This window comes from Stigmatopora argus, chromosome 5 (assembly GCF_051989625.1).
Source record: "Stigmatopora argus isolate UIUO_Sarg chromosome 5, RoL_Sarg_1.0, whole genome shotgun sequence".
Lineage (NCBI taxonomy): Eukaryota > Metazoa > Chordata > Actinopteri > Syngnathiformes > Syngnathidae > Stigmatopora > Stigmatopora argus.
In genome coordinates, this window is record NC_135391.1 from 6,674,079 (window position 1) to 6,902,883 (window position 228,805).

General features: G+C 38.1%; 14 protein-coding genes across 32 annotated transcripts; 10 read left to right on the forward strand and 4 right to left on the reverse strand.

The window, feature by feature from the left end:
• Window positions 1-49,763: 49,763 nt before the first annotated feature.
• tm2d2 (TM2 domain containing 2) lies at window positions 49,764-53,456 on the reverse strand. Its single transcript, XM_077601652.1, has 4 exons — window positions 52,969-53,456; window positions 52,585-52,672; window positions 52,218-52,333; window positions 49,764-51,705 (listed from the first exon to the last, which is right to left on the reverse strand). Exons 1-4 carry the CDS (start codon window positions 53,232-53,234, stop codon window positions 51,492-51,494), a joined length of 684 nt encoding a protein of 227 aa, XP_077457778.1. The 5' UTR covers window positions 53,235-53,456; the 3' UTR covers window positions 49,764-51,491.
• A 522-nt stretch (window positions 53,457-53,978) lies between these two features.
• On the forward strand, window positions 53,979-59,040 carry lman2lb (lectin, mannose-binding 2-like b). The gene is made up of 8 exons (XM_077601238.1): window positions 53,979-54,241; window positions 54,933-55,051; window positions 55,238-55,355; window positions 55,522-55,604; window positions 56,554-56,715; window positions 56,885-56,996; window positions 57,084-57,194; window positions 57,622-59,040. Exons 1-8 carry the CDS (start codon window positions 54,103-54,105, stop codon window positions 57,762-57,764), a joined length of 987 nt encoding a protein of 328 aa, XP_077457364.1. The 5' UTR covers window positions 53,979-54,102; the 3' UTR covers window positions 57,765-59,040.
• A 158-nt stretch (window positions 59,041-59,198) lies between these two features.
• LOC144074685 (leukocyte surface antigen CD53-like) lies at window positions 59,199-65,276 on the forward strand. Of its 3 annotated transcripts, none has more exons than XM_077601240.1 (7): window positions 59,199-59,679; window positions 60,029-60,103; window positions 60,350-60,460; window positions 60,635-60,742; window positions 61,005-61,088; window positions 61,719-61,830; window positions 64,912-65,276. In XM_077601240.1, exons 1-6 carry the CDS (start codon window positions 59,296-59,298, stop codon window positions 61,785-61,787), a joined length of 831 nt encoding a protein of 276 aa, XP_077457366.1. In that variant the 5' UTR covers window positions 59,199-59,295; the 3' UTR covers window positions 61,788-61,830; window positions 64,912-65,276. The 3 variants fall into 3 exon arrangements, with proteins under 3 accessions (XP_077457366.1, XP_077457367.1, XP_077457365.1); XM_077601241.1 differs by lacking the exon at window positions 64,912-65,276 and having other exon boundaries at window positions 59,199-59,388; window positions 59,491-59,679; window positions 61,719-62,238; XM_077601239.1 differs by lacking the exon at window positions 64,912-65,276 and having other exon boundaries at window positions 61,719-62,238.
• A 2,494-nt stretch (window positions 65,277-67,770) lies between these two features.
• On the forward strand, window positions 67,771-85,736 carry nsmfb (NMDA receptor synaptonuclear signaling and neuronal migration factor b). 2 transcript variants are annotated; one of them, XM_077601155.1, is made up of 15 exons: window positions 67,771-68,051; window positions 73,130-73,191; window positions 73,429-74,163; window positions 74,953-75,025; window positions 76,445-76,513; window positions 78,114-78,166; window positions 78,975-79,064; window positions 79,720-79,847; window positions 80,087-80,170; window positions 80,258-80,291; window positions 80,493-80,563; window positions 80,848-80,927; window positions 81,170-81,272; window positions 82,574-82,649; window positions 83,133-85,736. In XM_077601155.1, the coding sequence occupies exons 1-15, from the start codon at window positions 67,942-67,944 to the stop codon at window positions 83,228-83,230; spliced, it is 1,866 nt and encodes a 621-aa protein (XP_077457281.1). In that variant the 5' UTR covers window positions 67,771-67,941; the 3' UTR covers window positions 83,231-85,736. The 2 variants fall into 2 exon arrangements, with proteins under 2 accessions (XP_077457281.1, XP_077457283.1); XM_077601157.1 differs by lacking the exon at window positions 76,445-76,513.
• Window positions 85,737-88,732: 2,996 nt separating this feature from the next.
• gle1 (GLE1 RNA export mediator) lies at window positions 88,733-93,530 on the forward strand. Its single transcript, XM_077601660.1, has 15 exons — window positions 88,733-88,957; window positions 89,116-89,337; window positions 89,583-89,714; window positions 89,812-89,960; window positions 90,036-90,096; window positions 90,176-90,421; window positions 90,556-90,775; window positions 90,953-91,065; window positions 91,133-91,345; window positions 91,428-91,618; window positions 91,727-91,856; window positions 92,470-92,574; window positions 92,672-92,754; window positions 92,847-92,910; window positions 93,117-93,530. The coding sequence occupies exons 1-15, from the start codon at window positions 88,859-88,861 to the stop codon at window positions 93,183-93,185; spliced, it is 2,097 nt and encodes a 698-aa protein (XP_077457786.1). The 5' UTR covers window positions 88,733-88,858; the 3' UTR covers window positions 93,186-93,530.
• A 1,019-nt stretch (window positions 93,531-94,549) lies between these two features.
• On the reverse strand, window positions 94,550-177,028 carry LOC144074325 (dual specificity testis-specific protein kinase 1). Of its 3 annotated transcripts, XM_077600705.1 has the most exons (12): window positions 176,910-177,028; window positions 174,074-174,195; window positions 112,389-112,651; window positions 111,787-111,855; window positions 106,256-106,446; window positions 105,483-105,604; window positions 105,274-105,322; window positions 96,774-96,923; window positions 95,927-96,100; window positions 95,768-95,851; window positions 95,409-95,495; window positions 94,550-95,283 (listed from the first exon to the last, which is right to left on the reverse strand). In XM_077600705.1, the coding sequence occupies exons 4-12, from the start codon at window positions 111,815-111,817 to the stop codon at window positions 95,179-95,181; spliced, it is 993 nt and encodes a 330-aa protein (XP_077456831.1). In that variant the 5' UTR covers window positions 111,818-111,855; window positions 112,389-112,651; window positions 174,074-174,195; window positions 176,910-177,028; the 3' UTR covers window positions 94,550-95,178. The 3 variants fall into 3 exon arrangements, with proteins under 3 accessions (XP_077456831.1, XP_077456832.1, XP_077456833.1); XM_077600706.1 differs by lacking the exon at window positions 112,389-112,651; XM_077600707.1 differs by lacking the exon at window positions 111,787-111,855.
• Window positions 128,513-175,036, forward strand: tncb (tenascin Cb). Of its 4 annotated transcripts, XM_077600703.1 has the most exons (23): window positions 149,812-150,209; window positions 158,078-158,634; window positions 159,411-160,631; window positions 160,835-161,098; window positions 161,194-161,309; window positions 161,483-161,636; window positions 162,274-162,543; window positions 162,794-162,979; window positions 164,448-164,537; window positions 165,237-165,500; window positions 167,795-168,070; window positions 169,721-169,993; window positions 170,948-171,070; window positions 171,332-171,475; window positions 171,690-171,809; window positions 171,976-172,119; window positions 172,239-172,369; window positions 172,472-172,604; window positions 172,822-172,973; window positions 173,296-173,392; window positions 173,561-173,722; window positions 173,831-173,994; window positions 174,112-175,036. In XM_077600703.1, the coding sequence occupies exons 2-23, from the start codon at window positions 158,148-158,150 to the stop codon at window positions 174,220-174,222; spliced, it is 5,082 nt and encodes a 1,693-aa protein (XP_077456829.1). In that variant the 5' UTR covers window positions 149,812-150,209; window positions 158,078-158,147; the 3' UTR covers window positions 174,223-175,036. The 4 variants fall into 4 exon arrangements, with proteins under 4 accessions (XP_077456827.1, XP_077456828.1, XP_077456829.1 ...); XM_077600701.1 differs by lacking the exons at window positions 149,812-150,209; window positions 167,795-168,070; window positions 169,721-169,993 and adding exons at window positions 128,513-128,708; window positions 128,977-129,129; XM_077600702.1 differs by lacking the exons at window positions 149,812-150,209; window positions 167,795-168,070; window positions 169,721-169,993 and adding an exon at window positions 128,723-129,129.
• A 966-nt stretch (window positions 177,029-177,994) lies between the features above and the next one.
• On the reverse strand, window positions 177,995-185,543 carry LOC144074830 (TNF receptor-associated factor 2-like). Of its 3 annotated transcripts, XM_077601450.1 has the most exons (10): window positions 185,153-185,543; window positions 184,441-184,519; window positions 184,126-184,224; window positions 183,864-184,025; window positions 183,617-183,691; window positions 183,409-183,483; window positions 181,471-181,956; window positions 181,137-181,314; window positions 180,903-181,051; window positions 177,995-180,161 (listed from the first exon to the last, which is right to left on the reverse strand). In XM_077601450.1, exons 1-10 carry the CDS (start codon window positions 185,338-185,340, stop codon window positions 179,943-179,945), a joined length of 1,710 nt encoding a protein of 569 aa, XP_077457576.1. In that variant the 5' UTR covers window positions 185,341-185,543; the 3' UTR covers window positions 177,995-179,942. The 3 variants fall into 3 exon arrangements, with proteins under 3 accessions (XP_077457576.1, XP_077457577.1, XP_077457578.1); XM_077601451.1 differs by lacking the exon at window positions 183,409-183,483; XM_077601452.1 differs by lacking the exons at window positions 183,409-183,483; window positions 183,617-183,691.
• A 519-nt stretch (window positions 185,544-186,062) lies between these two features.
• rabl6b (RAB, member RAS oncogene family-like 6b) lies at window positions 186,063-195,164 on the forward strand. 5 transcript variants are annotated; one of them, XM_077601814.1, is made up of 18 exons: window positions 186,063-186,228; window positions 186,905-187,263; window positions 187,498-187,632; window positions 187,742-187,756; window positions 187,966-188,013; window positions 188,177-188,206; window positions 188,573-188,625; window positions 188,789-188,877; window positions 189,098-189,238; window positions 189,875-189,980; window positions 190,066-190,169; window positions 190,247-190,629; window positions 190,903-191,050; window positions 191,149-191,352; window positions 191,568-191,820; window positions 191,985-192,162; window positions 192,322-192,377; window positions 192,809-195,164. In XM_077601814.1, the coding sequence occupies exons 2-18, from the start codon at window positions 187,134-187,136 to the stop codon at window positions 192,995-192,997; spliced, it is 2,262 nt and encodes a 753-aa protein (XP_077457940.1). In that variant the 5' UTR covers window positions 186,063-186,228; window positions 186,905-187,133; the 3' UTR covers window positions 192,998-195,164. The 5 variants fall into 5 exon arrangements, with proteins under 5 accessions (XP_077457940.1, XP_077457943.1, XP_077457942.1 ...); XM_077601815.1 differs by lacking the exon at window positions 186,063-186,228 and adding an exon at window positions 186,295-186,391; XM_077601817.1 differs by lacking the exon at window positions 188,177-188,206.
• A 296-nt stretch (window positions 195,165-195,460) lies between these two features.
• On the forward strand, window positions 195,461-198,183 carry imp4 (IMP U3 small nucleolar ribonucleoprotein 4). The gene is made up of 9 exons (XM_077600885.1): window positions 195,461-195,571; window positions 195,801-195,909; window positions 195,990-196,073; window positions 196,160-196,269; window positions 196,377-196,509; window positions 196,800-196,954; window positions 197,046-197,140; window positions 197,251-197,324; window positions 197,812-198,183. Exons 1-9 carry the CDS (start codon window positions 195,569-195,571, stop codon window positions 197,922-197,924), a joined length of 876 nt encoding a protein of 291 aa, XP_077457011.1. The 5' UTR covers window positions 195,461-195,568; the 3' UTR covers window positions 197,925-198,183.
• A 289-nt stretch (window positions 198,184-198,472) lies between these two features.
• Window positions 198,473-206,189, forward strand: araf (A-Raf proto-oncogene, serine/threonine kinase). 2 transcript variants are annotated; one of them, XM_077601819.1, is made up of 16 exons: window positions 198,473-198,547; window positions 199,304-199,499; window positions 200,158-200,261; window positions 200,806-200,908; window positions 201,265-201,422; window positions 201,607-201,693; window positions 201,780-201,928; window positions 202,307-202,330; window positions 202,410-202,537; window positions 202,632-202,834; window positions 203,031-203,207; window positions 203,353-203,399; window positions 203,633-203,751; window positions 203,835-203,966; window positions 204,134-204,268; window positions 204,795-206,189. In XM_077601819.1, exons 2-16 carry the CDS (start codon window positions 199,392-199,394, stop codon window positions 204,933-204,935), a joined length of 1,815 nt encoding a protein of 604 aa, XP_077457945.1. In that variant the 5' UTR covers window positions 198,473-198,547; window positions 199,304-199,391; the 3' UTR covers window positions 204,936-206,189. The 2 variants fall into 2 exon arrangements, with proteins under 2 accessions (XP_077457945.1, XP_077457946.1); XM_077601820.1 differs by lacking the exon at window positions 198,473-198,547 and adding an exon at window positions 198,594-198,790.
• A 2,778-nt stretch (window positions 206,190-208,967) lies between these two features.
• LOC144075040 (leukocyte surface antigen CD53-like) lies at window positions 208,968-216,426 on the reverse strand. Of its 3 annotated transcripts, none has more exons than XM_077601823.1 (8): window positions 216,297-216,426; window positions 211,556-211,630; window positions 210,663-210,851; window positions 210,493-210,567; window positions 210,313-210,414; window positions 210,020-210,112; window positions 209,844-209,927; window positions 208,968-209,248 (listed from the first exon to the last, which is right to left on the reverse strand). In XM_077601823.1, exons 2-8 carry the CDS (start codon window positions 211,616-211,618, stop codon window positions 209,177-209,179), a joined length of 678 nt encoding a protein of 225 aa, XP_077457949.1. In that variant the 5' UTR covers window positions 211,619-211,630; window positions 216,297-216,426; the 3' UTR covers window positions 208,968-209,176. The 3 variants fall into 3 exon arrangements, with proteins under 3 accessions (XP_077457949.1, XP_077457951.1, XP_077457952.1); XM_077601825.1 differs by lacking the exon at window positions 216,297-216,426 and adding an exon at window positions 212,702-212,936; XM_077601826.1 differs by lacking the exon at window positions 211,556-211,630 and having other exon boundaries at window positions 216,297-216,420.
• Window positions 216,427-217,070: 644 nt separating this feature from the next.
• On the forward strand, window positions 217,071-219,948 carry ccn1l2 (cellular communication network factor 1, like 2). Of its 2 annotated transcripts, none has more exons than XM_077601821.1 (5): window positions 217,071-217,487; window positions 217,566-217,785; window positions 217,876-218,238; window positions 218,804-218,997; window positions 219,081-219,948. In XM_077601821.1, exons 1-5 carry the CDS (start codon window positions 217,416-217,418, stop codon window positions 219,378-219,380), a joined length of 1,149 nt encoding a protein of 382 aa, XP_077457947.1. In that variant the 5' UTR covers window positions 217,071-217,415; the 3' UTR covers window positions 219,381-219,948. The 2 variants fall into 2 exon arrangements, with proteins under 2 accessions (XP_077457947.1, XP_077457948.1); XM_077601822.1 differs by having other exon boundaries at window positions 217,566-217,779.
• Window positions 219,949-222,439: 2,491 nt separating this feature from the next.
• On the forward strand, window positions 222,440-227,050 carry LOC144074866 (LIM domain transcription factor LMO4-like). The gene is made up of 5 exons (XM_077601507.1): window positions 222,440-222,816; window positions 223,661-223,892; window positions 223,986-224,082; window positions 224,459-224,617; window positions 225,896-227,050. The coding sequence occupies exons 1-5, from the start codon at window positions 222,498-222,500 to the stop codon at window positions 225,902-225,904; spliced, it is 816 nt and encodes a 271-aa protein (XP_077457633.1). The 5' UTR covers window positions 222,440-222,497; the 3' UTR covers window positions 225,905-227,050.
• The last annotated feature ends 1,755 nt before the right edge of the window (window positions 227,051-228,805 follow it).

The following is a 228,805-nucleotide window of genomic DNA, read 5'->3' on the forward strand; positions in this document are numbered from 1 at the left end:
CTCTTTTAATTGGTGTATCTGGCTCTCTGGGAGGTAAAATAGGAAAAAAAAACTGCTGGTGAGAGAGAGCTGAGCCCCGTACACATCAATAAGAGCATAACGTCGGTTCAGTGGCGTTGACATTACCTCTAGCGCCTTTTTATCTTTATTTTTTTCATTAGATTCTTCTGCATACATAATGCTGCATAATGTTGTCAAAACAATTCAGAGACTTTTTCTTACTTTGAAAGTGATGAAATGACAAAAAATGCACACATTTTCATATATTTATACTCTTCAATTCTGAGTATGGCTCTCAAGGAATAATATTTAAAAATATGAATTGTTTTTGGTTGTTTCCGTCAAAATGTTCCCAACCCCTGCCTTAAAAGGTATACACTTTCCTTGAAAAAGAAATTGATTAACTTTTAATTTATATAGAAGAGGATTAGGGGCACTGAAGAACAACATTGGTCAATATTCTGACTTTAATGTTAGAGTTTGAGGCTTGAATATTAAATTTTGCATTTAAAGACACAATTCAGGCTTTAAAGTCAGAAACCTGGCCACTTTCTTTTCTTCGGTGAGACTAATCCACTTCTGTAAGTTTGTGAGTGGGTTGATTTTTGGACAGTTTTCACAGTGGATGGACTTTCTGATGAAACTCACCCATATTTTATCTGGGTTTGGCAGCTGGATTTTGGGGCACGAGTCAGAATCAAAACCAGGATGAATGAAATGCAGCCTAAAGAAAAGGAAAAATTGATTATATGTCTTGGCTAATCATTAGAAGAAAATTGCTCAACGGAAATTCACCATCAGATTTGTGAAAAGCATTTTCTCAAAGAAGTCCGGTTTTCTTAACGCTTAATTTCTCAACCTGGAGTGTTGTTGGAAGTCAACCCACGCTGTTGGGTTAGTCCCTCTGGAGCAGTCTCCATGTCCACACTAATCCCACAAGTGTTCAATTGGGTTGACGTCTGTACTCGGAGCGGGCTGTTCTGTCCTCTCTAAATCCAAATTTGGGAAATACTCTGATTATCCTGGCTTGTGCGGGACGGTGTTGTGATCCTCAGGGATAGATAGATATCCCAGACTCAGGAGATATTGAATCGCTGCTGGCTCCGAAATGTCATTCCAAGATCTGTGCAACAATGGGCATAGTGTTCACCACACCGTCTCCATGCTTTGATCCCATAATGCAGTTTTTGCAAACTGATCCTTTCTCCATCACTGAACATTTCGTTGCCAACATTGTTTTGTTCCACTAAAAATTTAATCTCTTGATTATACCACATGGGCGAATTCAATTTCCACTTTTAGGAGAGTCGTCAGAGTTGGGACCTTGCCATTGCATTGCACCCAAGTGCATGATGGGTTTAGTGCCTTGCTCATTGCAATTACAACGGTGAACTAGAAATAAACTGGCCTCTTACGAGGTTTTAATATAATCCATCTTTGTGCTCACCCTAGTGACTATCTACTGCAAATCTGCTAAGAATGGTTTCAGCTTTCAGAAATTGTCAATACAGTCTTGAAACAGTAAGCTATGCCTTAATGTGATGCCATATGATGTGGGAATGGTGGATGAATACCAATGCAAAGGAAATTTTGATATGGTCAGATTCCAAACAAAGACATTCTATATATCTGTAGCTGCTGTCTGTAATTTGTTACACTATAAAACAAATACATCACCACAGGCTACTATTGTCCTGATCAAAGTTAGAATCCTTGTGCCTTTTCAGATCCCATAATCGTGGTAGGACCGTTCAAATTTGTAAGTAAAATTGATTGTCAGGGCCATACATAACCAATTGGTTCCCAAGGCTAAACATTTGATGATGATGGATGATACTTTTATTTCCATAAATTAGTTTAACATTTGTTTCTTCCCACCTTGTTACTTTTGTGCACCCCAAATATTTACATCACTGGCCCTATTGGTGCAAGATCGATTGATCGGTCTATGTTTGTTTGTCTACATATCTACCAAAGAACATGTTTGCATCATCCAATTCTACACAGATTCAATGGTGAAGAGTGTGCCCCAATAAAGAGCCCAACTCACACCCTTGCCCTTTAGAGTGAAGATTCAAATGGCATGCTTGCCTAGCTTCGATGCACAAAAATACTGAAACCTCATTTCCCTCTAAAATCTCCTTTTGTCTTCCGGTTCTATTGCACAGAAGGAGAGTGCTTCTTATTATCTGAAAAATGCAAAAATGCTTGCTTGTGTTAGCAACTGGGTACATGCAGAAGAGTAAGATGTATAGCTAGCTATCTGAATATAACAACTGGTTATGCTGCTCCATGGTAAAAGAAAAATATTTATTCTGTTACCTGAAAAATAATATGTTTAAACGTAATTGCATGCCTATTTAATAAGCCAGCGAGATAACAGTTTGGCAATAATAATTAAATAAAAATAAACCTCTATTAACCATGGTGACAGTCCCAAGCCATTATTCTGTAGTGCACAGGTGCACTTTCAGACAATACAGTACTTGAAATGCTTTACCTTTTATTCAGGGTGATTGAGAGTCCAATCAATATAAGTATGTGGTCAGCCCTTTGTTTTTTATGGATGGTTAATGCTTTGGGAAGAAAAAAAAACACAAACACACAAACAATTGGTTCAATTATTCTTGACAGAAGAGGGATTTGAACTAATTAACCCACTCCTTCATTGTTTGAAGCAGGTAACCCTCTTCAGCATTGTCGTCCAAAAGTTAACTTCTTTTCGTTTGTCTTTAAAAAAAAAAAAATTAAACATTAGCACTTTTTTACACAACCTTAGAAATGAATCAATATTTGAAAAGTTAACTTCTTTTCGTTTGTCTTTAAAAAAAATCAACAATATCACTTTTTTACACAACCTTAGAAATGAATCAATATTTAGAACTAATACCTCGTATTAGTTCTTTGATAATGCATTTTGTATAAAAGATCATTTTATGATGGCAGCTAATATAAATGGATCGATAAGAAAATACCCCAAAAAAAAAACGAGAGTTCTACTGGTATTACATTCATCACAACAGGTAGCCAGTGGAGAGCTCTGTGCAAATCATTGCTCAAGCTTAATGAAGCCATGAAATGCTCAAAATGTCTAACCAAAATGAAAGTAGGCATATCAAAAGACAAGACCTTGGACTTCTTTAAAGAATAAAAAAAAAACATGATGGACAGGTATTTGAAGAACGCAACCACAAGACGTGTTTGCTATGAAAGTATTCTAGTGACTGAATGCATTGCTTGAGCTGTCATTTCCTCCTGTGCGGAAAATGACCCAGTTTTACTACTTACTAGTTCTTGGTTCATCAAAGGTTGTGTGCCATTAGCTTATAATAAAAACAAATAAAATGATTAATTAAGAGTAAAAATATGAAGGGTCTCCCCTCACTTTATTCTGAAAAAGTACTGAGTATTTAGTAAATTAGAGCCTCCTTTGGGGATAAAAACTATAATTATTAAAGAAAACATGCTGAAAATTCACAAACAAACTAGCAGGGAGTGTATTTGAAAGTCAATTTGAATATAGGAAGATTAATGTCAGTCTCCCTGGAGAATGTCTAACAGATGAATAACTCTGTGCTGTACATGACACATGTTGGTAAATTGAGCAGACATCTGGCTTTTGACTTTCCTTTTAAATCAAAATGATAAATTAAAACACTTGCATCCAATTTTTGTGAGTAACAGTGTATTTGTTATTTTTGCAAGACAAAAATTAATGCACGAACATTTGGACTATGCGTTTTTCATTTCATGCACTGTTGCTGGCTTTTTCAGTTTACTTTGGTGTATGTACGATGAAAATATGGAACAGACAGTTTCACCCCCACCCTACTCCCTTCCAAAACCTGTATTGATAGCATAATAATGAGGCAGGAGGGTATCCACCACCGGAGAAGGGTCAGGTGGCAGCTGGAGGATCTGCGCCGCTGGAGCAGGAGATGACTCTTGCGGTGCGGGAATAATGGCCTTGAGCTTCTGCGGCCCAGAAATATGGTCTGTGTACAATATATAGGTCAGGTATTTTCATAAAACATGCTAAAACAATATCTACAGCAGGGATGTTACCAGCACCTGAACAAAAAACTGAACAAGGGCATACCTGTCAACCTCTGCCGATAACTGCCCTTATAAATGATTATGATTCCCCTTACAAACCCCTCAAAAACCTTACAAACACCGTACGAGTCGTACGGTGTTTGTAAGGTTTTTGGGGGGTTTGTACGGGGAATCATAATCATTTATAAGGGCAGTTATCGGCAGAGGTTGACAGGTATGCAAGGGGGAGAAGTTATAGTTTGCAACAAGAGTGGTAATTTGGTGCTTCAAATTTCAAATGCTGAAGCGTGATTAAGTACATTTGCAAGTAACGCTGTGAATTGATTAGCGAATTATGGTCCACGTGAAAAGTCAAATCGAAGCAGCAAGTGAAGCAGCAGTGAAGCAGTCGGACTATTTTTTTGAGATTTTAGAGTTATTGATTGATTCATATTCCAAGAAATCCTAGAAAAAGGGTTCAATAAGTCAGGTTCTCAAGTGCGGCTATCCGACCTGATTTCTAGGCATCCTATCTCTAACATGCCAGAATTAAAAGATTAAGTTATCGATACGTTCGGCAGAAGCCTGATAAAAAACTGATTATTTGATTCAGGGTGGGTGAAATGTGGAAAAAAAAGCAGAAACGACGTCAGGGCCCACAATAACATTGAGATTTCTTTGCAACATTTCATTGGAGCTCCCAGAAGTCATTAATGATAAGTACAATGACAGTCTAGCTCCAGAATTGCTACATCGAGTTAGCATTATGGGACCAGATGAATAGAAAAAAAATAAATTCATGGCCGCTGCACATCTAATGCAAATGAGGACTGAAGAGAAATATTCATAAAAGGCGCTTTAATAGTCGTGACTATGCCTCACATCAAGCCGCTTTGATACCAGCAGCCTGGTGGTCAGCCCAGCTGGGAGGCTCAGATCAACCGAGGGAGACAGCTGGGGGTCTGTCAGAATAGACCATCGACGGCACAGCAGGGTGACCATGATATCAGAGTCAGTTTTTGTTCTGCACTGCCCCCGTCTCTATTTGGGGAGAACAGAGAAGATAGCTGGCACTCGTCTAAATGGGTTTGGCTCAGACGCCTAGGCTTAATTCCCCAACTCTGACTGACTTGCTTTGGAGCTAATATTGATCCAGCCTTCTTCCTTTTCATTTCAACAATTCTGAGCCCAGATATGTGATTTGGGTTAATAGAATTTAAATATATTCTGACAAGAATCTCCACGTAATACTTGAGATTGGATTCATATGACTATATCTGCAATAGTTAGTATGTGAGGATGCAAAGCCTGCTATGATTTGAGTAGATTGTGGTTTTAAAATAGGGAAAATGCAAGGTGTACGCAGTGGACTGAGAACTGAGAAAAGAAGAAAAAAAACGATAAATCCTTTCAGGGTTTCATTTTTGTGTCTCATCACTCTAATCCCATCAAAGGCTCCCTTGCTTTTTGTTTTCCTCTTCCAAATGTGATACCCCCCTTTAGGCTTAGCCTCCCTCAGGTTTGGCATCACGGAAAGTGTTCATTGGTAATTATTTGCTTCCAGACAAACATCTGGGAGTGTGAATACATCAAATCCCCTTTATCACAGCAATCTTTCAATAAAGTTTTTTCTTCTAGGATTAAATGGCAAATCAAGAGAGGACTCACCACCAAAGCCACATATAAACCACTCAAATGAAGCCTCACTAACACATTCAATCATGCTTCCTGAGTAAAAGTCATATCTTTCTTAAAATGTTGTCTCTCCCTTTATCAGCAAGATCAAATGGAAGCTAGACAGCAGTATGTGTGGCCTTGGCAACTAAAGCTGTGGCTCTTTTACCCCAAAGAAGACAGGAAGAAGAGAGTATGCCAGAAAAGAGAGAGAGAAAAACAGAGGTAGTAGTAAACACATTTTTTGATGGTGTGAAACACCATCCAAACCAGGTTTGATTGCATAATAATTATTCCTAATGTTGGTAGCTATTGAAAAAAAATACTTTACATACTAGTATACTCATTATAGTTCTGAGCAGTATGAAATCAAGACAATGTAATGTAACAATATTTCCCAGGTAATCAGAGCATAAACAAAGTTACCCTAACCAAACCAAACCTCTAACATATGCATTGCTTCCTGCACCTTGATTTGAAGTAGAACTAGATTAAAGACTCGCAGGGGTGTTGAAAGTGAATTTTGAAATATAGTGGGATAGATTTCTTCGCAGGAAATGTATGAAAAGCTTTTGAAGTGTTAATGATTTAGTTGGTTAATATCTTAAGGCTGTATGTTCAAAACAGATGATCGATACGCTGATAAATATACTTTGATGCCGTTTGGTAATCACAGTACTTTGATGTCAAAGGAATAGTCGACATTTACATGATAATAAGTCTTGCTTCATATGCATTTTTAAGCCTCTCTATACATCCGATTTAAGACAGATTCATTACACCTTTTAAATTCCCTGATGTTCTGTGAAGGGCATGGAGGAAGAATGGCGACCAAGTCCCTTGAATAATATTTCACGTAGGTTGTAACAGTATGCAAATCAGTAGGCTTGAATTGGAACAGAAAGCTAGGACTCAATTCTACTGTCTTGAAAGTCATGTCAGCGTCGTGATTTGACTGAATGACATAACTGTATTGTACAATTTGTCTGTTTTCTTAAATTATTTTTTTCCAAATGTGTGATAGTAACCCATCATATACGCTTTAGTACATCCTCTTTTGTAGATATTCTAATCAACCATTCTTGTAGGTTGCTCTTGGCAGGTAATAGAGGTGCAAGGATTTATCAATTATTGAACACGGTCCTTCACTTCTCGACAATTCACGTTCATTAATGGAACCTCAGCAAATTGGACCGTGGAAGCAGTCACAAGAACACAATTTTATTGATTGATTTATTTTAATCTACCTGCAAACAGCTGACAGCTGAAGTGACGAGAATAAGACTCAGGAAAAAAAGAGAAAAAAACTGCAAACGAGCCATTATTTATATATATATATAATTACTATCTATCTAGATCAGGGGTAGGGAACCTATGGCTCGGGAGCCATATGTGGCTCTTTTGATGGGTGTATATGGCTCTCCGCTAACCTGTGGTAAAATATGGGAACCGCTGGTGAGAGACCTAAGTCCCGAACACACCAATGGGAGCATCACAATGTGGCGCCGACACTATCTCTAGCACCTTTTTAATCATAATTTTTCTTCGTTAGACTCTTCTTCATTGAATAGCAACAGTGAAAAAATGTACTCAAAAGAATTCAGAGACTTTTTTTACTTCCAAAGTGATGAAATGATTAATAAATTGCACACATTTCATGTATTTTTACTTTTAAATTCTTAGTATGGCTCTCAAGGAATAATGTTTGAAAATATGAATTGTTTATGGCTCTCTTCGTCAAAAAGCTTCCCGACCCCTGATCTAGATATTTACATAGTATATAATGGAATTATGATGAACAAAGGGTTCATATGTGGTTAAAAGATGGTACCTAAGTAACTTTTAAATTTGTGATACTGGGATGAATGAGGGTAGTTTTATTATTTCTTGTAGAGTATTGCAGTCATTTTGGGGCTGAAAAGATACGGTTGACTTTGGTCATAAAAATGTTAGTAATTCTGCGGGAATGGTAAGTGGAGATATTGGTATTCAAGGTAAGCGGAGAGTGAAGATGAGGTTGGATTTAGCCAATATACAGATCTGTGAATCTGTCTGGGTGGTTGAAAGGATGACCAAATCACCATGGAGTAAGTTTTATCTTTCCCCAGGTATGGCTAATCAAGAAATTTCATGTGCAGAGATGTTGTAGTAACAAAATTCAGTCTTCGCTATATTGAATTCATCACTCGTCTGTAATTCTCTCTGCTAGCACTCTATCAATATTTAACAACAGAGGGCAGTAGTGAGGGGAAAAAATGCCACAGAGTAATTCAGGTCTCCAGCACCATGGTCAGCAACATTAAGTCGCTGACACCAAAGTTAAGATATATTTCCCATCTTTCTAGCATGGCAATCACGTTTCAGGCCACAGTGGGGAAAATGGGATGGAAATCAAATGATGCGGGGTGACGGATTTGCCAAAGCTCAAACGCTGCGAATGACGTGGTTGAATGTCACTTGACTTTTAGATTGTCAAAAATAAGTCATGGCAATGACACTGTCAATGTGCCAGCTAAAGTGAAACAGAAACAGAAGAAAACATTAAAGTATCTAGTAGTAGTATCTATTAAACAATATAAAATCGTGATAGTCAATAGTCGTCAAAACAAGCAAGTGGGATTTTTTTTTTAATCATTTCTTTCGGCCAGTAAATTCAACTTCATTTTAACTATTGTTAGTGTTATAAGTAGATTCTGGAGTTGTTGGAATGCACCGTAATCTGCTCTCCAATACTAGCAGGCATAAACAGTATAGGATATACCACTTAAAGGATCATCATCAATCAAAAGGAGGCTCGAGGCCTCAATCTCCACTTTCACACTCCATAATTTTGTTGGAAAGTTGAGACGGCATTACTCTGCTAATGGCATAAGATGGTAAGACACTTGTGAAAAGTACTTCCTCCAGCTGGAGACAACTGCAGTCCATTGAGCTCCCCCACCACCTTCTGTGGAAGTTCTGGAGAAATTTGTTTAAACGTAGTTTAAAAGACTAATTTCCAACCCTTAGGCAGGTGCATAAAACCACAGGATGATCACTGCACTTCAGAGTCAATCCCTCTTCACCAGCTGGCCACCTAATGCTTTAACCACCATCATCAAAGTTGTAGATCAGCGAGGGCGGATCAACTAAGCACCAAAATATACAGAGTAGAACAACAGATCATATTTGGAATAATAAACACAATGTCAAAGCATAAATTGGCAAAGAGTAATCCCACCAATTCTAGCAATAGATGAATGCTCAGGTTTGGAGGCGCACCAAGGCTGCACTGTTGTTTACTGCGCCAGCCTGAGTATTACTGCACAGCTATGAAAGCGAAATTAGGTTACTCTGTGCATGAGGAATATATTCAATCACTGACCTTTGCAGCTCAAAACGGGAGGGTTATACTAACTCCATTCAAATGAACCTGAAATGGAGAACAAGGCATAAATGATAGATGAGATCTCTACAGTAATCCACTGCTACTGAAAGCTTTGCTGCTGCACACGTGACTTCAAATTCAGGTGCCAAAATAGAAAGAATTGCTTTGCCATTCTTCTTTCATCAAAGCAAGACTAATAAAGAGGTTTACATAGTAATAATGACATGACTATAACAGAATATGTTCACACAAATGATGGAATTGTGCACCAACACAAATGCCAATCATTTTGGAAGCTTAAAAATTAAATAATAATACTTAGTTGTTTTCCATTTTTTATTTTGTTTTATTTAGCTTTCATTTTTTAGGGTGGTCAATTGAGAGAAAGTTCTCTTTTCCAATGAGAACCTCATTACATTTATATAAATAAACACACAATACATGTTTATTGCTTTATTTATTTTCACAAATGTGAGATTTAACAAGGCCATTTGGCATCTATCTGTCATCTATGTCTACCAGAATGTCATGTACAGGTCCATAACCACAAAAAGGAATTGTAAAATGTTATTAGCAGACGCAAAATATTTTTATTAATTGTTACCTTGTATTTCTAATACTATTTTAGACAGGTGAGGAAATTTGGAAATTGGACAATAGGCTGACTATGTCTCTTTTGTGAAACTATTACATTGTTTCAGACACAAAAAGAGTCTCATTAGGGTGTGCTGGAACCTATTGTGATGATTTGATTTTTTTCAGAATTCATTGTATGAAAGACCAAGCTTAAAAGTGAGCTTAGGCATTCTTCACAGTTGCGACAAAACCCCTACACATGCCACCACCCCCTCAATGCTTTGTGTTCTTTCATTCGTACCTCTCTTTTTGGCTTATTTGCTGTAATGCTTTCTTGGTAGAGCAGCATGTTTACAAATAGGAAATACTTCAGAACAAATGGACAAAGATGTAAATGACACAAAAAATGCCACAGGTAGGGAATGCTGTAGAACATTACGGATGCAAGCTTGTTGCAGAAAATGTAATAAAGCTCATAGATCACTGAAATGGGATTTTCTGTCGTTGGCTGGTTCAATTCCTGCTTAAGTGAGATGATGTATTTTGGGAAATGTTCTCGATGTAAATTTTTGCCCACAGAAAATAATTGCCTGTTTAACTTCATTTTCAAAAATGTTCAAAAATATATATTAAAAAAAACATCAAATGATTCATCTGGAAAAAATGCTTTGGTGATTGTTTTAAGAAGGCTTTGAATTTTCTATCACACACATTTGAATCTTTCATACCGGAACCCTTGATAAGAATCAAATGTAAAAATGATGTTCATACTCTAGGCTCCTCATCAAAATATAACTAAGTGAAAAACAAATACTGGAAGCAGCATTTTTATGCCATATTGACAATTCATGAACAAGCACATGAACTATTAACACAATCGTATAAGAAAAGAATAAATGTTCTAATAATATGTTGTCTCAACTCTAAATTTTTTATACCAACCCTTTCATTCGATCATTTTCCCTTCCACCAATCCTCATGAGGGTCGAGGATGCCAAACCCATTCCAAAAATATTAAGAAGCAGTAAAATAGTTCTGAGAAGAGTGAACCGAGGTGACTCTAAAACAATCAAATCAATGAAGGACCGGGCAATGAGACGCTTCCTCTTTAACTGCACATAGATTTGGCAGCGTCCATTGGATACTAATGAAGTAGTCTCATGCAATGTTGAACAGAACCCCTCTGCAAAGGTGAAAGGCTGGAAAATAAGTAGTACAAGGCCAAAGTGCTCAAAATGATCTCCCCTCATTGCACACCGCTGGACATGTGGATAATCTCATGCATCTTTAATCCAGTTGTGCTGTGTGGCGACTGAGAGAACAGATTGGATGTTGAAGGCTAGAACAGGACATACCCCAGCAATAATAACTAATAAAAGGAGGAGTCACAGGCTGTTGGGATACCTGCATAGACAATTGCCACTATCCGTTGTTGCCGGGTTTAAATTGAAGATACTTGATCATCACAGGCCTAATTCCCCATAGAAACCATTAGCACAAACATGACCCGGTACCCTTTGCACAGGGCTGATTATCTGATAGGAATTTTCTGCCTTCACGGATCACATTTGAACTTTGCACTTTGGGTTTGAAAACTGGCCATTTTAGCCGAGTGGCTTCAAGGTTGAAATAAAATACAAAAATAACAATAACACGAAAAAACTTTTGCACAATAGGCGTTACGAAAGTTTGCTCGGTGTTATTTCCAGAATACGCATGCCTTCAAGTGTAGATGATTGAAAAGTTAACAAACAAAAAAAGGAGCATGGGTCTTAGAAAAGTGAGGAATAATCTTTTCATCATCGAAGCACTTCAATTTGTCAGTGCTGGGAATGTAATACGTTGCAATAATCATGGACAGCAAGGATGTTTCAAAGCAGCGGGTTTTGAATAATTTGGAATGTTTTTTTAGAATGGAAGTTTCTCAGGAGCCAGTTGAAATAGAAAAGGAAAAAAAATGAACTGGCTCTTTGTGTTGCACATAGAACCAAATCAGGTTCTCCCCCGTCTACTGCCCAGAGTTGTTTGCGATAGGCTCCAGCACCCCTGTGACCTTTAAGCAGTGGCGGTCCGTGCATTTTGGGGTAGCGCCTTCTGCTATCGGAATCAATCCAACCCTCAAAAACTATTTTATGGCTATAAAACCTCTACAGCAGCTACAGCTGTGAAACATAAAAAATCATCAATAATAACCTCATACAATTGAAATATTATTTAGAAATATAGCCATATTTTACTCACTAAGTATTGATGGACAAAATATATAATATAAATATATGATTCAGATATTTCTTAGGCCAGCAGAGAAGGCCTTGAAGGCCCTGACGGCCCGCCACTGCCTTTAAGGGTAAGTGGTAAGCAAAATGAATGATCACCACTGCATGAATCCAAGTCATAGGCGAAGAAACTTGATTGCTATTATGTAAGTTAGCAGAAATGTGATGACACAATTTAGAAAATTCACAATGGCTCATTTCAGAAACAGACATTCAGCAAAAATATCTACGTCGTTGTTAATTTCACACTTGAGCTGGTTTGCAGACACTGCAGAGAAACAACTAGTGATATCTAAATAAATCATTAATTTGATCAAATGTGTTTAATGTTATTCTCTTCTTAAACTACAGAAAACCCACTTTACATTAGTCAACATCTTGTCTGTATATATTTGGCAAGCTGTTATTTTTCGTTTGTTAAATGTGTAAATATATAACCTGTGGTATAACTAGCATTCCAGTTTTGTGCTGATGGCTACACTAATTAATTATACACTACACACAATTATACACTCCTTTCCTTTATTCTGATGCAGCAATCATTTCCAATGATTATATCGTCTTCTTTAAGGCATTGCATGGTGACTGTTCTATATTTATATATGGCTGCTAGATTTCAAGTTCCTTTTCTATCACAAGATAAACATCTAGACAGATCCTCACACTCATCTGTCTGCCTCTCTGAATACAGCAAAGTGTAAAAGAAGTGTTAACATATTTCATTTTTACACTACAGCTGAAATGGTTTGCATATATCGAACCAATAAGCCCTTATAATATGGCGAATTGAAAATAAAAATATATGGTCTTTCAATTGTGGATCCAGGAGTGAAATAGCATTATAGTAATTGATTTGAGCTTTGATTATCAATAATATCATTCCTCAGGAGGAAATTGCAAGACAACTACTCTCTGACGGATATTGCAGAAGGGATGATTCTCCGCACACAGGCACATATTGACTGAGCAGGGTTCTAATTTAGGACCAATTTTCTATGTCTTTAATAACCTGCAAGGAGTTCTGGCACCAAGTGACCCTATCCAGCACTTTTTTTTCTTAGAAAAGTCTGTAATAAAGTACAGTGTTATTGAATGAGTTGTGTGCCAGTCCTGCTCTCTGTTAATGTGACTCCAAATTCCCTGTGGAGCTTAAGTTACAAAACCTAAATTTACTGCTGTATTTGTTGAACATCGCTATGCTGAATTAACCACATGGACATGAGCATGGGGGCCATAACTGGCCAATTATTAGAGTTACATGCAGTCTGCAATTTAATTTGTTTATGGTCACATTGCCAGAGAATTTAGACGAGCACGGGATATATTAAGGAGGATTTATTTTCTGCAAACCTATTCAATATTCTTTGCCAATATATATATATATATATATATATATATATATATATATATATATATATATATATATATATATATATATATATATATATATATATATATATATATATATATATATACATTATGTGGGGACACCATAATCTTCTGCTTACTAAACAGATAACATCCCCAAGTACCAACCCCCTCAGGAACAGATTTAATTCCTAACTCAGTTAAGGAAAAAAAACTTATGAATCTGCCAAGGTAATGCAATTTCAGTCGGCATAATTCTGTCGTATAAAAATTTCATTTCCAGACTTACTTTTTGTGCTCTTTTATTGCGCGGAGCTCAATAAAGTTGCAAGTGTTGCTCCAGTAGTGCAGTCTCTGTTTACTGCAGCATTGTGGGGACTATTCACAAATATTCAGGTATGAGTAACATTTATGTCATGAATATAGAGCAGACCTTGAGGCTCAATGTTTAATAATGGAAAGTAGGTATGAGGGACCATGAAAAAGCAGTATTTTTTTGTTGCTTGGTTGCTAGTCCACAGGAAAATGGGACCCGATGACAACACTAACCCAGCAGGAACACTTTATGACACAGATTGTTATGTTTATATCTTGATTTGGAGAATTAACCTCCCTGGGTAGATTTTTCATTTATTGGAACTTTCTGAACAACAAGGAGCAAAATAAAAAGCCTTTTTTGCATTCAATGAATGGGGTAATATCACATATAATTGCATGGAACATTTCAACAGACTCTAAACAATATCCGTTCTGTGTTGTGCGCACAAAATGTTAGTTCGGAGGTGCCTTCATACATAATGCATCCAAATCAAGAAAATGCTTCTCGCCCATTTACACTTAATTACATTGCAACATGCAAGGCTAACATCACATTTAAAAAGACTGGAAAGAATTGCAAGTCCTGGCACTCAGCTGGATGTAGTCCTTGTTTATTTTTTTTGTTTTTTTCAATTCACATCATACTAGGTTGTCAGACTCGGGTTGGTTCGCAGGCCTCTTTAACGTCAACTTGATTTCACGTGGGCCGGACCATTTTAGATATATTATTTAGATTTTTTTTTAAATAAATTGATTAAAAGAACTGGATTAAAATCCCTGAATATTCAGTTTTTTATAGATCTAAAACAATGTTTATTTTAGCTTTTTTAAAATATATTTTTAGATTTTACAAAATGATTTTTGAACTAAAAACACGGAAAAAATTGATTAAAAAATTACAATTATTCATTTAAAATGGGGAAAATCAGGAAATTTAATATACATCTATGCTCTTCATTTTAATTTGATCCTGAAACAGAAAGTCGGCACTCATGATTTACTTTCTCGGGCCGCACAAAATGATGCGGCGGGCCAGATTTGGCCCCTGGGCCGTCACTTTGACACATGTGCCCTAGACTAAATTTGAAAGTTTTCACCAAACATGTTGTGAAACTATAATTTAAAAAAAAAAACAATTTGCATCATTAATGAATATATCAGAGCACAAAATAGTTTCTTTAAAATTTACATATATATTCAGGGAATATGTGCTATAACTCCCAAAGGAAGAGTTGGCATAAACAAAACCTAATCCCATGCCCAGAATCTCCACCAGGGAAGTGTCCAGTACATCAGATGCCTACTGGACACTTCCTCTGACTCCTCTCCCTGCGGAGGAGCAGAGTAGCTCTAATTCGAGCCCCTCCTGGAAGACCAAGCTTCTATAGAACGACTCAATATCCATTAAGGGTGTGCTTTGGGAAGATATGACTTAGTCATTAAAACCTCCTTTCACTTCAAATGCGACCGTTGATGAAATCACAAGACAACCCAGTTCTTGGAGCTGCGTAGTTACTAACCAAATCATTGTTCTTCACTGAATTGCCTGTAATGGAGACGGCGGTGAACCTGACTGAAAAGCATTGAGTAGCCCGAGAAAGAGGCAAGATGATATGCTAATTTTCTCTTAACGTGCCTGCCGACTGCTGCACCAATGTACCTTTACTGAGAAACTAATCTGAGTTTTATTGGCCTGCCAGGTGGAATTTATTCAACGCTACTAGATTACTGAGGGTGGCGGTTGCACAGTGTGTAAGGAATGTGCTGTCACAGATTGTGTAGATCAGACAAATGAACATGAAAAGTCTCTTTCTCTCTATTTGTGTGTGTGTGTGTGTGTGTGTGTGTGTGTGTGTGTGTGTGTCTGTGTCTGTGTGTGTCTGTGTGTGTCTGTGTATGTCTGACTGTCTCGCTCTTTGGGGGGTTAGGCAACCTTTGTTGAAAGTGAGCTCTGCTTCTTGGGTACTGCCTAATGTGTAGTGCTATCAATTTGATATACACATCTGAAGTATCAACCCTGTTCAGTTTACCTTTATTAAGTTATTATTAAGAATTAATTATATTTTGTTTGACAGTATATTTGTGGGTTTAAGTCATGTCTCTGCACTCCCTGTGTGCAGTTTGCATGTTTAAGGGTCTTTTCAATTTGGGTGATGGTTTAATGTACAAAAATGTACTATCAATTTTTTACTTAAAATAATAAATGAATGTTTTTTTTAAAATAAACATTCATTGAGCATTAATGCCATGTCTTCATGTAAAGGTGTTAAGTGGGACAAAATAACTATGAACTGTTAAGTTAAACAAAGAATCAACACATTTATCCCCCCAAAAATAAAAATATTTTTATTTCCGTTAAAAATCCCACACATACTTTTGTCGCATCAAACAAGTTCTGTAAGTGTTGATTTAATTTTCAAGGATCATAAATAAAGGCACAGTCAGAAACCAAACTGATTGAATTATGATAAAGTAACACTTTATCTTTGTGACTGAAATAGCATCTTATTTTTAACAATATATTTTATATAAAGTGAAAAACAAAATCTACATGGGAAGCCTAGTGATGCTGATTTGATATAGCACAATGCTAATGCGGGCGTATTCACTATTGGGCAACACTCCACCTGATTATGAGACCGCTTACAAAACCTATTGCATAAGCACAGCAACAGCCAAGAAAGCACATGAGAGAAAAAAAAGGTGTTTTAGCGCCACCGGAGTGAGAAAGAAACCAAACTACTCAGGTATATTTATTCAGCATAGTCTATCAGTACAACTCATGAATCATATGCAGAAGTGTCCCCAAATGTAGGTGATAAGCGCACAAGTCTAAGGTCCAATATCTAAGATATGAAGGAGTCTTTGTTGGTAGGGCCAGACTAGTTTGAGGCTGAGACAGCTTTGATGATCGATGGGCCATTGCTTGGTAATATTTCTTCCATAATCTTGATCCAGACATTGAGCGCATGAGACCAATAGACTATAGGAGTAAATTTGAAAGGTATGGAGTGGATTTGATGACTTTCACCTTGTTAATTGATTTTAAAAGAGCTCTGAAATTGTGATTGACTCACCTGATGTTTTTGGGTGCTGTCATCCCTTGTAATTTATACCTATTGAATTTTTAAGGCAACAGGACCCAAAATACATTCATGTATGCACTTACTGTTTCCAGTAAGGCAACATGTTATGATGAGATAGTGACTCTAAACAGTACAATTTTTCATCTACACGGCAGGGGCTGCGGAACTGAGCCCAGGAGGCAATATAAAACAAAATGCATGTTTAAATAAGATGGAAGCGAAAATTTACAAGGTAATAAAAAAAAAGATCTGTCCATTTTTTGATTAGCCATTTCCATAAAAAATGGACAGAACTTTTTTGCTTACCTTGCAGAATGAAAGGATTTGTTTTCGATATGTTATTCTTTTTTTCCCCTTTCAAATGAGAGCCGTTCGTGTCACTCTGGCATGTCCAACAAAATAAGTATAACACACGAGTGAGAACCAGTTGTTCAGGTTACACTTAAGACAAAATGGTAAATTGGAAATGCTTCATATAGAAAAGTAGGTAATTATCAAGTTTGGACTATAAAAAGTTAATTGATAGCCCAATTTTAAATACTGATAGGTTTATTTTTAAGACACTTTAATCAAACAGAGAGACATCTTTAAAACATACACTGGCTACAACTTGCAAGGAAAATCACTCCCGATTCGTCTTCATCCAGGATGATTCTGAAGAGCGGCATCCTCCTCTGTCCATTTAGTAGCGCATAATTCAAAACATCTAAGGTAATCTGATTCAAACAATTGCATAAGCTAACCGAATAACACTATCGAGGTCAAAACAACTGCAACAATAATCGCATATCAGGTATTCGATTATCGCTATCTGCTCCGGAATCCATGTCCAAGCAATTTAAGAGTCCTTCGCAGATCTTCATTGTGAACTTGCATCATTTCAGTTCAGTGCTGGTTGCCTCCTTGTCAATGTTTTCCTTATAAATAGGTTTTGTGTTTTGGGGTTTTGGGAAATTAAACTTTTTAGATTTACACCACTCACCTGTCGTGACGGGATGATCATAACTCAGACAATTTTTTGACACATTGCACCAACTATATTGGCACTAGAGGTGTGGATTGGTTGAGACAAAAGCGTGCAGAACCAGTGAAATTAATGCAATCACAAGAACGAGCTGTGCAGAGGGAAATATAAGATAATTATCAAAACACCAAAAGAACCCAAACCTGACAAATCTATGCAGATGTATGTTTCTCTTCTAAAGTTTGACTTATGTTAAGTGATGACTTTGGCTCAAACCAGACAAGCCATGTGTTTTCTGAACAAAAAAAGCATCACACTTAGCTCAGCATAGCCCAGGTGGTGTAGACATCTGAGAAATAGTTGTGGGACATGCCCATCTATCACAATCTGTCCCCCTTTTCATGGAAAATCCATCACTGGTGATTTTGCCGGAAGTCTGTTCCAATCCCTGGCTGAGGTAAAATGAGCTAGGTTAGGACACCAGATATGTTTCATGCTGTTTTTAAAAGTCACACAATAATTCCTGAAAAATTAAAATGAATACAGAATGCTATGTAAATCTGCCAAATACCCTCGGGCTCCGTTTTAAAGACGTCCCAAAAATATTCCAAAATAAGATGTGAAATAGTGAGTCAGTTTTGCTAAGAAGTACAAAACCTAATGTCTTGATATTGTTGAAAAGAGAAAAAAAATGACATTCTTTCATCGCTATATTTTGCATTTGTCATTCAGGATTAGGCTCTGCATCTATAAGATGGCTTTTTACAGTACTTAGACTTTTAAAATATACAATGGAGCAAGCAATCAGGCTCAAGCCGTTGCAATTGACCGGATTTTAAACTAACGCATGACAAATAAGCATATCAAAAGCTTTCCTAATCTTTGTGACTGAAAAACAGTGTGTTTTGACAGATGATGCTCAGAGTTAAATTACATGCCAGTATTACAATATGGTTCATACCGAAATGGACGTGCCTGGCAGTGAGAAAAGTTAGTCTTCATGTATAATCGGTTAATTGCTTTGTGCTTCATGCTGCTTCCATCTAAAAAAAAGTCATTACAACACTGTTTGATTCTCATATTTACGGTTGTAACTGAACAAGTTAACCATAGGAGGCACCAAGTTAGGCATAAAACAATTTCATTTTGTACAAATCCGACTGGGTAAAGAGATAAGTGTGGTTTTAGCCTTAGCAGCAAATTTATCAAATGCACATTTTATATTCACGAGAGAAGGGGTTATGAACTTTTTTGACTGAGGGCGCCAAAAACCCTTATATTTTTGTTAGGTTTATCATTATTATAAATGTGTATCAATATTAATCATTATATATGTGCTTGCAATGAAGAACGCTTGCTTTAATTTTAGAGTTATTGACATTAATACAAAGGGCATTTTAATACATCTCTTGCAAAAGTAATGACTGTGATTCGCATCAAGAGAACTGTGAATTGTTTTGGGCATCAAGATGGTTCACATCGAACTGTGGATTGTTTTGGGAAGCATCAAGATGGTTCACATCGAATGGTGGATTGTTTTGGGAAGCATCGGCTTCTCAAGATGGCTCACAACAAGCGCTCTTGGGAACTGTGGATTATTTTGGGAAACATCAGCTTCTCAGGATGGTTCACATCAAAACTCTCTTGGGAAGATTCAACAGACCTACAATTGTTTTAAGAACTGAGATCAATTGGAATGAGACTATAAAAATATTTAGACTTCTGTGGGGCATGGTGTTAAAATCTTATGAATAAATTAGCGAGAGAGACATCGAGTTATTAGAATGATCTTGACCGGAGACACGTGTGGATCGATTCTCTTCTTGCAAGAAATAAAGGATATCACTTCAGATGCCTCTTTTGTTGAAAGGTGAATTTGGGAATACCTTTGGTGAACCTATTATTTTGGTCCTTCGAAGCCTGGGAGTCAACATGCCGGAAGGAATTCGGGCGTTCTTGGTCGACATCTCTGGAGAAGACCGTGGCCACGGCATTTAAACCCTTTTACGGGCAGGATTTTTGACGGAAATGTTATTTCACTGTATAAACATGTATATTCAGCCTGGTGGATGAGGATTTAGTGCATGAGCTTCACTGTTCTGGGGTGGAGGGTTTGATCCCAGGTCGGTCCTCACCGTGTGGAGTTTGCATGTTCTCCCCTGGCCTGTGTGGGTTTTCTCTGGGTAAGCGGTTTGGAAAATAAGTGAGTGAATATATATTTAGTTCTGCTTGCCAGAGTAATATCACTCATGATGTCCTGGATCTCAGAAAGCCAGTTGTGGAAAAAAAAGTGTGAATAATAATAACGTGAGCTGTATGACTGATGTGGCCTTTGCCACTTGCTACAGATTGCTTTGCTAAGTGTTACATTTGCAGCTGCATAGACAAGATGGGGGACTCAGACACCCATTTATTATAAAAGGAAGTGCACTTCAAAGATGGCATGGTCTCTATAAATGTTGACTCAGCCTGTCAATTCGACCTTTTTGGCATTTGGCTGATGCACAGGTGGCATAGAAGCTTGCGTAAAATGAACAATCTAAAGGTGTTTCAGGCAGGTCACATTCCTTCGCTTGGCTCTTTTCTCTCAGAATGTCAACGACTTATAATCATTTGCATGTGTCAAATAATTTAAGACATGTCAATCATATACATCAGTCTTTTTCAATGCAGGTGTATGCATAAAGTGTCTCATAAAGAAGCAAGCCTGATGATTAGAACATCAGAATGCCCATCCCAAATATCACGTGGGTGTGTGTATGTGCAAGCGCTGGGCAAGAAAACATGAATTTGATTACATACAATTCATTAGTAAATGTTAGGACTCAAAATAAAATATGGAATCTAACTTCGCCCATCTGAATAGTGGCAGTCTTCTTGTTGAATACTCATTCCATATTCTCTCTAATTGAGAGTTCGGGGAATCATTTCAACAGCCTGTAGTTTAGTTATTAAACTGCTCAAAAATAAATTCCAAAAGATAAAGTGAGGGCAGGGTTTGCATTAAGAATTCCAGATTAGTAGTCAAAAACAGTCGTAGATTTTGAAATGCATGGCGTGCCGTCAGTATCTTGGATAAATTGCTACAAGGACTTATAAATCATACCAGCCTTCCTGAATTGCTAAATTATGCATGTTAGGGATATAAGTTTGAATGGCACTCCGCCAATGTGTGCCCCACTATTGACCAGAAACCAGTACAACGTGTTCCCTGTCTCTCTCGAATCACTGCTCCATTAATTTAAGCTGTTATTTTTAAGTAGTCCTGAATATGTGATGACCGTAATGTTGCATAATGTGCAAAAAGTAAAACGGATTAAAAGTTATTATTACCTTTGCTTCTGACTATGATTTTTGGATATTGTATTATGCTCTGTCCTGAATGTAACACGGAATATAATTGTTCATATTAAAATATTTTAAAAAAATACAGTGCACTTCACAGCGGTTCACTCATTGGGTGTGCCAATGGTCGTTTGTCTCTCTGTGTGCCCTACGGCTAATAGCGACCAGTCTCGGGTGTAGTCTGCCTTTCGCCCGAAGACAGTTGGGTTAAGCTCCAGCAACCCCCGCAACCCTTTCGAAAATGGACGGTGTGAAAGATGAGTCAGTGCACTTCACTGAAGATGCATCAGGGACAGATTTCTGGCAAAATGTCTTGGTAAATGCTGAAAAAAAGTTTCTTAGTTTCAATGAATATTGTCAAGGTTTCAATTATCCAACATAAAAAATGGGACTTTGCCTATTGGGTGGAAAGAATGTCATCCTGCATTTATGAGGCCTTGAAAGCATTATAAAAGATGTTCAGCACACTTCATGGTTGATATGAAATATCTGCAAATGCCTGTTCAAATGCTAGATTTTTGCATTCTATAATAACCTAATATCAAACAAAATCATTTAAACAAATGGGCCTAATATTGTTGAATACCCTGTTAACAGGGGATGTAATTGTGTGGTGTTTAAAAGTGCCTTTAATTAACCCCCAATACTGTTGGTTCAAATGTTCTAGTGGCAATTTGGAAGTATTCATAATTCCCACAAGCCAATGTTGGTCATGGCTTTTTTCCCTAATAACACAAAAACCTGGCATTTAATTATTAGTGGGAAGGCCATTACACAACACAAATACATTGCAATATTCAAAACCCAAGTCATGTGGAAGCATCCCTGGAGCTTTTCTTTCAGTTTAAGTTGCTGAATAGAACGTTGCTGAATGGCCGTAGAGTGCTAGAAAGAATAATGACAGTCTTGTTTACAAGTTTCATGTTGTTAGTCTTGAGGTAAACCCGGTCACTTTATGTAGTGTTTTGGTCGTTAATCTTGGTGCATTGTGCAGACAGTAACTTCCCCTTCCATTTTATTTATTATAGCGTGTCAGAGGGGTCTCATGTCGCTTTTCCATCTACTGTTGTAAGAATTCACATCGTTGCCTTGGGCTTGGTGTGAAAGTGCCATGTATCTTCAATTGTGTGACTGTAATGTATTTCTCATTATGTGCAATACTAAATATAAATATATGCAATATGTTGAAGATGTGATTTGTGAGTTACGAATGAAGAATGACTGTTCCTATTCATTAATGTGAACAGAGATTTATCGTGGTAGTTAGCATCTCTCCAGGTAAAACCTTGTTGTGCAAGGTTGAAAGGCAATGCATTCATTCTCCTACTAACTAACTACAGTCCAAAAGTGAAAAAGCAAAACGCAGAGTTCCTGGCGAAGTGAACTTCCATCATATTCTGGTTAGTTTGACTTATCTAAAGTCAAATTGTCTTGTTTTTAGCTTTGGAACTTTGAGGATCAGCTGTGTTCAACCCATTAAATGCTATTTTGAGTCCTGTGTGGCATTACAGATTTTGACTGCTCATAACAAACCTTATATTTTTCTCATTGGGAAGACAAAATGTCTGCTGTCTACTGCCTCATAACTGCCAGTAAAGGGTTCTGTCATTGTTTTTAACCATACATGACAACTACTTCTAATTGATGATAAAATTTGACTTGGGCTGTGTCTGTGGTGGGGCCCTGCTCCTGAATGTCTGGGTAGTCGAACATAAATTTCTTGAGGGTGGCAGACAAACGGAGACAATGTTCTTCTAAACAAGCAATTGCCTTAAACACTACATAAATTGGCAAACAACATCTTGTAAATTTAGCACGGACAACAGAGCGAAGACTGTCGTAAAGTCGGCAAAATGTGAATGAATTATTAAAATACATCTAGTATATACTCTTTACGTGTCGATACTATCACCTCTTCATTTTTTCTGTATTTGACCCCACGAAATAAATGATAATAACATATATAAGTTAAACTAACCTATGTTCGCACTGAAGCAGTAATACAGTGGTGGATAACAATGTCGTGCAAATTGGGGAGAAGGACAAAGTCAAAGTCATATTTTGCTAGATTCAATAGTCCTTAGCAGGCCAGTGGGGAAGAAAATAATCGAGCATCAACACAATGATTACTGGACCAAGTGTGACTATGCCCTCAGTTGCTTGTTCAACAGACCTCGCTTGACTGAAATAAAATACTTCCATTCACTATTTGTCCCAAGTACAATGCTGAGGTCCTATTCAGTCTTGTTCCCAAATAATTGAAGACCCGTACAGCATGACAAAACAAAAACTCAAACTACAAATTTGGTCTTTAAATCCTGAGAATACATGTTCGGATAGCTGGAACAAACACCAGAGGAAAATCAATATAAATCCCCTTCAACATAAACTGCAGTAAATCTTACACTTAATTAAAAGAGCTTCAATTTACTACTCTTATCTTAAGTAATCATGACAACCAACAGCGATGCTAAAACTCATTAGTGGTATTGATTTTGTATGGATTTTAATTAGCAATGTTGTAGAAAGAACATAAAAAATGCCCCCGCTGATACAAGAAAGCTGGTGCTATGATATTATCTTGGTCATGTATAATCTGCAATAAAAACTTGTCAACAAATTAAATTGATTTATTTATTTAATGTTCATTTTATGTCATTTTTAAGATAATATAATGCTGTATTCTATGTTAGATTTACTCAATTAAAGGGTGTCCACTGAGACCCACATACAACAACAAAAATGAGAGAGGAATTCACTACAGCTTTCTTTAATAGATAATGAAGTAAATAATTATGTATTCACAGAGCCATGTGCAGATTTTATGTTTAAGCATAATATATTATATGTTTATGTCTCATCATAATATTGATATACGATATCAATATTAACATAGTGGGATTCAGTAGAATATTAGCCATATTAGAATGTGCAGATGCCTATTTTAGTCCATATTCAGTGGTTATGAACTGTCAGAGCTAATTTGAAATCCGGAATAAGAATTTTTCTGCTGCTCAAAGTGTAAACTGTTATAGTCAAAACAGCTTAATGATTCTCCAGAATGCTAGGATGGCACTATGAGCAGATATTAAAAAAAAGGAAAAAACGTTATTTTCCAGGCATAGTGGATGAGAGAAGCAGACATTTTAAGCGAAGGAAAACCATGGTGATGGCTGACAGATGGTCACCCCACTCCCACACATATGAATCTAAAGTAAACACACAAAGGGACAAAGTAGTAGAAGGTGTGTACTAAACACAGGTGGAGGGCTTGACAGAGCCATATGGTCAGTATGAAAATATACCCTCTGAAATTCACCATGCACATGTGTAAATCCAGCTGTGCCAAGCAAAAACTGCAAAATTAATGAGCATAGTGCGTTTCTGAGTTTATGCATATAATTATGCAGAAACATTCCGGGCCAAATAATTCTACATAAATAAATGGAAGAAATTTAATTATAAAACATTAACTGATTTTTCCAGTTGTTAGCATAAGCAAGTTAGAATTGTCCGCCATAGTTGGCTGGGATTGGATTATAGCACCTACACGACCCTCGTGAAGATAAGCGGTACAGAAAATGAATGAATGATATTCAGAATCAGCATTTGATGCATATTTTGTTGCTAGAGATGCACTGCACAAATGGAAATCCATTCAAAGATACACGGAATAATGAACTCAAGTACTAAGGAACAGTTGTGGAGACAGCTTGTTAGTGATCAAATCAAACTCCCAAAACAAGCGCATCCTTCCCATCAGTGCTCCCCCAAAGCTCTGCCCCTGTGAAATCATTGGCATGCATTACCAAGGCAACGGCACTGAGTCACATCCTGAGCAGATTGAACTACTCAGTCATATGTAGAACTTTGATGGGTTCTCACCTATGGCAGTAGAATACATATGATCAAAGGCATGGTATATATATATATATATATATATATATATATATATATATATATACATATATATATATATATATATATATATATACATATATATATATATATATATATATATATATATATATATATATATATACATATATATGTATATATCTATAAAAAATGAATATTCAGGGCTTTGTATCCAGTTTTTTTAATACATTTATTTTAAAAAATCTAAATATTATATCTAAAATGGTCCGGCCCACGTGAAATCAATTTGACGTTAAAGCGGCCCGCGAACCAACCCGAGTCTGACACCCTTGCCCTAGAGGCTTGGACTTGGGTATAGATTCACCCCAAGGAATCTCACCCCCCACCTCCCTAAGATCTGCCCCTGGGGTTATGTCAAGGAGCGTTATCACATCAGGTACTTTACAATGTTAGTTTCTGAGAGTTTGTTTAACAGCCGCAGGTAGATGGCCGCAGGGATGTTGTTTTCCTCAGGAACCTTCTGCGTTGGTCGATGCAGAATTGTCCACAGCAATGCCTCCGAGGAAATGGTCCTCTTCGGGTCTGTCTTTACAATGTTAATCCGAGGTTTGATTGATGTCTCTGAAGTAGTGATGCAGACATTTTGGAAACTGCTGTTCCTACCGCTGAGATCCACTCCATGTGGGGCTCTGCAGCTCTAATCTGATTGGCAATTGCTAATCTTGAGTTTGCAGACCATCAGAACACAGATTGCGATGTCAGATAGGATTAGAGATCGCGTCTGAATGATTGATACGCTTGTGCTCGTGCGGCTGATGGATGGCAATGTGACAGAGGGGAAGAATGACTCTTCATATTAAGCAGTTCTTAATAAAAAAAAGGGTGAGAAAAGTGACATTGTCTGGACTGTATAAACCTGTCTTTAAATGTTGATACGGGGGGATTTAATCTCATAGTTTTTCATCATTATTTGAGACTGTTTTTCAATAAACAGGCATCTTGAACTCTGGTGATATAATAAAAAATGATTTTGTTTAGTCCTTGCCGAGTGAGGCAAAACACAACATTATACACGGTGCAAATACTGTTTGTGACATCCTTGCACAATATAGTTCAACATTGGAATATTAATCAATTTGCCTCAGGAGAAGACTTGTATATAGTTGTCTCTGTGCACTCAATTGGTTCATCTCAAATGTTGTAGAACCAAAGAGTAGCTGGGGCATTCCATAGTTGGAGGACATTTTAGGTCCCAGTCTTCAATGTTTAAATAACCCAGATGCAAAATACTAAATCAAGATGTTTGTGAGTAAGTTTTGAGTAAGAAATATGTACAAGAACCTACACGGGCTGCAAAGTTAACTAGTACATCATCGTAATAAAAGGGCAAGAGAATTATCAGAAGAAATGGATTGTGAACAGAATGTTTTTTTGTTTTTTTTGTTTTTTAGTAGTGGACTGATACAAAATGTTTACTTCCAGAAAGCAATTGTGAGTTCTAGGAAATCATGCTATTCATTCTTGAGAACTACAAGCTCAGAGGAACAAAATGATGGATCCTCTTGAGTGAGTAGTTAAGGTGATGGAAAAACTGGAATCCAGGATTACCTGGTAAGTATTGTCCTAATGTCAACGATTCAAAAACGGATGAACAAATTACATGACTGTGCCCAAGATAACAGTAATGATCACTACACTGCCCTTCTTTTTTGTCATTCGTTGTGAATATTTATGACAGGCAGCATATTTAAAATTAATCATCCTTTTGCCCCTGTCCTTGACAAGCTCACAGGCTTGAAGACTGGGTCTTACTGGAGTAGCCCGCCTCGATGTATTTTGTACAGCCCATTACAATGCTATTATACTAATTGAAACCTGGGCATTAAATTCCCCTTGTACAATCCTCAACAGCTTTTCTTTGTCATCGGATAGACAGAACACTCCAGGAAATAACAAAACTTCATCGTAAAATGCTATTTGTTTTAGACGAAAGGTGTGTGTACAATAGCGGGTAATAATGAAGAGAATAGCAACTGGTCATGACGTTCTTGTCTCCTGCCATCCTTGTCTCTAGTGGGCTTCTCCTCCTATCAGTCTGCTAGAAAGCATGTTAAAGATGGCTGGCAGCTTCCTGCTGTAGATGTTCAGTTTGTGACACAGTCTGGTAATAGTCAGCTGAACAGAATGTAACAAGCGCAAGCTGTTCGAGCCCATCAAGTTTAGAAGCACATTAGTAGGAAGCATCCAGGAAAACAGCTGTTTCTGCAGTCTTTGGTGGAGCTGCCGGCTGCTGCCGCACGCTCCGAGGCTTTCCTCCATGTGGCCTCGGTGACAAGGCATGCAAATCTAAAGACGCTCCTGAATTTAAAGTAAAGAAAACAGGATTTTCCTGCTTTTTGAACAGCTTGCCACATAGCACAATGTCATGCGTGTTTGATTCACGAGGCCAAAAGATGGTTTATTAGCACTCGTGTTTGGCTTACCTTTTAGAAAGCAGCACAACGCAAATGACTTGGAATTTCAACAAGTTGAAGAAGCATTTTTGTTTTAAACTTTTGATATAAGATTTGCTCACCTAAAGTGCCTGCAATTCAAATCTGTTGATTTCATCCCAACAGTCAGTTGGAATATTTTCTTATAATTATTATTTGTTTCGATACCTCTCTTTTCTAACATGTATGCCAACGAATCGTTACTAAGTTTGGTTGAAGGTTATTGCTGACCCTGATATGACAAGGCCCAGTCAAAAACTATATTTCATTAAAGAGTTGTCATTGGTCTATCTGGGCTCTTGTTCTGCTGCAGAAATGAAGTGTGATTCAACTTGAGGTCACGGACACTCATTCAACATCTCAGGATTTCAATGGAAAACTGCTGAATTCAAGGCCTTGACTTTTGGAACATTTTCTAGACTGTTAGATTTCAATGACTTGATATTCTTTTATTTTCTTGGATCAAAACATATGTAGCTTTTTGAGATCGTTTTTTTAGATATTTTAGCACTGTTACCCCACTCTCTTTTTTTTCAAAGACAGGCTCTATACAGACAGGCTTGGGTTTGTTCAGCGGAAATTAACTAATCTTCGCCCCAAAATAGCCACACTAAACTATTTACCGGAAATTAACAATTAATTGTTGTCGAAAATTGTTACTTGGTTTATTCTTGCCTGATATTTACATTTGTTGTATTACCTTAAAAATTATTACAGGTGAATGAAACAAAACAATGATGTAAGATTTTTTTTCTTCCCAATAGCATCATATTTTTTTTGCAATCATTTGTGGCCCTCAAACCATTCTGCCACATACAAAAACTTGAAGGAAACAAATTCACTTAAAACTAATAAATGTATGCTTTTTTTTCATCATATATGCATTTTTATGCATTGATTTATTTTTAGTGGTTGTCACCGCCCCCAAAAATTGTAAGAATGCTTTCTATGTATGTCAAACTTTTAAAAGAAAGGTATTCCATTGTGGGGTTTTTTTTGCAAGCAAGACAGAAACGATAATTGGAAGTCTGCCTGTTTGTTTGGTATTTGATACTCCTACCTAATCAGGTGGGCCTCTGATCTCTGTGTGCTGGTTTTGTGCAGGAGGAAAACCAGGGCCGACCTCCCACTGTTGCTCTATGCTGTTATAATTATTCAGATGTTTGAGGAATATTTAGCCTGGCACTCAATAAAACTATCCAAGTTTAACAAAAGCAGACAGTATTATGCTTTGGTAGCAAGGCAAGCATCTTCTTTAGATTCTGACTTTGAACAATGTGTGTGGCTTTGCTTCATCATTTTCCCATCAGCAACCTTACTCTTTAAGCATTTAAGCTCCTCCAAACACACACACACCAAGTGATTGAAATAAGCACACACCCTGCATACATACAAACGTTCAATTTTGATTTGCGGGTAAAAAAAAAAATTAAAAGTAAAGATGACGGATAGATTGATGGCATTTTCCGCTAGATAAAACCAACAAAGATTTGCAATCAGGGTCTGCCTCTGTGCCATCAGAAGGTCAGCCATATTTCATAAGTCTAATTAAACAGAATAGATGTGCATGATGAAACCTGCTAAATTAGAAGTTATCGCAGTAAGCAGTAGCTCTATCTCTGTTCCTGTTGAAGTGTTGCTCCATTAATTGCAGTACTCTGCGATTAGTCACAAGGGCTAATAATTAGGAGGGAGTCATGGGTGTTTTATGCTTAGTAATTGCATGTAGCTCTAACTAACACTGTTTATTTGGGAAGGAGCAATCGATGGTATCATATGGGAGTCTGTTAAAAACCATGTTGCTTGGAATTGATTTGGATCACCAACAGGCTGCTTTTGACAAACGTCAATCTTTCACCATTTCAGAGATTTCAGCATTGAGTGCATGTGTTTGTTGTGTGTTTTCACACCAATTATCACTGTTGAAATGAAATGGGTTCCAGAGTCAGCCACTCACCAAAATGTTTTTTTTGTCATCCGTTTTTCCATTGTTAATTTTTCCTCTTAAAAAAAGGCAATGCAATAGAAATTGTGCCCACTTACAATAATTTCACAGTTTGAATGAATAGAGTGAATCTCAATTGTAGCTCTCTTGTGCACGGAAAGTGCGTATGCTTGAATGCTGTGACCAGTAGGAAAGGAATAATTTAACATGCGATAACTGCAAGCCAAAAAGAAACGTAACAACAACAAAAACACTTTTGTATAAGAAATCATGGTACATATGTAACTGGATAAGGAGAAATTTAAACAGACCTCGCTCTTAAACATGTGTTGTGCAATAAAAAATAAAGATTATTTCACTATATTAGGCTGCCGTGGAAAAAAAGTCCAATCACAAAAAGCCTCCAACGTTGCTTAGATAAAAAAAAATGGGCCAAAGATTTTTCTCCGCTGAGTTGTGATAGACTTATTGCCAGTTATAGAAAATGCAGTTGGAGCTTAGGGTTGTGAGGGCAATTACTTTTTCAGGCAAGGCCATGTAGCTTTCATTCTTGAAAATATATTCCCTAATAGAAAAAAAGAGAATAAAATCACCATTTTAAAACAAGACATCATGTTTACTTGAGTTATCTTTGAACAATAATAGCATTTGTTTGATGATCCTGTTTTATTAGTACGTTTTCTTATTACGTCCTTCATTTTACATCATTCTGAGTTCAACATGTTGACCACTACATAAAGGAGATATGAACTGAAAAAAGTGCCCGACCCCCCTTTTTTTATAACCATGCCAATTAACTCACATGAAAACCCCAGTGGAATACTGCCTTCTTCTTTCATATGAATTCCACCATCAAATACTGCTAAAAAGCCTGCAACTGTGGTTGACACCAGAATATTCAATGACAACAAAATATATATTATTAATTGTGACTTAATATCTGCATTAGGATTGGTTGCACACTATGTTCTGAGTTTCTGCAAACAAATGTATGTTATGAACGTGTTTATTGCTACACCACCATCACATTTTTGGAGGTTTACTGCAAAGTGTTGATTGAAGCTTCCATCATCATGAAGAGTCAAAAAGTGACAGGGATGAAAAATGGAAAAAAAAGTCAGCCAAGTATTTTGCAGAGGAGGCAGAAAAGAGTGACATTGTTGCTGCTGGTTAGAAATAAAAGTTGTTGTGGTAGATGGAATAAATGGTCGGGAGATGTTCCTGCTATTAACACCCCTGCAAGATGTTTCAGTATTATTGGAGTTTTATGAATTTACAGACAGTTGTTGTCTTTTCATCATTTAGAAAACAAAAAGTAAGTACATAGTGATTAAATAGCACCTTCACGCTAAAAGCAATGTTTGTTGATTTTTAAAAAAAATTGCACTCTGCCTTAAAAGTCCATTAATGATAAAATGGGTCAAAAATATTTAATTTTCTATCTCAGCTGTGTGTTGTTTGTCCGTTACCTTGATAAAATGTTAAAGTTTGCTAAACCTTCAGCAAGAATATCTGTGCTCTGCAGGAAGACACTGGAATGTCAAAAGACATACGGAAGGTTCATGAGTTTGAAATAATGACTTATTTGACGTTGGTTTCACTGCAGAGATTCAAAGAAATCGGAAAGAATGAGAACTTCTCGGTTTTAAAAGCAGACCGCAGTTTTAATCTTCAAGGTCAACCCACTATATATTAATATGCACTATCCAAACCTCATGTTTTTATCCCAATTACTGGAGGAGTACATAACATTTCTGACATGTGGAAGCCACATTTTGAGTTACTGGATTGGAACGTTAGATTTCGTCATATTCAAATGCAATTCTAAAGGACTTGACATGTGGGGCCGTGTCTCATGTTCTCCAAGAAAAAGAAAGAAAAAGAAAAATGAAAAAGAAAAAACACCATCCGGCCCCTAAAGGCATTGCTATCCATCCACTCAAAGAGCACCTTGAAGAATGTCAATTCTAAAACTATTTTGTTTTTTGGCGAATTCAGTAACATGGCATCCACAAATTGGATCAGACTCTATGAAGATTTTATTTCTCGAGGCAATGCCTGGAGCTCTGCGTTCGACCCGAGAAAATAAAATGTTAAAGTTTGCACATTGGGATGGGGTTTTTGTCCCTGCTTTTAACACAGCGGGTTTCCTATCCTTCTGTAAGTCAGCCAGTTGCTTCAGTGTCTTCTGTTTCGTAAAAATGTTCACATCACACGTCTGCAAATCCAGGCTGATGTTGTTGCCTGCAACAACAACAACAAAAAGGATTTTTCTCCCCCCAAAAATGCTCCATACATGAATGTTCTCCAGTATAACCGCTTTTACTAACTATTCATTTCTATTACTGTCAATTCTTATGAGAAAACTTAACTCTGTTAATTGAATAGAGCTGCTGAAACATAAAAAAAAAATACTGATTTTCATAACCTTTCATACGCAGAAGTACCTTATGTTACAATCAATGAAAAGAGCAGCACAATATTGATACTTTTATTTAAAACTAGTCTACCAATCTGAGTGTGAGTCTTAAATGTCATACATTTGAGGGGCAGGCAGGCAGTGATTTTACATGAAGCACACGGGGAGAGATTTCTTTTTATCAGGGAAGGCTTGTGTTATTTTTCATTGCTTGTGACATTTCAAAGCTATCTCCCTCCAAGTTCGAAGTTCACCTATCACACGACTCCCCTACTAGAGAGATTAGGTGGCAATCTGTTTAAAATGTCAACCTCTTTTCTTATTGTACCTGGACTTATGTGGAATTTCCAAAGTTTACAGATGTTGTCTAGATTGAGTCAGCCAGTGACATGAGAGGGTCATAGAAAGAAACCAATATGTTTTAAGGTTAGGCGTGATTGTTTGTCAGTAAAGGAAAGACCCTCCATGTATGACATTTCCTGCTTTACTAACTTTTCCTGATGTGTGTGTGTATATTCTCTCAAAAACATTCTTACGATCAAGCAGGCTTTAATTTTCTATACATTTTCATCCTTCATGTTGTGTTTTTTTTTTCTTTTTCACATTTCTGTCTGTCCCATCATTGTGATTGTTCATTATTTTCACCTGTTGTCACATCCCCCATGTGTCTCAGCCTATCCGCTGCCTCGAGTGTCACCCACCTGTTCCCTATGTCTCATTAACACTTGTCTATGAATTTAAGTTGTTTGTTTGTTTCTGGTTTCATCTTTTTCAGTTATGTATGCGTCCAAGCCTTGCCTTTGTTTGTTTGATTCTCCAGCCTTTTTTATTTTTTTGATCCTCTGCTTTTGTTTGCACTTTGTTTTTTGGTCTCTTTAATTAAACATTTTGAGTTACCGCCACCTGGCCTGGCCTCCTCGTTTCTTTGTAATTGGGTCCATCCTACCTATTCTAGCCTGCTCGCCGCACGTTGTGACAACTTTAGGTGAAAAAAATCCAATAGTTATCCTCCCCATGCTTTAATTTGAACTGGCACGCATAATTTACTTTGGGTCTAGGTTAAACATTGCCAGATGAGCAACGTTACATGAGCTTTTTTTAAATTCATTGCAAGCATAAACACATGATGAATATCATGAAGCTATATCTTAAATAATATACTAGGTCACCACCTGGGTCGAATTTAAATGACAACACAGGATTTGATTCAAATAAGCCCAAGCAGCAATGTTCCCTCTAAACTGCGCGCGTGCGCAATTGCGCACTACTCTCGTCTTCTCTGCGCACAGCAAATCATATGGAGCGCACAAAATAAAATCACAATTTTTTTATTATTTTTTTAGCTGTGAGGACGACGCACGAACCACTCATCCGCCAGGCCGCCCATTCATAGATATTAATCATTACATTTTATTATTACTAAATCATTTATGTGTACTAGACATGCACCTGCTTATGGCAGGTGTGATACTGGTGTGTGCCCATAGCGAGCAATGATGATGTTGCTCACACCGGTACTCAGTGTGCTCAGGGAGGTTGTCTTTCTGCCCAGACAAACAAAAAATTAGAGGAAACATTGCCAAGCAGTAGTTCATATAATAAATTTCAATCCGCTTATTTCAACTCCAAATTGAAATTCCATCTCAATCCTTAAATAACATGACATGATGAGGTGGGAATTTAAAAATATATTTATCTGGTGCGCAATGGACATATCTTAACAGGGTAGTCTTCTTTTTCTTTGTTGTTGTTGCTATTCTGACCCGAGGTTTTGCCTTTCTCTTTTTTTGACAAAATAATGATGCTCAATGGCCGTGAGTTTGCTCATCCATTTCTATTGCTCTCTCAGGAAAAATTGATGGTTTTACGCCTCCTGACTGCTCCTCAAATGTCCCTTGTTGCTCTTCAGATGAGCCAGAAACCCCAGAGGGACTTCACTATAATTCAACGTTCACAGTTGTGCATGTAAATTGAAGTTAGATAAATAAGCAATTCATGAAAATATCAGTCTGCTCATTTTTTTCCTCACAAATTCAAAATGTCTAATAGGTTGCCTGTCCTCGGCTAAAACTGACCTCCAGATGCCTTGAGCCGCTCGTGGCTTATCAGCCTTAAAATAATCCGTAAAAGGACATTCACGTTAGGTCTCATATGTACCTTAAATGTCACTACAAAGCCCTCAGTATTTACTTTGGTTTCACAGTATGCCAACCCATGATATGAAGAAAATCCATTTATATTGTGGTAGCAGAGCCCCAAAAAGTCGAACCTCAAAAGATTCGCGATGTTTCTATTAAAGTCAAACATTGATGTTTTGTAAGCAATGTGTAATAAAATAAGAATTACAGTAATAAAAAAAAAAACACCCAACAATTGCTTTCCTTGAAGCAAAATACTGTCATAAAATGCAGAAAGAAACTGTTATTGTACATTTCAATGCTTTTGTCAGCTGATGACGATATGGTAAGAAAATAAGAACATTCAGAAAAACATTTGACTTTTTTTTAACTTCCAGATGATAAAATATAAGGGCCATGTTGTTACTATTTGTCTGATGGGGGGACAAGCAGCATCAGAACGCAGACGATGATTCAAACAAGCAAGGATGCCACATCTATCTGTTCTGTGTAATGTTTAAAGATAATAGAAAGAGAAAAACATTTGTATTATATCAGAGACAATGTGTCCCATCTTCTGGCAGCATCCTATTAAATTTTACATCAGTGAATGTGTCATTGCTATTAACTTCCATGTCAGGAAAATAGGAAATTGCAAATATTAAACATTAGAAAATAACAAATTCCCCTGCTTGGTCAATTCTTTCTTGGCAGCTGCTGGTGAGGAGGAGGAAAGATTGATCTTCCATCCTTTTGGGGGAGGGGGGTACATTATTTTTCCCCTCTTGCTTATTATCTAAATTCACGCACTTGTTGAAAGTCTCAATATTGCTGAGAGATTAAAAAGAATAATAATTAAATAAATGCATACAAGTAGCAATTGTGAGCTCAATTTGTTCTTGAGTAGAAGAACATGATATGAAATCAGGAGTGAATTCAGCCTAGGGGGAATTACCTGATCTCCTAAATTCATGCTGCGTGGGTCACATGTCAAACAGCTGCAGTAGATACCCGTCCTACACGGCAGCAGTAATCACTCGTAGAGCTCTTCAGGGCTGGGTTGCAGGCAAGTTATTTCAAAATTTAATGACTTCTAGTTCTATGCCAAATTTAAGTGTTATATCTTTGTGTGTGTTCCCAGTTTTTTCCCCCTCATTTCAGCTCCCGAGTGAACTGGGTGGGCAGGGTTAATGCCTTGTGCATCATAGTACCTCAGGTTCTCCTACCTATATACGGTTGTATTTCTTTGTTATTCATTCATTTTCCAAACTGTGTGTCCTTATAAGCGTCGGGGGTGCTGGAGCCTATCTCAGCTAATGACTATACTCTACTATGATTTGAGCAAATAATCATTCACTTATAATGTTATGGCTGCAGCACGTTCTAAAAGAGGTGGGACAGTCTCAAGCTTACAGATGGGTTACATCACCTTTTAAATACATTTTTATAATGTTGGATAACTGAGGGCGCGAATGGTCGAAACGTTGTATTTGGCCTATCTAAGACCGCTGCGATTAATAAGATAAAATGCTTCATCTCACTTTAAATTGGAATAAGAGAAGTGAGTTGTTATGACACTTAGCACATGTGATATTATTAAACGCACAGTTCGTGCTGCTAATGAACACTTGACTAATTAGAAGTAAATATTACTCCTTTCAGCACTGAGGGAGAAATTCACATATTAGTCAAAGAAGTCCCAAAACAAAATTTCTATTTATGTGTTTAAGTATTGTGTTGTACAAATAAAAGTCACAAATGAATACATCCAAAGTCAATATTTGGTGTTTGCCACATGGGACTGATTTGTTCCAGAAAAAAACATGTACTTTAATTAGTGTTATGCAGGTGTCTATTTTGTATACTACATCTGCATCTTTTGACAGCAAAATTTTGTTGCAACGTGAGGCTTGTGAATGGATGGATGAATCTGTTACATTTGTTTTTGTATTGGCAACCCTTATTCCACAAAGGGCTTTAATGTAAGATACTTCACAGAACACACATCGCCACGCATTGAATTCAGCTGATAGCCCTCAATAAAAGCCACACCTGTGTACACTGTCCAACTTCAAAAGATAATTTCCCAAATGCATTTTGGTACTTAGAAATTTTAGTCCGGGGAAAGTACACACAAAATAAAATGTTGGAAATGGTACCCTTCTGAGAAAAAAAACAGGAAATAAAACCTACATTTATTCAAAAAACTTGAAAGTGAAAATGTAGTAAACATGAAATGCATTCATTTCTCCACAAATGGCTTGAGAACCAGCTATTAGACTGTTCTGTTGACTATCATATCGAGTCCTGATCCTAATCTAAATATTGAACATCTTCCTAGATCAGTTTACTCCGATGGGGCTGGTTTAAATGACCTCTCAACACTTTTGATTTAAAGTTATCTCCACCATAATTTGGGTTTTTTTCTTGACAGAAGGCTACCAATAATTGTGTGTATGTCGTTACTTACCAAGTGTAAAAATACTTTAATGTTCAATTGAATCACAGTTCATTAACAGTTTAGGAAAATAGTATACAGAATGAATTCAGGTTTGTAAAGCAGAGTTTTGCTGTTGTTCATAAATGTTCATTTTATTGCCAACTTCTCTGTTTCTTTCCATGATTGTACAGACAACTGTCCTTTTTAAAGCATTGCTACTGCATAGATGAAGTCATAAAACTAAACCTAAAATAAGGACAGGGGGAGTTAGGAATACCCTGTATGGGAATTATGTCAATATTCACATGGTTCCATTTGCAAACCCCTTTGCTGCATGTTTGTTAATAAAATGTTTTTGATGAGCATCACAGCTCCATCACAGGAAACAAAAGTACCTTTTGTGGCCATGAGTGTTTAAAGGCTAGTTTCAAAACATAGTGCACTAATTGGAATAAAAAAATCGACACATATTGTTGGTTGACACAGCGCCTTTTAACACCCACACACCTTTTGTGTCACTGTGGTACACCAAAAAAAATGGAGATGGCTGCAAGATGAATATGATAGAATACCTACATCTTGTAGAGCGGGACTCTCAGCCTGAACCTGAGGACGGCCTTTTACCTCCCGTGGCTCATGACCTAAAAGCGCAATGAATCCATGTCCATGCTCATCACCATCACAGATAGCCATGCTGGGCAAGAGAATACCATGCAGAGAGCTGCTGCTGTTTCATGCAATGGTATTGATCCATGACCCCGCCTTGTGCACAAGAATATCATTTTCCCACCAGGCGACATTTAGATGATACGTCCTGTCACAGTAGCGCTGCAGAGAGAATGAGTGCAACGCTTAGGAGAATTTCACTGAAGTTCACTCAGACAGAACTTGCCAGTAGCATTTCCTCATTTGAAATAATTGTGAAGATTAAAATCTGCCCTTTTTTAGCACTCCTTGTCACACAGGACTCCATCTTCAGATGCTAATCATTATAATTCATCATCTACTTTACAAACTAGCTTGAGTAATGAGGGTTTTTTTTTAATTTCGAGATGTAACACTAGCAGCCTAAATTTAAATGCAACTTGTGTATAGATTTTCCCAATCTTGCCTATTCTTAATAGTACTTTTGTCCTAATTTGTGCTGGTTAAAGATGCGTATTTCCTACTTTTAGATTGTCAGTTTTAGCTCATAATTATTTGTATTCTTCCCTCCCTGCATTGTTTAGTTTGACAGAAATCTAATGGTTATTCAAATGAGCGGCAACGTGTTCTTGCTTCAAGATTGTTTGTCATAAATGTTCATTCAGTTCTTTCAACATGAGATGGAAATACAAGCGACATAATTTCTTTTTTATTTTGTGGGTACAGCTTGTTGTATTATACTGGTGTGCTCAATACTCTGAATACTATTCACTTTTCTAATATAAAAAAATGCCATATTTGCGATTAAATGCAATGTTTTAAATATATTTTAATACATTTTATATAGAATGAATACTGTAACTGTAAGGAAAGGAAAACATCAAATAGAGAAAATATACAAATTTATGTGAGCAAGAGTAATGAGAAGGATTTAAATCATTGTACGATCGTTATGGGAACATGAAGCCAAGTTAGTGCCATCAGCTCCAGCCAAAATTGGCCGGTTAAACGCCAGATCCTTGGCATACAAAGCATTTATCCTGAGGGATTTCTTTAACTCGGCCAAGACTGTCTTTGTGTGAACGAAAGTTGAAGTGTAGCCCTCTAGTCAAGCCTTTACCCTTTGTCTATTCTTTAATTTTTAAAATCCATATTGTTACAAGTCAGATTTGGGACTGTTTTTAACAGGAATTCAAAATAATTCAGCATAGTATCACATAATTGGTATTTATTTTTTGAATTTGAGCAATTCCGTATCTCACAAGCTACATCATGGCTAGAAAATTGTGAGGAGAGAAAACATCTGGTGCAGCTCAGATATAGAATGCTTTTTGCTTTTCCATAAAATAATGATCAGGACAAATTGTTATTTGTTACGAAAAAAGACAGAAAGAAAAAAGAACACAAGCAGGATCAAAAGAGCATATCGTATCGCCCTTCGGGATAAATAATTCAGGTGATCGCGAGCACTGTCAGGAGCCGAATACTTTGAGCTCAGAGTTCAAAACAACACAACAACTTGTAACTTGTACTTGTCAAGGAGAGTTTGCCCGTTTCATCCCCTTCAGAAAACATCGCACACACTGCCAACACACAAAGACGATGCTCTTAAAGTATGCAAAATGTGTCAGGGTGTCATTTTGTTAGGTTACTCCACAAAAAGTGGAAGAAATAAAATTGCCTGATTCTTCACAAGCCAGTTCATTTTCAACTGCTTGAACTGCAAGTATAGTTTAGTCATATACTACCTTTCAATCATAAAATAATCTTAACAGGCTGCACCCAGATCAAAGTTATCTTCTGTTCTAACCAATCCACTCAGATAAAAAAGAACTTCACAAGAAATATTTTTTGGGTGAAAAAAAAAGAAACAGTTGGAGTAATCCCCTTTTAAGGATAACAAGGGGGCACAATAAATAAAAAATGCTTTACAATGTTATTTGTCGTGGGGCGGAGGATGAGTGGTTAGCGCATCAGTCTCATAGACCTGGGTTCAAATCCAGATCGGTCCAACTGTGTTGAGTTCGCATGTTCTCCCCAGGGCTGCGTGGGTTTTCTTTGGGTCTTCCGGTTTCCTCCCACATTCCACGGCTGATCGGACCCTCTAAATTGCCCCTAGGTATGAGTCAATCAAATCAAAAGCCTTTATTGTCATCATACACAGCTGCGTATGACGAAATTGGTGGTGCTTTTCCACAAAGTGCGTTTTCCCGGTAAAAAAAAAAACATTAAAAAGTAATATAAAAATATAAAAAGTCACATCCTGGCAAGGTAAATTCTAAAATATTGCACAATCTAAGATATTGCGCATTGTTATTGCACACCCCGAAGTGTGAGCGTGAATGCTTGTTTGTCTCCTTCTGCCCTGCGATTGGCTGGCCACCAATTCAGGGTGTCCCCCGCCTCTGGCCCGAAGTCAGCTGGGATAGACTAAAGCACCCCCCCCCCCTCCGACCCTAGTGAGGATAAAGCGGTTCAGTAAATGAGATGAGATGTTATTTGTCATTTTAAAAGCATGTGAGTCAATTTAATGAAATGAAGCAATGTTGTGAACTCTGGGAATTGGTGCAATTGGTCCTGTCCTGTTCAATCAATGCAGAATCCAATGCCTTGAATTGAGAATATACATTTTCACAAAGGTGAGTATTTAATTTCCACAGCTTTTGGACTCTTGTGCTTTCTATAGCCCAAAGGAATGCCTGAAAACCTGCTCATTTACATATTCTAGCTATTGGAGTCACTAAAAGGCTTAGAATGAAGCATAAAATACAGAGTACTACTTACTCAGCAAGATAGAAAGGTACCGGATCTTGTAATAATATGGTTAAATAGCAAAACAATCAAAAACAGCAAATGTCAAAACTATCAAAAAGCACTTTATATACTTACTATACATACTGTATTGGTGACTCTTGAGAAAGAAATTTCAAAAATAGGACTTACTTCTGAAGAAACGCAGAATGTGCTTTGGTTTAGCAGGAATTTGTGATTCGTCTCGGCACCTTGACTTATTCGGCCTCATAAAAAGATTTGCGCACAATAGAATTTCATTTCCATGAGAAATGTAAAAATGTCTGCGTGTGACATCAACACCAAGTTGCTTAATCTGTTCTTAAGGTCTGTGTTTGGGTTTTAGTGGTTAAGAGATCCATCTTGGATGAAAGCTGTACCTATAATGAAGTGAACCAGTTTCAATCTGTATTCTGCACCACTTAAAATAAATCCTTCACAAAATACATGAGTAAAATAGAATACATTTATATGCAAATTGGAAAGGGATGAGACCACACAGCCAGTAGGTATTAGGAAAATAAGCACATCTTAATGAAAAAGCTTCTGCTTGCCATCGCAGATTGCATAAAGCTTTGCACTATTCAGACAAAGAGGGTCAAATCATCATTTAATGCTGATTGCTCACCTTTGACAAACATGTTCAAAGCTCCTCTGTTGGATGAAAAGAGAAGCTAGCGGACAAAAGAGGAAGATGAATTCTCAATACCACTGAGAACATGGATCTTAGCACATTTAATACGTTAAAGAATTAGATTCTCAGAGGCCCAATCATAGCATTGCTTGAAACACACACTTCTGCACACTTTTGGATTTCTCTGTCCAAAACTAAACGAAAAACTTCTCAATCCCCAGTTGGCTGGGTTTGGCTCCAGCACCCCCCGGTACTCGGACGTTTCGTCGAAAGACGTTTGTTCCCCGGGCGTTTGGTCGACCGGACGTTTGGTCGACCGGACGTTTGGTAGAATGGACGTCTGGTAGAACGGGCATTTGGTCGCCGGGTTGTTACTGTTGAAACCAGCTCTCAAAATTATCATGAGAGAGAGAGAGAGTGAGTTTAATATCTAAATATCTAATATCAAAATATCAACAGTAAACGCTCGGTCATAATTTGACAGCGAGTGAACCCGGCGACCAAACGTCCGTTCTACCAAACGTCCGTTCTACCAAACGTCCGTTCTACCAAACGTCCATTCTACCAAACGTCCGTTCTACCAAACGTCCGGGGACCAAACGTCCAGGGACCAAACGTCTGTTGACGAAACGTCCGGTCACTGCACCCCCCACCACCCCTTCCGAGGATAAGCATGAAAATTAGTGTACATAGTTCTCCAATAACTAACAACTTTTTTTAATTGCAGAATTGATCATTGCAGTTTTTAATGTTGAAATTAGAAGAAAATGAGTTCACGCAATGGCGCTTTTCCTCTTGACGTGACACTTGTGGTAATTCGCAAAGTCTAAGGAGTTGCCAAGCAGTTGTAGGAAAAGTGCCAAGCCAAGTCTAAACCATTTTCCATTATCAGGCTAATTAACCTTTCTGACTCTGATACCACATACCATCTGCTCTGACAGTCTCCTCCACCCACATCTCAGTATACGTGGCACCCATCAATCACAAGCTGTTACTTTGACTATTCGTCTCTAGATGAGGGCCATGCTCACCATCACCGTGTAATCGTTCACAAGGGAGCCACCCAAACAGACATGTGCAGAAGATACAACATCTGTTCATCTGCTGTTTTGTGCCTTGTTCCGGAAAGTGGTTATCATAGTAGATATACACTCCAAGTCTCCCGCTGTAAATAATACCATGAATTATTTCAATAAATATGGTTTTATTCAGGATAATCTTGAGCTCAGTTCAGTAATCCAATAAATAACAATTAACCCTCCATTGACAGTGATAAGTGATAAATAATTTGTTCTAAAACTCACTGTTGTAAAACACAAAGATCAGCATTTTAAAACTGTAAAAGAAACTTCGTCAATCACAAACTGTATTATTCTGCTAATACCCGAGATAGAGATTCTAGTGTAAGTGTTACAATACAATTTACATATAAACTGCACCTACCACTATGAAATATGATATAATAAAGCACTGACGAATGTGTCAAGTCATTTCATTCCCGAAGAAAGCGTTTTTGATTTATCCCAAACCATTTCAAGAATCTCAAGAAGGATGATATGCAAATGTTTTATTGTTTGATCCCCATAAATCTGATCTGCGGTAATTACAGTGCTTTTACTTTGAAGGTACAACATAGGACTTCGTCCTACAGCATCTATCGAGATTTCCTTTCTTTCAACTTCAAAGAAGAATCGTCGTCTTTTGTCAACCAAGTCCATGCAGAGTAATGTAAATTGGAATTTTTCATTCTCTGTGGTTTGACCTTTTAAAGTAGATCCTGCATTGTATTTCATTTTTTTTCTGTTTCATGCATATGATAGGTCAAAATGAACGCTTGACTTGAATGATTTTTGATTTAATTATAATTGCTTTGCTGACTTTAGTGAAGTTGTGATATCACACCAGCACACGTGCACCAAAAGTGTCTAAATGCAGCCTTTATGACAGCCTTATCAAACGTTTTTTGCTCAAAGATCTACTTTTCAGGGAATCTACCTCCCGATCTACACCATCTGTGTAATACTCGGTTCTCTGACAGAGCCACAACAAGCCATCCAAATATAGTATATACAATTGAATACATTTGTAGTGGTTTATGACAAGTTCATGTTCATTGCAGTACCCATTGCTTTCTTTAACTCCTACATTTTTGTTTGTTTGTTTGTTTATGCCATTGTTCAGACAAGTCGTGATGAAATGAATGAAAACCCAGTCAGCGACGTATTACTGAGAATTTATTTGTTTGCACAGGCAAAAATGACTAAGTAATATAGCTAGAAATGGGACATTCTTTCCATTTTCAACGCAAATTGTCTTGCAAACCTGATAACACGACATCAAAAATAATGTCAAATAAATAATAAATGGTCACCATTATGCAAAGGAAAAGCTCCTTTCTGGTTGATTTCAAACACCTTTTCTGGAGATGAAAAAGACTTCAATGACCTATTTCGCTACTGCTGTAATTGTAATATATTTTACTTAAATATACACCAAAAAGCACATTTACCCAGCTATTCCAAGCACTTTCTGTTCCATTTCTCTTATTGACCGTGTAATACATTAAGGCAGAGCGGCGAAACAATCTAATCTGTCAGTCAAGCGTTAATGTTCTGCCTGCCTGGAGAGCAGAGCTGTTTGTGTATCCTCATCTAATATTGAAGAATAAACTAGTAATGTGATATTCAAATACCGCTTGCATTAGAGTTTAACTCAATGTAATCCTTTCATAGTTACCTTCGCAGTTGAGAACCGAGAGCACTTGTTGAGTTGTATGTGTATGTGTGCACGTCACTTTGATTTAGAAGTAATCATTAGTAAGTTGGCTTCATTTTAAAACAAAGCTTTTTTCCACTTAAAATGAAAAGTGTTTTTTTTTCTTCCTTCTTCTCCCACAGCTCATTTCTCACTTGGCAAGCTTTTAATGGGACTTTTGGGAGAGAAAACTTAGCAGGCACTTCAACACCACGCCAACAAAATTAAATCTGCAGACTTCATTAGAGACTGTGCCCAATGGTAAAACATAGACTTTTTTCTTTTTTATTAAAGTAGGCACAAGGGTGATCTTTAAATATTTATTTATTACGCCTTCCCGTTTGGAGTTGGCATGTTCACTCCATGCCTTTTAACGTTTTCTCCTGGGGGATACATATTAGTTTAATTGATGAGTATTTATTATTTGCAGTTGTGAAGTATTTGTCTAGTTGTTAATTCATTCAAACCTTAAAAATCACCAATGTCGGCCTATTCAATTTTCTTTTCAATTTTAAAATGGATTAATTCAGTTCATAATTTGACATTTTTGACTAAAATTGCTCTAAATTGAGAAGGTCAGCTAAGGAATCAGCAGTTTTTGTTCAAACAACCGCAACATCTCCATCGTGGAGCCCACAGTCCAGAAAAGTTTGACGTTGCACCCCGAAACACTATCGCCATTTTAACAAGAGGACAATTTGCAACTCTGTCATTGCGAATTCCTGCCCGAGAGTCTCTATGTAAATCACCCCCTAAGATCATGCAAATTAAACCCATGATGAGTGCAAGTGTGATGTCAGAGCTTTTGTGCATTCTTTTTTTTTTGCTAATAGGTTTGTTTTGAAAGAGGCAAGTCACATCCTTAGAAGCTCTTGTTGTACCCCTGCTGCGCTCAGCATGTTAACTTTCTCTCTTCTTACCTTCCTACACACACACTGAGAAAACTGGAAGGGTGAAGTCAGGAATAAATGAATGTTTTGTCTGTACAGCATCTGTTTGTGTTCTATGACTAGCTGTCTGGGACTTTCATAGTTTGCTTTATATTGCTGATAAACATCATGCCAACCAGCTGGAATCCCTATCCCTGCACAATGCCATAACCATGGTTTTCAAACATTACAGTCATGCTGGGGGCAAGCTGGATTGTCCTTATGATGTCCCTTTACAAACCAACTGTCAAAAAAAACCTCCCTCTTGTGTACTTCCACTTTGGATTTGGCAAAGGGAATGTAACAGTCTGCTTCCACAGTAAAGGTAGAAATATGAAATATTCATGAAAGTGTAGCCGCAGTGAGGCCCCTCACAGTGTGTTATGCTCCAAGTGGATGCAGTCCCAAGTCTCGTGCCAGACACTAGAGGATTCAGGCAACCCTTAAAATAAATGTGCTGCTCTGATTTTAAATGCTCTTCTCTACTACTGATTACAGTAATCCAAACTCCTCCATTTCATGTGATTCTTGTCATGGGGGACACTTTGTAGTGGAGCAAATCTTTTTATTTGGAAAATTTTTGGAGTGTCCTCTCTGAAAAGGTCAAGGACGTCGTGGCGTGATCGGAGGGATTTGGACCCAGTAGCGAGGAAGCAGGAGGAGGCAAGACGAACTGAGCTCATGACAGTAACTTTAATGACTCAAAAGCTTTACAAAATAACAAGGACTTGTACATCCCAAAACGAAACAAAACCGGAGCAGGGAGAACTGTACCTTTTCGGCGATGTATGCAGTGTCACGCAGGACGATCCGAGAATGACTAACCACTTCCGTGGTGCTGAAATACACACATCAGGTAGTAATCAAGGATCACTTGCAGCTGCTCTAACCTAACGGCAAGCCAGGAGGGACAAACGAGCCGCTCCTGACAGGTAGCCTGAGTCCGATTTGTGGAAATGGTGTAAAAATCTAAATCAGATGTTTTTGAAAATGGCTTCCAGGTCTCACCACGTTCATTGATGATATCTTTATATCACAACTGAAGTTTTCAGCAAGCTTGTTTACCTCTCTGACCTTCAATATTGAAGCCAAGGAGAGGCTACTGTAGGTTTAAAAAAAATGTGACATACTACATCATGATAGGAGCAAACTCTTGCAATGGATTAATATTCAGAGTAGCTGTTGCAAAGCACATCAGAAGGAGTTCAAGTCAAGTTTCAGTTCTGAGACTTTATAGGCTATTTACAAGGACTCTTGTCTTATTAAAGTATAGTTTTAAGCATTGGAGTTAAAGGCAATGCACTTAAGGTCAGATTGTGATTTACTCTGACAGATTCGCTGCAGAAGGCAGTGTAAAAAAGGGGGGGTCCATAAAAATGTGATGTTTTGGAGATTCAAAGACTGGCAAACAGCAGCAAAAAGAAATAGGAAAGCGACTAAAACAATTAAAAAATATACATGTGTACAATACAAAGTGCATTTAGAAAATACATTACGTTAATGCATATATTATGAATGAATAAATGATAGGTTCTTGAAATGAAGACACGGTATTATGTTGAAAATATAAGCTGATATGATTGACAAGTCCTTTGAAAATTGGAACGATGGAAAACGTGGTCGGAAACAGAAAAAATGAATTAATTCAGCCGTACTTGAATGGGCTGCCTCTACTTCTTTGACATTTACTGTATCTTCACTTGACATAAATTGTCTGCCTTCTAAGCTGTTAAAACTGTAACATCTTGACAGGTAAGCTGATTACTCATAATACTTCATCCGTCATAAATACACTTTAAACTTGACAGAAATCCAATATATATTGTTACCCAGATGAATCCAGTCTTGAAGTTGGATTCAGATATAAATTACCTGAAAGTCAGCTCTTATTCTTGATTATTTATAAAATGATTGGCACGATACAAGGCTAGAATTTGCCGTAAAGCCTCGTCAAAGGCCTGTCTCTTGGAGGGTGTATAAAACTCTGTGAATTGCTTTCGGGAGCTTAGGAGAAGTGAGCTGACATCTGGACACCTCAAAGGGGTTTTTGCACCATGCAAAATCGTTTTATGACATACTTAGAAGAAAACATTTATTCTCTCATATTCTAAGAGAAGTACCACCTTAGGTTCTCCTAGAGAAAATTGTATACGTTACACAGATGAATTGATGACAAAGCTTAAATTGTCTTTTTTCACAGCTGTTGTATCTTGCCTTCCTCCTTGAAATAATAAAAGTCACAGCTATCTTGTGCAACAATAAAAAATAAATGCATTCGTGCTTAGGACTTCAAAAATTCCGACCTGGCCGTGGCAAGTAAAAACAAAGTCAAAAGCACAAATGCAGTTGTTTTTCATGGTTACACAAGAGAAAAAAAAATGGACTTTTATGATGAAAACGGCTATTCAAGTTTCAGTGAAAACTTGGGAGGTCTGAGAGACACTTTTTGAGTGTGGCTCAATAAAGCACATTTATGAAACAGCCCCTCCAACATAAACAATGAATGGATTTGGGTGAAGTAAGCTGCGCACTGCTATTGCCCGTCTGAAAAGGCATTTATGCTGGGTGCACACGAGGGCACCATTGGCATTACGCCATCTGCGCAGTGTGCCCGTGGCTTCCTAGAGCCTATTTATTGCACACCAAGTGCCCTTGGCAACTCTACAAAAAGAAAAAGAGTTTTCTAAACTTATTCACAGTGTCAGTGTGCCCACATACATGTTATATGTAGAAGGCATGTGATAGCATGGATGCAGCAGTTTTGACCATTTGGGATGTTTTCCGCTGAAAGTTTTATTTATGGTGTGATTGAGGGGGAGAGTGTATTTGGAATTGAGCAATCCGGAGGTGCAGCCCCCAGATTTTCATACTTGAGCGTCGTTTATTTGTTGTGCTCTTTATCATTGCAGTATAAAGTTTATGTTGTGAATTAAAAAATGACCTGTACATGTTTAATTTTTTGTATTTACAAAAATAAATTCTGTCCTGGTATGAACTGGGAGACTGTTATTTTATTTTTATTTATTTTTTCGTACCATGCATAAAGCAAAGGATACTTGCATGATATTAGCATGTTTCATTGTATTGCTGTAATTAAATTCTAAAACATACATCATCATCATCCTGAATATGTATTCGCAGGGTGATTGAAAAAGTTAATTAGAAAAATACATGACAATGTCTGAATGTGGATGATTCAATATCAAAGATTTAATAAAGTGATATTGTATTAGAATTTAAAAATAGTGACAAATGCAATCACGATTGCACGTGATAAACAAAATGAAGGCTTTCATACCATCCAAGTTCGCGAAAGGTTCCCTAAATCGTTTGCAATAACTCATTTTGTCTTGTAATAATTCACATTTCAAAGGCTCAAAGTTCTTCCAATATATCCAATCTGAAGGATCAGGCAGAAAAGAAATTGAAAAGCCCAGGTTCAGAAACTCAGGCTACATATTATTTGCTGAAATGTATTAAAAGATCTGAATCCTTTTTTTATTCCAGAGTACAGAATGGGATTTCATTCTCAGTAATGCATTTACAAGATTATAGGTTTAATTTTATGTAATCTATCAACTCACCAAAAAAAATGACCAGTGGATTTCAAGGTTTTTGTTATTACACTGTAGCGGGCCAAACTTTAGATACATTGACACATTGCCACATTCAGTTTAATAGTCCACTTGTCATATGTGCAGCACACATACACACAGACAAGTTGATTTTACCTGAATACCAGTTATTTCCCGAACCACAGAGACTAATATCTACATCGAGTAAGAGCACATTTATTCTCAGCACACCAGCGAAAAATGCTTTCTTCTTCATGTACTTTTAAAGCGTGACCTCAATTTCAAACATAAGTCTAAATCCTCTTCATACATTACGCTCCATCAGTGACAACTTAAAGAAAAGCGACCTCAAAACTAATCCTATTTCCCCTTAATGAAATGTGATGGCAACCACAAATGAGGCGGTTTCAATATCCACTTCACTACCACATTACATCTCATCTATTACAGGAAACAAGGCTAATATAACATGATATGGAGAGTTGACCTCAAACAGCCACAACTCTGGCAGTTGTCGTATGGTATGGGACCTTTAAAAAGCTGGATCTTTGACTGTCTACAGGGGTTGTCATTTTGTCTCACTTTCAATTGTGGCGTCACGGAGGCAACCTAAAGGCAATTAGTTGGGCGGTCATCATTGAAAGAGGAGAGCAGCTGCGGTCAGGACTAGTCCTCAGATAGCTGACCTTGGGAGCAGCAGAATTCACTGTGTGCATCTGGGTCTACAGAAGAAGTGGGGATTTTTTTTCCTCCTGGTGCTCCCCTGATTTAGATTGCTGGAACCAGATTATCAAGAGAATACTTCTGCCCCCTGTTGGCCAATGACCAAACCCAGCAGCCTCAACCGTTAAGGCAGGGGTGTCAGACTCGGGTTGGTTCGCGGGCCGCTTTAACGTCAACTTGATTTCACGTGGGCCGGACCATTTTAGATATAATATTTAGATATTTTTTTTAATAAATGGATTAAAAGAACTGGATTAAAAGCCCTGAATATTGAGTTTTTTATAGATCTAAAACAAAGTTTATTTTAGCTTTTTTATATATATATTTTTAGATTTTACAAAATGATTTTTGGACTAAAAACACAGAAAAAAATGATTAAAAAATTACAATTATTGATTTAAAAGGGGGAAAATCAGGAAATTTAATATACATCTATACTCTTAATTTTAATTTGATCCTAAAACAGAAAGTCGGCACTCATGATTTATTTTCCCAGGCCACACAAAATGATGCGGCGGGCCAGATTTGGCCCCCGGGCCGCCACTTTGACACGTGTGCGTTAAGGCGAAAAGTCTCCAGCACCCTCGCGAACGGTGATCTACACAGCTCAGAAAGAGTGAGACGTTATCTTGGTGAGGAAGAAACCATTGAAAACTCTTGGAAGACTTTTCACCCAGTCTTTTTTCACAAAGTTTATTTGTGAAAGTTAAAAGAACTGCTTTTGTGACAGTTCTTGACTTTCAAAAGTAGGCCACTACTGATCAGGAAATTGCAGCGAATGTGCACAGCCTCTTTAATTCATACCCTTTCTAATGAGATTATGAATTATGAGTTTTCCCAGGGAAATAATGGATTTGTAGGCCGGAGAGCACATGAAATGACAGCTACTAAATATGAACATTTCTTTTGCCTCTTACATAAGGGTTCTTAACCACACTTTGGTAGAAGTGATCCATTATATGATCTCTAGTGTAATTACAGTCATAACAAAACTATCGGAAATGGAATTCCCAAGTCTGCCATGACTTGGTTTCACTGTAGCTATTATTCAGACAGCACGGGAGAAACATTGCCTGAGGTGCGCAGTCCAGTTCAAATTACTTTGTTTCTCATTACTGCAAAACATGTTAACACCTTTCACGAATTGGGTTAATGTTATGTGTTGCAGATTGATGTCATCGTCATTCCATCTAAAAATCTATCACAGGACAAAAGTACCCTAATTGCATGGTAAAATATAAACATAAAATTGTTATGGATCGGTTTCCTTCTCTTAATGAACTCACATTGAAAGGTAGTTTGCACATAAAACTATTTAATTGAGCCCTTTATGGCAGTTTGTAATGCCATTATCATTACTTTAAAGCTAATGTCTTCTTGATTATTACCTCTTTAAATGGATAGGTCCACCATATGTTTTAATCAGCTCATTTAATTTTATAAAGTTGTCCCCTTTGAGATGTATCCAGGGTCTTGTAAATACAGAAAATAATTGACATGGTCGTGGGAATGCAAACAGAAAAAGACAAAATAGGAAAGTTAAATATCAGTCATTTTCTCAGTAGAAGATTAGCTTTTTGTCAGTAAACTGAACACAGAATTATTAGATATATGGAAAGCGAGTCTGTTTTTGAGTAGTTTCAAATGGATTTCCAGTCTAGTGCAATCCGTACCAACAAATCAGAGCACGTGAAGCAAGACGCTGTGATGCATTATGAGGGGTGGCGACAGCAAATCTTTTTAAATATTTTAACTCTGATTGAACACAAACTCAGGATATTTGGGGTCTATTTATGTACATTTGTAAAGAGCTACATACATCTTAGCTTGAAACTTTGAGTCAACATCCACTGATGAACAGATAGCGAGTTTACTCAGTATATTTACATACATTCTGCAACAATATATTTTCTAATGATAAATAAGACAACAGATTGAACTGTATTAGAGAAATATGGTTAAATTTTAAATTATTATTATAGCTGATTCAACCACAACAACATCATGCAATTGTGTAACAAGCAAATCTTTCCAAAAAATAACATTCATAAAACCGGTCAGGTACAAGAGAAAAAAATGTACAGTATCTTCCAAGGGTGTACATAGAGGTCATAACAGTGTTTTCTATTAAAACAAAAAGCAAAATTACTCAGCATTCAAGATACATGTGTCCAAGGAACGAAAAGAAGTACATGGATTTAAAAAAAGGCTGAATTTGAACAATTCAGAAAGAGAAGTTGGCAATTTTCAGTCTCAGGCTAAATCAAGCTATTTAAATTGTAAAGTTGGCTACTTGAAGTATTTTACCCAGGTGTTTTTTTCTATCTCTGAGCAACATTATTTGTGGTTTCATTTAAAGATGTGAAATTTCAATGTCAAACATTTTTCAGGCGTCTACGGTTTGAAGGCTGACCAACATGCATCTTGTAGCAATGAAAATCAATATACTTGTAGAAACTGGTGCAGTTGAAGGCCTTTTTTACTTTCCTGGAAATTAAATGGAATTCAACATCTTGCAACATAATATGGAGATCTATGCTATGCTTGAAAAGCACAACTTTACAATTTATTAAGTCAGTGTACCAGAAATGATTGACATATTTACAAGTTAAATATTTTGAATTCAGGATAAATTCAAAAAGAGTTGTTTTCTAACTACAGTATACCAATTCTTTTTTGTAAGAAAATTCCATGTCATACATACAATATTATAATGTTTTTTTAACCATGTCAATGCTGAATAATTTTGTGTTAAGTTGAGGAGAACCTAAAGTTACCTTTTTAAAGTTCTACAAACCATACAGAAAATATAAATGGGAAATGTCCAACTGAACCAAGAACTCCAAACGTATTACATTTGCTACATGAGTTTTTTAGCCCTCAAAATGAGCAATGTATTATCTGTTCCCCCAAAAAACTTTATACAATCAGATACATGTATTGCACAGATACTCAACAAGAAAAATAATCTTTGAGCAATGACCTGATGTACCAAAAAAATGATACAAATTTATGAAGTTTTATTTACATTTTTGTTTGTTTCTGAAGGACCACTAAAGCCTTCAAGTTCAAAGAATTTGAATTTTCAGTCAATTATTTAGTGGTTTGGGTTTTACAGAGTTAAGGCATTCCTCTTCTGGTCAGTAGTATGTGCACCAGTTACTATAATCACTGGGCATCAGGCCCCCAGTAATAAGCAGGATCAAGTCAACAAACCACCAGATTCCCAGGCCTCCAAGTGTGAGCAACTTTCCGACTGCTGTCCCTGTGTGTCCCAGGCAGAAACGATCAACACCGAAACATCCAAGGAAGAAAGAGTACAGTAGAGTGGTGATGAAATAGTGTCCAGTATATCTGTGGAAACGACAAATGCCATTTAGAAAATGCCTCCACAGCCCACAAAAGGTCTAGCATTGTATGTTAGTTAGTATGTTAAAGTGCTGCGACTGAAGACAAGATGAGTTCAACCAAAACAAAGTGAAAACGGAGTTAAGTGCTCGATACTTTTGCCAATACTGCCTTCTAGTGGTAAAAAATACAAAAACATAAATGGCAGTCTCGGAAGCACCTTTATACATGACTGACTACCTTTGATGAACAATAAAACAATGTATGGCCACTGAAGCATCTTTTCTTCTCAAGTATTACTCAGAATAGTCCAATTTATAGTTAATGTTTGTGGATTTCATTCATCTATGCAAATCTGTTTTTTTAACTCCATCTATCAATTTAATCAAAGAAAAAAAATGTTGTAGACATTCAACAGTATCATGAATGCCCAAACACTTTTTGGCTGGACCGAAACATGACATTGTCCAACTTTTCCATTTAAAAGTATAGTTGCACTTGTTTGTCCACCATCTTACTTGATGCAGGGTACACGCCCTCTCAGGAATTCTCTGGGTCCAGCGCATTCAATGTCATCGAGTGCAGTGCAGACAACTGGCGTGTGGTTGACTTCTTTGTCAGTCTGGCCTCCCCACTATGAATAAAAACATTGAATCAGGAGCTTGTTGATTCACAGCAGATTTATGGCTGGTTGTTCATTGGCTATAGTTATTAAGCAGGCATGTTCTATAAATTTGGAAAATTAGCTCTTACAGTCATCACAAAATAGACTGGTGTCATTTTCTCACTGGAATGGCAAGAAAAACGTGACATTCTTGAGAGAAGTAATATATACAAACCTGTGACCTCAACTATACTATATGGCTTACGACAAGGTAAACTTACCCCTACACAACCGTGGCCCATCTCCAAAAAAGCGCTGTTATTCCCAGCATGATCTACTGGATCCTGACAGTAGATGAACTCCTCTGGCCTGGTGAGTAAAAAAAACATGGAATTATATTGTGAGGACTGAAACCCTCGTGAGGAGAAGCGGTTCAGAAAATGAATGGAAAAAAAATAGGTACTGAAACGCCACAATGTTTAATCTCTTGGAAAATAAATCATAATTTTGACTTGACAATTTCTCCCCCAGAAAAGAACGATGAGATTTTCAAATAGCTTACTATACATGATTATAAAGACTAATTAGAGAGAAATTGTGTCATCGCCTTGCCTTGCTAACGTTAGCCGTGTTGTTAGCATATTCGCACGATCGAAGCTACTTACAAATAACTGCAGAGGACGACCGGTGATAGAGCGTTGTACTCAAACACTTCTGTATAATTCATATTTTCATCTGGAACATCATATTTGACCGTTTCTGGCGGCTGCTCAGAGAACGGCAGGACTGTCGAACCAGAACCAGGTATAGCGGTAGCTGCTTCAGTGGCCGACGAGTTTTGGGAATGGATTCCATCCAAACATTGTAAAAAAATGACAGTAAGTAACAAAAGAAACTGTCCGCAGAGCAAGATGTAGCTTACGGAAATCATTATCGTCGTCAGAGCAAAACATCACCCCGGATTACAATTTCAGACAGGGCAAAAGACACCATCTTTAGCAAGTTAGACAGTTTTAGTGTTGCCGTGTAATATTTGCTGTTCCGCCCTTAAGCAACACGGGAATTGTAGTTCTCAGAAAAGGTTAGAATGTCATCGCAACAAACACAATATACTGTTATATTAGTACGTATTATATTGTATTATATAGTATAGTATTGAATCATTAATTGTATCATTTATGTATATTATTAAACGTAAAATAAACGGATGTCAATGGAAATAACGGTTTCATGGTGCACATTTCAACGTGCAATTTAGGAAGTTAATTCATCCAGTTTCTCTACCGTTTATGATCACAAGGTTCGCGGGGGTGCTGGAACCTATCCCAGCTGACTTTTGGCACCAGGCAATCGCAATTTAGGCAATTTAATGTCAAAAACATGCAAATTCACCTCTCTTGGAAACGATTCTAAATACATCAAATAGAAAAAGAAATATACTCCATCAAAATTACTATTTATTTAATTGATAACCGGTTTGGATTATGTGAATGTGGAATATATTAATTTCCATTAGTATAATAGCATGGGAGGAGAGTTTGAGCTGCAAAACACATGAGAACGTTGTATTATTAACCCCGTTACGTATACACTTGTTTCTATTTTGGGTGCCAAACATCTTAAGATGCAGAAACATTCCAGTCCGATAGACGGCGATAATTCGCACTAACGTTTTACTTCCACTAAAGAAGAAGTGGAAAGTCCACATACTACAACTACATACACGTACATTCATAGATCGCTTCCTCCGTCGCAAATCAAAACATCATCTCTCTGACGTTGAATGAACTACTAACTCGATGTATCTTTTAAAAAACACTTGTCAATTAATATGTTTGTTGACTTTACTTCGCACTCCAAGCCTGTCGAGGGCCGAAGACAAGGAATTTTTGGAGGAGTTTTTTAAACGGGAATATTCATTGGCCAAGCCTTATTCTGGTGAGTTTACTCCACTACTAAACAAACAGGTGTAAGGTGTACCGATCACCTGTCGCGATTTATTCAGTTTAATACTACTGACTAGGGAAAAACATCTTAAACTAGTATGGAAGACTTTTGCGATGAGAAGTGATTGAATAACCGGATTGTACATTAAAAAAAACTGGCTAGATTGGTCCCTGCTTTGTTTAAAGGTCAATTCAGGGTCAAGCAAGTCTTTGATTTAGGCTAAACTTATGTTCTCTGAACTGGTTTGCTTGTTGTACTTTGTTTTACTGGAAAAGTCGCATATTTCAAGTCAACAGCCTGTTCTCGTAAAGGGCAACTATGAGCAGCCTTCTTTATTTTTTTAATATTTTTTCCCCAATACATTGTCTTAAATTTTGTTTTGTTTTAATTGAATCATTTAGGAATACCAATAAATAATACTTGGTCACGCACAGAGGTTTCAGTCTTATTTTCATGCAAAGTGAATCTTTTGCCATTTAATCGATGGCGTTAACAAACAAAAAAATCAATTCCAATAATGTTTGTTAGGATGTGACAACCCCTTTGTATGATCTGAGGGTGGCACTTGGAGTCTTTTTCCAGGCCAAAACAAATTACGGACACATCTCAATAATTTGTAGGTACAGTTGTCTGCGAGTCAGCTGTTTTTATTCATCCTCTACTCTATATCTTTTCCTTGCAGGTTTAGGCTTCTCAAACTCTCCAACATGGGATCTGATGGGTACCGCTATGTTAACAACTGATTATCTGAGGCTCACGCCGGACCAGCCGGCCAGACAGGGAGCTGTCTGGAGTCGAGTTGTAAGTGTGCTTCACCGACTCTGAAATAATTAGCATACAGTGGCAGCCTTATATTAGATTTCAAACATGTGTATCAAGCGAAAAGACAGAGAAGTATAGTACCCTGTTTCAAAAAACTTTGTAATCAATGACTTCAATTTTTGTGAGTAACATGACTAACTTGCTCCTTTTTTGTTGTCTCAATAGCCTTTGGTGTTAAGTCAATGGGAGCTCAAGGTGCACTTTAAAATCCACGGGCAAGCAAGGAGTTACATGAGTGGCGATGGTCTTGCCATCTGGTTAACCAAAGATCGCATGCAGGATGGTAAGAGATGAACAATATATTCACCTACAAAACTGCCTATTTATACACGATTGGTGTTTGTAGTTGTGAGGATGATGCAGCAGATTTGTTTTTTTACTACCAGAAAGGTATAAGTGGTTTTTTTGACTTTTTTCTCTGAAAATAAACTGTGCCTATTTGCTTTCAGGGCCTGTTTTTGGGAGCAAAAACGAGTTCATTGGTCTGGGAATATTTGTGGATACTTATCTCAATTCTCACAAGAAGGCGGATGTGAGTACTTCTCATTCATTCCTTATCATATCAATAAATGTGGAGATCACAAAACATTAAGTTTTTTGTTAAAAAAAAAACATTTTGTAGTTGCAAATTTTGTACACATTTGTTCTGGAGTCCTAAGTACAAATGCACAATAATGTATTTCTTAATATTTCCAAAGATATATTACTTTAATGATGTTGACATATTTACAAGATAATATGTTCTGTACTCACCAGTATGTTCATAAGGTTTTGTTTTTCCTCTAACAAGCCCGCATGAAAGTTTTCAATTGAATAGTAATTGATTTTCCCCAAAACCAGAGAACTTGAGAAATGCGAAAAAACAAACAAACAAACAAACAATCATTGCAGTATTATGATGCGTGTCAGTCAGCAGTTCCAGCTCAGAAATACCACTTAGGCTGGCTGCTTGGGATCATTCGCAGATCCACAGATGTTTAAACCTTTCAAAAACTGTTCCCGAGTCAGTGATCATTTATTTAAAAGGAACATGAGAATATACTTCAACTTTATTGGTGAGTGATGCACAACATCACTTTCGCTTCTGTTCAAGGAATAAATTCAGCAGAATCTAAGACTTTTAGTTCCTTTATTTATAATTATGTACTTCTTCTCTGGGCTTATTGCCTTTCTGCAGACAAAAAAGTTCAACTCTTAGGTAGTGACATAAACAATTAATTCTTCGGTGACATGATGCCAACGTTTTTGTTCAAACACTAAGGTCAAAATAAGAATGAATCCTTAATGTGTTGTGCCTGTGTTCATATCGGTAATACTGTGCCCAAAACTCAGTATAGTGACACAATGGGTCCAATTGACCCAATTTGGTTGCATCATTGCTGTTTTTGGCAAACGAGCATACCATGAGGTTACTTCTTGAGGTGTTTTAATCTAAAGACTCAGTTTCAGTTTGACATAGCCCATCTCTTCCTTACTTACAGAGGGCCTTCCCTTATATATCCGTGATGTTAGGGAATGGGACCCTTTCTTATGACCACAATCGTGATGGAATACCCACTGAGCTTGGAGGCTGCCCAGCACTGGCTCGTAATGCAAAACATGAGACATTTCTTCTCATCCGATACTCCAAAAACACATTGATGGTAGGTTATCCTTTTGTAGAACAGTTTTATAGATATATTCTCATATGCATAATGAATATTCATTCTCAAAGTACATTCATTTCAAAATTAAAAATGAAGCCAACCTGTTCCTTTCCTCATCATCACTTGTCCATGATTCCTACAGAAGATTCCCTTTCTCCCCGTATAGGTTATGTTTGATGAGGGCCAACAGACGTGGAAAGACTGCACCAGTATCCGAGGTCTACATTTGCCTCGGGGATATTACCTGGGGGCCTCGTCTGCCACTGGAGACCTCTCGGGTATATAGGGAGAAAAAAATGAAATAATGAAAATATACTGAACCCCCATAGAATTAGTTCTAGCTGTTGACATGCCTCTTGCTACAGATAACCATGACATCATCTCAATGAAGTTGTATGAACTGACTGTGGAGGATGAGGATGAACCCCGTGAGGAGCCGTCCATCCCTAGGGTTGATGACATGGGGCAATTCCAAGGTAGAAAAATCAAGCTTTGCTCTGTCCCAAATTAGCTTTTTATACAGCGTGATTATCCTGTAAAAAAAGAAAAAAAAGTGTAGTCTATCTACTGTTCAATTAAATTGAATTGAATGCTTTTATTGTCATTATAGAAGTATAATGAGATTTAAATTCAGTATGTAGATCCATGTACAGCACTAGAGGTCCAATCGAATTTGACTCGGAGAAGATGGCAGTGAAAAATTTATCATTTGCTGCCAGCCCTCCCAATCAACATATACTGGACGTCTAGTGCCGTCAATGGCATTAAAAAATGAAAATGTTGTTAATATGGTACTAGAAGGAACAAGAACAAAATATGTAAAGTTACATTAACAAATACAAGTAAAACAACTCATTGCCCCTGCTACAATAAGTCCGATAAGTAGTCTAATTTTCTCTGCAGTGGAAATTGAAGCGGAGCAGATGAGTGCGGTCCAGATGTTCTTCGGCCTTCTGGTCGCCATCTTGGGCCTGGCTGTGCTTGCAGTGGTTGGTTTGGTTTTGTATGGACGCTGGAAGCAGAACAAACGCAAACGTTTCTATTGATAACAATTTTAAGCGCAAATGGTGGAGAGAATCCACAATACAAAACAGCCATAAGTTTACGATCTAATGAAAAATGACTCAACACTGTAGCTATTAACGGGTGACAGACAGCTGAAATAGTGAGCAACCTGTGTGAAAAGAATTATTGCGAATTGCAAGGACATAGAGCTACTTAATTGTAGAAAATAACATTGATAGCACTGACACTGTGATATAAGGTGTGGTGGCATTTCCAACTTTAGAAATATGCAAAACGAAGAATCACCGCCAGTAGCCAGTGGATGTCGCTGTAATCAAATCTTTGTAACATGTTAGGTGTTTTCTTCAAAGAAATTAATTGTCATAGAAAATTGATGCACTTAGTGTTTGTGCATCCAGAAGATTTTTTGTTAAAATGCACTGATATAAAGCTTGAGTCATGCTCAAACCACATTTAATTAGAGTTGAATCATAAAATATTGTCATTTTCATTGTGACGCAAGAAGAGTTTGGTGGCACAACTTAAATGTTTGTTTAAAACGAAACATGTTTACACACAAATATAGATGACTCAGGCTTTTTTGGTTATCATGACACGTTAATCAAAAACCAGAGGCACCCTTTCGAATGTATTTTGTTACTGTGACTGCTGTGCTTTGGTGTGGCTGCTAAAGATGAGCCATTGTTGCACTGGGGAAATGCCTATTTGCTTAGGACTGCACACACCACAAATATATCACAAGCAATTGTAGATGTATTTTGTCTTTCAATGGCTACTTCAAATATGGACAGAATCTGCCTCTTTTTAAAGGACTGTTGGTGCTTTTGTGTACCTATCTTAGTTGAAATTGTACATCAGAACAAGAAATGTATAATTTTTTTTAATGGGATCAGACGGGAGGATCGAGGGTTGATGTTGAAGTTGTGTGCAAGTTACCAGACGTATGGCTTTGCACTCTTCAAACACATATGGACAAGTGCAATCATTTGCATTCATGAAGTTCCCCTGGGAAACTGCAACCCATTTCTGCACCATTATCCCCCAATCCATACGGTTAATGAGAAGCAATACCTGCTTGATTCTAGAGTCAGTGGGAATCAATGATTTTGTTAGTGTTCTGTGGGAACTAAACACCTTTTAGGTATTAAATCTCATTAGTATTTCTATTGTCAATTCAATATTGTAGTCTTCTTGTAACTACTACACGGCCAATCTTATGTCCTCCTTGTACATGACACTGTTTAATCTCTGCCATGTCAAATGTTTAGCAATAATAAAGAAAGCAGAACATCTTTAGCTCAATCTCTTTTCATCCCTTGTTTACAGTCCATATAATTGTCTAATTGAACAATGAAACTGCTTTCAATGTGGCCTTGCATGGAATTGAGCCCATAAACACCACCCATAATGTTGAAATAAATTCCAAATAGGTCACATGCTCATTGTGCTTGTGGTTTGCTGTCACCATATCAAACACCTTTGTGGTGTAAACACTGTTCACCAAAAGGAGCACTCTTATTTTGTCAAACAGACCTCTACAGGTCTACGTTAATGCAAGGCGTTTGTGATTCCATAGCAAAAATGGATCGCTCCTGTATAAATTGTTTGAAAAACCTGATAGTATTTCTTAACTTCCTGTGCTGGGTGAGTACTAAAAATGGCAAATTCTTCTCTAATAGACTGAATTTGAAACCAAAATGGGGTAATCACAATAATAACATGTCTTGTTTTCCGTCTTTGTTTCAGTTATGTGGTGCGTTCGTGGTTGCCTTTGGGGTATTTCAGGTCATACACTCAAAGTTTGAGTCTCTGGTCCCAACTTTCTGGCCCATCTACCCTGCCAACACCTTGGTGGTCACTGGTACAATTGTTACCTGCGTCTGTTATCTGGGTGTTCTCGGAGCAATGAAGGAGAATCGCTGCCTTCTTATTACTGTGAGTCTGAATACATAGATTTGCAAGTCACAATGATAATCACACTACCTGTCCATAGTCAATTGACCACTCACACCCATTGACATCCAAATCGAACGTGACATCTTATCATGACTTTGAGCAAGGCATTAAATCCACAATCCAACAATTCATCAGTGAGAGAAAAAGTAAATATAATTGTGATATCTGAAACTCTCTGAAGCTTAACTAAACATACCGGTGCTCCATGTACTTGAATATTGTGATATTGATCATTTTGTGACATTTTTAATGTTAGACCCCATATACATACATATAAAACAGCTCGTTTTGATTCATTTATATGAAAATGTTATTTCCTCCTTTACAGTTTTTCACCCTTCTCTTCATCCTGATGTTGGTAGAGTTGGCCATTGCCTGTGTGTTCCTGGTTTATGGCAGACTGGTAGTAAAGATTTTATACTTCACTTTTAAAAACAATGACACCAACAGCTTGATGTATTAATTCATTAATTAATAATTAATTACCATGGACAGCTAAATCAGACACACATCATTCATTTTATTTTTCTGCTGCTAAAGATCCACAATACAGTTAGGTAGCATGTTTGTTTCTCATGCTGGCGCCTGACAGTCTATTCAATGTCTAAGTGACACAGCAAACAACAAAATGTCTATGTATGTTGTGCAGATTGACACATTTTTTGAGAAAGACCTGAGTCAAAGTTTGCAGATCTACCTATTGTCCGGTCATGGAGAGAACCAGATCATTAAAGATGATTTTGATGCCGTCCAGCACCTGGTAAATGATGAACTCAATATATTCACATAATGAAACATTTTAATAGACAGTAGTTGGAAACATGTTCTGAAGACACCGGAATGTTGAAATACAGTACTTTAGTATATGGATAAAGTGGATCAATTGTGTTGTTTCGCAATCGATTCTGACTTTTTTTTCCTCCCTACTGTTCAGTTTAGGTGTTGTGGAGTAAATGGCGAGAAAGACTGGTTGGGTAAAGTTCCTATCTCCTGTTGTGTCCAGGATCCCTGCAACTCTCTCAACCACAGCAACTGGCAAGAGGTTAGTCACTCTCAAAGGTATTTTTTAATTCATTTAAATCATCTACATTCCAGAATTCCATAAAATCCACTAAAAAACATGATGATGCTTTTCATTAGACATGCTTAACGACGGGATAATGGTACATAAAACCATTCATGCCAGAATTAGCAACCACATAGCTTAAAAAAGGATCATCTACTATTAACAGGTGGTTTGTTCTAATGGCAGGTTCCGCCCTACACATTAGTAACATTGCTTTTGCTCTCACCTTTTATTTCAGGGCTGTCACTTGAAACTGAGAAACTGGTTTGCTGGGAATTATCGGAGCACCGGGGCAGGCGTTGTCACGCTCTTCATCATCCAGGTCAAGTGACTTAAGATCTATATTTACAGCTAGAAATTCCGCCTATTGTCAAAGAAAAAGAGAACGTGCTGGACTCAGCGGAGATTAGAGTTCACATCATTGTCATTGTACAAAGTCAATGAAGTCCAGCATCTTAATAGTAGCCTGATTTTATTTAGTGTGCTGGTAACAACAAAATATCGAAGATGCTCATGTCAATATCGCTTAACTGTGTCATTTTACTGTATGTTGTTAAATGGATTAACTGTTGAGTCTTACACGGTAGTTGTAAAAAGAGATCCATTTTCTCATTATGAATACATTACATTTGTCTTACTTGAATTACAAAAACTAGTTGCATTTTCATCATATTAATCTTTTTTTTTTTTAATTTTGGACTACACGCCTCTGATTTTTCTCCCCCATTTTGAATCCTGCGTCCTCCAGTCCAGTATATCTTATACATATTAAATAAACAATATAAATAAAATAAACAAATTTATAGACCAGTGTCTTATATATATATAAATATACCGTTTTCATGTAAAACGTGATGGGTGCTGTTTATATTAAACTAATAGTTTTAAAAAATTGGGTAATTTTGTTTTTTGTTGAATTAATTGAGGGTCTTGTGTTTCATTTTTTTTGCAGTTTGCTTGTCTATGCTTCAACATCCCCCTGTTTTGCCACTTTTGTCGAAATGGACTGGGCTACTCATGAAAGGACAGTACTAAAGTCACAGTGACCCTCTGCTTCTTATCAAGTTAGTCATAATATATTTATTTTTTCCCCAAAATGTATTGAGAATAGTTGACAACACCAGTCACTAATATATTGCATTCAGACACTTTTTATTATTATGGTAGGAAGCATTCAAAAATCATTATTTCTTTATTTAAATGTATATTTTATCTTATTGTATGGTTTGTTCTTTTTCATCTGTAATTTTTTATTAATTCCCCCTAATCTCTACTTTACCATACTTAGCTATTTATGCGTTTGTATGCTGTAACAAATATTATTTCAGTATAGATTTTTAATCAATAAACAAAATAATGATTTTATTTGTTTCAGTAGTACAATATGTATTCTATTATATTTTAAAGTATATATTTGAGGTGACATTCAGATGTTTTGCTGTTCCTTGCATTATTTTATATAAGGACCAAGTTAAAAATATATATAAAATTAAATAAATTTAAAAAAAACAAGCAGTTTTGATAAAGCAAATATTTTACCAAAGGTTGAAAATGTTTGTTGCAACGCCTGTTTTCTATGTTTGTCAATATGAGATGTCATAAACAACCTTCACTTACTCATCAGTGTTCTGTTGATATATTCAAAATCAGCAATCATCTGAAGAAAAACATCCGGGGCAGGTAATCAAGATAAATACTATTCAAAGATTTTAGTGCATCTTTAAAAGGAAGACCTTTGAGTATGTTGCATTTACAAAGGTAAATACAAACCAAGTTGATAAACACAAATTCATAGAAGCTCTATCTATCATTGTCCAAGTGCTCACAAAACTTTTAATCCAACTTGCCCTTGGCTAAATTTCAAATTCAGTCGGTGTCACAGGTCTACTTCTTTGTATTTCAAAGTAATATTTTATTGTCATCTTATCTTGGCACATCTTAGCTGTCCTCTGCGCGTCTCTGGCCCTTTGTGCCATCCATTTTCAATGTATAATAAAAACGGGTCAACCAGGTAAGTGGGTCATTTCACAGCACAAGTTTCGATTCCCTCTGGCTGCGCCACATGGTCACGTATTCTCCACTGCCAGGAAATCAGACATGTGGCGACAAGGCACGTTTTTCTGCAGGGACTCAATCAAAGTACCAACTGACCTGTTCGTTCTCTCTCGCAAAGTGGCCCCAAATTTTATGTTCAATAACCCATCCATATACATCAGTCTGTCTTTTGCACTCTGGCTTGCATCAGTTCATCTGCTCTTTTGTCTCTCTTTTGTTTTGATTATTGTAAAGCATTTGGCAGCTGTGTTGCACTAGCAAGTACATAAATTCCCCTCATGACAAAATGTTAACGTCAGGAATTCCACTGTGTGCAATATAGTGCAGAACGTTCGATATGTGCTGCATGTAATTAGTAGGGCTGCATCATAAGTGGGCTCCAATCATCTTTTAGACTTTCCCCGATAGTGAATGTACAGCAGAGCTGCTCGCTCTTATTCTAAATAGCCAAAAGACCATTTAAAATGGATGTAAAATAATATGTACTGTTTGCTAAACACTGGATGAAAACAGTCCTAAATGAGTGGCTGGGCGGAGTCTTTGCAGCTCTATGCATGATAAATTAGGAAAGCATTGAAATGATAAACTATGGTTACTTCATGACCGCATTGGGACTCTTAGGGATTTTTTTATATTTGACTTTATGGGAATTCACAGGGATAGGAGAAAGTGAAAATGGGAATGTACTGTAAATCTAACAGTTAAAAGCGGCTTTTGCTGCTGCTGCGAAAACGGATAGTTTGTGGCAGTAGCTAAGAAAGCAAGATTATAACATAATAGCGATATAATAGAGGTCATTTTGATTCTATTATTTGTCCCATGAAGGAAAAATGTTACACTTCTGAGCACATTTCCGTTGTTTTTGATTCCCTGCGGCACAAATTCCTAAAGACACTACAGTAAATCTAGAGAAAATATCCACCCAGAAACAATCCGCTATCAGTTTTAATTGGAAAAGCCCCTGATCGCAGAACTGTATGGCAATGTGCTAGCATGTCAGCCATTATCCGCAAGTCAAATAATTAAATCCTTGCACTTGCTGGTGGCATTTTGCTTCCAGACATTTGCCCAGATGTAATTAAATTCTTTTCACTGGGATGAAGCTCAAAGTACTGGTGATGGACATCTGTGACATCAGTTGGCCTGTCAGATTAGCATGAATGTGAGATGCTAAACTGAGTTTCCTTTATGAATCCTTGGTCTCCCCAGAGAGTGTTAATGAGCAAAAATCCACAAATTGGACGACCGGCAGACACATAGGCAACCTTTATATAGCACACAGAGGACAATTCCGATCGATAGTCCACTCTAGATTGCTAAAAGGCATACCCTTTGAAGAATTAGTTCAAAATACATATAAAAAGTGATTTTCTTCTCGTAAGAGTACACTAATCACTTGCTAAACATTCTTACATACAATTTGAAATGGCGAGAATAAAAAGTACAGCAGAGTAAAGAACGGGGGAAGAAAAAAATAAACATTATAGTCCGTACTATGCCTGTCATTTTTACACATTTCATATTTAAACTAAAAGCAATAAAACATTGACCTTTTGAAATGTATTGGGCAAGTACAGCTATGGTGTCATTCTTTCCCCTATTGTCAGAAATACAGAAAAAGGTTTAAAGACGTAATGCCATGTCTATTTTTGCAGTGATTTTCAAATGTGTTTGGACAGTGATGGTGTGCAAAGTGATTGTGCGTCACCTCTTCGTCAGACATCTAAAAACAGCTACAAAGCCCTTATGACCACTGACAGCTCCACAGACAGCCAAATATTACACCTCAACTGCGATGTCAAATGTAAAAAATTTACACCTTCACACAGTAGGCTTAAACTTCTTAAGAATTAATGCATGACCTCAATGTCACCCGTTTTCAAAAATCTTGAAATGTTCTCCATTCAAGGTGTTTTGGAATTGATGCTTTTGAGTTGTATTTAAGAATAGAAAAAATATATATACTAATCTCCCCAAAAGACAGCCCCTTCGCGACATTTTAAGAACTATCACTAATGAGATTGCATATATGTTTCCTTGAAATTGAAATATTATGCCATCGTGTCATTTTCTGTCTGTTTCTCTTCCAGTAATCCTCAGCATTTCCTCAGCTACTCTCCTCCGGCGAGCTGCAACACGACAGCATGTTATTTAGGTCAAGATCATCCATTGCACGTTTCCTAGGACGATCAGCACGCTCACTGGAGGTGTACCGAATTTATTTGACAAATATAAGACAAGCAGTGCAGTTGAACTAGTAACATTGAAAATAGGAATCATGTTGTGGTACAAGTTTGACATTTTCAGTGACTTAACCTGATTATAGAACCTGGGTAGTACTAATGTTTGCATCTCTGTGGATTGCCATACACACATTTGCACTCTCTTTTGCATACATTTAAACTGAAGGGCTTCTAATCATGGGTGTCTCATATCAGGGGCGGTGTCCAAAATGTCCAAACAGATCCATCTTATTATATTATGTTCTCTTAAACATTGTCCTTGTTCAAACCATAACACCAACCTATCATATGATTTAGTCTTTCATCATTATTGTCCAGAAAATAATAGTGTGGTGTGTTTGAGAAGACAAAGACTCTAGCGCTTGTTTCTAATTGGCCACATATGATTGATTTATGGAGATTGGATTGGAGCTCATCTCCTTGACTGAGGTCACTATTGTTATAATTAAAACAAAATAGAATAATGAATAAAAAATAAAGCAAAATTATTTTATTTTTTACATTTTTATTCAAATAAACGGACTTCTAACCATCAATTCCCTCTGGCCTGGGGTAGTGCATTTAGCTTCCGGTACTTCTAAACAAATGCTTTTAAAGAAAAAAAAGTAAATAAATAAATCAGTTTTCTCAATATTCGTGATGGGAACAAAACTTCAGTATGCAAACCTTGATGTGAAAGTTTGTGAGGTGGGAGTTTACGTATAAATCATGAAGAAAATGTATTTTTTGGCTGGCTAAATACACACATTTCATCAAGAAGGTGTCATCACACTTTGATATTGTACGACAAGTGTCTGCTTTATGCTGATAAATGGTCAGAGTGACCCAGACTCAGCTGAACAGAATGAAAAATTTTACTAAATTCTGAAAGTCAAGAGTCTACGTTTGTTCCAGTGTTCTGGGACATCTGTAGTGAGAGTGTTTATGAAATCCTGTGTACTCTGAATGATATCATTGAATTTATTGCAATTACATCATTTCAATCAATTCATTTGCTATGCTATTAATCCTGTCTTGGTTCATCCACTCAACACAAGGTCACTCCCAAATTTCAAGCCCACAAATATATGAACATTGACCACTTTAAGATTTTTCCTTTATGTACCACTATAACGTGTTTTAAATTATTGTGTCAAAACTTTAAATCATAAATCATATTTAACATCCAGCCAATACAGATTTCATCATTTCCAGGCCGAGACCAAAATATCAATAATTAGAAGGTCGTTTTCTCCAAATTTTTACCAATATTAAGCTTAGCACAAAATACGCGTGTGTAATATTTGAGGTTATAGAAAAATTCATTCATTCATTTTCTGAACCGCTTATCCTCACAAGGGTCGCGGGGTTAAAGGAAAATGTTCACTTCAAATAAATCATAATGAAATATAAAAAAATACTGCAACTAGGTTTAAAAAAAATCCACTCTAGCTTGGTTTCAATCCTCACCCAGCAATTGAGATTTTAACCCAGAAATTATTGCTGTGTATGTGAGGCTAACGATTTGCTCACGATGCCGCCATCTCAGCCAATGAGTGATTTAAACTTTCACATTACAGAGGTCAATTTACTGTCAATGTGATCTGCACTCTCATTGACTCACGTGTTTTATACGTGCCTCAGGCAGTGCCAAACATGCTGTGTGTGTATATTTTAACTGTAGCTGCGTGCACACCAGTTAAATCCATCCCCATCTTGTGGGGCATAAGTCACCACTTCTTATAATGGCTCAGCATTTTCGGTAAGAATAAACATATTTGAGTGTGAGCGTACATGCTCGGTAATAACAAATGGTGAGTACTAAGATATGACTGCCACGTTGAAACAGAGGAAAACAGATGGGTGCTTAAATATTCATACAGTCGATTTGTTTTTATGCTTGCTGACTGGCCACCCATGCTGGAGGGGAAGAGTGAAAATAAAGCAGCAGTGAGAAGTGGAAAAGAATTGAGAAAAGATGAAATCATAGCAGGGGTTTAGAATGAGACTCGTGCTTTCTTGTGCACATTTCTACAAGTTATTGAGAGTAATCCTAATTCTGGATAGGTTCAGTGTCTGCTTTCTGGATCTGAGGATGGCGGTTTACCATATAGCATCATTGACATGTCAATGAAAGCATAATGGATGTGCAACCTTACCCAAATTAATTATTTAATAACAGCAGCAGCAAGCAACTTCTTGGAACTTTATATACTGAGTTACTTTTTCATTTGGAATTCTGTTGTGTACTGAATGTTGCGTTCTATGTAACCATGACTTGAAATTTCATATTTGCAATACTTTTCAAAAATATTGCCATGTAGAAAGGGAATTTAAATGTGAGTTTGTTAGTTTGTGCATTCATTTTCTGTACTACCACTTGGGTGCCAGGGGGTGCTGGAGCCTATCCCAGTCAACTATGGGCACAAGGAGACAACAGCCGTGTTTTTAATCACATATTATAGATTCTCTATAATACGTGATGAAAATCAAGTAATCTAAGATAAGAATGAAAAGTGCACCGTTTTATATAGTTAACGAAATGCGTCATTGGGCGTACGTCAGGGAAGGAATGAAACTCGTAAATCAAGGTATGCCGTTGTTTTGCATCTTCTTGACTTGCGCCTCTGTGCCCACGCCAAACCTGCGCACGTGTGTGCAAGGTGGGCGGGTTCCTCGACCATATATGGTCTTCGCTTCCTTTCTTCCGTCGGATGAAGACGCATCTGATCATCGCGTCTCTCTCAGTTCGCATCTCAGCAGCTGCGGACTTTTGACGTCACTTCGTTGGTCCAGGAAGAAAAGTCCAACTTTTAACTTATGGCAGGCTCATGATTTCCTTTGCCCCTGTTCAGTTCTTCTTTTATCGGCTTCTTTTCTTTCGTCGATCATTGTGGAATGGTCCGCGCTTTTTCAAAAGGTTGGTTCCACTTCAGCATGGGAACTGCGGCGTCCAAAAGGAAGAATCACAAGAGTGACGCCATATCTTCCGTGACCGCTAAAGTTCGGTGAGTCCTCTATAATATTATTCTTTATGTATAACATAATGTGCAGGGCTTGAGTTTGAGTCTGATTTATTAATTTATTTATTGAGGCTTGAAATGTATAACCTTACCTTTTAATAATAATAATAGTTATTTATTTTTGTCTTAGATTTTGCAAAGTACAATCTCACCACAAACTTAGACCCTATTCTTTTATTATATATACCGTAGTGTAATAAAGAAGTGTACCCCCAACACACTATATATCAACAATCTTTAGTATCTGGATTTTTGGAGCCAGGCCACAGAAAGAGCCCAATTACCTTTTATAAATACAATTTAAAGGTACATTTCTGTTGTTTAAGTTTCATATAAATTATAGAAGTGTGTGACTTGGAGTTTACTGACAAATGGAATGACCTTCAATTGATCTCGACTTTAACTAATTGAGATGACATTTCTTATTGGGGGCGGGCCGGCGGATGAGTGGTTAGCGCGTCGGCCTCACGGTGGGGGACCTGGGTTCAAATCCAGATCGGTCCACCTGTGTGGAGTTTGCATGTTTTCCCAGGGCCTGCGTGGGTTTCCTCTGGGTACTCCAGATTCCTCCCACATTCCAAAGACATGCATGGTAGGGTGATTTTGGACACTAAATTGCCCTTAGGTATGAGTGTGAGCGTGAATGGTTGTTTGACTCCTTGTGCCCTGCGATTGGCTGGCCACCAATTCAGGGTGTCCCCCGCCTCTGGCCCTAAGTCGCTGGGATGGGCTCCAGCACCCCGTGCGACCCTAGTGAGGATAAAGTGGTTCAGAAGATGAGATGAAAAAAATGAGATCTCTCTCTGGAGAGAGGTAGACTGCAACAAAAGGTCATGGTGTCAGATCTGTGTATACTCCCTTTCAAAGCTGTCTCTAATTCTTTTTGATTTTGTGGACGCACAACCGACCTCAGGGGGCGTCTGGTGTGTCCTGGTGGCATTTGTTTCAATTCGGAGTCGGAGCCAGTGGCTTCAACTCAAAGGATAGCTGCAACTGTTTATCTAAATCATATTACAGCAATTCACACTCAATAATACTTTTTTACTTTGTTAGTACATTTATTTAGCTTTAGTTCACACAAGCTTCTTCTGTATCTGTGGGATTTTGCATGACATTAAACTGGCATGCATTTTCCCACATCTTTGATTATTATAAAATAACACAAGGATTTAATACTTTGTGTATATTGTCCTTGCTGGCGAATCTGCCATACACCTTATTAATTTTTTCACCCACATTTTTTGTCCCTACACTTTTTTTTATAAGTCGACTTGTTTAGAAAAAATGGCTGTCACTCAGTCATAGGTCTTACATTGACCGATTCTGACTGTCCACTGTCAAAGTGTCCTTGTTGAAGACACCGAAGCCTAAAGTGCTCCTAGTGTGCCTGGCAGAGCTGTGCATGGAAGTAACTGCCCCTTGATGCATGTGCGTGTGAAAGGATGAATGTTAACCTCTGTAAAGTGCTTTGGGCTCTGTGGTGATAGAGATAAAATACTATCTATGTAAGTGCACGCATTTTACCATTTAGTCCATAGGAAATGACATGCCAACCATTTGTCAATTTAATCTTTCAAAATGGTTTATTGTCCACGTTGCTTCATTACGTTCAATACCACTTGCAGCAGATCAGCATTTTTCACACAAATCTGTAAATACAGTGCTATACTGTCGACGACCGCCCGTTCTAATTTGAGTAAAATGTTCTGTTTAGTCGCTCCGAGAGGAATAGATCTCTGTAATAAATCAAGGACCGATTGACGACCTTGTAAACTTAAAATCAAGGTGGGGTCAAATGCTAATAATAAAAGACTATGTATGTTTGTAATGCACATCCTTTTCGGAGATGGAGGTCATTAATTATTTTAGGTGCGCCTGCACACATTAACGCGTCACATTTACACCAAATGCCCACAGACGGCATTTGTACTGCCAAAACATCGGATAGCTATCCGATTCATATCCACATACTAATGAGGACCAGGTCAGATTTGAAAAAAAATATTGGACTGCCCACATCGCATAGAAAAAAAGATACTTGTTGCATACGTGCCCAGAAATCTGACCTGACCTGAATCACTTTGCCAAGTTTGTTACTTGACATAATTACCAAAGACATTGCATCATTAAGTTTAGTTAACAGCAGAGGGAAGAAAAGGACAACAAACGTGTGTGCATTTAGGAATACTTTACAGTATAATTGGATGAAAGTAGAGCTCTTCCCCCAACACAAATGCAAAGTAGTATTCATAAAAGAAAAAAAATGCCTATCCTCTCATACTACTGAGGCTCCTTTACTCATCACTTCATCTCTTTCCCATAGCTCCCTAATGTTTTTTTTTTACCAGGAGGCATCCATACATTACTCTATTCAGCATATACATTTACTAACCTTTCTAGCAGGGAAGTAATGATGTGTACGTGTACGTGTATGTGTGTGTGCCTCTTTGAACCTCTCCCAAGCAGATAATATAATCCACTTTCTGGATCATTTCTTCTTCTATACCCTCTCTATACTTGTTTAATACACATTCCTATCTTATTTAGCCCATCATCATCCTACTTCCCACTCTGTGCTTACTTTCTATTTTGGTCTTATAGATGCTTGTCGTCGTATTTCTTGTGCTCCCTCCCCCCCTCCTTTATGTCACATGGCTGAAAACATGCAGTAGAAAAAAAAATCCAAAAGCACATGGCAGAGCTGGTGATATAGTGCAGCTGCAATGAGCCAGTCAGCTACAACCGGACAGCTTCATCACACTATTATGTCGATGGTATTTTTTCATTTTTATGTGTGCCTTTCACCAAGGACTAGAAAGGATGGGAAATTCACAACCATGTGATTCAATTTTACGGGATAAGTGGTAAAGATGAGCTTTCAGTTCAAACAGAGTTGACTACAGTATTTTTCATGGCTCATTTTATAAGATACGATAAAGAGACGAAACCAAAGTAATTACTCCTCAATGAATAATCCTATCATTTCATTGTTATTTTGGTATTCACATTTGTTGCCTTGCCTTGTGAAAGCGTCCGATGGAACAGCGAGAAGACAAACTCAAAACATCTACTTTTCATGCTGACTCCAAACATCACATGTCCTGGGCTGTGAGCATGTTGACATCACTCTCTTCGAGTGTAGTGTATGGATTTTTTTTTATAAGAAGTGCACTGAGTCATCCAGATAGATTAGGGATGATTGCATTTTCTTCCTCTTCCCTATCTCCTCCTCGATTCATCCAAGAAGGGAGGGGACTTTCACAGGAAATGCCGCCACTGCACGTGCAGCCTCATATTTAATTACTTAGAGTGTCATAGTGAGAAGGCATATAGGCAGCATCAACACAGCTATTTCATCTGACTGAAGCTCCCAGGAGATTTATCTTTGTAGTCTTTTAGTACTGTAGAAGTGTAACCTATTTATTTTCATGTCTGCCTTTCAATGCAACTATGCAAAAATCGACCTATAAATATCCCACTTGTGTTGTCAGATGATTTTGTACATGTCTCTGGTTCTTTCCCATTTGCAGCAATTGACCTTGACTGTAGCCATGGTATGTAGGTTAACTAAACAGTCAAGATAAAAACAAATTGGGAATTAATTTTGCGTCCCGGGGGGAACCTCCAACATATTCCAAATAGAAAACACATTAGAGTGAGAACATTGTCTAATTTTTAGTGGTGCAAATGAACTCACATCTCTTTCACTTTAAGAAGTTAAATTTCAGACTGGGGTTGGTTCGCGGGCCGCTTTAACGTCAACTTGATTTCACTTGGGCCGGACCATTTTAGATATAATATTTAGATTTTTTTAAATAAATTGATTAAAAGAACTGGATTAAAAGACCTGAATATTCAGTTTTTTATCGATCTAAAAAAAACTTTATTTTAGCTTTTTTAAAATATATTTTTAGATTTTACAAAATGATTTTCGAACTAAAAACACAGAAAATATGGATTAAAAAATTAAAATTATTGATTTAAAAGGGGGAAAGTCAGGAAAATTAATATACATCTATACTCTTCATTTTAATTTGATCCTAAAACAGAAAGTCGGCACGCATGATTTACTTTCCTGGGCCACACAAAATGATGCGGCGGGCCAGATTTAGCCCCCGCGCCGCCACTTTGACACATGTGGTATAAGGTAACAAAAACGTTGGACCGTTTTTGGAGGTAAAAAAGAAAACGCTTCATAGTATGCATAAATGCGACATGCTTCCTGAGCAATGCAGTAATACACATTTTATCATGAATTTAGAACTCATAATGCCAGGCTGAGCATCAAATTTTCTAAGCTCAAGTGAAATACTTTACCATTTCAAATTCTCCCCAATCTTATAATTCATCCATAAACTAGGACAGCTCAGAGCTGTATTCAAGGACAACTTGACATCCTAAACTTCCCCAAGAGCTAGAACAGCTGTTCATATTCACAAGAGGAGTCCTTTTGCGCACAATATAAAATTGGTGCCATTTAACAACTACACAAATTGTTGCCAAGTCTTTAAACTGAGGACATTTTAAATGAATTAAGGATGATCTTATGGTTACAATTGCATCGCAGGTTAAAATCTGGACCTATACCGCTCAAGCCAGAATAGAACTTGGTTTAAGTCTTTGTTTGCATACACGGGTGTTAAAATATATGACGTTGCAATCAAGGGCAAAGTCATTATTAATATTTTAGGAAATTCATGGGAAAATAAACCCAAAGAGTATGGAATTGAAGGTCTAAATGACTTTGATGTCCAGTACTTAAATAATTAGAGATTGGCACCAGAGACAGAAACACAGCACATTGGTTTTATCATCATCAGTAGGGAGGCAATAAAACGGAATGTTAATTTTTATGTACTGGTAAAACAATGTTTAAACACAGCCTTTACTTTGAATAGACTGATAAAAAAACATTTTTCAGTTAGAAAGCACTCTCAAACAGTTTGTCGTGGATTGTCATCTTGTTGATATCCTGTAATTTTTCAATGGAGGCCTTGCATGTAATGGAAACTTTGTTTTGTGTAACTGAATTTTTCACGTTGTGTTTTATTTTGTCCTAACAGGGCAGCTAGAGCGTTTGGAGAATACTTGTCCTCTACAAATTCAGAGAACCGCAACAGAGCAGGTAGCTGAAGTCATTTTGAATTTACCTCATTTTGACGTGTCTCACTTTGGACAAGTATGAAATATATACATCCATGCAACTCTATGAAGCATGTAATCCTGGAGCTATTTTCAAACCATTTTAGTTTGTAAATACAATGCACTTTGACAAAAATATCCACAAACTATTGTCTTCAAATTCTACTCAGAAAATGTCATCACATAATTATCCCTTTCTCCATTTAAATTTTGTCCGTAGATCATCTGTTGTCCGACACATACTCTGGCCAAGGCTGTGACTCCTCAGACGTCAGTCAAAACAAGCAAAATCTGCCACCACAGCCTCCCTCTTCTCCCATAACCAAGTCCCACAAGGCTGGACAGTCCAATCGTAGTGGTCAGATACAAGTCCAGCTTCGAGCTAACTCGCTAAAAGCCCAGGCACCGTCTAAACGTAGACTCTCTACTGAGCGCAGGCTCTCCACAGAAAATCCACCGAGTGCCAGGGATTGGCAAGGGAGTGTGTCAGCAAAACCAGCTCGGGTGTATACAATCACAAGAGAGGTAGGGATGACTCTGGGCCAAGACAGTGAGGAAAGCCTAGAGCTGGAAGTGTTGCAGGGAAGCAAGGTTGAGCCACTCTCCAACAACTCGTCTACCGTGGACCAGCAATCATCTGCTCCTGCCCGTGGTAGCCAGTTCCGTAGCAGTCATCACCGTAGTAACCATTGCCATGCCCACCAGAAGCGTGGAGGTCCTTTGTCATCATCTCAGTCACTGCAAAGTTCCGACAGCGCCAGCAACATCCGAGACTGGGGCATGAGGAAAGGAAGTTCAAGGGGTGACAGCACTGGAGACTGCGTGGCCTGCATTCGCGCTCCCTGTCAAAGCCAACGCTCTTTAGACCTGGACATGTCATCGAGGGATGCGGGCAAGCAGCGTAAGAAATTGGAGAGGATGCACAGTGAGGATAAAACTTCTACCGATGACAAAGGTGAGGCATTAGAAACGATAAAAGGTCACCAGAATTCTAGATAGACAACATCCTGACAGCAATTTTGTTTGTGTTGCCTATTTTGTTTGCAATCATAAGGAAGCTAGTAGCTATGCCAGAAAAGCAGTATATTAGTTTCTGACCGCTCAAACCAAATTTTCAGAAGAATAACCTCTCGCAATATCACTTTATTCTGTAGGTTTGAAGGAGTTTCTTCATCCACATTATTAAAATCCAATTTAAAAATTAGCCTGACAAACTGTGGTTAAATTGGTGTATTTGGGATGATGAGCCATATTATATGTCTAGATTATGGTTCATTGATTCATTTCCCAATAATGGTTCAAATTTACAGTTCTACTAGTTTGATTAGATGCAAAGTATGCAGACTTATGTATAAAAAAATATTAGATTGTCAAAATGTGTACTATAAAATGTAAAATTCTATAATTCTTTACAGCCAACACCTGCATTTTGTTTTAGTTGTTGCAGCAGCATAACCAGTTTTTTTTTCCATCTGAGGTTATATTTTATGTATGTTCCACCACTGTCCCAATGTGAACTGACATAATCCACAGCTCTCCCACGACATGCAGAAGGTGTTTAACCAAGACTGTATGAATGATTGGATATACATTTTCAAGACAATATATTATGATATGCAGTAGATATGCTGCTTTAAATGTGTTCAGAAACCGTACTCAAAATAAACTATTTGGAAAAAAATGTGCTTAGTGTATTTGTGAGCCTCATGCACTTGTGTAAAACTCAATTTCTTCTCCATTACAGAAGAAAATTCGAACAGCTGGTTCCCTAAAGAAAATATGTTCAGCTTTCAGACAGCAACTACTACCATGCAGGCGTAAGTACAGCACAGAATCTCCATTTCTTTTTCCTCCACGTGTGTAATTCTTTATCTGGTTCTTGTCAAATTGCTCTGTCAAAAGATAAAACCAAATGTTATAATCATTATAAGTTAGTCCTTATCCTTGTTCTGTTTTATTGTCTTACTACTGTTCTGGTACTGTGTAGATATCTAAAGCAATAACTGCATCAAAAGTCCTATATATATAATTTATATATCTATATAAATAATTTATATATAATTTAAATGCAACACTGAACTCACTTAGTGTAACACATTTATTGTTCAGGTGTGCCTCAGGCAAGCCAGACTAAAAGGCTTTTACGCAATTTTACTCTATTTATTTGTATTACATTTTGTATGTCGATTAGGAGGTTATGGTTATTGACTTCACTTATATAATTTTGTACATTTATAGAAACTAAATGCACCTGTTACCTTAGCCTTAATTATTGCAGTTAAACTGACATCTATTCAGTATTTGTCTGACCATGCTGGTGACTTGACTTTTATTCTGTTTTCTTCCACTTCTCTCCGGGTGGCAAACTTCCAAATCACGACTCTAGAATATCGTGAGTAACCACCTACACTCTGTGTATTTGGCTTCCAGTTTGTTTCTTTTCAAGTCAAGCAACACATCTTTTTTCCCCTCCATATTTTCCTCACGTGCCTCTGTGTTAGTCACTCTAGTGTGTTCTCATGAGTCACATTCTTTACCAGACTGTGTATGACAATTAAAAAGCAAAGGTGCCATCATAACATTTACGCTAATAGACTTGCATTTCTTGTCCTTAACAAGTGCATTAGTAATAGCTACGTGCTCTGTCATCAAGCAAGAGCAGGGTATACATTTATATTGGAGACACTATACCACAAGTTTTATTATGGCTGACAAGTGCCATTGGTTTAAGATAGAATGACGGCACTTTCAAGCCAAGTCATTGAAAAGATTTACATCCATTATGTTTTGTCCAAAACTCTTGTCAGTCAATCAAAAATAGTCAATCAACTAGTTTAAAAAGCACTTTTTCTTTACTAATGTCAAAATTCAGCATTTTAGTTACCAATATATCACTTTCTTTGCAGTTTTGTATTGTGTTCCTAGTGTGTGTGCGCGTGTGTGTGTGCATATACAGTACTCGTGTATTTTTAAATAATATCCCAATCCCAGTCTACCTTTATCCGATTGACCTCTTTTGAAACTGAAAGCACTTATTTGAACCCTTCTACCTCAGCATAGCTAGCCGGCTTTTCCCCCTCATTTATGCCCGAACCCAACTGGAGTCAAAGGGCTTAGTCTGCTCAGTGTCTTGACGTTTTAACCCTTGGTTTCGATTGGGTTCAGACAAGCAAACCTGTTCAGGGCCAGTTGAAATAGACTTTAAACCCCAACATAACACTTTGACATTCTGGCAGGGCTTTCCGGGGCATTGCCGAGAAAAAGAGACGGAAAAGAGAGCAGGATGCAGCCACCATGATTGAGAGGTACCATATCCTGGCTTAACTGTCCTGTCCTGTGTAGTGCCAAACCGTCCGTTAAATTGCGCAGCAAGGAAAACATCCAAGATGACAACAAAAACATTTTCCCAAATTATAATTGTTTTATCAATAGAATATGTAAGTGGGAATGGTGCTGTCTTTGGGTTGAACTGTTATCCTTATCTGTCTAGTAGCGTCATTTTTTGTGAATTTGTTTGTCAAACAATAGGTTTTGGAATTGATCACGGTCAACGTGATAGGCTCACGCTTTCATATACGTATTCGAGAAAAATATATAATGTCTCCAATCATCTGCTTTGTCTTTCTGGCAGAAAAACAAACAATAAAACACGCTCTTTTTTTGTTGAGATCAGGCCATTGTTTTGGCTAAATACTTGGAACTCACTGAACAAAGCATATGCAGCTATTACTTAAAGACAGATAAGGATGTAGTATCTTGACAAGCTGAACTAAGGACATTTTTTAAAGGGACTCAGTATCTTGGTTGTCGCTGTCTGTCTGTGAGTGACTGTGTCTATGTCAAGGAGTTGCCTTTAAAGTGGTTCACACCAGAGACACGAAAAAGACTACCTGTTGAGACTTGAAAATATACTGTGCTTCTAAAAGAAAGGTGCCTCTCAGTCAGTGTGAATATGCAAGTTTTATATTTTCTTTTCCACGGCCACGGTGAAGGTTTGGGCCGATATGTTGCACTCGCTTTGGCTTACATTTGATTTGGTGTGTGGTTGTGGATTTATTTTTTAAAATCGTGTCACTCTGTTTATAAACTGACTGATGACGGATCAAACCTCCTCTTCTCTGAGTCATCCCGCTATTTTAGGCCGAGACTCCCGCAACCAGCACTAGAGTGCCTTTGACTATTTAATCAAAGAGCTTGTCTGCCCAAGAATCAACAAATACTAGGACTTACACTTGCGGTCATGATGAATAATAAAGCACTTTCAGGCTCTACATTGTTCCTTTTACAAACCTCGTAAGGGAGGCCCTTTGGTCAATTTTTTTTTGCTTGTTTGAAAGATTACTTTTGGAGAAAAAAAATAGTGAAGTGAAGTGATTTGACATGTTTGACGGAACATTATGGATTAACATATATAAAAAAAGTCCTTAAGAATTGATTATGGAAAGTGATTCACTTTCTAAAACTTATTTTTTGAAAACACCTGACATTGAACAAACATGCCGTATATTTAGCCCCATCATTTGACTGTACATTATGAACAAACATCTTCACTCTTACCATGTCTTGTATATATACATTTGGGAATGGGCTTGAGTAGACCTCTCCTAAATCTTAACTTTTCACCAAATTCAGGCCATTGTGTGGTCATCAAAACAGGCCCTGTAAGTGTTTTGATTGTGTAGTTGTGTGGTCTTTTATTGCACTGTGTCTTAAGCTAAATTTCTTCATTTACAACATAGGCCCTCATTTTTTGTGGACATATAAGCAGCTACATCATAATGCCTGATCATTACCTGTGCACTCAACTGTATTTTTTTATAAAAGTGTTTACAGTACATCTGTGCCATTGTTCATGCTGCAAGTTGCTAATATACAGTATTTCCTTGTTTTCTGTTTCCATGATAGAAACTTTCGCAAACACCTTCGGATGGTGGGCAGCCGGAAAATCAAAGTTCAGAGTAAGTAAATCTGTGTCTTTCCCACTCCGTTTGACAATTACTTCTTGCAGAATGATTATGATGTATTATACATGACATCCAGAACCACACAAAGCGGAACTTGTTAATCGTGGGCTATAGGAACCAAGCCCAACTGCAAATAACACATTTCTGGTAGTAATTAACAGGTCTCTGAAAAAGAGATACTAAAAATACTCCTGTTATTACAGTAATGCTTTCTTCGAGGACCAATGTTTTTTTCCCCCAAATCATTGAATTAATTGTGGTGGATTGATAAACAGCTACCGTTCAGAAATCTTTATTTTAAATCTGTCTTTGGATTTTGAATTTGAATGTTTTCTATGAGCTCAAATGACTAAGTGGTGCAGATATTTGACAATGGACTATCCTGTATTGCATTTCCTGTCAGGGTTAAAATATTCATGAATTTAGATAAAACAAAAGAACAAAAAATATATTAATGCTCTTCAAAGGTACAATATCTGCTGCTGCATTCACAATGTAAACACTGCAATGACCGTGCCGTGATTTCTCTTACAGTATTTTGGCAGCACTAGAGCTCAATATTAAATCACTGCTGGGACAAAGGACAAAAGTATATTACCTTTTTGACCGGTAATGTTCTTTGCATTAACTTACCAATGTCATACTCCATAAAAGTAAATCTTTCATCAATACGCAACAAAATAAATTACCATATAATGTTAGCCAAAAACATTAACTTTCCTAGACTGATGATCTGAGCTCCTAATGCTCTGAAGAGTGTGAAATTACGTGTGAATAACTGTTTTCTCCTTGTCATTATCAGCCTATGCTGAGCGCCGGGCCAAGAGTTTTAACCGTTCGTGGAGTGACCCCACCCCTGTCAAGCCTGACTCACTGCATGACTCCAGAGATGGTGAGTCAGCACCCTCTCCATCACACCCCCCCATAGGCAGGCAAAAACAACGGTTATTGTTTGCTACATGCTCACACCAGAAGAATATATTTAAATATTTCACAAGGACGATGAAAATGTGCTTACACAAATCCTGCAAGATAAAGCCAGCTTACACTTAAAAAATGGGCAAGGCTGCTTTGTTTAAATGGAGCATTGATGCACAAGGGGTCTAATGTGCTTTACATAATTAATAGTTTATTTAAAATGCTGCCCAATGAACAAAACCTGACTGTCATGACATGTGCCTCCCTACTTTAAAACTTGATGCGGATTTTGTGAGCTTTTCTACAATATCGTTGATACGGTGATGATATCAAACGATGTGATTTCGATTTATTACATCCCTAGTATACATTTTTTTTCAGTTGGCACTTGCTGCTTGCGTGAAAATAAAATGTTTTGCAATTTTCATTGCACGTGTTTAATTTGAATTGCAGATCTTTACATCTGTCTGAGGTTATTAAAGAGGTTTTTGTAAACCCCATTCTTCCCAGAATCAAATTTCAGGTGTAGCAGCACTGGAAAATGATGCACATACTCTTTAATCCTGTCTGTGTTATCCTTTCATCTCAACCTTTGTTCACACACGTGTTTGTTTGTGCCTGTGAGCCAGGTGGCGATATCCAGACCTCATCAGGCACCCTCAATGAAGGGTTGGACGAGGATGCTGACTGGGGAGATGAAAAAGAGATGGAGAGAGTAGCCTGCGAAGGAGATGACTTCATCCCACCTAAAATTATTGTAAGGATCATAATTTACTTTTCATTTAATATAGGGTTCATATTCTACAGTAGTTGGCTGGGATGGGAACCGACACCCCCGCGACCCTTGTGAGGATAAGCAGTTCAGAAAATTAATTAATTAATATTCTACAGTATATGTCATTTTCTTTGTAAAATGCAGGCAGGACTAATGATTTCTCACTTTCTCTTGGTCTCTACATTTTATTTAATTTATTTATTTATTTTTGCCTCCCACAGCTCATATCTTCCAAGGTGCCAAAAGCTGAATATGTCCCTAACATAATTCGTAGAGATGACCCATCCATCATCCCGATCCTTTATGTGAGTAGAAGAAATAAATGAATTCATGACTTGTATTTTTCTGCTCATTTGACTTTAAAAACTGTATATGACTCCCCTTTTTACCAGGATCATGAACATGCTACATTTGACGAAATCCTTGGTGAGTATGACATGTACAAAGTTGAACAAGATAAGGTGGCACATTTGCAGTGTTTGAGACGCAGCGATGATTCATTGTATGAAACTGTCAAGGGACAGACTACGTATGTGTTTCATCATTCAAGTGGTGAAAAGTGACACCCCTCTCTCTCTCTTTCTCCCCAACCCCCCCCCCCCCCCCCCCCCCCACTTTTTCTCTCAGAGGAGATCAAGAAGAAGCTGACCGCCTACAGAAAAGGCTGTAAAATTTGGAACATGCTTATTTTCTGCCAGGTGAGTTTATAATTGGCAGTAATTCAGCCATATTGTGTTTGTTGTGGTTGTTACATTTCATATAACATATAAGCTTAAGATATAATATGATATAAAATAACATATTTAGCACCTCAGTACCAGAAGGTATTCTAGCAAGTTTAATGTAGTATATTTTGTCCTTGTCAAAAGTTGTGGATGGTGCCAAAACAAAGTATTTGTTGTATTCTACTTTTGGGTTGCATTAAAAATAATCATTTTAAGCTGTCTCTATGGCATAAACTTGGACGTTTATCTTTCCATAGGGAGGACCAGGCCATCTGTATCTATTGAAGAATAAAGTGGCCACTTTTGCCAAAGTGGAAAAGGAAGAAGATATGATCCAGTATGTTTTTTGGGATGTTTTTACCATTTCTAGATCGAAATATGAATTGAATCTGTAAGGCTAAATAAAAATCTCATATGATCATTTCATGACAACGTCCCCTTTAAACACACTCCCTTTTGGAAGTGCCTTTGTTCATTGAAATCATTTACAATCTCGAACACTTTTAAAATACCCAACAATTTCCCCATCTACTTTCAACCCCATTGTTGTTAGTTTCATAACCTCTCTCCTCTACTCAGGTTCTGGCGGCAGCTGGGCAGACTGATGAGTAAACTGAACCCTGAGCCTAACCTTATCCACATTATGGGCTGCTATGTGCTTGGGAGTGCAAATGGAGAAAAGGTAGTCAGCCTTGGAATTGTGTCTTCAAGACTCGCAATCATAGAACTCCTACATGCAATTTATTTACCTCAAGAAAAACACCACACACCTAAAATATCTGCCATGTGTGCATGCATACAGAGCATCCTTAGTCAGTCAGTGTAACTGTGAGTATGTACACATGATGCACATGCTAAATGCTGCCTTATGGTGTGAACAGCAGTGTGAAGAATATCAGTTGACAGGCCGTTGCTTTCAGCTTTTTAAGAGGCGGTCTAAATAGAATAATTAACCATCGGTATTTCCTTAAAGCAGAGGTTTCAAACTACATTAATTTGGGAGGTCCACAAAAGTAAACCATGTATTAGTTTTTCAGTCAAAACTTATTTTATTTCATTTCATTTTAACCACATTGTTGGGGTCACAGGGTGCCGCAGTGTATCCCACCTGGTTTTGGGCGAAAAGCGGCTGACACACTAGACGAATGTAGTCAAAATGTATTCGTACACCTTGTTGAAAACACTGAGGAAGTGCACTGATGTAAATGGTGACCTTTTTAGCACCTTGGCTTCCTGGTAACTGCTCTTATCCCGCTGTTAGGCTGCCGCCCAGCACACGCAGGGGAGGACAACGAAAAAGAGGAAGACTCTCTTTCACACAAACATAGAACACAGTATTGCATGACAGCAAAATAAACTCCTTCACGCCCACTCACTTCACATAAGGACTTACTGACCTTTGTTGTTATTGCGTGCTACCACATTTGCTTACAGACCTACCTCGTTCAGAACCTGTGCTTCCACCCCCACAGAGTCAAATGCACGCTTGCAATATGCTCACACACATCACATAAGCACGTGCCCACACAATCAAATGTTGTTTCATCCTCTCCACTTACAGATGTTGGGCAAAAATTTGCATAGTATGAGTGCAAGTGTAAAGCTGTATTTTCTGCATACAAACCAATCTCAATTTGTAAATTAATGCAACTGTGATAGCAAATTCTCAATGATTTTGCAGGATGTTACATGATAAATATACAAGAAAATGTTTGGTTATTCAAGGTAGGGAAATAAATGTCAGGCTTCCCAAAATGTTAGGACATGCTTTGATATTTCCAATATATTCATCTTCCAAGAAGGAGACAGTTTAGGATAGAAACAAGGAAAAATTGTGTTTATCCTTTGGCGTATTAAAATTTTGAGATCCGTCATCCTTAAATGGTTTAGATGGTATGTTTCAAATTGCATTCCATTTCATTTGTATGTTTTTTTTTTTGTCTAAAATGTAATTCTTCTTCTGTCTGTTCCCTTTTCTTGCAGTTGATTCAGACTTTGAAGAGACTGATGAGACCTTCCTCTGTTGAATTCAAATCCCCACTAGAGCTGTCTGCACAGGGTGAGATCACTTTACTCCCCCAAACTACTAGTTTATAAACTGTACGCATTCATCCATTTTTCATATTTTGCTCCCAATCCTGAGATCCACCATCAATCATTCTATCTTTACGACAAAAATATTCCTATGCCACAGCAAACACATTTAAAATAAACAAGCTGGGTATGTTAATCAATGACATTCGTCCCTGTCAGCAAACCTTTTCACTATAAATCGCATCAAGTAAAGTGAGCTCACATCGTTGTGAATTGTATTGCATCTCTCATCCGTCATTTTCCTCCCAGGTCTTCATGCTATTCTAATTTATTTCCCAATAGACCCATTTGTGTTTTCTCAAGCCAGGTCTGTTTAAGGAAATGATCATTGACCGGATTGTAGTCAGCTGCATGATACTGTCATCAGTTCATATTTGCATCCCAATTTGCAAGCACAACATCAATAGTGATGTAGTACTATATTATATTTTATTATCTTTCTCTCCAGGTAAAGAAATGATTGAGACATACTTTAACTTCCGCTTGTTTCGTCTGTGGAAAAGCCGTCAGCACTCCAAAATGCTGGACTACGATGACATGCTGTGATGTTCAAGTTCAATTTTCTGGCTTGAAGGCCAATTATCTCATACCTGAGCCTATGTGCTGTGAGGGAGGCTATGAAAAAGCCCCCGGAGTAGCGCGCAGGTAGAGTCGTGGAGTGGCACCAGCTCGCCTGGTATACAATGCTCTCTCCTGAAGTGAAAGTGGCTGAGTAGATATGGCTGTACCGGTGTACCATCTCACCTCTAGAAATGTTACCTTGCTGCTAATCACTCAGAGAAACTAGGTCGGCGCAGACAAGAAAAAGGATGGAGGAAAAGGACTTTTCATCTTTATTCTAAATGATAACTGCAGTTAGCTTTCTGAGTGTAAGAAAAGGTCAACTTCAGGCTCCTTGTTCCAGAAGGTGAACGTATTGGTTCATCTTCCCCTTTTCAGGAGGAAGTTTGTTTCTTTCTTTGGAGCTCTCGAGACTTTGAGGATCTTTCGGCGAGAATTCCAAATAATATAATATGTAGTCTTATTAACAAATTAGAGGTCTATTTAACAGTTTTCTTTTTCACTTGAATATCTTTGCGTTTGTCTTTTAGTAGAACTGACTGTTGTATTAACTCAGGATAAAGCCAGTGTTTGATATTAAGAATTGCTGTAAATTCACTGTTCTTATCGCAACATTGGGTTGTGATTGAAGGCATTCATACAGCAGGATGTTACTCCTCTCTGGTTTGGTCATGTGTTTGCAATACTTTTGGACCACAGACAGCTGTAGCCCTGTATTTTGTGTAGCATTACACAAATCTAGTATTCACTCGCTGCAACAGCACAAGCCCAATTTTACTGGAATTGTCATTAATGTGTGTTTAACTACTCTGCAACACAGCTCATAAGCAACTTAATATTAGTAGAACATCACACTGATACTTTGAACTGTTCTGGTGTAGAACAGGTTTTTCAGTGTTTTATTATTATTTTTACATTTGTGATAGTCTCAAAATGAAGACTATCTTCCTTGTTATTTACAACGTATTGCGAGCAATTATATGAAGTCAGCGTTAAAGTTAAATTACCTCGGTGATTTGTATTCCCATTATTAAGGGGAGGCATCAGCTTGTGCTATTAAGGGAGGAGGTTCATTTATTTATTCTAAAGCAAATAAGTATAGTCAGGCATCATTCATATTACACAATTTACATGGAAGACAGTTGATGGTTTATCAAGCCGACACAATTCATTAAGATTATTCATTCAGACAAGCTCAAAGTAGCACTTTTTTGGAGAAACCATCTGGTTGCACTTAGGCTTGTAGCCAATTATGATCGTACTTTATTTACTGTGTACTGTACATATTCAATTGAATCTGTTTTACCCGGCAAAGCCTTGTGTACAGCTCAAATAGTTGTTAAAGTGCTATTTCAGGATTAAACATAATTGATTTATTTATTGAGAAAAATACAGTACAGTAAGGAAAAAGTGCATTGATGTGTAGCAAAACTGGTATTATCAGACTTGGTGCTGTGTCAACTGAGGTCATCTATAGTATGTTGCATCATCTTTCCTTGCAGAGATGCTTTGAAAATACGCAATTACTCTGTCCTCATTCACCTTCTTTATGTCTGATATAGTTGGTGACCTTGCATCTTTTGTTTAGTATTTGATTCGTGTATGAGTGTCGAGTCTTTGGGATCTTTCTAATTTTTCTTAAATGGCAAATAAATCCAAACATAGGATTGAGTTCCCACAAAGTGTGTAAGTGTCCACAGCACAAAAAGTATTTTTATTTTCCTCAAAAAGCATCTATACTGTCCACGAGTGATTCTTTAAATAGCCAGTTGTGTTTTTCAAGTGATGCACAAGATCAAACTCACAAGTTGTTATTGTTCACTTGTTTTCCAAAAAAATCTCAATTGTGACAACTGTACTTGAATGTCATTGCAGGTTTTTTTAGTGAGTCAAAAATGTCCGCAAGAACATTTTAGCTGATTTGTGTACAAAATGTAATGTTTACTGGCCTCCTGCTAAAGTGATCTTTTCTCCAGTAGACAAGCAAAGTGTCATAAACCGTATGCACAATACTGCAGATTTCAATGTCAAGTGACACTGAGGACACAGTAGTAGATGAAAATGTAAATCAATTTGGCTTCACTCCAAGAGAGCAATCTAGAGACTGACCTTTAAACACTTTTATCATATTATGCTTACATTAAAATAAACAAATACTTTGGTTGGGATATTACTAAGGGTATAGGAGATTGATGTTACTTATATTGAAAAATCTGTAGGTTAAGGCACCCTTTTTTATTAAAAGGTGTGGGGACACAATAGGTAGGTATAGGTACACCGTATTGTGAATCGTTTGCAGAATATTGGTAGTTCAATTTAATATTCAGATTCCTATTGTGATTAGGGCGTCTATATATTGTATCTGAACTAGTAGCAAAGCAATAATGCATTGAGAAATGTATTTCTGGTGACTCCATGTGAAAGAAATAATTGTTTTGTTTTTAAACTTCTGGTCATTAAACTTACATTCAAAAAAGTTTGTTGTATTATCTTGTCTATGAAGTGATAAGACTAATGCACAAAAAGAGAGAAAAGTGAAAATTATGGTATGCTGTTTTCACACATTTTTGAGCAACATGAAGTGTTGCAAATGTCTTGCTCTGTGATTATGCAGTGATAATGGTTTAACAAACAGTATAATTTTTTTAATCTGGAAAATTCTCCCAATGACAGCTACATATTTCAATGTTACATTAGGTAAAATATGTGCTATTAACGAGTAATGACTTAAAGGGTTCTAAAAATATATTTATTATATTCATCACCTTATGTCTAGTATGTCAATATTCAGTGGCTACAATGCACTGAGAATTTAAATACTAATGGTTTAAATAAAAATAATAAAATGAAAAGAATGAAACAGCATTAATTTGAAACTTATCCTTATGCGCTTGAATGTTGTATATTTTTGTCTTGAAGGTAAAATCCAAAAAGTGAGAACATTTACTTTCAAAATCATGGTGTAGTATTACGTAGACCCCAATAATTTTTGGGTAGAAAATATTGCAGAGTTTCTTTATTCCCTTTTACCTTAGAAATGAGAGCTAGAAAAATTAATGTTATGTTATATTAGCCAGATGTCAGGGCTCCCAATGTTTAACTGGAAATGGAACAGTTTTTCTTTTGTAGATGAACACACATTTAAAGTCTAATTACCCAAAAAAAACACTCCTGGGTCTTATTTTTCTTAGTCATCTGATATTGTTGTGCAGCAAATGATCAACCACTGAGACGAGGAGCAAATGATGCTACAATGCAGATCAAGTTTGCCTCAAGGCATTTTTGAGAAGTGTTGATTTGTCTCAAATTCTTATTTTTTAAACACTGCGCTCAAAAATATTCCTGACTACAGCAGTTTTACCAAGGTCATAATTGCTTTCTAGACGAGCTTCATCCTCCTCCTTTCATCTGGCGTCACAGCATCATTAACGCAGTTCAACACAACCATCATTAATATCGACCTTTGTTTGACTTCAATATGATCATCAGCTGTTTACTGCCAACAAACTAGTATTTAAAATATAGCTGCAAAAAGTACTTGATGTCTATATAATCATTTCCAATTAATGTAATTTTAGGATTATGACTCGCTTCATAAAATGTCATGTAAAATTAAGATATGGCTTACAACGTTGAACAGATAGTTGATATTGGCTCATTCTTTTCACATTTAAATCTGGTAACAATATCACCACAATATGAATAACAATATTTCTGTATAGATCAATATAAACAATGTTTCTTCCAGGCAAATCTTTTTTAAATTGCATTTCTCTTGCAGCTAGTAGTCATAAATCAGATTAAGATGCTGGAAATGTCTCAATTTTCATCATCTCTCCTTCAGAGATGATTTTGACCAAACCCTTACTGGCCATATAATAAGAATGAGATATGTCACATGATTTTAAGTAGCGCAAATAGACTATGACCTTTCACATTACAGCAATAATGAATCTGTACAATTCCTCCAGCTCTGTAGGATGTGCACAACTCACCTAATGGTTATTGCTAGCCACGAGTTCTTCCATTTCAACCTGTATTTTCCAATAACAACAATTAATTATTCGTCTAGTAGCCTGAAGCTTGAGTTGATTCAAAAGGTTTTTTGTTTTTCTTTGCTCGCTCACAAGGTGAAATCATGTGGGTCGATGAATTTGAGCAGTCACACTTATTTAGACAAACTTATTTCCTCGAGAAAACAACCCATTCAATTTAAATACCTTCCCTTAATACAACTTTTGTAAAACGATAACTGATATACAAATAAAATCTTCATAACTTAAATGATTTTATTCACATGGGCAAAACTAAAATGTACAATATTCTTCTGTATGACATGAATCATTATTTGCTTTGATTGCAACACCTTCCCACACTTTGCATTGGCCAAAATTCTAGATGCTGTTCATTTACATAAAAGAGCTCGCATACAAGCTGAACGCTTTCATAGAATACTGATGACGCTATTGTTAAGTAGGTCTTGTAGGGGATTGGGGTTGAATATAAAATTTACAATGGGACCTCATGATTGGCCCAAATCACTCCTAAATGTGCCCGTTCTCCATCTGCTTTACCAAATGATATTTTGCACTCAATACATCTCTGCACATCCATAATGACTTTGGTATTCTCTTACTCCAGAACTTTATGGGTCTGTCATTTGCAGAGGCTCAAACAAATATACTGTCATTTTAGGAGGGCCTTGACACTTTAATGCCTTTATGTATAAAGTCTATGTGACATGCGAGCGGCTATGTATTTAAGAAACTAAGAAGGGGAAATTTTACTCTGTGGCCTTGAATGTTTTGTCATTGACACATGAAATAGTGACATAACCAGAAATGTTTCTTTGAGGTACAGAAGAATTGTTTTTCAAATGACCAATCAATATTGAAGCACCAATCAACTGAAGTGCCTGGTTAAAAATAGTGTCACCCTCAACACAAGCAATCCATCCAAGCCAACATCTGACAGTTCACTTAGCTAGGGACCATGAGGTCATCTTCTGACAGCCCATCACTTTACATATAATTATTGATCCAAAAAAGGCTTGAACCACAACTGACCTTCATGCACTATTTCACTAACAGGACAGGACAGGACATATACTTTGTTAAAGCATCAAGAGTATTGTTTGCTTTGCCTGTTAAAGTTTGATGCAGCACATATCTAGAAAAGAGCATGGGTAAAATATGGGAATGTATCTTTATAGTAATATTGATATACGTTGGAATGTGTTTTGGATCCCACGTGTCATGAAATTGAGTCTCCCTTAGGGTAAAATGCATGTGTGCCAATTTGGTTTGTATTTGAGAGAATAAAAACGTTTACAACGGCTTAAAATAATTATTTTTAAATTACACTAAAGAAACACTACACAATACACGCAAGAAGTAAACAAATAACTAATCAACAGCCTCTTTTGTCTTTCTACCTATACATACTCCTTCCCAGCAGGTGGCGGTAGAACATTTAAACGCTGGTTTGAGCACCACTATACTAATGAATCATACGAAGAAGACAAACAAAACCCTCGAAGAAGATTAAAGGCTTAAAATAAAAATTGCTCTGTTTACAATCTTTCTAACGTTATTTGAATTACTTTCTCTCAAAATGCCCAGTGACAGTCTGCGTTGGGAAACATTAGAGTTTCTAAAAAACTCGCCAAAGGCAAGGATCACATACGACCCATACTGGTCTGAGAGAGGTGAAGTAAGTGTGTTGTTTTTTCTTTATTTTTAGCTTCGCTTTGATCAACTGTTTTTCCTATAATGATCATCATATCTGTATCCGGGGATTACAGGTTTATATTGTTACCGGTTGACAGTTTCTGGGTTTGTGTCTTTTGTAAGAGATTTTGTATTCCGTAGGACATTTTGGCAGGTTATCAAGACACGTTGAGCTTGTCATCACAGTCCGGAGTCATATTGGAACAACTCAACTCCAAAATAACACCAAATGGGGTTGGTTTGGGTTTTGGATCGGGTCAGTCCAGTCCTGGTCTCACTGTCTCTGCTTCCCCTACTGGATTGAAATGTGCTCAGAACAACACAACTAATGAAACACCACCATTGAAACTGGAGCAGGAACAGGCAAGTCCCCTCTCAGAAGACACAAAAAAGCTTGGAAATGAAGTCATTATAGAATCATATTCTTTGACAATGTTTTACTTTTTTTAAGTTTATTTATTCCCTCCAAAGTAATGTTGTATTATTTATCTTCTAAGATTCTTCTGTAAGTCAAGCAGCATGCCAAGTTTAATTGAAAAAAAAGACTATTACTACTTGTTCTTGTCTCCATACTTTCTGTACATCAAACCCATGTTGTAAATGACCAGGACCCAGAAAATGTTGATGATGAAATCTGCAGTCCCCTGCCCTCGCCGACATTTTCCCTGCTTTCCCCCGAAGCCATGGCGATGGCGGGACGTATTATCATGTTTGAAGAAGAGACATGTCAAAAGGCAAAGGTCTGAAGCCGTCCATGTTTTTCCCCCTCAAAAATTTATTTGCAAGATATTATTCTGATGCAGTCCTTGTTTTGGGTGTTATTCTTGTGTGACGCAGACGGCATTCGAAGACCGTCAGGAGCGGCAAGAAAAGCTGGTGATGGCGGTGGCGAGCACAGAGTCCGAACAGCTAAATCGCTTCGAGGAGTTCATGGAGCTGAAGCAAAGACAAGAGTGCCAAAGCATGCGGGATATGATGGACAGAGAGTAAGAGTACTTGATAAACGGTCATGTGTGCATGTTGAGCTTTTTTCATATCTTCCTTAAATTCCTCAACTGTAGAACCAAAGAGAGCATTGGACGTCAAGAGAAGCTGAAAGAAGAACAGCGCCACAGATTAAAGGTATTCTCACAGTTTGACGTTAAACCCAGAGAATAAATCTGTATGATTCCCACCTGACGGTTTGTCGTCCTCACCTCAGATTCAGAATCTCCGTCTGAGGGAGGTGGAGCAACAGCGTCTCAGGGAAGCGGAGATGGAGCGACAGCGGCTGGTTGAAGGCAAAGAGAGGCTACGGAACCTCAACTCTATTCAGGAGGAGATCCTGCAGCTCAACCAGCTACTGGAGCCCTCAAACCAGGCTCCATCAGCAACTATTGGCAACTACAGTACACGTGGGAACCAACTGTGTTCCCAAGTGTCAGAGGTTGTTCGAAAGACAGCAGATGTTAGTGTCCTTTTCAGATTTTAACCCGAAAAAAACAGGCTTAATATGCCTTCTTTTGTTTTCTACACAAAACATAAATAAGTGGGTTTTTCGACCCATGTTCTAACAAGCTAAACAAATATTTATTGGCACAGGGACAGTATCCCAGCACGGAAGACATGAATGTGGCGGAGCGGGCCCTACATGAAATGAGGAATCAGATCCGCTTGATGCAAGAAGAGATAGCCAAAGCTCAGGAGGAAGAGAAGAAAAAAGAGTTGGAAGAGTCCAATAGAAAACAGGCAGAGTTGAAGACGCAACAGGAATCACAAAAGAAGGCGGAGCAGCTAGCCAAAGAGCGAGCACAAAAGCAAGGTGAGAAACAACACCACACAGCTGTGTAAGGAAAAATACTAAAGTGAACCTTAAAGATCATACTGACTAATTTTTGTGATTATAAAACCACAGTGCTCTCACTCAACCCGAAAATTCGCTGAATTTCGCTGTCAACCCTGAGCAGAATGTTTGACACATGTATTTGTCCATTGACAGGTCTGCAAAACAATGCAGATGAGACCACATTAAAATTGTACAGGGAGTTGCAGGAGCATCTCTCCCAGTGTGCTCAGTCCGTTGAAGAACTCAAATCGTCAAAAGACGCCCAGGTTAGTTGGAGGAATTTATTTTACGCTGTCTAAAAAAGCCATGATATTGACATTTCTGTTTACATAGGCAAAGAGACTGAGGTTGGAGCTCCAGAAAGCAGCCATCATACCCATCAATCAAATCTCCACCAATTCGGGAATTCAGCTTCGAGAAATCTTTGAACAGCTCGACAAGCTGCTGTCCGGAGGGGCGGTAGTGTCAGGGGGGAAATCTATTTGCTCCTCCCATCATCCACAAGGCTCGGATTTTGTGTATTACAAAGTGGCCGAGAGGTTTGTGGTAAGTGTTAGGTCAGCTGACTAGTCTGTTAGGAAACCTGTGACAGTGAGAAGATCTCACTTTAGGATTTGACTTCTTGTAGAAACAAGGTGAGGAAGCGGTATCTTCACATCATGAGTCGGCCTTCCCCATTGGCATGGCGGCCTCGGGTATCTGGCAACTTCACCCCCGATTGGGTAAACTCCTCCTGGGCCACCTGCACAAAAATTGTCCTTACGCGGTCCCTCATTATCCTCAAATGAAGCATGGCACATCTGTGGAGGAATACCAGAGGTAGGTCTGCCATAAAACATTCCTTTTGCTGACATGGGCAATAGATAGAATATGAGCGCAGTCAGCAGGACACATAGTAGCAGACGACGAGATGTGTTCACTCAACAGAACTCTTGGCTACCGTGTTACCGACGCTGGGGTAGAAGACCAAGACTGTTTCCTGAAAAGGATGTCCGGCATGATCCGCCTCTACGCTGCCATCATCCAACAGAGGTGGCCTTTCGACTCCAAACAAGGGGTAGGAACTTGTCTATTTGTCAAACATGTCTTTGCACTAACAATACATAGATTACAATTGCATTGATATCAGGTGTTCTTTTTTTATTTTTTTATTTGTTTCCGTTTAAAGTTGCTTGCGTCTATTTTATCTAGGCCACATGTGTCAAAGTGGCGGCCCGGGGGCCAAATTTGGCCCACCGCATCGATTTATGTGGCCCGGGAAAGTAAATCATGAGTGCCGACTTTCTGTTTTAGGATCAAATTAAAATGAAGAGTATAGATGTATATCAAATTTCCTGATTTTTCCCCCCCTTTTAAATCAATAATTGTATTTTTTTAATCCATTTTTTCTGTTTTTAGTTCAAAAATCATTTTGTAAAATCTAAAAATATATTTAAAAAAAGTTAAAATAAACATTGTGTTAGATCTATAAAAAAACTGAATATTCAGGGCTTTTAATCCAGTTATTTTAATCCTTTTATAAAAAATATATCTATATATTATATCTAAAATGGTCCGGCCCACGTGAAATCAAGTTGACGGTAAAGCGGCCCGCGAACCAACCCGAGTCTGACACCCTTGATTTAGGCGGATGCAGACATAGCATAACATTAATATTCCTCATGTTTCAGTTGCCTGCTCACGGTCTGAGTAATGGTTGGAGGTGGTTGGCTCAGATGCTTAACATGGAGCCTATTGCAGACATTACTGCAACGCTACTGTTGGACTTTCTTGAGGTGAGTCCGACCGATTAAGTGTGCAACGATGAAAAGCAAAGCTGAGATCTGTACTTTGGACTTCCACTTCTTGTACTCACACACTTGATTCCTTCAGGTTTGCGGTCATGCTTTGTTAAAAAGCTACCAGGGCCAGTTTTGGAAAATCTTTTTGCTTCTAAAAGAGCAATACTTACCCAGGTACTCTCACTCACACAAGTTGGTTGTTGAGTTTATCATCAGCTGCATTGTAAATGTTATATGATGACATGAGTGTATGTGTCTGTTACAAGAATTGAAGCGGTGACCAGCAGTGATCAGATGGGCTCTGTCTCCAGACTCAGAGTATTCCTAGAGGTAAGAGACGCAATGCTCCAATGTATCTCCTCGTGTACGGCTCGCACTAAAGAGATTTGTTTAGTATAATTCAAAACGAGAAGAAAAAAATAATTTAAAAAAATTGGCAACAAGAAGTGACTGTGTACAACTCATTCTGATATGTCGCCATACCATAAAGTTTGCCATTGAAGAAAGAGTAAATGTGATACTTTGTGTCCACGCAGAAAGTGCTGCGAGAACGACAGATTCGTCCCCCTAAGGGCGAACTAATGCCCATGTTCTGGAGGTCATGAGATTGACATTGGATGAACCTGATTGTTGTAGAGGAGAGTGAAATAGACAAAAACAAATGTCAAAGACACAATGTCACCTTTCACACTGTGTATGCATTTGCTAGGGTCTGTTGTAGACATCCAACGCAAAGGAGATTACTTGAAAGTAATTAAATATAGTGCTTATTTTCTTTTTTCCCCCTGACTTTTTATCAATGGATTTTTCACCGTCATTTTTATAAGATCACTCATGTAAAGACAGGTTATTTTTATACACTAAAAATACTATGAAATATTCATCCAAAAACAACACTTTGTAGCGTTTGGAATGTCTTTAAGTACATTAAATGTGCTATTTATTTTAAATACTGTTGACATCATGTCCTTATTCCTGTGGAACTTAGTCTTTTACCTCATTTTGTTAGCAAACAACAGAACTTAGAAAGAGTAGCTGTCTCCCATTCCGTGATTACAGTGAAGTTAATGGTCTGAAACAAAAGAGTCATCAAAAATACATTAACTGTGTCTAATCATGACATGCAAAACTCAATTTCAGACTCTTATTCTCACTCAGATCACACCTCGTCACAAGGAGATGGACTCAATTAGCACACTACCTCGTTAACTTTGGTTTTGGGTGGCTTGTAGGGCTATTTGCTCGTTTAGCTTTAATTTATGTCACCCATCTTTTTAGTCAAATGTGTCGTAGCAATGCACTTTTGTAACTTTGGTCCAGCTGCAATGCCATTACCTTACTATGATAATCAAACAAATTATTTCTTAAATAGGTTACCTCACAGCAAGAGCCCTTATAGTGCCTAATTTATTTTTAATGATCCTTGAGGAGCGATGGATTATGTTAATAAGAACTCGCAGAGCCACGTCTTTAAAGACACATGCACTTCAGTCTGTTAAGTAGAAGCTTTTATTTGTACCAATCTGAACAAAAGACCTAATACTATAAAAATATTACTAAACAGACAATTAAAAAAATGACTGAAATAGACAATATATACAGTATCATGATATGATATAACTGCTAAAGAATTTAAAACCATTACAATTTTATTGTATGAAATTATTCAAGATATATTTCTCATTTTTAAATTTGTTTGGGACACTTTTTAAACACTTTGATTTTTTTTTTGTATCGCTAAAAGTGAATCATAAACGTTATAAACAAAAACTTGAAATGTTTCTCAATTTGAGGTCATTCCAACAAAAAATGTCAAAATTATTGGCCTATGAAATGTGGTCAAACATTTTAGAACACCCTGTACTTTATTCCGCCCTTAAAAGTCCAAAACAATTATGTAATCCCCAAATCGCTAAAATGCGTTAATTTCCACCACGTTTTTGTTGTCATTAGTGTGAAGTATAAATGTTTTGTTGTCTGTTTGAGGTTATTCTGAAAAAAAGCATTTTTCACTTGACTTTGTGACACTTGAATGCAAATAAATAGAGAACACTTTTGGGAATGTTTCACTGAATGATGTTGACTGTTGAGATGAGCAATTAATCAGTGCATTTTCCTAAGACAAGTCAAAAAGTCTGCAAAGTCAAACGTGCGATCTTCAGATTTAAAAGTTGTCCTGCATTTGGGTTCAAGAGATGTTTTCTGAGGATATTTTGACAACTGTCCTCTTTGCTGTCCTGATTTCAGTCGAAAACCAACAACTCAATCGTCAACCCTATCCTGAATTAAAAAAGAAAATATCGCTGAAGGAAGAACCAGCATCTTCAGACATGATTGTCCGTATGGTTACATGGCAAACCCTTAGTCATTAGCGAATGAACGAAAAGGGTGTGCTGGGTACAGTATTCACCTTTGAATGACACCAAATATTATAAATGCGTACATCAAAAAAATGTACATGACAAGTCCTTTTTTCTCCCATAAAAAATAGCAAATATGTATGTTTGCGCCGCTTCAGTTGAGCAGTATTGGGTGAAATATGTCTCAATCAGCTTGATGCTGTTTTCCGTGCCTCCATTGTTTCTTCCCCTCAACAAGTCAGGTCAAGGCCAGTTCGTTTTTTGGCAGTGGCTCCAAACTCTCTGCAAATTCTCCTAAATCATCTAACAGCTCCGTGAATGCTGGACGTCTGAAGGACTCCACCTGACAGACAAAGAAACAGCTGCTATCTGGGGAAACTTCTGAGAAACTTTTTTGATAGCATGAATTAGAGACCCCATGTATTTTATTGGCGATGTATGTAGATGGGCACATTCTTAGATATTTACCATACAGCAGCTGGCTGCCAGTTCCAAAAGACGCTGAGGACAGTCGGTCACCATCTCCTTGAATGCTGTCTTATCCAACCCATAGTCCTAAAATATCAATATGCATTTGACAAGATTCTGAAAATTGAGCAATTTCCCCAGATTCAACTTTTATCATTGATTGGCAACCACAACAAGAAGCCATTGCAAGACTAAATGAAAAATTAACAGAATATATTGGGTCTGACTTTAACATTTTTATACATACTATCAACAACACCTGTAAATCCAAAAAAAAAAAATCATAAAATCTTTGAGTATGTTTTTCTGCCTTTTGTCTGAACAAAAATCAATTAGTACCCCTGATAAATGAAACCTACCTGAGTTCTGGGTAGTATCTCAGGGTCAGCAGGGACCCTAGCCAAGATTTCACAAAGCACGATTCCAAAGGAGAAAACATCTACCTAAGAGAGGAAAAATTATCCCCCAATAATAATAAGATCAAATAGAGATTTAGAATCTAAGAGTTTATCTGATACCTTGCGGTCGTACGGCTCCCCTCGCAACATTTCCGGGGCCATCCAAAAAGCAGAGCCCACCAATGAGAGTTTTCTTCCCAGGTCTTTGACTGGAAGTTCCACCACCTCTCTTGCCAGACCGAAGTCTGTCACCAAGGCCTCTCGACCTCGAGACGTGATGCGGATCAGACAATTCTGCCGAGAAACAATGTTATGACATTCGGCCAGGAGAGGGCAGACTCTGATAGGCATTCAAACATGTACAGTATACTTCAATGAGTGCTGATATTTGAGTGTACAGTAATCCCTCGTTTTTCGTGGATAATGTAGACTAGACATGGCTGCAATAATCAAAAAACGCAAAGTAGGATCACCCCTATTATTACTACCATACTATCGAAACATCTATCCAGTATTCCCGAGAATGTGTGATCCATTTTTTAGTGCCATCCCAATAGATTTGTCTTTCATTTTATCGATCACCAAGTCTGTGAAGTGTCAGTCAGTTTCCTGCCCACTAAATAATTCAACTCCAGGTGGGGAGAGCCTCAGAAAAATGAGACTAAAGACTTCCTCATACAGGGCGATCGATAGCTGCCTGGCCGTCCCATTCAAAATGGATTAAATATTCATTGCTATCAATGTCAGCCAATGAGTTGAAAATTATTTCTAGAGCACTGGTTGTTTTTATAAATGTAAATACAACCAACTTGATCCTTATTTGGAAAATGTAAACAACCATCGGCCGGTGAATATTAGGTATTGTTGTTGAACTAATGTTTTTTTTCATATATTTAAAAAGATAGAAAAGTGATTTTTTTGTATGTAATATCATACCTGTAATGAAGCATAAATGAGATTTTCTTACTTTTGAGTTGAGATCCCTGTGGTAAATATTCTTGTAATGCAGGTAGATCATCCCTCTGCTTATATCACAGGCCAGGTCCACCTTCTCTCTCCAGCACAGAGGAACATCTTTTTTGGCCAGGAGCTCGTCCAGACAGCCACCATTCACGTACTAACATGGGTCAAAAATGAAAATGTGTCACTAGCAATTTACTTTGCAATTTTACATGACTCTATAATTGCAACTCCCATTTTTATTTGACTTTTTTTCTTCTTAAAATGCCTGTTGTTTTCTTCAAAATTATGTTTCAATTAACTGTACGGGCAGGGGTTAGGGTTAGCGTTAGGGAGTGGCGGTCCGTGAATTTCCTAGCGACGCCTTCAGCTGTCGGAATCAATCCAACCCTCAAAAACTATTTGATGGCTATAAAACCTCTACTGCAGCTACAGCTGTGACACATAAAAAATCATCAATAATAACCTCATACAACTGAAATATTATTTAGGAATATAGCCATATTTTGCTCACCAAAATCCATCCTCCTTCTTTTCATGTGTCATTTTCCTTAAATAGAAGCAACCGTGTGTACTCAAGGGTTTCCAAAAACGACAAGGTAAGGTGTGATTATATAATATATATATATATATATATATATATATATATATATATATATATATATATATATATATATATATATGTATATATATGTATATATATGTATGTATATATATATATATATATATGTATATATATGTATATATATGTGTATATATATGTATATATATGTATATATATATATATATATATATATATATATATATATATATATATAGTCACTACTTTCCAATAATGTTGAGGTAAAGTGTGGCCACTTCATGGTGTAGTGGTTCTGTTACCTGCCCACCATGTGGGCAGACAGGGTTCAAATCCCAGTTGGTAATCATTTTTCCCTTAAATAAAAACAACCGTGTGTAGTCAAGACTTTCCAAAAATGACAATGTTAAGTGTGACCACTTCATGGTGCAGAGGTTTGTTCACCTGACTGCCATGTGGGCAGTTGTGGTTCGAATCTCAGTTGGGAATTATTTTTCCCTTAAATAGAAACAACCTTGTGAAGTCAAGACTTTCCAATAATGACAAAGTAAAGTGTGGCCACTTCATGGTGTAGAGGTTCATTCACCTGACTGCCGTGTGGGCAGGCAGGGTTCGAATCTCGGTGGACGATGAACCATTTTGCCATTAAAAAAGACTAAGTCATTCAGTCTTTCCTTAAATAAAAGAACCAAATGACCATCTATAGGCGGGCCGCCTCATGGTGTAGTGGGTAGGTCACCTGCCTGCCATGTGGGAGGCGAGGGTTCACGTCACGACTGTATGGTGTCTGAACGCCACCAGGAAGCCCCCCCCCCCCCCAACTGTCCTCCGGTCAGCCAAAGGCTGACCAGAATAATTGTTTTGCTGAAAAAAATGACTAAGTCTTTATTTTAATTAAAAAAGGATACTCCATTTACTGAACTACATAGTGTAGTGATCAGTCAAACAACAGCAGGATTCGAACCCCAACTGCCCACACGGCAGACGGATGAGTTAACCTCTACACCACAAATTGGCCACACTTCACCTTGTCATTATTGGAAGGTCTTGACTACAAATGTATAGAAACGACTAAGGGAAAATGTTTCCCGACCGGGATTCGAACCCCACCTGCCGACATGGGAGACAGGTGAGTTAACCGCTACACCACGAATTGGCCACAATTCACTTTGTCATTATTGGAAGGTCTTGACTACAAATATATAGAAACAACTAAGGGAAATTGTTTCCCGACCGGGATTCGAAGCCCACCTGCCCACATGGAAAACAGGTGAGTTAACCTCTACACCACAAATTGGCCACACTTCACCTTGTCATTATTGGAAGGTCTTGACTACAAATATATAGAAACGACTAAGGGAAAATGTTTCCCGACCGGGATTCGAACCCCACCTGCCCACATAGGAGACAGGTGAGTTAACCTCTACACCACAAATTGGCCACACTTCACTTTGTCATTACAGACGCTTCCCTACTTACGAACGCAATTGGTTCCGAGCGATTGTTCATAAGTTGAATTTGTTCGTAAGTTGATTCAGTGCTATATTTTGTATTATAATTTATGTTTAAGGCTGATATAAGTATATTGAAGGTTTATATAAGTGCATTTGTATGTTTAAGGCTTGTATAAGTAACACGCATTGGTTTGTACTGAAAAAAAAAAAATTTAATAAAATGGAGAGAATATGTACAGTACTGTAGAGAGAGAGAGAGAGAGAGAGAGAGAGAGAGATTTATGTATTAGAAACTGAAACTTTCAGAAGTCACTGTGGTCCAGTGGCAAAGACAATGGGTCAGAACTTCAGGTGGACTCGAGTTCAATTCCACTCTTTGCAATTCTCAAATTGTTTATTGAGGTAATGAAAAGGATAGATATAACTTCCAATCACATCATTTCAGAAGTCACTGTGGTCCAGTGGCAAAGACAATGGGTCAGAACTTCAGGTGGACTCAAGTTCAAATCAGGAATGAGTTCAATTCCACTCTTTGCAATTCTCAAATTGTTTATTGAGGTAATGAAAAGGATAGATATAACTTCCAATCATATCATTTCAGAAGTCACTGTGGTCCAGTGGCAAAGACAATGGGTCAGAACTTCAGGTGGACTCAAGTTCAAATCAGGAATGAGTTCAATTCCACTCTTTGCAATTCTCAAATTGTTTATTGAGGTAATGAAAAGGATAGATATAACTTCCAATCACATCATTTCAGAAGTCACTGTGGTCCAGTGGCAAAGACAATGGGTCAGAACTTCAGGTGGACTCAAGTTCAAATCAGGAGTGAGTTCGATTCCACTCTTTGCAATTCTCAAATTGTTTATTGAGGTAATGAAAAGGATAGATATAACTTCCAATCACATCATTTCAGAAGTCACTGTGGTCCAGTGGCAAAGTCAATGGGTCAGAACTTCAGGTGGACTCAAGGTCAAATCAGGACTGAGTTCAATTCCACTCTTTGCAATTCTCAAATTGTTTATTGAGGTAATGAAAAGGATAGATATAACTTCCAATCATATCATTTCAGAAGTCACTGTGGTCCAGTGGCAAAGTCAATGGGTCAGAACTTCAGGTGGACTTGAGTTCAAATCAGGAATAAGTTCAATTCCACTCTTTGCAATTCTCAAATTGTTTATTGAGGTAATGAAAAGGATAGATATAACTTCCAACCACATCATTTCAGAAGCCACTGTGGTCCAGTGGCAAAGACAATGGGTCAGAACTTCAGGTGGACTCAAGTTCAAATCAGGAGTGAGTTCAATTCCACTCTTTGCAATTCTCAAATTGTTTATTGAGGTAATGAAAAGGATAGATATAACTTCCAATCATATCATTTCAGAAGTCACTGTGGTCCAGTGGCAAAGTCAATGGGTCAGAACTTCAGGTGGACTCAAGTTCAAATCAGGAATGAGTTCAATTCCACTCTTTGCAATTCTCAAATTGTTTATTGAGGTAATGAAGAGGATGAATATGACTTCCAATCACATTATTTCAGAAGTCACTGTGGTCCAGTGGCAAAGACAATGGGTCAAAATTTAAGGTGGACACAAGTTCAAATCAGGAGAGAGTTCAATTCCACTCTTTGCAATTCTCAAATTGTTTATTGAGGTAATGAAAAGGATAGATATAACTTCCAATCATATCATTTCAGAAGTCACTGTGGTCCAGTGGCAAAGTCAATGGGTCAGAACTTCAGGTGGACTCAAGTTCAAATCAGGAATGAGTTCAATTCCACTCTTTGCAATTCTCAAATTGTTTATTGAGGTAATGAAGAGGATGAATATGACTTCCAATCACATTATTTCAGAAGTCACTGTGGTCCAGTGGCAAAGACAATGGGTCAAAATTTAAGGTGGACACAAGTTCAAATCAGGAGTGAGTTCAATTCCACTCTTTGCAATTCTCAAATTGTTTATTGAGGTAATGAAAAGGATAGATATAACTTCCAATCACATCATTTCAGAAGTCACTGTGGTCCAGTGGCAAAGACAATGGGTCAGAACTTCAGGTGGACTCAAGTTCAAATCAGGAGTGAGTTCAATTCCACTCTTTGCAATTCTCAAATTGTTTATTGAGGTAATGAAAAGGATAGATATAACTTCCAATCATATCATTTCAGAAGTCACTGTGGTCCAGTGGCAAAGTCAATGGGTCAGAACTTCAGGTGGACTCAAGGTCAAATCAGGACTGAGTTCAATTCCACTCTTTGCAATTCTCAAATTGTTTATTGAGGTAATGAAAAGGATAGATATAACTTCCAATCATATCATTTCAGAAGTCACTGTGGTCCAGTGGCAAAGTCAATGGGTCAGAACTTCAGGTGGACTCGAGTTCAAATCAGGAATAAGTTCAATTCCACTCTTTGCAATTCTCAAATTGTTTATTGAGGTAATGAAAAGGATAGATATAACTTCCAACCACATCATTTCAGAAGCCACTGTGGTCCAGTGGCAAAGACAATGGGTCAGAACTTCAGGTGGACTCAAGTTCAAATCAGGAGTGAGTTCAATTCCACTCTTTGCAATTCTCAAATTGTTTATTGAGGTAATGAAAAGGATATATATAACTTCCAATCATATCATTTCAGAAGTCACTGTGGTCCAGTGGCAAAGTCAATGGGTCAGAACTTCAGGTGGACTCAAGTTCAAATCAGGAATGAGTTCAATTCCACTCTTTGCAATTCTCAAATTGTTTATTGAGGTAATGAAGAGGATGAATATGACTTCCAATCACATTATTTCAGAAGTCACTGTGGTCCAGTGGCAAAGACAATGGGTCAAAATTTAAGGTGGACACAAGTTCAAATCAGGAGTGAGTTCAATTCCACTCTTTGCAATTCTCAAATTGTTTATTGAGGTAATGAAAAGGATAGATATAACTTCCAATCATATCATTTCAGAAGTCACTGTGGTCCAGTGGCAAAGTCAATGGGTCAGAACTTCAGGTGGACTCAAGTTCAAATCAGGAATGAGTTCAATTCCACTCTTTGCAATTCTCAAATTGTTTATTGAGGTAATGAAGAGGATGAATATGACTTCCAATCACATTATTTCAGAAGTCACTGTGGTCCAGTGGCAAAGACAATGGGTCAAAATTTAAGGTGGACACAAGTTCAAATCAGGAGTGAGTTCAATTCCACTCTTTGCAATTCTCAAATTGTTTATTGAGGTAATGAAAAGGATAGATATAACTTCCAATCACATCATTTCAGAAGTCACTGTGGTCCAGTGGCAAAGACAATGGGTCAGAACTTCAGGTGGACTCAAGTTCAAATCAGGAGTGAGTTCAATTCCACTCTTTGCAATTCTCAAATTGTTTATTGAGGTAATGAAAAGGATAGATATAACTTCCAATCATATCATTTCAGAAGTCACTGTGGTCCAGTGGCAAAGTCAATGGGTCAGAACTTCAGGTGGACTCAAGTTCAAATCAGGAATGAGTTCAATTCCACTCTTTGCAATTCTCAAATTGTTTATTGAGGTAATGAAGAGGATGAATATGACTTCCAATCACATTATTTCAGAAGTCACTGTGGTCCAGTGGCAAAGACAATGGGTCAAAATTTAAGGTGGACACAAGTTCAAATCAGGAGTGAGTTCAATTCCACTCTTTGCAATTCTCAAATTGTTTATTGAGGTAATGAAAAGGATAGATATAACTTCCAATCATATCATTTCAGAAGTCACTGTGGTCCAGTGGCAAAGTCAATGGGTCAGAACTTCAGGTGGACTCAAGTTCAAATCAGGAATGAGTTCAATTCCACTCTTTGCAATTCTCAAATTGTTTATTGAGGTAATGAAGAGGATGAATATGACTTCCAATCACATTATTTCAGAAGTCACTGTGGTCCAGTGGCAAAGTCAATGGGTCAGAACTTCAGGTGGACTCAAGTTCAAATCAGGAATGAGTTCAATTCCACTCTTTGCAATTCTCAAATTGTTTATTGAGGTAATGAAGAGGATGAATATGACTTCCAATCACATTATTTCAGAAGTCACTGTGGTCCAGTGGCAAAGACAATGGGTCAAAATTTAAGGTGGACACAAGTTCAAATCAGGAGTGAGTTCAATTCCACTCTTTGCAATTCTCAAATTGTTTATTTAGGTAATGAAAAGGATAAATATAACTTCCAATCATGTATAGGCGGGCCGCCTTGTGGTGTAGTGGGTAAGTCACCTGCCTGCGACGTGGGTGTCGAGGGTTCACGTCCCGGTGTCGCCAGTCAACGACTGTATGGTGTCGGCAGTCGGCCGAAGGCCGACTGTCGAACACCACCAGGAACCCCCCCCCCCCCAACTGTCTTCCGGTCAGCCTTCGGCTGACCGGAAATATTGTTTTGCTGAAAAAAATGACTAAGTCTTTATTTGAATGAAAAAAGGATTACCCATTTACTGAACTACTAGTGTAGTGATTAGTCAAACGAGAGCGGGATTCGAACCCCATCTCCCACATGGCAGTCAAATCCACTAACTTAAGGTCTGTCTGACCCATTGTCTTTGCCACTGGACCACAGTGACTTCTGAAATGAGATGATTGGAAGTTATATTTATCATTTTCATCACCTCAATAAACAATTTGAGATTTGCAAAGAGTGGACTTGAACTCACTCCAGATTTGAACTTGTGTCCAACTTCAACCCATTGTTCTTGCCACTGGACCACAGTGTCTTCTGAAATGATGTGATTGGAAGTTATATTTATCCTTTTAATTACCTCAATAAACAATTTGAGAATTGCAAAGAGTGGAATCAAACTCACTTCTGATTTGAACTTGAGTCCACCTGAAGTTCTGACCCTTTGTCTTTGCCACTGCACCACTGTAAAGTTGGAAGTTGTATTTAGCCTTTTCATTACCTCAATAAACAATTTGAGAATTGCAAGGAGTGGAATTGAACTCACTCCTGATTCCCGCCTCATGTCTGACCCAATGATTTTGCCAGTGGACCACAGCAACAACTAGAAGGTGAAGAATCAGAAGTCAGATTTATTCTCCGACTCTCTTAGCCTTACTTGCTATGTCATTTTTTAAAGAAAAAAAGCCTTACTATACTATGTCGTTATTTAAGAAAAGAAGCCTTACTATACAATATCGTTTTTTAAGAAAAAAAGGCTTCCTCTACTATGTCGTTTTTTAAGAAAAAAAGCCATACTATACTATGTCGTTTTTTAAAGGAAAAAAGCCATACTATAGTTTGTCGTTTTTTTAGGGGGAAAAGCCATACTATACTATGTCGTTTTTTAAAGGAAAAAAGCCATACTATACTATGTCGTTTTTTTAGGAAAAAAAGCCTTACTATACTATGTCGTTTTTTAAGAAAAAAAGCCTTACTATACATGGTCTTTTTTAAACAAAAAAGCCTTACTATACATGGTCATTTTTTAAGAAAAAAGCCTTACTATACATGGTCTTTTTTGTAAATAAAAAGCCTTACTATACTATGTCGTTTTTAAAGACAAAAAAGCCTTACTATACTGTGTCGTTTTTAAAGAAAATAAGCCTTACTATACTATGTCGTCTTTAAAGAAAAAAGCCTATACTATGTTGTTTTTTAAGAAAAAAACCTTACTATACTATGTCGTTTTTTACGAAAAAAAGCCTTACAATACTCTGTCGTTTTTTTTAAGAAAAAAGCCTTACAATACTATGTCATTTTTTAAGAAAAAAAGCCTTAACGAACGCAATTGGTTCCGAGCGATTGTTCATAAGTTGAATTTGTTTGTAAGTTGATTCAGTGCTATATTTTGTATTATAATTTATGTTTAAGGCCGATATAAGTATATTGAAGGTTTATATAAGTGCATTTGTATGTTTAAGGCTTGTATAAGTAACACGCAGTGAGACAGGTGAGTTAACCTCTACACCACAAATTGGCCACACTTCACTTTGTCATTATTGGAAGGTCTTGACTACAAATATATAGAAACAACTAAGGGAAAATGTTTCCCGACCAGGATTCAAACCCCACCTGCCCACATGGAAAACAGGTGAGTTAACCTCTACGCCACGAATTGGCCACATGTCACCTTGTCATTATTGGAAGGTCTTGACTACAAATATATAGAAACGACTAAGGGAAAATGATTCCTGACTGGGATTTGAACCCCACCTGCCCACATGGGAGACAGGTGAGTGAACCTCTACACCATGAAGTGATCACACTTGACTATGTCATTATTGGAAAGTCTTGACTACACATGGTTGTTTCTGTTTAAGGGAAATATGATTCCCAACTGGGATGCGAACAACACCTTTCCACATGGCAGTCTGAACATACCTGTCAACCTCTGCCGAACTGCCCTTATAAATGATTATTGATTCCCCTTACAATTTGTAAGGGGAATCAATAATCATCAGTTATCGGCAGAGGTTGACAGGTATGCAGTCAGGTGAGCAGGGACCTCTTACAGTTCGCAAAACTCTTTTGGACCCACCTCTAAAATTGGGTAGAGCTTGTCTTCTTTAACACATATTCCCAGATATCTAGAAAATGGACAATATGCATGTCAGTTCAAATGCCACAAATGGAGAATGTACTTTTAATAGTGCAAAGTTCACATCATTGGGCAGTGTATAGACTCGAAGAAATCTTCATGATTACTTTCTGAGTGAAGAGTGAAGTGAAAAAAGCCACGACTTTTACCTGACAATATTAGGATGGGATAATTTTTGAAGAAGGCTGATTTCACGTACAATGCTGTCTTGGTCCACGTCATTTTTGTATATCTTCACAACCATAACCTTACGGCTAGTAGTATGTACCACCTGAAGACAGAGGTGGTCATTTCAGCGGAACTAAGACAAAAAAAAGCTCTAAGATCCCCATGACAAGTAGATGCACAGCCATATTTTTCTAGTATCACTGTTATATATTTCTGGGCTTCTCAATTAAGAATTTAAACAGCAAGTTTTGATCAAATATATTGCATTTAAGGATGACAGTTCCAACTGGCCCAACCCAAAATATGAAACGTCCTTGGTCTGCATCCAAGATGGAAAAAGGAGAAAGAATATGTCACCAAAAAGGGTAAAGTAACATAGTCTGTGATGATGTTTTTGTATCTTTATTCCACTGTTCTCCAAATGAAGATGCTTTTCTATTATAATTCTAAGACATTTGTGATTTGCATGTTTCGATTCTTTGAACAACCACCTTTCATATCTATAGATCTTTTCCTTGCCTTCAAACTCAGGAAATCTTGGTTTCCCTGCTGCTGCACTGGTTTCCCAATAGGCATTACATAATGTCTCACTTGAGGCTGGTATTGTGCCTCCACAATGTCTGAAGCTCGTGGGCCAATCGTGGAATGGTAAAAATGTCCCAATTAATGGCTGAAACAAAGCATGCTTTGATGGCAGCTCACATGTAGGCTGGTACATGGCAAAAAAAATGGGGACAAACATTCAAATGCATACCTTATAAACCTTGGAGAAGAAGCCACTTCCGATTAAGTCAGCTGTAAAATTTTCCCAGAACTCCAGTTTGCGCACAGCGGTGCGCAGCTTCTGCCAACGGTCCACGTGGTAGTACTTGTCTGAAGACTCTCCGTACAGGGTGGGACTGGTGGGCTCTGATACATCCACATCACACATACTGGAGATGCTCGCTGAGAAAGACACAAAATGTTATTATTGGACAAGTTGTGGTTTCTAGATGGAACAGCGTGGTCAATTAGACTTAATCATATTCATGACTATATCCATAAACTCCTGCTATTGTCAATACAAAAGATAGAAAAAAATGGCAGCCAATGTAAAAAGGTTGGCAGAAAAACCCAAATCATGTCCTAATTCAGCACCACAATTCCCATCAACATTGATCTCATATTACATTATATATTGAGATCAGAGCATGTAGTCTTTGTATTGTTTTGTCTATTATGTGTGCGGATTTAGGAGAGGAGCTTGTGCAAACATTTATCTGTATGGTGTATTAATATTGAATGTTAAAATAATAAATAAGCCAAAGTGGCATTTGTTGTCAATGGTTACAAGCAACCGAGTAAATGGAATTGAAAAGGGCAAATTATGCATATGAATAATCAGGACCTCTCTCGAATTAAAGAGAGGCTCATAAAAGGGACCACAGTTCCACACACTGAACTCAAATGGGTGAAATAACGTTATGCAATTCAGCTTGAAACAAAGACATTGAATAATGCGAGGACCAAAATAGAGGCTCTGCTAATGGATAACAGGTTTGGTCATTGAACAAAAAGCCATGTAATCCTATTTAATCTTGGGGATACATTAAATGTACTTGTAACAGTAAATGTGATTCACTGATTATTTTCTTGCCACTTAGCTGTAAAAATATTTTTAAAAGAAAAATAATTCAAACACAAAACCCCCCCAAAGATGAGCAGAACAGAAAATGAATTATTATTTTTATAGATAAGCTTTAGGAGGCCGGTTCATTGGCTGACGTAGTGCAACACATCACATGACCTTTGTAGCAATCCCAGAGAGTTTTTTTGCATGGCATTTTGACTTCAATTAGTTAATTAAATTATCCAATGCACTAATAGCAATGCTGACAGCACGACTCTTTCATTGGTAAATACATGTTTAATCCAAATAAGTTGTATGTGAATGACAACCTCCCGTTTTCACCCCTTCCCATTCTCTACACCACAAGTCAAAGTGGCGGCCCGGGGGCCAAATCTGGCCCGCCGCATCATTTTGTGTGGCCCGGGAAAGTAAATCATGAGTGGCGACTTTCTGTTTTAGGATCAAATTAAAATGAAGAGTATAGATGTATATTAAATTTCCTGATTTTCCCCCTTTTAAATTAATAATTGTAATTTTGTAATCAATTTTTTTCTGTGTTTTTAGTTCAAAAATCATTTTGTAAAATCTAAAAATATATATATAAAAAAGCTAAAATAACATTTTTTTAGATCTATAAAAAAATGAAGATTCAGGGCTTTTAATCCAGCTCTTTTAATCCATTTATTTAAAAAAAATCTAAATATTATATCTAAAATGGTCCGGCCCACATGAAATCGAGTTGACGTTAAAGCGGCCCGCGAACCAACCCGAGTCTGACACCCTTGCTCTACATGATAACAATATTCAAGAAAAAAGAAAAGTCAGTTAGTATTTTTAAGAAGAAAATTATCACAGGCTCTAGAGCTGCTAGAATAAAATTCTGAGGTGGTTCCACTGCAAAGGTTGGTGTGACAACATGAAAGTTGGACTCGCTCGACAAGAGTGTTTGCGATGATGCCGGTGGGAAGCACACACTGACACGCTAACACAATTGGCAAGGCTTTTTCTCACCAAACTGTGTATACTCAGACCCACTTTTCATGCTGCTTTTGTTCATTCGGCCCTTAAACAATTGTCACACTCTACGTTGAGACACTTACAAGTGAAGCATTATCATCTCGCTCGCTGTATTGTCACAATTGGACAGTTTCTTTATTTCTTGGTCTTAAAAAGAAGGAATTTCATAAGTTCAATCAATCTAGAAAAAATAAAAAATAAATAAAAAAATGACTAAAATGTAACATTTGGTTTTAAACACGAATATAAACTCTTTCAATATTTAAATGGTTTTACACTCTACACAAAAAGATCCATTCTTTACTTCAGAGTGTGTGTGTTAACTCTGCTTACTCTCTTTGGCAGCATTTTTATGTCACTCTATTGTGGGTTTTGGTTAAGCCAGCTCACTAAACGGTCACCACAAACCGTGGAAAAATGCACATAACACATTAGTGACATCATGGTGCAACTTTCTGAAGGCAGTGTTTTTGGGTTTACCACTCTTCTCGTATTACAGGCAACTTAATAATATCACCACGCCATTTAACGGCCATATTTGCCCCAGTTTCCACTTTTTTTTGACAACCCAACACCTTGTGAACGTCGAAACGACATGAGAGCGGAAATACAACATATGCAAACGGAAGAAAAGATGATCACAAGCAACTGTGATTTTAACCTATGACAGCCCTGCAACGCAACTATTATAACCGACCATCCCTATTCTGACGTACTTCTTGTCGATGTGGAATGCGGCTTGCAGTAAAACCTAGTTCACACAGAAGCAATATTTTTCACTCCTCCACTTTAGTTTTTCTCCATCGTGAATAAGGAACATTTGACATTAGCACCATTTATCTAAATAAACCCAAGTATACCTCGTACGTTCTTATAAAAACAGGAAGATAATACCTTAATGCATTTGACACCACATTAGACCTACACATAAAGACATAACCGAGTCTGGGTTTGGTGCAGTGTTTTTAACTATGTCGGGAAAAGGGAGATCTAAACCATAACATGGTTTATTTGCCGCAAAATGATTTATGGTAATGACATTTTTTACCGACCAATGTATTAAAGCGGAACACTTAATCAGTAGAGATCTCATTCATCTTAATTCATCTGTGCCTTTTCCACAGCACAGTGATTTGGTGCCTCTCAGGTCTGGTTTTACTGTGTGTGCACCTTTTTTTGTTTGTTTTTGGCAATTCTTGGTACCTTATTACATTGAATACGACATAAATATGCGATGGCCAAGTTTCAAGTACAGCAAACCAATTTTTTTTAAGCACGAGGAGTACATGATCACAGCCAAAACAAAGAGACTCAATTACGCTTTGCAAGCAGTCAGTGATGATGGATTTCAAGACTACGTTGAAAAGATGCTTCACAATTTTTCCTACACAGAAACCTTTTAAAATATGCCTCTAATGAACCCCAAATGACGTAGTATTTTGTTTTTTGATGATGGTCAGTGTTGTGCTGAACATACTTTTTTGGATGACTGTCGAAAGAGTCAACCTTGGTTCTATTAATCCACAACGCGTTTTTCCACATGCATTTAGAATTTAAAATTTTTAGATGTAAAATAAGGTTTCAGGACCCAAGTTTTTAGCTGAGAGAATGTTATAATCCTTAAAGAAAAACATTTTAATATGCGCCAATTGTTTGCCGCATACAACTTAAATGTTTTAGTGTTTTACAGTGTTTTATGGTGACAGGTTTTTTCGCGGTGTACCACAAAAAACGTGAAACAACTCGAAAAATATACACAACTTTAGACATATTGTGGCCAATGTTCCCTCTAAGATGCGCGCGTGCGCAATTGCGCACTACTCTCGTCTTCTCTGCGCACAGAAAATCATATGGAGCGCACAAAATAAAATTCCAATATTTATTTTTCTATTTTTTATTAGCTGTGAGGCCGACGCACGAACCACTCATCCGCCGGGCCGCCCATTCATAGATATTAATCATTACATTTTATTATTACCTGCTTATGGCAGGTGTGATACTGGTGTGTGCCCATAGCAAGCAATGATTATATTGCTCACACTGGTACTCAGTGTGCTCAGGGAGGTGTCTTTCTGCCCAGACAAACAAAAAATTAGAGGGAACATTGATTGTGGCAGCCTTGTTTGCGTTCATGCAACGTATCTAAATCCGTGCAGCAACACGCAGACAGATACTATACCACTATTCATAAACCTGTATATTAATCCTCTGCAAAGTTGCACCATCATGCATTTTCTTATGGGAGTGTTGCACCATTCAACAAGCCACTCTGGGTATCAATGACATGACATAATGAGGAGGTCAAATGATGAGCCACACTACTAAAGTGACGTAATGAGAAACAAACTTTACCATTAAGTTGAGTCACTGTATCTAAAATTGGCATCCTCATGCTCCGCCACTGATGCCATAACTATGTTAGGATCCATGGATGCTTCCGAAAGAGATCAATGACTTTAAATCCAATCCTGACTAAAAAAATATTGACCTGCTCATGCACATGGTGAGCAATAAACCCAGATTGATAGCAGTGTGGAAGCATAAATATTTGATGTCAGTGAGGATGCATATCTTAATGCCAGATAATTAAAGAGGTATGATACATGTTCAAGAATAATGCAATCACTGCCTGCTCATTATAACCAAAATTGCAGGTTTTAAGTGAGCGCCGCAAGAAACCCTGCAATTTGGGTAACAAAACATACACTGAAAACAAGCCCGAAGATGACATGAATCATAAAATATGTAGTAAACATGGACTTTAAAAAAGGGCTAAGTTAATGTTTGAGTGCAGTTTTCATTTTTAACGGTATTATGAGCGAAAGTATTTGGGAAATTAGGTACTAAAAGTGGTATTTGTCATGCATTGTTTGACGACGTTTCTTCAGTAAAGAATTAAACTAAGTCTAGCAAAACTAAGTAACTAAAGTTCTGACTTCTTTTTTGTTTGTTTGTTTGTTTTTGACAGTTTTTGTGGGAGGACAAGTGAGATGGGAAGGTGTTGCTGACACACAGATTTAAAGAAATGACTTAAAAATAAAGTAAAACAAGAATTCTGAGCCTATATACATCCACAGGGGAAGAAGCCTTACCCTTTTTAAACTACGAACTCAAAACACAATGGCTGCAATTGACAGTGACAGACATCCAATCTGTTTGCAATTGGAGGAAGCGACCGTCATTACACCTCGAATCGAATTATGACTTCCGCCAGGTCAGTATCTATCCGGCCTAATGGCTGGCCATTGATAATGAGATCAAACTGGCAAGCACATATGATGTTGAGCACACATTGCTATTGGCCACTTCTAAATTGGACTCACTTAATATAGTATAGTTGCTAAAATTCTGGTTAGAGTAGGGGCTATGCAAGCCATCTAAACAGAGGTTTTCTAAATATAAAGACACTAAATATGTTGCAATAAGTATTAACATTTCAAAAACATTTATCTATTTCTAAGATGTACTTGCCATTTAATTGCTGGCAAATATCACTTTGTTTGTGTACACTGTCAGTTAGTATAGATTTTTCTTTCCACTGCCCAATTCATTATGGCAAAGGTCATCAATATGGGGCTTTCTGGCACCAGGTTGCCCCCAAAGACCACTAGCTATATATTTAACTAGAGGCAATTATATCTTAATCCCATCATACTTACTGAATTGATTGAGTAAACTATTCATTTGCATCTTGGGGTAACAGGAACAAACCCAGAAATCTGCAGAAACTGAGGAGGAACCACACACATGCAAGAAAAATGAGCAAGGCACTCACAAGGTTCCACATCATATGCAGAAACGCAAGCAACGTTAAAAACAACACACGATTGAGACAGAGGCAAACATGAATTCACAGGGTTCAAGGTTAAACGCCAATGTGTTTGATGACTATGATAAGGAACATAAAGACACATCTATGGTTGGTTTGTTGAATGACCATGCACAGTAAACATATCTCTCATTACCACCGCACATTGATCTTTTCTTTGTTTTTGGTCAACTTTGCAGCTTTGTATCTCCCTTTTGTAGTCCCAGAAAGTCCCTTAGCGGTTCAATGCATCACCAACTTCCACCATAATAGTTAAATAAAACTATAAGGGAGTTTCTCTTACCATGCTGAAGTTATCTGGAGTTGTAAACGAGGAACTCCAAGTAGTTCATTAGTTTAACACAGCCATTTTGATGCTTGAATTTATTATTCGGAACCACTGCGCACGTCCACAACATTAAACTAGTTGTATAAAAACAAATAAAAACTTACCTTAATGATTCTCAGCTGCAAAATTCAGGCCAGGTTTATGTGGCAGGTTTCTGCCTCATATATCCTCTCATGTTTGCTCTCACAACAGGAAGTGTAGCTAGATTGTCTCTCTCTCTCTTGCAGGTTCTAAGTGGTAGATTTGGTTTCCCGCAGCTGCTGTGAAAGCAGTCTCACTAGTGGGATGCATGTTTCATGGGTTGTCTTAGGAACCAGCTCTTCCAGCCGTGCGTCGGTGGATGAAACTCCACCCACGGGAAGGGAGGCTGAAGGGGAGCAGCAGAGTAAATGGAATGGACTTTTGCTTCAAAAGCTCAGGGTTGGGTGGATGCACATTTTTACGAGCACTTGGCCGTGGGGATTTTATTTATGCCGCCAAACATCTATTTTTATGACGGCTATCTAAACTGAATTGCACTCGCCGAGGAACATACGTGTTGATGAAATGTATCCAGACACAACACATTACACTCGTGGGGGAGGTTTGTGTTTGTGAAGAACAATGAGGAGCTCTGGCCCAAAGCATTAACTCCTACTCAGAGTGTGTGGGAAATTAATAGACTCAAATACAAAGCACATACAGACCATGCAAATGCCAAGTTGTTTTAGTGAATTGTTTACAGCTTGAGTATTTTATATACTGGCATCAACTGGTATATTTGTCTGTATGCCATTAAGAAAAACACATTGCAAATTGACAGCAGCTTGTTGGGTAGGCAGGTCAGACTAGGTTTTGGGTAAATTGCTTGATTGCTGGAGCCTCATACTTAATTGGGGGCAATTTAGAGTGTTCAATTATATGAGCATGCATGTTTTGGGCATGTGGGAGAAAAACGGAGTACCCAAAAAAAACCACGCAAGTCCAGGGAGAACATGGTTTTGGGACAAAAGTAGTTCAAAAATGTCAGAGTACCCAGAAAAAAACCACACAAGTCTAGGGAGAACATGGTTTTGGGACAAAAGTAGTTAAAAAATGTCAGTTTTGAGATCTGTGAGGAAATGGGAACACTTTGCAAATGGGTTTACTGTACATGAATCCAGATGATCATTAAAGTTGCTTTTAAAAGTCAGGTTTGATTTCACAGTGTTATCTTATCTCAAAAAGAAAATGTTCTTCCTGGTTATATTCCTGTGACGTAGTGTGACTTCAATGGATGTGGAGGTGCCCGTTGGTACTCTTGGAATTTTTGTTATGTGAATGTGAACCGGATATGCACATGCTTCATTGGACATTCCTTTCTATCACTCAGATTTGGCTTAGGAAGCCTTACTTAATTTTCCGTACTGCTTATCCTGACAAGGATTGGAGGGGGTGCTGGAGCCCAGCCAACTATGATGTTAGTTCATCATAAATACATTTAATTGGTTCTGAAGAACTTATTTTTCTATTATTTTCATTAGTCGAAATGGCAACCATTTTTGTTAAGAAAAGTGTGCTGTTGCTATTTTAACCTTTTAAAGTCCAAACCACTCAAGAATTGACAGCACATTAGAAATGCTGAGCTTTTAATAGACCCTAAGGAAAAGAAATCCAGCAAAATATCGAATATAATTTCTCATAAATTTGTATAATATTTATAAAGTACATCAGTTTTACCAGGGAAAATACAAATAAGCATCCATTGCTCAAAATCAATGTATAAAATGTTCCCTTTGGCCCTATGAACTACTTGTAGTATTATTGTGCCTCCACTTGGAGTCGTCATTCTCACATGCATGACCTTGACACTGGCCACACTCACTTCCAAGTATAAAGTGTTGATAAATAAATGCATGTCGTGTGCATTTGAGCGATATCAATTTCACAATAGTGGATTGATACTGAATTCATTTCACTGCCATTAATGTATCTTGTTCAGGTTGATATTCTGTTCCTTCATTGTCTAAAGAATGAAGTGTAAAAAAAACGGGAGGTGGCAGCAAATCCTCGTGAATGGTAGTTGTCGCATCACTGCAGAAATGTCTCATCTCATTTTCTGAACGGCTTCATCCTCATTAGGGTCGCGGGGGGTGCTGGAACCTAACTCATCTGACTCCGGGCCAGAGGCAGGGGACCGACCACCATGCACACTCACACTCATACCTAGGGGCAATTTAGAGTGTCCAATCAGCCTATCATGCATGTTTTGGGAATGTGGGAGGAAACCGGAGTACCCAGTGGAAACCCACGCAGGCCCGGGGAGAACATGCAAACTCCACACTGGTGGCAAGACCTGGATTTGAACACAGGACCCTAGAGCTGTGAGGCTGACGCGCTAATCACTCGCTCCACTGAGCCACCCCTCCAGAAATGTGAAAACTTGAAAAGAGATCCCTTTTCCTTTTCATATTCATTTATGGGTTTTCACCTCTGCAATGCGTATATTTTTCTTTTTTGAGAGAAGATTTGGAAGTATTTTTGAAAAATATGTAGTGGAAGTATTTACATGAGCCCTGTAAGCCAGTGTTTCTTCTCTTCCGAATTATTCACTGTTTTCTTTAATTTTTTATAGTTTTTCCTTTTCTTTTTTTTTCTAAATTATGCCATTGGAGAAAATGGGTAGTCTTGTAAAGGCAGTGTTCTAATATTACTTTGAGAATAAGTGTGTTGTTTTATGCTTTAACAATGTTTTGTTGTGCAGTAAAATCAAATAGCCCCATAAAGGTTTAATCCTCAAAAGGTTACTAAGGGATTGTTTGCAGGAACAGAAGTTCACTTCATTAGCCTCATTTTTCTCTACTGTGTCCATGCATACAGTTGAAAATGACCCAAAACAAAACTGGTCAACAATTTGTTCCTTTTTCCCTGAATTATCCAGCAATAAACTTTAACAAGAGATTTTAGAATTAGTTGTTGTTGTTGTTGTTGTGACAATGCTAAGCTTTCTTATTTAATCTTTAATAGCTCAAATCTTGAAAGAAAACACAGATACTGCGATTTTTTTGTCCAAATGTGTTTTCATAGTCTATTTATCCCAGGATATGTATAAATGTTTGTTACCTTTACCTACTAACATGGCACTAATCTGTGTATTATTTAAATGAACATTGCATAACAAAAGGCTCCATTCGAGTTTTCCATGCTCCGATCATAAAGCAAAGGAAATCATCATTCAAAACATTTGGAGTACCAGACAAAACAATAAAACGGCCAATTTAAATACAGTTTGCAAATCCAGCGGTTTTCACCATAATTGATTAGGAGAGAACACATGAGGTTTGTGGTTCACTGGTTTTCACCAATATAAATGCTTGAACAGAAAAGTCTAAGTATAAGTTTGCCAAAACGACTGATAAGAATTTCAAGGGAATGTTTCCTATCCATTTAACACCCACTTTAAAAGTCATTCTTGAGTTGTGGCCTTTCAGCAATATTTTGAAGAGACACCTCTGCTTGACAATTCTTATTTGTGTATGTATGCCTTCTACAATATACATGGTCTAATACTACTGCTTATTTTTTGACAGCCAGCAGTACATAGTGTGGCATTTCTGAACCTCCCACAAAGGCTTTTATCCTTTATTTTCAAAGAATGACATGTACTTTCACCTGAAGCTACTCTGGGTTTACAACTTTCAATTATGTTGTGAAAGTGACAAAAAAGTTTTGTGAAATGGACAGTGTTGCAGTAAGGGCCAAGTTCTGATCCCTGTGTGTGACTGCGCAAGTGAAATTATAATAATCAGAGGTCACATTGCCACGATTTCAATGGTGCATCCTTGCTGAGAGATAAGATTTAAACCATAGAAGAGCTGAGCCTGTAATTCCAAAATGGAGGTGATGAAGTTGTGGGTTGAGATTGACATATCAAAGGAAATGCTGAGCCTTGATGAAGTATCAGAATTTAAAATATAAGGTTCTCTGTCAAGGGTCGTTTTGGTGGAGGCATGAAAAAAAATTGAACAGATTGTACAAAGTGGGTCTTTAAGCTGTCATGCTACGTTTTTTATCGAAAATTTTGGAGAAATTGGGAGACATTAAAGGGATATTTGCTAGCTGCAAGCTGTTAGGAAAGTTGCAAGTACAACGGCAGGGGAATATGATGAAATAAAAATACATAAAGAAAAAAAATCTAATCATTAGGAGAAATTTGTGCGAGTTAGGGAATTATTTGCCACAGTATCAGATAAGAATTCAGGATAAATTCGACAAGTAACTTATTTTAGCTAAGGATAGTGGGGGAATAATAGGATAAAAATAATATTTTCTGTCTCTCTTGATCCTAGTTTTCCTCCCTTGGACTCAAGGTAGTGCATAGCTGAGGGTCAAACTCAAGCTTACGTATGGAAAAGATTTATGGTTCGGTGTTTGATGGCATATTGCGCTCCATAAACATATGTACACTGAATTTCAGGGGGAACACATTTTTGAGACGAACGCTGCAGAGCTTTGAGGTCTGCAGTGTGAAGACTCTTTGTGTATTCTATGAATTGGATCCTTTTAGAGCAAATGTAGTGGGCCAAACACTGCTCCACTGTTTCTCAAGTCTTGATATTATACACTTTCAACCTCTTGATGCAATACCAAATAACCTACTTCAGGAGAAATAATTAATTGTCCTAAGAAACGCATTATTCTCAACTGTAATCAATCAAATCCACCCTGGGCCAGAAAATCAGCCTAGCAACATTTATTTTTATTTTACAACAACCATAATGATATTGCTCATAATGATGTAGCTATTCATTTTTTCATTCGATTTCTGCTATCATTCTTTTGAGGGTTGTGGTTGAGTTGGGGACAAAGTAACTACTGTTTGATTGATCGCTTTGTTGAGACAAGATATGACAGGAAAAATATAAATGTAAAATAAAATACACAACCATATTCCATAAAGTATATATCCTCTTTACTGTCATGGGTGACACATTTGTCCTGACACTGCATTATAAACATATTTCAAGCCATCAAGAGCCCCCAGGGGAGATGTAAATCCTCTCTGTGGTTTTATGGAGGTTCTTCCTTTGCTTTTTATTCCATTTCCAACCACTTGTTTTTTGTCAGTCACAGTTGAACATGTATATTTGCTGTCAGCAGTGCAACTTGCAGTAGTCAAATAATGAGACAAAAAAAGACAAAACAACATATGGTAATTATTACAGATTAGAATTCCCATTAAAAAGAACTAATTGGGAAGGGGCTTGACAGCATTCCGCATTGGCCATTAGTGATTGCAAGATTTAGCAGGACTAAAGCCTGATTTAAGCCTCTGTAGAGATTTATGCTATCAAATTAGAAACACCAGACATTGGGACCAGTTTCAAGGCTTCACACTCCCCTTGAGACCAATGACTGAAAGATTCATTGGGCGTCCGACTCGTTTATCCCTTTAATTGCCAGCATCAGTCAGAATAAAATCTCATCCCTTGCATAACGGAGCAGAATAGAAAAACAATAATACTCTCTTGCTCCGGCTTTTACACCCTGTGTTGCCGAGAGTCTCCACACACCTGTAACGACTGATGTTTTAGTTGTGCTTTCCTTGACCACCAATGTCTCCCCAATGATTTTACCAGAAGATGCTGACGCACAAGTACGTGCAAAAATGTGACAGCAGGGAGTGAACTTTTCTTTCCTTTTCCTTTCTCCTGCTGTCCAGCTCCAGAAATAATATGAAATAACTACAGGCATGGGTGCTCGTGAGTCTGCAACTCCTCATTGGTGGGTACTTCCAGGAAATTTCACAATACGGCTGCTTGGGAGTTTAGTATATACTGTATAATAATATCAGTAGGTTGTATTGGACCTGGCTAGACTATTCCTCCTGCCCAATGACAATAAAATAATTCTGGTTCTGTTAGGAAATTTACCACCGCTGGTAGAAATCCCAAGATGTATCATTAAAGTGTCTGCTCACTGTATCTCGCAGTGGAAGGGCATATAGGATTTATTGATTACTTAACCCTCCCATTCCCCATGTTGAAATAGCTTGAAATGAACAGAACAGCACTCCTTTCCTAGCGGGTATGAACGTTATTTTTGTTGTTGTGTAAAAAGCATTCTGTCTGGTATCTTTATGAGCATTGCCTTTAACTTTGAGTATACTAGCTTATATCTTTCTCTGCTTAATGTCTGTCAACAGGCCCCAACAAGACCCCTTAACTCTGACGTGCATAACTTTATTTCAAACATCTGAAAAGGTCAGGAACCATTTCAAGTTACTCCAGGAAGCAGGTGGATAACTACTCAACAAAACCCAGGTGTGGTTTCCAGACATATGGGAGATATGCTAAACAGTTATCCAACTGACTTATGACTGGAAAATATATACCATGACCATTAAAAAACGAAAAAAGTCTCACTTGAGAGTAGCGCAACAAAAATGGTGGCATTTAAAGTAGCATACTCATGTATCAAAAGCTGAAGTTAAGGGTTGAAAACCTATTTTTTTGCATAATGAATAAAGCAGAAAACCGCAAATGACCATGCACCGTAATTATTGACGTCACAAAACTACTGTATATCTGTCAGTGAGACGTTCTATTGGCAAACCGAAAGTGGAATGCTGTGTCGAGGTCATTTTCTGACCTCACACCTGAATGTTGTTTGGCTTCTGCGAAAAAGAATTGGTCGTGCTATTTCAAGTGTCAAAATAATACACATAATATCTTGTCTTCTTTGCTTTGTGCTGTTGAGTAGAGAGTTAAGCGTGTGTAGCTCAGTTTTGGAAGAAGTTGCTATCCCAGTTGTTTCTTTAAGGTTTGGCCTCCATTTGAATGTTTTTTTTAATACAATGTCCAGCAGAAATAACTAACGCAATGGTATTCTGCCATTCATTCATAGTTCATGAATAGACGATTCTTTTCGTCTTTTTTTTACTATTTATGAGGTAATGATGTCATCAGATATGGGGAAGCCCTGGGTTTACCGCAGTCTAAGGTTGTGAACAAAACCATCTGTGGTGCTGGATGGCTGACAAAGAAAGAAAGAAAGAAATTGTGGGTGGAAACATATCTCACTCTGTGTCATATCTGCTTATTTTTGCTACCATCTTTGCCATTCTTTCTTTGCACACACACGTAAATTTTTGTTAAGAGACACTGTATGGGGCATCCAGCCAGCCTCGTGGGGGGTGTTCACTCTCCATTCTAATGGCCAGGGGGTAACAAAGAAACTCAAAAGTTCTTTTGGAGAATGAAATAATAAACTAAGTTTTTTTTGTGTCGGATGGGAGTTGGGGGCATATATTGCTTGACATTGCAATGTGTCTGAGCTTAAATAAATAAAAATGATGGACAGCCACCAAATGAGTTACCTCTGTTATGCAAGGGACCTTCTGCAGGACATGCCACATGGGTAGCTCAAATTTTGTTAAAGCAGATAAAGATTTGGCAAGAAGCCACACAGCACAGATGGCAAAGTAGAAATCAGTCATCTAATTTCAAGGACATCATGTGCAGTTGTGCTATATTGAGACTCCAGAATCAAAAACAGGCATTCAGGCGTATTCATATTGATAGTAAGAAGTATTTTGTGATATTATGTTATATTTTGTTAACCTTAAGCAATAATTTTACATTGAAAATGCAAAGTTGTTGTGTGTTGCAACTGAAAAGGTGAATTGGAATTTGTGGGTGTTCAAGCAGTATTTTTAGCATACGAGATGAAGTAGATCGTAACAATGACAATGTGGTAAGAAGATGATGATTTGCTTGAGGTTGGGAAGCATCAGATTGAAGACTGATGATTAATATGTTCACACAGTGGAAAAACAAACAGGCAATCAAGATTTGAGTCCAAATCTGATTTAGGAAGTGAGTTTTCATAAAGAACCAAAATGAGAATACACCAAATTTCCATGTGGCACATTAAAACAGTTTCAGCCTTTCAAGACACTCAAAAGTGTCTTTCGCCATGAGCCTAACAAGAGAGGTTCAAAAGAAAAAAATAGGAAAAAAACTGGGCAACAAGACAGCTAATTGGCCAACAAGGTGGCCTGCTTGGCAGACTTTTGATCGATATGGTGTGTCAAGTCAAGTTTATTTGATTAGCTCTTAATCACCAAAGTGTCTCAGTGGTCCTCACAGGCTCACAGATCACAAATTTAACGACATCCCAAGGTGTAAACCCCATATCCATGCAAGGACAAACTAAATAACAGATTGAGGTAGGAGGGATAAGGAAACCATGAAAAGGATCTTGAATGACACAACATTTCAAAACAAAGCTAAGTGCGGGAAGAAGAAACATCCTAATTAATATAATGCTCTTCCCTTACACAGGAAAAAAAAAGAAAAAACACAATTGTGGAATAACCACTTCCCTGGCCGTTAGTGTACATTTGAATGAATAAAATCTTGTTACATCGGATTATGAGGATGGTAAGTAGCAGTATATCTAACTTTTGATTACTCACCCTGGATCTCAAAGCAAAACAGACAGCACAATAATATTGTCAACAGTCATGCCATGTCATGTGTCAAACCTTACCTGTTTTATTTCAAATCACATACCCATGGCTAATGTGATTACAGCTATCATAGGATTATCATGAGTGAGCTCCTTGAGTATACCATTATGCAAAGATTTTCAACCAAATTTGACACCCACTTTGTCAGCAGCAGTTGATATTGTCTCCCCAGACTCCTCTAAAAGAACCAAGACTGCAGTCGGAGGAATAGTATGATTGATGGTGAAAAAAAGGATGAGGATTTGTGGTGTCGAGTTCCTCTTTGAAGATGGTCTCATCACTGAGACTATTGCTTCATGTAACGCTTCAGAGGATTTCAGTCCATTACGCTAGTCCACTGATGACAGAGGATTATTCCCAATGACAAGTCATAGGAAAGGTAGGCTGTTGCCTGGAGCCTTAATAATTTATTTTATCATTACTCACTGAGTCTTCAACGAGTATGTAGTGTAGGTGATTCATCATTGATATTGCTGCATGACAAGGGGATGATAAGCCTTCAAACAATCAAAAATAGGATACTAGTCACACAGCATAAATTACATTCTTTTTTAATACATTTCTTTCTTACGTTCATGACCTCACAGTTCTGCGATCAAGGCTTGAATCCCTAGTCCTAGAGGGTTCTGCTCTTCCTGTGTGGAGCTTGCATGTTCTCCCCGTGGTTGCGTGGGTTTTCTCCGCGTACTGCGGTTTCTTCCCACATTTCAAAATTGATTGAGAATTCTAAATATTCTGTAGGTAAGAGTGTGCGGTTGATAGTCTTCATGTTCCCTGTGAACCAATTCAGAGTATACCCTGCCTTCTGCCTGGTTTATGTTGGAATAGGCTCCAGGGTACTCGGACGTTTCGTCGAAAGACGTTTGGTCCCCGGACGTTTGGTCGACCGGACGTTTGGTCGACCGGACGTTTGGTCGACCGGACGTTTGGTAGAACGGACGTTTGGTAGAACGGACGTTTGGTTGCCGGGTTGTTACTTTTGAAACCAGCTCTCAAAATTATAATCATGAGAGAGAGAGAGAAAGAGAGTGAGTTTAATATCTAATATCAAAATATCAACAGTAAACTCTGTCATAATTTGATAGCGAGCAAACGTCCGGTCGACCAAATGTCCAGGGACCAACAGTCTTTCAACGAAACGTCCGGTCGACCAAATGTCCAGGGACCAACAGTCTTTCAACGAAACGTCCGGTCGACCAAACGTCCGGGGACCAAACATCCGGAGACCAAACGTCTTTCGACGAAACGTCCAGTCACGGGCTCCAGCACCCCAGAGACCCTTGTGAGAAAGATGAATGATTGAGTGAATTAATATATTGGTCAAACGAGTCCACTCCGCTGCTTTGATCATGTGACTATCTTTTAGGCTTCTGTGTCTTTCTCACTTGATTTTTTTTCTCTTGGGGGGGTGGGGAGTGGGGGGTAGCAAGGATGTGTTTAGGCAAGCAAGAGTTTGTGTTGTGACACAGTGACACAATGGTCATTGAGAATTAGGTCGTTCCCCAGGGCAAGTTCAATAGATGATTAAAAAGAAAAGCCAAAAGTGGGCCAGCTCCTAAAATGTCACCAAAATGCAGACCCCGAAGAAATGCTACTGTACAATTACATTTCAAGTGACTATTCATTTTCCAGCTTGAACAAATAAAAGTATGATAAAAGTCTTTACACATCGTATAGCGTGTTTGCTCTAAAGGATGTCGTTGCCATAGCAACGGTGTTGCGAGTCCTTCTCGGGAACTGACTATGGAGACTTCTTAAGCAAGACAAATATGTGTAGTGCAGCATCTATAAGATGTGTATCTTAAGGAGTTTCTTCATAGATTTCCATTATTTGTTCAACATGGCATGTGTGATTCAAAAACACACTATAAACAATTGGATTCTATTGGTCAAAAAGTTTAAACTATCTTTGATAAGAGTATTGGTATTGTGCAGTAGAGCTTTAACTTTTAACTTTCCTTGATGGCAATAACTTCATAAAAACCTTCATGAAGGCATTAATTACAAACTTAGCATTGTGTAAATTAAAAACCTCACTCTGAGATCCAGGACAAGTAAGTAATCGGTTTATGTTAATCCCTCAACAGTGTATCAGAATGCTAAATAAAAGCTTAGTTGAAAGACAAAAGCTTTAAAATCTTAAAAGATGACGGATTAAGTGTCATGCCTTAGACATTTTGAGGCTTGGATACAGGATCTAAAAATGTGGATATCAAATAAGTTGTAAAGAATGTATAATGGGAGATAATGGAAGTGTACACTAATGGATGCATTGTAGTAAATATAAAATACATGCCAAGTTAGCAGGGTAAATTAGGAAGGGAGACACTTATTTCTATGGACTAAACATCAAGGTTGAAGCGCAGAAAATGGAAATGTATTTATTTTCTGTACTGGTTTATCCTCACAAGGTTTACGGGGGGAGCTGGAGACTATTCTAGCCAACTCATAGTGAAAATTGAAATGCTTTCCTAAAATATTTTCTACTAAGAAAAACTAGATATGGTTGCCACTTAATCAACAGTTTACTTCATCCAATTATTTATCTGTTTCAAATTGTGCTATTGTTATATTTTTATATGATCGAGTAGTTTTCTAAGTGTTTCTTTCTGTCTTTCCTACTCTGACCTAAGCCTCTCTTTGTCCAAAATGAGTTACGGTCAACCTGGTAATCTGAGAATGTTGCGCTCCCCAAGGCCTCAGTACTCCTTTCTTGAGTTTTCCATTATATCATGGAGGAAGTTGTATTTAATGATAAAAACATCTGACTAAAAGACAGATGTGCTGATATGAGCACAACTCTTAGCCTAAAAAAAAAGATGAATGCTCCTCAAAATCCTATTTGTAGGTATTTTTTCACAGGTCGTGTGCTATTCACATTGGCCTGGTCGCCAGTCAGTCGCAGGTCACATATGGACTCCAACTACTGACACCTATGGATAATTAAGAATGCTCAATGAACCGAAAATGCATAGGACAAAACAGGAGTACCCACAGTTAACCCTCTCACGCGTGGAGAAAACATAAAGACCACACAGAAGTGTCTGGGTGAAAATTTGAACCCAGAACCACCTTCTGGTATTCTGGCCACATGCACTCACTACCATGCTGCCTCTCCATAAAAAAATATGCAGTAGAGCAAAATGTGATTTCAGACAGAGCAAGAGTAAATAATAAAACACATTTCTAAATATAAATAAAATAAATGTGTCTGAAAACAACTCTATTTTCACTGTGCATGCCATTCTTCTCATTTATTAATATTGTTGACTTTTTGTCAGCTTTGCAAATTTAACTGAACAGACAAGAGACATATTGCTTTTCCACACCATGTTTTTCTTTTTTTGTCTTCCATGTAATATTTCTTTTCATGCAGTGTCATTCTGATGAAAATCTTTGGTCTTTATTTAATCAAACAAAGGTGCATGAAAAGCAGATTAACATCAAGCAGTGGAAAAACAATACATCCATTTTACACATGTGGAGAGAAAGATTTGCTGAGCTGTGAAATGTTTGAAACATCTCATAGTCTCTGCTAAAGCATATATATGAGTCTCATTTACGGCCCATGTGTCAAAAGGGAATATTTACATTACTATATAACATATAGTAATATAAAAGCTGTGCTTGCTGGCAAAAGTATGTAAATTAAAAATAGTGATTTATGTTTAACAGGAAGAAGGATGCGAAATAAAAGAAGCAATAATGGCAGGATACAAGCAGAGCACATGTTAAAAGGTCTGACCTTTAATTGTAAGGACGGTGTATCAGCACGGATGCGCTTTAATGGAAATTTACGAGGGACTATGAAACATAAGACATGTCTGTGGTTGGAACTCTTTGTGAGTCAGATGGTGCAGTCATCTTGATGTACAAGAGCGTCACTAAGCAGAATTACAGAAGAACTGTTCAAGACAGCGCATCAGGAAACATTGAACTACGGATGGAAATCCATCAAGCTCTAGTTCAGTGGTTGAAAGATGAAATTGGGGAAAATAATCCCTCACTTTCCTGTTTCCAAAATTGCCTATCATTCATTTATTGTTTTGTAACATAACATTATACTGTGCATCACTGTTCCCATAGTAATACTTTGTTTTGGCATTCTCTTTATCTATCAACACTGACATTTTTTTTTTTTAATGGAACTTTCACTATACCTAGCAGTTTAATGTTTTTTTTTCATCATTGTAGTCATATTTACTTTCGCTAAGATCTATTTCGGAACGCTCAGATTTGGAGTCCCTTTAAAATAAAAAAAAATGGATAAAAGCTCTTTCTTCTAAAGCCCCAGATTCCATCACTTTCATGTTAAACAGACAACCACCAAGAGACGTCAATGAAGACAAGACAGTATCCTGTGTCCCAGTAACCTAAATTTGCTTTTTAAAGTATTACACTATAATTAGACTGTATTCACATCCATTTGCATTAATGAATGGATCCACCCCCACTACAAAAACCTACTTTCTATTCTGAGTGTCAAATGGGTTGCAAGATAACACGAGTAACGACGATTCTATTAAGAAAACAATTAAATCAATTCAAAAGGAAATCTAAATATTGTATATCCTCAGGCATTCTTCGCATAGAAAGGGAGGTTTTGCGCTCATCAATGTTGCCTTTTCAGCTCAAAATAAACAAACAAAAAAAAGTTGATGGGACTACAAATCATTTTTGTCCCGATACCAAGGTTAAAGCACTTTTACACATTCCAATAAATAACTGGATGAAATATAAAACTAGGCTTTAGCATAAATAGTTTGGCCAGTGCATCTGTGTTTTTTAATTTATTTATGTGTTATTATTGATGTTCTTATTTATATGGTTTTCAGACCAACTCATTTCAAAACAATTGACAAAAACACAGATGGTTGAAGACTACTAAAGTTGGTTAAAATAAGGAAAAACCATCTTCTTAAATAGATCATTTCCTACAAAAGCATCTTCTTAAATAGATCATTTCCTACAAAAGCATCTTCTTAAATAGATCATTTCCTACTTGAAGTGCTCACGTATTAAAAGTTAAAAAATTGATTGTCAGTCCATGTTTGTACCATTTCAAAAGCAGAAAATGTACATTTCTTTGTGTTATGAATGACAAACAGATTGAGGTCGGAACCCTCTTTACAAGAAAGAATAAGAGGGGAGGAGACATTAAAATTTAGATTAATCACAGTGCCCCAATTAGCCAGAAATGTCTTTCCCTAAGCGCGCAATGAATGAGACAAACTGTCCGTATGCTTCGTGGACAGCAGTCATGTGGATTTGGAGGAATAATTTCATCACATCCATCATGGTGGTGTGATGGTATTGCTCCAAGAGAAAAAGGTGCCTGTTTTGCATTACTGGGAGTAAATGGACAATGAATTCCACCAAGGCTGCCCTTTGTCACCCATCCAGTTTATGAAAGCGAGACTCCTACAATGGAAATCAACTACAAAACTCAATTGCTTAGAGTGATGATGTGTCTGGATTTGAGGTTACCGCCTGGACATCCATCATTAAGTTTCCCCTTGGAAATCAGAGTGAAATTGGTCCAAAAATTTAAAACTTCATCCAGCATAAAAAACTGACTTTCAACTGACCCTTTATTGTTATTTCAATATAATGAGTGACATGTTTGGACCAAGATTTTCCTGTCAGCAGCAAACATCCTCCATAAATACCCCAGGGGCTCATAAACCCAGAAGTAAAGCCGTTTCATGCATTCCCAGTCTAGATGATGCGTGTTATGGTATGCCATACATTTTATTTTTTTTAGGGTTTTTGTTAGAAGACACCAGTTATCATAGTGTTAATATTTAACAATGCTAGTGAATTTTCCGTATTATTTCTATTGAAATATTTTCTTACTGCTCATAAAATGCATTTGCCAAATTAGTTTGTGTGCTAGCTAAGAAAATTTAAATGATCAACTCAGTGATGTTTTTTTTAATTAAAAAAAATTATGATTTTTTTTATTAGGTGATACAAATTGCCAATGTTGATACATTATTAAGTGGCAAGATTTCTTTTCTAACTAGCAACATGTAGCATAATAATGCCCAATTTGATCATTATATTGAGTTGAGTTAATGAATATGAATTTTCAGTCATGGATCAAGTTCCAAAATTGAACTAAGAAGCCAAATTCCTACCAATCTACAAAAGTGTGCGTCAGCAAAATACCTTAAAATTTTACTTGGAAAAACAGTGTCCAGAAATATACTGTTTTTCAGGTCTTTTTTGTTACTGAGTTGTTGCATTCCCAGTAATTAAAAACAGCAAAGGACATAGTTTTACTTGCAGGTGCACGTAATTTAATACTGTTTCTCCTTGGGGAGGGACAAATGGTGCGGTTTGCAATAATGCCTGCTTCATTATCACATTCTGCAAGGGACATGAATCAGGACGTCAGGAAAGCAAGTCTTTCAATCCTTATGTTTTCCATTAAAATGTGTGCAGAATATGGTTTAGCTTTGTGTCGCTAAAATATGCATGAATGCAGCATATGCTGCTCCAATATCAGTGTGTGTTTCCTTTGTGGCTTTAGTTGGGCCACAAATGAAGTTCAACCTACTGTTGCTAGTGGCATTGACACAACCCCTTAACATAGAAGACCCCAGCATCTGGGCCCATCAGAGTTTAATGGCTTATTCATTTACATTTTATTTGTTCAGAAAAGAAATATATATGCAATCTATAAACCAGTATTTTTGTACATGCAACATTACAAAGCCAGTCACATGTGAGGAGTATGGTGCTGAATGGTTTGAAATTAAACACGGCAAACATTAAAAAAAGAAAAAAACAATTGTTCAACACTGAACAAGTCTTAGGTGACTGGTTTTGTTAACTGATTTAGTGTGTGCACGCTGCACAATGAAATCTGACCTTGCCATTATTGTAAAGAACGGCTTTACACGTGTGTAACATGATCAATGGTATCCCTTTCCCTCAGACGCCGATATATCAGCCAGATGTTTGACAGCCAGATCACTGTTGAAGTGTAAAGACGGATGACGCGCATTCATCATCTGTCATGTTCAAATAAAAAGACTATGGGATTAAATATGATCCACTGTCAGATCAACAGAGGTTAGTGAAAGACAACAAAAGTACATCCGGTACCTTTTTGGCTTAGCTACATATGTAAAAAGATATATATTTTTAAATTGCTACTTATTGAAATGTTGTTTTAAACTTTTGAATCTAATTCCTTTTACAAATGAATATAATATTATATATACATATATATACACATATATACATATATATATCTACATATATATGTATATGTATGTATATATATATATATATATGTGTATGTGTATATATATATATATATATATATATATATATATATATATATATATGTGAAATAATAAGTGACTCATATCTTGTTCATATGTTGGGTAGTGATATGGCTTGAATTAATATGTGATACCCGGATTTCTTCTAAAAATTGAGGCCAAATCGTGCCTAGCCCGTTCGCTTCCATGCAAGGTATCATTTTAGATTACATCAATGCCTCGTTCACTTTCTTTCCTGCTGTGGAAGCTGTGAATACTTGAGCCACATGGCGTGCGACAGTAATCATTAAAGACTCAGCACATACTACTACTCGGTGGCAAAGACACTGGGGACATCTGTCATTCAGATGAATGTAGGTCGGCGTTCCTCGTGCCTGATTAAAGGAGGGACCTGCCACAAGCAAGTTACGTATACAACATTTGGTGTTGTTGCTCTGGTTAAGGCTCCAAGATTCGGTTTCCTCCATTGCTGCTGTTCCTGACTCTCTACCGGTTCCAACATTAGAGATTGGATTCCCCAACTGTCAGTCAATCATATAGGCGTTGATGCGAGCCCGTTGTTAAACATCACAAACAGATGGCCAGCCACTACTATCCCGCATGCGTGCACCCCCTTCCAGCCTGGGTGTACTCACTTGGTAAGAGACTGTAAGCTTCTTAGATTTTTTTTGTGCTTATCACTAATTTAGTTTCTTCTATCAAAGCTACCATAGCAATTATTTTTCTACCTACATGCAGAATGTCTTTGCATTAAGTCAACAGATGTAATTCCCGTGACTGCATTCTGTTAAGATCGTGTAAAAGCTGACAAATGTGTGGAAAAGTATTAATGAGTGGATAAATCCGCTGTAGTGCTTAAGACAATAGCATGCGAGGGGGCTGAAAGATGGGTGTAATTTGGGGCAGGGCAGCGACCCCCGACGCCCAGGCCGTGGAGCCAACATAGGAGGAGGTTGAGCCAGAGCAGGTGTCTGTGGTGACATCTGCTTGTGGAAACACAAGAACCCTGCAACTACAGCTCTGACTTTGCAACTGGAGTTCCCTGACTGTATAAACAAGGTAGACATCTTCTTGCTTCAGTTTTGGGGATCCCATGGGGAAAAATAATGCATTTCATGATGTTTTATCGGTTGATAAAAATGTTTCATGGAGTTACCCGGTGGTGGTGTGAACTAGAAGTTGCTTTTTCTTTCTGAAATAATGTCTTTCAACTTGAAACTTTTCCCGTTATATTTTGTGATTCTCAATGTAGATTAAGACATGAAAAAAGGAGGTTTTTGTGCAGAGTATTAAGAAGATTCGACCCAGATCTCTTAGAGACATTAAAGAAAGAAATCGTTGGATGCTCGCCCTCATGTAATATTGATGCTGTCATGTTTACTCATCAACCCACTTTCCTTCCGAATCTAATCAAGTTGACAAACCCTCAAGGCTGTTGATTCAGGCGTACCATTGATCCAAGTTTGCCTTCTATTGACCCAAGTGCATTTAGAAAATACTTTGTAGTGCAATCAAAGGCTTTGTGGACCCCCTCACTTCATGCTGACATGCACTGAGCAACTGTAACAGATCCAGACTATTTTTGTAACTCTAATGGGCATTCACATCAGAATGTCTTGCTTTTTGAGACATCAAACCCCTTGAGCTCCTTACAGCTACACCAGTTTGTAATAAGACAATGAATGATACAAAAAATGTGTGAGGGTGGCAGGAGGGGTGTTGCGGGAGTTGTTCTAATATTGAACTTGGGGCACAAAAGGGGAGGGTCCAGATTCTAAGAGTACCTGATAGGGATTCTGCGCAAGTCACAGGAGTGCCAGAGTCCCATCACTTTGGATCTGACCTATTTCGAAACTCGACGGAAAAAACTAAAGCGTGAAGTGTTAAATGTCAAATTTAGACAACCCCAAAAGAGCAAACGTGCAACCTTTATGATTTGGGTTTTAAGTACTTGGAAATATCAGCCAAGCATAAAAATAGCAATAGGAAAAACACATTGTGAATAGAACTAATTGAAGTGTTGGGATAACGTCTTACTCTCAAGCAACGTTCTGCAAATCATTTTATTCTGATCACGCAATCTTTTTTGTTAAGCCTACACAGCATCTCGGCTTCTCTGTGTTTCCATTAAGCACCTGTAAATAACAAAGGTCAGAAGGTGAAATTGGTCCTATGTTATAAAGTGCTTTGTGTGTTTGCGCTTTGATGGAAGGGAGTAGAATTGTTCAAACATCAATGAAATGTAGCCTTGCTGAAACACTGTGGGCATGCAGACAATTTAAAATATGCTGGTGTAAGATCAAAGGAGAATACTTAAATTTTGATCCTCACTTTTTGAAAGGGTACGGTGCTTTTCCCATGTACTAAGAGGACATAATTCAGAAGCCTAAGAAATCCTAATTGGAGATCTGTAAAATTCCTCATTCATTCAATTCAATGACATTTATGGTGCGATTTGTCTCATTTAAGTAAGAAGTGTGTATTTATTATGTGTTTTTGGTGTACATTCTCGTTGAACTAATAAATACTGCAATTTTAAGATGAATCTCAATGGGAAACTCACCCAAAATGAATTGATAAATTATTTTTTGTTGTTGATGGTGAATTCCAACAGTAGTCATATTGAATGCAATTCAAATATTTAGAGCCTGCAATAAGATAAAAAGAGGCCAGACTCTGTTGAAGTAATTCCTGAACACATTTCTCTTGACGTGGCAGAAAACATGCTGTAGTTTGAGGTGTAGTTGATCTACTAGGGAGCTGTATTATAGTTTTTGTTAAGACAGGGGTCCTACCAGCCTGAATCGAGCTGATCTGGCATCAGTCTGTCTGGGGACAGGATTAAGGGGGCTGTGGAGGTGAGGACTTGCTGTTAGATCAACAGACACTGCCTGAGCCATTCATGCAAACAAGCGCATTATCAAGAGGACCACTTAACGCTACATATCACTTAGTACGGTCTACTGTATTATTAAAAAAAGCTGGAGCTTTATATATTCAGTAAAGAAACAATATGATTTATTCATGCTGGCAACACGTAGGCTATATGTGACCATACATGTCATACACACACAAAAAATATAAATATATATTGTTTCAGTGATTTATAAGATTAAAAATAAAACTTATTTTTTAAAATTCATTTTTATTTAAATGTCAGCGCTCAGATTCACACTTATTCTCAAAGTAAACAGTTTTAGTATAATTAGATTGGATAGTTACCTGGGATGCTCCTAGCTGATTTTTGTTATGAGAACAAATGATTGTTTTTAAGACATGTTGCTATTGTTTTGCTATTAGTCCTTGTAGTGATTGTCAACAGTATTTAAAAAAACTTAATGCATCACCTGTCACGTCATTTTGGTTGTTTGGTGGAACAACTTGTGGCTGCTTCACCCTGAGAATGTGTCAGTTCACAATGCACCGAGTATCTGGCAGTTCATGGCATAGAACAGTATTGCTTTTCCCTAATGAACTCAGGGTTATTAAAGGCCCCTTATTTGAACACGTATGTGACATTTAGATGCCTGTGACAATGGACCAGCCCAGCACCCAACAAGGATCCATCCAGATTGCAGAGACATCAGAAAAAATGTTGTTGACTTGAGAAGGATTACTTGGCAGGGACTAATGTGTAGTCTGCAGTTTTGAGTTGGGATATATCTTGAGTGACCCAAGTCTTAGAACCTTTAAAAAGCTCCTCATATTTGCTTCACACTTACTGTCTGTACAATGTTTGCTATGTCAAGAGAAACATCTGTATCCATTCTTATTTGTGTTGCTATGTTACAGCTATTCAATCAACAATCAACTGGAAAAACAAATTTTGGGGCCAATCTGTTTTTCCGTGGTGATCAAAAGTAAGCGGAAGATTAGAAAAAAAAATGTGGGTTGAAAATGGTAGCTTAGCCAATTTGAAAATGAAGTAGACCAAAGTACTCTTACACACACACACTGGCAAACATTTATGCACACGCCCCTTCAGCGACGAGATATGCAGGAGATTTAGTTTCCTTTTGAATATGTAATGAGTTTAACATGCATACTGAGCTGGTGGTAGATTGCTGGCAAAGCAGCTGTGATCTATGCAGCAAATACAGGATTATCTGCAGCTAAAGATAAGGGGCACAACAAAGCTTGAGAAATAGCTTCGGGCGGAGGAAACCATGGCCATGTAAAAGTGCCAGGCCCTCGCAGCTATGGTAGTTGATTGGCAACCATCTTTCCATACACACGTTACCTTTGCACGCCTGCAGGCTCTGCTCCACTTAAGGATAGGTGGCCTAGGGGCTGAAGGTATTGGCTAAGCAGACAGCAGTATCCGCGAGGGTCTTTAGAGGATACAGCATAAGTTCTAAGCTCTGCTTTCCATCAAGCCTGCTTTGATCTCAGTCAGGCTGAAAGGAATCTGTAGACTGATTAAGGGGAATTTTGCATCGTGAACATATAAATAATAATATAAAATACATAATGGATCCTTGTAATGAACATACTGTGTCGTGTTAGCACAGACAATGTGCAACAGTAAAATAACGGAGTTTTGGGGTAAACTTTCAAGGAAAGTCTCATTCCAAGATGCAAATGTCTCTGGTTATACGCTTAGTGGAAGTGGAAGTATTTTCCAGGATATGACAAAAATCTTCCATTGCCGCGAATGGCTATGACAATTGTTTTCATTGGCGGACTTTAAGATTACTGAAGACAACCCTTATGACTCTTTGAGACCTAATAATCCATAACGAAAAGCATTAAATCACCTTACAACCAAACGAAGAACTCCAACAGTGACGACATGAATATAAAACCACACAATACAGCAATATTCAGAAACCATTCATCTTTTACAATGCTTATCCTCATGGTACTCAAACCTTGTGCCAACCCGACTTTGAATGTATACATAAAATCAGAATAACTTTTAGCCTTCAAATTAATGCATGTGCTCAGTGTGTCCACACGGACTTATTTTCACCATTGCAATACATCCATCAACAAGTGAAGTGAAGATTGCACTAACATGAAAATTTAGATACACTTTTTTTATGCTTGAGAGCAGCTGCACTGCCTACAAAAAATAGAACCCTGAAAATATTCTTCAGTTAAATATATTTTTAAGGCTTCAGAATCCTATAAAATGTACTTCATCTGCACTCACAGAAATGTAATTCTGTAATTGGTTAAAAAACATTTTAACACTTTGTGTAGCGATGTTGAGAACTGTCTCACTACCCAAAGTTGACTAGTGTGTGTAATGAATTGCACATTACCCACTGCAGATGTTTTAAATTAGCCAGGGGTGCTTGATTGACGATTTCCTTTGAGTTTTCTGTGCCACCCCTATGGTGTGTTCGTGTCTGCGTGCGTGTGTGTTAGTGGTTGAGCGTGCCATGGGTGAGGAGTTTGTGGTGCTGCATTGAGTCATCTCTTGCTTCCTGACTCTCGCTCGACCTAATCTAGTGACCTAGTTAGAAGACCCGCAGACTCCAATCTTCGTCAACACTGACTGGCCTTGGGAGTAACCAAAGTTTTTCCTTGATTTGCTCTAAAAAGGGATTTCCTCTGAAGGAAGTCAAAAAGTTCTTCAGGGCTAAAGCCAGCCTTGTTTGATCTATAATGGCAACCTAAGTGCAGCATCCGTGTTCTTGGTCTCTGGCATTTTGGCAGTGAGAGCCGCCAAAACGCATATCTCATTTGGCCACCGGCTCCTGCTGGGTGGGCAAAACTGTGACTCTAACTTATTGCAGCCAGTTGCCTTTGGCATTGATTTTTGTACTAGTAGGTGGAAAATGAGGAGAAGAAGAAAAAGAAAAAAAACACCTTGACGTTCTTCTGTCTGACTATTTTTCCAAAAGCACAAGGGCGCTAAAGGCCGGATTTTGATTGAAAGCACTGCCCACACCACAACTCGGGCCTGCTCTTAATTTAAATCCAACTTGTCGGATGATTTTATCTGTCAGCAAATATTGTAAGCTAAATGGACTGAATGAATTCTTTTAACCCTCTTTCTCTAGTTGTTCCCAGAAAGAAGACTGTTTCACATAACTTTTTTCCACCCTTTTCAATCCCCCAGAGAGAATGTGGCACCGTGCCATAGGATAGTCTGCCAGAAGAACTAAAGCCTTGCCAGCTCCTTCTCATTCACAAAGAACAAACGGCTGCATTATTTCGCCTGCCATCGTTCGAAAACGGCACTTCCAGGCAGCTGAGTGACAGACTTGTGAAGCGACATGTTTACTGCCCAAGTTAGATCTATATCCTTTTAATAGTCTTTTTCAGGGCACCGCTTTTCTGGCAAGCACTACAAAGCACACATAAGCAATGTGCTTATCTTAGATGACTTTTATTTATATTATTCTATCAGAGTTGATGTTTTCAATGACACTTACTGATGTGCAGTCATGATTATGTAGTATATCTTTCAGATAAAACCTGAATCATATTGGTTCCAATGGGAGTCCAGTTACTGTTTTCTCCAAATACTAAGAGGGTTTAGGTACTCTTTTTAATCACTAGTGTCCACCCTCCTGTCACTAGCGGTATTACAATGAGCAAGGAATAAGTATCTTTTTTTAACACTGCTAATAAACACCATACTCAGACACAACTTTAAAATACAAACTTTCAAGTGAAAGTTTCTGAGTTAAGATATTAATCATACATTTTGAATAAAATAAGACTATGTCTGGATAAAATCCACACTTTAGCAGGACCATGTGTCATTTCTCATTTTGGCATTGTTCAAGAAGCCTCTGGTTTCAGTGGAATTGGCGACATTTACAAATAGATTTTTGATCAAGTGATCATGATACACACTCAAGCAGCGAAGAATGAGAAAGAGAAAGAGTCTTGGTGAGAGTGAGCAGACTTGGCTCTGAAACACACCCTGAGTAAGTAGCAGTTAAAATGCATCCCTCCTTCCCTCCAGCCTGGTTAATGGCCAAATGATGATGTGTTGAAGGTCATACTGCAGGTTTCTATGCCAGTGAACCAGTGTGTCAATGCAACCTACCAGCCTGCCTCCTGCTTGATGTCATTATGCTTGCTGAGGCTTTTCTACCATGATTTAAATCGTGTGTGTTATTTGTCATGTTGTATTGTGTTTAAAATGCTGTACAGATATGTCATGAACTCATGTCATAGCACTAATGAACTGCTAATAAACTGTGTAAAATGTGACGCCATATTCAGTATAAAGATAAAATGAATAATCCACATTCAATCCGCATTACATTTCTGGAGCAAAACATGTATCCATTTTCAAGTCCCTAAGTAATATAATATGTGTAATATAACCATAGTAAAAAAAATAGATCCAATATCTGCATTCTGACCCCAGGTAGTTGTAAAGATAATTTACAGCACCCCTTCAGGGAAAATCCCAACTAAAAGACAGTATGTTTATAGACTGCAGGTGCTTTTACAATATGATCTGTCACTGGTCATTTTCTTGTAATATGCCTCCACCCTTTCTGGAGGTATCACTTACAAAGGTAGTTATTGAAGTGAACTGGTCGTAAATTCTAGAGAAAAACCACTGATGAATACTAAAGAGATTATAATGTAACATGCACTCCACAAACGTTGACTGTCGGTCAACAAGGTTCGTTTTCAGTTGTCGCCAATGTCCAATGCACATCCCTGTTTTATTTCTAATTTTGGCATGACTCATTTTTCTTTGCTCTAGTGGTAGATCAGGATCCCGGAGAGGCAAAAGCTTATCATTAAAGAAATAGTCCAGAGATTTATTAGTGGATTTACACTCTCTTTTGTGCTTAAGATATAAAAATTCAATAGCAGCCTACACAGCTTTTTCATCTGACAAAAGAAAATTGCTAATTTAGCTGGTCAAGATAAAAAATACTAGAAAATATATGTATCTCCAGACAAAGTAAGGTCATTGTAAGGTGAAACTTTTATCACCGTTCTCGTTTTCATGACGAGCAGAAAAAGATACGGCATGAAGGTATGTAATGAACATTGTAACAATATGTGTAGGACAATATTTCAAGACTGTACCACAAATCTTAAAAAGTCATTTTCCAATGAAGGGGAATTGCTTGAGATAAGGGCTTTAAACAGATGGTGCGAGCGAATACTGCAGCGAAGCAACCGTGTGATCAATCCAGGCTTTGGTTGACATGTCATCACAGCGTCTGGGTAGAAGACCTCAATCAGTCTATGGCTCAGCGCTCTCAACAATATAATGCTGGCACTGGCATCCACTCATTTCATTTTAATCAAATGATTTTTTTTCTATCCATATGAAGTTGTGAGGAGAGCAAAGTCTCTTATGAATTAGTCGGTGCTCAAATTAACTTGGTGTTCAAAACCAGGCCTTTAAAAATAAATTGAACTAGTGATTATACAGTACAATTTTATATAACACATTTTAATTTGGAGATTTTACTTCGTGAATATTAGCCATTTTGTACTATGAAACATATATCAAATATTTATTTTGACAATATTAGGCACTCAAGTTATCTTCATAATTTTGTTTAAGTGTAACAATTGGATTTGAATCAAGACAATTAGCTGGACTCTTTTTTTCTTTAGTTCTTGTTTATGAAGCAAATCATCAGTATATTCATCAATAGTTTGTCAGTTAAACTGAGATGCTGATTTTCAGCTTCCCCCAAGCTTGAGTTATGCAACAACTCAAATGCAACTAATAACCAAGTCTGCGTTCTCTAAATCCGACTAAAACTTTGAAATCCAGTGCGGCGACATGACATATTGAGAGGTCTTTTCCCCATCTGTTAAGCCAGGAGTCTTAGTGTCTGTGTTTGGCTAGATATAGAACTAGTGGATAAACATATAGTTCCAGTCACTCTTTTCTTCAGCCATACGTTCACACACTGAGCTCTTTGTATCACTACTCAACAAGCATTTGCCTGATTGTGTATACTCTAGCTTAGGAAAAAAAGAAGTGGAAATCACCTTGAGGAAAGCACAGGTCTATTCAAGCCAAGGACTCTGTCCATAACCCCATGTAAAGGTTTTATTCATACCACACACTCACCCAGTCACCCATGCAGTAAGATTGTCAAAACAAAAGGGCTTGTCAATCACCCAAGAAGCACAGCACTATATCAATCTTATGGGCTTGGGGTGATGAAAAGCACAAACAAAATGACTGTAAATTCAAAGATAAAGGATGTAAAACTGTACCTCAGATCAGATCAAGGGGTGCGTCAGGTTAGTTCAGATAGAAGATTGTTTTGAGGGAGAAATGTTATAGGTATTCTGTATCCTGTGTTGTTTGTTCAAAGTTTTCACAAGTTTACACTTTTAAATGTTTGCTTCGGCCCACTGGGGTGAGATCACACTGCAAGACTCCAAAGCCACTGCAGGCTGAGTTTGCCAACATGAACTCTTGAAAATATTCAATAATCCCCTGCTGGGTTCATGCTATATCCAATTTAGTTGTACTTCTCCCGATTCCAAGCCCTCTTCACAATCCCAGCATGAGTTGTACACATATTGATTGACACTCTGACACCAGTGGGCTCTAGTCCTTTTTTTTCAGTCCGAGTTCTTACAACATTCATTTACAGAAGAGCAAATATTTTTTCTAAACATTTTCCTCCAAAATTAATCTACAGTATTTCAACCAGCTAATCCACAGACCTACTAACTCCTTGGCTCCCATGCACGACAATAGAATTTAAATATATTTGAATCGGTAGCCTGATCCATTAAATTTATACCAGAAAATTACGGCTAGAGGTGTCAATGGCAAGACTTTCTTCTGTGGAGACGTTGAAGGATTTTTTAGATTTTTCTGACTAGCCAAGGCATGTGTTATTGCAAAAGCTTAAACATTTTGGGCTATAATTACTTGGTCATGCTTTGAAGAGGCCAGACCAGATGGGAAAAGGCGGATTGATTTGTGTTACTTTGGCATTCTATATGGACATTAGCTATATTGACGATGTTAGACATCCCGTCCATTTTGACTGGGAGGGATGGCAGGGATCATTCATGATCGGGGAAAAAAAGAAGAGAGAAAGAAAGAAGAGCTGCAATGTCTTTAAACTTGACAGTAAGTATATCAACAGACTGAGCCCTGAAAAGTGAAAAAAGTAACTTACTAGTTGACTGGTGTAAAAAATTCACGAAATTAATGAAATTGAAACATGTTTGAACCGCCATTGAAACCTATGATTTGTATTTGTTGATTCTTTTAAGTCTGGTTAAAAATAGACACATTTGTTAGTTTCCGTGTAATTGTAATGTACTAAATTGTGAAGGAAATCACATATCAATGATCATGTTTCCGACTACATTTATTAACGACGTATTTTACAGTGAATTTTTTACCTTCCCATCTGTAGCCAGACTATTCTATATTGCAGACCACAAGATGTTTGTGTGTGAAAATAGCAGTTATCCTTTCAAGCTTTTTCAATTTTAAAACTAGGAACAAGAAGATTGGTATGAATTTGAACTCCATTTTGTCAACATCTATCAATGTGTTATTTAAAAACATGAACAGGAGATGATTATTATTACATATCCACTGTATACAAGTTCCATGTTTTTCTGACAACAAAAAAAGATCTGCGGTGATATTCACCACATAGTTTTTTTTTTACTCAATTGCTTGAGTTGATCGACTTGAATAAGTGCTGAAAATAAAAGAGCTATACTTCCTTCTGCACTCTTAGGAGCAATTACCCAGCAGGCACTCTGCTATCTTCTCAAAACTGCCTCTGTAATTATATGCTTCTGGTACAGGGTCTATAGCTTGTCCTCTCTGCGGACCAGACTTGTGTAAGCAACATGAACATGCATGCTTAGATGTCCATGCGTCAATGCGCACAGCTAAGGAATTTATAGAACGCACGTACACAGCATACCTATACATGTAAGTAGTAAACAGTGTGTTTAGGAGGTGTGAATATATGCATAGAGAACACAGATGTAACAGCTTGGCTGCTGATGGTGTGAGGAGGAAGCTGATGGTTTGAGGAGTCTTTATATATGGCCAATGATGTACATGAAAGCATACAGTCCAAGGAAACAATTATATTCCTGTGATACTGTTTTAAAAGGTACATCTTTGCAGTGTAGAATTATTATCCTGAAGAGGCAGAGCATCAAGTAACCTCTCTTTCTTTTAGGCAGCCTTTTGTGCAGTTTCTGTGGTGAGCTGGCGGCATACAAATGTAAAACTTCACTGCCGATTTGTATATTTCAACAAAGATGAGTTAAAGATAGTGGGGGACACAACGATTTCAGTCACTGATGGTTCAGTGGCGTAATCTCCTCACTGTATTGCACCAAAGAGCGATTTTAGTTCATACTCAGTGACAAGGAGGACGTGAGTCCGTATGGTTGTCTGTCAATTTATTTGCCTTTAAAACTGACTGGTGAACATTCAGCACCCTGCGCCTCTGAAAAGGATAAGCAGGATAGAGAAAGTGCTAATGTTTTCTTTACCAGTTGGCAGAATGTGAAAAATTGCTGCACTGACACAGTAGGTGATGCATAGCAATTGCTTTTGCAGCAGAAATATGTGAGGAACTCTAACATTATCAAGCCTAGTAGCCTTCATCATGGCAGCATTTTGTGCACCTCCCTAATGTAGGACCTGTGAGATTGACCAGCACCTCAATCGCAAGCTTACAAACGTGGTTTAGACCTTTGGAATGTAGACCATTTGTTCGGTAATAATGCAAGTGGGGTTTTTCTCCATCAAATTGTAACATGCATCACGCGTGACTCTAAGAACACACTCTTGCTGTGCCAGCATACATATCTTGCAGTGGAAAAATCTGTCAACTTTCAAAACACATGCCGAGACCTTTGCGTTGACAAGAAAATCAATGTATGCAGTTTTTTTACGCCTGAGTGCACCTGCTCTGCCTATGAAAATAGGGTACTTTGTTGTTGGCTCCAACAATGTTCTTCTCTCATAGAGTGAGTATTGACTAAATGAATGAAAAACATATGGGCAAACACCACCGGTGGCTCCACCTATCATTTGAAGGCTACCCTTAGCCTGCACTGAGTTATGGTGAGCTGTAAACTATCAGAGTTGGCACGGGGCAAGACAAAGACCACTAGTAAGAAAACATCAGTGTTTTCACAATTTTTCTATTTCCTGCAAAAGGTCTGCATCATTTCTCTGGACCAATTAATGTCATTTCAGGTCCTCAGGCCACCGCGTCCTGCTGGCTTCTGTTATAGCCACACAATCAAGTGTTGATTTATAATCACAGTACGAGGTGAATGTGATTAGCTAAACAGGAGTACTTTGACATTGAGGCCCAGGTTGGCCTGCATTATAGCAAAACTCGATCAGTTCCACCAAATCTTTGTTTTTTTCTGCTCAGATAACCTGTATAGCCAAATTGAGTGAATTGTAAGCCTTTTTTGAGACCTTATAATGAAGCATTTGAAGTATATTCCCTTAAAGATGCCAGGCTGTGTGAATAAATATAGAAGACATGAGGACCTTTGGAGTTGCTTGTTTACCATTACCAATCAATTATCATTCCCCTCTGCCAACTAAGATGAAGACATATTTCATAGATGAAAAGTGGACTTTTTGTAAAGCAAGGAAGGCATTTTCTGTGCGTATGGGCTAGTCTACTATAGATATATATTTAATCTTAAAAAATATGTAATCGCCCCAGAAATATCATCAATACTCAGCCTGGCATTACTGTGAACCATGAATAATATACCTTCTCCAAAGCAAAGTCATCATTCTATTTCTTTCAGTATTTAGCACAACCTTGACACACCGTGTGTTTGCTAATGGTTCATCCTTGAAGCTGACAAAAAAACTAATGGATTGCGAGTAAGTGCAGTATCACTTGCACTATTTCATGGCTGCTTAATGTGATTTGACCAATGCAGCCTCTTAACGTTGCACTCCTCACTTTATTATCTATTGGACCTTCTGCTCTCCACTGACCTCTCTACTCTTACCCTTAACCTCTATTCATCACAACACCCATCAATGTATGTTAGATTGGTGTTTTTTTACAGGCTATTTTCTTTGGAATGAGCTGGATTCAAACCAACAAAGATACTATTGCTCCTTTTAAATCCTAATATCAAAGACGATTGATAAATAATATTGGAAAGCCAATGCTGTATTGAAGCCATATTTGGAATAAATGTATTGTGCCTCGAACCTAATTGCATGGTTATAAAATCATTACTTTGTTCCTTGGACTCAATCAGAAATGCCGAAACACGGTATGCTGAGCAATCTCCTACACCGAGATAAAATTAATTTGCTGAAAATGTCATTGTATTTGTCTTTACTTGAAAGGGAAAAGATTGCCAGACTGTGAAATTGTGACATGACTGAAACAAGAGGTGCATTTCATTCCCATTCAAGAACACCATCACCAATCTATCGGGCCATCAGTCATGGGCGCTTGAACTACTCTGCCTGCTATGCCTTCTCAGAGCAGATACCCTCAAAAAAGTTCCATTATTCAGCACCACATCTCCTTGGACTCACCTCTAAGTCTGTCACATCACAGTCAGCATCCCACCTGTAGCAATCTCATTATTATGTGACAAGCATATGCTTTTCGAATTGTCCTTGAAAACAGCCTTACAATTGAAACCTCATTGTTATGTAGAACACAAAGGCACAAGCATCCACTAGCAAACCATTCATCCTTTCAACACCACTTGTTAGGGTCCTGAGGTGCTGAAGCCCATTGCATTTGAGGGGGGAGCTACATCTTAAACTGGCTGCCTCAGTAGCAGTGCACACACGGATAAGGACAACTATTTGTACACACAATCACACCGTCACTGAGTAGGAATTGATGAAGTTGGGGTGAATGTTTCACGAAGGATTAATTAAAACCTCCTGCACATATATTGCAATTTAAATCTTACACTAGTGAGAGGAATGTGGTTGGAATCATTTAGAGCTGAGAGTAGAACAGAAAGAATAAACTGCCAGATAATTCAAGTTATAACATCTGAAACTGGACATGAGTAGCACACAAGATCGATTTCAAAGTATCCAAAAATAGCTCAAAGAGGCTGAGCAGAATGAGCATGATCGTGTCTCTGGCAACTGTACATGTTTATTCACTGTGTAACAGACAAATATTAAACATCATGATAAAATAGATTCCTTTTGGCGTGCGTGGAAGGTCAACAATCTTATAAGATTTTATACATGGTGGAGGCACACAGTTTGTTTAAATCAATAGGCTGCAACTGGAGTAAGGTGCTACACTTAGATGACTTCCTCAGCAGTTGATGGATTGAGTGTTTTGATCACTCCTAATAGCAGTACCCCACATCATCCCAAAAGAGGTTCTCCTTGCAGATCGAAGGTGGCAGCAATGCTGATTGGTTTTGTGTGTGTTTGGCTAGGGTCTGGTGTACAATAGCTGTCACAGCACAGACATCTTGACTAACAATGAAATTTAAGAGCAACAGACAAACGGTACGCCTCAGAACGTAACCATATTTTATCACATGGATTTTGGTTAAAGCCTGGACTAGTCATGAGGCAATCACAGAACAAAGAACTAGAGAAATATGTGTCATCCATTATTTCACCATGAACAGCACTTAACCTTGTCAGGGTCACAGGGAGATGGAGTCTACCCCAGCTGACCTCGGGAAAAAAGGCGAACTACACCCTAAACTAGTAGCCAGTTAGTTGTAGGGCACACAGTGACAACTAACAATTACATCACCATAGTGGGAATTGACCCCACACTGGCCACACTGAAGTCAGGTGAATGACCACTACACCATAAGTGGCATGTGTCATCCAAAACACAATATTTACCAGCCTAAAACATGGAAAGCGCAATGCAGGCAGTTACAACTACATTGTTAAACACTTGTCCACACTCATTTGTGTTCAAAAGCAATTGTTGCACTGTAGATGCCAGCCATATTATTATGTTAATGGCGCAAACTGCATCGGGTCTGGGAAGGAGGCCTTTAGTCATGGCAAAAAGTGCTGGAAAAATAAATAAATCTCCCCCCACAGCCCCAAGAATATGTAGCAAAAAAGCATTGATTCTAGAAAGCAATCTTGATTGTGCACCAAACTATTCTTGATAGTTGTTTGTCCTCAAGAAACTAAAATAAAACAACCTCTAATGACCATTTATGAAGCAAATGAGCAAAAGATGTAATTTTATTCATTATTTCAATTTATTCGAAACATAGGTCTTGTAGAAAATAACTTGAGGGCATAAGCCGAGACTCAGGCAAAGTAGTACATAACATTGCATTAAGCGGGGGGAAAAAAAAGAAAACTAGAATCAGTAAATATTTTCCACTTGTTTTAAAAACTTTACTGCTGACTGCTGGGAATTGCGTGCAGTTTATTTTCTGTGTGTAGCAGGAGCGGCCGTTGGGAAAACTACAGGTAGAATTTAGTATTCTGCACATCGGCCTGTAATCCATGGACTGTTTTGATTTCTGTGAAAAGGCATTGAACGTATCAGTAAATTCTGTGTTCGTGAAATTGTGGATTCGTCAAGCCACTAGTAAATTTATAACAATCACCATCAATCAACTGCCATTTCTGAGATCTGAAGCCTTGTCCAGGAACTGAATCCAAACAAAGTGTAGAAGAAGCAATGCCAGGGTAGTAAGATTCAGGGTAATTATCACTACGTGCAGCTTACGGTTCTAGCTCCTTTGACCCATTTTAACTCCCGATCACAGCTTGTGGTTGCCATAGAGAAACATCCAATCAGCTGGTGTTCTACTCGCTTTCAACAGCCTTCAGCGTTCTCCCTTCCTCCACCCGTAAACACTATGAGTCTGTCATTGTCAGATAGTGACAGAGCATGTGGAAGGAGGATCTCAGCTGTTCACCCTAAAGAACTCTTCTCCCCTCCCGTTCCGGTTCTAGGTGAGCCTCAGACCTCCCTTTCCTTTGGGCTGACATTACCCAAACTAAGCTCATTTGTCCCCGTCAATAGACCCATGATCTGCCTTTTGTTTGTGCCCCAACCTTCCATTTATGTCCTCTACGAAAGTAGACAAAAGAGGAAAAGACACAAGCCTGAACCCTTTGCCCAGACAGTCTGTGGTAAAGCGACCATAAAGAGATGCTGGACTTGAATGGAACTGCATAGTGACGCAGTGCTGACAGCCTTAAACTGTAGCCTCTTTGTCTTGTGTTTCCTTAATTGCAAGGGTAATGAAATAATGCCAGGATAATCAATGTCATATAAACTAATTCTATACTACATCCATCTTAACACGCTTTGATTTGCTCGTGTTAAGATGGATGTCATTTTTATTATATTTTAATTTATTTTGTAATGACAGTCTGAATATCTTTTCAAGTCTGTGCAGCCAGTGGGAAGAAAATGGGAAGATGATAAAACCAATTATATGTTCAGTGAATTGATTTCTGCATTTATTCGAAGGTTAAGACCAACTGTCACTCAACAAGCTGCTTCATGCGCTACTTTAATTTTCCCTCTGTGGGAGAGCAACCTGCTTCTGATGAGTAAAAGTGACTCCTTCAGCTTATGCTTCTGTTATGGTTTGGGGCAAAAATTACATCCTATTTAAACCTTCTGCTATGTTAATGTATCTCCAACTTCACAGGCTTGTTCTGAACTCGCTGACATTTTAATCTAAAAGGCAAGAAAGCCTGACATATAGAGTGTTGTATCTGTCTCCACCTGTTTGATGCTAAATGTGAGCTCTGGTTCAGCTAGGAGACAACGGGTGGGATCTGCCATAACGTTCTATATAGGGGATGCTCAGCAAAGCTGAAAATAGAAAAGATAAGCAGTGTTTCCAGAGGCAATGGGGACATATTAATATTTTTTTAACAAAGTGTGCTGATGGGTGCTACTCCAATAAATGAGACATGTAGGCAAAATTAAATTAGGGTTGTAAATTGTAACAAGGTTTTTACCTAATATTTGATAAACGTGATGTCTACTCTTAGGCAGTTATGTTGCTTTGAGAATGAGACCATTCAGAAACAAATAAATAACATCCTTCTTTGTCAGCTGCATTTCCATTATATACAATAAGTACAAATAATTATGATCATAAATTTGCCAAGCTGCTACATTATATGAAATACACTTACAGTTGACCATTTCCAGAAGAAATTAAAAACATCAGGCTTAGCTAATATATTCTTTACTTAAAAGAGAAGGCTAGCTATCAGTGATCAATAATCATGTCCCTACATTCAATATCTCTCTGTTAGGTTGGTTGAATCAGTTAATATTTTTCTCTTCTTTAGATAAAAAATATCTGCACCTGCTGGATGAAAATTTATGTACTTAGTTATCAGTACAGGGACTAGTTCATTTAAAACGCAAGAAAGAAATATTTGTTCATTTTCTGATCTACTTATCCTCATGAAGGTCGCAAAGATGTATTTGGGTGTATCTCAAACAAATCCCCCTCACCCTCATGGGGTTGGTATTTGTGTCATTCTCAAACTTGGGTCCCCTACCAGTAGTCTAGTTTCAAGGTTCTGGACAATGTATTAGCTGTTCCAAGCACAGCACTCTTTTGGACTGAGGCCTCAAATGTTGTTTCTGGGATCTGCTAGAGTCACGCTCCCAGATTAGGGGTTTCTGCCCCGAGTGCTCCAATTACCACAGGAACCATGCTAGCCTTCACTTTCCACAACCGTTCCATCCGTTCTTTCAGCCCTTAGTACGTCTCCATCTTCTCTTCTTCCTTCTTCATGATGTTGGGGTCAGCTGGTATTGCCACATGTAACACAGTGACTCTCTTCTGCTCTTTGTCCACCACCACAGTGCCTGGTTGGTTAGCCTTAAGCTGTTTATCAGTCAGTCTGGAAACTGAAGTCCCTCAGAACATTAGCCTTGTTGTTCTCAGTCACCTTGAGATCTAGGCACTTCTATACCATACTGGTTACAGATGTTCCTGTATACTATCCCAGCCGCTCCATGTGCACTGATCATCTTACACCCTGCTATGATGTGCTGGACTGTCTCCAGAGCATCTTTGCACAACCTGGACTTCGGGTCTGATCCGCTCAGGTAGATCTTGGTCTCTATGGCCCTTGTACTTAGGGCCTCTTTTTATGCAACCATAATTAAAACTTCTGAGCTGTCTATCAGTCCAGCATACCCCAGGTACAGGAAGGATTTCTTTTTTGTCAGCCACTTCTTCAACTTACTAGGGATATTTTTTATGTATGAGCTTGTCCCTCCAAGCTGTCAGTTCCCCCTATTCTGGTCTCACAAGGGAAATGAAATCTTCTCTACATTGTGTGGAGCTTTCTGGTCTTTATGTCCGTGGCTTCTATCTTCTTTGGCCAGTTTATGATCCCAGATGGGTATCTGATGACAGGTAGTGCATACATGCTGTTGGCTTGGATATGTTCTCAACATTCAGCTGCCTCTTCATGACATGACTTGCTTTCTGGAAGTATTTGACTGTTGCTGACTTTTTTTTGTAACATCTTCGTGGTTTCCATCAGCTCTCTATTTTGCTATTTGGGAGTTCAACTCCTTCAGTTCTGGTAGTCTTGCAAACACTGGCTCACTGTAAACACTTCATAAATAAAGAATGCTGCTCCTACTTTGTATGCACCAACAGACGTCTTTTGTCTAATGTTATAAAATGAACGATAAGGTGAAACTATGTTATCATTTTACATGCCATGCATATTGTATCAGCATTACACATGTATTTAGGTTTTTCAACAATTTAGGGGGGCCTTTAGTGCCATGAACGCCATTGACATTTATCAAGAATGGAAAGGGCATTATCAGTTGGCATTTTTCTCCACCCCTGAGACCCCCAATTAATTATTATTAATTGGCCGAGTGGTTTGCGTGCCTGCCTCACAGTTCTGAGATTGAGGGTTCGATACCAGGCTTGGACCATCCTGTGTGGAGTTTGCATGTCCTCCGCATGCTCGGGTGGGTTTGGTCCGGTTACTCCAGTTTCCTCCCACATCCAAAAACATGCGTGGTAGACTGGTTAAGACTGGCTGGAATAGGCTTTAGAAAAGCGGAAGAGAAAATGAAGGAAAACACTCAATTCGCTCAATTTCCTATATTTGAAAGTTACTGGGGGTTATTTACCCATTGAAATAAATTCTGAAAGCTCAATAGACTTTTTCCATGTCTAACTTAAGAAGGTGAATGGCTTATTAGCTGATGTCTGTGCTTCTATCCTCAGTTTTCATCACCATTATTATACATCCTATCCCTTTGCTATTGTCTCATTAAAACATCAGAAAGGCTGGAGCTCCGAGAGGAGAATTTAGTCTGGGTGGTCGTCCAAGTGACCCTCCCTGAGGACTTAACCCACACCGTCCCTCCTCACTGCTACATAATGGATGAAGGACAGGCAGTGGAAGGAAGAGTATAAGAGCCGGGCCCTTATTACCTTGTGATTCATTTTTAATGAGGTAAACAGGTCTTTGCAGGTCACCTGCAAGCTCACACACATCCCAGTCGGGTGGTGTTTTTTCACCACTGCCTTATTACTGCCCACTATGGCATCCTCTACATCCTCTATGGCTACAGGGACTCTATAGCATAATTGGGTCGCACTGTCACTGAAAGATCTTGTCTCACTTCTCACAATCTCTCTGCTTCAGGATAGACACTACCAATTATACTGAGCCAAGAAAACCTTCTTGCTGCTGCAGGCAACCTACACAAGTTTTCCTATATTTATACTGCGGATTAAATTCATGTAAAAAACTGAATCCAATTCCACAGTTTAGTTCTTTTTTTATACTTGGGTTACGGTTGCTTGTGTTCTAAAACACCAAGGATTTTGAAGGATGTTTATGAATGCACAGTCTCTGTGTTAGTCATAAAGTTAATACGTACATACATTTTATTTTTAATTTGTGATTGGATAAATTTGCAGATCGAGAAATTCTGCAATGAATCCTCATCTTCCAGGTTCAAGTATTTTTAATAAGGATTTTCATATATCTTTTCCCCAGAGTAGTGGGTTTATTTGTGGATTGTACCAATTTGAATATTTCACAATCCTGAAGCAAAACAAAGAGTTACATCAATAATTTCAGTGTAGCACTGATCCAAATTAGGATTATGTCTATTCTATTCTAGATTATTCCTGTCACTTGAGTCTCTGTTCGTTGAATGACACTTGTAAAGTGAACGTTGTCATGCCTTATTTGAATTATAAAAATGGGTTCCTTAAAGAAATCTGATGACTGGCTTTGTGTGTATTCGGAGCTGTCATGTGGGGAATCAAACCCACGCACTTCAGTTGAAAATAAATCTGTAGGTACGCTTTGACAAACAGCAATTCCCCATTAGGCTTTGCAACGCAGTGAAGGAAAGACAGAGCATATCAAGAAGGTGAGAAGAGGAACAGATGGTGGGATGCACGACTCTACTCTGACACTCTTTTGAAACAGGTTTGCATGATCGACAAGCTTTCAAACCATCATTTCAAATAATCATCATAACCAGAAGTCATTAAAAATTATATTCCCCACTGGTTATATATATCCCTATTGCCTTGGGGGCTTGGGTCAAAAGGAATTTAGCACCCCTTTAAATCATTGATTTTCTCTTTTTTAATCACCAAAAAGCCGAGCTTCATATGTACGATCGTGCGCTATATAGTATTAGAGAGGATCCTTCTGCCTGGCTGCAGCAGCTCTCAGCAACTAGATAACAATCATTTCCCCTGCTGAGAAAAGCTCTACTCAACCAGGATGGAATCGTCATCACAGACACACACGCACGCACACACAAACATGCATACTGACATTCAGTACGGATCATCACTCATGTTGCACCAGCATGTATCAACATGCTGCAATGGACATTGGAAATTACGAAAGCCGACTGGAAGAATAATTATTGCGATAGCTTTGAACTGATATGAAGCATTGGTAAGTTTCAAATACAAAGGGCAAGATGACAATAAACATAAAACCAATTCAAACTGCCTTAACAGTCCTACAAATCAGAAGTAGGATCCCGGTCATACACATTCATTCATTATCTGTACCGCTTATCCTCACAAGGCTCGCAGGTACAAGATATCTATTCTTACTAATTCACTTACACATGATGGGGATGCAGAAATATGGTTTAATCATATAGTTATCTAACTTGCAACCTCATTGAAAATAACAGGTGTTCCTATAGATTAGACAAAAGAGAATTTGAATAAAATAGGTAAACTGAATTGCAGTGGATGCCTTTATCAGACTATATTTATTTAATCTAATAGCTTAATCTCTAATATGATTTTTTTTTACTTTTTTGTCCAAGAAGTTTACAAAAAAGAAGGAATTTTTACTGTTGTCTTTGTATTATCAACTACGAGCTTTCCCTTCTTCAGTTAGTTGTCATTTTAGAGTCAGCTTCACAGGGTCAGTTCCTGATTAAAACCTGACCAAAAATCCAGACTAATCTTTATTTAACTTTTTATTCCTTCTCCAGTGTTTTTGTAATCATTACATCAACCAAGGGAAAGCCGCCCCTTAACACACACACACACCCTGTTAAATTGCGCCGAGGCCGCTCCATTGCACTCAATGCTCTCTTGTTCTTAAACGCTATGTTAATGTTGGGTGCGCATTCATTGTCATCTCACTTACGATTGGCTCGCTGCTACAATTAGCAGCTAATGGACCACTGACACCCAGCCACCCCATCCATCTCCACCCCTTTCCTCCAACAAACCCTTTCTGAATCTCTCTCTCTCTCTCCCTGTCTCTCTCTCTCCCTCCAGCCTTGAGGCATCCCGTTTCAGCTCTTTCGCTTTCAGTCACAATGCTGTGAAGAGGGTGAATGGGTGGGGGGCGTTAGGAAAGCAGTAAGTGGGAGTGGAGTCTGACCGCAGAGGGTCCACTGTTTAAGAGAAAGGGAATTCTGTCTTTTATATGGTCTCTCTTTCTCTCTCTCCCTCACTCTTTCTCGTTCAGACCCACATTCTCTAGCTCTCTCACCCTCTCTCTCTTTTCTCACTGCCTGCACAACATCAGCCAGCTCTCTAGGTAGACTCTAGTAAACACTTAAAGAGAGGAGAGAGAAGCAAGAAGATGACAAAGGTGTCAGTGGTCTGAGACGTGCAGACTGCTGATAATAGGCTTAGTTTCTGTTCAATCTTTTTTGGGTAAAGATTCACAGATCAGAGAGAAGTGAGTGGCCATTGTGCCAGAGGTAAGTTACCTTCCTTACCTGGATGCAACCATGAAATTACAAAAAATGTAGCGAATTGATGGACTTATTGGATAGGTACATCAGGATCTTTTAAATATATTTGGAAACTTTTGACATATTTCTGTTTTTCAATCTTGTCTGGGTTAATATGAAAAAAAAATGCCAATTTTTGTAATGCTCTGATTGGGCAATTTGCTTGCTTCCTTTGTAAGAGTGTAATATTTCTCATCGACGGGGATCTCATTAACAATCATACATGGATTGATCCAGTATAAAATTAGAGGATGATTGTATTTTCTGTCAATGACAAGTTAATTAGCCACTTTGACTATCTTCTAACCATAACTATCGGATGTGGAGTGAATTGCTTGGAAAATTATGCTTTGGTCTGATCCTTATTTTTAATTTTACATTATAGGTAAGTGAGGACTGTTTTTAATCAACCTATTCATGTCACATTGTCAAAAAAAGATTTCAAAGTTGATGTATGCCAACATAGATTAACAAAGTCGTGTTATTGCAATACTTTAAATGAGGCAGTTGGGTTGTGGTTTGGTGAAACATCAGAAAGCTACTGTAGGTGTGGGATTTGCGTGCATGGCCAAGTGTTTTCTGCAAGCCAGAGTAGGTCCAGATGTATACTTTATGGTACATGGCAGCAGACAGTAAGCTTGTGTAACCCAGGAAACAGACAGCTGCTTTACATTAGATGCTACCGTCTCTCGGATCTCCAGCGTAGACACTGCAGGCTGGAAACCAGCAGCTTTACGTACACACAGACACAATTACTGACTGCTTTTTCTGTGTGATTCTGTATCATCCATTTCTGCACCAGCATCATCAGTTAGTTAGGAGATTGCCAAATGGGAAGTGGGCATGAATAGAAAAAAAAGGATATTTGAATTGGTAAGCAAAGTATGGGTATTTGTCAGAAGATATTCTGTCTGGTTGAGTGCATCAGGTTGTCTTTCAGTTTTTTATGTTTTATATTTTATTTTTTTAGAATTAACATGCATGTACACTTTTGTACTTATATAAATTGGCAGAGAATGTTCTGCTGTGGTTGAGAGAATCTTGAGCTGGTGCTGAATGCTAATGAGGGTGCCAATGTGTTAAGTTTACTGATCATGGACGGCAAAATAAACCATTACATTTTGCATGAATGGACTTTTATCTACTGTGGACAATATCCTTCATAGTTAGACATTTTAGACAAATTCTATCTAAGCATTATATGCATACTTGAGTGTAGTTTCCACTGCACCGACGTTGTTTGAAGAAAATCAGAAAATAAACGAAAGATTGCAAAAAGTGTGAGCCACTGGGAGACGGCTTACAATAATAGGCAGTGGGAAGTGATGGAAGAGACCCAAAGGATACCAGGGCATTGTCTGATGCATGCTAATCATGTATGACGAGAAGATCTAACTCCAAGAAAAGGAGCATCTCAGTGTTCGTCATCTGCGATTTGATGTTCAATGAGGCTTTTATCAATCTGATCTACGCCCAGATATATCTTTCACAACTTTGCTATATCATTTTTATGTAATACCGACTGAGGTGTCTCCGTATGTCATCATAATTTTAGGACAACTTACGCTGTCCATTCATAGGTGGTCTTTGAGGATTGTTTAGCTACACATGAGTACCCACTGTCAGACTGTGATACTCAGCGTAACGACGAGTGGGAAATGGTCCATTGTTTGGACAGCTGTTAGCTCCCTATGCCCTGTGCCCTACAAAGCTCGATGAGAGGGCAGTTTTAACCCCACTTAGCTCCTTGACTGGTGATTGAGCACAAACAGTAATTGTCGATGTTCATGGACATACATTTTTGGAAAGACTCAGGAGTGATGAGACTGAATCAACTTCATTGGGAAAATCCATAGATTTTCATACACATTCAGAGATGCATACTTTGAAATGCAATCTGACTTGATGCAATTTATGGTGATTTGGATCATTTCACCTGGACTATACTGTAGCTGTAAATATGATCGCCTGCGGGCCAGATGGTATCAGAGAAATTGTATACCACAGGAAAAAAGGAACTATAATGTTGAGATGAATAGTGAAGCCGACATAAAAAAAAATTCAGTCATACTTTACAATGAGATAATAGGTATTTTACAGTGGTGTGAAGCAGTCAGTTATTTCTGAATTTAGTATATATTCTACATTTCAAATATCTAGGAATAATGTACTGGAATGTGACTATGAAACACTAAAATATATCAACTATATTTTCTTACGTTTGTTTTATTGTTCTGTATTCTTGTAACACAAGCACTTCCAAAGGAAAATGTGCATGTAAATATGCATTATTGCTACAGTCTCTCTGAAGAAATGTTTAAAAAGATGGTCCAGGCTATCACAAATATTGAATTGAATGCTTTTATTGTCATTATGCAAGTATAATGAGATTTATGTTCTTTGAGGCAGAACAGTTGACAGATTATTGGTTCATGAATCCCAATTAATTTTACCCCAAATTTAATTATTTCTTGATTTAGGATTTAAAAGAAAAAGGGCCCGCATCCTAATAAGGATAAAGTGGTTCAGAAAATGAGATGAGATGAGAAGAAAAAGGGAGTGCAACTACATTTCCAGACGAACCCTCGCAGATTGCCCTTCGCTATTCAAAAATGTATCTCGGTGTTTAAACTATCCCAGATGGCCTACAATGTTTCTCTAATGCTAATGTTTGAAGAGAAAAAAGAGTGGATGTCTTGAGGCATTGAAGCCTTCATGATGGCTTTTGTATCGGTAAGCCCACCATTGGAGGCAGCCAACAGTTCAACACGTGTTCACTGTGACACTGGGCTTCCATCAATGACCTCACACATTAGAATATATATATACACTGTAGGGGTCTTGGAAAAGGATGGCACTATTTCTTTTGAAAAGGGGCAGATAGTAACTTCAATTGGAAAAATTGTTGGGAAAAAACAAAACAAAAAAACAATGAAATCCAATGAGTAGCCGACCTGAGGCACTACGGTCATTAGACTCATACAAGTGTCTGAATGCATGACACTCCCAAGTGGGACACAACACGCTTCTGGCTTTCATCACGACAAGGACTAACAGATGTCATAGTATCACTGCCAACTCACTCATTGCCTTCCTAGAGGGGGTAAAATACTCCTGCTATCTAGTTAGAATTGAAGTAATGAATAGCCATTCAATATGTAATTCTGAAATCTCCCCAGTGTTTTCATCATCCATATCATTTAATTGGCGTAGGGAGTGACATTTCTTTTTGCCGTTGTTCTTTTGGGAAGCAGTTAGGATGATAAAATGGTTCATTTGTGAAATACCACAGTATCTTCTTGCACAAATCTTTAGTATGTTTGGGCCACTCACACCCTTAATACACTTGTGTGTGATTAAAAGCTTGTAAAAGTCCAAGTCACATATGCCAAATAACTTCTCGGAGATTAATGTAGCCCATTTACTGTGTGACAAAATGCCTAGGGTCAATTAGGATAGGCAAACAGCATAAATTTACCTTATTAGTTCTATAAAATATGCAGACAAGTACAATTATAGTTTCGGTGGAAGGAGGAGTAGATAGAACAACAAAGATTTGCCAGTATTTGGCCAAAAACAGCAGGTGGATGTCTAAATGTTCCACAAAAGTTGCCAAGTCCACATACCACACACGGGATAGACTAATGAAGCAGGATCCTCAACTGTTAAAGGGCTGATGAACAACGGCTTGCATGCAGTGCTCCATCTGGACCCACGGAGAACAGAAGCGGAAGACAGAGGCACTGCAGGGGATGAGCTATAAAGAATATTTATGATGTACCTCACAGGGAGAATGCTTCCAAATAACAACAATACAAAAGGGGTTTGAGCTCTGACTGCCGCACGGTTGACCTGGTGAGCACTGCCATCCGCTCAACAAACTCCTTCTCCATATCTTACAGTCGAAGTCGAAAATTGGTTTTGCCCGAAGAAACAGTTTGGGGTGGATGTATCAGTCGGCCAAGTTAAGTGAATTTCTACATCACTCCACCAGCTCAGCTAGGCCGATTAGGGCTCAGCCTTGGCAGTGACTTTCCATAATAGTGTTTCTCTTGCACGGTATCTAAGATATTCCTCTGTGTTGGGTTCTTATCAGCTAAAAACACACCAACCCCCACTACTCCCTTGTTATCTGTGCCATCACACCCAATGGGGTCAAAACTGAGAGTAGTGTCAGTTCGATGGGATCCGCCAAGACCATTCTCTCTCATCTCATCATCTATTTGGCAGGTCAAACGATTGATAATGCGTATCATGAGAGGAAACTTGATAGCAAAAGTGTATTATATATTTAGGCCAGACAGATATTAAAGATGAAAAGATTTCCAGTTTCTGAAGGTGATGAAGAACATCCCTCAAGGAAACTATGACCACAGTGAATGATTTCATGTTTTTTTTTATCTCTACTATTGGAAAGACAAGCAGTGAGCAGCTATTTCTTATCTTCCCTGTTAATTTCCTTTTCAATGAAACTGCACAATGTCAGATTTTCCAACAATGAATTTCTTTGTCCACGAGCACACCAGATATCTTTTTGTTCAGGTGTCAACGGTTCTGGTAGTTCAGCACAACAGGGACATCCACATCAATCATAAGAGGCAGAAAGAGAAAATGGCGTGTGCCCTCCAGACCGTGCAGTGATAAAATGTTAAAAACCTTTTCTGAGAAGCGGCATAAAACTCAGTCATCAATCCCAACGGAGCAGTCGACTCGAGCTATAGTTCTCTTCCTGGAAATAAATTTCTGTGTTTGATTATTATAACTCACAGTTGAAATGCTGTCCTCAGCAACTCACTACTTCTACCGCTATGACCTTGGTGGAGATGCAGGATCCAAATCAATACCCACCTGCTCTAGATTTCTTTCACCTTCCAGGCATGGAAGCTATATTGATCAGCAAATCTGTATTTTGAGTGGAAAGGCAACGTTCTCTAAGTTATGATGAGGCGATAATGCATTAGATGATTCAAGTGTCCATTGTCCACCCCTGATCTCAAGGTGAAAAGATTTCCAGGCATTAATCCCATATTCAGGCATTACTATGACCCAGATTTGGATTCTGCACAATTGAATGCAGTTGAGTTTTTGTCATGGGTGACCTACAAAACAAGACATGCTTGACAAATTCTTCACAAATTAAAAGAAATTGTGCATTGCATCAGATCTTTCAACAATCCATCCCAGGAGAATGGTTGCTGTTGAATTCACAAAATATTTAGCGCTTTGACACACCAAGTAGGTTGTGTTACTCCATTATTCAGTTTGTTTGTTGTCAAGAAATCAGGCAGATGCTGTGCAGTGTTGGGTGACTGCAGATAGTTTGCAAATGTATTATCATTTTCAGAATTTTAGCTTTTAAAAGTAAAAATGTGATCATCCTGTTTTGATTGAATTTAGGAGTTGAGATTTGAGATGGAATTCGTTCACAAAAATGTTCAGGAATCCAAAATAAACTAGGTTCAGGTAGCAAAAAAGGAAATTGAATTAATCCTGAATTTACATTGACTGATATGTGCTATTTTATTAATATCTCGGGTGAGTGTAAAAATATATATTACTGTAGTCATTATGATTCAATAAAAAATAGATGTTCCTTCAAGGATACACAGATAAAAAAAACGTGTTTGAGATTCACATCACATTAATGGCATTATCATCATCATCATCTGATAGTTAAAAGATATTGACATTTGCTAGAATTAGTTTATGTCAAAAAATAGATCATTGATTTGGATGTAGTTAAGGTGGCAAGAGTGGTCCATTATAGCAATTAACCTCTCTGGCTGCCATCTAATCTCCGCAGTACACATTTATACACTTTTTTTGTTTTTAGTCATTTCATATCCAGACTCAAATAACAATTTCTTCATTTTCCCTTCCTCTGCACCAAATATCTAAATAAAGGCTTGTTTTTAATTCTGAATGTCTTTCATTACCTAGCAGTGAGCAGTGGAATAACAATAAACATGGGGCTCAGAATCTGTTGAAGTTCGTTTAATCTATTTCTAAATAAAGCAGTATGTTGCCTTAGCCAAATTTCCAACAAAGCTACTCTGGTCTGTCCAGTTATCCTTGTTTAAGGGTCCATGTGGAAAGTGGCCAGGATCTAAAGTGAGAAAGCTAACCATCCATCCACAACTAAGGCCTGAGCACCAACTCAAAGCAATTTTCTTTCTTTTTTTTTTCAGATTTTATCCCTACTTTAAGTTGCTTGGTTTTGTCTGTGTTACTGTGATGGTGTGCATGCACCAATGAGCACAAGCGTTTAAGACGCTGACAGGTTTTCGGTGCCCCCCTGGGTCCGGATCTTCATCATTCCCAGCAGCAAGCTACATTATCGCATTTGCAGTTACCCAACATGAAGGCGCTCATCTCTCCTGGCCTAATCAGGAGATTTGCGGGTGAAGGCATGGGATCCTTTTGCACAGAGCTCATCTGTCAGGTTGCCCTGTCACACCTAGAGACTAGAAGACTGAACATGTCTCCCAGGACCAGCACCTGCTATGTCTTAACACATACAGACTGGAGAACATTCCTCATGTTTTTGCTACTTCCCCAAAAGGCAAACACAGACACACACAGCATCCAATATGTTTCTCTTTTTATGTATGTGGGTGTGTCTCTCATGCATGTGTGTGAAAGCTGTGGGATTCAGCATCTGGTTGGCCCTTCTATGGCAACAATAACGACAACCCCAATGTAATGTATTTGCAAATCAGACTTTTTTTTTAACTTTCAGGTTTTTTAAAATTTGCCTCTGTATAAAATTGAGAATTCCACGTGGGCCATCTGATGGTGTTCGCTTTCTCGGAGCCCTCCCAACAGACACATGTTCTTATGTTAAAGCCATTTTGTCTTGCTTCTGTCCTTTTTACACTTGTGCTGTTTCAACACCCATCCTTTTAAAACTTCAGCTGGTTGAGACGTGTTCCTGTCAAATGTCTTGAAATGTCTGAATCCAATTTTGAGATGATGATAGCTATCTGTCTAGGTTCTGAAGTAGCAAAGAATGATGCTCTGACCACCCTGTTTCACTGTCATATTCACAGTCTTTTCAAAAATGGCTTGCTTTGTGATGTCCACGATTAGTCTCTTACACTAACTGAGTATTGCAGTCAATTCTTGAATTGAAATCATCTCTATAGGTTTTGCGAAGTAACAAGTCAACACAAAAATACTGTAAATAATCTAGAACTTGTATAATAAATAACCAACACAGAATCAATAAGCATAGAGAGTTAAAGTTGACCTCGAAGACACAAGCAAAGCTAAATTTTTCATCAGACCTTTTAAACAAATCATGTCATGGAGAGGTTTAGGAAAGATAAGAATCATGTTACACGGCTGAAACAAGCCCTAATGGTTGCCGGAAAAGCTGATTGGGAATGCTGACCTGCTGTTTTCTAGGTAGCAGATGAGTGTGTTTTAGAGACAGACCACATATGGTTTAACGACTATACTACGTCAGCTTTCATCCCCGGAGGCAATAGCAGCCTGCTCTCCACCATGCAGATGTTGTAGGGCTGTAAAAAGATTCTCATCATAAGTTAACATGGTCAAAAAAAGACCTTTTCAGACCCCCATGTTCACAGAGAGTCCATATACTAGAAATTGCATCATGGAAAACAGCAATTATTTCAAACAGATCAGAAAAGGGTCAGGAAATTGGACATATTGTAGATTTGTTGAAAAAAAATATTACATTTACCAATTTGGGGCATTAGGCATTTCTAAAATTTACTGCCTCTATGATGTCAATATTAATATGACATGATAGTCAACAAATGAGTAAATCACACTCTTCTTCCCTTTGTTTTGATTGTGTTTGATGAAAGGTCACATAAGGACAATTGGAGGAAAAATAAACAACTTCTACTCCACTCTTTGTGCTAGTGGAAGGTCAACATGGGGATAAAAGGCCTCATCTTGTACTGCGTGATACTGTCCATGGTCCTCAAGCCCTCTGCCAGTGGACTGGTAAAGAAAGTTATACGACATCGCAGAGAGGCTCTAATTCCTAAGAAGAATCAAGAGAACCTCACCCTACCAAACCCTGACCAGCCCGTTGTCTTCAACCATGTCTACAACATCAATGTTCCCTCCACATCACTCTGTTCTGTAGACCTTGATTCACCGGGTGGCACTGTGCCCAATCACAACAATGGCGCATTGAATATGCGGAACACTGAGCATATGGAGCACACGGTGGATGGTGACAATCAGATCGTCTTCACCCACCGGATAAATATCCCCAAGCAGGCGTGTGGCTGCAACAATCAGGCACCTGATCTAAAAGAAATCCTAAACAGACTGGAGATGTTGGAGACGGAACTTTCCAGTCTGAGAGAGCAATGTGGCAGTGGGGCAGGTTGCTGTGGATCTCAAGTTACCGGTAGGTTCATATAACACACTGTGTAATGGGTTTGGTGTGGTTCATATAATGTAAATGAGTCTGTTATAAAAGAATTCCCCAGAGGCATTCATGGAAAAAGAAAGAACAGCAAATCCATCACAACTGTTCCAGCAATTCTATCATTTCAAAATCTTATATGATTTTTTGTCATCAAACAACTCTCACTGTAGAAATTGAAAATCAAAAGCTCAGTGGCACGCTTTTATTTCTGTGTGTCAGTTTTGTCTATTGGCAACAAAAAAACTCAATCTTTTTGTTTCGTATACAATTGGTGACAGCGTGTGCTTTGAAGCAACACCATGTTTGCAACTTGCAATATGAAAATGAAAACTGAGACTTTCTTCCCTTAAAAGTTGTATTTGGATATAACCGTACACTTTACATTGGCTACTATTGCACTATTTAATAGTAGCCAAAGTCTTTCAAATTTTACTGATTAGTACTATTTTTTAAAGTTGTTTTTTTACCTAGGTCTACAATGTCTTTTGTGTCTGTCTTGCTACCGCAACCAAGGAAATTTCCCAAATACGGGATGAAATAAAGTTCTAATCTAATCTAATTTAACAAAATATTTTTATTTTGTCTGCGATCGGCTAGCCACCGATTCAGGGTGTTTTTTTCTCATTGTGGTTGGCAGTTGTATTAATGTTTGACAATGCTGTATATAATAAGATGCAGTAGTAAACTACATCCACAACAATGATCATATATGAACACAAAATAAAATTAAAATATTGCTTATTTTATTTTATCAGGAGAAGTTGCCACAAAACCCTACTGTAATGGCCGTGGAAACTGGAGCGCTGACACCTGCAGCTGTGTATGTGAGCCAGGGTGGAAAGGTTCCAACTGCACAGAACCCGAATGTACTAATGACTGCCAGGACCAGGGCCGCTGTGTGGATGGGAAATGTGAATGCTTCGAAGGCTTCACCGGTGATGACTGTGGCATTGAGCTATGCCTGCCGGACTGTGGTGATTACGGTCAGTGCGTTGAAGGAACTTGCCTCTGCGAGGACGGCTTCCTTGGCGAGGACTGCTCCCAGACAAACTGCCTCAACAACTGTCTGGGTCGTGGACGTTGCATTGATGACGAATGCGTTTGCGATGAGCCGTGGACGGGCTATGACTGCTCCGAGCTTATCTGTCCAAACGACTGCTATGACCGTGGACGCTGTGTCAACGGCACTTGCTTCTGTGATGACGGTTTCACTGGAGAAGACTGCGGTGAAGTCACTTGTCCAGGACACTGTAACAACCGTGGCATGTGTGTGAAGGGAATGTGTGTGTGTCAGAACGGCTATATTGGTGAGGATTGCTCCAAGCTCACTTGTCCGGAAAACTGCAATGAGCGAGGCCATTGCTTCAACGGCAAATGCATCTGTGACCCAGGATTTGAGGGAGAAGATTGTTCTGTTCTATCATGCCCTGAAAATTGCAGCAACAAAGGACAGTGTATAAACGGAGAGTGTATGTGTGATGAAGGATACCAAGGCGAGGACTGCAGTGAGCTTTCCTGCCCTAACAACTGCCTAGATCGTGGGCGTTGTGTTAACGGCCAGTGTATATGCGATAAAGGATTCACTGGGCAGGACTGCAGCATCAAGACCTGTCCTAAAGACTGCTTGGGCCGTGGGGAGTGTGTGGATGGCAAGTGTGTGTGCTTCGTTGGTTTCACTGGCAAAGGCTGCGGTGAGCTAACATGCCCCAATGACTGTCTCGGCCGTGGCCACTGTGTGAACGGCCAATGTGTTTGTCACAAGGGTTTCACTGGTGAGGACTGCAGTGAGAAGACCTGTCCTAAAAACTGTTTGGACAGAGGATATTGCAATGATGGCCTCTGCGTATGCTACGAAGGCTTCACTGGGATTGATTGTGCCATCATAACCTGCCCTGGAGACTGCCAGAACCAGGGACTATGTGATAATGGAGTTTGTATCTGCAATGAAGGTTTCGTTGGGGAGGACTGCTCAGCAGGTAAGGACAATGGGTGAATCCTCACTTCATCTTTCAAATATTGTTGTGATTGTAAACTTTTTTTAACTAAGATCTCAATGGGGATAAACACTTAATAAAAAAATGATAAATATACTTTGTACACTATGGCCTCTGTAGAATTAGAATGACTTTCCTAAACATGGCTTATTTTGTTTTTGAGAGCTCGTTCTCTGTTTTACAAGTTTCCCCACCAAAGGACTTAACTGTTGAAGAGGTCACACCTGAGACAGTGGATCTGTCTTGGGATAATGAGATGCGTGTGACAGAATACCTCATCACCTACGTTCCCACGTCCCCTGGAGGTTTGGAGCTTGATGTGCGGGTTCCCGGGGACCAGAAAAAGGCCACAGTTAGAGAGCTTGAACCAGGCATTGAGTATCTGATCAGCGTTTATGCTATTCTCAACAACAAGAAAAGCATTCCTGTAACCGCGAGGGTGGCAACACGTATGAAAATTCCAATTTATAAATGATCATAAAACGGTGTCATCAACAGTCTCGCTATCTAAAATGGTGTAAGTTAATGGTTTCTAACATTACAGACCTTCCTGAGCCTGAGGGACTGAAATTCAAAGCAGTGCGCGAGACATCCGTGGAAGTACAATGGGACCCTCTGGATATTCCCTTTGATGGCTGGAACCTCATCTTCAGAAACACTGTGGGTCTTTTGACAAACCTCCATTACAGGCTACAGTCACTTTCAGAGTGTTCCATAGTATTAGAATAGGATTTTTTTTTCATATGATGCAAATCGTTAACAAGCCAACCATAAGAAAAATCTTAAGGGGCTTAATGCCAGTGTTTTTCTATGCTATTTTGCTACTCTCACAGAAAGAGGAAGACGGCGAAATTTTGAGCTCCCTCGGCCGTCCAGACACAACCTTTGAACAGTCTGGCTTGGGCCCAGGCCAAGAATATGAAGTTAAACTGGAAGTTGTTAAAAACAAGAAGCACGGACCACCTGCCTCCAAGAATGTTGTCACAAGTAAGTGTACATATTCACACTCTCAAAATGTGGGCTTAAAAGTAACCTAGCAGTTTATCCAATAGGGAATGAGCCAATACGGAGTTATTTATACCCAGCACATTGGCTTGAGGGTTTTACCCTTTTGACCCAACACAGGAAAGACTTCTGAAAACTGTCTGGGTTCATTGAACCTCAAATAAGACCTTGATCTTTGTTGTTTATTTCTGAACGTGTCACATATGTCATCATGACACCGGGGAAATGTTTTAAATTGTGAGAGGAAAATGTGTGACGGGTATTCTTTGAATGGAAAACAGTAGGATCTTTGTTATTTCATTCATACTAATGCATGTTAACCTTAATTATTATTATTATTATCATTATTATTAGAGTAAATAAATAATTTGATTGTTGCGTAAATGAAATATTGAAGTGCTTTACTGACAACTTGTTGCATGAGTTAGAAAAGCTCAAAGGTTTTATGCACACATACAGAGGCAATTAACCTTCTCTGATGTGGCTGAGCATTAAAACTGTAAACCCTGAGGAGATGGAAAAGTTGAGTATTGAGTTGTTAAGGACCCATGCCACATCTAGCCATATTTTTTAACAAGCACAACAACATTATCTGCTTGTGTGTTTATTACTCCGTTAGGGATTGACGCACCACTCCAAGTGAACATCCGTGACGTGACAGACACAACAGCGTTGGTGACGTGGTTCCAGCCTGTGGCCAATGTGGATGGAATCAGCATTTCTTTTGGGCCTAGTTCCAGCCCTGCTGATCGCAGTATGGTTGAGCTTTCCTCCACAGACACTCAATACCACCTCGGAGGACTCATGCCAGACACCCAGTATGAAGTGTCTCTGACAGCCCGGAGGGGAGACCGGTCTAGTGTCCCTGTCTATGAATCATTCCTCACAGGTAAGAACCTCCCAGAGAATATTGGGATTATAATCTGTTGTATTATTACGTACTAGTTACGGTAGGGTGAGAGGGATGTTTCCTACTGAGGCGGATTTCATTATGGTTGCTTTTTAAAGGATCAGATACCATAAATTCAGAATAGAGATGAATACATATTTTCTGTGTTAGGAAGTTGTAGTCACTTGACCTAATGGAAGCAACTTGTTGCTGATAAGTGTGCACATGAAATCAACTTCTGTATGTGTAGACTTGGATGCCCCCAGGGACCTTCAGAAGTTGGAACTGACTGATGAAAGCATCACTCTTGAGTGGAAAAATAGCCAAGCTCAGGTGGAAAACTACCGCATTAAGTATGGACCTCTCTCCGGAGGCGAACACAGGGAGCTGCTCTTCCCAGCCGGACCCAAAGACACAACTCACGCCAAGATCATTGGTACACACTATCTCAGTGTCTCACACTACCACAATTTATCAATTACACATTGCAGAGGCAAACTAAGATTTCTGCCCAGCATCTCATGTAACCTTTCAGTAAGGAATTAGCAATACTTTGTTTCACAAACCTTGATATCGCTATTCATGGTTGGTCTCCCCAAGCATAATGAAAAGCTCATAGGCAATCAAACCAATGGATAAGGAATATGATTTAATTCATGAGTCAACCAGACGTGAGAAAGAAAATACAATTCATACATGATAAGATAAGGTTGGATCATTGATAATGTAAACTGCTAAAAGAAAATCCAGTAGATGTTGATGAATTTTCACAAGTATAGTTTACACCGTTTTGGCATCATAGATAAGTTATATGTTAAACCTAATAAATAGGTATTGTCACCGATCATGCTAGCAAAGTTTTCCTATTTCTTTTTTTTATTTGGTACCTACATTATAGAGAGTAGTGAGAAATAAACATTGACACTATAAAATGGATACCCTTAAACTTACTTGGACAAGTATTTGTCATGTGATCTAATGAAGTGTTATTTTCCACAATCTCATTTCTACAATGGCTTGCCTTTGTTTTGTATCATGAAATGTTTGCCCAACTACAATAGGCCCATTTTATGAGAAAACCACCCAGGGGGATTTGGCATTCACTTTTTAAATTGAATCACACTGCAGCTTCTCTTTGAGCGCTTACTCAAGTAAGAGTAGACATGTTTTCATCTATCAATGCTGTTGACATCATAAAGCAACGCTTTGAGCCTTGTTTTTTTCCTGTTTGTTTCTAGATTAAATACAATAAGAGAGAGGAAAAACTTTGTCTAATAGTGTCTTTGTCTGGCGCAGTTCTTTGTCCTTGGGAGGCCCATCTCATGGAAATAAAGCATTGTGTCCATTCAGCAGACGTCCCCCTCTTCTCCAAACGCACCTCAGTAGTGCTTTCACACAGTTATTATCTGTAATTGCCTTCACGCTCGTGATTTTATTGATAATGAGTTTCCTGGGTATTAGGTGTAATTTCATGCTGCAGAACTCTGTGTGTGATGACCTCTGTGGGAGTTAATAAAGGAATTAAAGGCGATCGGGCCTAGAGAGGGCTTAATTGTGAAAACCAAAGGCTTTCCACAGCCAGCTGTATCATTGGGTGTAGTGTTTCGGCTGCACGACAAGGGCCCTATAGATCCATCAATGCAAATACACCAGCCGTGTTCTACTATGAGCTCAAGCTTACCATGAAATGCAATTTGGCTGCAAGCTATTGTGCTATCACGCCACACGAAAGTGTTTTTGTGTCCGCCACAGCCACCAAAACCATTAGCAGAAACAGCTGGCCACTTGACGATACAGCCTCTCAACCATTCAACTGGTGAAAAATGCAGGACTTGAGCAAACAATTCATGACATTTTTTTTTCACTGTTGAGTGTAAAATGCAGTATTTTGCTTGGCTGTCTAGGTCTGAGACCAGGCACAGAGTATGGAATGGGAGTGACAGCAGTAAAAGACGAACGGGAGAGTCTACCCACGACCACCAATGCTGTGACCGGTACGAAGCTCTCACTTGTCTTTCACTACAATAGCACATTTACCGGTAGATTAGCAGTCTGTGTACATAATCATACTGCAGTGGTATTTTTTTAATTTAACAATTACAACAAAGTTTGTGCTTTATATGATGGCGCCATAATTGTCCTCATATTCACTTTTTTGGGAGTGCCTTTTAACTCTTTAAATCTTTTCAGGTTACACCAAAAGTGTCGCAAATGCCCTCACAGTTTAACGTCCATTTTTTTGGCATGCCACAAAGCATGGACTGGTGCCTTAAATCCCAATTCAATATTCAAGTTGGCAGTAGCGAATGATTTTGGACTGCAAAGAAATGGTTGCCCCTCGTACATTTTTAAAATCATGCCATAGCCGATTAAAATTCTAAAAGAATTACTTGCATTCATTGACAGCCACAACAATATTCAGATGCAAGACACAGTCTCATGCAAGATTAGAATTCTGATCGCTTTTCTACACCTACTCAAAACTTAAATTGCCATCGATTGCTGCTCAGCTCTAGTATTCAATTTGCTGGGTGTATAGCGGTGAAAAGAGTAAAGGCATGGGAACAGGCTATTGTGAGTATGCTTTACATACTGTGTATGTCACTAAGCTAAAAATAAGTCATGTTGATTATTATGTCCTCTGAAGAGAAGATTAAATCCCAATTTATAAACTCTCATCCCCTCTATTTCAGCACTGGATGCTCCAAAGGACCTAACTGTTATCGAGGTGACAGAAACAACAATGATGATGGAGTGGAGACGCCCACTGGCCAAGCTGGACTCCTACCGACTTGTCTATGTTTCCGCTGATGGTCAAAGAGCAGAGGAGGTGGTTCCAGGAGCTTCTGAGTCATACACATTGCGAGGCCTGACAGCAGGCATGCTCTATACCATCAGCATCACTGCCGAGAGGGGCCGCAGGACAAGTGCAGCAACCACCATCTCGGCACCGACAGGTTAGTAACTCAGCGATGTTTTAGGACTAATACGAAGGAATGAAGAGGGGTTCAGCCTCACTTTTATTGTTTGGTTATTTATCTGGAGGATTATCTATTTCCTGATTTTTTTCATCACTAACGTCATTAATTTCAACTTGTTACCAAAATTTTAGACTTTCAATTTTAGTATTTTTTTCATTTCACATTTAATGTGATTTTTTTTTACAGCAATGCAGGATTCAACCAGCAAATTCTAAGATATTTGACATAAATTTCCCATGTTTTCTATGAAAGTGACAGCGTCTCCATTTTGAATTAGTTTTACGCCTGTTTGGCTTTTTCATTTAATATTCTGTCCCGCCATTTCTGTTTTTGACTTTGCTGTTTATGTTTAACAGAAAGGGACAACTGTGTTCCAGACATTTTAGACAAAAAAAACTGTTACAGAACAAAGCTTTTCACTCTCTAAAAAAACCTTGCCTGATTTTTTTTTTCATACTAGTTTAAATAACAATAAGGATGCTCTTTCCACACTTATCTCAGTGCTCAAATAGCCTCTAAGATGTTTAGGACATTAATAAAAATATTTGTGGTAAAATATAAAAAAGTTCTGCCTTAGAAGGCTTGCAAATAATGGTTCATTATATATTTTGGGAGACTATCCTTAAGTATAATGAGCAGGGTCATGGCAGTGGTGGTGAGGGGGAGCATTGAACAGTTTTCATTCATGTGGTAATTGTTGACGTGAGCCTTGGTCCCCTCTGGTTTTGTGCGATTTGACCACGATGAACTCTGGGTCTGTCAGATAAAAGGCCACATGCTGGGATTCCTGTTAAAACATTGTCTCTAAAATCAGCAGCCATCTAATCCACAGCCTGTGCTGATCTGTGCAGCCTTTATCGTCTCTAGACATGAACATCGATTGGTTTCATTTTACAGGAGGAATTGGAGAAAAGAGGTGGGGAGTTGGGAGTTAGACCATTTTTTCGGGGCTCTATATACTGCAGACTTGCCAATTAGAGGACGCCATATATTGATTCCACATTGATCTGAATGAATATAAATGAACAGCCCAGTTTGGTATAGTTCATTTTTACCGCTTCTAATTTGCTACAGCTTTAATGCACCCACCCTCTGTTGCAGCATGTGATCTCCTGACCTTTGTTTGATGTGTCACTTTGCTATTCTTTTTTTAATCCATTGGTGCGCTGTGTATTTGCATCGTATGATGTTAAGAGATGCCAACCCCTATCATCAAGCCTCCAGAACCTTCTGGATATGTCAGAAAAATGTGTGTAGCCAAAGGAAACACACACCACGAGAAAGACTAAACAACACTAGCATTTCATAAATAATCATAAATTACCAGTATGTACTTAAAAACAGGGACATATTTTTAAATCACCCTGTACTACACGGCCACTGTTTTTAGTAACAGATGCTTGAACAGTATTACACTATGGGAGACAATGAAATTGTGTTATCGTGTATGACCAATCACAAGCCATGTGTATGCAAACAATTATAAGGTCAAGTTTGCAAAGTAGTTCCCCTTCAAGTAATTAATGGAAAGGTGTAAAAAAAATATAATTTATCAGCAGTCATCATCCGTCCCATCACTCACTGTCTTTCATGAAATCTGTTGTGCATCAACTATGAGGTGTTGAGATGATGTTTGAGTCTGATTTCAATTCTCGGAATGCTTTCCCACACAATGTGCTCCTATACTTGCACATTGTTGAAATGGGTCAGGTACTTTCTACCTTCCTGGCAGAGCTACTCTGCAGCTTCAAATGTTGATAGCCCATTCTTGTTCATTAATGGGCAGAGGCTGCATTGCGTGTCAGCCTTATGCTTTCAATCTTTGAGACGTCTCTCTCATATGGTAATAAAAAGAGTATGGCTTTTGTCAGCCATCAATATTGAGGCGCATTGTTCAGCCTCGTCTTTTGTAGTGAAACTAGAGAAATAGCATTTGACTCAAATACAAATGTGGTATAATTAGTGTCAACACCAATTTTCTGCTGTTCACATACTCCACTCATTGTTTGGATGTTCAACGTGGGCACTGCAGTATATATATGAATGCTTTGTTCGTATGGCGAAGGTTAAACCTATAATATCTTCTTTCAATAATACATTGTCATTTCTTTAAACCAGAGCTTTACAAAGTGTGAATTGGACCCCTTCGTAGGGTGCATCACGATGACACATTTTCAGCCTTTGTTTCTGTGGACCACTCGTCTAAATAGTTCATTCTTTGTGTGTCACCATCCTTGTAACTCCATGCCGGTATGTGTTTCATCACCCAGCGGAGGAGAAGCCCATTGTGGGTAATGTCACTGTCAGCGATGTGTCATGGGACAGCTTCCTCCTGTCCTGGTCTGCAGAGGAAGGGGCCTTTGAAGCGTTTCTGATCGAGATTACAGATGCAGAAACGGGCGCTGAGTGGCAAAATCAAACTGTGTCAGCCGATGCGCGCAGCATTGTCATCTCTGGCCTAACTCCCGCTACCTGGTACAGAGCCAATCTGTACGGGGTCTACGGGGGCCTCTTCTTAGATCCTGTATTTGCAGACACCATCACAGGTATAAATAATAAACACAGTCAATGCTGGGGCCTGAGTCTTTCCCTCCCTTTATACCTCTCTTGCTGCCTCAGACTATGCGAGGGATTTTCTCAGGGGACTTTCCAAATGAGAGTTAGTTGAGTGTCACATTGTTTTATAAGTTTCTTTCTAATTATTTTAAAAGAGTACTAAAATTTTAAATCTCTGAATAGAACATTTTCAAAACAAATTATACTACTATTTCTTCAGAAAATCCAGTAAAATACATACTTTTTTACAATTTTTCAGAATTTAGAGTGTATGTCAATCCACCTTAAATCATGCATCAACATTTTAAAGATAAGGATTGTTCAGGGGGAAAACAAGCAGAACTGACAGGAATTAAATTAAAACTCAAAGGCTTTTGTCAATTTGTATGAGACTGCTCGTCTGTATGCATCTCGAGTCCTCGAAAGAGTGGGCCGCTCTTCATTCTCAGGCTGCCATTGCCTCTAGTCTCTAATGCTTGGGTGCCAGGGGCTTCCGAGGCCATGCAGAATATGGCATACACTCAACAGTCTATTGTCTGCATGTAATGGCTGATCAAACCATCTTTTTTTCCAAGAGAATTAAACATTCCAAGTGCTGAATGCAGGCACTGACTAACTTAATTATGTCGTGCACAGTAGTCAACACTAGTCAAGTGGAGAAAGACATTACAAGGGAGATTAAGTCTTCTAAATGAAAAACATTATGCGGGGAATCTTTGATTAGCCGAATAGTTTTATGTAACAAATTACCAACACAACCACAAACTGCTGCAGATAGCAAGACGTATTAGCTTGGAACACTTGCGAGTTACAGTATATGATCACAGGCTACTAGTTAAGTTGAGACATGGAACTGCAAGCAGTTTCTCTTTGAAAACCCTTGTTATAGCAGTTGCTGGTGCATAGCCTCATCCAATAACAAGGTCCCTTTTGTGAATGGGGCTTTTCTTCCCCCTGGGTACGGGGGTGTGAAGACAGAAACAAAGTGGATGTAGCAGTGTTGAGAAGATGACATCAGTAGCAAGTTTGTGCTTATAAGAAGATAGATGTGATCCTCCCTTTGTTGCACTGACCAGATAAAAGCAACAATGAGTGAGCGCTCCCACAAGATATTTTTTTGATTGTCAGAAATGGTTCGAGGCAAACCCTTGAAACTCTCACAATTGGCATTGCTAAACTTCATTTTACGAGTTATTTTATTTAAAATTATTTTTAGACTATTTTAAAATCTCTGGCCCATGTGTCAGTAAATTATACCAGAAATTTCCCTGGCTAATCAGGGTTTTTCCTAGCTGTAGAATTTTACATTCTGACCAAAACAACAACAACAACAACAACAAAAACTTCATAAAGTTGAATTCAAGTCACGTTCATTTATATAGCCCTTAATCACAACGAATGGCTAAAAGGTCTTCACAGGCCCATAGTTACAGCATCCCCTGAGCTGAACCCCCCAAACGAGCAAGAAACCATCCAAAATGCCCAACAGAGGAAAACAGGAAACGTTGGGAAGGGTCTCAGATATAAATCAGGTCAATAGAGAATAAGAATAAGGACCTTATATCAAATTATTGTTGCTCAATGTCAAAGCATTGTTGAGTTTCACAGAAGAGCAAAACTTACTTTCCCTTGTCACTCAGAGACTGAACCACAGGTGCAGGCTCTCCAACTATCTGACATCACTCCCGAGAGCTTTAGATTGGTCTGGACAGCAGAAGAAGATGCCTTCGACACCTTTGTCATAATGGTGAGCCAGGCTGAGAGTCCAGACCAACCACAAGAGCTGGTGTTGGGTGGCGAAGACAGAAGCGCAGAAGTGACAAACCTCAGCGAGGACACACAGTACCAAATTGAAATATTTGGACTAATTTTGGGAAGACGCTCCAAGTCTATAATCGAGGGGGTGAGAACAGGTACAGCTTGAAAGGGTGGTGTCAAGAAATGAAAATCCGGGAATGGATTTTCATTTGTATTTGTCTCGTCCACGTGGTCAATGTTTTTCCCCTATACCGTCACAAGCATGGAATAATGAAGGTCAATGTTTTATTATTTGTTTACTAACCAGGCGGTGAACAGTACGTGTTCAAGCCACTTGGTGCAAAAATATCTCTGAAATCTAAATATGTTTTCATTTAGAAACCACTTTAGATGTGTTTGCTTTGTCTTATGTCTGTGGCTTGGTGTGTCATAATCCTCAGTGGTTTAAGTCAACTGCAGTAGTCACTAGAAAAAGGAAGAATTGAAAATTCTGTCCAAAATTTGATCCTAAATATCTCAGAGTTAGACATGTCAGTTGGCTACCACTTAAGTCTTTTACTGAGCTTTCTTGTGTCTGGTTGTCCTACCAGCAATGTCTTTGCTTCTTTTTTTAATGGAAGGAGGTGGGGCTACTGTCTCTGTCATATAGAACTGGTGTCTATGGTGTCCTTTTTGTTCCCTGGGGCTAAGGCTTTACTCCTGGGTTGCGTGGCGGATGTATTGTCTCTTGATGAAATGGGGACAAGTTAATCTCCTCAGGTCTGTCACGCAAGATACTGTTACTACTGGCCACTACTGGGAAGTTCCTTGTGGCAGCACTGGCTTCCACTGGTCTCCTTTGTCTGTCTACATCACTTCACAAACTCTCTCTCTTTCCCTCCGACTCCAAGCCTTTTAGAGAAGGACTGTGTTCAAGCTGCAATCCTTTTACTGCTTTAACAAATGTGTTCTAATGCTAAAATGCTTGATTTCATGCATAATTAGTTGCTCACTTAGTTTGTTTTTCTGCTCTCTAGTACTCACCAGTGTGAGAACGCAAAGACCATTTTGCTCACAACCTTATGTTGATTTCTGTTTTTTTTGTGTGTCCAATGTGAAATTTCTGCCAGATCTGGGTCCACCCAAAGGCATACGCTTCTCTGATGTCACTGATTCATCTGCTACTGTCCACTGGGTCATTCCAAGAGCCCGTGTGGACAACTACAGGGTCACATACGTGCCTGCTCATGGAGGTCAGTGTTATCTATTTTTGATCAACATTAAGATCACTCACACACACAAAAAGTCTTATAGTACATAAAAAAATAATCTGGATCATTTTACCAGCTGGTACTCTAGCTACTGTATTCTACTAAGTTACCAAGTAATAGATTCAATATTGAGTGCTTGCTTCTAGGTACCTTTTGTGTGTGTAAGGCCATTGTTTACGTCAACTCTTTATATGAAATATCAGTAATATTTCTCAAGTAACACCATATTGTTTGGCCACTCAGGAAATGCCAAGTCTCTGACTGTGGATGGATCAAGCTCACAGATTGTACTACCCAACTTGATACCTGGTGTTACCTACGAGGTTACTGTCATTGCACTCAAGGCGCAGAGGGAGAGCGAGCCTGGTTCGGATAGCGTCACTACTGGTAAGATATGTTACGCTGAGAAAATAAACATGCAGTCTGAGCTGCACAATTGCAGGTAGGTACACGTACATTCAAATTAGATACAGGTTCAAAACATTAATACTGCAAACTGGATGACATTACACTGCACTGTCATTCATAATAGTGCCTGTTGAGTCTTTATTCAACATCCTCCAGACTTTCACACCCATGCCTATGTAATTTTGTGTTGCAGCTTTAGATAAACCACGTGGTCTGACTGCAGTGAATATTACAGACAGTGAAGCTCTACTTCTCTGGCAGCCCGCTATCGCTACTGTAGATGGCTACGTTATCACGTACAGTGCAGACTCAGGTAAGAAATCATTGCGTGAAAGGTCACACAACCATCTTCTACCAGCCATTGCATATTTGCGATTTAGCCGAGTTAGTGCTATTTTAAATACAGTATATTTACCATATAAACTCCACACAGCCATATTCATCCTGCACGGTGTATATTTTGCCATTTGTTTCCCCAGTGGCTCCAGTGATGGAGCGCGTGTCAGGAAATGTGGTGGAGTTTGGGATGACCACCCTGGTACCAGCAACTCGATATACTGTAAAGGTCTATGCCATTAGGGAGTTGGCCAAGAGCGCAGTAACAACAACTGAATTTGTCACAGGTGGGTTTTTTTTTCTCTACAAGAATCTGTTTTTTTCTACAACACATGAATAAATAACAAATTGTAATCCATTAGACAAGGATATTGCAATCCCATAGTGCTAAAAACTCTATCTTTAGATGTGGATGCCCCTCACGACTTGGCAGCCAGCAACATCCAGACTGAGTCAGGATTGCTAACCTGGAAGCCACCACGTGCTGATATTACTGGGTACATTCTCAGTTTTGAGTCTACTGATGGCGTCATTCGGGTAAATAGACACATCAAATGTTTTTTTTTAAAAGACACACTGGCATTTTGTTGCATAATTTAATATACTCACTAACACAACATATTTTTCTCCTAATCTTAGGAAGTGGTTCTCAGTCCCAATGCAGTTTCCTACAATATGGTTCAGCTCAGTGCTTCAACAGAATACTCAGTTAGGCTGCAGGCCATCGCCGGGCCAAAGAGAAGCAGAGTTATCAGCACTGTCTTCACCACAAGTAAGTAGATGAGCTCATGGCCACAGTAATGTTGGGGGAAAAAATACATATATATTCATTTTGGTAATAATGACCTCGGAAAATGTTAAAACAAGCTTAAAATGTCTCAATAGGATAATGTATTGAAATGTATTACTAATGATATTTTATTAGAATGACTTGATTTATTGTTAACCAAACGGATACCATTATAAGTTTTTGTACCCATGTTTTTTAGCTGGGGTACTCTACAAATACCCCAGGGACTGCTCCCAGGCATTGCTAAATGGTGATACCACATCTGGTCTGTACACCATCTATCTGGCTGGAGATGAGAGCCAGCCTATTCAGGTTTACTGTGACATGACAACTGATGGAGGCGGATGGATTGTATGTACTACCTGAAATAATCCTTGCCATACAATATGTTGCTATTTTTTTAGGAAGTGAAAGAAATTTTAGTAAAACTTTTTATTGGTGACCTTTTATAAGTATTTCTATCATGACTATCCACAGTCTAATATACCTTACTTTCATTATAATGAAATTGTGACGGATTTATCATTACCAGTACTGCCTTACAGGAAGGAATGTGACATCCACATTCATATTTTTACTTTCTATAAATATGAAGTTATTTATTGTTGCTATAAAAGCTTTAAAATAACAGAAGTCCTGCTACATTAATTATTTCTTTATTTTTCTATGACAGATTTTCCTCAAACGCCAAAGTGGAAGGCTAGAATTTTTCCGAAACTGGAAGAATTACACAGCTGGCTTTGGGGACATGAATGATGAATTCTGGCTAGGTACATACTAATAATGATACAGCAAACAAGTTTCTGTATAATATAGACTGCTTTCATATCGCTTTGAATACTAAACAATAATTAAGCACATCAAGCACATGAAGCAAATAAATGTACGGTAAATGATTGGATACGTTTTCACGTTAAGAATTTTGTTTTGTTTCTCAGGTTTGTCCAACCTACATAAACTCACAGCTGGGGGTCAGTATGAGCTGCGGGTGGACCTTAGAGACAAAGGAGAAACAGCCTATGCTCATTACGACAAGTTTTCTGTCTCTGAACCCAGGACACGCTACAAGGTCCATGTTGGTGGATACAGTGGAACGGCAGGTAACAACAAATAAATGGAAAAGTCTAGCATGATGCAACAAAGCAGTACTCAAAGAGTCCTGAATGACTTAAAATCTTTTTTAAAAAACCTGCTTTCTGTCTTTGAAGGTGACTCAATGACTTATCACCATGGTCGTCCATTCTCCACTTTCGACCATGACAATGACATCGCCGTTACCAACTGTGCTCTTTCATACAAGGGCGCTTTCTGGTATAAAAACTGTCACCGTGTCAATCTCATGGGAAGATATGGTGATAACAGTCACAGCAAGGTAGACTTAATTTACTGTTTTTTGGGAGGCAGAAGAAAAGGGACAATTACAGTGCTGCACTAAAATGTTGAATCCCTACCTATTTCTCAATTTTGGATTGTATTTCTTCATCCTCAGGGCGTCAATTGGTTCCACTGGAAGGGCCACGAGCACTCCATTGAGTTTGCAGAGATGAAAATCAGGCCATCCAACTTCAGAAACCTAGAAGGACGGAGGAAACGCTCTTAAATGCATCGCCTTCAGCAAGGAAAACATTGCTACTATTCTTCACGGATTCCCCAGCAAACATCTCGACCCAGACCTAAACCTCTTCCCCGTCATGCACCAACCAAAGCCACTGCCAAGACCCTTGCTGCTTCCATGCAGATAAACACACTCTAAAAGTTCTCTTACAGGCTGCCTATATCCCTTGCTGCCTGGGCCAAAATGTATATGCATGTTGCGAACTGGACTTAAGTGAAGCCCGGACAGATTTTGAGTAACACACCAAAGAGAACTGAAGAATACGAGACATGATAATCCAAATCTCTTGTGTTTGTGGCATTTGTCATGAGGCATGTGTGCATCTTGGGAATTACAGTATGTACGGTAATTAATTGACCCCTCTCACAAGCCAAGACATGTTAAGCTTGAGGATTTCACAGTTGGTAATTAGGTTAACGACGGGCAAAGAACAGCGATGATTACGTCGGAAAAGAGATAGCACAAGTCAAATAAAAGACACGCCCTAAGGTCCCCCTTCCCCAAACCCGTATAAATTGCCATTTGTTGGTCTTTGTGTGACTAAACTTGTTGTCTCTGTGCCACTTTATCCTCCCCTGGTTTCCTCACATCCCTTTACGCAAGTTGATCAGTGGTAGGATAGGTATGAAAAAAAGAAGAAAAAAAACATTGGTTGCAATGCTTTCCACTCATTCTGACAGTCACGAGCCACTGTGTTGTGCATTAAAGGAGACATATTTGGGGTTTTTTTCTGAATTTAAAACTGTGGCTTGCATACCTGTCAACCTCTGCCGATAACTGCCCTTATAAATGATTATGATTCCCCTTACAAACCCCCCAAAAAACTTACAAACACCGTACGACGTACGGTGTTTGTAAGGTTTTTTGGGGGTTTGTAAGGGGAATCATAATCATTTATAAGGGCAGTTATCGGCAGAGGTTGACAGGTATGGGCTTGGTTTTTAAAAAAAAAGGTCCCTTGGTCCAAATACTCATGTACAAATAAAAGTTATATATTTCAAATATTCCCGTGGAGCTGTGTATTAGTCCTATGTTTAGGTCACAGAGAGACAAAATTTAAAACCGTTTCCTCAAAGATGAATTTTCACAAAAAGTGCAAAATTAATGACTTGCTTTTATTAATATTACACCCGATGGTCAGTGAATGACCTAACTACAAAGTACTTGTATACAAGCAGTTTCCCATATGTCCCCTTTAAAAACACTAACACACTCTTTCACATTATGTGTTTGATGAAACCAAGGCAGGACCTTTTATTGATTATATATATTTTTTTCATACTTGGAAAAATGCAAATAACTAGATTTAGTTCAGAAAAGAGGATTGATGTATTGTGACATAAAAGAGTTGAATGCTCAAAATATTAAAAAAAAGAAGAAAAAAAAGAAAAATAGTCAGCTCAATTTGTTGTTTAAAATGTTTCGGATGAGCCAACTAGAAATCCAGTAAATGTTTTCCAGCCCATGTTTCCCACCACGGCAGGATACTAAACCACTGACCATCAAAAGAATGCCTGTGTAAATTTGTTTTGTTCTTATTGATTTGTTTGTTTATAACTGGATGAACAACAGGTGTTTCTCTGTAAACTGTATTACAATAAAACTGTTTGTTTTAAAAGGTGTATTTAATCATGAGCCAACTCTTTAGTACAGAAAAATATTAATCATTATAGAATAAGAACCAACTTCTGAAGAATTTATAGATCAATAAAGCTCCCTTAAAGGCTTAGCGATATTATTGACAATAGCAGTGAGATATGATTTAGAATTTCTTTATTTTCTGCTAAGAATAAAGATGAGAAGGTCATACACTAACATTTAGACCTCAATTTAGTTTTTTTCAATCACTATCGAGTTAATTATTTGAGTTACATGGCTACTTAAAATCATATTGAAATTGGTAAACAGTTCATAGTCTTAGTCTGGTATGATGCTTTTGAAACAAAACAAATTCATCGTGAAGCATCGAACTCAATTGAAAACCCAAAAATGATGAGCATCAAAAGGGGAGGAAAAGTAAAACCGGAAAAGAGCAAAATCTTCATCTGACGTGACCTCACTTCATTCTGTGCAAAAAGCCTATGAGCTGAATTGGAGCTGATTACCCAAAACACTTAAGAATTCGCCAAGGCCCAACCTTCCATCTTATGAAATGAAATGTTTGCAAAAAATCAGCAAGAGCAGCTGCAAAAGTGACCGCCTTCTTTGAAGGGAAAGCATAATAAATAAATAAAAACGTGCACGAGCCACCATTACGATAGAAATATGGAAATCAGGAGCAAAAAAAACGTATTTGTGCGTGGGACTGAGTTTCTTTAGGCCATAGCAAGGTCGGTCTTAGGTTGGCACATGTCATTTAAAGCAATGGGCAAAATTGCCCATTTTTAATGACTAGTGGGAAAAAAATGCACACGTAGCCCAGTCTATAGATGGGAAAATGCACAACCCTAATCAAGCACGTCAGCCTGAAGAACCCAAGGGCAAGTAAGTTTTGTGACCTGCAAGACCTTTCTGTGCTTGCAAGATGATCTGAATTTAAACACAATCTTTAACACCTATGTGGCCAAATACTTTGGCACAGCACCGTTGAAAATTCCAATCTGGTGTTGATATACGCTTTGACCTTTTTCTCTAAAACTGCATCATGTCTTAAAGTGAGTTTTTGTACTTACCAGCTTTCAATAAGACCAAACAAACACATCACATGTCCTCAAAACCATGTGGAAATCAATTGAGGGATGACGTCAACTTCCTCTTTTCGTTTAGCTTGTATTGCCCTCCGGTGGAGAAAATGTGTACTGCAACACTTATTTTGTCAAACGCCTTGAATTCCAAGCATAAATAATATTTGGCTTCGACAATTTTTACCAATATTATGTACCAAATATTTGTTACAGTATTGCCCTCCGGTGGAGAAAAACCTGTACTGCAATACTTTTTTTGTCAAACGCCTTGAATTCCAAGCATAAATAATATTTGGCTTCGACAATTTTTACCAATATTATGTACCAAATATTTGTTACAGTATTGCCCTCCGGTGGAGAAAAACCTGTACTGCAATACTTTGTTTGTCAAACGCCTTGAATTCCAAGCATAAATAATATTTGGCTTCGACAATTTTTACCAATATTATGTACCAAATATTTGTTACAGTTCAATATGCATGGAAAACAAATACTCAATGGCTTGTTTTGACTAGTTGGTATGAAAACTGAAAAGTTGTTAATTTTAACTCTTGAGGACAAATATTTAAAATATTTCAGTGTTTTTGATGTAGATCTAGTTTTTTTCTTCCTCTGTCCAACCTGAGTTGTTTAATGAAAATGTTTGTCTTTAAAGGTTTTACAGCATGCCCATATTACATGGAAATAACTCACTTTAATTCCATTACATTCATGTTTCAAGTTTGCAATTGAAAATTGGAAAAATAAAATGCTTGTCACTGATACTTCAGCAAATAAAAGATTAAACAATGATCATTGAAAATACACAAAAACAAGTTCAAAATTGATTTGTTATAAAAGCACATTCACAATTCAGTGAGTTCATGGAACATTAAACAAAATATACAGGCACTTTTTAAGCAAATAGTAGATCATTAAAGTCACCAAGACAGAAAAATACTCCAAAAACGTATGTTTTTCTTTCTGATCACCTCTATCCTCAGGCCTATTTCTTCTACAATGTATACCTTCATGTTTGTGCATGAAGCAGAGGCAAGAGTAAATACATTTGAAAATGTAAGCAAGGGAGTGTTAATAAATAAATAAATAAAAACTCTTACTTGCAAAGTAATGTTACAGAGGTGCCAGTAACATGTAAATATAGACCCTGTATGATCAATTATGACAAGTATCAAGATTAGACAGGTCTGGTTCATGCCACAACACAAATACAACCACAATAGATATGGGTAAAATACACCTGGATATGTGCGTTATCATCATTTGTTTTGAACCCTCAACACAAACGTACACATTCAGAATGATGTGATTGCTACAACATATACCATATCAGATTTAGTAGTATGTACTTTCATCCAGCCCACTAGCCATTTTTGATACATTATCCACATTAGTTCCACGGATAAATGGTAATCTAGCCCATGTGACCTTAGACTAGTCAGTAGCCAATGGAAGTAGAACAATTAGTGTACTGTAATCATGATAAAAAGGATGCATAAAAGAGAGATGGCCTAATACCTAAATAAATAAATAAAACTCCTTAAGATAAGGAAAGATAACCCAATTTTTTTAACATGTTAAAAATAACAATGACTGAAACAGCAGAACATTTAAAAACGTCGTATTTCTGCACTTCTGAGGAACCAAAATAGATAAAATTTGAGCCATGGCTAAATTGACAATTACCTAAAATTCAGTTATTATAAAGCATTCTACTCACTGATTGAAATGCCATGCATGAAGATATGAGATAAAAACAAAGTGGGTCAACAATTGTTTTGGGGGGATATTGTGCTTTTGAGCACACTACATGACTCCAGATATACTGTATATTGACATTTATACAAGAAAATATTTTTAGAGATTATTCATTGCAGTCACAATCTAACATTTTAATACAATAACCAAACCAGGAATATATATCCATCTTTGACCAGTTAATGGCAATGGTTCAGAAACTATCAAAGCTGACGTGTTAAATTGTTTTAACCATTGGTTAAATTTTGAGGGTGAAAAACACATTGAAAAATAGTTAAAGAAAAGTATTACAAATATTTGGTTATTTTCTGTTAATATGTACATACCAACAATATATAATGATATTTATGATACTGTTACACAGTCTGGACCCTCACTATTGTGTGTTGATAAAGGACAACAACAGCATCCCACCTCAAAGTTTTCTAATGGTTTTGTAGTTAGTATATTAGTTACTATATCATGAAGACATCTTCAAACTGAACTAATTATAGTTAATATTAGTTTGTATACTTTCAAAGAGGTTTACCTTAATTTTCACACTCTAAAAAATTTGGTATTCTGTTGAAATCTGACAATTTCTCTTGACTACTATTGATACAAAAAAAGAAAATAAGATACCCATCAATTCAGATACATAGACGAACAACTATACAACTTTCATGATTTAGGAAATGCATTGAGAATTCATGGAATTCAAGTAATATTTGCTGTTGATCACTGCATTTAAATGTTCAAAAAGCTAAGCGGTGTTATTATATCGCTGGCAAAGTTAATTTTGCCCAAATATAGTCTTTTGAAAGTGAGGATAAAATGAACACCATTCAATGAGTTGATTGTTTTTTGTCTTCCCATTCAAAATTACTGTGCACGCTATGTAAGGCAAAAAATGCTTTGATATGACCTACGATAAATCGTATATTAAATTTTACTAACACTATGAGTGTCAGCTGTTACAAGAAGCAGGCACAATGTTAATCTTTTTTTTAGTTACCTTGTTAATCAATTCTTCGCTGCCTACTCAAAAAAATAAAAATAAAAAATATATAAAAAGCACAATACCCGTTCCAGATAAGTACTGGAATACTCAGCCATTTGTGTAGATGGAAAATAAATATTTGTGATCACATTTTTAAAACACTGTCTTTGATTGGTAAATTAGATAAAAACATTCCAACTATTGCATATTGCCAATGACAAAGCCATGTGACAGGACCTAAAGGAAAATGGCAGTTAGTAGTGAAACAAATACCAAATTTAAGTCTAGAGGCCTGTGAGGTCAACAGTGGCCTTGATGAATATAGTATCATCACGAATGTAAGAGTTTTTAGTGTCTAGTTTGGAGAGTGGACAGAAGAGTGGGCAGCCACTGGCAATGTTCATATCGCTGACGGGCCTTTGGAAGGATGAGGATGAGATATCAGGCCGGAAAGCATCGATTATGTGCTCCCTGTTGTTCTGGTCGAGCAGCATTAGGGTGACCTGGGTACACATGTGGCAATCTTCCGTAAAAGAGGTTTTCCAATATCACGTACTAGGGCAGTTATTATGCAATAATGAGAAGGTGCTTTGATTTATTTTAATAAAATGTGGCACTTCAAAATCATTTCATTCAGTTATTATTCACAATTTATATGATGTCCAAACTTTTTGGGGATCCACTTTATAAAATAGATTTCCAAAAAATTGAAAGTATTTCATAGAGCCATAGTTGGTGCAGGCAGAAAGGTGTGCATAGTCTAGCCCAGGGGTAGGGAACCTATGGCTCGGGAGCCACATGTGGCTCTTTCGATGGGTGCATCTGGCTCTTTGCCAACCTGTGAGCTAAAATATGGAAATCGCTGTTGACAGAACTGAGATATTACATTTAGAACTGCTTTAATCTTCTTTTTTTGCAGTAGACTTCTGGAATGCATCCTCTCATTGATTAGCAACAGCATGAGAATCTTTTAAAAAATATTCAGTTTTTTTCCACTTTAAAAGTGGTGAAATTACAAAAAAAATTGAAAAGGCACTTGTTTACATGTATGTATTTTGACTTTTAAATTTGTAGTATGGCTCACAAGGAATAACATTGGAAAATATGAATTGTTTGGGGTTCTCTTCGTCAAAGAGGTTCCCGACCCCTGGTCTAGCCTTTGGTAAGTGAAACTATGAATTATAATTTTATAATTATAACTCCTTATGAGTCCTCATTTTTTATTGCGTTTGAGTGACACTTACCTTTTGATTAAAAGGCCATTTAAGGAGTGCGTCACTGTGTCCTCTCATCACAACAAAGAAGAGAGATAAATGAGTGCCCCTTCCTGTCCCATCTCCATTTAGGTAGATACGCAAGCACATCTTGTAGCCGTATTTACTTGTATAAAAGGCTAGAAAACATGAGGATTTGCGTTAATGTATAGCAAGAAATCATCATCTGCATTACAATTCAAAGTTTCGTCATCAAATAATTACCAGGAGAAAACATAGCAGGTGCTCGGCCAGCGACAGCATCCTGTCTCTTCTTTGTAAAATCGGAGATCTTCCACACAAATGTTCCATCATAAGTAGCTGCTGACATCTCCCTAATCTTTCCCTCCATCTCGACGATGGACAAGTCCCGCAGACTTACAGTTCTCTCCAACTGACGAACCTTAAAAATAATAATTTGTAAAACAAAGGAAAAATATATATTATTGTTGAAAGGATATTATTTTTACTCTTATTATTCAGCAGCCCGTTGGCAAGTGGGGTTACGACCCCTGTGAGGATACAAGGTGTGGAAAATGAATGAATGAACGTTAATCACCTTGTTATTGAGGATCTCAATTTTATCTTGGTCCAGTCGATGTTGCCGGTTGTAGGCTTCCATAGTGGTGCAGGAGCGCTCCATCTCCCGATTGAGGACACAAACGATGTTCTCGAATGTATTCACTTTCAGCTCCAGCTCTTGGCAGCGTCGACTCAACTCGACCACCTTGGTCTTTTCACTTTGGAGTTGGAGCTCCAGGGCGGCACCCATAGCGCTCGGGAGCGGCGTGAACGAGGTGTTGAGCGTTGGCACACATGCACTCTGCACGGACAATGCGGTGCCGCCTCCACCAAGGTGACTCATCTTGAGTTCTAAGTCTCTGAGGGACTGGTGGAGCTCATGCAACTTGTGTCCAGTGATCTCCAGGCTTTGAGGCTGCAGGCTCTCTAGGCTCACCTTGATTCCCATGATGAAATGCAGAAGTAGGTTGAGGTGTTCGTACGAACATTGACGCTCGTGGTCATAGATCTGCTCCTTCTCCACCTGGTTGTTGAAGAAGAAAATCAAATGTTTTTAAAATAAAGTAGCACCGCCTTTTCAAAGAAAACTGGGGTCACCAATCTTTTCAAAAGTGAAACTTTTTTAAAAACATTTTTAGTCACATTCTCACTTGTTACAAATTGAGAATTTTTTAAAAACACATTCTAAAATACTATTGCTGCATCGCCAACAACTGGTCTTAGTTACCTAATATTTATTCATTCATTATCTCAACCGCCTATCCTCAAAAGGGTCGCGGGGAGCACTGTAGCATATCCCAGCCAACAACAGACTGTAGACAGGGTACACCCTGAGTTGGTTACCAGCCAATCAGGTGAGCAGGGGACATGGAGACAAATGAGCAGGGGACATGGAGACAAAAAACCGCACACTCACACACTCATAGCTACAGCCAATTTTGAGTATTTAAATAACTTACCAAGTATGTTTTTGGATGTGGGATGAAACTGGAGGTTTAGCCAAATTATTAATTATATTAGCTAATATACTGGTTGCACATGCACAAGTAGATGAAAAACCTACTCCCACTGTGTCAAATTTTAAGGGAAAAATTCCCTTCATCTATGGGCTGTCTTGATCCCTGACTTTATTTCTATAAATCTCAGCAAACGTTCACATTTTTAAATCGTCACATCGACAATATTCATGTAAAATCAAATTGTACAATCACAATTAACCTTAATTTATAACAGTCACAATACCCGGGGCTCCCTGTTACCATTGGACACCATGTTGGTGCCCCCCTAGAATAGACAAGCCTAGCACAAATATAATGTACATAATGTAAGCCAAAAAAATAAACACAAGCACACAGCAAATAAATAATGGAAGCTTTAAGCATACAACATACATGCAATACCATTAATTCATCATATTTTTATCCTTTTATGCTCAATTACATTGATAATGTATGTACTGCTGTAAAAAAAAAATTAAAAATGGACTTTTCATGTCATAATATTCCAGCTTGATAATGATAACTATGACTCCATGCAGCTTGTGCTCAAAGGGCCCTCCATCCAATGGGTGAAAAGCACAAAACCTCCCACGCAGTACAAATTCTGCCCAGAATGTAACAATCCCCCTACAAAAATCTGCAAGAACATGTATATAAATCCAGTATGTGCGCTTAACCAGAAAAGGTTGGCTCTGACTTCACAGAGTTTAGCAAAGGTTCTGAGTGCCATTTTAACAACTTTGCACGTAGTAAAATTACTATCTATTCTTAGCGTTATCAGTCTTTTTAAACTAATAAATTAATGAGTGTATACTGATAAAAAAATAATCATCATGGACGTATGTAAGACGTTTATGAAATTCTTTCCACTAGTGTGTTCATATGATAGAAAACTAATATTATAGGTTTAAGTTAAAATTGAGTGAGCAGTTAACTAGTGTCACACACAGCAAATTATGATGAAAATGTCTACTTACAGACGTATCGCAGCCAACAACATGAAATCTGCATGGTGCTTTAAATTTACTGCAGAACTTAATATGGTCCACATACTGCAAAACAAACAAATTAAAGAAGCTAATGATCTACAGTTTATTTAATGGCGTTAGAACCCCAGCTAAATGAGAGCAAATGAGAAGATTCTTTTATATTAAAAAAGTGGTTTAAGGACCATATGTGAGATACCTTTTCTCTGGGTATCTTTTTCTTTGCACAACCTTCACAGATCATTGGGTACTTCGGGCATATTTCATCATGAGCCTAAAAAAACAAATTACACAAAAAGGGTGTGAATTTTGGTCTTTAGGCTATGATCGGTAAAAGGATATAAGTGGGTGCCTTGACTAGTCAACTCAATTATTGACAAACCTCTTACACGATCAGAGTGGGAGCTTCCTTTTAGAATATCAGAACACTTTTGATAGCATCTTACCTTGATGTTCTTTAAAAGGAATGGTTCTTTGCAGTATTTACAGTTGAGTGTCCTCTCCGGACATTCTCGCTCATCGTGGCGTTCTTGTTCGTTGGCTCTCATTAACTCTTTGCAGGAAGGGCACAAGATGATGGCAAAGTCGCAGTTGCCCTCATGGCTAAGCTGCAGTGAATAAGCAAAGAAATTGTGTTTTGATGTCAATCAACAGGAATGAAGCAAACTACAGACATTAGTTAGTCGCACACTATGCATTAATATACACCTCAAAATCTTTGACAGTCCCTGTCCATGTACATCCTTCATTGGGGCAAACAGCTGCCAAGGCTTCCACTTCTCTCCGAGCTGCATTGTCGGGAAAAGCCTGGAAAGAAGAGCAACGAATCCTTTCAATAAACACGTATGTTTTGGGGTGCATTGAGAAGAGTTTTGATAAACAGCTAACCACGAGCAATTGTTTTTTTTGGGTTTATCAGACTATAAATTCACAGTATAAATGCATGACTCTAGTTTATTCATGTCATTTAATTGCATGTTTCTTCTACACCACATTATCAATTGGAAGTAAAAATGTACTTACACCTCCTTGTTTGAGAATCGACGTTGGTTCCTCAAATAAATCTTCTTTGATGCAAGCGTCACATTTTTCAGGACCAGAACTAAATGACAACACATTATTAGTATTGCAGAAATAAATATTTTGTGCTATATTTTGTAGTTTTTGCTGATGGTGTAATGTTCCATAATCTAAGCAAGAAATCTGTATCAATCATTTACATTAACATAAGCATATTGTGACAAATGCATTAAATCTACAAATATCATAGTGTAATAAGGTTAACAAGAATTATTGAAGGGATAATATGAGGTTGTTATAAGACCTCTTTAAATTGCTTTATAGTGTATTTTTATTACGTGGTAATAAGAAAGGGGTGTTAATCTTATTTTCTTCTGATAAAATGACCATCTTTGATTTAGCTAAGAACGTGGAAATCTAAACAATCAGGGGAAAAGATGTCTTTTGATTGCTGAGCCAATAAGATGTTCTGTAAATGAATATAACAACGTTTGTTATGGTTATGGTCGTTTTATCTTCTTTGATTGTCGCTTAGCAAAACATCCGTACAATTTGAATTTCGTGTCTGCTTGCACTGTGAATGCTTTAATGAACCCCCCAGTTCCTAAACTGTGACAATACACACAGAAACGTTATTATTAGGTTTTAAGAGAGCTTTGCGATCATCTCTAAATGAATATAGCTAGCTCGTTAGCAACCAAGACACTGTACCCACCTCACTATTTTGTTGAAACAAAACGAACAAAAACGGTGACCACACTGAGCCTGTAAGGGCCTTCGAAGGATTTTCAGGCAAGAATTACACAAATGCTTGTCCTCGAGGCTGTTGGCTAAAATTTTCTTGGGGAAGCCTGGTTTATTTCCTTCCAGGGAAGATGGTGGAGACGGCTCTTGAGCAGCCATTATTTTCCCCTTGAACAATATCGGGGTACTCGCTCACTTGAAAGCAAGGTAGCAAACACAGCGAAAAGTCGATTTGGCGTTAAACCAGTAAAATGTCATTTCTACTTGCGTGTAGTCTAAAATAATAGGAAAAAACGGACAATATACAGTATGGGGCCGCCCTGTCTTATGGTAAAAGTGAAAGCCAGGGGATGCTGTGGTCATTTGTGCATTCTTTTTTGTTACCCGCAGAGGGCGCACGTAAACTCAAGAAGAGGAGTTGAGAGATTTGTGCCATCAAAAACTAAATTTGAAAATGCTAAACTGAATCTGAATTACTATTTAGTTTGTAAATGAAGAACTTCAGGTAAATCTAAATGATGTAATTGAAATTGTATTTTTTATTTGAATCATTGCATTAAAAACGGAATGTGAATAATTTAATTAATTCATCTTTAAGGTCAATGTGTTTACTGATATTATCCTAATCGTTCGTGACTCTTGAATAGAACTATACGGAAATATGGATTTGTGACAGTATAAAAACCTCTTTTGATGGTTATATGTACTATGATCCGGAAATGTCTTTTAGCTCAGTAAGGCAGGCATACGTCAGATGTCAAATTGTGTCCAAAATACCTGACATATTGATTAAAAGTATGTTTCAGGTCATTACAGAAAGTATGTTTTTTTTAATGGAAGGTACAAGCGCTATTTAAGCATCACGTTTTTAACATCTAGTTTTATTGTGAAAGAGTAAAAGGAAGTACAATACCTTTTAATCTCGGTTTTTGATACAAACCCGACATATACTATCCTTGCAAAGGAATGTAGCTGCAATGTTGCTTTAGTAATGGCTGTCTGACTGTATCAAGATGTTGGAAAAGCACTTTCTCTTTCTTGACAACCGTGAGTATATTTTTCCCATTGTCAAAAAGGGGGCGTCATCCAAAGTGGGCGCATATATATTTATATAAATATATCCGCATATGGGAAAGCTAAGCTAGTGCGCACTGTGTCGCTAATATTTGTTGCAAAAGGAAATTACGGATAACATGATCTTTTCTAACAGGTCAGTTAACGTCTTGATTTTGAGAATCTTGGCATTCTCTTTACATTCATAACATTTTGTGATCGTAATATGTTCGAGATTACAGTCCGGAAAGCTAATGCTAGCTGCTTACGGTGACATAGGTATCTGCAGCTTTCTGGACTTTTAGAATAGCATGATTTTTTTTAAATTAAGAAGCACAATTTCCGATTCTTAATGTAGTCATGTTGTCAATGCGTGTCTGTTTACGGCGCCCACACATTATGCATATTGACTTTTCTGATGATGTCACAGTTAATATCTTGATGCACCACTGGAGCCCTTTCAATGAATCATGTGTTTAAACAAAACAATAAAAGCTTATCATCCGTTCAAGTCTTAAAAGGGAGTCTCACTGTCTGTCTCTTTCTATCTTTATCTCTCTCCTCTCTACCTCTCTTTTTTATTTGTATTGTCTTTGAATAGTTTTAGCCTTCAAGGGAAAAATATTGCTGCTAATGTTTTTTTGGTTGTTTTTTCTCCTCTCCTTCACAGATGACACTGAAAAAATGATGACGATGACGACTTCTATTTCTAACTGGATGGAAAACGCAACAACTCTACTATAGTATTGCGGATCACACCAAATTAGAGCCTGGGAAATTAAATTTAGTAGGTTTTAGCAGACACCGATGCAAATTGGCTTCAGCTTCTTGTGTGATTAATTGATTCTGGAAGATCCCACTGTCCATCTGAGTGATAGCTTGAGTCATAAATTAAAAACATGTTTTCCGCATTGAAAAAGTTGGTTGGTTCTGAGCCTGGCCAGTTCAGGGACAAGAACATTCCTGCTGGCCTGCAGTCCATGAATCAAAGTTTGCAAAGGCGCTTCGCTAAAGGGGTCCAATATAATAGTAAGCATTCAAACAAATTACCTTTTTTAACATATAAGCCTCCTATGTGATTTGGCTATACTAATTTGAATTTGTACTGAATTGTATTATATTTCCTCGTCATCTTTTAAAAGTTTAATGATGACATGTAATTCCTATTGAAAATAAAAATGTCTAATTAGTTAATATTGTAATTCTTTAGATAAATGTAAATTCTAATGGGTTTGTTCTTTCCCCTCAATCCCCACACTCAAGTGAAAATCGTCATACGTGGTGATAGAAACACTGGAAAGAGTACTTTATGGTATCGACTCCAGGGTAAGAAGTTTTTGGAGGAGTACATACCCACCCAGGAGATCCAAGCTACAAGTATCCATTGGAATTACAAAAGTAGGTCATCTTTGGAAATCAAAAATTTTCATTGACTTCAAATTTTGTCTCGTTTTTTCATCAACACACATTTACAGTACTTGTATCATTGCCTTTTTATTCATTCCAGTGGCTCCATATCAAGGTAATCTAGTTAGATTTAGCTTGAGTCTGGTACCTGATGAATATTCGCCTTTTTGTCCCTGGCCAAGCTCCTGTTCTACTTGTAGCGTAGTAAATAATACAACAGTAACTGAATCTGTGTGAGAGTATCATCATAATCTGTGTTAGTACAAATTTCAACTGCAGTGCAGCACTTGTCTAATTAAACCACTTTTGGGTCATGTCTTTCAGCTACTGATGATGTGGTCAAGGTCGAGGTCTGGGACGTGGTCGACAAAGGTGAATTGTGTTTCTGAAGTCTGTCATGGTATTAAGCTTCTGTTAAATCTGATCTCATCACCACAGATCAATGTGCTAAATCTCATGATTCCATGCTTGGTTGTTTTCTTGTTTCTTGTCCTTACTCATTATTTCTTTTCTGAACCCCTTGCACTCATCTCAGGCCAAAAATATCCTCTTCCTGATGGTGTAGGTGAGCGCCACTGTAGTATGTAGAAATGTAATGCCACTGTGTGCAGCCGTATGACACACCGTCTTTTACGCTAATCTGAGAATAATACTTCTCAAGTTTTGCTGTTTGGCTACACTTAAGTTTGGCTGTTTTACTGTGTTTAGTGAGTATCCCTGATCATCTACACACTGAACAAGCTTACTGACAGCAATGTTCATTTACTTGAAGCGTTGCCTTTGTTGAAATGCATCCGTGAGGAAAGTGAATCTGAGTGCTACAATGCTTGCCCCTTCCATGAACTAACAAAAAGGCATCGGACTGACGACAGTAGAAGAATAACTGTTTTTTTTCATGTGCACCAATGCTTCTGATTTCTTGGTCTTTCAGGCAAAGGAAAAAAGCGTGGCGACAATTTGAAACTAGAGAATGAGCCACAAGAGGTAATATCAATCACATGACTCTCATGTGTTAAGAACAAATAGCTTACTCAAAGAATGTGGGTCATAGATGTGGGAGGGGGATACTGAGTGTGTTGTTATCAGTTTCAAAGAGAAGCATTTTATAGATGTGTATTGGTATAATTTTGTCTATGTTGTGTTGCAGTCAGATGAGGTGGCCCTTGATGCCGAATTTTTAGATGTGTACAAGAATTGCAACGGTGTTATCATGATGTTTGACATTACTAAGCAGTGGTAAGAATACTCTTCACTGTGTAGATTCATCTGGTGCATAAACACACAAATGCTACATTATGCATGGAGGTGGACTCATTAGGTTTCACTGTTGTGAAGTTTTCACCTAGGTCTAGGTTTTATTCCCAGGGATTTTTCTTCAACTTGATTTTTTTTTTAAATTAGTGTGATTGATGATTTTTTTTAAATACACTAAGAGTTGTCATGGACATGTTTTCAGGACGTTTAACTACATCTTAAGAGAACTTCCTAAAGTGCCCACTCATGTACCAGTGTGTGTGTTGGGAAACCACAGAGACATGGGTGAGCATCGGGTCATCCTACCTGATGACATAAGAGAGCTAATCGCTGGATTAAACAGGTAAATATCAAGGGATATCAGGAGTGCTAAAATTAAATCAATACACAGTTTATTATAAACACATCTGTCATTAAAATTTGGGTTGTGAATAACAATAATAATATATTATACTATTTAGTGGAATGTGTCACATAGCCACTACCCAATCAATTTGGCATGCCAGGTTAGAAAAATACAGTATTTTTGTGGAAACATAAGCGTTTCTGTATTGCGTATCGTATCTATGTATTGCACGACATGATGATGAATTTTATACTATGCCTTACCAGATACAAGCCCCTGCTTGTTTAGAACCAAAAGACAATTGTTGCGCTATTAAAAACATTCTCTTTTGAAAAATGGTTGTTTAACAAATAAAAGATTGAGTTTACACACTTTGAGAAGGTGAAAATTCAATCCCTCGTCTATTAGGATCCGACAGCCGTTTATGGCCACCATAAAAAAATTCAACTCTTTACGTTGCACGGTTTGGACAAACGTAGCGAGAGAATCTTAACACACACACACACACACACATACACACACATAAATCACACTTTATAAGGATTATAGACTAAAGTATGCAGTACTGCATTTTGTTGTCCATTTAGGAATTTGAAAGTTCAAAATACAACTCCTAATTCTTGTGTTTTCCAGACCAACAGGATCATCTTACATCCACTATGCTGAATCCTCCATGAAGAATGGTTTTGGCTTAAAATACCTTCACAGATTTTTCAACATCCCCTTCTTACAACTACAGGTCATCTTACTGGCTGTTTTTTGTCTGAATAATTTGATCATTCTTTTAGATCCAGATTAGAAACATTGTGATTTTGTTTGTGCAGAGAGAGACCCTTCTGAGGCAACTGGAGACAAACCAGCTGGACATGGATGCCACTCTAGAAGAGCTTTGTGTGCAGCAGGAGACAGAAGATCAGAATTATGAAATGTAAAATACCTCTTCCACACTCATCTTATGTTGTTCTCGCCAATATTATCCTCTTTGTAACTTATTCTACTTTTTAGTTTCCTGGAGAACCTAGAGTCCCGTACTAAGGGCTACGGGTCACCGGGTCCAGCCAACGGTCAGAGTCCCTCCTCAGGCTCCCAGTCCCCCATTGTTCCTCCCAGTGGGGCTTCTACAGGAAGCTCTAGCCCCAGCACACCTCAACCGCCAATCCCTTCACAGCCACTCCCACAGTCACCCTCTGTATCGGCTTCCAACGCTCCTGCTGTCGCTGAAGCTGTGGGCAGAGCAGCCTCGCCTTCAGCTGAATTGAAGTTTTCAGCTCAATCACCAGAGCACCTTCAGTCCTCCGTCACACCAGCATCAGCCCCCCAGAAACGTGGCTTCATGTCTCGATGGTTTGGCTCATCACCTCTCACTGAAGCTTCTGTCAGTTCATCAGGTATGACTTCTCTAGAGCTCAACAAGATATAAGAAAAAAAGTACAGCTCAAGTCACAAGATTGTTGCCTGAGCTGTTGAAAAATTCAAACATTGTAAAATACTCACAGGACTTGTGTGTATTAGAATGTCATGTGATGTCACTGTATCGTGGCCTGATTTCTTAGAGGATGTTTTCAAAGCAATTTCACTGAGTTTGAACGAACACCTAGCAACGACAAGAAAATGTCAATTATTAGTATATCTTTTTTTACATGTTTTAAATGTTTCTTCAGAGGAACTACCTGCACAAGTGTGTCCTGCTCAAGTAAGAAGTCTGGATGATTTTGTGCCAGATGATAGACTGGACAAGAGTTTCCTAGAGGACAGTTTGCCTTCAAAAACAAAGGTGTCTCAACCAGCACCTGCAGTGGACAGTGACAGGTGCGCACTTGTATATATATTTTTTCTCCATATTTTGAGAGTGACGGGGGAATGATTTATTTTTTTATTAAGTCAAAGTACTTTTTTCCCTATCCTAGTGATTTTGAAGACAGGGGAAACCCCATGGTGTCTGGCTTCCAAGATGAGCTTGATCCTGATGACACAACGCCCATTGTTCCACAGCCCAAAATGCTGCCTCCAAGTAAAGATGTCTCTCTGACCAGTGATGAGGAGGAGCAAACACTTGTAGCACCTTCGGTGCAAAATGACCAGGACGTGGATAGTGAACCTGAACTGAAAAAGTAAGTTTAAATCGCTGTCTGTGAGTACATGTTGTCCTTGCTTGTGTAGGTTGCCTTATTATTACTGTTGGTTCACTGTTACTGACTACTACTACCTTACAACATTGTACAGTTGTTTGTGGGAGAGCCTATTTTTGCAATTATTGTATAAGAGAGATAGATATTGAAGATGATGAGATCGTTAATGTCGATCTTCCCAAATGTCTGTGTTTCAGCTACATCACTAAACCAAAGGCGACATCCAAAGCATCAGATCCCAGAGAGCAGTCAGCAGCTCCCATCCTCCTCACTTTGATTCCAACTGTAGAGCAGCCCACCCAGCAGCAAGGAAAAAAGAAAGGTGTCGCAGCCATTCATGGGGACTCTGATACTGATCCTGAGGTCCCTGTGGCCCAACAGATGCTTTCTTTTGTTATGGATGATCCTGACTTTGAGTCTGAAGCATCAGATACACCCAAAATAACAAAGGTAAAATCGAAGGGTCAAAACATAAAGGTTCAGCATGCATCTCATTTGATGAAACACACGTATAGTTTCCGGAGATCGTATTATTCCTGTGCAGGAGAAGAAGAAAAACCGTTAAAATGACTACATGCCATTAATGACACCTAATTCTGTTCTTTTATCCTCAGAGTACATTAAGGGAGGAACTTCTATCTGACCTCTCAGACGATGACATCCTGTCAGTCAAGACACCAAAAGCTGTGAAACCCACTGTGATCTCCTTTAAACAAAAGGATGTCTCTGACCTTTTTGGCCTTGGCATCCAACAACACTCAGCGACCAAAGAGAGCAGCGAGGAGCAAGAAGGCAAGCTATTGAGAATATATAGTTAGTTGTTCAGCAATGTGAATTATTTCAGCAATCTTAGCAATTTTTAACAATTGACAAAGTAAACATGCATTAGTTTATACTCGGGGATTATCTGTCAAAGAATACAAAAAAACAATGTGTTTGCTTTATTAACAGAAAAAGAAAGCAAACACTCCAAGGAGAAGAAGAAGAAAAAGAAGAAAAGCAAAGAGGTGTATTATTCCCTTTTTTCCTGAATTATTATACATGACACTTTTTTATATAATGATTTGCAAATTGTTTTCAACTTCTAATGTATTTGATTAACCATGAAGACAATTTGCTTCATTTTCAAACTGATCAAAATTCTTTTCTTTTTTTTATTTGATGCAAGAGAAACTAAAAGTTGCTCTTTGTTGGCGTAAAGCAAGTTTCAATTCGGAAGGAATCCGTCCCAGCCTTAAAAAAAATACATTTCTTGTCTTTGTGGTGTGTTTAATTAAATATAAATTGGAATTGATGTGTAAATAATTGCATTATTTTCTACCTTCTCTTTTCACAACATCCCAACTTCACTAGAATTGGGTCTTGTAAAAAGGTTGTTTGTGTTTGAGTTTAGACCATCTAGTCATCTCTCCTAACACTAACACTGGTCTCTTTTAAGGAGGATGAAAAGAGTAGGAAGAAAAATACAAGTAAACAAAAGAAAAAGGAAAAAGATGAAGCTGTTGAAGATAAAGAAAAAAAGAAGAAAAAATCGAGGACCAAGAAAACAGAAGTGGATGAGCTGGAAGACTTTCTAGGTGGATCAAGTTCCACCAAAAGAGATGATGGCGATTATGAAGAACTATAAGATATTCCTTTGATTTTGTAAACTGAATCTGGGGACACCTGTGGCAAGGAATGAGATCACTACCTGGTTCCCTGACTTGTATGTGCACAAAGTTCTATCCCAAGCCATACAAAGCGGAATACACTCGGCCACCAACAACCACCAGGTAAAGCCAGACACTCTGGATGTTGGCCAGTTTGTTTCTTCTGGTCTAATCGATTTATTTTTAAGTTCACTTATACAACAACTGTCATTCATTTCAGTTTGAACCTGTTAAGAGACAACAAACTGATAAGTGGTGTAGCTGTAATTTCTTTTTCTTTTATGTGATTGGTCATTTATGAACATTGGATATTCTCCAAGAGATTCCCCTTCAATTAATTTCTATAATTAGAATCTCTGTATCATTCTGTCTTAGTCTTTGTGTGGTTGGAATAATGTTTGCTTGCATGCAAAAGATTACCAAACTCCTCCCGTTATCTGTCTGTCTTTGTATATAGTTTTGCTTTATCATGTGGTGGTACATTTATACCGAGGTTTACATCTTAATAGGTAACCTGGAGTATTAACTCGAGGTTTGTTGGAGTGAAACTGTATTTTACATTCGAATGCCCAGCAAGCTTTTTCTTCCTGCCTTTGGAATAAGATAAGTAACAATTGGGAGACTACTAAATGGATTGATGTTTTTCTTCCGTCTTTAAAAAAGCACTTTCCCTCATGCTATTCCAGCTAGTGTTTGTCTTGTCACATTACATTCATTTTAGTTGGAGCAACAATATGACCTATTTTATCAATCTTGGATGGAGAACAATAGACCCCCCACCCCCCAAAAAAACATTATCTGTCTGTTTTGAATTTCATAGTTCATTCCTTTAGATTTTTAATCACTTCAATTCTGCCGGTTTGAAGCAGCTTGGGCTAAAAGTCAGACTTTACACGTTTTTGTTACAACTTGTTTCATGTTTCTTCGCTTGTGTCTTTCATCTTATAGATGATTTACCAGACACTATTAGACTTTTCTGCAGCATTTTGTTATTTAGACTAGAATGTGGACCAACATCATTTCTGGTCATAAATCTAAGATTGGCTCATTTGCAGATGTAGCAAAACTGCAGCTGTTTGATTCTGTGTGCTTCTATGATGTGTTGAAGCCTCTTGCAGAGTCATTGAAAAACAAACAAAAAGTCCGGCTCCATCTTTTCTCCCTTGAATTGTCCATATCTAAACATATTATTATTTTTTATTTTTATGTTTTAAGCCTTAAGAGGAGTTAGAACAAGACTGGTTGGTTTCCTGGACCTTTTTAAGTGTTTTTTTCCCCTTTTAGTCTTAGATTTCCAATCAGACTATTATTTTTTCTTTGGAGACTCAAATGCACAAAGCCTATTTTAAGATTGCAATAACAACTAATTAAACCCTGTTTTTTTGTCTTTATGTTCATCTGACTGCATGTTACAACATTTCTATTTTGAATTATCTGCTTATTTGTTTTTACAGTTCTGTGTTACAGAATGGCATGGTTGTGTTGGTGTACATTTTGTTAAAAATGCAATGCAACTTATCAAAATTGCCATTAACAGTGCATTATTTATCTCCTATTATATGGTTTTATTTCCACTTGTTTTAGGGAACTGTACAATGTTATGCTTTACTTTATTTTTCAGGCCATTAATTTAATCAAATCTATCATCATCATATGACTGTCTTTAACATACAGATATTTTAAGTAAATGCCACACTCCCAGCTTACATACTTGATCTGCTAAGTGAGTTAAAATTCCTTCGCCGAAACTGTACATCATTGACCTACTAGTAACCCCCCGCCTCCTTTTCAGCTAATTTGATAATAAATGCAGAAAACTGTCAAGCAAAGCTTGAAAAATGTATGTACAGCAAGGAAAGAATATAAATTATTTTAAAATGTGAGAGTCACTGATTTTCCATGACTGAAAATATGATAGGTAAAAAATGTGTCATGGCATCATAAGTAGTATTTTGTAGAATTGAGATGCACTTTGATTTTTTTTTTTTTTCAGGTATCAGGTTTCTTCCAAGTGGTTATACATTATAACAGTGTGAAATGAATCCCATCATTTCTCCCTACTCTGTGACATGTCCCATCTTTACACTGTGTGAGTTGGATGATGTTTGATCTATCCAATAAATACAAACATATTTCTTAATATTACACTCCCTTTCTCTTTTTTTTCTTGTCATATTGGTTTTATGTGTGAAAGGTGACCAATTCTGGGTGTTAGGGATGACTTTAGCTACAAAACTAGGGTTTATTCCTCCCAGAAAAGATGAGATGTTTGGCCTCTCATCCACCATTTAGAAGTAATAGAACTACAAAGTCAAAGTTTGTTATCAAATGTATTATATTTGGCTGTATCAATGTGCCCAGTAAATCAAAATTAATTAATGCGTTTTTCTGATATTTATTGGCTCTTATTTTGAAATCATTTTCCAATGGGTTAGTATTAAGCGCTCCCATTGGCCACCATCTTGGCCAATCAAGAGCACTCTTCGAGGCAAGACTTATTTCCATGTGGAAACTAGCTGCTGTTAGCCTGCTGCTATCTAACGTTAAAAATGGTAAGCTTTTTTGACCCGCTTATATTTAGAATTTAGAAAGTATAAAAATTAAGTGTATTGTCGAATAAGAACAAGTTCCCAATTATAAGTACAATTATTTCGTGAAATGGCAGTATGGGCCAGTGTAAATTTGCGTGTCATCAAATATAGATTGTGAACAATAAATAGTTAAAAGGATGTTGAACGTCCTGCTAAAATGTTCTTTTTTTCGTGATGCTTTTATTGTTAGCTTCGTCGAGAGGTCAGACTGAGACGGGAGTATTTGTACAGAAAGGCACAAGAAGACAGGCTCCGAACGATTGAAGAGAAGAAACAGAAGCTGAAGGGGGCCCTCGATGGTATGAATGCCACGCTCTTTATGTAAACAGTACATCTTGATGTCTGACATTAACTTGAATAATTTCGCCCTTCACTGTAGAAAACGTTTTGCTTCCAACTGAGGTACGCAAAGATGCATTGCAGCTGCAGAAACTGTTGGAGTATGATGATGAGGGTGCAGAGGGTTAGTGTTATAGGATTTCTAATAATCAAATATCTCATGCTTGCACAATATTGATCTCCTTAATCACAAATTTGTCTCCCTTCCAGGCGTCAGCTCACATATGGATGATGAATACAAATGGGCTGGAGTTGAAGATCCAAAACTCATGGTGACCACATCCAGAGACCCGAGTTCCAGACTCAGAATGTTTGCAAAGGTTAGGCTAAAGCTCAAACTCCGATCATCAATACAAAAATCTGTATCCATTCATTATGAAAAAAGACTATGCAACCTGTGTCAATGGGGGAAAAATGCCTTCTGCAGGAGGTAAAGCTGTTGTTTCCCGGGGCTCAACGCATGAACAGGGGAAACCATGAGATTCCTGCTCTGGTGCGAGCATGCAAAGCTAACAACGTTTCTGACCTCGTCATCATTCATGAAACCAGAGGACAGCCAGGTTGGTTTATCAATTCTACAAAATAAGGTGTGTCAGAATTTTAAGGGACAGCGTCACTGCCCTAAAGTTTGATCTGTGTTGCAATCTTGACCAGTGGTGCATAGGATAAACTATCGTATCATGATAACATAGCTTTCACAACTAAGATACTACCTGACCTGTACCACACTGTTTGGTAGAAACATGGTTTAAAAGAATCCCATTTGTAAATAAATTAAAAAAAAGGATATTAACAAAATTGTGTGCATGAAAAGAATGGTCCAAAATTGTTTGTTCATCAATTTCTACAGATGGCCTAGTGGTGTGCCACCTGCCATTTGGACCCACAGCTTATTTCACGCTGTATAATGTGGTAATGAGGCATGATGTCCCGGACATAGGCACCATGTCTGAAGCCTCCCCACATCTCATCTTTCACAACTTCACCTCACGGCTTGGCAAGCGGGTGAGTACTCAACCGTGCCCTTCTCACATGCCGTTGAGACAGTCTCTCACCATTTGTTTGTTAGCTCACCTAATTAATCCTACCCGCGCAGGTATCCAATATCCTCAAGTATCTTTTTCCAGTGCCAAAAGATGACAGTAGGCGAGTAATGACTTTTGCCAACCAAGAAGACTTCATCTCTTTTCGGTCAGTGTGGTGTTACCCTTTTATTGACCACAACATATTTCAAATGAGATACAAAAAAGATAGTGTTCCTATGATTTCTTTGTATTAATGTGTCAATTGAATGTTTTTAGACATCACAACTACAGCAAACCCGACCACAAGAACGTAGAATTGACAGAAGTTGGGCCCAGATTTGAAATGAAGTGTAAGTATAAATTGAGCCAAATTTAGAATTCTGGGAAGAAACTCTAATCCTTACTAGTAGAGCACATATTTCGAACTAGCGACCGTTTCGTAAACTGATCTTTTTCCAGACCCTAATCACAGTGTTTTGCAGAGAGTTTATGAAATATGTTCTACATTTGTGTAAAAAGAAGTGCTCTTTCATTAATGGTACAACAACCTATTTCAACAGACAAGAAATAGACCCATTGTAGATGACAAACCAATGAACCATAGTTAAGTTCCATGTTCTGAGGCTACTCATCTGAACACCACTTACATGCAGTACAAATCTGTTATTAGTACAAAAGCAAGCATGCACCAACACGTGGTAATGACTAATTTAGCAATGGAAGTTCACAACTTGTGTATTGTAAGTATTGATGGGTTTTTTTTGTCTTTTGGCACATATAGGTTGTTTAAAATGATCTTGAAGCTTGCACTTATGAAATCTTATTTTCTCTTTCTAGTATACATGATCAAACTGGGTACTCTGGAGAACGAGAGCACGGCAGATGTCGAGTGGCGACACCATGCGTATACAAACACGTCAAAGAAAAGAAGATTTCTCAGTGTTCAATAGTTTATTGATATTTACTACAATCAAATTCTTGGACAGTTTTTTTAAGACAGTTGTATCACAAAGAATGAATTTATTCTTTTAAGTTTGTTTCCTTGATAAGCTGTATAATACAATACAATATAATAGTACAATACAGTGGCAAAGTGTCCATTGCAGATGTCAGTATTGGTATTCAAATTATCGATGTTGACATACACGAGTTGTATGTACTGATGGCCATTTTGTTGTTGTTGTTTTTTTAATAAAATGCCTTGCCTGATTTGTATCTACCTTTTTCCCCCCTCAAATAACTGGACGATGCCATCAGGAGCCATGTTCAAACACATGCAGTCTGAATGGAGGATTTCACATGTTTACTTCTGGTTTTGGTGATACCGTGATAGTTTTGTAGTTTACTTGGTTGTCATTTTAAAATCGGGACAGATAACAAGCCAGGGCATACTGGAAGCGTTCATTTACATGACAGAGAGGCGAGTCAACGCCCATCTCCGCGCCGTCCAATGAAAACCGGCAGTTACGGGAAGGGACCAATGAAAAAATAGCATGTCTGAGGTTTTCCGCTTTCCCTGAACTTCTTGACAGATTCGACTTTAGATTGAGGGAGTTCAAGATGGCTGCCACAGGTAAGAGTTTTAATTTATATTTAGACGGCAATAAACCTATATGGCGATGTTAGAGCGATCGGATGGGTCTAGAAATAAATGTAACGCAACACTGCGCTGTGCGTCCATTTGGGTAGCAAAGTAACAAGTCGACGCTGATAAAGCGGAGAAAAGCCCAGCAATAGTTCAAGAGCCGACGCGCTGGTAAAAATCCCCGAAAGTTCGCTAACGTTGTCAACTGAGTTGCCTGCGAATAGCTGAAAAGTACGTCAGCACGGACTTGCTACATAATCTCTTCCACTACGAGTAAAGCTTAGCCCGGCAGCAACTGCATTTTCCAGTCGAGTTTAAGTTTGAATCACTTGTCTATAATGGAATTAACGTGTCATTGAGCATTTGATCGCCCTTACCTCTTAAACTAGTTAATCTGGTACATTGAGGTTGCCAAAAGTGGCACAGCGAAGGGTAACATGGCTTCCAACCATTCTAAATGTCAAATACAGTAGATAAATCCCACGCCAAGCTAAATAGCATTAGCATCACTCAACTCTTGTCTTCTAACTTTGCCTTTTTTTCCAGTGTCGTGGGCTCTTCGATTTCCTTGTGTAAATTAACATTTTGTTGATTTTTACAGTTTTCTTGTCTTGCCTAATTAATGTACACCATTTATGCCATATTTATTTATTCAATTGCTGTTCTCGAATCCAAAGAGGCCAATGACACCATCTAATTTGCTTTGTATATACCCCTGAATTAAAATGGTTTATTTTGTTGCAGGTTGTAAGTAAACATTTAGATCCAACACCAATGAATCTCTTGAGGCTTTGGTGACAAGTATAGCGTCCCCCTCCTGCTTCCTCTCATCATGTCCTCCACCTCCTCCTACTCCTCCTCGGGAGAAACTAGCCCAGAGGATGTACCCCGAGGTGGGGGCACCATCCGTGTCTACCTCCCCAACAAGCAGAGGACTGTGGTGAGAAAAGTGGCTAAATTCTCCCTCTAAAAATTGATCATTTTTTACATGGCGGATTTATGGGTTATGGTTCTCTGTGACAGTACGTTCTAAAGCAAGATTTGACTTCTTTCTCGCTTTGTCACTGAGTGTGAAAATTAACATTTGGGCTGGCAGATGGAGCGTTCCATCATCCTCCCCGCTTCTGTGTTATAATTCAAGTCAGATTTGTCATAGCTTGTTGCATTTATTAAGGAATAGAAAGCAGCTTGGTCTTATGGTGGTTATTGGTGACAAATATTCCACTTGTAGCTAAGAAGTTGGGAGCGCGAATCTGGGTGATTACCCTCTTGTGTAGCGTTTGCATATTCTTGCATTCTTCACGGATTTCACTACCCTGGCTTTCTACCACCTTGGATTAATTGGAGACTGACAAGTGGTGTGTGTGTGTGTGTGTGTGAGTGTGTGAGTGAGAGTGAGTCTGAATGCCTTTGCCTCTGTGTTAAGGGGATAGTAGTGGAGATAATGTATATGTTGATGGATATTTTATTTTACCTCACTTACAAAAGTAATTTGAAGACACTTTAAAGCGTATGCAATTTCCACATTAAAAAAATGCTATTTTCATCCTAGCATTTCATTGTTACATTCATTGCCTGTCAATTATTTTTTTTTACAGGTGAATGTTCGCCAAGGACAGACAGTTTATGAAAGTTTAGATAAAGCACTGAAAATGAGAGGCTTAAGCCAAGATTGCTGTGCTGTATTCCGCCTCCTAGAAGGGTAAGCTTGCAATTTTATTTGATGTAACATATGATGAGATGATGAATTGAGCGCCACTGAAAGGATGACTCTATTCTCTGAGGTGACAAATCATTGTGCAGAGTTTTGAACTGGTTTAAACACAGTTAAACATACCATTTCCCCAAATGTAAGGATGTTGGCTTATGATACATTTTTAATTTGAGTTATTGTACAGTTTGTAAAAAGTTATCATAAGTTCTTCTATGTCATGAGAGATTCTGATCTTTCAGACAGACACAGTTTTAGACTTGAGTATGAGATTTAATGACTGCAAGAATGAGTACTCTACAAAGCTTGGCACACACAGCAGATTGTAAGTTGGGTCAGCAGTTTTTCAGTGTGGCCCAGGACCCAAGAATGTTGTCACATGCAAGCCCAGAACACCTCTGCATTCGCTTTATTCAAACATCTAATTTCATTGTTTTTTTGTATGAAATATTTCTTGAACCTGAACTATTTTCCACCACACTCATATTTTGGGTTCATTTTAATTAAAGTCTTTGTCTTTTCATTTCTCCCACAGTCGTAAGAGATTGACAGACTGGGAAACGGACATCACCCCTTTGGTTGGAGAGGAGCTGTTAGTTGAGGTTTTGGATGATATTCCTTTAACCATGCACAACTTTGTAAGTTGGGGGAAAACTAGGCTTCTTTGCTTGAAGAGGCACTAAAGTCATTTTGTAAAATTTTCAAGAGGTCGAAATAGGAGTGGATTTTGAATTGGATCCACAACCACATAGAGAATATGTACTCCTGTACAATAGCCGAAATAGTATTTGGTTAAAACTGCTTGAAAATTATATTCTGCACACATTCTACTAAAGTTGTTGTTCAAACCTAGTAAAATGGTAGCTGAGGTTATTTAAAAATAATAATTGGAATGAAAAAAAAACAATTACATTTCAGTGCCACTTTAAGGTTGCCTTTAAATTTGAAATGCTCAGTTAATGTTGAAATAACAGTTTCATTTTAATCTATGCAGGTACGGAAAACCTTTTTCAAGCTCGCCTACTGTGATTTTTGCCACAAATTTTTATTTAATGGCTTCAGGTGTCAGACATGTTGCTACAAATTTCATCAACACTGCAGTAGCAAGGTACCTACTGTTTGCCTTGATATGGAAACAGTAAGCAAACAACGGTGAGTTGAATGTACAGTATAGGAAGGAAGGATGAAGTAGTTCCTTCAAATAATCAGATTGGCCAAAATTATTCATAGTAAATTAAAACTTGTTATACCCTGTCCCGGTTTAACATTGTTGTCTTTTGTCTCTTTGTTTTTTTCTCATACATTTGTAATTATGTTTGACTGGGTGTTATCCAAGTCCCTGCACAGATGAGTATCCTCAGATACTTATACCAGAAAATTCACCATCTCGGAGTAATATTGCCTTAACCCCAGAGCCTGCTAGGTAAGTTTGGATACCAACAGTATATTATCAATATAACTGGAACTACTGTTTCAATAGATTTGATGACTTTAATTGCGCCCTCTCAGGATGGACCTCCTGTCCCCAACATCAGCCTTTCGCTTCCCCATCCCCAGTGGAGATGGGCAGTCTCTCCAAAGGCATCGTTCCACCTCGACACCTAATGTTCATATGGTCACCTCAGGGAACCCCACGGTTGTCAGCATTGTCGAGGCAAGTTTCATCTTAAATACATTATCATGGAAATCCCTGAGGAGTTTAAGATGGATGAACAACCAGGCATATATATATATATATATATATATATATATATATATATATATATATATATATATATATATATATATATATATATATATATATATATATATATATATATATATATATATATATATATATATATATATATATATATATATATATATATATATATATATATATGTATGTATGTATGTATATGTGTGTGTCAAGCAAAAAATAATTGTAATGATTCTCACTAAACAAATTTTGCTCTTTTGAAGGCTCCCTTTTTGTCTAAATGTTGTCCGTAACAATGCATTTATTTTATTTTTTTACACTCGTCCTTTATAGGAAGCAGTGAAATTTATCAACACAATAGGTATGTTCCTTTTTTTTTTTATATAAATCTAGTTGGTGTTTATTTTGCATGTGTAAGATTCCAAAATGTATATCTCCAGGTCCTGAACCATCGCCAAAGCCATCTACCAGCCCACCTTCTTTAGGCTCACCTGGGAGAAGACCGCCCAAGTCCCCTTCAGAGCACAAAGAACGAAAGCCTTCCTCTTCAGAAGATAAAAAGAAAGTAGTACGTAATGTTTTGCAGTATTGTGTGTCGTTGGAACTTTTTGTCAACAAAAAGTTAAATTATCAACTCATTTGGCAAATTGGATGTGTTTTAGCATCGAGGGGGTTACAGAGACTCTAGTTACTACTGGGAGGTCCACCCCCGAGAAGTCACAATCCAGAAGAGAATAGGAGCTGGCTCCTTTGGAACCGTGTTCAAGGGCAAGTGGCATGGGGATGTCGCTATCAAGATCCTCAAAGTCACCGAGCCAACGCCTGAACAATTGCAAGCCTTTAAAAATGAAATGCAGGTCTTACGGTATGTTGGTTTTTTATTTTTAGTTCAATGATTTAGGCAAAATCTGATGTGCTGCTTTTATTTTTATTTTTTTTGTAATGTTTACCTTAGTTTAAAAGACCCTTGAATCACAATACTGTTGCACTGAAATTTTGAAAAAAGTAACAAAAATCAATCTCATTTTAATTCTTTTTTAATATGATTTTCCTTTTCCCAGGAAAACCCGCCATGTCAACATCTTGTTGTTCATGGGCTTCATGACAAAGCCCAATTTTGCTATCATCACACAGTGGTGTGAAGGCAGTAGCCTGTACCGACATCTGCATGTCTCTGAAACCAAATTTGACACTATGAGGCGGATTGATGTGGCCAGACAGACGGCACAGGGCATGGAGTAAGATCTTTTTCAGCATTTACTATTTTTTGCAAGTAGTTATGGTGCTCCCCGGGTACCAAATATGATTATTATAAACCTTATCTCAGATACTCAAATATACAAGAATAGTAAGGAATAAATTAAATGCACTTTTCTCTTTCAGTTACCTTCATGCAAAGAATATTATTCATCGCGACCTGAAATCAAACAGTATCCTTTTCCTGTCCCGTACTCGAGCAGCAACTATTACGTTTTAATTGTGATTCCAGTTGTCCGTCCTATAGCTGGACCATAGACTCCAATAGAAACTAATATGAACCTAAATCACGTTTTGTCCATTTTGCACAACCCTACGAAACGAAACAACTTTGCTCTTCACCTTTCACATATAATCAAATATGACCTAGTTATCGGCAGCAGTATTTCCTGAGTTTGATTTCTAGATATTTTTCTCCACGAAGGCTGGACTGTTAAGATAGGGGACTTTGGTCTTGCGACAGTAAAGTCTAGGTGGAGTGGCTCTCAACAAATGGAGCAGCCAAGTGGATCGATCCTTTGGATGGTATCATTTTATTCAATTGCATCTCACTGCTCTTAATTGCACAAATGATTACTAGACAAAATGACATTTTCATCTCTTTTAAGGCCCCAGAGGTGATCAGAATGCAAGACAGCAACCCATATACTTTCCAGTCTGATGTATATGGCTATGGAGTAGTGCTGTTTGAGCTGATGTCAGGGACTCTACCATACTCCAATATTAACAACAGAGATCAGGTTAAACCGTGCTTTATTTGAGGTCTTTAAAATATTTTGAGCCAAATGGGAATAAGAGGTCGATTTGTTGCATTTTCTGTGAGAAGACTTGTCCTGTCTTTTTCCTTCTCTTTTGCACCACATTGGTATTCCAGTAAATATTTACAGTTTTTATTTTACTTTTCCAGATCATATTCATGGTGGGACGTGGTTACTTGTCCCCAGACCTCAGTAAGCTCTACAGTACCTCTCCCAAGTCAATGAAAAGGCTAATCATCGACTGCCTAAAATTCAAACGCAATGAGAGGCTTTTGTTCCCGCAGGTAACAATCTATGGTTTCCATTACAAAAATAATATTGTCTCAACCGGCGATCAAAAAAGTCAAATGAAAATCTATGGTTGTAGTTTGCATTCTCCCATGTAATTCCAGTACTCACCACTATGTAGTGCTCATAGATCTTCTTTAAGAAGCGGTTGCTATCATTTATTGAATCTTATGCTATTACAATAGGGAGCGACTGTTTATTGTGTGACATGCACTCACTCGTGAACATCAAAACCCTCAAGGAACAGAATTTCTTCAAGAAATATACAAAACCAATCTTCTAAATACAAAAGTACATTACCTATCTAATTGCCCAATGATTGCGAAATATAGTAATTTCTATATCTTTTTATTCTGCTGACTCAAGGAAAAAAAATCTTGGAGAAACATAAAAGATCTCATTACAAAAGCACTATCTATCTGATTGCCCAGACATGATCTGATATAGTCTTACTATTTAACTGTAAATTTAACTTCTAGACCCTTTTATGCTACTGTTTTACGTTTTCCTTTCCCCTGTCAGATCCTGGTAGCCATTGAGCAGGTTCAGGATCTGCTTCCCAAAATTGAGCGGAGTCGCTCTGAGCCCTCTCTGCATCGGGCCGTCCATGCTGAAGACCTGAACCCTCTCCTGTTCCACACCACTAGGCTGGTGCCCCTCTAAGATTCCAACTGCACTAGTTTAAAACGATGTATCCCTTTTATAAAAGCCCACAGCATTCCTGTGCCTCTGAAAGGCTTCATCTGCTTTTGTAGCAGAACGTCATCGCCAACTTTTCAGAGCCTTCGAGCTCCAGTGCTCAATAACTCACTGCAGGAATAATCTTTAGCTCTTTAGTTCCATTTTTTTTCCCTTTTTAAAATGACAAAAGCCTGCTCGTTCAGGGAGCGGATTTACCAACTTTTATTGTCAGTCGTGTTCATGTTTGTTTGAGAGTATCTTTCAAATGGGCATTAGATACTTATTGAGTGTCCATTGTTTTTTTGGAAATCAAACGCTGCATTGTCTTATAAATTCTTAGATTTTAAAAGGATTACTGTGAGTAGATCACATCAAAATGGCCATTCTACTAATGTAGCGCTTTGACAATTGCATACAAGCATTTTTACTCTACACTAAACCTCTTTAACTCTGTATCAAATTGCTCATAGTAGTACAGAACAATAATTTTACAGCACAGTCCATGCATTTTACTGATTGGACCCAACTTAAAACCAGCAGACAGGCCCTAGCCTCGAGAAATTGACTATGTGAGCACAATGCACACTTTTACTATTCTACCACGCACATTGTGATTAGCGCCTTGGAAAAACAATACTAGCTTGATAAATGTTGCTGATATTTAATCCTTTTAAGGGTTGGCAATTATCCATGTTACTTAAATTTGAACTAATTTTGCTATATAATAATTTAATATTTTCTCTATTACAATTTGTTGCTACCATGCTAAAAAAAGAAATGAGTATCCTAACATCTGGATAGTATTTTTGCCCCCACCCCGAAAAATTGTTTTCTTTTGTTTTGTTTTTAATCATGTTCTCATGCCAAGTGCTGCTATTTATGAGCCCTCGCTGTTCAATCATGTGGGAAAGATGATCAAAAAGTAGAATATTTTTAGACCTCCACAAAATCTAAAATAACAAAGCAGTCTTTCTAAATTTTTGAGAGCTTGACACATTTGTCCACAAAGTTTGGTGATCATTGTTTTCAGACCTAAGGCCACAAAGCTTTTCTCAATAACAAACGCCTGTAGAACATAGAGCCACAATAAATTAATGTCTAGTCAACTCAAAAGTGACAACAGGCAAAGTGTGTGTGTGCGCTTGTATTGTTTGTGATATTCCGGTACTATTTTCCCCATCTTCATCTGGCCCAAACTGCATTGTGTATTGTTGTCAATAAATTGAGTATACGGAATGCCTCTTATGTTTCTTGTAAGAACAGCATTATTACCCTAATTTTTCAAATTTCGTGTGCCCGCCCCCCCCAAAAAGATCTTAATCGAATGTGTGTCATACAAAATAACATGCGAATTAAGAAAACCAGTCACATTTTACAGTGTATATTTTTACCGGTACTAAGGGCCAGTGAAAAATGTGTACTTTCATTCCATTATTATTTGTAAGGTCTTTAAAAGCTATGCTTTTTGTAACGTTTAATCCGCATTTTGAATCCCTTTGTGTGTATGTTTTGAGAAATGCTACGTTACTGTAAAATGGCTAAATGTCTGAAAACAATAATCAGTCATCAAAATTTTATGGACATTACTACTCACTGAAAATACCAAATTGATCGCACCATTGTTTTGTTTTTGGGATTATTTTTATGCACATTTTAAATTGTGGGAAATCCCAGCTCGCATTTGTGTAGTGCAGCGAGTGAAATTTTAAATTTATCTTATGAAAAAGTAGAATGTTTGTCTGATAAACAACTGTGCTGATAGTAGATAGTGTGTAAGTTGAGAGCAGCAAATTGTTAGTGTATAATAATTGAAGGGGGAGGGAGCAATTGGAATGATTTTGTGCCTGGGGTGCATGATAAATGACAGGACGTTACAATGGAGAAAGTATGATATATAAATTTGTGATGAGACAGCATCTATCATAATAGTAAAGTTAAAGTACAACTTTTTTCACAAGCGCTTGGTACTGGTAAATGTTTAACAATGATAGATATACCTAATTTCCTTTGTGCACATGTATTGCTTGAAAGTAATTATAAAAGTCATTCATTAATGATCAAGCAATTTCTTTAATGAATATAAAACACAGCAATTAGTTCACAAAGTAAAAGAAATCAAACTAGCGTGGCTCTATTCTTCAGAACTCGTTGGGATTTATGGCGTACTCATTTAGTTCTCATTAGTCGCACGTGTTAACTCCAACGAAAGTAGTAATTGCAAATGTACAGTTTGCCGGAATGTTCCCTAGCCTAGAGGTAGTGCTGGTGTAAGTGAAATGTTGAAAACAAAGAAAAATACTTAAAAACTTTCCCATTCTCACCCCTTCCATCCCTTTGTCCGTCCGTCCACACCACCTGTGTCCAAACCAACATATAGTTCAGCTTATGTCTTAGTTGATTCTGTCTATTATTTTGCATTCTAAATCAGTTTTGGCTTTAGTGTAGCACATCGAAGACAACTAAGTTGTATAAATACCGGGTAGGTCATGTCGTTATTTTTTTTTTTAAATGATTTATTAGTCATTTTTTTAATTATCCGGGGCAGTGTCACTTGGTAATTTGGAGTGGAAAAGTGTCAATTTTAGAAAACAATTTTTCTTGTGACAATACTGTTTATAAAAGCTCATCATGCAGGAAAATGTGAAAATAGTATGATGAGAGCAGTGTTTAGATGGTGATTGGTCTGTTTTTTTTTTGCTTTAGCTTTCAATTCTGATGTTTTGGTAGTAGTAATAGTGGTTTCATAGATGGGGTTAAAACAAGATAGCTATAATTAATTGTTGAACCATGACATTGATTGAACCATAAACATGACCTGGGGTTTACCTTTCTGTCAGTGTGCTTTGATTTTTTTGTACATGTAAGAGAGGTTTATTGCAATTGAGCAGACATCTGGAGCTACAGTATATTTACATTGCAGTTAGGGGCTGGGTACCCTATGTTCTTACTCATTCCACTTAAATTGGGGGGGTCGTGGTTGGGGTTGAGAGATGACATTTAATGTGTTGATGGGTATATTTTTAACCATGGTTTGGACAGACTTTGTCTTTTATTTATTAATCACTTGGAAGTTGCTGTTTTGTGTGTGCAGCTTTTTAGGTAAACTAAATACAAATGTATATATACATAGTACTCCTGTACGTAAAGTAAGAAAGCCCCCACTTAAAATGTGTAGTAAAGACGTTAAAGTTCAGAATTCATGTTAAAACACACAAACATGACCCCTTTCAGTGTGTCTAGCAAAATGTTAATTATTCAAAAAAGTCTTCAACTGTTAAAAAAAATCCTGGTTTTAATTTAAGTTATTGACGTATTTGATTGATATTTCTGGTTATTTCTTTGATTATCGCTATGTTGATCACTCCCAGCAAACAAACAAAAAACAGAATACTCTTGAAGATTCTTGGTACGGTTGGCTCCTGCTATCAATTTGAAATTGTATCTCTTGCCAGGGAATTTGCTCTCAGACATCTTAAGCATGTAGTAAACCTGACATGTTTGCGACTTCTCACTAGATTTCATCAATAGCATGATTTTGAGATAAATTTTAAAGTGTTATCTTAGTCAATAATGGTAAGAGTGCAAGTGGCTGCATTAGAACATTTCCGAAATGCAAGATGAGCAACGCTTTACTATAGCAATGTCAGTCGATGTTTTATATATGAAATTTAACAGTTATTTGTATTCAGTAGGGGACTCTTATGTCCGTGTTCAATGAGGAAAAACACGAGAGTGCAAGGGAAATGGAGGGTAGGATCAAAATACTAGTTTCCCCCCATATCTGTAGGTGAATTGCAATAAGATTTTTGGGCGAGCGGGGTGTTCAGTTTGCAATAAGTGGTATGTTCTGCTGTGTACAGATACATTTGTTTTCATTGTTGTTGGTTTTTTTAATTGCAAAAATTTTACTTGTTTTTATTTTCGTGTGATGGTTTTAAAAAGAACAAAATTATTGTAAAGTGTATAAGAAATCTTAGGGTTTTTCAAGGATTCATTCTTAAAATAAAATATATGTACAATGTGTGTGTTTCTTTTATTCTCTGTTAATTTAATAACATAACTTTTGATTCAAGAATGTTTCTCAGTCTACACAGTTCCACACAGGTAAAGGGAAGAAATATATCAGCGTTACAAAAATGAAATGGAGTAAAAATATTGTTTAGCCAGGTCATCAGATTTTAAAGAACACAACTGAGCAATAAATGAAAACATGTTGCGGTCTCTTATAACTTGTAGCCCAGTCCGGATCTGCTGATGTAGCAGAACAATGTCATGGCAAAACACATCCCCAAGACCTGTCAAAAAAAGTAAAAAAAAATTGTTAGTCTAGAGCAGGGGTGTCAGACTCGCGGGCCGCTTTAATGTCAACTTGATTTCACATGGGCCGGACCATTTTAGATATAACATTTAGATTTTTTTAATAAATGGATTAAAAGCCCTGAATATTCAGTTTTTTATAGATCTAAAACAATGTTTATTTTAGCTTTTTTTATATATATTTTTAGATTTTACAAAATGATTTTTGAACTAAAAACAGGAAAAAAAATGATTAAAAAAGTACAATTATTGATTTAAAAGGCGGAAAATAAGGAAATGTAATATACATCTATACTCTTCATTTTAATTTGATCCTAAAACAGAAAGTCGGCACTCATGAATTACTTTCCCGGGCCACACAAAATGATGTGGCGGGCCAGATTTGGCCCCCGGGCCGCCACTTTGATCTAGAGGGTTAAAAAGTGTTAAATTTGATACCAGACAGCCTTCATTTATACATAAAATGTGTGCTTTGTTGCATCTTAAATCCACGTAGCCATCTAGTTTAGGCCTGACAGTGCCCTCCTACTTTATTAGGGCAATATACAAACTAAAACAAAAATATATATATACCTCAATAATGCAGAGAAAAATAACGGAAATCCCAGTGCTTAGAAAATTTTCTTCAAACCAATCCTGCAGCTTGTCTAAACAACCCTGTAAACCAAAAAGAAACCAATTGGACTGAAATGGGAGAACACACAGTGACTTAGTATTCTGATCATGGATCTTTGGCAGACCGACTTTACCGTTGATCTGTGCTGTTTGGTCTGTGGGTCAAAGCAAGAATCTGGGACTTGGCTTCCCCAGTCTGACACATTGTGCACACCACAACAATCAAACTGAAACAAAAAAGTTGCAAATTCAATGTTACCAGAATATTAAAATACAGCACCGTTGTCAGGTTCGCATTCTGATTATCTGTCGTACAATCAAGAGGGGAAAACTTGTCATTTAAAATACTGTTTATCTCCAAAGGTACCATTTTTTTCCTTCACTGCTCAGACAGAAAATCATTACTTTTTCTGCATTGTAATCTCACATTTTGCTGAACAAGATCCCATTCGTTGTAGACCTCTTTTGATTTTTTCCCTTTTGCGTTCTCCAAACCATTGTTTAGATCCATCTCCACCCAAGTAGAAATCTATTAGAGGGAAAAGTAGTGTGGATTATTGCCGTAACAACTATTGGCGCGTCCTAAGACCTGTGAATGTAGCCTTACGTTCTTTTCGTACAGGAGGAACAAGCATGCAGCCGTCAATTCCACCAGCAGCAAAAAGAAGAGCAACAGGAAGAACTGTCACCAGATACACATGTCTTATGTTAATGTCACTCCTTTGCTGTTGGAAGTTAAAAGAAAATGCATAGGCTAATCAAAACTCTGCATTGTACCGTCAGCAGAAGGCAGCGGTTCTCTTTCAGAGCTCCCAGGAAGCCCAGGAAGGAAATGCACGAGATGATGATACCACTGATCAGCAACATGGTGGCTAAATTGACCTTGTCCAGGGAAGGTGTAAGTGCCGCCCATCTGAAGTTCACCATCAAATATGCGCCGAAACCCAGCACGGCCACGCCAGACAACTGACACCACAGAAAAATGACTTTAGAATGCAGTATGCACTATATTAAATAGAAATGTTTTTTTTATTTGCATTGTATTGGGGAGTAAGTTTTATATTTTATAAAGCCTCCTAATTCTCTGGCCATATATGTGTATATATGTTTGTTAGCACAATGTGATTTTCGTTGTGGTTCGTTTAAAATACCAAATGCTGTCATCATGACTTATATTTGGAAATGGTAGTGTAGTAGGTCGGTGTTGTACTGGGTTATGTATTTATATTCAATTTGTAGTTTGTTTCCATAATTTCTATGTTTAAAAATTATGTGGCTTTTTGTTGTTTGTTTAAAATGCCAAATGTCACCATTTTAGATTAGAAAATTGTAGTGGCATAGGTGAAATTTTTCATTAAAAATGGATATTTTCATTACCGTAAGGCACAATTTGAAGATTGACACTCTTAAGTGTAAGAAACGGAAACAAACTTTAACTCATTGCTTAAAATGGGCAATTATAGAGACATTGACACACTGAGAGGACTGACTGATGTCAAGATCTGTCATTGGAAGCTATTGATTTAACAAAGATGTGTAGTTTGATTGTGTTTGTCTTAAACGTCAGTTGAAACCGGTCCCTAAATGTTGACAAAATTTAGGTTGAACTTTAATATAAGTGAAATGTATATATTTATGTACTGTGCAGTTTTGACCAATGCGACACATACAAAACAAAGGAAGTTGGCGACACACATGGTGTACTTCAAACACTTGAGGCACGCGTGGGTCATCTTGAGATGGCTCTGTTAAGACATGTCACACAATCATGGAAATAGAAATCCAAACACTGAGGGGCTTTTTAAAATTCATATTGTGGTTAAACACATTACGAATCAACAGTTACACATGAGGAAGTGATTCTGACTCACTTCGTTTCCTGTCTTTGCGTTTGAATTTACAAATAGAAAACATCTTACAAATACATTCGACATTTTGTGGCGCAAGTGCTTAGCACATCAGCCTGACAGCTCTGGGTTCCTGGGTTTAAATCCAGGTCGGTTCACCTGTGTGGAGCTTGCATGTTCTCTCTGGGCCTTTGTGGGTTTCCTCTGGGTACTCCGGTTTCCTCCCACATTCCAAAAACATGCATGGTAGGCTGATTGGACACTCTAAATTGCCCCTAGGTATGGGTCTGAGTTTGCATGGTTGTCCGTGTCCTTGTGCCCTGCGATCGGCTGGCCACCGATTCAGGGTGTCCCCCGCCTCTGGCCCGGAGTCAGCTGGGATAGGCTCCAGCACCCCCCGCGACCCTAATGAGGATAAAGCGGTTCAGAAAATTGAGATGATATTTTACTTTCTGGAGTGTGTTTAAAACCCCACCAGAAAATCTGTCTGACAATTTATCAAATGTCAATGTATTATTATATTGGAAATAGAATACCTTATTACATATTTGACAAATACGTACCGGTATGTTGAATCTAGTGCTCGAGTTATAAAGAAAATTCTGGTAACAGTTTAAAATCTGATATCACATCACTTATTTTGGAACAATATCTTTACAGGCTAATATGTGGACTTGTACACAAGTCATATTTTTCTTTAGAAACAATACAGGCTGTACATTACATAAAACAAAGAAACTTTAATGTATAAATTCAATGTATATTGGATGAAGATGTCTCTAATTTATTAGCCTCTAACAAACAATATGCTGATATTTTTAAATAAATAATCTGTTCCGACAGATTAGTAAACTATAAACTGTGGCTACAGATTAGCTATGAAAAGTATTTTTTTTCTACCTTGGCACCCAGGGGGGTCCGTAGAATCTATCTTAGAAGACTAAAGACAAAGAGTGCTAAAGTTCTTACCAGTTGAAGACAATTTAAAATTAAAATGTTCTTTTCTTTTTCGTGACCTCTGCTCTTCTTACACTTCCCTTTCTTCTCACACTGAACAGTGCGTTGCACTTAACTGGGCGTTCAGCTCGATCTTACTTCCTCTTTACATTGGGTGGAAAATATGTGACTGAGAAAGTTCAGCAAGGAATAAACGTAAATAACACCAGACTGGTTTTATTTTTAGGTGTCGTCTGGGCATCTGAAGAGCCCACTATGATATGCCTGAACGCAGGTGCATCTCCTTACAGAGGTTAAAATACTGGCTGGGATTCTTTACTCTTGCTCTAAACTGGTTCAAGTCCTCATATCTTGAGTACAGGAGTGTTTTATTGAAATTGGTAAATGTCTATGGACTTCCACAAGGGTCAAACCAGGGACCTCTATTGTTCAGTCACTAAATCAGGGGTCGGGAACCTTTTTGACGAAGAGAGCCATAAACAATTCATATTTTCTAATGTTATTCCTTGAGAGCCATTCTCCAAATTTAAAAGTCAAAATACATGGTACATGGGTGCCTATGTTTTTAGTAATTTCACCACTTTTAAAGTGGAAAAAACTACTTTTGACATTCTTATGCAGTTGCTAATAAATGAGTGTATGCATTCCAGAAGAGTCTAATGCAAAAAAATGAAGATTAAAGCAGCTCTAGATGTAGTATATGGTTTCCATGTTTTAGCTCACAGGTTAGCGGAGAGCCAGATGCACCCATCAAAAGAGCCACATGTGGCTCCCGAGCCATAGGTTCCCTACCGATGCACTAAATGATCACACCCTAGATTGGTCGCCAGTCAGTTGAAGGGCACATGGACACAGACTACTATTCGCACCCGCAGTCATACCACTATCGAGTGGGAATTGATCCCACGCTGCCCGCACAAAAGTCAGGCAGCAAAAGAACAACTCCAGGAAATCAGATGGCATTCTGCACCAACAACTCTGCTGAAGTTCAATACTCCCCCATGCTTGTATTAGTTTTGTGTGGCATCTTTTTACTCCACATCCTTCCTGTATGAAGCAGATCTCTAAAACTAAGACACATGGTTAGCCACAACTGTTTGACTTTGACAACAAAGAAGCAGTCCAAATTTGTTGCACAATGGCACTGCTACATCACAATAAACATAAACAGAAGCATAACAATGGAGATATTTGTTTTGCTTTTGTTTTTACACACAGTAACAGTTTGGATGCTTATTTCATTCTTTGCACTATGACATCAGATGAAGGGCTGATTCATAAGACAGTGATGTGGAATGAGAACAAAGAAAAGACACAAAAATGTCTTAAAAAACAATACAACCGTTAATCCTCAAACTAATAACTCATATGCTTAACAGTGCTCAACTGTTTTTAATGAATTTTATAACTTTTTGAAAAATGGATTAACTTCATTACATGCCGTCAGTTCTAGGTTGTGCACGCTCTTGGCATCATGTGTATTATACGCAACATAGTAGGTCAGGAGGCTTTAAAAGAGCAACATGTATAACTGGTGGCCAAAATTGGTACTGTAACCAGGATCAAATGTGACTTAGGTTTTATATACCGAGACCCGCTCTCCAGTCACCTCAAGTACAGTGAGCTTTTATGTGTTTGTGTCCTATTTCCCAAAGGGGAGCCCAGGAACATTTTCTGTTTACGCGTTTACCGTGATAACATTTTCCTCGCTGAATCACAAGCAAGGCTGTGTGGTTGTGCCACCTTTCCTCCGCCGTAAACAGGGCGCTCTCTGTGTCATTCAGTCATACTGGCAACTCCCACACTAAAGTCCCTTTGAAATTGCAGTTTGTTTACTTGACAGCACTAAATATGCTGGTTACCATTCAGGAAACCTCTGATTCAGTGGAGGAAAAGGCTGCATCAATATAGCTGGCTTTACCTATTCATATTTTCTAATGTTATTCCTTGAGAGCCATTCTCCGAATTTAAAAGTCAAAATACATGATACATGAGTGCCTATGTTTTTAGTAATTTCACCACTTTTAAAGTGGAAAAAACTACTTTTGACATTCTTATGCAGTTGCTAATAAATGAGTATGCATTCCAGAAGTCTAATGCAACATTTTTTAAATTTTTTTTTTAACCAAATGGACTTCACATGTTGTGATCAATTAGAATTATTTTGCTTCGTGTCTACTTTTTAAAGCACAAAGCCAAGCATTCTCTGAAGAGAGCAGCAATTCCCATCACTAACGTGACCCATCTTTGATGTGCATTTGCCATTGTAGGTCATTTTACTGTCGTTGTGGGAACATACTGGCGCTCTATTCTCTCTGCTGTCATCACTCCAATTAAATGCAGTCAAGGAATGTGCAAGCTACAACTAGCAACTGCCCCTATTTCTTGGAGAGCAGCCTACTGCAACACCTGCTTGCCCCACCAAGCAACAGGATGTCTATCCCACTTTTTCCCTTACATTTTCCTTTTCCTAAAAACTCGTTCTGCACAACTCGTGAAATAATATGCTCACACCCGTCTACGAAATCTAATACACTGCTGGTGATCAACTCAGACCGCTGGAGCTAAGGCTGCACAGTTTGAACAGTACGTGCACAGAGGGAAAATCGAGTCCTTTCAGGTTACGGTTGGTATGAGTGATGACTGGAGTGTACCAAGGCTTTGTAAGGACACTAGCATGAGGAATTTGCCTGAGACGTAAATCGTGACGTTGACATCCTGACAGTGTACGAGCCTCACATGGATCACAACACATTAGATATTACGATTGAAATCACTATATGATCTTCTGCTGTTATATATATAGTAGTATATGGTATACATTACAGACTATCTCTGACCCCCATATATTTAGCATGTTTTTTAGCTCATAAACAATGGTTGGCACATTGCCAAAGTGACAGACCTCATTTTTTTAGAGCTCCCCTCCTCCGTGTGACGCAGCATGGCCTGCGCACACATCCTCCCTTTGTGGGCCAGGAATTTGTAGAATTTAGACTGCTGCCTTTCTCTCTGCTCTCACCCATCAAGGTGCTGGCCAACAGCCCTCACCTCCTTTGCCCCTAGGCATATAACCTCCAACATGAGTGTAAAAGTTTGTGCTCTGTGGCTTGTGTCTTCCCACATGCCCACATGATGACACAGTTGCTTTAGAGTGACAGCACCTGCTCTTGGAAGGCGAGTTGTATGTAATGGTTTCAAATTTTGTAGCCACAGGTTCGACTACATCTGTACCTTAATGGATGTACAGTTCTGGCATCTTTTCATGTGCAAATGTACATTTGGTATTTTGTCCACGACGGCCAAAAACTAGACCTTAGTAGGGGGTTGTATTTGTCAACTACTGCGTCCAAGTCCAAAAGCAAACAGTTTAACAGTGCGGTAAATTTACTTTGATGATTTTCTTTTAAATATATCTGATTGAAAATAAGTGCTTGAAACATGGTTGCTGAAAAAAGTCAGTCTGTTTTTCCAATTTAGCAAGGACCAATACCATGCTGACTTTATTATGCAAATTTTTTGGATCCCACAATGCAATAGACAACATAACGTACTGAAAAATGAAGAGTTAAAAATAGATTTCAAAGCCTCACAAATTCAGACCTACCTTACTTCGACCTCTTTGTGGAAAAGTGATGTGCTGACGACCCCCTAAGAAAGGGGTGGGTAAACTATTCCAGAAAGGGCTACATTGGGTGCGAGTTTTTGTTCCAACCTATAAGAGGAAACCTTTCCACCATACTGGTATCTTAGAAGTGCAATCAGTGGATTGCAGTCAGGTGCTTATTGTTTCAGCAGAAACCTGATTGGTTAAACTGTTTGCTTTGGATCGGTTAGAACAAAAACCTGCACCCACAGCGGCCCTTGAGGACCGGTTTGCCCACCCCTGCCCTAAGAAATCAAAGTTATCTTATATCACATGTGTCTGGACCCCAAGTAGGCAAAGGAATCCTAGATAGATCTTTTACTTAAGTGATGAATTTTCTGCCTTCCAACTAACACTTGGCAAAGGGATGACAACAGGAATGCTGATTTGTTTTTCCTGCCACTTATGAGCACCTGAAATTACGCATTGATTTCCTGGAATGTGGCCAATTCGGAAGAAGGATGGGGAAACACAGGATGTCCTGAGCTGAAATGTGCCACAGCACAGTGTAATATTGTTCACTGGGACTTTCTCCAGCTCACCATATCCGCTATTATGAGTCGTCAACACGATGGAATATGTTTTCCTATTTCAGTGTTTCCATTACTACACCTGTTGTTTTTCTTACCTTCATGACTTCAGTCAAATATGACTAGACCTGTCTACTCAAAAGTTCTTGTGGGATAATGAGGGTTACTTGAATTAAGAGACTAATTTGACAGTTAGGTATTTTTTTACATCTAAATAATTAAGTTCAATCAATTGGTTTTGAAGCTGTATGCAGTGATTGAACACATTATTTTCAGTTCAACCCTCTACCTCTGTTGTAGCGACGACATCACAGAAGAGGTGTGGCTATGTGTGTGTGTATAAGTACAGGCACTGTTGGGGGAAACCTCTTCATGAGCTAGAGCTGAGCTCACAGTGAGACCCGTGGAAGAGCTGAGGTGTGCACTTCACTACAAGGATCCTGTGGATGTGTAAATCCAGAGCTGCTTAACAATACAACAAACCACTTTGGGCACAGCTTTCTTTTTTTGAACTATTATTTTCCAATTTTGCACCAACTCTGCAGCAAGGATGCTTCAGTTTGCTGTCAGTCCAAACCAAATCTTTTCCACCTTGTTTGTGGTCTGGAGTGCAGTGGTGATGGTGAGTTATTGTGCTCTGCAATCTCCATCTATTGGGGTTTGTGTAGATTGTAGGCTAACTGTTGTCACTGCTCCTTAGGCAGATGATGAATGCCCGCCCGTGTGCTCCTGTGCTGCCTCATCTCCAGTGTGTCCTGCGGGTGTCAGCTGGGTGACCGACCACTGTGGCTGTTGTAAGATATGCGCAAGGCAGTTCAATGAAGACTGCAGCACTACTCAGCCCTGCGATCACATCAAGGGGCTACGCTGTCATCTCGGAGTCAGAGGAGACCCGGGAAGAGGATTGTGCCGAGGTTCGAGTGTGTAATCGTAGGTCGTAGCATCAGTAGTCATTCAGTTATTTAATCTCATGCTGACGCTTTCTCGTATTTTGTGTTATTTGATGCCAGCTGAGGTTCATGGGCTCCCCTGCGACTTCAACGGACAGTTGTACCAGCATAGTGAAAACTTTCAGCCCAGCTGCATGCATCAATGCACCTGTATCGATGGAGTGGTGGGCTGCATGCCCCTATGTCCTCACCAACTATTCCTACCCAAATCGCACTGCTCACAGCCGCGGTTGGTACTGCTGGAAAACGGCTGTTGCGAGGAGTGGGTTTGTGACGATGACAACCACATCAGAGTAGAGCCTGTAGAACTGACACGCACCACTCTATCAAAGAGGCAGCCTCTTCCAAACCACATCAGTGCTTTGCTGCCATCCTACTCTCAGTCTCGCCAGCCAGCTGCCACTGGTGGGACATCGTCCAGAGGTAGAGTTTATAGTCTTCTTTGATGTCTTTTTCGGTCATGCAGATGATCTATGTAGGGAATTTTGGCTTAGTAAAAAAAAAAAAATTCAATGCATTTGGGACCAAATAATATTGAGGACATATTTTAACATGTAAAAGTCAGGGTTTGCAAACTCAGTCCATAATGTATTCTTGCAAGAGTTTTGGGCGGTTTTTTTTTTTTTTTAAGTACAATAATCATTTACGTTCTTCTTGATTAGTGCTGTTATTTGCTTTGGAACTCTGCCACGGATGTCATTTTTGCCCAGTCCCCTATCTTAGCTGAAACAGGACGATCCTCAAAATCTTTGAAGTTAATCTTGGGTTAGCTAACCACTGTTCCGAGTTCTCTTCATTTTGGAATATTGACTCTTGACTTTTCTTTTTGTTCTTGAATGTGTTTGGATCATTGCAAGTGATCCATCAGTGTGACACTGTTTCTGTTGTTGCTTACTGTAAGTTTAATGACTAGTTTTTGCCCATTTAATGAATGCATGGACAGTTATGGAAAATTGTAATGATCTTCATCTTTTACCTAAAAAAACAGCTATCCCAATGTCTGATGTGATACTGGAATCAAGGTGTCTTCCACAAACCACTGACTGGACAGAATGCTCCACCTCCTGCGGAATGGGAATTTCAAGTCGAGTCACTAATAATAAACCAGACTGTCAGCTGATTAGAGAAACCAGGCTTTGCATGATACGAACATGTGACTTGGCGCTTCCTCTGGCCAAGAAGGTATTGCAAACAAATCGAGTCATGTAACAGCTCACCATAATGATGATTTTTAAAAAAAAGCTAATTATATACATTTTCCCCAGGGTAAGAAGTGCCAGAAAACTGTTCGCCCGCAGGAACCGGTTCAGATCGCTTTTGCTGGCTGCGCCACAGAACAGCTCTATCGCCCCCGCACCTGCGGGTCTTGCACGGATGGCCGCTGCTGTCAGCCCTCTGTCAGCCGCACTGTGCAGCTGCGTTTCCGGTGCCCTGATGGTGAGAGCTTCTCCCGAAATATGATGTGGATCCAACGCTGCAGCTGCAGTAAAAGATGCCCACCACACAGAAGACCCTCAACCCCTTTGCTCAGTTTCCACAATGACATTCACACCTTCAGGCGCTGAGGCTAACTCCGCAACTGTGGCCCATCAGACTTTGCACAAACCCCCTATAGCCTTAACAATCCCCAATATACTTGCTTGCACTTTAAGACGCCTGACACAATGACACCAGTTTGTCCGCCCTTCAGTAGAAGTATTTAACCTCTCAACCACCAGAGCAGCTCAGAAAAAAACATGTTTTGTAGCTCTTGTACACTGTTGGGAGAATGCTCGTACTGGGACTTTGTCTTTTTATTTATTTGTACATTTTGCTCGGTTTCCACAGATGCTAAGATAATTGCCAATCTCACAGATTGTGGCATTTGTTTTTCCATCAGACTGTAAGGTCATTCTGTGAATTTCATCATAATCCTTCCAGTCTAAAGCATTGATTCTGACATGACTTAATTTAGACTTCACTTACTGTTTATTTGTGGAGTGAAAATTTTTCAGTATGACCTCGTTTTTTGGGGTGTGATATTTTGTGTTCATTGTGTGCTGAGATAGACCACAATGTACTTTATTCTTTAAGAATTATGCAAATTTAAGACACACTTTTGGTCTGTCCTTACCTGTATATCAAATAAAAAGTCAAAAAGATGAAGTGTAATTTATAGGTGATGTGTAGCTTTAAAATGAGAATTTTCATCCGTCTATTGATGAAATATTCTGGCAGATTCAAACAATACTTTTGATTGTAGACAGAAATAATAAATCTAAAAGAAAATTAAAAAAACATTTTAGATGAGTCACGTTATAACAAAAAAAAAACCGAGAGGACAATTCTTTTGTTGCATCTGTCACTGATCATCTGCCTCAATGAGTAGAAAATATCAGTAAATAAGTCATGGCGCTCTCCCCCTCAAATGGATATGCACGACATGCCGGCTTGCTCAAAAGCTCAAACATTACGTCGGAACACGAAATTCCTCATCCCTGCCTTCTCTCGTCTGCTGTGATAATGGAGGAACTCTCTAACTTGATGACTCTTCCATTCAAGCAATCGTGAAAGTTCACCTCTACCAACGATTGTATCTTGACTCTCGAAATGTCAACAAGTGGCCATAGATAATAGTAGTGTATAATTAATGACAAACCTTCAATACCTTTAACACATTTCACCAATCTTTGAAAATGTTCTACATTTGTGCTTGACCCCAATTTTTATGAGTCGGGATGGACACCAGCTTCCCTGTGACTCTAAATGAGTAGATTTTAGAACATTGGTCACCATCAAATGAAAGAAATAGCATAACGCAACCATTGCACCATGGAAACGGATTGTGCGTTTGTGTACGTCACTCCCAGTTTGCAGTGGCCTAATATACCTAACCATATTACAATGTCTGTGCACACTGTTTGTTTGGTGTCAATTCAAACAACTTAACGTGTCATTTGAGTTTTTGTACGCAAAAACTGGTGTCCACCGGCAACAACTGACCTTTCACTTGTTTGTCGAACACTTGCTGGTACTTCAAGCACCCTGAGACAAAAAATATTCAGGCAGTTTTGAGATAAAAACTAATAATTTCATTGGTTATAGTATTGAACTTTAATCTAAAGACTAATTATCCAGAAAAAAACAACTGCAGACAAAAGGTGTTAAATGAGATGAGCTTGTGGCACAACAAAAGGGAACATAATTAGGGCCCCAAAAGTGACCCAAATGGAACAAATTTGTTGTCTGCCACAGGCACTATGCAACTGCGATTCACGTATTTCCTATTTCAGACACGACACCCATTAGAGAACAAGATTTAGTTGAACTACAATCCAAAATGTGACAACATACTAATAAATCAAGGTAGTAATTGCTTTCCTGAGTACTGCAAAATGTACAGTACATAGAAATGTTTCACTCACTGGATTAAAACAACCAATATTTCCAGTAGTTCGAACTCAAAAAGGAAGTTTTGACCGTTCATAATACCAACATCAGGTGACACTGGTGCTTGCAGTCATGAGGAAGGATAAATGGTCTGACCCTAAACAATCTCTCCTCACCTCAGTTTGATGGATCTAACGGATTTGGAAATCCACTACATTGTGATGCTCTGCAGACAGTTTGTATTGGCTGGGATCGCAGACTGGAAGTTGCAGGTGTTGTTCAGCCTCACAGAGAACTGTGACTTTCAGCAAGGCATTGACAGTGGAACAGGAAATATGTCAGATATACACAGCTCCTCTCAGGATGTTGGAAGTAGTCTTGCTGCCACGCCAGCTGCGCTGAGATCATGTACCTCATCACCTTTTTCTTCTTCTTAAAATTAAAATGATATTGAAACTCTAACATAACACTTGCAATGGCTAACTAATAGGGTGATACATAATGCATTTTCCTAATTATAAATGTAGCATTAAAAAAACAACAACACTCATTATAACATTGAAGATTTTTATGAGTGAGTCTATAAATAGTAAAATGAACATACATGATTCATCATGCTGGGTGAATTGGAGCTATCCCAGCTGACTTTAGACAAGGCTTAAATGAGGTAACCAAAATGCAACATAGGACAATATTAGAATATATTAGTATTATGGAATTCAACTCCAGAGTGAAACACAGTCAGTATAACGAGTGCGTATGAAAGTAACAAGTCGTCAATCTAAACTGAAAATCATGAGTTTCTAAGTTAAACAAAGTATGATTTTAATGCATATTACCAAGAGAATGATTTTTCACGCAGGAGCACAATAGTGCATGAGTGCGTTATTGCTGTTGAATGGACAGTGCCACAAACAAAGCACGTGTTTCTACTGCCCTCTAGCGGCTACATTTGGAACTAAAATTCGAGCTGAACGTTAGGGAAAGTATCAAAACATTCATTCATTCATGTATTTATTTTCTGAACTGCTTTATCTTCACAATGATCGCGGGGTATACATTTATATATTCTCAATAATTTGTCTTTATTAGGTTACGCTTTATTTTAAGTGTAAGTGTATCAACCTGTATATAATCGGAGTAGAAACTCATATATCAATATGACTTCTGACCACGCCCACTGCTCACCTATTGGTCGCCTCCTGTTTTACGTCGCTCGCCAATTTAAATAGACTCTTGCGCAATTTGATGAATAACGTCGCTGTCATAAGCGTCAGAAACAGTGGAAGGCGTGTAATCAGGAGGACAGCTGGATGAGCGAGTGGGAATTAAAGAAAAAAGCGACTTGTCTCCTCCTCGCGACTTCCAGTAGTAGTCCACCCCCCACACCATTTTTTTTTAATGATCAGAGCTCCAAGTGGGAGACTTTCCTCAAACTATTTGCAGTCCGCGCGCCATTCTGGCCTGGGATTTTACTCTTCTTTTTGACGCACTCTTCTATAAAGCTATGGATCCGCAAACATGCTCACGATCAAGTCCAGTTTCGCAGGCGTAAACGTATCCATTTTTCTGGCGAGAACTATTTCCTTCGTTTAGACTTGAACGTAGGAGGGAAACGTTTGGTTCGAGAAGGTAAGACGTCTGTTTCCTTTCTTTGGTTTCCTTTCCGCAAGCGATGCTTTCACGAAACTTGTGCGTTTCCATTAGAAGCGCTTTGTTCACAGCGAGACCATATGTTTTATACGTAATTAAGAACAGATTCACAAAGAAACGCTTTGACATGAATACTTTCCGTTTGAAAACTGGCACACTTCCAAAAATCCCATTTGGCGACTTTTCTGCTTTCCCTCTAACTTCAAAAAATACACCAGTGAGCAGATTGTCACCGCTCAGAATGATGGCCTTGTTTTCCCTGAAAGCACCACCTTGAAAATCATAAGTGATACCACATTTCTTAGGCAGAATGGTCAAGTTTTGTTAAAAGTTGCTAAACTGTTCATCATTTATCCCTCATGGATTTGAAATTATGCATTCCTTAAGTGTAGGACCCACCTATGTCCACAGTATATCTAAATAAGTATACTGTACCTATATATCTGCATATATATAGTGTATATAAAGTAACATATATGTGTTAATGTATAATCAGATTAATCAGTGAATCTGTAAGAGAGAAAAAGAGAAAAAGTCAGTTTGCTTTACCGAAGGAAAACATAAATTTCAGCCTGTCCTAATGGGATGTTGAATCTTTGGAGGAATTGGACAATTTGAATCTTCAAACGATTACTCGATTAACAAAATAGCTGTCGATGAATTTGATAATAGTTGTCGATTAATCAATTATCATTGCTCCTCTAATGTACATGTATATATGTCATGATTCAAAACAATAAATTCAGACATAAAGGGTGTGTTATTCCAGAAGTGGGCAATTTCCACTTTTCATACTTATTGTTCCTACGTGTCATGTGTCCAGCAAGGAACCACATCAGTATGGTGAACAGCCAAGCGTCAGGCGTAACTCCGGCCCTGAGGTCATGTGCAGGATGTGGGGGGAAGATCGCTGACCGTTTCCTGCTCTTCTCCATGGAGCGCTACTGGCACACTCGCTGCCTCAAGTGCTCCTGCTGCCAAGCCCAGCTGGGCGACATTGGTACCACCTGCTACAGCAAAGGAGGCATGATTTTGTGTCGCAGTGATTACATTAGGTGAGATCGTGTGTGGCGAGCAAGACGGAAGAGGAAGTGGTTCCATTTCAGCATATGGAGGCTAGATTTCATTATTTCTTTTTGAATTTGCAGGCTGTTTGGGCACAGCGGGGCATGCAGTGCCTGTGGTCAGTCAATCCCAGCCAATGAGATGGTGATGAGGGCACAGGGAAATGTTTACCACCTCAAAGTAAGTCCCCAGCTCCCACTTCAGCGTACTCCTCCTCCTGCTGCGTTTTTGACAGGAACATCTGGGGACAAATATAGACTCAAGTCATCTTTTGCCCAATTCTATAAAACCTCGAGCTGAATCAAAATCTCTGCCTTGTAAAGATTAGTATATTCACTTTTAGTAATATGCACTGTAAAACATAGTGTGATGCACTTTGCACTGAAATTTTATTTGATCAAAATTAACTTTAAAGTATATACTATATACATAGTGTTGCCTTCCGGGTCATCGTTTTTATGTGTTCACCATTCAATTGCTTATATTGGGGTGATATTATATTTCTTTGTCTCTTGATTTATTTACTGATCTGATTTTTTTTGTTTTTCTATGGAAGTGTTTCAGCTGCGCCACGTGCAGGAACAGACTCATGCCTGGAGATCGCTTCCATTATCTGAATGGTACTATCTTTTGTGAGCATGACAGACCTGGTGCCGCCCTGCTCAGCAGCCACCTGCCACAGCTTCAAAGTAACTCCGTGCTGACCGATCAGAAGGTAAATCATTGCGTGTTTGGGTTTTTTAATGGTCAATATTAAAATATATTTGAACACATGCATGCCATAAACCTTTAGTCATTTCAAGGCTAAATGAGATCTCGGATGGTGAAAAACTGCTGGTCCAACTCATCTCTGTCTTGGCCACAAGTCTGCTGAGGAGATATTTATTCCTGGAGGCTTATGATTATTTTGACTGCGCCAGAGATGGATTGGACTGTGTACCACACCAATGAGATTTTTTAAAATTAAATTTTCATTTTATCTTCTTCAAATAAGAAATAAATAGTCACTGGAATTTCTTGTCAGTACCAACAGAATCCAGGCTTTCTTTCGTCGGGTCAGCAGTCTGTCAGATTAACATATTTTGTCAAACTACCATACCCATATGCCTACCTACACATTAAATGTCCCTTAAATCGCTTTATATTCTTTATGTTGAGTTATATAGATGTAATTGTGCAAAAAAAATGTGAGGAAGACATTGGACAGCATTTGATAAAGTGTGACTGACACCTATTTCTGTATTAAAATGCAATTTTATGGAACCATTATTTTTGTCAAATGATTGCAATGACAATCATTCATTCAAAAAATACTACAATAATATTAAGGCATCTGCATTTCAATACAGAAAAGGTGGTGGCAACAAAAATTTATGAAATCCAGTTGAGTGTGTGTATGTATGTATGCCAAATAGTATACAATGAGATTTTATAGATGAAACATAAAAAGAAGATAAACTTACAATGTGGGCTGAAGTCTTATAGTGACATAACTAAAATGAGAAATATATAGTAGTATTTTCTTTGCATTCCAACACATTTCAAACACTTTTTTTTTCCAATCAAAATATCTTAATTCCTGACAGTGAAATAATCGGAACTGAAAACAAGTAATGGGATTAAAATAATGATTAGTTTGTAATATAAAGGCAATCGCATAACCACCTTTGTACATAGAATTTTGTTTGGAATGTGGTCCCACAACATTCCCAGAATTCAACATTACTAGTAAAAGATGTCAACATTACTAAGTAGAATATGTTATTTAAATTATTTTAAGTTCCACATTAATCAGGCAATTACTAATGGTTTCCTATTCAATGTTATTTCAAAGTTCTAATTTCACTGAGCTCATTTAGGAGATATCCTTGAATGTAAATGTAATGAAGGCCACATTGTCCTCACTAACTAACACTTTGTGTGATGAGCACTTTTGTAATTACAGTATAAATGAGCTCAAGGTAATTATACGTCTCTTTTCCTGTCATTGTAGGTGTGCTGAAGCTTTCAGTCTTTTCTCCTGCTACTGTTGCCATTCTGAGTTCAGGTCACCATCGTACTTGCTTCCCTCGACGGGCAGCTTTCTTGCAGAGAATCCATGACCCCTCATCTAAAATCACATTTATGTAGTATTGAGCACTGATGCTGCCAGGTATTTGGAACGCCTGGGGGAAAAAAAACACTTCAAGACCCTCAGAACACTGCCACAAATGAAAAGTCCCATTTTCTAAGGGTCTTTTAGGATCCTAAGAAATGTCATCATATTTCTCCTCCATAAGGGTGTTCAGTATGAAAGTGGCAGTTGCTTGCTTGATGGCACTCGCAGAAACTTTTCTGGCCTCTGAGAAAGCCTAAAAGCTACAATCGTCATCAATGGGAGGATGGATTGAAAAGATGCGTGAATGAGAGTTTGATGGACTGCTGTAAAACGACTGTCGATGTCTTGTGACAAGTGACAATATTTTCCTTAAGTGTCAACGTTTTGAATGACCTCAGATGTTTCTCTTTTGTGTCCATCTGAAACCTTGTATTCCAGGGGTTGAATCATGAAATTATAGATGGGCTTTAAAGCAACATGTATGTTTCAGTTGTAAAATCTAATCATTCTCCCCAAAACTGAATTTATAATTCATGCAATTTTTTTTATCCTATTCCTGTTATTGTAAAATATACTTGTCAGTAAAATGCCAAACATTTAAACCACTGACAAATCATACTTTTCATCATTTTGGTTGATGGTGGAGTAGGTTGTACTCCATCTACACAATAAATATGAAGTTCGAATACCACTTTGCTGATGCACAATCGGTAACGGAATGCGGCAATGCGTAATGTGACTAACTCGAGTGACATATTGAGAGGTTTGTGGGTGCTAAATTGTGATATGTGGGAGTCCACTGTATGCGTATTTGTAGAACACAGTGTTCTGTTGGGGTTAAAAAAAATCTATTCATTTAATTGAATAAAAATAGGTAAAAATGCTCAAAAATGTTTGGCAGTAAATGAGTGAAACGCTATTAAAAACAGAAATCTGTCACTGTCAATGCCTGTAATTTCCATAATGAAATGTACCGTATTTGTCAATGTGTTTAAGCAAATGATGAATTTATTGAAGAAAAAAAAATCCAATTAAACTGATTTTTCTGTATGAGTTAGCGTCACTGTGAGGGCCCCTTAACAGTACAAATGTTGCACTGTACTTCCTGGTAGCTTCTGAAGCACTCTTTCGCTCCCTCTCTCACTCTTGTTAGCCCTGTATGGTTAACACATGGCTGATTACCCCGGGGAATGGAATTAGGGGGCTTGAGCTTTGACCATTTACAGAAGCAATTAAACATGAGCCCTGTATCTGTGCTGGCGGAGCTCCTGGGAGGCTGAACTTGGGGCATATCCTGTGGCTCGCCCGCTCCTTGGCTGGCTGCCTGCCGCTAATAAAGCCTAATATGAAAGCCGCCTAATTAAAGAGGTGTGGTAGTTTCTAGATTGAGGAATTTGAGATATTTACTTCAATATTTATTTCATATTTACTGATTATCATGCTGCATCTTGCTCTTTGGGAGGTGCTGGTAAATACATAGTACTTTTAGTATTAGGTTATGTCTAAAACTTGAAGTCTGGATCCCTTCTTGAGAAGACTAATGTAAAAATTCGAAGTGGCACTCCATGCGAGGGTTGGGAATAATCTCGGCAACTAGCAGAAGATAGCATCTGCTCTACTTTTGCACCTTGCCTGGGAGCAGGGCAGCCATCAAACTTGCACCTTAATGCGCTTAGTTCTCCCAAAATGTCCCACTTGTCACGGTAGGTGCTGATGCGGCATCAATTATTTATTCCACGTCTGATCAAGGGGCGTCACGCAAATTCATTAACGTATGCAAATGATCACAATTACAATTATCTCGGTATCGTGATGGCAAAGAACGAAAACCTCGGCACATTCTCGACTCCCATTGCACCACAAGTTACACTTTGCATTCGAACTAATCAAGCCTCATCTGCTTCTTCCTAATTAGCCAGAACGTTTTCAGATGCCAATTAGCAGGTCTCAAGAAAAGACTACGCCACGAGGCGTTGTCTTTTATCAGAGCTTCTGCAGGTGTGTGGCTCACCATGTAGCCTATGTCATAGGAAAGTGTTTATTCCTGCTAATTAATCATATTAACACATGGAGATGAGAGTAATTGCCTGAGCTCCACCGCCGCACACTGTGTAAAGGCACAAGATGATGCCAGGATATTTTTACATGATGAAAAGTCGTCCTCTCACGCAGATATTCTTGTGACACCGAGCCAAGATGTCATTTAAATGCTTCCCTATCAATTGGGAAGTCGTTCTTTGGGGACAGGCATTAAGATTCGGTCACGTGCCGCTCTCGATTTGAGCTCCCTGATGTCGGCCACCGATTGGTAGCGAGAGTTCGTTTGGATTCGTGCCTTGAGGATACCAAATTCCCACAATTCCTTCATAATTTGTATTTTGAGATGCCTTATTCAACAAGGTTAGGAAATCTATGATTGTCAAAAAAATATATTTCTATCTTACCAAAATGTAATTGGATTTCCACAAGACATGTAGCCTATTATGAAATAGCCTTTCAGTTAAAAAAAAAACTTCATTAATTTATGTATTTTACTTTTTTGGTGGGAGACAATGTGCATAACAAAAATAATTGCAGCTTACTCGTTTTCCACTACCAATTTCTATCTCTTGGTAATGTTTTTTTCCATTACTTTTTTTATGTGCTTTCTTTTGTAGTTATTCTCTTTTTCTACCATCAACCCATGCTTATTCCAAATCTTTGGGTGAAAAAATAAAAAATAAAAAATTTCAACAGGTGTCAATCCTTTGCACATTTTTGCAATTTGTCTCTCATATCATAAGACATGCTATATCTGTCATACTA

Coding starts and splice junctions, on each gene's coding strand:
- tm2d2 (XM_077601652.1), bottom strand. CDS start 53,234: ATGATTTCCGTAAGCTACATCTTGCTCTGCGGACAGTTTCTTTTGTTA. Junction 52,334..52,584: donor TGGGCCACGGTTGTGTAGGG/GTAAGTTTACCT, acceptor TTTTATTCATAG/TGGGGAGGCCAGACTGACAA. Junction 51,706..52,217: donor GGGCGTGTACCCTGCATCAA/GTAAGATGGTGG, acceptor TCGTTTCCACAG/ATATACTGGACACTATTTCA.
- lman2lb (XM_077601238.1), top strand. CDS start 54,103: ATGTATCTTTTAAAAAACACTTGTCAATTAATATGTTTGTTGACTTTA. Junction 54,242..54,932: donor ATTGGCCAAGCCTTATTCTG/GTGAGTTTACTC, acceptor TTTTCCTTGCAG/GTTTAGGCTTCTCAAACTCT. Junction 56,997..57,083: donor TGCCACTGGAGACCTCTCGG/GTATATAGGGAG, acceptor CTCTTGCTACAG/ATAACCATGACATCATCTCA.
- LOC144074685 (XM_077601240.1), top strand. CDS start 59,296: ATGCAAGGCGTTTGTGATTCCATAGCAAAAATGGATCGCTCCTGTATA. Junction 59,680..60,028: donor ATCGCTGCCTTCTTATTACT/GTGAGTCTGAAT, acceptor CCTCCTTTACAG/TTTTTCACCCTTCTCTTCAT. Junction 60,461..60,634: donor TTGATGCCGTCCAGCACCTG/GTAAATGATGAA, acceptor CCTACTGTTCAG/TTTAGGTGTTGTGGAGTAAA.
- nsmfb (XM_077601155.1), top strand. CDS start 67,942: ATGGTCCGCGCTTTTTCAAAAGGTTGGTTCCACTTCAGCATGGGAACT. Junction 80,171..80,257: donor CCATCATCCCGATCCTTTAT/GTGAGTAGAAGA, acceptor CCTTTTTACCAG/GATCATGAACATGCTACATT. Junction 81,273..82,573: donor GGAGTGCAAATGGAGAAAAG/GTAGTCAGCCTT, acceptor CTTTTCTTGCAG/TTGATTCAGACTTTGAAGAG.
- gle1 (XM_077601660.1), top strand. CDS start 88,859: ATGCCCAGTGACAGTCTGCGTTGGGAAACATTAGAGTTTCTAAAAAAC. Junction 89,338..89,582: donor TGAAACTGGAGCAGGAACAG/GCAAGTCCCCTC, acceptor GTAAATGACCAG/GACCCAGAAAATGTTGATGA. Junction 92,911..93,116: donor GACTCAGAGTATTCCTAGAG/GTAAGAGACGCA, acceptor GTGTCCACGCAG/AAAGTGCTGCGAGAACGACA.
- LOC144074325 (XM_077600706.1), bottom strand. CDS start 111,817: ATGCAAATGAATAGTTTACTCAATCAATTCA. Junction 105,605..106,255: donor TCTTCTCCAAGGTTTATAAG/GTATGCATTTGA, acceptor CTCTGTCTTCAG/GTGGTACATACTACTAGCCG. Junction 95,496..95,767: donor AGATACTACCCAGAACTCAG/GTAGGTTTCATT, acceptor TTGATATTTTAG/GACTATGGGTTGGATAAGAC.
- tncb (XM_077600703.1), top strand. CDS start 158,148: ATGGGGATAAAAGGCCTCATCTTGTACTGCGTGATACTGTCCATGGTC. Junction 158,635..159,410: donor CTGTGGATCTCAAGTTACCG/GTAGGTTCATAT, acceptor TTATTTTATCAG/GAGAAGTTGCCACAAAACCC. Junction 169,994..170,947: donor AATCGAGGGGGTGAGAACAG/GTACAGCTTGAA, acceptor AATTTCTGCCAG/ATCTGGGTCCACCCAAAGGC.
- LOC144074830 (XM_077601450.1), bottom strand. CDS start 185,340: ATGGCTGCTCAAGAGCCGTCTCCACCATCTTCCCTGGAAGGAAATAAA. Junction 181,052..181,136: donor ACCTGCTATGTTTTCTCCTG/GTAATTATTTGA, acceptor CATGTTTTCTAG/CCTTTTATACAAGTAAATAC. Junction 180,162..180,902: donor AATGGCCTTTTAATCAAAAG/GTAAGTGTCACT, acceptor ATGTGTACCCAG/GTCACCCTAATGCTGCTCGA.
- rabl6b (XM_077601814.1), top strand. CDS start 187,134: ATGTTTTCCGCATTGAAAAAGTTGGTTGGTTCTGAGCCTGGCCAGTTC. Junction 187,264..187,497: donor TAAAGGGGTCCAATATAATA/GTAAGCATTCAA, acceptor CCCACACTCAAG/TGAAAATCGTCATACGTGGT. Junction 188,014..188,176: donor CTGGGACGTGGTCGACAAAG/GTGAATTGTGTT, acceptor CACTCATCTCAG/GCCAAAAATATCCTCTTCCT.
- imp4 (XM_077600885.1), top strand. Junction 195,910..195,989: donor GCTGAAGGGGGCCCTCGATG/GTATGAATGCCA, acceptor CCTTCACTGTAG/AAAACGTTTTGCTTCCAACT. Junction 196,270..196,376: donor GACTCAGAATGTTTGCAAAG/GTTAGGCTAAAG, acceptor TGCCTTCTGCAG/GAGGTAAAGCTGTTGTTTCC.
- araf (XM_077601819.1), top strand. CDS start 199,392: ATGTCCTCCACCTCCTCCTACTCCTCCTCGGGAGAAACTAGCCCAGAG. Junction 202,331..202,409: donor GAAATTTATCAACACAATAG/GTATGTTCCTTT, acceptor GTATATCTCCAG/GTCCTGAACCATCGCCAAAG. Junction 203,752..203,834: donor GTGGATCGATCCTTTGGATG/GTATCATTTTAT, acceptor ATCTCTTTTAAG/GCCCCAGAGGTGATCAGAAT.
- LOC144075040 (XM_077601823.1), bottom strand. CDS start 211,618: ATGACCCACGCGTGCCTCAAGTGTTTGAAGTACACCATGTGTGTCGCC. Junction 210,113..210,312: donor GGGATCTTGTTCAGCAAAAT/GTGAGATTACAA, acceptor TTTTTGTTTCAG/TTTGATTGTTGTGGTGTGCA. Junction 209,928..210,019: donor CCAAACAGCACAGATCAACG/GTAAAGTCGGTC, acceptor TTTGGTTTACAG/GGTTGTTTAGACAAGCTGCA.
- ccn1l2 (XM_077601821.1), top strand. CDS start 217,416: ATGCTTCAGTTTGCTGTCAGTCCAAACCAAATCTTTTCCACCTTGTTT. Junction 218,239..218,803: donor TGGTGGGACATCGTCCAGAG/GTAGAGTTTATA, acceptor CTAAAAAAACAG/CTATCCCAATGTCTGATGTG. Junction 218,998..219,080: donor CGCTTCCTCTGGCCAAGAAG/GTATTGCAAACA, acceptor CATTTTCCCCAG/GGTAAGAAGTGCCAGAAAAC.
- LOC144074866 (XM_077601507.1), top strand. CDS start 222,498: ATGAGCGAGTGGGAATTAAAGAAAAAAGCGACTTGTCTCCTCCTCGCG. Junction 222,817..223,660: donor GAAACGTTTGGTTCGAGAAG/GTAAGACGTCTG, acceptor TCATGTGTCCAG/CAAGGAACCACATCAGTATG. Junction 224,083..224,458: donor GAAATGTTTACCACCTCAAA/GTAAGTCCCCAG, acceptor TTTCTATGGAAG/TGTTTCAGCTGCGCCACGTG.